Source organism: Marmota monax, unplaced genomic scaffold, assembly GCF_021218885.2.
Source record: "Marmota monax isolate L192 unplaced genomic scaffold, Marmota_monax_Labrador192_F-V1.1 WCK01_AAM20220418_F8-fsc00051, whole genome shotgun sequence".
Lineage (NCBI taxonomy): Eukaryota > Metazoa > Chordata > Mammalia > Rodentia > Sciuridae > Marmota > Marmota monax.
The window spans coordinates 16,083,604-16,326,234 of NW_026695202.1; the positions used below are offsets into that span (position 1 = coordinate 16,083,604).

General features: G+C 49.8%; 1 protein-coding gene, 2 long non-coding RNA genes and 1 pseudogene across 3 annotated transcripts; 3 read left to right on the top strand and 1 right to left on the bottom strand.

Moving 5' to 3' along the window:
* Positions 1-18,752: 18,752 nt before the first annotated feature.
* Positions 18,753-25,088, top strand: LOC124083150 (uncharacterized). The gene is made up of 2 exons (XR_006848653.2): positions 18,753-19,074; positions 19,607-25,088. It is a non-coding gene; the product is annotated as an uncharacterized LOC124083150 (long non-coding RNA).
* An 8,385-nt stretch (positions 25,089-33,473) lies between these two features.
* Positions 33,474-40,562, bottom strand: LOC131423626 (uncharacterized). The gene is made up of 2 exons (XR_009225418.1): positions 40,178-40,562; positions 33,474-37,227 (listed from the first exon to the last, which is right to left on the bottom strand). It is a non-coding gene; the product is annotated as an uncharacterized LOC131423626 (long non-coding RNA).
* A 97-nt stretch (positions 40,563-40,659) lies between these two features.
* Atxn10 (ataxin 10) lies at positions 40,660-183,516 on the top strand. Its single transcript, XM_046429403.2, has 12 exons — positions 40,660-40,972; positions 65,384-65,575; positions 71,297-71,379; positions 83,387-83,483; positions 86,049-86,207; positions 98,350-98,430; positions 104,861-105,026; positions 112,310-112,418; positions 113,924-114,093; positions 159,687-159,750; positions 182,582-182,769; positions 183,212-183,516. Exons 1-12 carry the CDS (start codon positions 40,857-40,859, stop codon positions 183,212-183,214), a joined length of 1,428 nt encoding a protein of 475 aa, XP_046285359.1. The 5' UTR covers positions 40,660-40,856; the 3' UTR covers positions 183,215-183,516.
* On the top strand, positions 41,051-60,998 carry LOC131423625 (thioredoxin reductase 3-like; annotated as a pseudogene).
* Positions 183,517-242,631: the final 59,115 nt, after the last annotated feature.

Below are 242,631 nucleotides of genomic sequence, written 5' to 3' on the forward strand. Positions count from 1 at the left end.
TGTTGCAGAAGGCCTATTCAGACCTCTCCGACCCTCAAGGACACGAGTCCAGCCTCCTCGGGGAATGCTAAGTGTTTCTGAAGTCACTGTGTGAACACTGTCAGGCCAGGCCAGGCCTGGGGAAGGCCGTGTGGGGCTGGGCAGACCAGGGAGCCATGTCCAGTGACAAGGTCAGCACAGGGGGATTCGAGCAGCTCTCCAGACCAAGGAGTCTGTCCATTCCATAGACGTGCGGCCCATCGTGGGCCCGTTTCATGCCGGAAGGAAGGCATGGGGTGGAGAAGAAACTCTGGAGGCCATCAGCACTGATGGTCCCTCCTGGGCTCTGTGCACCTCTCTGATTGCTCCATGCAGGGCGGGCTGTGCTCGGCAGGACAGCATGGTCAAGACCAGGGCACACAGGTCCCCTCCACTCCCCCTCCCTGGCCCTGACCTCACATGGGCACCAGGGACCCCCATGCTCCCAGAGAGCAGCCTCTGAAGCCCCTGCTGCCACCCCGTCCAGTCCACTGACCTCCTGACCCAGGGGCTCATGTGGTGGGTGCCTCGGAATGGGCAGATTGGGCTTGGAAAATGATAAGACATGCCCAAGCTGGGCTGGCCCAGAGGTGACCGCCGCCGCCACCTGGGCTCTGGAAGAGAGAAAGGCACGTTTCCCACGGTGCAGCGCGAGATGCTCATATCCCGCAGCCCACCTGGACAATCTGAGGGCTGCTCTCCGCAGCTCAGCCTAGATAATTGCATAGTTAATCGTGTGCAGGTAACTCAGCCAGGGGAGGTGGTCACGGGAGGGGGAGCCCGGCTCCCACTCCGCTGGAGAGCTGCCGGATCCCAGGGTGGACCAGCCACCCACACGCACAAGGCCTGGCCTACTCATCTGACGCAGGGGCAGCTGGACGCTGGCGCCTGGTGGCCTTGCTGCTGCCCACTTGCTCTGTCGGGTCAGGTCAGAGGCCACTCCGTCTGCAGATGCTCTGCCAGGGTGGTTGGAGTGAGGGTGTCTCTGCCCCAAGGCTGGAAGGAGCCAGGGTTTTCCCTGGGGACTTTGGCCCAGTTTCCTGGGACACATAGAAAGCCAGTGTCCATTTTCCTTCCTCCACACACTGGCTCTAGGGTCCTGGTGCCCATGGCCCCATCCAGGCCATGTTCAAAGGTCCCTGACACCACTGGGCAGAGGGCTGAGGTCAAGGGAATGGCCCCCATGTCTCTCCCCACATCCCGGGCTCTACGGCCTCAACTGCCAGGCTCGGGTGCCCCGGCCCCTCCCTGCTCTGCAGCTCGGCCCGGGCAGGCAGCCCTGGGTGCCGAGGGGTTGGGCTGGAGGGCGAGGAGCAGGGCTGTTGTCAGGGGCAGACCGCAGCCCTGCCCTGACCGGCAGACCTCCGCCTCCTCCCTCCCTCCTGTTCCCTCTTCCTCTGGAGAACTCAGGGACAGAGCACAGGTCTCCGTGTATGGAGACCTACGCTGTGACCTACGCTGCAAGCCTGGGACAGCCTCTGCGCCTGGTGCAGGAGCCTAAGCTGCAGCCCACACACCCAGGGCCTCCCTGGAGCCCAACCTGGGGAGGCCTGCCCAGGAGAGGCGGCCGGAGGGAGCCTGGAGACAGGGAGGAGGTCACGCCCCGGGGGGAGCCGTGGGCAGGAGAGGCAGCAGACACAGGGTCCTGGAACTGGGCCAAGGAAGAAAGTGTCACCTGGAGGGTGGGACCCAGGAGCAGAGAGGCCATGGCGTGCCTCTGCCAGCAGTCCTCAGGGGGCTCAGGGGCGACAGCCTGACCAGGAAGTCTGAGCAGCAACAGAGCCAACCGTTATTATCTCAGGGGACCCAGCTCTCAGCACCGAGCCTTCCTGCACTCTGAGGGCCAGTGAGTCGAGCAGTGTGTGAACGCCCAGTGGTCCAGGCTGGCTCCTGAATGGTGAAGCCCGCTCCGCCCTTCTCCTTACCCTTCTCCTTGGACCTTCAGACTCCCAGGGGTACCCTCCTGGACCTCTTCTCCTTACTGCGCACACAGCAATGGCCTAATCCTTGCTTTAGGAAGCAGGGCCCTCCTGCTCCAGTGTGAAGACTCTGGTTTTGCACAAAGGGATTATTCCACAGGGAATAATGTGGGCATTAGCTTCTCCTGAGCCCTCTCAGCGGGTGCTGATAGAATCTTCCAGAAGCATCAACCTGGACACTGGAACACACTGACCCCAAGCCCAGAACAGAGCAAGAAGGGACAGTGTACTGATGGCCCTTAGGCCAGGGAACACGCTGGCCTATGCTGATGACCAGGGAGCATCCGTCCAGCCTGGGTCTCCAACTGGGCTCCAGGAGGACTGGGTCACACCATGGAAGGTGCTTTTTATTTTTCTTTCTCTGCCACAACAATTTGGTGACACTTACATAACTCAGGACCCTAGAAGTCTCATGAGGCCAGCCTGTGGCCTCCCTGCCCAGCTCCTGTTCACTGTAGGCAGGGAGGCCGAGGGCGGCGGGATGCAGCGCGTGCCAGGGCAGCATTGCAGCTGAGGCGGGCCCAGCTTGGTGGGTTGGCACCCTGAGAAATGGGCCCCCGGTGTCCAGGGGAAGGCAGGGGCTGGCGCAGAGGGGAGGCAGGCAGTGGGGCTCAGGGTGCCGCAGAGCCTGCTTTAGTAGAGATTGAAGGGCGGCCCACGCAGAGAAATAGCAGCAACTTGGCATGGTGCCCCCCAAACAACCCACCATCAGGGTCAGTGGTGAGCCTCAGAGATCAAGGGGTGCCCCAGAGTAGCCCCAAAGCTGTCTCCTACCTGAGGCCCTCCCCGGCTCTCTCCACTGCAACAGAAAGCGGAGCCGCCACCTTTCCTCTCTGCGAATGAAGTTCCCTTCACTTCCCTGAGTAGCCATTGAACATGTACCCCCATACAAATCCCCGCAGAGGAACGTGCCTGAAATAAAAACAAGAGCGCGATGATGACCAAGCCAGCAGCCGCGGACACAAACCCAGCACAGGCCTCGCCGTGGTGCAAGCTGTGCACTCCGCTAGCCAGAGGCCGTCCCAGTGTTCCGAGGTGGGGGGGGGGGTGTGCACGTCACTGGGAAGAGCCCCCTCCTCGCGCCTCCCGGGGCAGCCAGGCACGGAGCCCAGCCTTTATCACAGCTCTTTCAAGCCCTTCCCAGAGTTTCCCTCATCTGTATCAGTCTTCTCATCTGCAAAATAGGCCTAGTAATTACTACCTTGCAGGATTTTTGTGCACATAAAGCAGGAGGATGACGGTAACACGGGCTCGGAGCCTGTCTTGGAAGATGAGCTATGAAAAAAATCATTCCGGTTCCTTGTTCCAGTCCTTCTCGTTCTTACTTGGAGACTTGCTTTTCCAGGTTCTCAGAAAATGTCCATTCACTCCCCTTTTCTGATCAAACAGGTATTTCCTGCAAGTCTCCTCTAACCCAGGCCTGGCGGAAGCCCAGAGAGGCAGATGCAGGCCTTATCAGAAGGATCGTGTGGAGAATGGTGGGGCCTCTCAGACCTGGGAGAGGCCAGCTCCTTTTCTATAGCAAAGACCAAGATTTATTCTCATCAGTTTTATTTTCTTCATTTTCTCTCCGTGTGCCAACCTTTTTAGAATAAAACTCATTTTAATTTCACAAGACAATTCTAGAAGGATGCAACGAAATTGGCTTGATTTAACTTACAAACTTGAATAAAAACATGCTTTTAGCATCCAAATATCCCTTTTTACTTTGACTGCTGGGAAGCTCAGCTGTAGATTAGTGCCCAATGAGTGATCCGCTGTCTCACACTTACATTGAACTCTCCCTTCCGTCTGGTTTCTGTGCCCCATTTCTACGTGTGCCTGCTCTTCTGAAGCACTCACTGAAGGGAAGAAATCGCACAGCCTTTTGTGAAGTGAGGCATAAATGACAAACAATTCTGTGAAAGATTCGAAGTGTATGGTGACAGAAATCAGCTGACACAACAGCCAACAGGTGGGAGTGCCTGCAGTGACCATCGATGGACGAATGGACACACAAAACAAGATAAATGCACGCAGTGGGCAGCATTCAGCCTTGGGAAGGCAGGGAATTGCCACCTGCCACAAATGCGTGAACCTCGAGGTCAGCGTGGCCAGAGACACATGCCGTCCCAGGACAATCCCGAGTGACCACAGGCGTGTAGGTAGGCAAACCCACAGAGGCAGAGGGTGGCGGGCGTCTGCAGGGCTGGAAGGATGGGGCGGGGTTGGTGAGTTCTGGAGGCCGACAGTGGTGGAGGCCCAAGGGGACTGCCACTCAGCGTCCGCTCAACACTGGCCCAGTGGTGCATTTTATGTCATGTCCCTGTGCTGGGAGCTGGCCTGGCCATTGTGCTGGAGTCGGGGTTGAGCTGTGGCTCGCTGTGGACAGGCCAGGCACCTGTTGGCTGGTGCCCTCTGAGGCCTGACAGGGCTGGTCCTGAGCCGGACGGGGCTGTGGCCGGCCTGAGGCAGGGCCAGGATGCGGTGTCCCTGGCAACTGGCTGTAACAACAGTGAGGCACATTTCTGGCCGAGGCATAATGGTGAGAACAGATCGTGGGGTCAGGAGGCTTGGATTTGAGTTGAGGCTCTGCTGATAAGCTGTGTGACACGGGCCAGCTGCTGACCCTCTCTGAGACAGATTTGGAGTCAAGGGTACCATCTGTGAGCAGCCTGGGGCCTGCTGCTGGCAGGGGCTCGCAGTGCTCCGTCCCCCTCTTCCCTCCGTACAGTGAAAGTCCCTCCTGCCACACCCCAGGGACCTTCCTGCAGGCCCCACTACTCCTGCGCCTCCCTCCATCTGCAGAGATGCCACCTCCTTCTCGGGACACTTTCCGGCTTCCTGCAGGCACAAGGGCGGCCTCCTGAGGGCTGGCTCAGATGTCCTGCCTGGTCTCTGCTGGACACAGGCTGTGACCTGAAATCCTCCAGTGACCAGGGACAGTGGCCGCAGGGAAGTCAGGCCTGTGCAGGCAGATGGAGCCCAAGGGCGACGGGCACAGCGTCCTGCCTCACGAGTCCTGGCCGCCCCCCGCCGGCCCCCCTCGCCCTCTGGAACATGAACGAGTCCCCTCCGGTGCGAGGCCAGTCCAGCGCGGGGCCGGCAGTCCAGCCGTCAGGAAACAGAGGCCCCTTGAGATCTAGATGGCCTTTCCTCCTTGAACTGGGACGGAAGAGCAGCTTCCCTGGCCTCTGTGCCAGGCGACAAGGCCAACGACCAGTCACTCTATTGCTAGGGGTCCATTCTAGGTGACAGCCACCCCAGGTGTGACAGGGGACACAGTGGAACCTGGGGCGCTGAGGACCTGGACGCCAAGGGACAGGCTGACAGCCGCTTCGTCCAGAGGGAGGCCAGTGAGACACGGTCTCGGCACCACGGGGGACACAAGCCCTCTGTGTCCTCGGGGTCCAGGAGGACCCAAGAGGAGACCAGCCGTGAGCAGGGGCGTGCTCTCTGCAGGAGCCCGGGCCTCGTTGCTGGTAAGGCCCAGGCGGGCTCCCATTTTTCTAGTTTTAGGGTTTTGTCCTTTCAGCTATAATAATTTATTTGAAGGTCATTTCCACCCTGAGTCTTAGCTCTTTGAGTGAGCTTTAGTACACGCACAGTGAGGTGCTCACGGCTTGAGGGTACGGCCTAAGGGACGTTGACACCTGTGTACACCGTGGACTGGCCACCCTCATACAGAACACCTTCGGTGCCCAGAAGACCCAGCCCCTCCCACGTCCTGACTCCTGTGGCTGCTTTGCTCATTCAGGAGCGCCCTGTTAGCGGGAGTGTGTGGTGTGCACTCTTCCGTAAACTGGCTTCTTCTGTCCCGTGGTGTGTCGGTGAGGTCCCCCCATGTTATCAGGGAGGTCAAGTGTTCACTCTTCCTTGTCATGTAGTATTTCACCGAATGTCACAGAGCTGCTGTGGCTTCCTTGCCCATGACCGTTGTTGGACACACACATCCTTTTCTGCTGGGTGAGTATCCAAGAGTGGAATTGCTGGCCATGATGTGGGCTAAAGTTGCTGCACCGATTTGGACTCCCTCCCAGAGCCTCTCAGGCCCTCCTGGGGAGGCTCACACTGCAGTCATTTTCAATTAGCCATGCTGGTGGCCTGGGTGAGGTTGGAGGACTTTCCTAGTCTGGGTGTGTGTGTGTGCATGTGTACGTGTGTGTGTGTGGTGTGGTGTACCTCTGTGTGTGTGGTTGTCTCTGTGTCTATGTGTGTGTGCATGTGTGTGGTGTCTCTGGGTGTGTATGTGTGTGTATGGTGTGTGTGTGTGGTGTACCTCTGTGTGTGTGTGTGCATGTGTGTGGTGTGTGTGTGGTGTGTGTGGTGTGTCTGTGTGTGGTTGTCTCTGTGTCTGTGTGTGTGTACATGTGTGTGGTGTCTCTGGGTGTGTATGTGTGTGTGGTGTGTGTGTCTATAGTGTGTGGTGTGTCTGTGTGTGGTTGTCTCTGTGTCTGTGTGTGTGTGCATGTGTGGTGTCTCTGGGTGTGTATGTGTGTGTGTGTGTGTGGTGTGGTGTACCTCTGTGTGTGTGGTGTGTGTGTGGTATGTGTGTGGTTTGTCTGTGTGGTTGTCTCTGTGTCTGTGTGTGCATGTGTGTGGTGTGTGTGTGTGCATGTCTATGTGTGTGGTATTCCTCTGTGTGTGTGTGTGGCGTGTGTGTGTGTGTGGTGTGTCTGTATGTGTGTGTGGCATGTGTGTGTGTGTGGTGTCTCTGTGTGTGTGTGGTGTGGTGTGTGTGTATGTGTGTGTGTGTGGTGTGGTGTGTGTGTGGTGTGTGTGTGTGTGTATGTGTGTGTGTGGTGTGGTGTGTCTGTGTGTGGTGTCCCTGGGTGTGTGGTGTGGTGTGTGTGTGTGTTGCTGGGGATGGACTCCAGGCTCACACCCTCAGCGCTGGACCTCTGAGCGGCACCGCCCACCCTCGCGGCCCCTGGAGCGGGCCTCTGGGGGCTTGGGTTTGCCGGTTCTGTTCGGTTCTGTCTGTTCCTTCTATTGCACTTCTGGCCTTTGGGCCTCGTCTCTGGGACGTGCCGGTTTTAGCCAGGTTTTAGCTTGTCTTGTTGCTGACTGCTGAGCCCTGTGTGTCCTGGACGGGAGCCTTTCTGGACATGTCACCTAACCATCTCCCCGTTTCCGCTGGCCTCTCCTTGTGGGTCCCTGTGTTTGCTTATTTGTTTTTTCCTATTTTGTCTGTTTGGGGGCAGCACTGGAGACTGAAACCAGAGGTACTTCCACCGAGCCATGTCCCCAGTTTTTTATTTTGAGACAGGGTCTTGCTAAGTTCCCCAGGCTGGCCTCAAACTTGCAGTCCTCCTGCCTCAGCCTCCTGAGTTATTGGTTTCTCTTGATGAGCAGTTTATCAACTGCCTCTTATGATTAATGTTTGGGGTCCTATAAGAGCAATCTTACAGAGAAGAGGAGAGGGTGCTGGTGAGGGCTGACGGGAAGGCCAGACAGCAGGAGCTCGACCAGCAGGTGGGTGCTGCGTGTGGGTCCAGGGCATTGTCCAGGAGAATCCTTCAGGGAGGTCTCCCCGGCGTGGTTAGAATAAGTGGGCAGTTCTGTGGCGTGTGTGTGAGAAGCTGTGCCTGAGAAGCGGTCACAGGCCCCGTGGGGTGTGGGAGGTCAGCAGGGTGAGTCAGCTGAGTGGACTCTAACTGTCCCACTGGGAGGTGGCCACCAGGGGCCATGTGTAAGGCAGGATCAGAACTGCCCACCCTGAGAAACTAGGCTGGGTGGGTGGGGAAGCAGGCCACTGAGCCCTGCTTCTGGTCCAAGAAAGGTTAACTTGTGTTCAAAGTGGAGGAGCCTAAATGTATAGAGTTCACTGCGTGATGGAGTCCATAATAAATTTGAGAGACTCCAGTAATAATAAAAAATCCGTGAATGTAGTGTTCTCTTACAAGTGTTTGATAGTTTTCAGCGTAGGACTTGCATATAAAGATTTATCCATGGCTGGGGTGTGGCTCAGTGGTAGAGCCTTTATTAGCACGTGTGGGGCCTGGGTTTGATCCCTCGCACCACATGCGCACACACACACACACACACACACACAGAATGTTCCTAGGTGGTTTATATTTTCATGCTATTGAAACTCTTCTAATTTCTTTTTTCTAGTTGTTTGTATATTGATCATTTTATCTTGTGATGTTGCTAAAATCATGTATTACTCCTCATGGTTTGTAGATGCTTCCAGATTTTCTATGTACACAATTATGTTGTCTTACAACAAAACAAAAAAAAATATTATTTTTTTTTTACTTTCTTCCTTTCCAATTTTTATACCTGTTTCTTTTTCTTGTCTTATTGCACTTGCTAGGTCTTCCAGTACTATATGGAACAGGAGCGGTGAGAGGGAAAACAGCAAGAAAGTGTAAACAATTCCATTCACTCAAGAGTAGGTCACCCCCCAGCACACACACACACACACACACACACACACACACACACTATGGCTAGTTACCTTGAGTCTCCAATGTTCCACCAACCTTCGTTTCTGAAATAAACTCCACTTGGACATGAGGTATCATATTTTTACTATATTTTGGGGTTTGATTTACTAAAGCTCTGTTTAGGATTTTTCATCTATTCTCATGAGAGATACAAACCTATAAATTTCTTTTATTATAATGCCCTTGTCAAGTTGTAATATCAGGGTTTTTCTGCCTCATTAAACAAGTTGGGAGGTGTTCTCTTTTTCTCTGTTCTCTATAAGAGTTTGTGTAAGATTGTTATTATTTCTTAAATATTTGAAAAATTACCAGTGAAGACATCTAAGTCTGGAGTTTTCTTTGTGAGAAGGTTGTAAATTACAGATGGAATTGTTTTTAACATTATAGGATCTTTGGCTTTTCCCTTTCACCTGTGTAAGTTTTGATAAATTGTAGTTTTAAAGAATGTGTCCATTTCATCCAGGTTGCCACTTTTACTGGCTTGAAGTCCTTTGCAACATTCTTGTTAGGTTTTGAATGTCATGAGAACCAGTGAGCTGGTGCACACCTGTGCTCCTAGCCCCTCTAGAGGCCGAAGCAGGAGGATTGAAAGTTTGAGGCCAGTCTCAGAAATTTAGCAAAGTAAAAATAAAAAAGGACTGGGGATGTAACTCAGTGGTAGAGTGCCCCTGGGTTCAATTCCCAGTACAGGAAAAAAAAAGTCACTGGCGGGCTGGGGTGTGGCTCCGTGGTAGAGTGCTTGCCTCACATGTGTGAGGCACTGGGTTCAATTCTCAGCACCACATATAAATAAGTGAATAAAAAAAGGTCCATCAACACTAAAAAATATTTTTTAAAAAAGAAGTCATTGGGATCTGTAGTGATGGCTCCTTTCACTTCCAACATGGGGATTAGACGGGCTGGGGTCGTGGTCAGTGGCAGAGCGCTCACCTAGCACATGTGAGGCCCTGGGTTCGATCCTCAGCACCACATAAAAATAAATTAATAATAATAAAAAAGGTATTGTGTCCAATATAGGGATTAGAAATCTGAGTCTCTCCTGTCTGTCCACCCGCATTGTTCTTGGGGGATCGCCAACTGTGAGTCTTCTCCAACTCCCGAGCCCTCTTTGCTCATTGTCTCTATTGGCTATCACTCTCCAGCTCATTGATTTCCACTCTTGATTACATTCTTCTTTCCGCTTTCTTTATTTAGGTTTAGAAACTGTTTTTCCTTTTCCCAGTACCTTGAGAGAGACTTCGATGGTTGACTTCAGCCTTCTCATTTTCTAATATTTGCACTGAAGTCTAGAAATTTCCAGCTAAGCCCTTCCGTTGCCGCTTCTCACGAGTTTCGAGATATTTATTTTCATTATCATTCAGTCTGAAGTCTTTTCTAATTCCGTTGTGATTTCTTCTGGGTCCCGTGGGTTATGCATAAGTGTATTGTGTAGTTTCCAAGCACTTGGGAATTCTCTAATTATCTTTCTGTTGTTAATTTTTTGTTTAATTTCGCTTGGTGGTCAGAGAACACACCTTGTGATTCTGGACTTTGGAATCTGCCAGGGCTTGCTCTAGGGCCTGACGTAGGGTCTTTGGGGTAAGCGTTCCCGTCCCCATTTTCCCCTCCTGCCCTGGCACCATAGATGTCATGCATTTTCCTATTTATTGCATTATTCTTGCTCTCCATGGCTTACAGTTTTGTGTACTTACCCGATGTTCACCCTTAGCCGGGTCCTGGATCCCCTCTGCCACTCCCTTCTGTTGGGGCTGCTTTCCTTCAGCCTGGGGACGCTCCTTGGAGGGCGCATCCCGCCCTCGAAGATTCTCCCAGCCTCCGTTTGAAGACATTTTGTTGTCTTCATTTCTCAAAAAATCCCACCTTCAAAACGGGGAGCAAGGTCTGCTGGTTTGTTCCTTTTGGCAATTTAAACATGTTATGTCCTGGATTCACCAATCTACGAGTCACCTTGGGGGCCACGCTGCCCTCCGCAGGTCGTCCCAGTTTCAGCACACCTGCCGCCACACAGGTGCGTAGGCAGCGGCACTCTGGCCTCCCAGACCACCTGTGATTCCCACTCTGTGTGAGCTCCTCAGGCCAAGGAGCAGCAGCAGGGAGAAGTCACACACACCTGTGCCTTCCTGGGGAGGGGGGTCTCCAAAAGGGTCACAGGCGTGGTGGTGCACACTGTGAGCCCAGGTACTCGTGAGACTGAAGCAGGAGGATCGCAAGTTCAAAACCAGCCTGGGCAACTTAGCCAGATGCTGTCTCAGAAGGCACTGAGTTCGATTCTCAGCACCACAGACAGATAAATAAAAAATCAATAAAGGTCCATCAACAACTAAAAAATAATAATAATAAATAAAACTAAAAGAACTGGGGATGTTGTTCAGAGGTAGAGCACCCCTGGAGTCAGTCCCCACTACACACACACACACACACACACACACACTCACACACCCTAAAAATGACACTTGTCCCTCCCGCAGGTTCTGAGCTGGCTGAGGAGCCACACAAGGCAGAGCAGAGCAGAGCCCAGGTCCCCTTTTACTCCCAAGTCAGGGGGAGGTGGACCTTTGGAATAAGGACAGTAGCACCCACTTGGTGGGAGCCTGCTGCAGGTCCTGTGCCACACAGAGCCGCCTCCCGGGAGGCAGTGTGATCGGCTCCACCTGGGAGGGCAGAGCAGCCCCAAGACCCGAGCAGCCCTCTTCCCGCCCCGGGGGCAGCTGGGTAGGACTCAGATCCAACCCGCCTCAAGATGACAAGGTTTAAACAGTGGGATGGGTCCTCAGTTCCCGGCGGTGCCCCCGACATGGTGGCTGTTAAATGCAGTGGGATATATGGCATATCGGGGTGTGCTGAGTATCAGCATGGAGCCCCCCTTCTCACGGCACTTCGGCTACCTTGGCCTCTTTCTATTTCCTCAAACACCCACCTGGGGGTCTTCCACCTGCGGTTCCCTTGGCAAATGTGCTGGTCCTCGCCCCCCTCTCCTGCTTCTCACTCCTGCAGGTCTTAACTTACATGTTTCCTTTTAAAGTTGGGTCTTTTGACTCGCCCTCTAATTTGTCGGCTCCCTTTGGTGACCTTGAAACATCTTATTCTGTGATTCTTCTTTCTAGAACCTAACCATCCCTCGTGATAACAGGACCGCTCTCACTTCTGAGGTGTGCCCTGCCTCCTCCTGGCCCCAGCTGGTTCCTGGCCGCTGCTTTCTGATGGACTCTTCCTCTTCCTGTCTTCTTTTCCTTTCTCCTGGGGGCGAGGCCAGTTTCTCTCTCTCTACCTCTGCTCCAGTGGAGACAAGCCAGGGAACGTCCCGGGAGCTGCCCAGGTGACTGTACTGGCTGGGTCACAGAAGGGCGACTGGCAGCTTGGCTCCCTGGCCTGTTTCACTGAGTCATCTTTGGCAAGGTGACCAGGCTCCAGGACAGAACATGCATGTGCAAAAGGCCTCCTCCCCGACACGCCCACCTCTCCGAAGCCAGGCGGACGGGCGTGGCCTGGGGCGCAGGAGTCTGCAGGTTGCCAGACTTGAGCTGCTGATGTGCCCGCGCAGCCCGCTCAGGCTCAGACCCCGGGACCCCGCGCAGGCCAGAGTGCTCTGCCCCTTGTGTTTATGCTGAGTGTGTCTTCACTCCAGTATCTTTTTTCTTCTCTCTCTCTCTCTCTCTCTCTCTCATTAGGTAACAGGGATTGAACCCAGGAACACTTAACCACTGAGCCACATCCCCAGCCCTTTTTATGTTTTATTTTGAGATACAATCTCACTAAGTTGCTTAGAGCCTCACTTAGTTGCTGAGACTGGCCTTGAACACACGACCTCCTGCCTCAGCCTCCACAGCTACTGGGATCACAGGTGTGCACCACCAAGCCTGGCTCTGGTATTTTCTTTCCATACCCCACTGACGGGCCCATTAAGTGTTGTCACGCAAGCCTTCATCATTCCCAAGTGCTTGGGGACTTTTCATTTGTTTCGCCTTTTTGCTGTGCTTTTGCATCCTTCAGAGGCCTCTCTTTCTTTCTCCCCTCCCTCTCTCTCCCTCCCTCCCTCTCTCTCTCTCTCTCTCTCTCTCTCTCTCTCTCTCTCTCAATGCTAGTGTACTGTTAGATGCACGCTGAATAAAATTCACAGCACCTCTTCAGGGAGACACAACCTGCGTCATTTAAAAGTGGCTCCAGGGACCAGGGGTGCAGCCCAGAGGCTCCAGGCAGGTAGCCTCTCTAATGGGGAATGGACTTCGAGACATCTGAGCGGCGTCTGAGCTGGACAGCTACGTGGGTTTGACAAGTCACGTCAATCCTCTGTGTGTTTCCTGGTGGACAAAGTGCAAATCATAGCACCCTGCTCTGCAGTTACCACGGGAACTGGAGGCGCCCGTCCAGGCTGGGGGTGTGACTCCGGGGTGGAGCACCGCCTGCCACAGGTGAAGCCCTGGGTTCCCTCCCGGCACAGAGAGAAAGAAGGGGCGGGGGACCGAGCCTGGCAATGAGAGGGGCTTCCTAAACACAGTATTTATTATGAGTTTTCTTAAAGTGACACTGACACAATTAAAAAATAAAAATTAAAAAAAAATGCTTCACATAATATTCACTCTCCAAGGTCATGAACCTGGTCAGAAACAGATGTGGAATTAACAGGTTCTCGTTCCCTCCCTCCCTCCCTGACTCCCTGCTCCCTTCTTCCTTTCCCTCTCTCTTTCTTTTCTAGAATTTCCCCCTGAAGGGCTAACGACCTTGCTCCTCTGTGAGGGAAGTCAGGACCTCGAGGTGTCCTGGGGAAGTCCACTCTGCTGTCATCAGGAGGCCACGTCTCCCTGGCAGTGGTACCTAGAGTACCCAGGGCACCTCGACCCACTCCCCGTGGGGGCATCCTCCTGTCCACCCTGCTCACTTCCTCACCCAGCCTCATCTCCGCCCAGGGGCATTCTGGGAAAACCAAGCCCTTTGGGCTGCGTCACTACAGGGAGAAGCACAGAAGGCGTGGCCGAGGGTGGCCAGGGTGGCCCAAGATCCGTCCTTCGGGGGCTCATCCCCGCCCTTCCTGGTCACTCTGCCCCCGTAACCTGTGAAATAGCCGGTGCTGGTGTGGACAGGTGAGGGTCACTCGCCCTGATGGACCCAGCAGTGTCAGGTGCCCAGGATGGGCAGCAGGAGCGGTTCAGGTCATCCCCGAGCTTCCAGGGTAAACTTTAAGGAGGGGCAGCAGAGGCTTGGAGCAGGGACATTGGCTGTCCCAGGGCACAGGTGCTGGAAGGCAGGGAGAAAGGGTGAGGAGCCCCACCCTTCACGTGGAGAACAGCACCAGGTCCCTGTTGTGACCGCACTGGGGTTGACAGGCCGCCCCCTGCAGCACCCCAGGACCCCAGAGGGGGGGCTCAGGCAGGACAAGAACAAGGATGCACAACCAGACGCAGCCAGAGAAATCAGAGTGTGGGGACAGAGACCACCAGGCCCCTGGGGAGAAATGGGAAAAGTGAGCAGGAGGAGACTCCGGATCTGGCCTTGGTGGGGGTGGGGGTGGGGTGGGGTGGGCGGAGCTCAGTCTCCCTGACAATGTGGGAGGGGGCGGGGGAGTGGCTCCCAGTTGCCCTGGCAACAGGGCCCTTCAGTTCAGGGGATTGGAATGAAAAAAGCCACATGCAAATGAGGCAAATTGCAATTAGGGAGAACAGGGAACAGTGGGTCAGGTCCACCCTTGGAGGAGCAGGAGGGGTGTGCGGAGCAGAGGAGGCCCTGTGTATAAAAGCCTTTGCAGCCCGGGGTGTGCAGGGGCCCCTGAGGTCCCGGGGAACCTCCCTTACCTTGGGTGTGCTCACTGAGTAGTGGCCACCATGGTTTAGAGCCCCGGGTCTGCCCCTCGGGGTGCGATGCCCGTTGCTCTGTAGATGGGAGGAGCAGGGCTGCAGCAACAGCCAGAGCCATGTCCTTAGAGACGAGGAGTCACGGGCGCCAGAGGGGGTAGTGGTGCGATGCAGGCAGGGGGGAACACAGGTCTTTCCGAGATAAATCCAAGAGTCAGTTTGCAGATCAGGTGGCCATCAGCCCGCCAAGAGCCTCATGTGGGGAGGCGTGAGCCCCTCCAAAGCATAAGCGTCCTCTCCAAGACACACCTCACATATTTAGGTGCCATGACCATCCTTCTCGCCACCGATGCAGCCCCGCCTGCCTGTCTCCTTCATGACCCCTAGAATGACAGCCAGGAGCTCTGGACTTTCCTCTGTCTCTGACACCTGAGACCAAAGTTAACAGACAGATCGAAAAGAAGAAGAAGAAGATGAAAGAATGGGCAAGAGGGGCTGGGCGGTGGCTCAGGGGCAGAGCGCTCGCCTAGCATGTGTGAGCACCCCATATAAATAAACAAACAAACAAAACAAAGGCATTCTGTCCATCTACAACTACAAATAATAACAATAATAGGCGAGAACTTCAACAATCACCACCACAAAGCCTCTAATAGATCCTTAGGGAGATTGGAGAAGATACTGCATTGGTCAAACAAGAACAGAATGCTCTGAGAAAGGAACATTGCAAGAACAGGAGAGAGAGGCTGCCTACGGTGGCGAACAGAGCGCGGAGTAAAGGAATATGTGCGTCACTTAGAAAAAAGAGGCAGGGCTGGGGCTGGGGCTCAGCGGTAGAGCACGCGCCTAGCACGCGCAAGGCCCTGGGTTCGATCCTCAGCACCACATAAAATAAATAAATAAATAAACAAAGGTATTGTGTACAATTAGAAAAATAAAAATAAAAAAGAAGAAGAAGAAAGAGGCAGGAGCAGAGGATGAGAAAGACATAGGGAGAGGGAACCTCCAAGCCAAGGCGGGAACAGTGACTCACGTGCCCCACCCACACCCACAGGAGTGGTGCCTGATTTGTCCTCTCCCCATGGACCAAGGGACAGGTTGTCTTCCTTTCCTCTGGCTAACCCCACCTTGAAAGTGATTCCTTGACCCCAGAGCAGGCCCTGGGGAGCCGCTGCTATTCCCTTAACTGATGGACAGCCTCACTTCAAAACACCCGAGCAAGAATGTGCTTTATTGTTCTGTCTTCAGCAGCCACTGAGTGTGTGGGGCAGGGCCAGCCCTGGAAAATCTAAGTCATGGAAACGAAGACGCCAAGAGGCACTGGGCTGATAAGGACAGGAGCTGAGAAGGAGCCAGCAGGTCACCACTTCAGAGGACCAACCAGTCCGACTCCCTCTCACCTGGGCAGGAGGAAGGCTGACAGGGCAATCTGCCTGGCCTACGGGGGGACGGACGCCAGGTCCCGGGGATGAAGGCCGGGCAGACTGGACACCCTGCAACCCGGATAACCCCAGATGAGCCCAGGAGGCGTGTCTGGTGATGCAAATTGCTTTGAGCCACAGCAGCCACCTCTTTGTCACCTTGTGCCTAAAATGACCTGCTGTCATTTGTCCTGGCCAAAAGCATCTGGTGAGGGCTGGCAGTTGAGGAAATCGGCACATTTATCTCATTTGCATTTGGATTCATCAACTGAGGGGAAAATGAAAAAAAAATCATAGGTGCTTTGAAGTCCCAGGCGCAGGCTGAATGCCTGTTTCTGCCTCATCTGGCTGTGACTTGGGACAGAGTCCTGCGATTTGCTGAGCTCCTGTTTCTTTGTCAGCAAATAGGGTGGAGGGTGATAATCTTTCCCCACAGAACTACGGGATCAAGTGTCTCCCCTCTTCTAGGGAGTTTCCGACCAGGGGGGCCCTGATTCTTATCCCTTGGCACCAAAAAGCATAGCTTGGCCACCCTAAGAACAGCGGCAGCTGGAGGTAGAGCAGAGCACGGCAGGTGTGCTTCTGGGGCACTAAAGCGTCACTTCATTCCATTTAGGCAGCCACCCCAAGTTAGTGCCCTTTGAATCCCTCCTTTTGCTGTGGGGAAATGGGAGCACAGAGAGGTTGCATCATGGAGCTGAGGTCACACAGCAGCAGCAGCAGCAGCAGCACTAATACATGACTGCAGGTGGACCATGCCAGGCTCTCTGCCCTTCACCTCATGCTCTTGGGTCTCGAAATACAGTCATATTCCTCATAAGGACCCTCAGGTCCATGATGGCCCACACTGACTGCAGTGGTCCACATGGCGAGGGGTGTGAGAAGCTGTGCCATGTGGTGTGATCTCATACACTCTGGGGGTCCACCCAGCAGCCAGGTCACTGACCACGCCTGTCATCAGGGCTGTTTTTAAGAAGGTCTCTTCTCAGACGGATTTCCCTCAAAGCACTGAATTCTGAAGTAATCTGCTTGTGTACGTTGGAAACTTCCTTTCTTAAAAGTCCTCTCAAAGTTTGTGTAAGAGAAAAAGACCCCAAAGAAAACCAAGGAAATGATGTTGGAACTCCTCCCAGGGGGCGGGTGGCCGGCCAAGTCCCCCTCCAGGGTCCCCACTCCAGCTAGGCCTGAGCAGGTGCTGCCCGTGGTGCAGACAGGTCTAGCAGCCGCCGCTCACCCAAGAGGACCAGGGGTCCCCCAGCCAACGCGTGGGCCACCGTGAGCTGGACAGAACCACTTCAGATGTCCCCTTCTCAGGAATTAGCCCAATCAGAGGGTCAGCAGCCCCCAGGGCTGGAGCATGCCACTTGTGGAGGGGTTTTAAGCCCTCGGGGTCCTTCGAAAGATGCCTGCCGAGCTGGTGACTGGGTCTACAGAGTCCTCGGTAAGTTTAGAAACAGATGTTGGTCTTGGCTTGGGAGCCACCAAGGCCTGTGGGTCAGGTGGGGACAGGGCTGGGTAGTCGTGCAGGGAGAAGTGGACAGACAGTGTATTCTGGCCAAGCTGCAGGTCGGCTGTCCTGTCTTGGGAACAACTTACAAAAAGTTTCAGATTTTTCCTGGAAAACTTGCGTGAGTGGGCCATGGGACTGGCTACTCTTGAGCTGCCCTAGTCACAGAAGCACCAGTCCCTCAAAATCTGAGCCAGGTTTGGTAAAAACTGTAGAGAATCTTGGTGCTTCCTCATGGCCTTGGCCCAGACTGACCCCATCCCTCCCTGGAGTTCTAAGGTTCCCAGGTGAGGCCTTCAGATTCCCAGGTGGTCACAGAAAACAGGACGCCCTCGCCAGTGGGGTGGGTCATTCAGTGCTCTGTCCTGCACCCCATGGCTCCAGTACGTTTGGCCCGAGGGCATGAGCATGGGCGCCGCCGCCCCTGCGCCTGTGTCGCCGACACTGTGGCTGGCCTGCCGTGTCCACTCGCGCAGGCTGTCCACCGACTCCCAATGGGGCAGAGCGGCGCACGCCTGTGGGTTTGACTAGTGCATTTGGCTAACAGGGGAAGGAAAATGATAGTTTTTCATCTGAAGTCTGCAAGGAAACAAGGTCTTCTCCCTTGATCTGTGCAATGGCCGAGGCCTCGCTCAACCTCTGTGCCAGGGAATGCTCTTCCTGCCCCTCAGGGCTGGATAACCCCCTTACACACCCCCATCGCTTCCAGCCCCCAGCTCACGGCTGTCTGGACCCCGCTGTCCCACTGGGCCAGGGACTTACCAAGGCCAAGAGCTGTGCCTTACCCCCCAGAGGGTAAGCCAGAGGCTGCCCTCACCGTGAGCTTCACCTTGACCATGATCGCAGCTTCTCAGACCCGGGACAAGGCAGCTCCCCCAAAGAGGGCTCCCATCTGATCCAAGGATGCTCACGGGTTGTGTGAGAAGGTGCCCTGACCTCCTCGTGTGCTGCTGCTTGTAAAACATGTCAATTTTCTTCTCTGCAAGTAGACTTCCCTTCCCATAATTTCTATTCCTTTTATAACCACTCCCCCCCAAGGGAGAGCTACCAGAACGTTCTCAGCAGCTCAAGGAAAGAGCCATCAGTTGCACGTGAGCCTTAACCTGGGGATAGCCCCCGTCTCCATCGGACTGGCCAGATTCCTTCGTAAGGAGACCTGACCTGCTGCCTTGTGAGCTACTGCAGGCCCACGGGCTTTTCTACTGGGCAAATCCGGACATTTCCACCCTCACCCACCAACACTCTGTGAGCGCTGAGTCCCCAGGACGGTCTCGCACAGGAGCAGTGAGATGCCTAAAGTTTTTAACACTGACCCAGAAAACAAATGGACATTTCTGTTTGTCAGTAAGCAGTTGACAGCCCGTGTGTGCACACGCGTGCGCATCCACGTGTACAAATAAACGACACACACTGGGGAAAGCAGCGCTATTTGGTGAAGGCCGAAGGCGTGTCGAGAGGGAAGGGGTGGAATTACGAGTCGACACGGTGGGCGTTTCAGACGTCACATCTCAATGGTCAGGGGAAGGAAAGGACAGAAGAGAAGGCTCCTTTAGAGGAGACCCATTTATCATTTCCCACTGGCAAACAAGAAAGCAAAGGGAGACGGCTGCTGGGCCTTGAGAGCTGCCCTTTGGTTCCCAGAGAGCTGCAGCCGGTCTGAAGTCAGGGTTGCTAAGGAAACGCTGTCTGCTTGTGGATGGCAGAGCAAACAGACACCTAAGCCTCGGGTAAATCATTAATTCATTGATATTCTCACTGATGGCATCTGGAGAGACAGACGTATTCCTTCTTTCTTCCAAGTCCTCAAAAGTGCTCTTTCATCGCCAGGTAAACACTTGGACGACCACTTTGTGGATAATCATTCCCTCCTGGGCTCACACTCCAGAGACCATGAAGGGCTCCCTCCCGGATTTTAATGGATCAAAGAAAATGGTAAGCGAGGCACAAGTGCGCTTCGCGGTTTTTGGTTTTTGTTTTTTAATTGATGGCTGTGGTTTTTGTCGAGAATGGAAAGTGCATTAAGGAGAGTTTGACGTAAACGCAAAGCTCCCTGCACTTGACCGACGGGGCTGAGGGGAGGGAAGCCAGGCCCACAGCCTTCCCAGGGTCAGGTCTCGCGCTGCAGGGCAGGGCGAGGAGGAGGTGGTGACCAGCGCCAGTTGCAGGTGCCGTTGGGTACAGCTGGCGTGTGTACAGAGGGGCAAGAGCCCAGCGTGGGCAAGGTGACGCCCAGCGGGGGTTGCTGCTGCGACAGGGGGGCGTTCAGCTTCCTATGCTCCGGGCTGCCCCAGTGAGTCAGCACTTTCTCCTCTGGCCACCACCAGCCCTGGGGGGACACGACAGAGGTCAGCAGTTAGTGAGAGGGGGGCATCCCAACAGGCCTTCCCTTGCCGTCAGGCCCTCCTCATGCATCCAGGCCACCTTCACAGAGCCCTCCCTTCTCACCACCACCTCCCTCCCTCAGCTCTGAAGTGTGTCCGTGATCACTGCAAGTGGCCCCCTCCTCTGATGACAAGCCTGGAGTAGCACTGAGGACCGAGAGCTTTCTAGTGATGGAAACACCCGGAGCTGTGTGACCTCTAACACCTGCTCAACCTCTCTGTGCCTGGTTTCCTCCTCCACGCATTCACAGAACCTACCTTGAAGGGCTGCTGAGAGCACCACCTTGGTTTTGGGTGCACCGCTGGTATTAATAGCGACGGAAGCAGAGAGTGGTGGAGAGACTACAGTGTGGCGGCAACTCATTCACCTTCTGTCCACTCCAGATCTGGCACCTTCCAAGCCCCACAGAACCCTAGACAAGGCCTCTGGTCTCGTCTGGTCCACCTCTTCATGTAGGCCCAGCAGGACAAATCATTTCCACCGGACCCCTCTCCTCCAGGGGAGCTTGCTCAGAGATGTGGGACGCAGTGCAGTGCCAACCAGGGGGGAACATAGTGAGTGTTTGTTGATTGACTAATTTCAGCCCTTCAGGAAGGCGCTCCTATGAAGGGAGGTGGGTGAAACCATGGCTGTGTGGCAGTGAAGCCAGAGGGATGTGACAGCAGAAGCCACTGGACAGTCAGCTCTGACACAGGAGAAGGGGCAGGGAGCTTCCTGAAAGAGGGGGCTTTTGAGGTGGGTTTAAAGAATGGAAGGAGGCCCAAGAAGCCCGGGGCAAACCCTTTGAGGTGTGGGGCTCTGAGGGTCAGGTCAGGGCTGCAGGACAGCGGCAGGAAAGAGCTGGAGGCTCCCTACCCTGCAGCTGGCCCTTGCGGGTCTGGCAGGCAGGTGGGCGAGGAGAAACCTCGAGATCTGATCCTGCGTCTCCGAGGAAATCCCCAGAAGGGGGACCGTGGGTGGCCTGTGCGGCTAGCTGGGCACTTTGCATTTGTAGCAGCCACACAGCTCTGAGGAGACGAGAACATGGGGCCTACTTACTTGTGTGCACTCTCCGGGACTGAAATAGGTGGGGGGGAAGCCACCAGAGGGCCGCCCACCCGCCCTTAGAGAGGCAGAGACAGCCCCCGGCAGCATTCTGGGTTTCAGAGAGTCAGGCAGGACCCGGAACTGACATCCTCTGGTGGCCTTCACCCCTCTCAGTCCTGCGCCTCCCTCAGCCACATGCAGTGAACAGGCTGGAGCAGCACCAGGTGCCAGGGCCACCAGGAGGCACAAGGGACAATGGCCCGGGGATTCTGATTCCTGTGGGATGCTGTCCCCTAGAACAGGGTCAGCCATGTGGCCTGTCCATCCCTGGGCAAGGCAAAGGCCTGGAAGGCACAACTGGGCCACCCCCACTGCTTGCTCTGAGAGACGGCAATGGCCAAGTGCAGATCCTCAGGCCCGTCCCCCAGGGCTCCAACCGGAAGGGCCAGGGTGGGGCTCAGAGCTTCCGCCAACACTGCTGGGGCGGAGTTCTGGAGCAGGTGGTCTGCAGATGCAGGGCCTTGGTCCAGGGTCAGTGCTGGAAGACAAGGCTGGGTGGGGCTGGGCCACCATATTTAGGGGTGGAGGTCACTTGACTGGGACAACGCAGGAACACAGGAGTTTGTGGTATGGGCCTTGTGGCTGCCCCTCTCTGCTCTGCAAAGTCCATCATTGGGAAGAATAGAGTCCCCCATTCGCTGGGTGACTCCTAGGCCCTTCAGTGAACCCAGACCTGGCGCCTTCTCAAGCTATAGACATTTCAGAACTGTCACCCCTTCCTCCCATCCCAGAAGGCCTTGAGGACCCATGTGTGCGGAGGTGCCGTGACCCCCTCCCCTTGAGATGCTTGTTGCTTTGGCTTATGGTTTTATTTAAGATAGTCCAGTGTCCTCTTCATAAAAGGAACAGATTCCAAGCAGGGTTATGATTTTGAGCAGCAAACCCCCCTGCATGGGAGACCTGTGTTTTCTCAGGCTCATCCGCGTGCCCATGGGGGTCTGAGAAAGTCCCTGGGTGTGTGCGTGACTCAGAGGCAGGTGGTCAGCGGAGGAAATGACACCAGGCCTCTGCACGGGGTCTCCGCATTCCAGTCCGTGTTCCCACGGTGCCCTGCGTCGTCAACAGCTCCCAAACAGGCCCTCTCCACGGGGAACCCGCCCTCCAGGACAGGCACGGGCTCGTTGCACGTCAGGAGGCTGAGCTCTAACTGACAAATTGGAGAGGTTCCCCAAGGCAAGGGTTACTGAGCTCTGTCATTCTCACTAAAAATGTGATTTATAATATATTCCTATTTGCCAGACACTCCTTTCCCCAGGAATGAACACTTAACACAGAAATGGGAGGCTATCCCAAGGCCTGAGCCCACAGGCGAACACACCCCTCCAAGTGTTCACTGCAAATGAGCAGACGTGCCCAGGCCCCTGGGCAGCATGGCTACGCACGCTTCATTTCGATAAGTCTTCGTATCTTAAGCAAACACTTAAAATTCAGGACAGGGCGAGGGTGGCCCATGATTGATTTTTAGAATTTCACATTCTAAAGGAAAGATCTAAGGGTCTGATGAAGGAGGTCATATTGGATCTCGGGGTGTAGCTCAGTGGGGCCTCCGGCTTAGCGTGCACAAGGCCCCGGGTTCCATTCTCAGCAAAAAAAAAAAAAAAAAAGAAAATGTATTTCCTAACATTCCTTAGAGTTTATAAAAGGAAAACAGTTTTTCTTGCTCCTTCAATCATCTGATATTTCTGAATGCGGCATGGGTCAGATATTGAAGAGCAAGCTGCGCCTTCGGACGGGCTTCCTGAGACCCTTTGTAAAAAAAACACACAAAAGCAGCTAAAGCCGTCTGACTTCTCTTAGGAGTCTGGGTTAAAGTTGCAAACTCATTTTGCCGGAGATAACCAGAAATCCTCTAAGCGGTCTAAGTGGGCAGGACCGGATTTGATCTCTGCATCTGATTGCCTAGCAGAAGTCAAGCAGCCAATGTCTCAACAATGTCTCCATATCATGAAACTTCCTAAAAATCTTCAAGGGAGTAACCTGAGCTCCTGAAAAATGATCTCGAATGTCAACAGGACAAAGCTTCCCAGGCCTCCCTATTTGACTCGACAGGAATCTTGTTTCTCTGTGTGCTCTGGAGGGCTTCTGTCTTTGTTAAGAGGAATGATTAAAAGAATTTACATATAGTAATCATTTAAAATTGACTTCACTCAATAGGAGCTATTCATTTTACTGTTGTGTGTGTGTGTGTGTGTGTGTGTGTAGATACCTGTTTTTCTAGGCAATACACAGCTTTTATTTCATTGTGTGCATAAACCCTGACCCAGGACACTCCGGCCACGGAGCGCGGGACTGACATCCAGCGTCCACAGCCTGATGTGCAGGTGGTCAGATGCGGTCTGGAGTTCTGTGCCGCTTGGCCAGAGAAACACGGATAAATGCGGTGTCGCCTAACAGGGGCTCTGGAGACGTCCCTGAACACTGGCGGAGCAGCAAGACGAGACTCTTTGTTGTGTGCGCCGTACGTCCCCAGCTTCCTCTCACCACTAGGTGGCGGTGGCCGCCTCCCTCCTCCAGGTGTGCTGCGGAAAGGTCCCCAGACCTGCCTGGCTGCCCCGCGGGGCAGGGCGTCGGCTAGAACCGAGGCAGGCGCTCAGCTGACCCGACGGGGCTTTCCGGGACGGCGAGGGCGGTTCGCAGGCCCCACTTGAAAAGCCACGGTCATTCGAAGGCGGAACTAGCACAGACGGGGCAACACTGTGACACCGGGTGTGACCTGCGGCGCGGCCCCTCCTGGAAGGACTGTGGCGCGCGGCCCACGTGCAGACGGGCGCCTTCCTCCCACATCCCACAGGTGGTCCTCCGAGTTCTCTGAGCGTGTGCCCCTGCAAAGTAGGATGTCGCGGACCTGCTGCGAGGGTCGGGGGCGGCCAGGACCGAAGCACAGGCCACTGCCGCACCCTCTCCCGCTGCTGGATTGACACCAGGGTCTCCCCGCGGATGCCTGGACCAGGCCAGGACCCAGCGTCCTTGCACAGTGCTCCCCCGAGGACCCTGGGGCGAACTTGGGGAGCTGAGCCCCTGCCCAGGCTCCCCGGCACTTAGTCCTGGGCGGTAAGACCCCCAGCCTGCCCACCTGAACCTGCCCCCAGCCCGCCCCCATTCAGCTTGCCCCCTGAGCCTGACCCTTAAGGCTGTCCTCCGACCCACCTGTCCCCTAAACCTGCCCCCACCAAGCCTGCTCCCCCCCACCAAGCCTGCCCCCTTGCCTGCGGGGCCTCCCCACCCGCGCCGCGCGCCCACCCCGGGCCTGCCGGCCTGAGCCGCTTCGTCTGCGGAAGCGCTTCCCGGGGCGGCCGCCAGGTGGCACCCTGTGGCCTCGGGTGGCGGCTTGCTGGACCCCAACAGCCAGCGGTAGCTTTTTCAGACAGACATTGTCTCCGGCTTCCTCCCCCTTTGTCACAGTGTACTGCCAAGGTGTTCACGGCACAGTGCTGTGGCTCCCGCATTGGGAACACCTAGGACTCGTGGAAATGATCAACCATGAGCGCCCAGAGGGAGCAGGACCGGCCGCAGGGGTCTCCCGGCCCCCTGTGTCTGGCCCATGGTGCCATCTCTCCCTGCCCACCATAAGGACATGCTGGGCACACCTGCCTGGGTTTGTCTCACCTTCTAGATGGTGAGGGATGATTATTTCCCACGTGTTTGTTCCCTACACTGACGTCTTTGAAGGGGATTTTATTTTTTAAAATTATAGGTAACTGACAAAGAAACATTCAAAACCAATAATAGCTCTAAACACAAAAGTCAGAAAGCAAGCCCAGCCCCGGCACATGCCTGTGAGCCCAGCGACTCCGAGGCTGAGGCAGGAGGATCACAAATTCACAAGTTCAGCCTGGGCAACTTAGCAAGACCCTGTCTCAAAATTTAAAACACCAGAAAAGAGCTGAGGATGTGGCTCAGTGGTCGAGCAGCTCTGGGTTCAATCCCGAGTACTGCTAATACCAACATTAGAAAGCAAGGAGGCAAGTGTCAAGACTGGCCCTGTCAACTTGCATTGTGATGGAAGCTTTGGTGGCCACAGAAAGTGGGTGGAAAGCCTCCCAGATGCAAAGCAAGGGGTGTGTCCTGACTTAGAGGTGGACACAATAGACACCTGTGTGAGCAGAGCCCTCTGGCTGCAGAGGTCAACCAGGGATTCCTGCAGCCCGGTACATCATAAGAGCTGCTCTAAGCCCCTGGTCTTGCTTCCTGACGCCTCAGGTCATGTGCAAACACCTCCTCTCCCAGGACCCTAAGTAAAAATTTTAAAAAAGAAAGAAAAAGGCCAAACCATCAATTACTTCACATTTTTGTTCTGTGTTGGTAGGGTTGTGTGTGGCATTGAAAACAAAACAAAAACAGGGCTGGGGATGTGGCTCAAGCGGTAGCGCGCTCGCCTGGCATGCGTGCGGCCCGGGTTCGATCCTCAGCACCACATACAAACAAAGATGTTGTGTCCGCCAAGAACTAAAAAATAAATATTAAAAATTCTCTCTCTCTCTCTCTCTCTCTCTCTTAAAAAAAAAAAAAAAAACAGAAATAATAGAAACAGAAGAAACACCTGAGGAATGGGGAGAGGTCATTCTGATGAGTGTCCACCTTTGGGGGTCTCCATCCCCCACCATCAAGTTGTGTGACATGACCATTCTGAGGAAGCAGATGACAGAGATGGCCATGCAGGTGGGGGAAGGTGTCAGGTGTGATGAGAGCCAACGCTGAGCACTGGCCACCGCCCCCTTTTGCTGAGCGCTCATGCCAGCCATGATCCATACCCACCTTTTGGGTGCAGCCGGTGGCCAGTGCTGGAAGCAGGGTGTGGACATGAGCCTCCTGACTCCAGAGCCCTTTTTACCCACAAGTCTCCTGGACAAACCTCCACCTGAAGGCCTGAGTGGCGTGAGTAATGTGACACGAAGTGAGCTTTCTCCACAGCCCCAACCGCAGGGGTCCATGATGGCAGGAGCACTGTGTTCGGAAGCTGGGGCAGTGTTTGTCAACTTGCCTGAGATTAAACCACCCCCATTTGAAACAGTTCTCCATGTCCATATTTGTTCTCCCAACAGCCCTGGGCAGTGGGTAAAGCAGATGCTAACAGCCCATTTTACAGATGAGGAAACAGAAGCTAATCAAGGGTGGAGTAAAGCTTGACATAGCCAGTGCATGTGGGAAGGCGCCGTGGGCATGCTTACTGGAAGGGAACCAGCACAAGGGAGGGTTGTTTCCCCCGCTCCCCATCTTGCTTTCTGAGGCTTCGGTTCCCTGAAAATACTACATGGGAATACTAACACTTCAGCCTGAAAATGCTAAATGGAAAATTCCAGAAATAAATAATTCATAGTTTTAAACTGCATGCCACTCTGAGCAGTGTGGTGAACTCTCACACTGTCTGCTCTGTCCAGCCTGGGAAGTGAATCATTTTTCTGTCCAGTGTATCCACACTGTATATGCTACCCACTCTTAGTCCTTTAGTGACTTTTTAGTCATCAGATCAACTGTCCACATGGCAGTGCTATGTTCAAATGCCCTTTACGGAGTAGCCTAAGGCTGTTTACAATGCCTGCATCTTCCCTTTATCTCATCACATGTTTTGAGAGAAAAATACCATATTTGCATAACTTTTATTATAGCATATTGTTATAATTGTTCCGATTTACTATTAGTTTTTGTTAACTTTTTTTTTTTTTCACTGCTAGGGATTGAACTAGGGCCTCACACATGCTAGGCAAGTGCTCTACCATTGAGCGACATCCCTAGCACTTTTTATTTTATTTTGACTCAGGGCCTCACTAAATTGCTAGCCTCAAACTTGCCATCTTCCTGCCTCAGCTTCCAGAATAGCTGGATTATAGGTGTGCGCCACCACTGTGCCCCAATATTCTTACTGGGCCCAGTTTCTAAATTAGACTTTATCACAGGTGTGTATGTATAGGAACAAGACATGATACATATGGGATCCCATACTTCTGTGACTTTGGGCATCCGCAGGGGTCTTGGGACATGTCCCTGTGGGTGAGAACAGGCATTGAGCTATGAATCGTGGTTAATTTCAACTAATATTTACATGATAATTATAATGCCCCTGTTGGGTATTGTTTTCCCTGACTTACTGAGGCTGAGAGGACATGAGGTCCCCCACCATGGCCAGCAGAGCCAAGCCTAGAACCCAATACAGGTGACGACAAAGCTGTGCCACTTGTGTCTCTCCGAGGGCTCCCCGACCCTCTGTCCTCTGCACCGCGGCCCACCTCCGGGGCAGCCCTTCCTCAGCACTCTGCTCAGGGCTATGGTGCCCACCTAGGCAGGATTTTCACTCTGTAAATAAACACTGTGGACATCGGCTGGGGGCAGTTGTGGTGGGTGCTTGCCCAGCTTGTGCCAGGCCCTCAGCACTGGAGCGACAGTGAAAGGAAGAATGGGGGCAGGGAGACAGACAGACAGAGACAGAAAGACAGAGGGAAGGAGGAAGGAAGGAGGGGATGTGGACCCATGGACACAATCACTGGTGAGGGTCCATATGGCCCATGGGGATGATGGACGCTGTGCCAGCCACGAGGAGGAGGAGGTGGACGACAGGGGGGCGGGGGCAATGGTGGGGGGTTTAAAGTGAGGAGGGTTTGGAACAGACGTTCCGTTGGGCAGAGGCTTCGTGGGGGAGGACCATGGTTCTCACACCAGCAAGAAAAGAGGACACAGCAGCAGACGTGGAGGGCGGAGGTGCGGGCGAAAAGCACAACTGTGAGTCACGGGCTGACAGAAGCCAGACACCCTGCACACAAGGCTCCAGGGGGCTGCCAGATCTGCCCGTCCCTTCCCACACCTCCCCGGCCGGTGACCTTCACCTCCGCTGCACTGTGGCTGCCCACGCCCTGGGCCCTGTCATCACCGGGACAGTTCCAACTGCTCTCCGTGAACCCACTCCCTGACCACAGCTTCCGAGGCTGCCAGTCCTCTCACGCCTCCGCCCCTCTCTCCCTTGACCTTGTCCTGATCCCGGCTCCTGTACTTTCCCACGGCATCAGCGCCCCTGGCTCCCCACCGCCAGGCCTCTTGACCACAGGGGACATCTCTCAGCCATTCTCTGCCAGAGCCCTCAACTGCTTGGCCCTTGTCCTTCCGCCCTCCTCATCCGGAAAAACCCAAGCCAGGGATTTTGTAGCACCTGTCTCCTCCCCCTCCCACCTCTATACCAGTGGAAGAAAGCCCACACCAAGGACGTGGTGCCCACAGGCCACGGCACCCAGGGTCAGCTGCGTCTCGCGCGCCTCGGCTCCTCCCCCAGCACCTTTTCCAAACCTGCACCCTCTCCCCCAGCAGATGGCTCTGCCTTCTAGCTCACAGGAGGACACGGGCGCGAGCCGGTGCAGACGCCCTTGGCTCTGAGTTCCCCTACCAAGGGCACACTCTCCAAGCACGCACCCCGCATGCACAGGGAGGCTCCAAGGAACACAGCAACCTGCCCAAGGGTGTGCGTGTCCCAATCCTGAGCCACTTCTCCTTCCACATAAAAGGGATGGCTGCCCTGTCCCGCTTTTGACCTGCATCCACCTGTCAAGTGTGGTAGGCAGAATAATGTCCCCCAGAGAGGTCCCCTGCCTGACCCTTGGCCTCACAAGTATGTTAAATCACATGATGAGGGGGGTTGAGGTCACTCACCTGCTAATTTTGAGATGGAAGATTGTCCTGAACTATCTGGGCGGGTCCAGTGTAATCACAGGGGTCCTCATGTGAAAGAGGGAGGTGGGGGGTGTGTTCACACCAGATGATGTCGTGATGGAGACCAAGCCAGAGGATGGCACTGTCAGAGGAGCCCTTCCGCCCTGTGTTGCTGGCTCTAGAGGTGGAGGGATGTGGGTGCTCTGCGCTGGAACAGGCAGGGAGACAGAAACAGACTCTTCCTTGGCATCTCCAGAAGGAGCCAGCCCTGTCCTCGCCTCCCTTTTAGCCCAGTGAGATCCATTTCAGTCTTCTGAACTCCAGAGCAGTAAGACATTAAATTTGTGTTGCTTTAGGCAACTCCATTTGGGGTAAGTGCTAGTCAGCTTTTTGTTGCTGTGACCAAAATATGTGCATTAACAACTTGGAGAAGGAAAAGTTTATTTTGGCTCAGTTTTAGAGGTCTCAGTCCATGGTTGGCCAACTCCATTACTCTGCGTCTGAGGTGAGGTGGAAGGGTGTGTCCGAGAAAAGCAGCTCAGATCATAGCAGCTGGAAGCAGAGAGACACAGAGGAAGGGGACAGAGACAAGATGAATCCTTTCAGAGCATGCAGCGGTAATCCACTTCCTCTAGCTCAGACCCGTCTCCCAATAATGCATTCAACCAATCAGATGGATGAATCCCCTGATGAGGTTACAGTTCTTGTGGTCCAATCATCTCCTAAAAACCCTGCCTCTGAACATGGTGACATTGGGGACCAGGCCTTTTACACATGAGATTTTGAGGGATATTCCATTTTCAACCATAACGGGATAATTTGTTATGTCCATCACCAGAGACCAATAAACCAGCTCATCCCACACGTGACCCAAACCTGCTTTTCCGCTTTTCCCTGTGATCACACAGAATTCCCACTCACGTTGCCATGGGTGACAAGAACTTAAGAACATGTGCCAGTGCAACAGTGGAGGGTGACATGAGTTTGGGGCCCTGGTTTGTGCTACTTATAGTCGGTGTTTCCAGGGAGACACAGCAAGTTGTAGGTTCTGTGGACCAAAGAATGGAACCCACAGACACCAGAGGGCTAGAACAAAGGAACAGAAACATCAAGCAGAGGTCTGCAAGGGGGATCCCAGAGGGTCGCCTCAAGCTGCTGCTGTCCAGTGGTGCATGTGGCAGTCCTGGAGGTGGACTTGAAAGCTATTGGCTAATGATTTTGAGAGAGGGGAGTTTCTACCTCCGATCAGGGGGAGACACTTGGTGATCCTGCTCCCCCTGTCAATCGAGGTGTTTACCATGTCTGTTGGGGTGCTTCACCACATGCCATCTGGCTCCTCCTGGACGGTACAGGAATCGTTGCAATCCAGGCCAGCCTTGTCCAGCATCTCTCTGGCTCCTGCTCTCACCAGCACTAAACCTCACGGGATCTCTTCCATCTTGGAAGAACCACGGTTGCTGCTGGAGGGCCTCATGCAGTCCAGCCCATGATGGGCAGTGCCAGGCACATGGTCATTTGAGGTCCTGGTCAGGGGCTCCATATCTACCAGGGCCCATTAGCATGCCAGGAGCCTTTTTCTTTAAGTTTCATGACTTTGGGTAAATTTATTCTGTTGTGCAGTTGTCACCGTAATCCAGCTCCAGAGCACTCCCGTTGCCCCCAGTACTTCCATTTGTGATCCCTTTACAGTCTGTTTCGAGACCATTTGTGGACTATTCCTGACCCTGCCTCTGACCCCAGGCAAATTCAGATCTACGTTTCTAGCTCTAGAGTTTTTGCCTTTTCTGAATATTTCATAGAAACGTGATCACACGACAGGTGGTCTTCTTGGTCTGATGTCTTTCCCTTCTCCCAGTATATTTGAGGTCCACCCATGTTGTTTATACGCCCCCTCTGGCTGGGCTGAAGTGTGAGCCCTGGGGATGCTGCAGGTTGGTGCCCTCACGGCCTCTAGGTCTTGCTTCACGAATTCCCTCTCGGGGCACCTGCAGTCTGCATATTTAGTCCAAGACACGACGGGCTTCCCAGCTGATCTCTGGAGTTCCTTCTCTGCAGAGCTCGGACCTCTGGAAACCCCAGCCACCTGGCTTGGCCATCTGTGACCTCCCTCCTTTATTCGCGGGGTCTGCCTTACTCCTTGGCAGCTGCTTCCTGTGCTACAGTGTGGGAGGGAGAGAATGCACGTGGGCAGGAGGGCTGGGTGACCATCAGGACCACCTCACAGTCTCTTTGTTTCCCAGGGATTTCAGGCCCAGGCTGCATGCTATTCAATGTCTGGAAATTTTTTCACGTTTTTCATGTACCTTGTTCAGTGTTCTAGGTCTTATAACTGGAATGCAAGTCGACCACCAGTTAGCCTCTGTGGCCAGCCATGCTTCTTTTGTTGGTGAAAATTCTCACCTGTTTAATAATACATAATAAGATTCTCCTTTCCAAAATGCATGGCTTGGTGAATTTTGGTAATTGTATAGGATTGGTTACCACCATCACCATCAGGAAAGAGGACAGTTCCCCCTTCCACTCCCCTCCTCCATCCCAAGCAATATACTGATCTGCTGTCTGTCACTAAAGTGTTCCCTTCTCTATAATTTCATACAATGAAATAAATTGTGTTGAATTTTATCAAATACTTTTTATACCATGAAATTTCACCATCTTTTGTGTTTGAGACCCTTCACTGAGCATGCTGTTTTTGAGATTCATCCCCATTGTCCTCTGTGTTGATATTTTGTTTCCTTCCATTTCACCACCTGATGGAATTTGGTGGCTCCTGGTTTGGGGTTATGATGAATAGCGTCCCTGTGAACATCCGTGCACCCAGGTTTGTGCAGGCATATCTGGGAATGCTGGCACATGTTGTAAGTATAGCTGAACTTTTAAAGGTATCGCCATGCTGTTTTGCAAAGTGACCATGTCAATTTGCATTCCCACTAGCAAATGTGTAAGAAGAGTTACAGTTGCCCTCATTCTTAGCGACACCTGTTATTCATGTTTAACTTTAGCCTTCTTAATGAGTGGGCAGTGATAGCCCATTGATTTCCCCTTTGAATTACCTTGGCATTTTGGTCAAAAACTAGTTGACCATATAAATGTGTTTTTTATTTCTGGTCTCCCTGTTCTATCCCATTGATCTACATGACAATTCACACTGTGTTGATAACTGAAGCTTTATGGTGAATCTTCAGATCAAGTTGTTCTTCTTCAAATTGTTTTGGTAGTCTGGCTCTCTTACCTTTTCATGTACATTTAAAATCAGCTTTTCAAAGTCTTTGTGCAAAGACTATTAACATTTTAATTGGAATTACATAGACTCTAGAGATGAACTTACCCTGATATCTTGAGGATATGAAATCTTCCAGAACGCAGGCATGGTGTGTCTTTCCACTGAGTTAGGTCTTCTTAAAGTTTCCTTTTGTCAAGGTTTTATTGTATAGGTCTTCCACATCTTTCATTAAATAAATCCCTGGGTGTTTTCCGATGTTTTAAAAGTGAAATAATTTTTAATAGAATGTGTAACTGTTCATTGTCAGGATACAGAAGTGCAATTGACTTTCACCTGTTAACTTTGCGTCCTGCAACCTTGTAACAGTCACCTGCTAGTTCTAGTGGTGTTTGAACAGACCCTGGGGTTTTGGACAGAGTTGGCATCTGCATAAAGGACACTTTTACTTCTTGCCTAATGCGTGTGTCTTTTACTTCTATTTCTGGCCATGGTAAGATGCATGGTAAGATGCAGTGAGAGAAGGTACCCTGGCCTTGTTGCTGGCCACGCACCCTAGCACTGAGTGTGACATCAGGTGTAAGATGTGTGTGTTAAGAAGCTCTTAATTAGGTTTTGACTTGTATTTCTAGGTTTCTGAGAGTTTTTTCCAAGAAGGGAGGGGGTGTTGAATTTTGTCAAATGCTTTTTCCTTTATCTGTTGAGATTATCATATAGCTTTCTCTTTATTGCATCAATACGGTGAATCATATTCATTTTTTAAACTCACCATATATTCTGAAGATATGCCCTATTTGCTCCTGCTGCTTTTCTATATTGTTTGATTTGTTAATATTTTGTTAAGGATTTTTGTGTCTATCATCTTGAGGATGTGGGTCCGTGGTTCCTTTTTCTTGAGTGGTCTTTGCCTGGTTTGTAGTCAGGATGATAAAGCCTCATAAAGCTCATTGGAAGTGTTGCCTCTACTTCCTGAAAGAGTCAGTGTAGGACTGAGCTATTTCTTCCCATAGCACAGGCAGCCTTTACTTCTGAAGCCCCGTCAGTCTGGAGTTTGCTTTATGGGAAGCACTGTTCTTTTTTTATTTATTTTTTCCTAATAAATTCAATTTAAGATTGTTCAAAGTTTATATTTTTCTTAGATAAATTTGGCAATTGTGTCTTTCAAGGGCGATGCCTGGGGTTCCTCTGATGTCTTGTCCCTCCGCCTGCAGATTCCCCTTAGCGTTTCTGAGGGTCAGGAATTCTCTTACTTTTATCTGAAAATGTCTTTGTTTTCATCCCTGAATCACATTTTTCTGGATGCAGAATTTCTGATTAATAGTTTTGTTCCCTCAGCAGTTTAAAAGTGTTGTCCCACTGTTTTCTGGCTCCATAGTTTCTAAGTCGGCCACAGCTCAAGTCCTTGTGCTCCTGAGGCTGAGGCTGTCCCTCTCCTGGCTTGCAGCAGCGGGTGCCCAGGGGTGTCTCTGCGTTCACTGTGCTTGCTGTGAGTCTAGCATCTCGTGTTTGTGAGGTTCATCAAACTTGGAAATCAAGTACATTTTTTGGTCTTCTTTTCTCTCTTAACAGTCCCTGAGGTTCTTGTTCTTTGTTGTATTTTATTTTTATTTTTTTTAATTTTTTAATATTTATTTTTTAGTTTTTTCGGCAGACACAACATCTTTGTTTGTATGTGGTGCTGAGGATCGAACCCGGGCCGCAAGCATGCCAGGCGAGCGCGCTACCACTTGAGCCACATCCCCAGCCCCTCTTTGTTGTATTTTAATGTCTTCTTTTTTCCTTATCCTTAGACATTTTCCTGTCCATCTATTTAGCTGTCATTTATCTACCCAGGGGTTCCATTTCAATCATTCTTCTTTCATGGCCGTCAGCTGTTAAATACCCCCAGTGAAGTGTGTGTGTGTGTGTGTGTGTGTGTGTGTGTGTGAGAGAGAGAGAGAGAGAGAGAGAGAGTGTGTGTGTGAGAATGTTACTAGTAATTGAACCCAGGAGCACTCTACCACTCTACCACTGAGCCAAATCCCCAGTCCTTTTTATTTATTTAAATCTATTTTTATGTGGTGCTGAGGATTGAACCCAGTACCTCACAGGTGCTAGGCAAGCACTCTGCCACTGAGCCACAACCCCAGCCCCAATCCTTTTTATTTTGAAACAGGATCTCACTGAGTTGCTTAGGGCCTTGCTAAGTTGCTGAGGCTGGCCTTGAACTTGCCTCAGGCACCTAAGTCTGTGGGACTACAAGAAGCCACTGCAGTCAACTCCAGTGAACTTTTAATTTCAGAAATTATGCTTTCCAGGGTTATAATTTCTATTTGGTCCTATTTTATTGCTTCTATTTCTCTGCTGAGCTTTACCATTTTTCTCTTGGGTTTTTTTTTCCATATACATATATAGTTGTAGATGGACACAATACCTGTATTTATTTGTTCTTATGTGGTGTGAGGGTTGAGCCCAGTGCCTCGTGCGAGCTAGGCGAGCGCTCTTCTGCTGAGCCAGACCCCCAGCCCTCAAGTCGTGTTTTGTTTTACTTCATTTAGTTTTGAAAGTTGCTTTAAAACCTGTGTCTGTGGACTGTAACCCTGGCGCATTTCCAGGGTGGATTTTATTGCTTTTCTTCTCTCTAACAGAGTTTTCCACGTTCCTGTTTCTTTCTACGTCAGGCTGCATTTGGATCCTGCGATGTTGGGCTGCAGGGTTTCTGGATTCAGTTATTTTCCTGTTTTGAGTGTTGTTTCCTTTTTTGCAGGCTGTTTTCTTGCATGGGTTCCAATTGAAGACTGTTCTAGGGGAAGCCCTGGGCTGGCTTCAGACCCTTTTCTTTAGCCCACCAACTCGGGTCCGAGTGACATGGTTCTGTGGGAAGGGAGACACGGACAGAATGAACATGGGGATCTCCTCTTGACCTTTTTCTTCTGCGGTCTGCTCTCTCTCTTCAGTGTGTCCCATTTTCATGTTCACTCTTATGTTCCCCAGGCCAGAAAGATGCAGGGTTTGCATGTGTGTCCCCATCGCCGCTGTGTACACCCACGTACGACAGCTGGCCCAAGCCCACAGCTCCCCTCCCTGCTCCTCCTGATGAGCATGGCCCCCTCAAAGGGGTCTGTCTGCTTCGCACACTCGCAGACACCTGTGGGGGTGGTTTTCTTGAAGCATATCTATTTGAGGACTGTTTACTGGGGGCTGAGTCTTTGTCATGCTGCCCAGTGGTGGGAACGAGCTGAGCATGTCCACAAAGCCCTGTGAATAGCACTGTGTGCGCTCACTGATGGCCCCGTTCGGAATGGCACTTGTAAGGCTCTTTTCCAGTTTTCTGCCAGATGTTTGAAACTGGGGGCTTGATACCAGATAATGTCAATACTAATAAAGGAATTCCGGGTTCAGCCTTCTGTGGTGTTGGCTGCTGGCTGGGACGTGTAAGGCAGAGGTGATCTTTGAACAGGAGGGACCCCTGGGCCCCTGCCCACAGAGGGGATGTGGGAGCACTGGCTGGGAGCGAGGGTGGAAAGCTTCTGGGGGTATTGGGAAGGCTGGGGCAGAGCCGGGTCATGAACACTGCAATTCTTCATGTACTAAGCCCCTGGGAGTCACTGCTTCTTGTTGTTCTGCACAGGGACGGTCATTTCATGAGGCCAACTTGCTCCTCACCCCGCACTCTTCACCCCATCTTGGCTGGGATGTCTTTGCGGTTCAGCACCCGTGGCTGGCAGCTGTTTATATTTTCAGAACGCTTCCTCTAGAGAATGTAGCCTGCTCAAATTCTCACTCTGTTAAAAATAAGCTTGGTTTCTTACACCTTCTTATCAGCTTTTGTCCTTTTCTGCAGTTTCACCAGGATGTGTCTATTTGTAGATTTCTTTTCACCTTCTCTGCTTCGATTTCACTGAGCTTCTTGAGTCTGTAGTTTGGGGTCTAAAGATTTCTGTCCTATTTCTCTCTTTTGGAGACTCTAGCTATGTCTGTCAGACATTCTCAATCTATTCTCTGCCTCTTAGTCCTTCTGTATTCTCATACTTTTATTTCTTCATGTTGGATAATTTCTTCGGACCCATCTCCAATTCATTTATTCTCTCCAACCTGCTGTGAATTCCATCCTTTGGGTTCTTTTTTATTATTTTTTTTAATTAAAAAAATTTTTTAGTTGTTGCCACAATACCTTTATTTTATTTTTTTTGTTTTTATGTGGTGTAAGGATTGAACTCAGTGCTTCATGCGTGCTAAGCAAGGGCTCCACCACTGAGCCATAACCTCAGCCCCCTGCCCTCTTTTCCAACCCAGATTTTGTTTTCTTTCTCAACACACTGCGTTTCACAGCTCCATTCCTTGCTTGGACTTTTGAGTTGCAATCTACTCCTTTGAACAATGCACATGCTGTGTCATTGCCTCTGCCTGAGAATTCCAGGTTAAGTCCCCCTGCCTCAGTATCTGTCACACGTTGCTTCTGCCAGTTCTCAGGTGTCTTGTCATCCTGAGGACTAGCTATTTTTGTGTTGTTCACTGTATTTGAGAATTTTTATAGGAATAGTTGGGTGGCTAGGATCTTTCTCCAAAGATATTTTTTTAAAAAAAAATTTTTTAGTTATACATGGGCACAATATCTTTATTTTGTTTATTTATTTTTATGTGATGCTGAGGATCGAACCCAGGGTCTCACATGTGAGAGGCGAGTGCTCTACAGCTGAGCCCCAACCCTGGCCCCTCCAAAGATGGTTTTTATTTGCTCCTGCCATCTAAGTGCAGCATGTGACACCATTCTGGTTTTTCTTTCCTTTCTTATTTTTTTCTTTTTGGTCCCAGGGATTAAATCCAGAGGCACTCAACCACGGAGCTACATCCTCAGTCCTTTTTACTTTTTATTTTGAGATAGGGTCTTGCTAAGTTGCCCAGGCTGGCCTCAAACTCGAGACTCTCCTGCCTCAGTCTCCTGGGTTGCTGAGATTACAGGTGTGCACCACTGCTCCTGGTGGTTTTATTTTTGTTTTGTCACTCGGAGGATGACTTTAAGTAACTTGACATGACCGAAGTGAAACTTCTTCCATTTTCTGAAACTTACTGAAAAAGGCAGGAACCACCCTTTTCTCCACGCTTGGTAAAGCTCGCAAAGTCAGTGGGTCTAAGGCCGTTCTCAGTGCTTCATTTTCTGGAAAGCATTTTCACCTTTTGCCTGCCGAGTGCACATATTATTATTTAGGATTTAGGTGATACTTTCTCTGGTTAGCTTTCTTCACCTCTCCTGTTCCCTAGCTTTTTTCTGGTATTATTATAATGAATCATCTCTCTGTCTCTACTTCTCTATTCCCTTAATAGACCCAGAACTTACTGATGGGTAATGACTATTATTTATTTGTCTTTACAAAACTAGTTTCTAAAATGGTCCCTGATAAATGCTCTAAAGTATTGGCCAAGGCTTACTTTGTGTCCGTCACTGTGGTGGCATGTTCGCCTGGTTTACTCAAGGTAGTTATATAACATAAAAAGATGCCACTGAACCCTGAACTACTAGCTTGGTTCCTTCAGTTCAGGTAAGGCGGAAAATCGCTAGTCTTTCTGAGTGGTTGACCCCATCCACCACTGACCACCTTGACTTCCTGTGGTTTCCTTACCCTTACTACTTCTCTTCTGTCCTAATTATGACACTTTTAAAATCTTCTCTTGTGGCTTTTTCTTCCTCCTTTTCCATACTCTTTTTCCACACTTTTTGTTTGGATTGTTGTGTTTTCTCCTAGATTCATGCCATTTCTTTTCTCCTTTCTGAAAATACAGCATATCTAAAAAAAAAAAAAATCTTTGTTCATTAACTCAGTTCATATTTATTGAGCCATTACCACAGAGTGGATCTTCTCCCAGGTGATGGCTGGCGATACAAAAGTAAACTCAACAGGGCTGGGGTCATAGCTCAGGGGTACAGCGCTCACCTAGCACATGTGAGGCACTAGACTCGATCCTCAGCACCACATAAAAAATAATATAAAGGTTCTGTGTCCATCTCTGCCCTTCTGGAGCTTGTAATTCTAGCAATATACACAATAGATAGCTAGGATCTTTCTCCAAAGATGGTTGAAGGGTTAACTTGCCCAGAACAGTGAAAGAAAAAGCTGCTTTTATGTGAACTTCTATAGACTGTGAACTTCTGAGCCCCTCCCCTTCCAAGCTGGTATAAAATTCTGAAACTACCTAAACTGGGTGTGGGTGTGCACACCTGTAATCCCAGCAACTCGGAAGGCTGAGGTAGGAGGATCACAAGTTCAGAGCCAGCCTCAGCCATTTAGTGAGACCCTGACTCATAATGATTTTTTTTAAAGGGCTGGGGATGTAGCTCAGTAATAAAATGCCATGATAGAAAAGAAAAACAAAATAGATAAGTAACAATAAATAAAATAATTTAATTCCATCACATAGGTAGTGTAAAATGCTACGATGAGCTGGGTTTGGGGGCACATGCCTGTAATCCCAGTGCCTAGGGAGGTCGAGGCAGGAGGGCAAGTTTAAAGCCAGTCTCCATAACCTAGTCAGACTGTCTCAAAATAAAAAGTAAAAAGGGCTGGGGATGTGGCTCAGTGCTTAAGTGCTCCTGGTTTTAATCTCAGGCACCCCCATTCCCCACAAAAAAATCCTGAGGCAGGAGAGCTGAGGCAGAATGGAGGAGGGAGGCTGAGTAGATGAGATCTTAGTAGGGAGGGAAGAATTTGACCATTTCCAGGCTTTGGCATGGAAGAACTTGAACCTTTACTGAATGGAATCAAAATCCACTAGAGGGTTTTGGGCAGAGCAAAATGTTGACATATTTTTAGAGGATCTAGAATGTAAGGACAAGACCAATCAGAACCATGTTGCAATGTTATAGGCAAGAAATTGTGGGGAATGTTTCCTGAAAATTCAGAGTTTTGTTTTATAACTGAGAATAGAAAACTAAGTATACTTTCTATCTTCTGCTCAAGGAAAAAACGGTGAGACTTTTGGCCTGCTAGCCTAAGAATTGTCTTGAGCTCTGGTAGGGGATGTGATGTCTGGCATCTAGTGAGCAAATGAACGTTTGTGGAACGGATGGGTAGTGGCACCCGCTCCTCCCCCAAAAATCTTAACTGGGCTTGTCCAAAAATCTTCACCATTGCTGATTTTAGGACTGTCAGCAAAAGAGTCCCCACCAAAAAGTTCAATGTAGATAAACTTCCTATTTTCGTGTTGCCCTATCTTACTTGGCCGCTAGCCTGGAAAAAATAGGAACTGGATGTGCTGGACACTCCGTTATTAGTTTTTCACAAACATGTATCCAGTATAGTAGTTTGTAGAAATGTGTAAACCAGGCCTCTGGCCTTGAGCTGGGCTTCACACAGATGTCTACATTTCTAAGAAAAGAGAAGTTACCCACTGGGCTCCTTGGTAACAGCTGGCAGGGGAGGAATGACAGGAGTAGACATCAAGGATGAATAAACAGCATAAAGCAGCAGGAGAACTTGTTTGAACTTGTTTTGGACTTTGTAGTGGCTTTGCAGTGACTGAGTGATTTTTAGTTACAAACATGCTCTGGCTGGAAGATGACTAGATAGTGTGTACGTGTTAGATAAGTTGAAGAAGATGATGTAATGTAGGCAGTATGCCTATGATAAGTAAATGATGTAAGGTAGAGGTAGTATGCCAATGTTAGATAAGTTAGTAGTGAATGATGTAATGCAAAACATATAGAGTATATAAGCGCGAGGGAAACTCCATGTATTTGCTCACAACTAACTCTCGTCGCCTGAGAGTAAGATCGTGCAGTTGTGTGCCAGCCACCTCGTGTATTGCTTTGTGTGGTGTGCGAATAAACCAGCATTTCAAAAGGCAATCGAGTTCGTGCTTGGTGTTCGCGTACGTCGCGGTCCGGGGTCCAGTGCAGATATCCGGAAGGGAACTCCTGGTAACCAGACAAGGCTGAGAAGCTGCTCGTGACAGTGAGAGAAAGGGGAGAAGCTCTCCCCTTCTCAGGTGCTGTCCTTGGAGGTTAACATGCCCAGAACAGTGAAAGGAAAAGCTGCTTTTATGTGAACTTTTGCAAACTGTGAACTTCCGAGCCCCTCCCCTTATTTTCTGGGTATAAAACTCTGAAACTCCCTGAACTCGGGGTTCAGGGGATTGATTACAGCAAAAACTGTGCCCTCTGGACCTGGCTGCAGCCAAATGAAAGGGTTTCCTGCTATCTTCGGTGCCTTGCCTCATCTGCCCCTACAACAGACGAACATGTAGCCAGAAAACAGAAACTGAATGACAGCATCAGGGATCTGGGTTGTGCCAGCTCTAGTTATGTTTGTTGTGTCTTTAAATCTCATTCAACAAAGAATGACCAAAGTGCCACACTTGAACACACTCCTAGTCTTCAATTAATATGTGGAGGCTGTGTGTACATATTTTAAGTGACTCCACAGCAATCTGTACAGTTCCTGTCACAGCAGGTCACTGGACTGCCTCTCTCTCAAAGGTCTGAGATCTTTCAGGGTTGGAACCACCTTACTGACCCATCTCCAGCACTCAGCACAGGGTCTGGCAACAATTCTTGTTCAAAAAAAAAAAAAAAAAAACACAAAAAAAACCCCAAAAAACACACGCAGTGCAGAAAGCACACGCAGTGCAATTTAATTAAGGGCGTGGAAAGAAAATGTCGGTATCAACGCTGGTCAGAGACGCTTTGTTGAATTCTTGTAGAAGAACATATTCCTTTCCTTAGAGAAACGCGCGTCTTACCCTGCTATTGGAGCGCTCTGCTGCTGCTTCTGACCCTGTTCAGTCCGGGAGCCCGGGAGCCCGCAGTGCACTCCGCCTGCGCCCAGCGCCAGCCGGGCTAGAGCTGACCGGCTCTCAGGGTGCGCCTGGGGCTGCTGCCGGGCAGCGCGGGCTCCTCGACCCACTGAAGAGGCAGGACCCAGGTCTGCGCCCCCGTCCCCGGCCTCGCCCAGCATCTGTCCCTTGGGTGTCCGCGGCCCTCGGGGGTCTCTGTGCCGTCCCTGCCCACGAGGGGGACACCGCCACTTGGTCTCCCCGCCCTGGGGGCGCGCCCATCCCAGACCCGTCCCGCACGGGCGGCCAAGGCGACCCCGGCCCGGAGGCCCCGCCTAGGACGCAGGCCCGCCCTGCCCCGCGGCGACCCCGCGCCCCGGGACTTCCGGCGCGCCCCCCGCCCGGGCGGGACTTCCGCCGCCCCCTCCCCGGCCTGCTCGGCGGCTCTGCGCGGCTGGGTGGCGGCTCCCGGGCTCCGGCGCTGCGTGCGGTCCCGCGCTCCTGCTGCCGCTCGGCCTCGGCCTCGCCTCCTGCCGCCTCGGCCCCTCGGCCCTCGCCGCTCCTCCTCCTCCTCGCTGCCCCTCGCCGCCCCTCGCCACCCCTCAGCGCCGCTCCTCAGCGCCGCTCGGCCGCGCAGCGAGGCAAGATGGCGGCGCCCAGGCCTCCGCCCTCCCGGCTCTCGGGCGTCATGGTGCCGGCGCCCATCCAGGACCTGGAGGCCCTTCGCGCGCTCACGGCGCTCTTCAAGGAGCAGCGCAACCGGTAACGGCCGCCGGGCGCCGGGGCCGGGCGGCGAGGCGCGGGGCAGCGCGAGGCCTGCGGGGGGGGCGCTGCCCCGTGTGCCTGCAGCCTGCCCAGCGGGACTCTGCCCCTGCCCTCCGCCTGCAGCTCTGCCCTGCGGGACTCTGCCCCTGCCTGCATCCCTGCTCTCCGCTTGCATCCCTGCCCTCCGCCTGCAGCCTGCCCAGCGGGACTCTGCCCCTGCCCTCTGCCTGCATCCCTGCCCTCGGTCTGCAGCCCTGCCCCTTGTGCCTGCTTCTGCCCCTTGTGCCTGCACCCCTACCCCTTGTGCCTGCCCCTGCCCCTTGTGCAAGCCCCTACCCTCTGCCTGTAGCCCGTGCCCTGGGTGCGTGCAGCCCTGTTCTGTGTGCCTGCCCCTGCCTTATGCCTGCCATGCCCTGCGTGCCTGCAGCCCTGCCCTGTGGGACTCTGCCCCTTGCCCTGCATGCCTGCAGTCCGCCCCTATGGGGGCTGTCCCTGTTCTGCAGGCCTGTTTTCCTGGCCTACTGCCCCGTCTTGTGGATTCTGTTTAGAGCGCTTGACCTGGAGGCTACTGGAGCTGCACATTCTGAGGCCTTTTTATATGGGTCCCATTGGGTCGCACTGCCCTGGAGCAGTGTTGTGTGGTGTGCAGAGCACTGGCTGGGAATGGCTGGCCCAGTTGGTGAGAAGACCAGGTGTCCAGGAGTCGATCAAGCCTGGGTCTGATTCTTAGCCTAACCAGTTGGACTATTGAGCACTTTCTTGAAACCTTACTTAGATTCCTGACCTAAAAACAGGAATATGATGCATAACTGCATTGCTGGGTGGTACAGAGGGACAGGTGAAGTAAAGCATGTGGAAATATAAAGTACCTGAAGCCCTCAGTTCCTATTTGATTTGCTTCTCTTCCCTGGGCCTCAGTGCCTCTTTGGTTTAAAGGGAATAATATTGGACAGTATCTCCCTATGGGCTTGTCATGAGGACTAAATGAAATAATGCATATTACCTCCTCAGGATGTGCTTGGTACAAAGATATTGTATTAGTGGGAAAATGCAAAGTCCTTGTTTTCTCCTGTAGGAAGCCAAAACAACAAGCAACCCTGGGGGTTTGGGCAAAGAGAAAACACAGGGGAAAGGAGCATCTAGTTTTGGATTGGTCTAGAGGGTGATAAGAAGTGCCCCTCTCTTTGAACTAGATACCTGGTCTGAGCAGTTCTGGTACCCCCTGTCAGTAGAAAGAGTGGAGCTGCTGGAAGGTGCAGAAAGCTCAGGGCAGTGCTCCTTGGGTTTTTAGGGGAGATGTTTGTCTTCATTGGCAGGGGTAGGAGTGACACCTTCATATGATATTATTGGGAGACACGTTGGTTGATTTGAAGCTTAGCGTTATCTATACCAAGCTGGATCCATAACCCAATCATCACCCATTTGTTGAGTGCCTACCATGAGCCAGGTTCTTTGCTGGAGTCTGGTTACAGAGACGAATGTGGCATGATTCCTTTTGTCAAGTATGTTAGGGAATTGCTATGTAAGCATGTCAGAAGGGAGATCTGTGTAGGAACAGGTGCTGCACAGAGGGAGCCCATGGATATTTGGGATTGATGGGTAAGCCAGTATTACTGCAGCTGTTGGGTTACAACGCATGAAGAGGACTTGTTGGAAAAATAAGTATTTGCAAAGGGACCATATACTGGTTTCAAAGTGCTGCAGAGAGGATTAAATGAAACATCATGGGTTAGGTCTGGTCCATTGAAACCTCATTTTCCTTTTAATAGCCTGCTGGAGAAAATCTAAGGCTCTGAGTCTGTTTACAAGGCCCTCTTGACTTGGTCTGTTGTATCACTGAAGGTTTTTATCAAGGGACTGGCATGATAACATCTGGGTATTAGAAAGACTTTCTGGCTGTGACTGTATGGAATAAGAGAGGATGAAGCTAGAGTAGGGGGGGCTTTAAGAAGCTATTGCAGAAGCACAAGTAAAAAAAGTACCCAAAGATAGGACACATTGTAGGGCTGGATAGGTAAAAGATTGAGAAATACTTATAAAATTAAATGAACACAACTCAGGGACCATTTGGATTGTTGGGCGAGAAGGAGTAAATGAGGGTATTACTCAGACTTGGTTCAGTTTCTTCTGGGGCAGCCTCCTTGTTGCAGGCAAAGTTTGGGGACTAGGAAAGGTGAACTGATTGGCAGGTCCTGGGATGGAGAGAGACAACTGTGGTGGTGCAGAGAGCTCTTGATGATGGTCTGTAAGGACAGGCTTCTGGTCTTGTGCCTGCCACTGTGTCTCTTTGTTTTCATGCAAATCATTGTGGTCTATAGGGTTTGTCTCCGAGAGGATCCCTCTAGCCCTGACACACTGTCAGGGATCCTTGAGGGATGTTTGTCTTTATTGGCAGGGTCACCTTGGATAGGCCTAGTGCTGTTGTATAGCATGGAATGGGAATGCAAATGGTCCAAAGTGTCAGGAGCTGGATGAGACATAAAGGGAAGCAGAATGAGTCCTAAAATAGCAGATAGGAAATAGACAAATTGAAAACAAGAATAAGGAAAGTAACTTACTTTTCCTTGGTGGAAAAGTAAGTTACTTCCTCCTGAAGTCCTTGATGTTAAAAAAACGAGCTTCCGTCTGATGTCAGTGGTAGAAACCCTGCAGTGGGAAGAGCAGTGGCCTTGGAGCCATGTAGATCTGAACAGGAATCCTGGCTTCTTGGTCTCTGAAGACGTCTTGGCAGGGATCTTGGAACTACATAGACCTGAACAGGAATCCTGGCTCCATCTCTGCAGACATTTAGGCAGTGGCTTTGGAGCCATGTAGACCTGAACAGGAATCCTGGCTCGGTCTCTGTAGACGCCTGGGCGAGGGCCTTGGAACCATGTAGACCTGAACAGAAATTCTGGCTTGGTTTCTGCAGACTTCTTGTTTTTCATCTTGAAAACGGGAGGATGGTAACCACTTTGCAGAAGTATTGTGAGGATCCATGATGTTATTTGTATAGCACTGTGGTTCATGCAAAGGCCCTGCTGTTAAGAAAGGACTGGTCTGGCCAGTGCAGTGGCTCGGGAGGCTGAGGCAGGAGGATCACGAGTTCAAAGCCAGTCTCAGGAAAAGCGAGGTGGTAACCAACTCAGTGAGACCCTGTCTCTAAAAAAAATACAAAGTAGGGCTGGGGGTGTGCCTCAGTGGTCAAGTATCCCGAAGTTCAATCCCTTGTACCCCACAAAAAACCAAAGGACTGGTCTGAAATGAATGGGAGCGTAATCGTGTTTCACCTCCTGCTTTATTGCAAACAACTGAAGCTATTTTAGGATAGTGATAATTTAAAGTTTTGTTTTTAATTGTGGTGCTGGTACAACCCCTGATAATTCTAATTTGAGGTTTCCAGAGAAAGAGCTTCTGGAATTTCATTATACAATTTTTAGCAACCCTCAAGAAAAAGGAGATTCTCATATCCCATTACATGTCCACACAACCCTTGACTCAAGTCTGTCAGGTTTTTCTCTCATGTGAGCTGAACATAGTGACTTGTTTCTAAAGAGCAGATCATGGAAGGAGTGATAGTGTGTGATCTTACCTTTTTCTTTGCTCTCTCTTGGATCATGCATCCTGACAAGCCCGCTGCCAGGCTTCTGCATGCATCTGCAGAGTGCTGTGGAGAGGAACGGGCCTGCTGCTGAGGGCCATTGAAGAGCTATGTGGAAGTGGGTCCTCTCAGAACAGCCAGACTTTTAGCTGTATATGCAACCTCCAGATCCTGAGCCACTTTCAGAGTTCTTTCTTCTTTTCTGTGGTTATGATTTTTTTCTCTGGTGCTGGGGTCATTGAACCCACGACTTCTTGGATGCCAGGCAAGTGCTCTACCAATGAGCCATTTCGCTAGTCCCTGTATCAGATTTCTGATTGTCCTAGTTGTATGTGTAAGATCATAAATGTTTCTTCTTTAAATAGCTGAATTCAGGGGATGCTTTGCTGTATGGTAGTGAATCATTAATACAGTCTAAATTCATGCATCAGACATTTTGTAGCCCTCTTCTTGAATAATTAACCACTAAAATTTGCTGAATAATTGCTTATGGCCACAAAATGTAGATATTAAGATTGCCCTCAGCTAATTTTTCTCTTTGGAGGATAATTTTTTTTTCTCTCATCTATTTTACATTTGTTTTATACCTCTGGTTGAATATGGATATCTGCATATTTCACATTTGCTTAACAAGTGATTTTTTTTTGTGTGTGCTGTGCCGTGAATCATTGCAAATCATGTTAAATCCTTCCTGGAACAAACTAAGATATAAAAATTAAAAATTCTCTGGGGCTGTGTTTGAGGCTCAGTGGCAGAGTGCTTGCTTCGTACATGTGAGGCACTGGGTTTGATCCCCAGCGCTACGAAAAAAAATGAATAATAAAATAAACAAAATAAAGATATTGTGTTCATGTATAACTAAAAACTTTTAAAAAATTTAAAAATTCTGGTTTTGGTCTTTTGGAGGTTTTATTTTCCAGCTCTTGTTACCTTTGTGATGTGTCCTAGAGACACACTGGTGCTGTTTGTTAAGAGGCCGCCAGTCACGTAGGACTTTTTAAATTCAAATTGATCTGCAATAATCAGAGTTAGGCATACAGTGGCCACATGTGACGAGGTGCCTTCCTGGGCAGTGCAGGTGTGGAGTGCACTGTCACCTACTGCTCTGAAATTTGTAGGCAAGGATTGTCTCTGGGCTCTTGAATGTTCATAAAATAAATGTAACATTTGATAACTGTTTTCTATAAATTCTCATATTTGAATGATACCTTATTGCTCCAGGGATTGAACTCAGGGGCACTCAACCACTCAGCCACATCTCCAGTCCTATTTTGTATATTATTTAGAGACAGGGTCTCCCTGAGTTGCTTAGCACCTCATTTTTGCTGAGACTGGCTTTGAATTTGTGATTCTCCTGCCTCAGCCTCCTGAGCTGCTGGGATTACAGGTGTGCACCATTGTGCTGAGCTTCATTTGATTATCTCGAATAAAGTGAGCACCTCCCCTTCATCTGCCCTGTTGTATGAGGGTAGCAGAGGCTTAACAAGGTGTCACGGAGTGCTGGTTTGCATGGCTCAAGCATTGTGCTTGCTTAGCCTTTTCTCTTACTCAGGTAGAAACCCCTGCCCTCCCCCATTTGTCAGTTTGTCTTACTTGACTTTTTAAAATGTATTTAGTTAAAATTGTTTTTCTGTTTGCCTCAACTTGGGCATCCTGTTAAAGGTGCTTGATGCTTCTGAACCCCTTCACTTTTGTCCCCGGCCAGCATAGGCGGTTAATTGTTTGGTCACGCAGGGAAATTCTCAGGGAGTTACAAAATAAAACACACAATTTTACCTGTAAACCAAGCTCCGGGACCTAGGACGGCTCCTCGTGCTCTCTGCCTCAAGCTCCCCAGGGGGGAAGCGAGGGTCTACAGGAGAGGCTAGCAAGAGAGAGCAAGCATGCTTGGGAGTGGGCTTTTATAGGGGAAATCTAAAGTCTGGGGAAAATCCTGTCCTATGAAGGTCAAGGGGGGCAGTGTTGCAAGATCAGGTAAGGTGATTGGGTCCCTGGGGTAGTGGAGAGACATGCCTCTACATGGACACTGTCCTTGAACTCAAGAAGGGCGGGGAAGTCCTGCTGCATTTTCTGCCACTGGACACCTCAAGACACCCAGCCGGGGAGTGACTCAGTCACGTGCCAGGTTGTTCTCCCACACTTCACCTTATTAGCTCTGTTTTTACAGAACTTACAGCACTTACTGTGTTTTAACTTACTCCTTCTAGAATGGAAGACAGGTGAGGGCAGAGATGTTTGGCTTTGTTTTTTTTTTTATTTATCCTGTTTGGTTATTGCTTCTTAAATTTGATGACTTTAATTGGTTTGGGAAATTGTTAGCCAGTACTTCTTCAGATGTTGTTTCTCTCCGTTCTCTCCTTTGCTTCTGGAATTCCACTTATACATTGCCGCAGTCTGGCTGGGCACAATCAGGAGCCACTTGTCAAAAGAAACTAACTTTATTTTTAGAACCACACACGCCAAACAAAACAGCCTCTCAGGAAAAACCCTCAGAGCCTCAACTGCCACCACCAGCTTCCCACAAGCCTCTCTCTCCCCCACCAGCTTCTCTCCACCTCCCACAATCCTCCTGCTCTTGAGGCCGATTGGCTGGGTCATGTGGGCGGAGCCAAAAAAGTCCCCCAATGAGCAGCTCCGTGGTCTGAAAGGGCAGGGAAACAGTCCAATGAGCATCACCGCAGAGGAGCCAATCAGCTAGATGTTTCTGGGGCCGAGGAGCCAATCAGCTAGATGTTGCTGGGGCCGCTGTGAGCCAATCATCAGCTGGCAGCTGGAAGTTTGCTGGGGCCCCTTCGGCTGTGGCTCTCAATAATACATGTTAAACTTTCCACTATGTTCTGTATGTCTCATAGGCATTTTCTCTGTATGTCTGTACGCGCTCGCGTCTCTCTCTCTCCCTCTCCCCCCCCCATATATTTTTTAAACTTCAAGCTTCTTTTTGAAAATTTCCTACTAACCTGCCTTCTAGTTTTCTAATCCTCTTTTCTGCTGCATCTAATCTAGCATCTATTGTGTTTTTAGACTCAGGAACTGTATTTTGGAGTTATTGTATTATATAATTTGATTTTTTTCTAAACAGATTGCTATTCTCTGTTGAAATCCATCTCATTATCTATCTTCTTGAACGTATTATACTTATTTTAAAGCATGTACCTTATAACTTTTTTAAAAAATATTTTTTAGTTATAGATGGATATGATATATTTATTTGTTTATTTTTATGTGGTGCTGAGAATCGAACCCAGTGTCTCACATGTGCGAGGCAAGCGCTCTGCCACTGAGCCACAACCCCAGCCCATTCTTGTAACTTTCTGTTATCAGTTTCTTTCTTTGTGTGTGTGGTGTGTCTGTCTGAAGATATTTGGTTGTGTCTTTTTTATTGAATGCTGAATATTTTGATTAGGAAAATTGAGACCATTTCCTGGCATCTTCCCTTTGCAGAATATTTGCAAACTGAAAACCAGAACTTGATTCCTCTCAACAAGTGGTGGTAGACCAAGTAGATAACATTCAACTGGAATAAATTGAACCTTGACACACACTTCACACCATTCCCAAGAAATATGTAAACACAGATTATAGATCTAAACATAAAAGCTCAATTTATATGTAGGAGGAAATAGAGTACCTTTGTGTCTTTGAATGTAGGCAAGGACATAGGTTAACACCGTATAGGAAAATACGACTTTATCAAAATTAAGAACTCATCAGAAGACACCATTAAGATAGAAAGGCAGGCTGGGACTGTGGCTCAGTGGTAGAGCACTTGCAAGCATACGTGAGGCATTGAGTTCAGTCCTCAGCACTGCATAAAAATAAATAAAAGTATTTTGTCCATCTACAACTAAAAAATACATCTTAAAAAAAAGATGGAGCTGGGGGTGTGGTAGTGTGAGCTGTGGAAAACATGTTGCCCTTGGGGCAGAGGATAGGACTGGGTAGGAGAGTTTTGGGGCTAAGGAGCATCAAAGACAAACTGAGGAGCACTTGCTTTGGAAAGTTCACCCATCACATAGAGCCAAGAAGGAGGCTGAGGGACTCCTCTGGAGGCAGACTTCTGATGGTTTATGGTGCCAGTAAACCAGCATGCGCCAAGCAGCACTGAGTGCCAGGCAAGCACTGAATCAATGACCCATTCTAGGGGCTACTGCGACTAGTGAAGTGTCCCACCTTCTTGAGGTTAGCAGGGTAATGGAGAAACTAATCAAAATAAACATGGGCTTGCTAAGATGCTGAGTCTGGCCTAAATCTTGTGATTCTCCTGCCTCAGCCTCCTGAGTAGCTGGGATTATAGGCGTGGCCACCACATGTGGCAAAAGAGTGGAACACAAAGGAAAAATCAGTGCTTGCTGAAAGCCAAGATAACCCGAAGACACAGTGCCCGGTTAAAGAACTCTTTTCTTCTTTTGGAGTTGACTATAACATCTTGGAAATTAATCACAATGATGACAGGACCTGTATTGAAGAAATACTGGCAGAAATCACTAATCAGAAAACTGTGCCCAATAATTTTGTGAATAAAGTGCATGTGGGGGGATGTGACAGCTTTCCAGGCACATTATGTTATTACAATTACAGAAGCTCCTTCAGGAATGCCCAACAAATGATTATGATCCCATTGTTATTGGCGGTGGTTCTGGTGGCCTCCTATGTGCGAAGGAAGCTGCCATTTTGGGAAGGAAAGTGATGGTATTAGACTGTGGTCTCATGGCTTAGGGCACATCCTGGGGCCTTGGTGGTTGTGTTCCTAATGTTGGATGTATTCCTAAGAAATTGATGCATCAAATTGCCCTCCTTGGACGGGCCTTGGAAGACTCAAGGAAATTTGGCTGGATGTGTAATCAACAAATGAAACACAACTGGGAAACCATGACTGAAGTGATTCAGAACCACATGGGCTTTTTGTTGGAGCTACAGGTTGTCTTTGAGGGAAAAAGGTGTGGCCTATCCTATGTCGATGCCTATGGAGAATTTGTGGGCCATCATAAAATCAAGGCAACCAACAAAAAAGAACAGGGAATTTATTTTTATGCTTCAAAATTTGTCATAGCAATGGGTGAAGGCCACTGGACTTAGGAATCCAAAACATTAGTTGTGGGTGCTTCTTAGGTTGCCTTGGAATATGCAGGATTTCTTGCTGGCCTTGGTTTAGATGTTATAGTTATGGTATGTTCAATCCTCCTTTGTGGCTTTGATCAAGAAATGGCAGAGAAAGTGGGTTCCTACATGGAGAAATATGGCATTAAGTTCTTAAGACAATTTGTATCTGTGATGGTTCAACAGTAGGAGAAAGGGTCACCTTGAAAGCTGAAAGTATTGGTTAAATCCACTGAAAGACCAGAAACTGTTAAGAAGTTTATAACTCAGTTTTGCTGTCATTGGTTGTGACTCCTATACAAGGAAATTAGTCCTGGAGAAGATTGGTGTCAAAATCAATGAGAAGAATGGCAAAATACCAGTAAATGATATGGAACAGACCAATATGCCCCATATCTATGCCATTGGTGATGTTTTGGAGGCAAACCAGAATTGACTCCTGTTGCTATTTAGGCAGGCAAGCTGCTAGCTCGAAGACTTTTTTGGGCCTCTTTAGAAAAATGTGATTATATTAGTGTTCCAACTACAGTATTCACACCTCTGCAATATGGTTGCTGTGAATTTCTGAAGAAAAAGCTATTGAAGTGTATAAAAAAGAGAATCTAGAAGTGTACCATACTTTGTTCTGGCCTCTTGAATGGACTATAAGTGGCAGGGACAATAATACTTGCAAAGATAATCTGCAACAAATTTGACAGTGATTGAATGACAGCATTTCATATTCCTGGACCCAGTGCTGATGAGATTATCCAAGGATTTGCAGCTGTGATGAAATGTGGACTCACAAAACAGCTGCTGGATGACCCATTGGAATTCACCCCACATGTGGGGAGGTCCTCACAACTTTGGAAATCACAGTCACCAGGACGGGACATCATTCAGAAGGGCAGCTTAGGGTGGCCCTCCTGCTATGAAGTTCTCCTTGTCGTGTTGTCATTTCAATGACAGTAATGCTCTGTGCCCATGATGCCCACTCTGTTGCTGGAGGACCAGTTCAGGGCTCTTCACGGCACAGAGATGAGAAGGTAGACAGGGAGATGGGACAGCAGCAGAGGCCTGCTGGTCATCTCAGCTGACAAGAGTGGCTGTTGGGTTGCTTCCTTGACACCCTGGCTCGGAACCCCCTGGTGAGGTGAGCCAAGGCCGACCCTCTCATGCATCAGACTTGACCTTCCCTCCAGCACGCCTTTGAATAGCAAAGCTGACCTAAGCTGACTTTTCCAGTTGCTACTATTTTGATCTCTGCTGTTGCTTCTATGAAGAAAGTTTTTTCAATTGTGAAACTGGCTAGGAAAAAACTATTTTCCAGTATGGTTATAGAACGTACATGTGCTCTGGGGTGGGTGGCATCTGGGAGGTGCATTTGAGTAACTGGCTATAGAGGACTGGGGACATTAGTAGAAATCTCTCCACCATGTAGGTGTCAGTCAACTGTCCTTTTAGGTGTATTTTAACCTGCTGTCAAAACTGAACTCAGGCCTCACCCTTGTGTGCATTTCCTGGTGACAATAACCTGAAGTTATTTTCCTCTTATTAGTATCTCTAGACTGGTGTAATATCTCATGTAAGAGAAAAATACTTGAATTTTTTCTTGTTGATTTTTAAAAAATATATATATTTTTTAGTTGTAAAGATATTGTGTAGACACAATACCTTTATTTAATTTTTTTTTTTTTAATGTGGAGCTGAGGATTGAACCCAGTGTCTTCCACATTCATGGCGAACACTCTACCACTGAGCTACAACCCTAGCCCTTTTGTTGATTTTTTAAGAGTAATATTAAAAGAAGTTTTCAGTATTAAAAAAAAAAAAAAAGCCACAGACTGAAAGTATTTGCAGTACAAATATTTGACAAAGGACTTTTTAAAGTATGTATAAAGCATTCCCATGACTCTAATAAAAAGATGACCCAATTAAAAATTGGACCAAAAGACTGCTTTACGAAAAAGATAAGTAAATGCCAATAGACATGATGATTAGGTGCTCAGCATCAGTAGTCATTAGGGAAATAATTAAAACCAAAAGAGATTACCACTTCACATTGTCAAAAAACCCAACAAAACAAGTAAACAAAAAACCACAGGTATTGGTGAGAAGGTGTAGAAATTAGAACACTTCATACATTGCTGGTGTGAATTGTCTAATGGTTCAATCACTATGGAAAGCAGCTTAGTGGTTCTCAAAACTACACCTAGACTATGACCGAGAAATTCCACTCTTGGTATATATCCAAAGGAAATAAGAAAGGACAGATATTGTATGATTTCACTTATATGAATATCCTAGAATAGATTGGAACTCACCAGGCTTTGTGGGGAGGGGGAATGGAGAGTTATTACTTAATGGTTACAGAGTTTCATGTTTGTTATTAAAAATTTTTGGAAATAGATGGTTGTATAACAGTGTGGATGTAATTAAAGCCACTGAATTGTAGACTTTAGAAGGATCAAAGTGGCAAATTTTATGTTTTGTATCTATGTATTTTACCATAATTTAAAAATGAAAAATGAATAGTATAATACTGAAGCGTGTGGATTTTGTTGTGGTAGCGTGTATCCACTGAAATCCAAATGACTTGCATTGCCGCAGTCTGAAGACAGTGTGTAGACCTGAACTCACAGATTGCTGCTAGGAATGTACAGTGTACAATGCTGTGGAAAATATGTTGGCGGTTTTTTATGATGTTAAATGCATACCCACTGTGGCCCTAAGTATTTTTCCAAGAGAACACCAAAACATTTTTTGTTTAATTTTGTTCACAAGTTGCCCATAGCAACTTTATTTTTTTTAATATTATGTTTTATTTGTAGATGGACACAATACCTTTATTTTATTTATTTTTATGTGGTGCTGAGGATCGAACCCAGGGCCTCACACGTGCTAGGCGAGCGTTCTACCACTGAGCCACAACCCCAGCCCTGCAACTTTATTGGTAGAGCCAGATATTGGAAACAGCTCAAACATGCTTCATTGCCTTAACTCCTGGGTAGTAAATGAGTGAATCTCTGGCTGACAGTTGTGGGGGAGCCTCAGGAGCACGCTGAATGAGAGAGCCTGGCAGGCCGGGCAGTGATTAACTGGAAGGGGAGAGGGAACATTCCAGGTGCAGGAAGTGTGTGCTGTCTGATGAGGGTTAGGTGTCTGGTATGTGCTTAAACTGTGTCGTTTAATATCTGTGCATTTTACTGTACGTATGTTACACCCCAATTTTCTGCATGTAAATCATGACCTTCTCTGCCCCCCCCCCCCCCCCCGCCCCCAACTCATTTGAATGTGGCTGAAGGACTTTGAGGAAACATCACTGGCCTTTTCTGCTCACTGTTGAGAATTATTACTGGTAAGATGTTTTTTAGTTTTCGTTTTTGTGGTGCTGGGGATTGAACCCAGGACCTTACACACTGGGCAAGTGTTCTACCACAGAGCTACATCCCCAGCCCTAAAATGATATTTTTAAATTGTAAAATTTGCTGTGAGGAGAGGGGTTGGCTGCTGTGTTTGCTGCCTCATTGGTACCCTGGCACTTGGCAAGTTTTGCTTCACTCGTGTTTGTCTCTGTCTGAGATAGTGCTGTGTGTCCAGAGCGGAGGAGAGCGGCCGGTGGATGAGGGAATTGCCCGAGATCAAATCTTTGAAAAATAGAAGTAGCCTTGGCATCTAGCAACACTAAAGTCATTTTAAGCTATAAGAATTTCCCATTAAACAAGGGAATACCTGAAAATAGCTTAACATTCTGACTTAAGCCCAGAACTTGGGTCTCGTGTTCATGGCTGTGCGTGAGGAAGTGACGGGAAGACAAAAGCTGTGCTTGTTATTCCTGAGGAAGAAGGAGACTGGGGACTTTTCATTAGCTTTCATCCTGGTGGTGGTGTTGGTTCATTTTAACCTTGGCAGGTCAGAACTACAGATGTGTGATGACGTCAGTGCCTTCGTGGATGTGGATGGGACTGTTAAGTACCTTTGCTTCCCCTGTAGGACTCACAGCTGTTAGATTTTGAACTGATCTCTCAGTCTACAAGCATCACTCACTTAAACTTCACTCGTGTGCGAACACATTGCCCTGTAAGGGAGCAGCTTAAAGCCACAAGCATTTATTATTTCACTCTCTGAGTGAGGTCAGGAATCCAAGAGCTGCGTACTGGGTGGGTCTGGCTCAGTGTCTCTCATGAGGTTGCTGTCAAGCTGTTGACCGGGTCTGTGTCTTCTGGGGGCCTGACTGGTGCCTAGGTATCAGCTTCAAACTCATGTGTGGCTTTTGGCAGGTAGCTTCAGTGCCTTGCCACACGAACCCCTTCCTAGGACTGTGTCTGACTTGACTGCTGGCTTGTCCAGTGAGTGTTCCAAGGGGGTGTTCTTGAGAGGGGGCGCTGGAGGCTTTCCGGCTGATCTGGGAGAGGTATGTCCCTACCAGGCCTGTTCACAGGTCTGGAGGGCCCTATGTTCACTGAGGCTGTTTCGATCCCTGGGGCTGGAAGGCTGGCTGCTACCTCTGCATTGCAGGCTCCAGCCCCTTCCTCCCCCTATCCAGAGCAGTTTTCTCTCAGTCCACTAAGGTGCCTGTTTCATTTACAGCACTTACATAAATGATATTGGCTGTTTTATGCTGTGTACTCTGCAGTTTGCATTTTTATATAATATTTTTGATGCTATCAGTTCATAGCTAGAGAGGTAGACCATTAATTTCAAATATTGTGAAGTACACAGTAGTCTACTCTTATCTGGTGATCTGCATGTATTAAATGAAAAATTTCAGGAAAAAAATAATTCAAAATTTTAGTATATTATTTATTATAGTATACTGTTATGATTGTTCTATTTTATTATTATTAATCTCTTACTGTGGCTAATTTATAAATTAAATATTATTATAGGCATGTAACAACATGGCATACAAAGGGTTTGGTACTCAACTGTGATTTTAGGCATCTACCAGCCGTCTTGGAACATGTCTTGTGGATGAGGACAGAGCACATACTGTCATAAGAAAATACTGTTGTCTGCCCTTTTCCCCATGGATGGAAATTTGGGTTGTCTTGAATTTTGGGTAATTGAAACAACCTTGAAGAAATCATCTTTGTCTATTTCCTTGTATCTGTGAGTCTTTGTTTTTTCCCCCCAGAGATCTGAGACCAGGAGGTGGTGTGAGTAATGTATGCAGGCGATGCCGCTGTTGGGGTGTTGGAGGGGGCAGCCTGGACATGGAGGAGACAAAGCCAAGGGGAGGGTGCCTGTTGAGCTGTGACTGCTGTGCGTAGTGGGCTCGGCGGCACTGTGGCCCCTAGGAACTGCGCAGAGTGCTCCTCCCTGTTGGGCCTCTGCAGCCCTTTGCCCCCCACCCCCACCCCCAATCGGCCCAGGGTCGTGAGCTGGCTGGCCAGGGCTGGGGCAGGGCTCTGTGAGTGTGTGTGGTAGTCTACTCTTCTGCTCAGACCTCTGTCCTGAGACTGTCACTCTTCCCCTGACTCTTCAAGGTCGGGACCTAGGAAGGAGTCCTGTTGGAGCAGGCTGCATGCCACTGCTACAATCTGTCCCCAGGCGAGGCAGCACTAGGTGACAGTCATTTCTGCCTCTGCCTTCCAGCCCAGACTTCCCTGCTCAGCCAGCAGTGTGTCTGGCTGTGCCTCCAAGGGGCCTGAGCCCTCGGTCTCCTTTCTCTCATCAGTCCAGGGTGCTGCTGTTGCCTGTTGCCAGTTACCACTAGGCACTGAGGTACTGAGAGACATCCCAATGAAGCCAGGTTCCAGGTCTTACCCCTTCATGTCCCCATCTTACAGGAGCAAACCATGGCTGATGACCCCTGCAGCAGTGACTCTTCTTTGTCTGCTGGTTGGGGATCCAAAGTGATCGCTCAGTAGGTGGTGTAATGGCACACAAACCCTTTGTGCTCTGCTAAGAACCACAGCCAAGTAATATGATGCATGGCATTTTTGGTTGAAAGGTGACGCCAGCTAGCCATTGAGATGATATGATTATGTTAAGATTTGCATTCTTATGGATATTGGACTCCTGCTGTCCACCTCGGCCTGCTACGGGACTCCTGGAGAGTTCCCATTGGTTGGGGAAGTGCGGTAGGCGGGAATTCCGGAGGAGGAACTTCCTCTTGGGAGCCGGGAGAACACGGTGTGCGTGGATCAGCAATCTTCCCGGGCGCCTACGGGGTATTCGCGGCAGTTTCAAAAAAAATAAAGTTTGTTCCTGCTTGAGTGGCTCGTGATTTTGTGCCCAGCCAGACTGCGGCAGTGCTCCTTGGCAGAGGTGTTCTCTGGCTCAGGGATTTAGTCCAGCACAGCCTAGACTTGGAGATTACATGCAGATTCTGTAAGGAGTTGCTGGCCGTGGGGTGGGGGACAGGGGAGCCAGTTTTCCTTCTTGCCGGTTTTTCTCTTTGAACCTTTGCTGGCTCAATCTTTTGAGTGAGAGATTTGTTTTGCTTCTTCCTTTTTGGGCTCATTACTCCCTCTGGAATGGCTTTACATGTCCTTATACCTATTCTCAGGGACCTTGGACTAAAATCAGGTCTTTTACTGGTAATTTGTGCCATGGTAATGTTGGAGCTATTGTGTGTTTGGTTCCTGAGCTGAGCACCTTGGACCAGCCCCATCTGTGAAGCTCACTGGGCTTCCTTCTAACATTGGGGGACGCAGCTTTCCATGCAGTCTGTGTGGAGCTGAAGTGATGGCAGCTCTTCATTCTTTAGATGCAGGGAATGCTGTCTTAGAGCTGAGTTTCCCATTGTGGCTCAGATCTCCAGAAGGTAACAGGGGAGCTTTGAAGCTGTCACCCTGCAGAGTTGAACTGCACACTGCCTCTGCTGGTTGTGAAGATGTTGGCTGTTTGTCTCCAGTCATAGCCGAGTGTTTTCATTCGGTGTCTAGCGAATGGAGAGATTGACCTTGTTTCTGAGATGGGCCATACGTTCGTTGATAATTTGAAAAAAGTAGACTTGCTGTGTTGTTTGGCATGGAGGTTGGATGGTCTGCTGGGAGCTACCCTGCCCCACTGTTGTTGCACACTGCAGTAGTCCCCTGCAGTAGTCCTCCTCCACTTGACAGCACCTTTCTTGAGGGCAGGAACCTTTGTCTTTGTGGTATCTCAGAGCAGGGTGCCTGGACCCTTTGAGGTGCTCAGTAAATGCTGACCCTGTTAGCTCCAGTGAGTAGATCCCTGCCTGGTGTTGACAGATATTAGTCAATAATGAAAGCTATTAATTCAGTTTACTATGTTATTCATTTGTTTAATTCCCCCCACATATGGAATCTGCCAAGTTCTGTGCTTTGAAGTTAATATAGTAAAATGAACTGTTTTCAGCTTGCTTTCAAGTACTAACAGAATAGCTGAAATGCTGTTATTTATTTATTGGTACTGGGGATGGAATCCAGGTGTGCTTTACTACTGAGCCACATCTCTAGCCCTTTTTATTTTTTATTTTGAGACAGAGTCTTGCTAAGTTGCTTAGGACCTCTCTGAGTTACTAGCCTCAAACGAGTAATCCTCTTGCCTTAGGCTTCCGAGTTGGTGGGCTTACAGGTGTGCACCACCATGCCTGGCTGTAATTTTTAAATTTATGGCTGTCTTATGTCTTCTTCATCCTTTTCCTCTCATACACACTCCTGATTTTCTCTCAAGATTTAATTACCATCCTATTTGGTGGTGGAATCCTTTCCCATCCCCTGATTACCTCCACCTGTACTCCCTCTGTCTTCTACTCTCCTTCCAAGAGCTTCACACAGAGAATTATAAGCACATAATTACCCACCGGTTCCCCTAGACTGAGCAATCCAGGGGTAGGATTCTTATTTGTTTCTGTATTTTTAGTACCCCCTCTTACATCTAGTACATAATGAACATTTAATAGTATTTTAAAATATTTATTAATTTTTTTTAGTTGTAGTTGGACACAATATCTTTATTTTCATTTATTTTTTTAATGTGGTGCTGAGGATCGAACCCAGGGCCTCGCACTTGCTGGGCAAGCGCTCTACCGCTGAGCCCCAGCCCCAGCCCCAGCCCCAGCCCATTTAATAGTATTTTTATTGTTCCCTCCCTCCCTTCTGCTGGGGATTGCACTTGGGGCCCCGTGCATGCTCGTCAAGCACTTCACCAGGGAGCTACATCCCCAGCTGTTTTTTTTTTTTTTTTTTTAAATTTTATTTTTAGTTGTCAATGGACCTTTATTTTATTTATTAATTTGAATGTGATGCTGAGGAAGGAACCCAGTGTCTTACACATGCTAGGGAAGTGCTCTACCACTGAGCTACAACCCCAGTCCCCCAGACTTTTTTTTATTATTATTTTTTTGAACATTTACTTTTCTTGAGTCATTTAAATAAAAAATAAGAGCATAGGAAAAAGACTAGTTAAGAAAGGACAGGAAATATCAACTATGACAGATGACTTTGATTTCAAGGGATAGAAAATGACTTGGTATTCTTAGTTGCTTATGTAAATATGTTGACTAACCCTCATAAAAGTCAGCATACCACAGAGGTAAAAAATAAACCTGTCCATCTGTGTGTACACACAGGCACAAGTATTTTCCCAAACATTACTGAGCCTGTGGCCAGCAAGTCTGTGACACACCAAAAGAACAAAACAAAAACCCACAGGAGTCCTGAGCTGAGCTAAGGGTACCATGTGGCATTTGAGTCAATCATGATTCAGCTCTGCTTTGTTGGGAGAGAACGTCAATTAAGTTACTCTATAAAAAGAACTCTCAGAGTGTGATGGCAGTCTCCCTTATTTTTACCTATGCCATGAGCTGGAACACCACACGGAACTGTTTGGTAAGGTGTTCTGACTCAGTTTCAAAATACAGAAGTGGTCAGCATGAGCCACCTTACATTCAGTTATCCTAAGTGGTCGAAGGAGGCAGGGAAGAGTTTGAGCCAAAAAATCAAAATACATAAGGGTAGACTTGACAGCAGACCCTGAGGAGTTCCGGCCCTTCCATTCTTCCAGGCGTCTGTGGGGGTCACTGAGTTCCAGGGCTTCTCACTGGCCAGGACACTCGAGAGCACACCCTGGGACTGCACCAGGCGAGCCAGGTTCTCCAGTGGCCACCTGCCTGGATGACTTACAGTTCAACGATGGTTTGTGAGTGAGGCGGCCCTTGTGGCAAGGAGTTTCCACATGTGGTGCTCAGAGTGTGCCTGCACAGGGACGCCCTTACTGCCAGTTATGGTGCCAAAAGAAATGGCGGGGTCTGCAGTGCATTTGGGAAGTCTTACTAACAAAGATGGCAGTTCTTACAGATTGACCTGTGGATTTGAGGCCATTCAGAATAAAATCTCAGTAAACATTTCCTAGAAACTTACAAGTCATTTTTCTAATTTACACAGGAAACCCTAGGTTTCTCATTCCCTTAAGACTTCTCGAATGAATCCTCGATGATGTGGCTCTGGAGTTCTTCCCCTAGCCCTCAGCAGAGTACCGTGTCCCCCTAGACCCCTGCAGAGGCTCTCATCTTGCTTTTCCCCTTCCTGCTCTGAAGGAAGTGTGGTTGCGTCAGACATCAGTGTGGCTCCCAGAGGCTCTGGAGAGCAGGAGGCGATTCCTCTTTGTCGAGCACCTGCTGTTGGGCTTGAAGTGTTCTAAGTGTGGCTTCACTGCTGCTGTCAGGTCTCTCTCCCCTTACACCCCTCAAGCTTGCATGTGCCTTCATACTGCCGATTGAGTCACCTGTGCAGTTGAGACCTGCAGGTCCTCGTGTATCCGCTCGGCTTTATGGCCGAGGTTCTGTGTAGGTGGTTTTAGCATTTGCATAGAGCGCCTTTCAGTACCTGCCCCCTCTTTCCGGGTGCGCCCCTTTGCTGAGCTTGACCTGCCCCCGCCCCCCCCCACACATTGTGGCACCTCACATGGACTCTGCTCTGCATCCAGCAGTCCTGGTCCTCACTTGCTCTGGTGACCCACTCATCCTAGGACTCCTGCTTCCCCAGCCCACAACTTGGTTATCCTACTTCCTGTCACTGTGCCTTTTGTTCTTCCTTCTCCTTCTTACTGTCCACATTCCCTTATAATCCAGCTTAGACCCTGGGTTAGTAATAAAAGCCTTTCCTGTTTGCACCCCGCTCCCTGCCGCCTCTGTACTTCGTTTCTCTCTCCTGCTGAGACTCCAGCCCTGGCTGAATGCTGTGCTGGCACCGGAAGAACTGTGCAGGGCTGGAGAGCAGCGTGCCCAGGCCTCCTCAGCTCCACTGCACAACCAGACTGGCTGGTCTAAATTTTTTTTTAATATTTAATTTTTAGCTATAGGTGGACGCAATATATTTATTTTATTTTTACGTGGTGCTGAGGAATGAACCCAATGCCTTAGGCATGCTAGGTGAGCGCTCTACCTCTGAGCCACAACCCCAGCCCCTTACTTCATTTTTAATTAAAACTTATCATTTCTGATTGACACATGATGACTGACCTCACACGGGATGCGATGTGGTGTTTATTTGAGTGTGTGTGAGACGTGCAGTGATGAAGTTGGGCTTACTGACATGGCCGTCACCCCACCTTCCCTCTCATCTTCTGTGGTGAGACATTTCAGATGTGTTCATGTTGGAACACAGAGTGCATTATTTTTGACTATAGTCACCCTGTTGTGCAGTGGACCTCAAACCTGCTCCCCTGTCTCTCCGAGATTTGTGCCCTTTGGTCAACAGCAGCTCATCCCTATCTTCTCCACACCCCAGTGTCTGGTCACTGTCCCCTTCCCTGAGTTCAGCTTTGCCAGTCCTGTTAGCGTGGGATCAGGCAGTGGTTATCTTCCTGTGTCTGGCTTAGTTCACTTAGCAGCACATGCTCAGGTTCATCGTGTGGTTGAGATGACAGGTTTCCCTCACTTTTAAAGCTGACGATGTGCCAGGTGTCTGTGTCCCCTGTTGGTCCCTCCGTCCATCAGTGGGCACGTGGCTGCTTGCCTGCCTTGGTTGTTGTGGACAGTGCTGCAGTGAACACGGGGGTGCCAGTGCACAAGTGGAGCCCTGGAGCACAAGGCAGTTGCTGTCGTTACTTTTTGAGGAGCCTCTGTAGCCCTTCCACATGGCCGAGCTGTCTTTCCTTCCCACTCACCGAGCTCCCTTTTCTCTGCAACCCCTCATGAGCACCTCAAATTTAACATTCCCCACACCAAACTCCTGATCCTTTCATCCCCCAAATATCTCCTGGTTGTCTTTTCATTTCTTGTTCCCTAAACATCAAATACATCTTTGCATTTGTCATTCAAGCCACGGTTTTGGAATCACCTTTGCCTACCCTTTCTCATATACCCCTCATAACATTTATCATCAAATTGTGTTGGCTGTGTCTTGAGAATCTGGCCTCCGCTACCACATCTGCTGCTCAGTGTCCTGCTGTCTTCCTGTTCAGCTTTTGTGCTCAGTGCTTCAGAGAGCAGCCAGAGGGGTCCTTGGAACACACGCCAGGTGTTGCACCCGTTGGCCCAGAGCCTCCGTGACCTCACATCAGGTGAGCCACTGTCCTGCCAGTGCCTGTGTGCTGTGGCCTCTTCCTGAGCCCTTGTTGCTTGGTGCTTTACTGGCAGATGTGCCTTTCCCCCACCAGGCTCTTCTCCGATGAAGGTGGGTGGGTGACTCCCTTGCCTTCTCTGTTGTGTGCTCAGATGGCACCTGTGAAGTTGGAGTCTCTCTGCCTGAGATATGATGACATTCTCAGCCTGTATTCTTCAGAGTGTGATGGTTTTGCCTTCTGTGTGCTCGTGGCCACTCTCAGAGCTACCTCTGGGTCTGTGTGAGCTCCCACAGTGCCCTGGTGGAGTAGGCCTCCCTCCTGTGTGCCCTGCTGCCAGCGCACACTTCTGTTCTGGTGTCGCTTTGGTCCAGGGGCTCAGGCCTGCCTCTGTGTCCTCTTGACCTTTCCTAGCTTCTCTCATTTAAAGCGCTGCATCAGAGCTTCCGTTTGCTCTCATGAGAAGTGGATTTAAGATGTGGTGAGCACAATGGGAGGGGGAAGCATGTGATTTTGGGGTCAGGAGAGGACTGGTGTGTTTGGAACCTATTCAAACGGGTTTCCAGACTGTGGCCAGATCTGGCCCACAACCTGTTTTATTGTGGCCCATGAGTTAAGAATGGTTTCTACATTTTTAAGTGGTAGGGGAAAAATAAAATTTCATGACACATGAAAATTATATGAACTTTAAATTTTGGCACCCACAGGAGTTTTATTAGAGCCCAGCCATGCTCGTTGGTTAGGTGTTGCTGTGGCTGCTTTGGGCCTTAAGGGCAGGACGAAGAAATTGTGGCTGAGGCCTTCTGGCCAGCAAAGCCTAAAATACTTACTGTGGAGGTCCTTTACAGGAAAAATTTGCGACCCCGCACAGCAGATTGGCCTGGGCTGTCAGGGACAGCCTCAAAGCCCTGTGCTGACGAGGAAGGAGAGGTGGGAGGAGGGCTGGGGTTCTCCATGCTTGCCCTTGGCTGTTTGTGGCAGGAGATGGAAATGTTTTTATTTTCTGCTTTTGATCAATCTAGCCTGGTGAAATCAGCAAGCAACGTTTATGGTTTTAAATAACAACCAGATAGTGTTATTTTAATCTCTGAACTTGTGTGCGTTTGAATCATTTTTCTCAGTGACAGTGGTTAAACTAGTTTTAACCACATATGCCAGCTTTTACTGAACTAGAAGGTATTAGAATAAATCTTTTAACAAGTGCAAGCGACTAGTCTTGCAGCGTTACAATGACCTGCACTTAGCTTAAAAACCTAAAACCTGCAGATAAAACCTGCAGATCTGTTCAAACTTGAAGGAAATGAAATTCTACCTTTTGTGTAATTGAAAGGATTTTTTTTTTTGCTCTGTAATGTAACATTTCATTTCTTCGCTATCTTCAGGGTGTGCATTCCTATCTAACAGGAATGTCTAAGGGTTGAATTTTAATTGTTCTCCCAAGTACTTTCTGTCTTCTGTGACTAAAAGCTAAGCTTTTTAAAGTCTTTGTGAATATTTTTGTTTGGTTAAAGCAGAAACGAGGATTTTTAAAAAAAATTTTTAATAGTTGTAGACGGACAGCATGCCTTTATTTAATTAATTAATTTTTTAATGTAGTGCTGAGGATCAAACCCAGTGCCTCACACATGCTAGGCAAGCGCTCTGCCACTGAGCCCCAGCCCCAGCCTGAGTGTTGTTTTTAATCAATAACATTTGCTCTATGGGAGCGGCTGACCTTTCCCAGCTGTCCTTGGTCAACCATGTGTCCAGCTGTTCTGCCCTGGGCTGAGCATGGGCTTTGCGGAGTGCCTCGGGGTTTGTATCTGCAGTGCCACACGGTTCCTTCAAGGCTGTGGAGGTGAATAATACTGGTGGAGTTCAGTGCTGTCCTTAAGTAGGACTTTGTCCTCATCTGGTGGAGTTGTCTTTGTTAGGTTGTGTAAAATACAGTGAGTAGAATCTGGAGCTCTTCGTTCACAGCCTCTAGAGGAAAGGTTTTTTTTCCCCCTCCTACCTTTTACAGAGGGAAACAGGCATCTAAGATGTTCTCTGCCCTCAAGAAATGAAAAATACAGTTAATAAGGTTGTGACCCCTCCATTTAAGCTTATCCATCACAGTACTTACTGGGGAGGAGAAATTTGATGACATCTACATGTATCCACATCTTAAAACGCAGCCAGTTTTCAAGGTTCTATTTTGAACCTGGGCCCTTGGTTCTAGGCAAGTGCTCCACCTGAGTTGTATCCAGCGACATGTGGACGATCTCTCAGAGGGAAGGGAAGAGTGGTCTTGAGGACTCCTCAGATGCTGCCTCAGAGGACTCAGTTCACGCCTCGCACCAGGCCTGGTACCTGCCACTCTGCTTCTGCCAGGTCTCCTCACTGTTTAAACCTGACTTGAACAAACTCCGTCAGTAGAGGCCAGTTTTGGCCCCCAGAGACTCAGTGGTGACATCTCCAGCCTTTTTTACTTTGAGACAGGGTCTCACTAAGTTGCTTAGGGCCTTACTAAGTTATTGAGGCTGGCCTCAAAATTGCAATCCTCCTGCCTCAGGCTCCCAAGCCACTGGGATTACAGGTGTGTGCCACCATGCCTGGTCCCTTTTTCAAATTTTATTTTGACACAGGATCCTGCTGAGTTGCCCAAGCTGGCCTTGAACTTGTGGTCCTCCTGCCTCAGCCTACCGAGTTGCTGGGATCATAAGTGTGTGACCCTGCACCTGGCTCAAAAAGTGTTTTGTTTTTTTTTTTTTTTAAGGAGATGCAGGATTCTCTCAGGCAGAGAATTGGTATGACCTGCACTTAGAGAGAATGGGCTGGACTGGGGGAGGTTCAAGTGAATGACTTATGTGTTTCTAGTTATTGACTTTTTTAGGTACCAGGGATTGAATGCAGTGATGATTAACGACTGAGCCACATCTCATCCCTTTCTATTTTTTGTTTTGAGACAGGCTCTTGCTAAGTTGCTTAGGGATCTCACTAAGTTGCTGAGGCTGGCTTCAAACTTGAGACTCTCCTGCCTCAGCCTCCTGAGTTGCTGGGATTACAGGCATGTGCCACTGCATCTGGCTCCAATTTTTAATTGATTATACTCTGCTCTGCCTCTTTCTGAGAACAAATTTGAGATGTCTTAAAAAATAAAAAGCATTACAAAAAGATAAGGGAGGGGCTGGGGATGTAGTTCAGGGGTAGATCACTTGCTTAGAGTGTGGGAGGCCCTGGGTTCCATCCCCAGCTCTGTGGGGAAGGGCTCTGGGGGAGGTAAAGGCCAGACAGAAAAAGTAAGGATTCTCATTGTTGAAGTGGGACATAGATTTGAACCCAGACTTATCAAAGGCCCAGGGAGAGTCAGCTGACTTCTGTAGCCTGTTAAGACAAATGCCGCATGTGGTGTCCAAGAATTCTTAGGGCTTAAGCTCACAGTGAGGTGCTACTCCTGGCCCTGGAAAGGAAGGGGGCATCTGTAGAGTGCCCTCTGTGGCCAGAACCACACAGCGCCCCTAGTTCAGAGTTGCTGTGTGGCTTCCTCATGGTCTGGCTTAGCACAAGGAAGGATGTGGGGTCAGTCCTGTGAGGCAACAGTGAGAACAAGGAGGATGTGTTTGAGGTCACTAGCAGAGTCTCTTCAGTTGTCCAGCGTGGCAGTTTTTCTTACATTAAAACAGGTTGCTGTTCTTTTATGTGAGTTATAGAATGTGGAAATTGGCTTGCATTTAGGTGCCAAATTGAACACAAAAAATTCTTAGCTTTAGTGCTCTGGAATGAGAGCCAGTGCAGGCAATGCTCTGGAGCCAAGTGCCCAGAGTGGCACCACAAAGCCCCCTCTCTCCCTGAGTGGGAGAGCTGGCGCATGTTGTCCCCCCTTGCCCCATCTGGTCAAGCGTAGAAAAGTGACGTGTGTATGTTGCTGGCTTCCCTTATACCTGGGGGGTGAGTCATTCTCATCATTAACTCAGGTGCACGTTGGGTGATGGCAGATGTGTAAGTACTGACAGTCATCTGCACTGAATCTAGGCTGTCGTGTAGGGTGGAAATTCAGCATTCTTCTAATTGTAGCTCTGCCATCACTCCCCCTTTCTGCCTATAAAATGGAGTATTGGCCTGAGAAGTTACTTCAAGAATGAGGGGAGCCTGCACACTGTAGGCGCCGTCTGTGTAGTCTTGACTTGTGTTGTGACTACAGGGCTGGGGCAGGCAGGTCCAGCTTAACTCCCCATGAAGGCGTGAAGCAGTTTTCTGACCAGATGTTTGGAAGTCAATCTTTTTTTCACGTTTGTAATAATTTTATCCTCTTCCAGAGAAACAGCACCCAGGACCATCTTCCAAAGAGTGTTGGACATCTTAAAGAAGTCTTCTCATGCTGTGGAGCTGGCCTGCAGGGACCCATCCCAGGTGGAGCATCTGGCTTCCAGTCTGCAGCTGATAACTGAGTGCTTCAGGTGTCTCCGGAACGCTTGTGTGGAGTGTGCTGCGAACCAGAATGCAATCAGGTGGCGTTCCCTGTGATGCATGCAGCTTCGGCCATGCTGGTGTTTGACCTTGTAGTTCCCCCAGGGTATTGTGGGGCTGTCCTCTTCACTTCCCTCCCAGACAAGCTCAGGCCAGTGCACGAGGTTGCAGCATGGAACAGTGCAGACACTAGGGCCACCTAGCTTTCCTGTTTATCTTAATTTTTTTCCATCTTTTTAAGTTGTACATGATTTTGAGGTTGAGTGTGACATATTTGTTGCATACACAATGTAACAATATAATCGTGAACACAATGTAAGAATGTAATTTAGTGGTATTGTTTTCCAGTGTTTCCCTTTCCCTCGTCTCCTCCCTTCCCCAGTTCTTTCTTCTATCTTGCTGTCCTATGTATATTTATAACACGTTTTGAGATTTTTTGTTTCTGCTCATAACAGTGATTGAACTTCATTTTGATTCTTTATTTCTAGATTCTGCCTCCTGAGTTCATGTGCAGTTCTTGACCTTAACTTTTCTTAGTTGTAAATGTCTCATTTGCTTTTACTGATTTAATTAGTTACCCTGTGTTTACTTTGAACAAGAAGCCTCTTTTGTAAATTTCTAAGATCTTGAATATAAATGTTCCAAGCTCTATTTCCATCCATGTTACAATGTACAGATTTTAGTAAGTTCTTTTCTCTATTATGCCTTCCTAGAGCTGAACGTCTGTCTTCTTTGATTTTTTGGAATCTGCTTTATTTTGTGGGTACTGGGGATTGCACTCGGGGTGCTCTACCTCTGAACTACATCCCTAGCCCTTTTTATTTTTTATTTTGAGAAAAGTCTCACTAAGTTGCTGAGGCTGGCCTTGAACTTGTGATCCTCTTGTTTCAGCCTCTGAAGGTGCTGGGATTACAGGCATGTGCCACTATGCCCCCTTAGGAATCTGCTTTTTATTAAAAAGTTTTATTTGAAGTGAATTCCGAAGCCACAAGGAGGATATTCATGTTTCTTTCCTGGACTTGCATGTAGACAAAGCCTTCAGGCTTCCCTGTCACTGATATGATGGGTGAAGTGGGGCTAGTCCAGAAGCCACTTGAGGGACTCCCCTTGTTGCTTAGACAGTCTTATACCTGAGGCTTTAATATGATTAAGATTATGCAAGATCAAAGGAGGCGAGAAAGGGCCAAAGTTGTTTAACTTCAATACTAAACTCAAACTACCATCCATTTGCAGAAAAATAGAAACAATAATAGTCTTGCTAACAATAGTTAATATTTAAGAATATAACTAGCTATGGGGCTGGGGATGTGGCTCAAGTGGTAGCGCGCTCGCCTGGCATGCACGGGGCGCTGGGTTTGATCCTCAGCACCACATAAAAATAAATAAAGATGTTGTGTCCACCGGAAACTAAAAAAAAAAATATTAAAAAAATTCTCTCTCTCTCTTAAAAAAAAAAAAAAAAAAAAAAGAATATAACTAGCTATGTGCTAGAAGCATCCAGCCAGAAGGCTTGTTTCTTTGGTTTCTTTCCAGGTGGGGAAGTACTTAATGTGTGTGTGGTGGCAGCTTAGAGCAGAGATCTGTGACTGCAGACTTGTCCTGGTGGGGAAGAAACCGAGCCCAAGCACCTGGCTTTGTCCCAGGTCTTTATTTGCAGTACCTTATTTAATCTATAGATCAAACCAAAGAAACAGCATGCTATTATCTCCCCATTTTTATAAGAAGAAACTGTGCTTCAGAGAGGTAAAATAACTTGTTCTAAAGTCACTCATTGAATCAGTGGCATGTGACCCTAAAGCTCTCAGTTGAAAGCAGGGGCTATGCCCTTCTGAGGCTTGCATATCGGCCCTGTTGCCTGTGACAGCTGTTTGCCTTATGTGGCCACATAGCCTTGGACGTGGGATGAAGCCATCCAGAGTGTCTGTTTTCTCCCTGGTAAACAGAGCAAATGCTGTCTTCCTGTGGGCTGGGTGAGAGGGCTATGAGATTACCCTGTCTGCAGATGCCTGTGCAGGCTCAATTGCCAGTGTTCTTGTTTCTGCCTGAATCAGGGAGGACGCCCATATTTAAGATAATGCTACTTTTTAAAAAAACAATTAGTTTTACTTTTTGAGTTATACATTCAAACTGTAAAAATTGAAATATTTTAAAAAGTAGATGTTTTATGGCACACAAATATCAGTAGTTTGTTAGCACGGCTGTCACGGTGGGTGTGGGGTAGTGAGGCAGTCAGCAGACCAAAGCGAGGGTTGGAAGGGAGTCAGTTTTCTGCCTCAGAGCTTGTAGGGTTGTATTACTACTGTTGATTTTTGCAGGGAATTTCCAGCGCATTTAGGCCTTTATCTCCCAGAAAACAATTTTGAGTCAGAAACAGAACAGAAATTCCAGTGAGGACTTTGCTGCCACCTTTAACTAAAACTAACCTATAAGAACAATCAATACTCAGGTTGTAATCTATGGTATTTTTCTGGAATTTTATTTTACATTTTTAATTAAAGGTTAATTGAAAGATGGGGCTAGAATGTGGCTCAGTGGTAGAGCACTTGCCTAGCATATGCCAGGCCCTGGGTTCCATCTCCAGCACTGCTAGGAGGCTTGGTCAGGAAATGAAAGGTGTAATGCTGCGCAGGCCTGCAGGCCTTGGTTGTGTGGTATGGAATGGAACATAACACAGAGAAGAAACAGTTTAAGGCTGTGCAACTTCCAGAAGTGCTTGAAGAAGACTGTTTAAAGCTGTGAACTCTACATGTCAATAGCACCCCTGCTGCTGAGGCCCCTGTGCCACTTCTGTTAAGGGTGGGAATGTGAGGCTGTGGGATCTGTCAGTGTCTCAGCTCTGCCCTCTTGAAGCACGAAAGCAGCCACAGATAGTATGTGAATGGATGAGCATGGCTGTTTTCCAACGAAGCTTTGTTTCTGAATATTGAAATTTGAATTTCATAGAATTATTATGTCATGAAATTGCATTCATTTGAATGTTGTCCATAGAGGCTGGCAGCAGGCCCACAGCCTGTGTTCTTTATGTAGAAGTGAAGCAGGAGGAAGGTGCTGAGCTGTCTCCCCATGGTCATCTGCCAAGGTGAAGAGGCAGGGAGCAGTGGCTCTGACCTCTTGTCGCAGGGTGACAGCCGTATGTACAGGGATCCTGAACATCCGAAAATCCCTTTCATTAAACCTGGGGCTTCACACAGTGTCTGGACTTGGATCTGTGTAGGTCAGGATCCTTCTCTGATCATGTTTGGGAGCTGTACTATTTTCCTGTTCCTATTGTGACAGATCACCACCAAGTTAGGGCTTGAAGCAGAAGGGTTTTTTTGTTTTGTTGTTTGTTTTTTATACTTTATTTTGTAGTTGTAAATGGACAGAATGCCTTTATTTGTTTGTTTTCATGTGGTCCTGAGGCTTGAACCCAGTGCCTCATGCATGCTAGGCAAGGCTCTGCCACTGAGCTACAGCCCCGGCCTGAAGCAACAGAGTTTTTATTGCATAGCTCTGGGGCTTGCAGGTCCAAGAACAGTCTCACTGGCCTGAAGTCAGTGTCTGCAGGGCTATTTTTCTGGAGGCTCTAGGGAGAGTTTGTTTTCGGTAGCTTCCAGAGCTGCTTGCTCTGCTGGGCACAGAGCTCCATTCTCCATCTGCAGAACAGCACCGTGGCATCTGACAGTCTTTGTTTCTGACTGTGACCCTCCTGTATCACCCTCACAAGGCTATTACTGTTAGAGGCCTGCCGAGATCTCTCAGATAATCTATCTCAAAACTGTGAATCTGATCATATCTAAACAGTCTCTTGTGGTGTTTTCTGACACCAGCCAATTCTGATTCTCTACCACTGGGTTTCCCACAACTCAATTCTGTTGTGACACTGTCTGTTGGGAAGTCAGAGGTGTTGGATTCCACAACTTAAAGGCTCAGGTACTCTCTCTTCAGGAGCCAGCTAGAAATGGAATGCCCAGGCTTCCAGGTTTCTGCATAACTGACTCACAGTTGGGGTTCCTGTGACTCCCCTCAGGACTACAGAACTCCAGGAAGGTGTCACTCACTGTGGCTGGTTTATTACGAAGGTCACTTAAGGAACAGTGAGGGGAAGGTGTGTGGGGCAGGTAAGCAGCTGGTGCCAGTTTCCCTGCCTCTGTCCCTGATGCCTCTCTTGGCAGTTTGATGTGTTTGCCAACTTGGAAGCTTTCCAAACCTCATTGTTGAGGGATTTTTGTGAGGTTTCAGGATGCAGACATGATTAATTAAGCCATTGGCCATTAGTGTAGATTCCATCTTGGTCATTCTCCCTCGCTCTGAGGCCAGAAGTGGGCTGGAGTTTCTACCCTTTTATCACTTGGCCAGTTCTTTTCTCTAGCCACCATCCTGAAGCTCTCAACAACAGATGCTGCTGTCATTCAGCAAGTTCTAAGGGTTCTAGGAACTCTGTGCAAGGAACCCAAGACAAAGAACCAAGGCTGGGTCTCTATTACCACCTCTTTCTTGCCATATGGTGATGTTCACAGGTCCTGGGTTTAGGATATGAGCATCTTGGGAGGATCATCCTTTTACCTGCTTTGGCCTTTTGGCCCTTGAACATTTACCTCTGTCATTCATATAGAATATATTTGTCCCATCTCAAGGTTCCCCAAATTCTTGACCTATTATAAGCAACAACTCATGTTCAGAATGTCCCTGCGTCTCAGCTGAAAAGTCCCAAATCTAGGCATCTAAATTGTGTAACTTATAAGACTTGAGTGTGAACTTTTCTGGGCAGATCCTTTTCGTCTATGACCTGAAACTGGACACTGAGTATCTGCTTGCCAGGGCAGGCACGAGGTGACAGTTGAAAAGGCACGATGGCTGTCTGCACCATGGGCTTTCTGTTATGCTCCCCAGGGCTCCTCTGCTTTTCCCCGTTGCCAGATCCCAAAGTGTTGAGTGCCACAGCCGAGTCGGGATGACGCATGGCATTTTTGCCAGAAGTAGTGGTTGAGAGGTGACGCCAGCGAGCCATTAAATGATGACTTTTGAGTTCTCGAGGAGTTCCCGTTGAGTTCCGGTTGAGCTCTCGTGGGGATTCCTGAAGAGTTTGCATTGGTTAGGGAAGTGCCGGAGGAGGGATTTCCGGTGTGTGGTTCCTGGAGGAGCTGCGTGGCGTTCGGGAGAGTTCCCAGGGAGCGTGTGCGGAGTGTGCTGGTGGAGTTCAGAAATAAAGTTTGTTCCTGCTTGAGTGGCTCGTGATTTGTGCCCAATCAGACTGCGGCACCAAAGCACCTGGCACATTTTACGGATCTGTTACAGCAGCACCCTCTTCTGCTACCCATCTCTCTATGAGTTCCTTTTGCTGATGTGACAGATTTCCAGAAACTTAGTGCTTTCAAGCACCATACCTTTCTTATTGGAAACTGAGAAGTTTAGAAGTGGTTCTGAAGGGCTGTGTTTCTTCTCTCTAAGGACAGCTGGCTTCCTTGCCTGCCCAGCTCCTAGAGGCTACTGCACATACCCCCATGTGTTCCTCTTGTAAGAATCCCTGTGGTTTGCTGGGCCCCCATATAATCCAGGACAATTTTCTCATTTTAAGATTCTTAATTTGGTCTTGTCTGTAAAGTTCCCTTTGCCATGTAAGACAGCATATTCATGGACTTGGTGGACTGTGGGTGCTGTTGCCCTGCACACGATGGGAAGTGGTAGTTGGTAGTTCCAGCATTATGCATCAGGTCATCATTTGAAATGCAGTTTTAGGAAAGCGTATATGTCTAACTTTGTCTTTTCAAAATCCGATACAGAAACCTGGATACGATTGGTGTGGCTGTTGATTTGGTTCTTCTGTTCCGTGAACTACGAGTGGAACCGGACTCCCTCTTGACAGGTAAACCACAGTATAATTCACGGATTATTTATATCTTGGAAAAGGATTTAAACCAAGACTCTTGAGTAGTGCATCATTCATTGAAGCACATGTTGTGTATTTTGAGAGACAGGGAAACAATGAATTATTAAAGAGTTAGCATAAACGAAAGTTTCAGTGACTCCCTTCCTCCCTGATGTGGGCTGAACGATCTCTCCCTGTTGATGCTGAAATCTCTTAATCTGTTCAGGCAGCTGTAGTAAAGTCCTTAGCCTGGACTAACTAACAAACTATAGAAGTTTAGCACTCACAGTTCTGGGGACCAGCACATTTGGTGTCATGAGGGCTGCCTTCTGCCTCCAGATGGTGCTGTCTTGCAGCATCTTCACATGATGGCAGGACAAAAGGGCACATGGGCTTCTTCTGACCCTGACCAGCCACCTGCCCAGGCCCCAGCCTCTTACCAGCAACACATGGGGATTTGAGTTAAACGCAGACATTTTAGAAGGACACAAAGTAAGTGAGGACACTTGACTCATAAGAGAGGGTGTTAGGGCACATACACACAGAGGCAAGAGCACCTGTGGACACAGGGGGAGAGGGTCATCTAGTGCTAAGAGAGGTCTCAGGAGTCAGCCTTGCTGCAACCTTGCCTTTGGACTTCTAGCTCCAGAAGTGTGAGAACATGAATATCTGTCGTTGGTTCTTTGTCATGGGTGGCATCCTGAGCTGTCTAATGCACTGTTTTGTTTTTTTTTTTTTTGTTGTTGTTGTTGTTTTTTAAATATTTACTTTTTTAGGTTTTTTTAGGTGGACACAATATCTTTATTTATTTTTATGTGGTGCTGAGGATCAAACCCAGTGCCTCATGCATGCCAGGCGAATGCGCTACTACTTGAGCCACATCCTCAGCCCCTGCACTGTTTTTTTGATATTTATGAATATGATAGGTCCTCTTCTAGGTTTTGGGTGTGATTCCAACAGTGACCAAAACAGACAAAAATCTTTGCCCTAGGGCTCACATTCCAGTGGGAGCCAGATATAAAATCTGTTAATTAAGCCAAATACGTGGTGTGACAGAAAGGGAAGCTGGCTGTGGTCCTTAAGGGCTTTGACAAGGGATTAAGAGCAGCCAGCTGCTTAGCTGGAAGGCTGAGAGGTTCTCAGGCTGTTTTGAGTGGTTTTGGTCTGCGTATTCCTAGCACCAATACTTCTCCTTTGAACAAGAGTTATTATCTTGACGAAATATTAAAAGCCTCTAGACTTTCAAATACAGTCTTGTCTAAGGAGTTGAGATACTATATGGGCAAAGGATTCTCAAGAAATTGATAGGATGTCCCATTGAGTCATAAGTTGTTTTTAAGTTGTTCTACATTTAAATGTGTTTTTGTGGCTCCATTTTAAAACTAAAATGGAAGTGTCAGTACTTAATTGGGGGATTAGAAATCTATAGTGAAGCCAGTGTTGTGGCTATTCAGTAGGAAGCTCAGGGTGTGCACTGCGCTGTGTTCCCTGACAGCTAGCAGGTCCTGAGGTGGTGGGCAAAGTGCCTCTGGCAGAGCAGAGGTGCTGTGGGTTTTCTTCTAGTGGTGTGTTCCTGATAGAGCAGCAGGGCCTGAGGCCACCCAGATGCTGGGGTAGCCAGCTCCTGGGGCCCAGCCCAGCCCCGACCCTGGATCCTGGGCGCTGACCCACGCACAAGCAGCTCCCCTGGGAGTAACCTCTGGCTCCTGGCCTCACTCCCCCCCTGGCACCCGTGCTGCGCCCTCTCACCAGCAGGGCCTGTGCAGGCTCCTGCTTTCTTCTTCCATAACCTTCCTTGACTCCACCTTCCCCTCGCCCCTCATTCCCACTTTTTCTGTGTTATCCGAAATTCCTATGAAAGGTTATGTAGTTTTTATCATACTTGATGACTGGTTCTTTCTCCCTTTATTCATAGCACTGCTTTCCCTGAAGCAAGCAGGTTTCCTAAGAACACATGCCTAAGCCTGCTTTTGAGATCCAGTTTGTTGTGGAGGAATTAATTGCTTGGCTGGTATTGAAAGAGTAGATCCTTACAGACCCGTTTTCTGTTAGCTACTTCAAGATCTGTTCACAATTTCAATGGGTAGTTGCAGTCTTATTAGTATAATTATTTTTTATTAGCGTGAGGCTCATATAACAAAATGCTCTCTTAGTGGGAGCAGTGCAGTGGCATTTAGGGTGTTCACAGCATCGTGCATCTCCACCTCTGCTCAGAGCAGCCTGTTTCCAGGAAGTGCTTCCTCTGGATTTCCCTCCTGTCACCCCTACATTCTGCTTCCTCTGTGGACTCAGCCTATTCTGGATTTTTTTTCTGCAGTACTGGGATTGAACTCAGAATTGCAGATTGAACTGCAGAACTGGGATTGGATGTGCTCTATCTCTGAGCTACATCCCCTGTCCTTTTACTTTTTATTTTGAGGTAGGGTCCCACTGAGTTGTCTAGGCTGGCCGTAAACTTGGGATTCTCCTGCCCCAGCTTCTGGCGTAGCTGGGACTGTAGGCATGTGTCATTGCCGCCAGTCAGTGTGGCCTTTTGTGTCTGGCTCCTTTTCCTTATCATGATGTTTTTGGGGTTCATCCATGCCGTTCCTGTTCTGGCTGAATGCCATTCTGTTGTGTGATTATGTCACATTTTGTTTATCCACTAGTCGGTTGGTAGACATTTGGCTGGTGTGGATCATGCTCTTGAGTGTACGTGGATTGGTTTGAGGGCCTGAATTCCATTCCTCTGGGTCTGTACCTAAGACTGGAATTTCTGGGTCATGCGGTCACTCTATGCTTAACATTTGGAGGCCCCGCTGAATTTTTCCACAGCTGGTGGGCTACTGTGCTTTCACCAGTAGGTCTGAGTGTCCAGTTTTTGCACACCTGCGCTGGGTACTTTCTTTTTTTGGATTATAATCATCCTGATGGGTGTGAAGTAATGGCCCTTCATTGTGATTTTTATTGCCCAAATGACCAGTGACGCTGAGCATATTCTCAGGTGCTTATTGACCATTTGTGAATCGTCTTTGGAAAAACGCCTGTTTGTCCTTTGCTTGCTTTTTTTTTTTAAAAAAAATATGTTTTTTAGCTGTAGCTGGCCACTGGCCACTAGCCACAATACCTTTATTTCACTTATTTATTTTTATGTGGTGCTGAGGATCGAACCCAGGGTCTCGCACATGTGAGGCGAGCGCTCTACCACTGAGCCACAACCCCAGCCCCCTTTGCCTACTTTTTAATTGCACTGCTGTTTTACTGTTGAGTTGTAAGAGTTATTTACATGTCGTGGAGACCTGGGATTGCTGACTCTGTAGATCCATTTGTGGAGATTTGCCATCTCAACAATACTGCGTCTTCTAGTCCGTGAGGGTGGAACATTTTCCATTTATTTAATTGTTTAATTTTTCATGTGTATCAGTTTTAAATAGCTGACTCGTGTTCAGTGGCAGATTTGGAGAGAGATTACGAGGCAAGAGAGAAAATGAAAACTAAATAAAATTTCTTGTCACCTTCTTGGAAAAGCCGTGAAATCACCGATTTTTGTTTGGAATTCAACAGTGAAATTTGGATTCAGCAACAAATGGGACTTACTTAAACTAAAAAGTTTTTTCTCAGCAAGAGAAACAATAAGAGAGGTAAATAGGGAGCCTACATCATGGGAACAAATTTTTACTCCTCACACTTGAGATAGATCCCTAATATCCAGAGTATACAAAGAACTCAAAAAATTAAACAATAAGATAACAAATAACCCAATCAACAAATGGGCCAAGGACCTGAACAGACACTTCTCAGAGGAGGACATACAATCAATCAACAAGTACATGAAAAAATGCTCACCATCTCTAGCAGTCAGAGAAATGCAAATCAAAACCACCCTAAGATACCATCTCATTCCAGTAAGATTGGCAGCCATTATGAAGTCAAACAACAACAAGTGCTGGCGAGGATGTGGGGAAAAGGGTACTCTTGTACATTGCTGGTGGGACTGCAAATTGGTGCGGCCAATTTGGAAAGCAGTTTGGAGATTCCTGGGAAAGCTGGGAATGGAACCACCATTTGACCCAGCTATTGCCCTTCTCGGACTATTCCCTGAAGACCTTAAAAGAGCGTACTACAGGGATACTGCCACATCGATGTTCATAGCAGCACAATTCACAATAGCTAGACTGTGGAACCAACCCAGATGCCCTTCAATAGATGAATGGATAAAAAAATGTGGCATTTATACACAATGGAATATTACGCAGCACTAAAAAATGACAAAATCATGGAATTTGCAGGGAAATGGATGGCACTAGAGCAGATTATGCTAAGTGAAGCTAGCCAATCCCTAAAAAACAAATGCCAAATGTCTTCTTTGATATAATGAGAGCAACTAAGATCAGAGTAGGGAGGAAGAGCAGGAGGAAAAGATTAACATTAAACAGAGACATGAGGTGGGAGGGAAAGGGAGAGAAAAGGGAAATTGCATGGAAATGGAAGGAGACCTTCATTGTTATACCAAATTACATATAAGAGGTTGTGAGGGGAATGGGAAAAAAAAAACAAGGAGAGAAATGAATTACAGTAGATGGGGTAGAGAGAGAAGATGGGAGGGGAGGGGAGGGGGGATAGTAGAGGATAGGAAAGGTAGCAGAATACAACAGTTACTAATATGGCATTATGTAAAAATTGTGGATGTGTAATCATGTGATTCTGCAATCTGTATTTGGGGTAAAAATGGGAGTTCATAACCCACTTGAAGCTAATGTATGAAATATGATATGTCAAGAGCTTTGTAATGTTTTGAACAACCAATAAAAAAAAATTTGGATTCAGTAGGAAACTTAATTTTTTATAGTGTGCTAGTTCAAATCTAAAAGGATCTTGTTAAAAGAATTCTGGTTTCTATAAAGTACCTGTACTATCTTTTGATTCTTTCTCTGTGAGGACTTCATTTTAGGGAGATTTTTAGCAGGGTAACTGTGCCAGTTTTTTGTTACCACTCTTGAGGTAAGAACTGTAATTATATTGTCAAAATAATATTTAGAGTATTATTTTGAAGTAGTAATTACAGTGATGTGACAAATATATTATGCTCATAAAATTTTATGTAAACACAAGCATGAGTTATTTTAATTGAGTTATTGATGTTATTTTTGGCTTTTATTCTTTCCTAATCTGTAAAAATAATGTTGGGACTTTGTAACAATTGCAGTATTTTTACATAAAGATCAGTTGATAAGGTATTTGGTAAAAGCATCCTTGTCTGGAGTTTTCTTTCCTTGTGTCTAGGGTATCTTTAAGCCTTTTCCCATCCAGAACTGGGTTCTGATGAGGAAACCAATTTTATTTGCCCGGTGAACCATTGGGTCAGCTGGCTTTGAGACTAGCTTGTGCTTTTGGCCTTTTTTGCATGGTAAACTTCTGTGTTTGTATAACATTCACTAGAGGGGCCAGGGAGGCAGCTCCATGGTAGAGCTTGCCTGGCATGTGTGAGGCCCGGGGTTCATCCCCAGTACCGCAAGAAAATAAAAAATGAAAAAGATTCAGTCGAAATGCAGGTCGTGTCTTCTAAGATTATGACTTCCCTGAAAAAGGCTAGTGTTTTCTGTTATAAACATTTCATAAATGTTCAGTGCAGAGCATTATCTTCACTGTTGTTATTTTTCAGTACTGGGGGTTGAGCCAAGGGTTTTGTGCATTTTAGGCAAGCAGTGTACTTCTGAGCTACATCCCCAGCCCTGTTACAGTTAATTTTTAAGAACTCAGAAGGTGGAGAGAAGAAAACTAATCATCACTCATGTGCAGACTGTGAGAAGCTAGCTCTTGGGTTTCTGTGTGTGTATGTATGTGTGTGTGGGGGGGGCGCGCATGTGTGTGCGTCTGCTTGCAGTCTTGTGCCAGCTTCTTGACTTCAGACTATAATACCCACCTAATTCAGTTTTGGGGTTATTGGTGCATTGTGTTTTAACCTTCCGTGGTCTGGTTTTTGGCCTGGATTCTGCAGCCCTGTGAACAGCCAGCTGTGGAGCTGCAGTAAGGGCACAGTGTGGCACCTCTGCCCTGAAGTCCTCCGGGATTACTTGACCTGAAGCCAGCCATGGTGGGAAGTGGTGGGCAGGACTTGCCTTGGGCTGGATCAGCAGGCCAGCCCTGTCCTCAGCAGGGCTGAAATGTTTTTCTGCTGGGAATTCTTTTAGTCAGGCAGCTCTTCATGTGCACTTGAGCTCTCCTGTTGCTGCTCGCCTTCCCTGACAGCTGGACTCCTGCCCTGACTTGGGGAGGAGGCCGATTGCTCCTGTTTTTGCCAATCCCATTCTGCCGCTCACCAGCTTGATGACCTTGAGCTGGTCACTTACCTTTTAGCGCATTGGTTCCTGGCTGAGGAATGGGGATATGATTCGTGTGCACCTCATGAGGTGTGGGTTGGGTGAGCAGGACAGCAGTGTGCAGTGTCAGTGTTGGTCAGCACCCCAAGGCCCTGGGTGACAACTCCGTCATACTCGCCTGGTTCCTGGGATTCCTCAGGGGTGCCTCTGTCTCCCTCTGCTGTCCTGGCCCTAATGTGAACCCCATCAGAAGTAGCTGGCAGGCAGTGGTGCTGGGCTCTAGCCCCTCTGGGCAGTTAGGATGTGGTGCTTGGGAGGGCTGCGTCCCGAGGAGAGGGCTGGGGCAGTGGGATTGAGAAACACTTTCAGCAAGCATTTTCCTGATCGGCCTCACTATGCTCTGCTCCTCAGCGCGTTGGAGGGTCAGGAGTTCTCCTGCTGCAGCCCTGCAGGCTGGCTTAGGTCCCTCTGAGCCTGTGCCTTCTTTCCTCCTGGGAAACGGGGCATCCTCTGCTTTCATAGGAAAGGGAGGTGGAAAGGTGTGGAGCTTTTGGAAGGTGTCTGTGTCTCCTTAGTGACTGCTGGCTGTCCCCTCTCAGCACCCTGCGTGCCCCGTGACACCATGCGCTGCTGAGGCCGGGCTCCACCGACCCCCCTTCTTGGCTGACTGTTAGCTTCAGATGACAAAGGAGCCCGTGGAGGTGGACCTGACAGGCCAGGTGGCTCTTCCTAGTGAGTACCCTGCTCCACTGGCCGGTTTCCTGTGTGAGCCCCTCTGGAGAAGGCCCTTCCTCCACAGGCCTGGCCTGCAGCCCTGCAGGGCCCTGGAGCTCTGGGCTTCTACACCCTGCCCTCCCTTGTTCCTCCAGTTCTGAGGCTGGAGGCTGTTTTGTGCAGCCTGCATCTGTTACCCCAGAGCTGTTCTTTCTGGTCGATTCATGGCATTAAATTTTCTTTGTTAAAATAACCAGTTTGGTTTCTGTCACCTGACTGGGTTCTGACTCGTTCAGCTGTCACTTGCCATTTTCTAAAGCTTGTGCTTGCTGCTGCTTCTCTTGCTCTCGCTGGGTTCCTTTCTCTCTCAGGTTCCCACTCCTGTGCATCCATTCTGTCAATGGGGGTAACCAGAACATGGAAGCCACCTTATAGTCTGGACAGGGAGGGTACTTAATGTAAAGAACTGCTGTCACAAAGGCTTGAACTAAGGGATGAACAAGTAAGAAAGAGAAGGCTGAAGAACCCCAGAGTTGCCGAGGCCCAGGGGCCTCTACCCCTAGGACTGGGGGAGCGTCTTCCCCTGGGGCTCAGATCCCACACCTCTTTGGACAGAGCATAGTGCTGGCTCACTGGGTGCTGCACAAGTCACCGACAGTGGTGTTCCAGGGAAATTTGCTGGAGACCCACCCTTTAGCACTAGGGGTCCTTGCTGGGAGGCTTCTTGAGGAAGCTGGCTACTGTGCGCTGCTGGTAATGTTTTCTGGGGAAGCTGAGCCCTCCTGGAGAAGGTGTTCCCCAGGACATGGCTGGAGGAGGGCCAGTTCTGGAGGAGCCCGTCCTCCCTCCAGTGCCCCTCCAACGCTCTGGAGATGACTTAACAGGCCATGGGCAGCCGAAGTCTTTGTAAGGCTACCTTTGTCTTCACAGAGAAGATAGGATTTATTTAGATCTGGGAGGCAAAATTGAACACCCCAGTGTATTTTAAAGTCAGCCTGTGCATTGGCTCATGGGATCTTGTCACTCAGGTTGTGCCAGTCTGGTGGGCATGAAGGGGACCTTGGTGCCAGTTTCCCTTGTGCTTTTATTCTATGGTATTTTTTGAGAAAAGTATCAATATTGAGATGTTATTTATTTTAATATAGTCCAGTTTATTGATTTTTCTTGTAACGAGTACCGTTCTATGTCCTGTTTGAAAAATCTTTCTCCAGAGTTCCATAAGCTTCTCTCGGTGATTTTTACGTTTAGGTCGGTATTTGGAGTTGAACTTCTGTGTTGTGTGAGCAGTTCAGTGCAGGTGTTTCCGTAGCTGTACCTGGTTGTCCAGTGCTCTTCTCTGAAAGGCCACTGCCTACTCAGTTACCCGCCTTCACGCCAGTTCTGTTCTGTCCAGGCCTGCCAGGATCGACCCCGCTGTCTTCCCGCAGTTGCTGCGCTTGATGCTCCTGCCTCCTCATCTCTGGGTGGTGTGCACTGTTGTTGGCCCCTGTGTCTTCCCACGCAGGCAGACACAGGTGGGTGCCTTTGGTACGTGAGTGACACATGGATCCCTGTGGGATGCAGCCGGGATTGTGGGCGCTTCTGGAAGCAGTTGAATCCTCTGCTGGGTGAGCCCGTGGAGCCCTGCACTTGGTCCTTTCCTCGACTGCCTCTCAGGCAGGCTTTCTGGCTTCTTCCCTGGGGCTGCTGTGTACTGGTTGTACCCTTGATGCTTTTATAAATGGTCTTTTTTGTTTGTCCTCCATACATGGAAATCTTATTGGTTTTGAAAATACTTTTGTCTAGCAGCTTCCATAACTCATTTATGAGTGCAAGCAACTTATACATTTTAAAATTTTTCTACACCAATTTTTTCATCTGTTGGGGGAGATGACAATGTGGTTTTCTCCTTTTCAATTCTTAGGTTTCTTTGATTTGTCTTTCTGGGGAGATTTGCAGTAGAGTATTGACTGGAAGGTGGTGACAGTGGGCCTTGGACTCTACCCTCGAAGAGGAGTGTTCTCTGTCTCTGCAGCTGGCCGGTAGTTACACTGTGTGCTGTGGATTTTTGTTGATGCCTGTATTTAGGACATGAAGTCCCTTTCTATTCTTTTTTATTTATTTTTTGGTACTGGGGATTGAACACAGGCCTACTGTATCACTGAGCTACATTCCCAACCCTTTTTATTTTCAGACAAGGTCTTGCTAGTTGCTAAGGCTGGCCTTGAACTTGTGATCCTCCTGCTTCAGCCTCCCGAGTAGCTGGGATTATAAGCATGAGCCACGGTGCTATATCAGTCCTTTAAAATTTGTTGAGTTGTGTCGTACTCTGTTATTTATTATGAGATACTATATTTTCTTGAGAAAACTATATGTTCTTTTTTTTAAGTTGTAAATGGATCTTTTTTATTTTATTTATGTATTTATATGTGGTGCTGAGGATCGAACCTAGGGCCTCATACATGCCAGGCAAGCACTGTACCACTGAGCCACAACTCCAGCCCCGAGAAGACTATATTTTTCTGCAGGTTTTTTGTTGTTCTTGTTCTTGTTGAATTTTTCTTTATTATTCATCAAATTTGGTTGTAACTACCTAGAGCTTCTGGTAACAAGAGTTAACAGTCCTACCATGTGGGTTGATACCATCATGGGGATGTACCCAGAAGTGAGGTGCTTGATACTTGTGGAACTTTGGTCAAGTTACTTACCTCCCTGGGCCTCACTGTCTGTGCTTCAGCATGGGATGACTACTCTCTCAAGAGGCAGTATTCAGGGAGGGTGGGTCCCATGAGCACTTGGGGTTTCCATTCAGAGTCTGAGCGAGCACGGGAGCACATGTTTCCATTACTTGCTTTTGGAAGGTCTGTCTTTTTAAGCCACCCTTAGTTATCCTCACCTGTGTGCTGGTCAAGAGGTGGTCAGCTGAGCGCTCACCGCGTTTTCTATTGCATATTCAAAACTGTGAGTGTGAGTTCGTATTTCATCTCCACCATAACCTGTAGGCTGCCCCTGTAACACCTCACATGGCTGCCTGGGGAGGAGCTGAGTGATAGAGTGCTTGCCTGGCACTCATAAGGTCCTGGGTTCTGTTTTCAGTACTGCACAAACAAAACGAAAGAAAGAAAAGTGCTTGTTGAGGTTGGGAAATGAGCAGAAGCCTTTTTGTAGGGGGCGTAGTTGTTGGTAAACAGTTTTATTTTACTGTAAAATAATGGACTTTATTTTTAAATACACTTTATTTTTTAGAGCAGTTTTAGGTTCAAATTGAGAGGCAGGAATAGGTTTCATACCTACATGCTTCCCTGACACGTGCACAACACGTCCCACCAGTGTGCTGCCTTGATACAACTGACAAGCCTATGTTGACAGGCCATCGTCACCCTCTGTCCCTGGTTTAAATTAGGACTCCTGTTGGTGCTGTGCATTCTGTAGATCTGGATAAAGGTGTGATCAGTGTGTCCACCAGTGGACTGTCATGGAGAGTCGTTTCATTCCTAAAAACCCTTTATGCGCTGCTTGTTCATCCTGCCCAGCTCTTTTTTTTTTTTTTAATTTAATTTTTAAAAAAATCCTCCTCACTTCTGGCTTTTCCCGAGTGCCACATGGTTGTAATCATACAGTGTCTAGCTTTTTCATATGACTCCTTCAGCTTGGTAATATGTACCTAAGTTTCTTCCTTCTTTTTTTGTTTTTTGTTTGGCTTGGCTTGAGAGCACATTTCTTTTTAATGCTGAGTAGTATTCCGTTGTTGGGTAGAGCACAGATGATTTATCCCTTCACCTGCTGAAGGACACCTTGGTTTCTTCCAAGTTTTGGAGGTTATGAATGAAGCTGCTGTAGGGCTGGGGATGTGGCTCAAGCGGTAGCACACTCACCTGGCATGCGCGGGGCGCTGGGTTTGATCCTCAGCACCACATAAAAATAAAATACCAATGTTGTGTCCACTGGAAACTAAAAAATAAATATTAAAAAATTCTCTCTCTCTCTTAAAAAAAAAAAAAGCTGCTATAAACACTGTGTGTGTGTTGTGCGTGTTTAGGTCCAGTGTTTTAATATCAAGGAGTGTAGTCGTTGGATCCAATGGTAAAAGATGCTTAGTTTTGTAAGAACTTGCCAAACTGTTTTCCAGTGTGGGTGGCCCGTTTTGCATCCCCAGGGCAGTGCGCGGGAGTTCCTGGTGCTCCGCGTCCTCCCCAGTTCTTGGTGTTGTCTGCGTTCTGGCTTTTCTGCTGGCATTCTGTAGTTTGATGTCATTAGGTAGTTTCTGAGTCGTGTTGAGATCTTGTGAACATGGCGTTCTCCCTGTCTGTGCTGTGAGTTGCTAGAAAGGTGTCCTGATGGCCCCTTTACTGTGGGTGGGCCTCTGTCCCCTTCACTGTGTCAATCCTCCTTAGGTGTGCCCTCACCACTGTTATCAGGAGCAGTCCAACTTAAAATCATTGGGTCTTTCTGGTAAGTCATTTCCTAGTGGCTATCTTAAAAAAATTTTCAATAATTCTTTTTGTGTTAAGGTTTATTATTACTATTATTTTTTGCTTTGGTGTTGAGGAATTGAACCCAGGCCTTGGACTTGCTGGGCAAGTGTGTTCTAATTTTAAGTGGTCTGTGGCTTCTTTTTGATTGGTATTCACCTGGTATATCTTATTGCTAGTCTTTAACTTGTAGTATTTCCCTACCTTTCATTTTCCAAAAATCTCTTTTAAACAGTGTGGATTTAGAGTTCTAGAAAGCCAGCCTACTTACAGCCCTGTTTTAATTGAAGCATGTATTCCAGTGATATTTGTGTTACAGTTATAGTCTTGTTAAGAAGTAAATTTTGTGTAAAGTGTATTGTTTGATGAGGCGTATTAATGTCATACCCAAAGTGTCATTGTGGAGGGAGGACTTTATACTTAAAAGAAACCAGCAGAACTTCATTGAGTAGCATGGGGACCATTTCTTATTAGACTGTCTGTCCACTGAGTTTAATCGGATGTCTGTCTTTGTTTTTCTCTCTTCCTCATGCCCCTCAGCCTTTCGCTGTGGCCTGCAGTTTTTAGGCAACGTCGCCTCGCGGAATGAAGACTCCCAGGCCATTGTGTGGGTGCACGCCTTCCCTGAGCTCTTCATGTGAGTGCAGAGGAGTCTCCTGACTCCTCAAAAAGACAGCTACACCAGCCCCTGTGCATGGAGGTGGGGACGTGAGGAACCAGCCTGTGGCAACAGAGTCTAGGCCATAGTGGCTCCTGGGGTGGTGGGGGAACGGTCTGGGGAAGAGCGCCTGAGAGGACACTAGGCCCTGGTGGGGTTCCGTGATCCCACACATCTGCCCTCGACTATAAGTTCATTTGCTGTTAAGAAAATACAAATCATGGGCCAAGTATAACATTGCTAAAGAACCTGAAATTTGTTAAGACCAAAAAAAAAAAAAAAAAACCCAACAATTGAACCTGAAGCCTCAGTGCGTGGGCAGTGAGTTAGCCTTTCCTTGCTTTCCTGCACAGCACAGTGCTGTGTGCTTTGGTAGGTAGGGGAAGTGCACGGTATGGTGGCCAGTCTGTGATCAGTGTGAGAGGCAGTCACCAGCCTGTTTTTAGTGTAAGAAATGGCAGTCAGTCTGTCTGTGAGTTCAGTCTGTCTGTATGAGAAGGGGATAAGCAGCCCATGTGCTAACCTAGATGTGGCTGACCAGTCTGATTATCCCTGTAAGAAGTGGCTAATTAGTCTTTTTACTTAGAGTGGTTCCTGAGTCTTTTCCTGTAGATAGACTGTTTTTTAAAACCAGCTCTTCTAGTTCACAGAAGGTCGAGCACTGGGAGCACTGGACTGCAGTTTGTGGGGAGGGCGGGGCAGACTAGGCTGTCCAAAGGGCAGCAGTGCCACATGGGGTGACTCATGGCTGCCCCAGGGTAAAGAGCAGAGGGGCAGCTGTCATTTATATGTCCTGAGCTGAGCGTTTCCTGTGTATTGTTCCTGTTCTTGAAGCACCTGCCCTGGGGGTAGGTGGTCCTGGCCCTGTATGGATAGATGAGAAGGTAAATGGCTGGCTGGGTCTGAAGCCTGCACTCTGTAAATGGCTTGTTGCCCTAGGTCTGTGCTGCTTCCCTGCTGGTGTAGGTCTGGGGCTTGCTGTAAAGTGTGATATCAGGATGGATGAACTCCAACTCATTTGAGCTCACTGAGTCTGTCTCTCAAGTTCTTGCAGACATTGGGGTTGAAAAAGTATGTGTATTATGATTAGTAATAATTGAGCTTAGGTGAAAGAACACTCTAAGCTACAGAAATAGACATTACTTATATTTGAGAATTTTTCCCTGTAAGACATTTTGGGCACCTAATATATACCAGCTTTTGAGCTAAATGACTGTGATAACTTATTTCCATTTTTTTATTCGTGTATTATAATTGTACATAAATGGTGGGATTCATTGTTACACGTTTGCACATGCATACAGTATGACAGTGTAATGACTGGCAACTTAAATATATCTATTGCCTTCAGATTACATGCTTTGGTGGGGGAAATAAAGGAACAGACAAGTACATAACAATGCAACTAAAATAATCAGGATAAATCCAGAGTATGATAGAGAAATAGGAGGAGGGCCTATCAATAGTTTTCATGGTCCTTTTGTATGAGTTCATTTGATCCTCACAGAAGCCCTGGAGATAGTTGGAGGAGGCCTTATATTCTATTTCATTTTTAAAATAGCTTTATTTTATTCATTTTATTTTTATGTGGTACTGAGGATTGTACCCAGGATTGAATTCGCATGTGCTAGGCAAGCGCTCTACTTCTGAGCCCCAGTCCTAGCCCTCTATTTTGTTTTTTATATCAGAAGACATACTGACAGAAGTGATGTGACTTCACTCTGTGCTTATGAGGCAGATAGAACCAAATTTGAGTTCTAGTTTTGGCAGACACTGGCATTGTACTGTTGGGCAAGTGGAATCAACAAATTGTTTCTCTGTAATCCTCCAGGAGGCTATTGTGAAGTTTAAATGGAAAAATAACAACAAAATCAGACAACCCCCTAGTGCTTGAGCCCAGGTAGTTGAGAGTCTAAGGGAGCTGGGTTGATGAGCGGGCAGTTGGCTGGGGCTCCTGACTCCAGGCTCCGTTTCTTGCTACTGCCTTCTGTTTTTCAGATGTGCTGTCCCTCATGACTGGTCAGGCAGTGCCTGTGGTCATTGTGGTAACTCTTTTTGCCTGTTGGGTGTTCTTTCTAACAAGAATGTGTGTCCTAATGCTTTATAAATGTGATCATTTTTATCTTTTTTTTTTTTTTTAAGAGAGAGAATTTTAATATTTATTTTATAGTTTTCGGCAGACACAACATCTTTGTATGTGGTGCTGAGGATCGAACCAGGGCCGCAGGCATGTCAGGCGAGCACGCTACCGCTTGAGCCACATCCCCAGCCCATTTTTATCTTTTCTAATCAGGTGTGAAGTTGCTTTTTGCTCCAGAGTGCTGAGTTAACTGCAACTTTTTATTGTGATTTGACTTTGTATTTGCTATTTTTATATTATTACTATTTTAATGTTTAAAATCCAAAGTATTATAAGTCTTCTTCAACTGCTAAAAATATCAGTATGTACTGAATTTACTAGAGGGTTTACTGTTACTTGTAAATAATTTAAAATAATTTCTTGTTGCTAAATTGAACAAAAAATCTCATTTCTTCGTTTGAAAGGTCTTGCTTAAATCATCCAGACAAAAAAATTGTTGCCTACTGTTCAATGATTTTGTTCACATCTCTTAATCCTGAGAGGATGAAAGAACTGGAAGAAAACCTCAATATTGCAATTAATGTCATTGAAGCTCACCAGAAGCAGCCTGAGTCAGAGTGGCCGTAAGTATCTTGTTAGAAATAAGATATTTATTTGCATGAGGACATCCTGACAGATCACTTTCCTCACAGAGATTTTAAGTAAACATTTGAACTATGATAATTAAACCATAAGTTCAGACTTACCATATGGTCAGTAAAATTACCAAAGTTTTTGGGCAGAGTCTGGAAACTTGGGAAACAGGTGACGCTCAGTGTGAGCTGGGCTGGAAGCATGGGGGGGGTGGGTCTTCTAGGTGGTGGTGGGGCATTCTTGCGGTGTGGAGGAGGCAGTGCCTGGGCACTGGGAGTACCCAGATCAGGCCCCAGCATGGATCGGGGCAGCCAGAGGTTGTCCTGTGTAAGTGACTCAGCTGTGGCTCACCTTGTCCCCTACAGAATGCAGGCCTTGTCTCTGTTGCTTTTAAAGTTTTTCTTAGTCTTTAGAAGTTAATAATGATGTCTTAGCATAAATTTCTCTGGGTTTGTTCTTTTGGGGGTTAACTCAGCCTCTTTCATCTGTAGGTTTATGTCTTTCATGAAGTTTGTGACGTTTCCAGCCATTATCTGAATATTTTTCAACCCTACATTCATTCTTGCCTCTCTTCCTTTGGGACTCCACGCCAGTTACACACACAGGCCACTGTGGTGACCAGTGAAGAGACATGAAGAGACAACAGCCATGTGTAGGTTTAGACAGTTTGTTCCTGAATGGACAGAGGCAAGCAGCCAGAGGGGTGGGTGACAGGCATGTGACTGTGAGATGGCCCATGGCAGGGGAGCCACTGGACAGGGTCCTGCTGTGGCACAGCTTGATGAGGCTAGGGCAGAAAGCGTCAACCCTGTTTAGAGTGACACCTCTGCGGGACTGTCTCATGAGAGTCACAGCCCACCTGAGGATGTGGCAGGGCCCTAGGTGGTGGCCTCAGGCCTTGCATATTCTCCTGGTCCAGAACCAGCACAGGGCATTCAGCTAAGGCTCAGGTGAGCTGCTGTTGAAGCTCTGGTGTCTGGGCACATTAGGGGTCCCCATGTGCTTTGGGGGAATAGCTTTCCTGTACAGTGGTGGTCCTCTGGTTTTGTTCTGTAGGTCCCTGAGGCTCCACCCAGGCTTTTTTTCTTTTTGGTTTCCCGTTTATTTTCTCTCTTAGCCAGGACTTAGCCAGATTTTGTAACTTAAAAGTAAGTTTTGAAATTGGCAAGTATGAGTCTTCCAACTACGATGTTCTTTTTCAAGATTTTTTTTTTTTCCTATTTTGGGTCCTTTGCATTTCAATGTTTTTTTAGGATCATCTTTTCAGTTAAAAAAAATAGCTAGAATTTTGCATGAATATGTAGATCAGTTTTGAAAATATTGCAATCTTAACTAGATTAAGTTTTCCAAACCATGAGTAGGGGATGTTTTCCATGTATTTAAGCCTTCTTTAAGTTCAGTGATGTTTTGTAGTTTTTATTGTATGAGTTTTGCATGACTTAAATTTATTCTAAATATTTTATTCGATTGCTAATGGATTGTTTTCTTGATTTCATCAATGGTATTTAGTGATGCATAAGAAAACACTGCTGTGTAGAGAAAGAAATAGAGTTGATTTTGTGCATTGGTCTTGTGTCCTGAAGCCTTGCCGAGCTTGTTTGTTGTCATGACAGGATTTTGGTGGTGTTTGGGGGTTTCCTGCGTCTAGGAACCTATCCTCACGCATCTTGGAGTTTTGCCCTTTCCTTACCTGAGTGCCCCCACTGGAGATTCTGTGCAGTGTTGAGTCTGAGTGGACAGAGTGGTTCATGTCAGTCCTGGCTTTGGGTTTTACCACAGAGTCTTGGCAGCGTGGGGGCTTCTGGCTGCCTTTCGTCAGAGTGGGAGCAGGCATCCTGGGTGCTCTCGTCTTGTCGAATGTTCTCAGTGGTTAAAGGGTGGTGCGTTTTACCAAATTCTTTGGTGTCTGTTGACATGATGGTTTCGTCTTTTTCTATGGCTTTGTCTTTTAGTTTATGAATGTTTTATACACGTGATTGATTTTTGTATTTTAATCCAACTTTGCATTCCTAGAACAAACTCCGCTTGTTGATGGTGTATAGTCCTTTTTACATGGACTTAGTTTGTCTGTGTTTCGCTGAGGATTTTTAGATCTATATAAAGTGGCATATTGTTCTGTAGTTGTCTTTTTTTGTGTGTGATTTTTCCCTTTTTCCTGGTTTGGCATCAGATTAATGTTGGCTTTACAGAATGTATTGGTTTTATTTTTATTTATTTTCTGGTGAAGTTTGTGGAGGATTGGTGTTAATCTTTAATTATTTGGTAGAATACACCAGTGAGCGTCCGGTCTTGGGGAGGTCCTGGTTGCTTATTCATTCTGTATTTGTCATAGGTCTGTTGAGATTATCTGCCCCTCCTTGGGTCAGCTTTAGTACTTAGCGCCTTTCTAGAACTCGGTCTGTTGGACTTTCTAATTTGTTGGCACATGATTAGTCACAGTATTTCCTTAGGATCTGTTTATGTAAGGTTGGTAGGAGCCCCCTCTTTGGTCCTGATTTTAGTAATTCAAGCCTTCTATTTCTTTCTTAGTCACTGTAGCTAAAGGGTTTTTGTTTGTTTGCTTTTGTCTTTCCAGACAATAAATTTCAGGTTTTGTTGATTGTTCTCTATTTTTCTGTTTCCTCTCTTTTGCTGTATATCTTTATTTGTTTTGCTCTTCCTTTGTTAGTTTCTTAGGGTGGAAGTTATGTTGCTGCTCTGCCGTCTCCCTCTCTTTGAGGATCTGTCACCTTCCTCATAGGAACCACTTTCATTCCCGTCCTTCAGTACCATTAGTTTTGCAATGTGGTGCTTTTTGTGGCCTCAGTCTCAAGTTATATGCTTATTTCCCCTGCGATTTCTCCTTGAACCCACTGCTTATTCTAGGAGTTTGATGTTTAATTTTTACTTGTTTGTGTATTTCCTAAATCTCCTTTTTAAAATTGACTTATAATTTCACTCCATTGTGGTTGGAACACATGCTTTATATGGTCTCCTTCTTTCTGAAGGCATTGAGGCTGTTCCATGGCCCATGGCATGGCCTGCCATGGAGTGTATTCCCAGTGCACTTGGGACGAGGGGTGTGCTGTAGGTAGGTACCTCTGGGTTTGGTTAGTGTGTGGTGCCGTTCATGTCCCCTGTTTCCTTGTTGATCTTGTGCCTGGTCCTGTACATCATTAGAAGTAAATTTTTGTCCTTACACTTCAGTTCTTTCAGGTTTCGCTTCAGTTATTTTCAGGCGTCTTTGTTGTGTGTGCTTGTGTGTGTGTGTAATTGTTACATCGTCTTGAGGAGTTGACCCTTTTTTCCAGTACAAAACTTATCAGTGCTTCTGTCATTTACATTTAATGATCTTCTCCTGTTCACTTCAGATCTGATTTTCAGGTTGTGTTCCTCACATTGGTCAGTTCTTCAGGGCCTAGACTGCTTCCAGGTGGCCCCTGTTAATCCCACTTTCCTTCTTATGTGAGGCTTCAGTCTTTTCAGTTTTAGCCTCTTGTTGTGTAAACTATTATCCTTCTGTTGACATTTTTACCTACATTTAAAATTACTTATGTTCTGAACATTGATTTGTATTTGAATTGCAATGTGCAAACAGACAGAAGATAGTACATGAAAATATTTTGGTGTATTTGAATTGGAAAATGTCCCTCAGCATGCAAATATAACATGACAGGATGAGTCTTGAGTCAGCTCACTTAGGGAAATTTCCTGTAGCTGAATTTCATTTTATTTGATAAGTATCTTGGATGTGTATTTTAACAGCATGGAATAAAGGGCCAGGGTCATAATGGCCAAATATAAAGTCCCCTTCAGAACAGCCCAAGGTAAACGGTATCAGAGGTCACTGCATAAGATGGAAGACAGGATGGCAGCATGGTAGTCAGCAAGCCTTTGTCATCCTGCGCTGGGTGCTTGCCATGTGACAGGAGAGAAGCTCTGCATTTGGCAAACGATGAGATTGCAGACTACGCAGAGGCTCCAGAAGCTGTCTTTTATTTTTTATTTTATTTTATTTTTTAACTCCCTGAAAATTGGAGAAAACCCACCTTCTGCTCCTCTTACCCTTGCCTTGTGAGATGACTGGCAAAGAGCATCACACCACATGATCTTAGAACTCAGGGGCTCATTATCTCTTCATTTCTTCTTTTTTCTTAGAAAGGGACAATGAAAGTTTTCAGTGACTCTGGGTCTTTTTGTTTGGGTGTACTGGAGTCACAGGAAAGTGTAGGCAACGAAGTCTTTGGGTCTGTTTGGTTTGAGTTAATGGGATAATGTCTTTCTAAAAATGTTTGTTTCTTTTGTTGGTAGGTGTGACAGATGTTTTCATACTCTTAGATAGCCCTAGATGAGTCCAAGCCTTCTATTTTGAGTTCATCTGATGGTGAGTTTGTGTTGGCACATTAGAAAAGACTCCCTGTGAATCTGTGGGACTGGGATGCAGAGAAGGGGACGTGCCTGCTGACCTGGGCTGCTCTGGCTGCTTCACTTTGTCCATGCAGCCGCCATGTGCAAGAGAGCCCTGAGACCCAACATCAAAGTTGCACAACTAACACCCAGCAGAGAAAGATCGAAGGCGTGCCAGGCTTGAACGCTTGCCCTTTATACCGCGTCAGGAATTACTGATCTTCAGGAAGAGGTCTGCATCTCAAGGGCAGGTCTGAGCACCGAGCTTGGCCTTTTGGGATAAGCTTTGGTCATTGTTTTGAGCTTGTATCCAATTTCTTACAGAGGTGACGTGACTGTGAGTAGAGCGTTCTTTTTTGTCCGTGTTGGGTTATGTAGTCGACTTCTTTTGTGTGAGAAAGGTTCATTTCCAGACTGATGCTCCCTTTGCTCCCGGGTATGCCTCAGGTACCTGTGTTTTTGTCCACTTCAGCTTAGGTTCAGCTGTCCTTCCTTCTGCACTGGGGACCTCTTGCCCTTTTGCTCTCTGCTGTCTGTGTGTTCCCACTTGCAAGGCTCTTGAGGCATTCACTTGTCCATTAGACTGGCAAGTCCCTGAGGCATTATCAGTGTTCTTACTTGGATCCTGACAAGGTAGTGTTCTGGCAGGTGACGAGCACTGTGGTGTAGTTATGGTGATGGAAGGCCAGTGCAGCCAGCATGTGTACAGAAGGGAATTTGTTGGTTTATGTGACTACAGAGTCCTTGGCTTCAGGCCCAGTGTGCCCAGGGGCTGACCCTCCTGTCACATCTTTGCCTCATCTTCCTTCTCTGCTGCCTTTGTCCTCAGCTTTGTTTTCTGCCTCCCTTCCTGGCTGCTATTCTTTGCATCTGCTCACAGTTGGTGGCCCCTGGCTGGTCCTTCGGCCACTTGACTGTATCAGGGCTCATTCCTGGATGACCTCATCTAGTATTGTAGTTTAAAACACCTCCTTTGAATTGATGCTCTCCAAATTGAGGTTCCTGGGCTTGGCCTCTTGTCGAGGCTCCAGATGAATGCCTACAGCTTCCTCGCAATTGCTTTAAGTCAGCGTCTCAAACCTGTCAAGGCTTCAGCCCAACTTCTGCTTGCTTACGCTTAAAACCTGCGTGGTTCCACCAGTTTTTAGAAGAGACCCTGAGCCCACTTGCTGGGGCCCAGGATCTGCCCAGGTTCAGACCTGTGAGTCATTCCAGAGTCTTCTGCCCACTTAGACTCCTGTGCTCTGTCTTCCAGTTCCAAGTTTGCTTATGTTGCACCTTCACTGCTGCGACACATCCAGGTGCCTTCTTGTCTTGTGCCAGAACGCTTTCACTCGTGTCTGTCCCTCCTCTTTCACTCCTGATTCCTTCACAGTATCCAGAGGGGCTGTTTAACGATTTACTGTCACTCTTGCTACTCCCTTGCTTCAAGGAGCCCTCACCCAGAAGCAGGGTCCTGCCCTTGCGGCGGCCGACGTTTTCGTCTTGATTCTCTTTCTCCGCTTGTGTGTTGGCTCAGGCGTTCTTACCCCTCTTGAACACCCGAGTTAGTTGCCCCCCGAGTCTCTATACCTGCTGTTCCTTCTGCTTGGAACGACCTCCCTGTAGATCTGTGCATGGCTGGTCCCCAGGGTCCCCTCTATTGCCCTTTCTCCCGAGAGGCCTCTGGGACCTGTGTTGGGGGTGGTGTGTCGGCGTGTCCCCTCCCCACCTGTTTCTCTACTTTCCTCTCATCCATTCATTTCCTGTCTCCATCACTACACACAGTCACACATTCTATGCATTGTTTCCTTGGCTATTGTGTTTTGGTGCTGGAATGTAGGACTGGCCCTAGAGCCTGGAGCTTGTCTTGGTCATCATCCTGCCCAGGTCACCTAGAACATACGCTAGCAAGCTGCAGCACACTGCTCGTTTCCAAACAAGCTCGTTAGGTCACGCATGTATTTGGCTGCTCTCTGCTGCCAGGGGAGCCGAGTGTTGGTGACAGAGACTGTTGGCTTGCCGAAGTATGTATCACCCAGCCCTGTGGGCAGAGGTTGCTGCCCTGGCATTTGGCCAGTTTTGGTGTGCAGTGTTTGCTGAAGGGCCAGGCAGCTGGTGGCACCGTTGGCTACAGTTGCTTTTGGGCTTACCTGGTGGTCATTGCCTTCGGAGAGACACCCCGAGGGTCTTTACTCAACATCAGTAATCTTTTCTTGGACATCATTTTGTGCAAAAATGTGACTAAGAACCTATTTTCTTTTTAAAAATGGGAATGTTATAAAACCAACCCCAGTCAGTTTCTTAAAATAGAATCAAAACTGGAATATTAGCAATAGAAAGGAACAAATTATTGACATAGCAGTAACTTGGGAAAAATCTTCCAGAAATTATGCTGAGTAAAGCAAAAGAACAGATAAAGACAGAAACCTAAACCTAGGAGGTCAAGTGGAGTGTCTCTTCACTTACATACCATTCATGAGGTGTCAGCATCATAGACACTGGGGACAGCTGTCAGGGTTGGGGAAGGTGCCCAAGATGTAGGGGGGGTGTCACTATGAAAGAGCCACACAAGGGGTCCCTGGGGTGGTGGAGCCACTCTGTTAGCTTAACTGTCACGGTGGCGATGTGAACACGAGTGATAAGATGACATAGAAGTGCGCATCCTCACACACACAGATTCACAGTGGGAGTACAGTAAGTCAGGAAGGCCTTGTCAGGCCTGTGGATTGTGTCAGCCATGGTGTCTGGGTTGGGATGCGCTGCAGCTTCACAAAATGTTACTATGGGGGAAACTAGGTGGAGGGTACATACATCCAGTTTCTTGTGTTTCTTAAAATGACACTTGAATCTATATTATCTCAAAATAAAAAGGTTTAAGTAAAATGAATTAATAAGTATAGGGCTGGGGATGTGGCTCAAGTGGTAATGCACTCGCCTAGCATGCGCGGGGCGCTGGGTTCGATCCTCAACACCACATAAAAATAAAATAAAGATTGTGTCCGCTGAAAACTAAGAAACAAATATTAAAAAATTTTCTCTCTCTCTTAAAAAAAAATTAATAAGTATAACCCAAACACCTGTGTAGGCAATAGACTGAGGATCATTTGGGGTCAGGTATCAGGCTGTGCCCTGTTTCTGTCTTTCTCATTGCCATGGGTTAGTGTGGTTTTCAGAAACGCCGTGCTGCTGCTTACCACTGTTATCCCGGAAGTACTTCTCAAAACCTCCATGCAGTTTGGACTCTCCACCAACTGAATAGGGAAGGGAACCTGTGACTTTCTGTGTATACATCTATTTGTGGAATATTGTAAATATTACTTTAGGATATAAGTAAAAGTTTTCCTATATAAACATTGACTCGTGAACATTGAGAAATTTGGGAATTAAAAAACAAGGAGTTGTGACCTAGGCGAATGTGTACTGGGTGTGCCAGTGAATTATCCCTGCACAGCCCTCTTTCTGGCTGAAAAGGGCCCTCTGCTCGCTCTGTGGTGGGGCTGCCGGTCTGTGTGACCGACAGCTCCAGACACCAGGCTTGGGCTCATTTTTTCTTTTTTTTTTTTTTTTAATGATTATTTTTTAGTTGTAGATGGACACAGTACCTTTATTTTATTTTTATGTGGTGCTGAGGATAGAACCCAGTGCTTCACATGTGCTAGGCGAGTGCTCTACCCCGAGCCACACCCAGCCCCTTGGGCTCATTCTTGAAAGAAAAAAATTCTTGTTATTCAAAGAAGGAAAAAGGGATGTGAGACAAGAAAACAAAGTGGCGGACACTTTTTAAGGACTTAAAGCTATGTGTGAACTGGTGCTGCATCTTCACTGCCTGCGGCTGCTTCAGGGCTTGCCTGCTGTTTGATCTCTCTTCCTTTCTGTTGGGGTTAGATTCTGACATGTTGATACCAGCAATGGGAGAAGCAAAGGCCTTGATGCTGAGAGGTTAAGTGTTGTGCCCAGCGTCACTCCTTGTGCATGTTGGGACACACTCGGCTCAGTTCTCTGTGAGATCTCAGCGTTCACAGCCCTCCCCTGAGAACAGGGCCTGGAAGGAAGGGTGGCTGGGGTGGGCCTGTGTGTGGTGCTTTTGCCCAGGGCCTTGCATGGGGAGCCTTTGGGAATCCTAGTGACCTAGTGTTAGCTCATTTAGTTTTTTTTTTTTTTTCCAGCTTATGGCTCAGTTTTTTTTTTTTTAGTGGAAGAAGCATGATCACTGAACCAGACTGCTGTTTTTCTCTGTTAACGCTGCTCACATTTAACCCAGTGAAAATGTTATTTGACTCTTAACAGGGGAAGGAGGTAGTTTTTTGCAGCAGCCTCATAAGCTCTGTGCACACTGCTAAGTTAAGAGCTGCGGCTGAGACTCCCTAGATCTCGAGCACAGGAGAGAGACACAGCTAAGTCCAGGATCACTTAACTTCTTCATTTAATCAGTGAAATATAAAAAATATTTTCTAGCTTCTTGCAGTCAGTGAAATCACATGAAGAGTATAGTTTTGACATTGCATGCCTGTATGTGTATGAAGATAACAGACAGCTACAATTTTAAAAAACTTCCCCTGAAACACTGACTTAAGAAGCCACACAGGGAGCATGCCTCATCCGGGGCAGGCCTTCTGCACTACAGGCCCTTGCTCTGGAAGTGAAAGGAGGATGGGAAGGCGGTTGTGGAGGAGGAAAAGACATCTGCACTACATGGTTCACCTGTGACCTGACTTGTGTACAGTAATCCTTGCAAGGCAGTAGTGAAGACTGCATTTTAGTGATAAGATTTTGACTTTGACTTTGGACGATCTGAATCATCGTATCACTGAGTTGCTATGACGGAGAGGTATTTACTGTATCTGGCTTGGGAAGAGAATAAAGACTTTTTATTAAATTATCTTGGAGAAATGATTGAACTCTGTGATGAGAAGTAGCGACTCTGAAGACTAACCTTCCTGAGTTCTCTGCATCTCTGTATCACCTCCTGGAATCCACAGGGCCAGGTCCCTCTGAATGCTGCTTCTCCCAGTGTGTGCCAACACCTTCTCTCTTCAGCAGGAAGTTCAAGAAATAGAGCTGAGCCTGAGATTACTTTTTCCTGTACATTGCTTAAATTATATAGTTTCTGGATAGATAATGCACGCATGTGGTTCAAATATCAATGCCTCTCTGCCCTCCCAGCCATTCACCATCCCTTGAGCAGTCAGCGCTTCCTTCTTTCCTGTCCCCATGGTACATATTTGATGTCCTTCCATATTGTTATATAAAGTCCTCTCACTTTTTTCTTCTTCCCTTGGACCAGTATACTAGGGTTTCTTTCCCTTGGTCTCTTTGTTGATGGGCATCTCTAGTTTCCATGACCACAGGGGTGCTGCAGTGAACACTCTGTTCCTACAGGTCACATTACGTGTGTGCAGGTGTGATAATGGGGCAAGTGCACGAGCACACCTGCCAGGTCAAAGGGAAGTGCTAATTTTAGGTTTCTGAAAACCCCTCCTAGCCTCCCTTCGTGGAAGCCTCAGCCCCATTTGCTCTCTTTCCCACATCATTGCTTACAGAATGTTAGCAGTCTTACATAGTTTTGGATCTGCCAGTCCTGCTGAGGTTTAAAATGGTATTCGTGAGCTGGGCTTGGTGGCCCATGCCTATAATCCCAGTGGCTTGGGAGGCTGAGGCAGGAGGATCTCAAGTACAAAACCAGCCTCAGCAATTTAGTGAGGTCCTAAGCAACTTAGCGAGACCTGTGACTAATAAAATACAAAATAGCACTGGGGATGTGGCTCAGTGGTCAAGTGCCCTTGGGTTCAATCCCTGGTACAAAAAAAAAAAAAAAAGCATCAGAATTTGTGCGATAAAAGCAAAAACAGTGTTTAGGAAAGTTTATAACTTCCTGTCTTACTAATTTGCAGGACCTCAGGTCACTGATTCTAGGCCTTCCTTTGTTTCACTTGTCTGGAATCAGAGATCTGAGATTGTACATTCTGAAGGGAGAAAAAGAAGAGCACAGTAAACCCTGAACAAAAGAGAAGGAAAGAATAAAAGACAGGACAGAAATTAGTGACATAGAAAGCAGAAAAGCGTAGAAGTGGATTCTTGCAAAAGTTGGTTCAGAAGAAAGAGGACATTCCTTGCAGATGCCATGAGAGCAGGTGTGGCTGCCACCTCCATCTTGATCTGCCCAGGCCTTCGTTGAGGAGACTTGTCCAGTGGAAACCTCTCTGAAGGCAGAGCCTGGTGCCCCTAGGCCTCCTGGTCCCCTCCCTCTGGGGCCCCTAGTGGTATTTTGCTGCCTGTGCTCCCTGAGCTCACTGCTCTTCTTACCCTCTTGCTGTTTTTCCAGGTCCTCTTTGTTCCCCCCTCATGTGACCACTTGCCCCTCTTCTCCCAGGGATTCACCGCTTCCCCTTCTCTGGTCTTCTCCCCTTCCTTCCCCAACCCACTGCTGCTTCTGTAAGCCACCATGTGTGCCTGCCTGTGGCACTTAACACTTTCTTCTGTCATGTCTGTCTGTGTGTAGGTCTTTCTGCATGGTTTGGAGAATATTTTTGGAAGTAAGGCTTGTGATGTAGCCCTAGCCTAGTAGTACTTAGAGTATTGTGTTTTTGAATGAAAGTTCTTATAGGAAAATGTTTTGATTTCCAAGTGAGTGAATGATGAATGGGCTTTAGGATCTGGGTCTTGTGGTGAGCCTGGCTTTGAGTGCATGGATTCCTGCTGATGCAGCTTGGTGTCCTAGTTGATATAAGTGCTGATCACAGTGTGCTGCAGAGAGTACTGTGTGACATTTTTGAATATTATTAATTATTGTTAGAAATATTGTACATCAAAGTGACCAGCCACTTTAAAGGCTATAGAAGAAATATAGTACCTGTTTATATTTTAGTTTATTTTTTTAGTGGTGCTAGGGATTGAACCCTGAGTCTTGTGTGTGCTAGGCCATCCGAGCCACATGCCCAGCTCTGGATTCTGTTTTTACCTGAAGGCTGATGTGTTGTGTAGTCCCTGTGCTTCACTTGGGTATCATACTGCATGACATTACTGTATTATTTTATTTGTTAACAAGTGATTAAACTGTAATGTATTTAAAGTATATTTTATAGGCAACTCTTTTTACTGTAACCTTGGTCATAAACAGTGCATTCCTTAGTTCTTAAACCTTTTCCTCAGATGCCCTCAGGTAAATACAACCTAGAATTTATAATACCATTCAATCTTTTTAGATGTCACAGTGGTACTTTGAAGAAATATGCCTATATTCTTTGCCTGGGGCTTTCGTAATTGGTCCGCGAGTTCAGAGGAGTCTGCTCCTTGGCAGTGAGGGAGTCTTCCTGATGACTTGAGAGCTCCTCAGGGTGGAGGACCAAGCAGAAGCATCTCTGCTGTGTTGGCTTATCTTTAGATAGAAGCGGAACATGACGGTTTCCCTAGTTTTAGAGCACCAAGCTTTTGACTGAAACAATGCAAAATGCTTTCTGTCTATTCCTGAGCTTGTAGTGAAATTTCATGATTTTTTACAGCAAGAGTTTTCCTTTCTCAGCTTAGATAAAACCTGTGGTAAGCCCTTTCTTCTAGTTCAATCAGTTTGAATTATTTCAGTAAAGTTTTCAGTTGGAGACAGTAGTTTAAGGAGTATTTTTCCTTTTTTAGCTGTTAATGTGAGCCTTCTGAAGCATTTGGGATTATAGCAGAATAAAGAGTTCTATGAAAGGAAGTGCTTATAAAGTCGACAAGACCAGTCTGTTTTACTATTCTAGTAACCGAACTTTCCCCCTTTTCTCTTAGGTTCTTGATCATTACGGATCACTTTCTGAAAAGCCCGGAATTGGTGCAAGCCATGTATGCCAAACTGAGCAATCAAGAAAGGTAACCCCAAAACCAGTGTGGTTTGAGTATTTAGCATTCCATATGGTGCATCCTGCTGCCGGACTGAGAAGTTGTGTGGTTTCCTGGTTGGCACAGACCTCTAAGTACATGCTTCTGTGTTGGTGCTGGTTTTAAATTGCTTGGCTGACATTATAGCTTGACCACAGTAGGCAGTGATTTACGTAGAATTGCAGGATTCAGGTTGGTGCCGTTATGCAGTAAAAGAATATTTAAAAAAACAGAAAACACTTCAAGAACAAAATGTTATGCTTGTGCCTTAATTTTATAATAGTGATTTATGCAACTGTGTATTATATAGATGTGCATTTGACATGTGCTCATTTGTTTATATCGTGGTCTGATTATGTGGAATATGCTCTGCTAGGTTTATAGTTTTTTTTTTTTGTTTTAATTATCGATGGAGTTTTATTTTATTTATTTATATGTGGTGCTGAGAATCGAACCCAGTGCCTTACACATGCTAGGCAAGTGCTCTGCCACTGAGCTACAACCCAGCCCCTAGGTTTATAGTTTTTGATAAGTAATTCAGATGAAAAGAAAATTGTATCTGCCTGGGGCCCTTGGCTGCTGTAGCACCAGGTGCTGAGACCTTGTTCAGGCCTCCTTGTGACGGCAGTCCTTCATATGGCTGTAGTGGGGACTTTTCGCCTTGTTCGGATTCAGTTTCTTGACTTGTAAAATAAGAGGTTTGAAGAAAATAATTTGCAGGACATTTTCTGTTCTAATAGTATGTGTCTTATTAGAAGTATTGCCTTAGGAAAAATAAAGTGTTTTCAGAAATCACAGATCTAATGATCAAAAACTTAAATATTTTACAACTTTTTAAAATCATGAACAAAGTCTTTATAATTGCATTGGTTTTGGAATTATTACTATGTATTTATGTTCCAGTATTTAAGCTTTACACACTTTGTAGGTTTTTGCTAAGTAAAAAGTCTTCAACAAAAAAGAAAAGTTCATGCTTGAAAAATCAGTTTAAATACCAGTTTTATAAATTTGGTACTCCCACCCCCCACTGCTACCATATACTTGCATTCATTGAAGAAAAATAATAATTTATATTGTTTTGACCTAAAATAAATGTATAATATTTAATACTAATATTTGCTAATTGCTTTGTAGTGGGGAACACCTGACTAAAAGGAGAATGCAGCAGTTAATTGTAGTTTAATATTCAAATTTCTATCTTCCATGTTCCTGCCAAATTTTATATACTTATATATAGTTTTTGAAATGTATATCACATTGTGTGTGTGTGTGTGTGCGCGCGCGCGCGCACGCGTGCGCACTTAATCACTGAGCCACATTCCTAGCCCTTTTTATATTTTATTTTGAGACAGGGTCTCACCAAGTTGCTTAGGGCCTCGCTAAGTTTCTGAGGCTGGCTTTGAACTTGTGATCCTCCTGCCTCATCCTCCCGAGTCACTAGGATTATAGGTGTGTGCCACCGTGCCGACCAAATGATATTATTAAACTAATCCATTGCAGAACTAAATCGGATGATAAACTAATGACTTGTTGTTGTCACTCAAGGAACACCCACCTGTAGCAGGTACTTCCTTGTCCATGCCAGGTTCTGCTCTTGAGTCTCTAGTGTGTTCTCTTCCAGCTGTGTGCTGCCATCTCATCATGTTATTGTCAGGCACTGTGTCCCTGCTTGCTCGTGGCGCACTGCCATTAGGTCATTGGTGCTTGAGGACAAGGATTTGATCCCTCTTGTTTTTTGGTGGCCACATGTCCAGTCAGTCCTGGGCACATAGCAGGTGCTCAAAAAAAGGTTTTTTTGGTTTTTTTTTTTTTACGTTGAAGGCAAGAGTGAATGAATGAATGTTTTTACTCCTCCATGAAAGGCTTATCTAGTGGCCTGGTTAATGTGATACCATCTGCCAAGCTGGAGACCTCAACTATCCTCAGCCCTTCTCCTGACCTTTCCGTTTCACACCGGTCAGTGAGCTGCATCAGCTGCACCATCTCAGTGTCTTGACAAATTCTTTCCTTCCTGCCACAGCCTTAGTTGCTTTTGTGATGTCCTTGATGCACACACTGTGTTTTGTTTGTCACTCATCCATTGGTGGGCACGTCCTTATCTGGTGACTAGCTGTCATTTTATAGTTGTCCACTAAAGTGACAGTCTGGGGTGTGCAAGACTAGCCTGATGAGTAAGGCAAGAAAATGTCAGATCACCTACCCATATTTATCATTATCAGAAATTGAGTAAGTTTTAATGCCTAGATTGAGTCTTAATAGACACATAGTTTCTAGTTAAATTACAGATGTGGGAAGTATGTCATGTGAATTTTTTTTATTGGTCAAAAAACCTATTAAGGGGCTAGGATTGTGGCTCAGTGGTAGATTGCTTGCCTAGTACATGCGAGGCCCTGGGTTCGATCCTCAGCACCACATAAAATAAAATAAAATGAAGATATTGTGTCCAACTACAACTAAAAAAAAATAATAAAATATTTTTTTAAAAAAAACCTATTAAGTCAAAGCATGTTGTTGCCTGATGGATTGTCCCTGTGGAGATTCCGTGAGTTTCTGTGTGTTCTGAATGCCGAGGCACCACAGTTACCTGGTGTCTGATATCAAGAAAGGGGCACTGCTGTTTTGTAGCATTTCGTATGTAGGTGGTAATGATATTGTCGTTCTGGAGTTAAGGGTCTTAGGGAGGCAGCAGAGATTTCGTCTCTGTCCATGTGTTCCTTTGTGCCCAGGGCAGGAAAGGTTGGGACTCAGAGGAGGCACATCTGGGTTGCTTCAGGATGGAAGTTGGGGGAAGGATCTGCTATTCTTGGGCCGCAGACAATAAGTTATAGCACTTTTAGGAATAATGAGAATTTAAAGTGATATTCTAGAATTAGATCTTGGTCTTCCCCAAAATGCTTATTTTATATGCAAATATGTGGTTTAATCAGAAATTTAACATTTAGTTGATCACATTCTAAATGTAAGAAAGGTCACTGTAAGAGCCAGTTCATCTTTGTTCTGTCTTTTGTGCTATTGCATAGTAACTGCTTTTTCTATGAATACATTACCGTTGAAAACATTTATACTTTTCCCTTACATTTGTATATAGTGCTTGTTAACGTAGGTCAGGGATGTTCCTTCCTTCCTTCCTTCCTTCCATCCTTCCATCCTTCCATCTTTATTTATTTTATTTATTTTTATGTGGTGCTGAGGATCGAACCCAGGGCCTCACATGTGCGAGGCAAGCGCTCTGCTGCTGAGCTATAACCCCAGCCCTGGTCAGGGATTTTTCTAAGCACTTGACAGATGTTAATAAAACTCTCCTCCACCCTAGAAGATTTGTACTGCTGCTGTACCTGCCTAGTCGATGTGGGCACTGGGGAGGAGTCCTATGTGGCTGCACCAGCTTGCAGGGGACAGGCGGCAGCCTAGGCTTCATGCAGCTGGTCTGACTCCAGTCCCTGTCAGTAACCGTAGCATGATGCTGCCTCAGGGAAGTCCACTATATGGTCAAATGATATTCATGTTATAGTGAGGAATTTAAAACGCTCATCAGCACACAGGGTAAGGACCTATAAATCACTTAGTTTTAACATTTTTAAGAGAAGATGACCTTTCTCTCCTAGGGTTTATTTCTCCTGAATGTCCATCAGTCCACGTACTTCGCTAACACCCACATGGCAAGTGTGACCCTTTGGGTGCCACGGTCAGTCGATCCACTGCTGCCTGTTGGTTCAGTGAGTGAGTGAAGAATGGATGTCAAGCCTCAGTGTTACTGAGATTGGATTTTAATGGCGTGGGCTTTATAGCTCACACCTGTATGGCAGTGGGGCTTCACCAGATGGCAGCCTCAGCAAGACTCTTCTAAAAGCAGCAAGCAGAAGTTTTCTGGCTCCAGATTGGTACCTTTGTTTCTCGTGCCTTATAAATTACATATGTATTCACGGGAGCAATGTATCATACTAGCAAATTTTTTTTGTAAATATATGTGATCACGTAAGATTGAAGACAGTGGGGTCTAAATGCAGAAGGACACGCAAAAGGAAAAGACCAGGGGTAAAGGAAAGACACAGGCACCAAACCCCTCTATGGGTTTTTTTAAAAAAGTATTTTTTTAGTTAAAGATGGACACAGTACCTTCGTTTATTTATCTTTATGTGGTTCTGAAGATTGAACCCAGTGCCTCCCCCGTGCTAGGCGAGTGCTCTGCCACTGAGCACAACCTCAGGTACCCCCTCACCCCGTGGTTTTAGTGAAAACAAAATTGTGTTACTTGATTTACTTCAGTGAGTTATGTTGAATGCCTAGTATGAACAAGGCTCTGTCCTGTGTTCTTGAAGGAGATGCCAGGGTGAACATGCCCAGCCTCCGGCCATGCAGCCTCTCAGTGAACTGCTGGAGACGACTATGGGAAAAGTGAGCCGTAAAGTGAGCGTGTTGTTAACCATGTTGGAAGACACGTCTGCGGAGGGGCCAGGGTGGGCGAGGAGCCCGGGTTGGGTACAGCGGTCCCTCAAGGCTTCTACGGCAAGTGGACCTTGTGAGAGGTGCGCTCAGATCCTCCAAGGTCCTGCCAGTTCTGTGCCAACAAGAGGGCCCTCTCCATTGGCAGAAATGGCACAGCAAGAACAGGTGGAATCCTTGGGTGTGTTTGGAGAATACTGAAAACTGCACTTTGTGGAATAGAAGATATTCTCAAGAGAGCAGTGGGAGAGAGCACTGAGTGGGAGGTCAAGGCTGAGTTTTGTTTTGGTCACAAAGTTTTTCTGTTCATTCCACGAACATTTATCGAGTGCTGCTGAATACCCTGGCAGACCCCTGCCGCCACTGTGCTTGCTTTATGTGGGAGTGCAACGGAGCAAGGGAGCAAGCTGTGAACTCTGCCAGCAACTGAGGGGAGTTGTGGGTGGGGCCCCTCAGTGTCCAGAGAGCCCTGTGGAAAGTTGAGTCCTGGGGCTGTGGGATAGCCCAGGACCCAAGGACAGGGAGCGCTGGGGCCAAGCTGAGTGGGTTGCTGGTAATTTCTACCAAGCAAATACTAACACCAGTTCTTCACAAACTTGACCAAAAATAAATAAAAACAAAATCAACTCATTCTGCACAGCCAGCATTAATCTGATGCCAAACAGGGTGTGGGGAGGCATCACAAAAAGACAACTACGGACCAAAATGCCTGGCCGTCCTCCTGTGTGGGTTGGGGTTGGTCTGGCCTTATGGCCCAAGGATGGCCATTGTTTTTAAGATTATATATGAACAGGGGAGAGCAGAAGCATCTTGGCATTATCTCAAGAGAGGGACTGTGTGTTTGCTTGTTTTAATTTTGATTAGTAGTTGCTATAAGAAAGCTGTGATTAGGGGGAGGTTTTTTTTTTTTTTTAAGATGTTGATGGACCTTTATTTTATTCATTTATTTATACGCGGTGCTAAGAATTGAACCCAGTGTCTCACACATGCAAGGCAAGCGCTGTACCACTTAGCCACAACCCAACCCTAGAGGGAGTTTTGAACATTCTGGTCTATAAGTGATTTTTCCTGTTTTGACCATGCTGGCTCTATTTTACTTGAAGTAGTAGACAGTTTGTGTTACTCTTGGTAAGGAATGTTCACTGAAGTACATTTCCGCCCATTTACTAAACATTTTGGGTGCTCATGCTCTTTCTGGTTTAAAAATAAATGAGGATTATGCATATAATCCCAAATCAAAATGTGATTTTCATCCAAGGTCTTTTTTGATCTATGTGGATAGATTAGCCTGTTGGCCATTAATTTTTCCTAAGATCATTGATTATTCAGTGGAGATCATTGTTTGATTATTTAATTATTGATATAAAAGTGGCATAGGTTGGCCTTCAGAATTGTGTTTTGGTAAACAAAAATAATTAAACGCAGAAGAAAGCTGGCCTCTCAAGGAAGGCCATGAAGTGAGTGGGGAAAGCATGGGCCACTGGCTGTGGGGGTGCTGGCTCAGCTCCTCGGAGAGGTGACTCTGCGCGGGTTAGGTGACCTCACCGAACCTTTGCACCTTTGCGCACCTTTGCACACCTTTGGTATGAGGTGAATGACAGGACCTGCCTCCTCGGGCTTTCTGTGAGGATCCAATGAGATCCTGTGTGTAGAATGCCTGTCTCGACTCTAAGTAATGGATAAATGTCAGCCCCGCCACCTGGCTGCTGTTCCTGTGGCTGTGTTCACAGAGCTCAAACTGACCACGCACGTAGTGACAGGTATGAAAGGTGCGTTAGTCTTGCTTCCATAGCCAAGTGATAGCAGAGAAATCAAAATTTTGAAAAATAGGTAGTGGATGAAGTTAGCTTTTATTCATAAAATTTTCCTAAACATTATAATAAAGTAAGGAATTTATAATAAAAATATCACCTTAAAGTTGTCTGTGTAGGTGTTTCTGGTGTGCTACAGTTTTGGTAGAGCTATTTTATGTTCACAGGGTCACACTGCTTGACCTCATGATAGCCAAGTTGGTGGGAGACGAGCCGTTGACCAAGGATGATGTGCCAGTGTTTCTGCGCCACGCCGAGTTGATTGCAAGCTCCTTTGTGGATCAGTGCAGGACTGTGCTGAAGCTGACCTCTGAGCAGCACACTGAGGACGAGGTAAGTGCCTCGGGTGAGGGAGTAAGCAGGCTTTCCGACCCAGTCACTCTTCTGGGAGAACTCACTCTGAGAAGCTTGGAAGGATGGCCTTGAGTCCTGTGCCTTATGCTGGGGTACTTAAAAAATGCACATGAGGGAAAGCAGTGCCCTTGTTCCTGCAGGCAGAGTCAGTGACTTTCAAAGTGGCCTGCACATTTTTCAGGGCAGATAACGTCAGATCCATGTGTTCCTAGGTGGACATGTCGGTGGAGTTGTTCTGCCACCAGCTTGTGAGTTGGCTTTCTTCTGAATGGCAGCTTTGTGAGGGTAGGAGGTGGGTCATCGTCCTGGTACTGAATGTCCATAGTGGGCACTTAGCAAATATTTGCTGAATAAATAAGGAGTAGTACATTGTGAATATCTTTTAAAAATGTCATTACAAACATTCCAGGTAAAGAATTTCCCATAATTTATTTGACCAGCTGCCTGTAAGTGGACATATAGGTTTGCTAGTTACTTCTACTTACGGTAAATGGTGCTGTCGTAGATGTCTTTACAGTTCATCTTTTTACATCACTAACTGACATTACTAACCTGGGAGATCCTTGCAGTGCAGTTGCTAGGTATGCAGTATATACCTTTCAAACCTTTTGGTATCTATAACTATTTTCTACCTTCTAGAAAATTCACTTCTCCTAGCTATTGTTGGAACTTTCCAGTTGTACCACCTGCTGCCCCTCTCGGCCACTCCAGGTGGCTTTCTTCCCTCCAGCCTACCCTTGAGCACTGGGCCTGGTCTCTGTGGAGGGCACAGGCCTAGCTGGCGTCACTTCTGTTCCTGCCTCTTCGCTGGAGAGTCTCTCTTTATATGTACCTATTCCTCCTTCCCTTTCGAGGTAAGGTTGGAATTGTTCTTTTTCTGGAAATCTGCTCAGTAGACAAAAGGAATGCTCTCTGCTACTGTCGCAGGGAGGACTCCATATGCAATGGGCCAGAGAGCAGGCATCGGGCTCCCGTTCTGTGAGACTGGAGCAGACCAGACCTTCGTGCCACCAGGGCTGAAGCCAAAGGCAGAGGGATAGGAGAGGACTTTTTGGGTAACGGAAGTGCACACACTGCTGTGCACTTGTGGGTGAGATTTACTGCATCTGAGTTATACCTTAGTAGAGTTGATTTGAGTTTGAACATATTTGAAAAAAACATGGTAAGTCTGTTGTGTGCTGATTGGAATGGGCCAGTGGAGTGGAGTGACTGATGCTGGCAGTAGGCGGACAAGTTGGTGGAGGGATTGGAATCCTAACCCTACCACTGCCAGGGAGGAGCAGAGAGCACAGAAGTGGCACAGCCATCCCAGAGTGCTGTGTGCAGCGGTGCAGGAGCCTTAGCTCCTGTGGTCGGTGCCGCCATGACGGTGACTGTTCTGCACGAGAGCGGGTTTCTGTGCCCGTGCTTTGGCTCAAAGCCACTTTGCTGTGGGTCTTCTCTGCTAGGTCACCCAATCAGGTTCTGGCTCACTGACCTTTTCTGTGGTAGAGAAGAGGGAGGTCCTTTCTCACTCTTTGCATTTGCTTTCTGGGGATAGATTTCCCTGTTTCCAGCAGGAGGAGCCGTGAGCTGTGCTTCAAAAAGTTTTAAAAATTTCTCTAGGAGACAGGAAGACATAACACTGCATTTGTTAAGTCACAGCTTTGGTCCATTCCCAGGACTTGTGTTGAAAGCATTTCAGTACTGTAGTACGGAGTTACTTAGTGGTTTTTTTTTTTTTTTTTTTTTTAAGGAAAATTTATGTTTTCCCCTTAAATAGTTGTTTCTCCAAGGTGGGAGGAATTATATGTTAATGGAGTAGGAAAAGCTGAGATAAGAAGTGCATCAATCTGCACACTCATGACTCGTGCAGATTAATACACACTCGCTGTACTTCAAGATAGGTGCAAAAGTAAATAAATAAAGTAAGTGCCACAGTAGTTCTTAAGAAGACCCCATGTGTGTGTTTAAAATAGTTCCCAGTGTAGTTGGCCTGACCTGCACCAGCTTCTGAGTTGGGTACCACACATCGGGGATTTGAGCTAGGTGTCCATGGTTGGCTGGAAGTCACCTGTGGCAGAGGCATCTGTGCACAAAAGTCAGTGAGAGCTACATCCAGGGCTCACTTCTCTCCCCTCTCAGCAAAGCCCACGCTCACACATTGGTGGCACTCTTGCAGATGAGGTAGTCAATAAAGTTCTCATAATGCAGTGGCTGGAAAGTGAGAGTGAGAAGGGTCATATTAATTGTGTTTGTTTTTTAACTTATATACCTGGTCATAGAACCCCAAGTTTTGTGCACGTGTTCTTTTATAGAATTCGTCTTGGGTTCTCATGTCAATGCGACTGCTCTTGTTTCCAGGTTGGATACGTCTTGTCAGCTCCAGAATGCTTAATCTGTAAGATCTGAGATTTAGTTTCCCACATCTTGTTTACTGCTCATGAGCCTTGCCTTTCCTCTGAATGCTCAAAAAACATTTCTTTTAACTTCATATTTCCTTACATCTGTATGTGGTGAGAATTATTCTTAGTTTGTAGGGTTTTCATTCTTTGCTCTTGCAACTCCATATTAAATCATTTTACACAGTTGGCATTTAATGTATATTAGTGGAATAAGTAAAAATAGTGTTGTTTTATTCCATTTTGATAAGGGCTTAAATTATTGCATTATGCAAATAATATTTTCTCTGTTGTGAAAAATTATTTAAGCTAGAGCAAAGTTAAGAAGTTTCCTTCCTTTTGCCTAGCCCGTTTTTTACAGAGCTATTTGCATGTATTTCTGTTTTTTTTTCCTAAAGATATTTGTTGCATATACACACAACTACATGCTTTTTATTTCCTTTTTCACATTATTGCATATGATGTTCTTTAACTTGGTTTGTCACTTACTTGTGATAAAACTTATATATCTTTCCATCTTAACACGAATGCACTTGTTAATATTTGAATAGCATCTCACTATTTAGATGCACCATGATTTTTTTCATTTGTTTCTTATAGATACTTCAGTTGTTTCCAGGGTTTTTTTTTTCCCCCCCATAATTGTAGTTGGACACAATACCTTTATTTTATTTATTTTTATGTGGTGCTGAGGATCGAACCCAGGTCCTTACATGTGCTGGGTGAGCACTCTACCGCTGAGCCACAACCCCAGCCCTCCAGGTTTGGTTTTTAAAAGAAACTTTTTAAAATAATGCTACAGTAAATATCTTTCTAGGCATTTCTTTGCAATTTTGGACAAGTAAATCTGGGATTATCAATACCTAGAAATTGAATAACAGGTCAGAGAGTTACATTTTAGAGACAGTTCTAAATGAAAGAACACTGCAGTGCAAGACTGTGGGTCACAACGGTCTTAGTCAGCTTTCTCACTGCTATGAATAAAGGACTTGACCTGAACAATTGTAGAGGAGGAAAAGTTCACTCAAGGGCTCATGGTTTCAGAGGTCTTGATCTAGACAGTGGAGTCCATTCCTCAGAGCTCAAGGGAGGCAGAACATCTGGTGAAAGATTGTGGCAGAGGGAACCAGCTCACATGATGATCAGAAAGCAGAGAAGTCTTCACTTGCCAGATACAAATATACACTCAAAGCCAAACCCCAATGCCCACCTCCTCCAGCCACACCCACCATTTGATTTAACCACTCAGTTAATCCCTATCAGGGGATTAATTCTCTGATTGGGCTCATCTGCTCACAACCTAATCATTTCTCCTCTGAATCTTCTTGCATTTTCTCCCAGATGAGCTTTTGGAGGGACACCTCACATCTAAACCATAACACAACCTTTGCAAATCTGACTAATTACATTTCTCTACTGTTTTTCAGGGCCAGTATGTTCATTTATTTTGCATATTAGGTTATCTTTGACATTGATAGTTAATTTTGTTTGAATTTATTTGTAGTGTATTTAGCTTTTAGAATTTTTTGTTTGTTCTTAATGTAGTTAGGCTTATCAATGTTATCCTTAATGACCTGAATTTTTTTGCCAAATTTAGAAATTTAGTAAACTTCTCCACTTACAACGTGGACATATATACCTGTAAACCCCATTTCTTTCAGTTCCTAGACCACACTTTTGATTAATATAGAATTTATTTTTAGATAAGAAATGATGTGTGGATTCAAATGAGTTATTTATGTCCTTTGACTGTGGAAGATTTTATAAAGTCCCTGGTATGCGTCGGGGTGGGTTTGAGTATTTCTGTATTGCTGGCATGTGGACTTGGAAGTCTCCCACCTCTGCATGCCTGTTTTCTGTGCATGTAAGTGGGGTGTCCTTGAGCATGAACTTTTACTCTGCTGAGCAGTACATACCCCTTGCTTCTCAAATGCTGACCTGTTACCGAGTCAGATCATGTAGTGAACAGCCCACTGTTTTCACTGCTTTTAGTACTTTCTGATGTAGTAAGCTGCTGCATACGTTTGGATCCATTTCTAGATGTTCAGCTTTTATAGAAGGAGCCAGTACGATGTTAACTGGAGAAAGGAAAACGTAAAGAACTACATGTTTGTATGTAGCAAAGGAACGTTTAAATGAACATATGTCCATGTATGTTTGTTACATGCACGTAAAATATATTTAATGAATACATGCAGAACTGGCCTTTGCAGAAGGCAACGATTAATTACATTCTGTCCTGATACAACTAATTTGCATATCTTTGGGCAAAAATATTGGCATCATTTTTATTCTTATATCACTTACAAAGGTTTAGAATGGCTCAAACGCTGAAGGTTAGAGAGATGAGTTGGACCAGGAGACCAGTCTTTTTTTTTTTTTTCCTTTTGCCCTTTCAAAATGTTTTGGAATGTTGCTCCTTTTGTTTGCGTATGTCTCTCAGTACCTGATTTAATTAATATAGTTTTAGGGTACTTTTAAATATCTGGAAGGACATTTTACTCGTTACCCTTAGTTTTTTAAGAGTGATTTTCCTGGCTGTTAATTTTAATTTCCAGATGCTCATTAGGAACACATTATTAATAAAAGGACTTTAATGATGAAAATTGGGCATGTTTAGGTGGGGATAAATTAATTTTCTTTTGGGTGTATTTTGGTTAGTATCATAGAATTTAGGGACTGGAAAGACACTTTCAGTGCATGTCTTTCAACCCGTCTCATTGTCTCTTTATTTCTGTCTTTTAATCATGGAAAATTCCAAACAGACTAAGAGAAGAAAGTGTAGTGAAGCTCAGTCAGCCGTCCCCAGCTCCAGTGTCCTCATTCATTCTTTTCCTTTTTTCTGGTTCATTCTGTGTGTGTGTGTGTGTGTGTGTGTGGTGCAGGGTTGAGCCAGGACCTCAGGCCTGCTGGGCAGGGCTCCCCCTGAACTACTCCAGTCCCACAGTTCACTCTTGTTTCATCCACAGACTTGTACCCCTAAAAGATGAGGAGTCATCAGACACAAGTGCATCATAAATGTACCTGTAAAGTTTAACAGGAAAATTTTAATACCAGATAAATAGTGTACAGATTTTCTCCATTGTCTGATAAACTTTTTTCGAGTTCTTTTTTTAAATATGGATGCAGATAATGGCCATGCCTACAATGGGTTAGGTCTCCACCTTCCTTGAATACCTAGGCTTTCCTTTCCTCCTCTCCTCTCCCGTGTGCTAGCTGCAGCTAAGGTGCCGGCGTCTTTTCCTGGGGGGTTGCCTACGGTTCCGATGTTGGTGTGTGCGTCTCTGGTGGGTTCTGCCTATGGAAGAGGGTTAGTTCTTGAGGTGTGTTTAGATATGGGTTACTGTTTCACAGTTGTGTTTCGTTGCTGTGGTGCCCACTTTCAGCAGAGGCGCAGAATGATTGGCCTTCTATATCTGAGGTGTTGGTGGGCCTTGATGATTACTTCAATCTCCCAACTGTTGACATGTGAAGCCTTGGCATTTTGACTGTCACAGTCATTTGTCACTTATTAGCAGGCATATTTTATAAAGAGAAACTTTCCCTAGCCAACTGTTAGGCTCCAGACAGTATGGTTTAGTTAAGGCAAGGAAATGCTTGATTGCCCCTTGATTCAGTCTTCAGAGTAATTGATCAGTTCTGTGCCCTCACCCCAAGGTGACCAGTGAACTGGTTTAATTAATTATCTTTGTGGCATCATGACTTTAAAACTGCCTGGCTTATGTTGAGTTGTGATTCTTCCTGATGTTTTTCACTCGTTGATGACTCTGGGGTCTCTCTCAGCTTCCTCGCCACATGGTGTCTGCATGAGCTCTGCCTCACCCCAATCAGCCAGCTGTTTCTCCAGGAGAAATGGGAAAGAGGGTGCCGGAGCCCTGAGACATTCATGCATTAGCTCAAGTCTCCATGTTCAAAGTACAGTTTGAGAGTTCTAATCTAGATTCCCCCCCACCAACTCTGTAATTAGCAAGTAAAGCTATGAAGTAGGGTTAAAGATCCAAGGCATTAGAAATGTGCTATTTCTTGCTATTTATTTTATGATTTCTAGATGAAGATATTACCTTTAAATGTCCTAATTAGAGAATAATAAGTACATGTTTGGTATTAACAAAGTAATTTATCTTTCTTTTGAAGAATGTTATCTTTATGACCTAAGCTTATAGTCTCTACCACATTTTGTCAAATGCTTTAACAGTGGGGCTTAAAAGTTCTATAAAAACTGCTTCTTTGAATTCCATGTAGACCACCTAATGCCATGAAGCTGGTATGTGGTAGCTCCTTGTCATGCAGTCTGTTTGATGTAGATCGTTTAGTAGTTATGTGAATTCACATGTTCAAATAATATTATGTTTTCCAACCCAGCAAGATACTGCATATAAGTTTTTATTTACCCAGAAATAATACAGAGATCTTGAAGCCAGAGTTTGTCAACCACAACACTTTACAGGATTCCTGTGGACAAGAAATTAATGTATTTCATGGGATATTTGCATCTTTAAAGTAGAACTTGAACACTGGGAACGCTTTAAAAAGAAAGTATTTGCATAAATGTTATGTACGCGTAACTAGTAATTTTGAACATTTATCCCGCTGTTGGAAGGTATTTTTGCTTGAATAAGAACTTTTCTGACTCTTTGCTCCAAGAAGACACATAATGACACATAATCTTGCATTCTCCCTGGCAGATGTCTGCTGTTAGGGAGATGATTATTTGAGGACATATTTAATACTTCTGTTTTGTTTTGCTTGGTTCAGTTTCTCCTTTCAGTAATTACATTACTAAACGCAGTGTTACATGTTACTTTCATATTTAACGTTGTATTCCATTCTCTCATAGTGATCTATAAAATGAAATCATTTAGCTTCTCACATACTTTGCAGGAGGCTCTGGCCACCATTAGGCTTCTGGATGTGCTGTGTGAAATGACGGCCAACACCGAGCTGCTAGGCTATCTGCAGGGCTTTCCTGGCCTGCTGGAACGTGTGGTCGGTGAGTGAAGTACACACATAGGGTTTTTAGTTAAGAAATCTCTGACTTGTCATGCTGCAATGTAAATCCAAACACAGGTTCTTAATTTTCAGTTTTCTGATGCACTTTGAGGGTTTTGGGTATTTCTTCTTGAGGGGAGTCATGTGTTGTGGTACTAGCTCAGGCTTCAGAGGCTGGTGGACCTGAAACCACATCAAGTTTCACCACTTCCTTCCTGTTGACCTTGGAACACCTGCTCAGGAAGATGGGCACAGTGAGACTGTGGTGCGGGTGCTGGCAATGGGTATGTCACCAGGAGGCACATGACCAAGATGATGGGGAAGGGAAGAGGGGAGGCTTGTGACCATGAAGATGATTTTATTTTTTTATATTACTTTAACTTGATGAAACTTGGCAGGGAATTTTTCACAATTTTATTTACTGAATGCATAGAAAAGTACTTTATGTGTGTTATATATTCTGTTCTTACAGGAAAGCAGTTTTAAGCAGGAAGCCGTTATTTGAAGTATTAATATCTTTACTAAAAAGCTATTTGGAAAATAATTCAAATGGAACCTGCTCCTTGTGGTTAGCCGAGCTTTGGTGTTGGTCATCTCTGTTCCCTGCTTTCTTCCATTAAAGAGGCCACGTTTATGCTCGAGGCCCATCGACTAAGGAAAGTGACTTTGTATCAGAGGCTCAGATGCCTAGCAGTCAGCTGCAGGAGGTGCTAGAATCCCCTCCTGGGGTGCTATTTTGAGTGCAGTGCTTTTAGTGATAATCAAAATAAAACACCGCCAACCTAGAATCCTTGTGGAGCCAGGACGAGTGTGGGTTGCCATCCCACTCTGCCAAGTTACTAACTTCTCTGAGTGTGATTTCTCCATTATAAAACTGGGAACCTGATGTCTGCCATTACTAGGTTTGGCGAGAGGGTTAAGTGAAATAATGTGGAAACACGAACTCACAGGTCTTAGAAGATCATCTGTTTTCCTAGGCTCTGGAGAGGTATCCACAGAGTATAACAATGTTATTTTTCTGACTGTGGCTAAAGCAGGTCTGTCTTGGATTATTTGACTATCAGAAGTGGAAAGCTCTCTTGGTTCTGTGGTGTGGTTTGTTACAGACATGGGTTGTGATTTTAACTTAGCTGACTCGTTATCAGATGAGTTCTTACAGAGAGAAAGATATGTGTGTGTGTGTGTGTGTGTGTGTGTGTATGATATTTATTTATTTTGGTAAGGAAGATATTGGGAAATTTTTATCCAACTTTTCTTTGTAGGTAAAGTAGAAAGTCCAAATCAAGGTAAATAATTATGGCTTATCTCCCTAAAACTAGAGTCAAAAAAATAGAATGCAAAAGCAGAAGAGCCATTTAATCATTATTTAAAGAAAGCTTTCAGTACTCTATCTTTATTCGTTTTTAATGCATTAAAATAAATTAGATTTATTTATGGAAAGCTAGTACCAATACTAAAAAATATTTTCTTGTGTAAAATAAAGTTTATTTATCTTTTTCATTCTAGATCTTTTACGACTAATTCATGTAGCTGGAAAAGATACCACAAACATCTTCAGTACCTCTGGTTGCATAAAAGCAGAAGGTGACATCTCAAATATGGCCGAGGGGTTTAAATCTCATCTTATTCGCTTGATTGGAAATCTGTGTTACAAGAATAAAGATAACCAAGACAAGGTAAGATGATTTATTAGTATGTGTCATTCGTGCTTTGCTTTATTTAGAGTTTAAACTACATTATGTTTTTGGAGTGAAAAATTGAGGTGGTTAGAAAATAGATTGAGGAGAGATACATAAATTATATATGTAACATCAGTGAAAACAAACATATATTATTCCCACAAATAAACACAGTAAATCATATTTGTTAATATTAGGATTGTGTTTTTTTCTAATTTCGTGTTATTTTTGACCTGAGTTGGAGCTAGTTTCTTTTCCTGTACATTACTGATATTTGTTCACAGCCTGGGCATTTGAACACTGTTATGTCTCCCAGTCAATGAAAATGTGTTTGATAGGCCTAGACAGTTTCTAGCACAAACTATGCATTAAAGAAACACTAGTTATTTTGATATTTATTCTAAGAAAAAAACAAAACAAAGGTCCCTTTAATTTAGACTGTGTTTTACATTTACCAATGATGTTACCATTTTTGGCATAGCTCTTAATTGGTCTGGCGGATCCTGTATCTAAGAAGCTTTTCTTCTGTGTGTTTTGAGGTGGACATACATTTTTAAGTCTTAAGTCTTTGGAAAATCAATAGATTGCTTTTAGAAAGCTCTTTGCTGAATAGTGTAGAGGCCATTATTTCAGTCACGGGAGAGAGTGAAGAGTTGCAGGATGGTTGGGTTGCATGTTTCACATTGAACTAGTTGTTTGTTGGAGTCTCTTGAAGTTCTACTTTTGAGTGACTTTTGTTTTGGTTCATTAAATGTGTGGCAGATTATATTTTCCAAGAAGTCTGCAGAAACATGTTATTTTACATATTTTTCTGCAGTGTGACTTTGTCACTCCCCCACCAAGGGTTGGCACCTATCTCTCCATCCCTTTGAATCTGTTCAGCTCCTGTGACTGCTTTGAACAATATACCATGGTAGGAGCCATTCTGTACCATTTTTGGCGTAGCTCTTAATTGGTCTGGCGGATCCTATTTCTAACTTTGTAGCAGCCAGTCACCATGTAAGTAGTGCTTGTTCCCTGAGATCACCATGATGGGACTTGGTGAGTCCCCATGGAGAGACCCTGGAGTATGAGATGTAATAAAGACACCTATCAGGGAGCATCAGGGCACCAACTATGTGTGTGAGAACTCTGTTGGGAACAGATCCTGCCTTGTTTCCTTATGTGCCCAGCCGATGCCACACAGATTTGGCAAAGCCTTTTCTGAATTCATGACCCACAGCATTGTGAGAAAAAGTGAAAAATGGGGTGGGAGTCCGAGGTTCTCTTTAAGTGAATGGACTAGAGAGCTCCTATTGGACTTAATAGTTATAAACTCTGTACAGAAGACAGCTATCTGAAGACACTCAGATTTGACAAAACAGGCAGATTCTGGAGTGAAATTGACACTTTGAAAAAGGAAATGGTACAGTGTGTGCTATGCAGGGCAGTGGACGCTTTGGTTGTCTTTCAGCTTGAAAAACCAAAGAAGAGTGTGTGTGCAAACACAGCTATTGGAAATTGAGGGGAGGAGCCTGTAAAGGAGAGAGTGAGCCCCACAATCTATGTATCAGTTACTTAAATCCTTGCTGATTCCTGAATTACACATGTGGAGCAGGCTCCAAGAAGCTAAGCTAAGGACAAAATAATTGTGCCAAGATTTGAGCTTCTACTCCAGAATTCTCAGTTTGTTTCCAGCTAAGATAATTGCCCACTAAAACAAAAATATCAGTCACACTCTTTAGAGGAATATAACTGAATCCAGAATTTCCATAGCATAATGTCTAGGATACAAACCAAAATTACTTGACATACAGGAAAATGTGTCCTATTCTCAAAAGAACAGATAATTGGTGGAAGCTTTCTGTGAGTTGATAAGGATTTTAAAACAGCATTTGTAGTCATGTTCAAGGACGCAGAGGAATTTGCATCAGATATCAATGAATGAAAAGATAGGATATCTTGGTAAGGAATAGAAAGTGTTAAAAAAAAAAAAAACCAAATGGAAAATATAGAGTTGAAAAAATACAGTATGTGGAGTTAGTAAGAAATTATTGAATGCTTAACATCTAGATAGAAATGTCAGAGGAAAGAGTTAATATAAATGTGTTAGTAGGGTCATCCAGTCTGAAAAACAAAGGGGAATAAATATTAAAAATAAAACAAACATTTAAAAAGATACCATGTTTTGGAGTAAAGATTAAAAATAAAATGAAGATTTAAAAAGATCCTGCATTTTGGAGTAAACTGTTACGTAGTGGTTGGTACTGTTAAGGATTCTTTGAGGGCTGGGGTTGTGGTTCAGTGGTAGAGCACTCGCCTAGCACATGGAAGCACTGCCTTCAAACCTCAGCACCACATAAAAATGAAATAAAGATATTGTGTCCACCTATAACTAAAAAATTAAAAAAAAAAAAAAGAATTCCTTTGAAATAACATCACAGCAGGAACCGTGTCCTTTTGTTAGCTGTCTGCATCCTTTGGCACCCTTCTCATCTCCAAGCAGGCATGAGTGTAAGACTACTAATCTGCCCTTGGAAAATCACTAGACTGATTTTTATTTTTAAAAAAAGTTGATAGAATAAGACATTTTACCTTTTTAATGACCAAGACTGCCTTTCTTGAGGAGCACAAAAGAAGTGTTTTTTCTTGTGTTTAACTACTCTTTTGTTGCTAATTTGGATTGGCCTCTTATAGGAACAAAATAGAGTAACCCTTAAAAGCCTTATGAAATAACTCCCTGAAGTGGGTGGGGATCAGGTTGCACCGTAAGTAAATACAGAGTGCGCCCAAGCTGCTGTGGAGGTCCTGGGGCCCATGGGAAGTCCACAGGGTGCTCTTACTTGTGTGGTGGCTCATTGCTTTGCTGGTTTCTGAGCAAACACTGCAGAGGGGAGGAGGGAGTCAACTCTGATATTAGAAGGCCTCTGTTTCGCCCCGTTCCTTCCCTGTGCCAACAGAGGCCTGAACCTGAAAGCATTACCTCGGAGGTGTTATTCTTTTTCCAAAGATTCAGAGGCAGCACTAAAATTGTATTTGGGATGTGTTGGAGCTTCTCTGCTCTTGTAGCTGAATCCTGATTCCAATCGGCGTTGTAAACCTTTTCCCTGCTCCTTGTTGCCTCCAGGGGTGGAGTTCAGGAGCACTCAGGTGGCTGCAGTCATGGTTTCTGGGAAAAGCAGGTCCTTATCCTTGGGCCCCTTGTTCTCACGGCATTGCCTGGGTGGATTGTTCCACTCTTTCCCAATTGGAGCCTGGGAGGATGTTTGCCTGTGTCTGCACTGAGACTGAAGATACAACGTGGGACTTTTGTGCCACCTCACCTAGCTTGGGTTCATCCTTCACCCAGAAGAACAAAGGCACTAGCCATGATTTATTTGTTTAGTGTCTGCTGTGTCCCCACATTGTACCCAGTGAGCTGCAGGTGTCACCAGCTTTAATCTTTGCCTTGGTCTTGAACAGCAGGTTCTGCCAACCACATTTCACGGAAGGCCATCCTCCTGGTGCGTTCCCAGGCCTGTGTTCCCTCTCCTACATCCTGGTGCCTCTCATTTGAGAGCTTTCAGAGAGTTTCAAGGAGAAGGTTTGAAATAGACCTCCTGGAGGGCTTCACAACAAAGGTGCTGCTAGCCATGTCTCTTGAGTCCCCTCCAGCTTTAACCCTACACTCTGGTGGTCCTCTCGGCTGTCTCCCATCATTCCTTTGTCAAATATGTGCATTCCCTTGATAGACAGGGCTTCTTCTCCTGGAAGGTTCCATTCTTGGAATACCTTGGGACCTTGCCTCCTTGACCCAGGATCTCAAAACTGTGCATGACACAAGCTTTTCTAGAATTTTTGTTTCCTCTGGAGTTTGAGCAGAAGCCTTTCGAGTCTCTGCTCGTCTGTATCTCCTCATTCTCTGCGACAGTGTGGTGTCCACCTGCTGGATGGCACCTCTTCTCTCCTGTGGCCCTTCCCGTTATGGAGTCCTTTTCATCTTTCCCAAGTCACTGCAGCCTGTGGGGCCTCTGAAGAAGACTGAAAAGATTTTGTCTTCATCGTTTTCTAAGTGAGGAAATCAAGGCCCTGAGAGGCTGAGGGAGCCCAGCCCGCTGCTTTTGAGTGAGAACGCCGGGCTGCGTCGTCTTCATTCGGCAGCCATGTTAGTGGAGAGAGAGCAGGCGCATGTGTATGTGCACACCATGAGTGCCAGCTAAGGTCCACTTTCAGAGGCCTGTCCGAGAAGAGCCGCCAGGAGACACTGCCCTCTGGCTGGCCGGTCCCCTGAGCAGGGGTGTTCATAGGCTGGGAGAACCTCTTCTTTTGGGATTCGTACCCTTGAGCAAGGTATCAGCGTTGGGGTGATTGGCCTTAGGATTCCTGCTACCCATAGCCTTCCCATGAGGCTCGGGCTGTGCCTTCTGCACATGTGATGGGTTGTGGTGTTTTCTGAACTTAGAGCCCTCCTTCCCCAGGTCCCAGCAGGAAGGGAGAAGTCCCTCCTGACTGCTCCTCATACCTTATCTCTTGTCCTCAGCTTGCTTAGTGTTTCTTTGCTGCAGCTGCAATGACCAGTCTGCTTTTAAACCCTTGAACCCTGGGTGGAGATTTTCTGGCTTCTGTTAAAAGAGGCATGTGGGTGTTAATGCTGTGGCTGGGAGCAGAGACTCCTGGGCTCTTCCTGGAGTGACAGTGTGTGGCTGACTCTTTGCCTTCCCCTTTCTTCTGTTCTTCACCGATGACCCGACTTCTTTTTGAGTGAATGCTTTATTCAAAGAAAAAACCCAACTGTGCACAGCTTTCGCAGCAGCGTCACTTCCTTCAAGAACAGGTCAGGACTGTGTGGAGGAGTCGGCAAGTGAGCAGGACCCTGCTCGCCTCCAGCTCAGCAGTCATGGGCTTTCATTCACAGAAATCAAAGTCTCCATGATACATTTTTCATTAAGTTTGTTTAAATTGAACATAGTGCATGGAAAGCATTCAGTAAGTTTTTCTTGAACAACAGTCGATTTTTATATTGATGACTGTCCACTACACGTGCCTCACTGCTGTCGGTTCTGAAGTTGCAGAGCGGTTTACACATTATCCACTGATGACCTGAGGTCAGTGCTTTTCAGCTTCCCTGGTGACCACAGGAGCCGAGAATAGGCCAGCTGTCGGCCCTCTCCTTTCTTGTCTCAGGCATGTCTTCAGTCATAAGGCTGAAGGAGATGGGCTGTTTCCCATGGCTTCGTTCAGCTCGTTGTTCTTGGTGCCTGTTCTCTGTGCCAGTGCTGGATGACGATTGGTGGAATGGTTGTTCTGTAAAGAAATACATGTTTGACTAGTGCACGGTGGGGGTTCTCTTTTGAGCATCTGTAAAATGGGCCAGGCCAGCATGGCCCTTGACCCTCTGTGGACAGGGCTGGTGTCTGTGTTCTCCATCTCCGCTAGCACTCAGTGGACTTCTTTGCCTCCACTCTTCCTTGAGTGACCTAAAGTTGGCCTTTAGAACTCCAGGTCCCAGGGTGCTTTCTCCTTGAGGACCTCTCACGCCAATGCAGTAATACTTTCTCCTCCTCTCTGTGCTTTGGACCCTGGTGCTCCTCGCTCGGCCTCTGCCTGTACTCGGTTTCTGTGTGGAAGCGTGTACGGAAGCATATACGGGTTATTAATTCATATCAGTATACATGGGCTGTTGTTTTTATGAGTCTTCAGTCTAATACATGTATATAACTGACCGCCACCAAAACAGTGGCATATGAAACATTTGATTTAATTATCAGTCAATTTTACTTCAGTAGCTCAGTCCCTTCCTACACCTCCCACCACCACCTTTTCCTTTAGTGTCTCCTTTAGTGGTTCATCTTTAGTGAACCAAAGTCTTCCCAGATACATGCTGTCCAACCTCCTGAGGGCCTCTGTGCCCTGACTCTGCTGTCTCCTGGGGTTCGAGGCAGGCAGAGGATCCTTCTGCCATCAATTGCTCTGTCATTGTTTGGCTTGGAACGTCTGGATCCATAACTCTGCAGGATGCTCATGGCCTTCCAACTCCCAACGGGCAGAGGCCCGGGACAGCACAGAGGACAGAGGCAGCACTTCAGAGCTCACAGATCCAGACTAGTTTCTTAGTTGACCATCTGTTAACTGTGTGAATTGGGGCAGCCTCAGCTTCTTTGTGGATGAAATGGGGACAGGAGACAGTTGTGCCTTCCTTGTGGGGTTGGCAGGATGGAGTGTAGTCACGTGTGTGAAGCATGTAGTAGAGGAGCTGCAGTCTCCTGCCTCCCCACCCCTTCTGAGCAGCCTGAGGCAGGTAGATCTGGTTCATTTCAGTTCTCTCAGTTGCATGCATTAAAATAGGAACCTATGATAGCGTTTCATGGTATTTACCAAGACTGAGTCATCCTCCTCTCTGTTCTGTGTCAGTTACTTTTCTAATAGATGGGCTTTTGGAGGAACTAAGGTGAAAGCAAATAATAGAACTTTCTTTAGGATGAGAATGACTTTTCTCTGGTCAGTTCAACCATAGATGCATTTCTGAGTTGAATTTCTCTTTTGTGAATATCTAGTAAATATTTAAAAAATATTTTTGAAATATTGCCTGTGGAGATTCCAGACTCTGTTCTAGGTCAGTTGGAAGAGTATCGAGTGACTTGGAAACCGCGGGGCCGAGCCTGGCTTCAGTGGCCCTGTGCCTCCTCTGCCAGAGCAGGTCTCCCAGTCCCGCTCTCCACCTTGAAGACTGCACGCAGAGGCACGATCTGGCTTGCCTGGGACTCCACCTCTTTGTAATGTAATGCCAGCTCAAGAAATATGTCACAATTCATAAATCAAGCTGTCGCCGTTCGTTCCTGAGCATGTACAATTCCCCTTAAAGTAAGTGAAATTAAAATTCCTATCCAGAGGGTGCGCGTGTTCGTTTGTTGCAGCTGTAATTTCTTTTTTAAGACATACATAATATTCTACCATTTGACTATAGAAATCCCTCCCCTTTGTCTTACTGTTATAAGAACACTCCAGTTTCTCTTTTGGGAAAGGAATAGCACTGTTTGCAAGGAAGAGTCCACAGATTGCACTAGCGCAGTGGACAGAGGGTGATTGGCTCCATGAATCAGGTTGCTTGGTGTGATAGCAGGTGGAATTCAGCTCCAGGACCTCTACTTTCCCCACCCTGCTCCCCTGCTTTCACATTTTCTGGGAAAGGAGATGCCTGAGACATGTCCTCAGTGGCACCTTACTGTTACCAGCACACCAAGGACTGACTGTGCACTTTTTGCTCAGCTGCTCTCTTGTTCCCCGAGGTTCTCCTTGGGGTCTGCTGTTTTCAGGGTTCCCTGTGCTACAGGCACAGAGATCAAGGCATTGCTGTGGTGGCCCAGCTGCCGTGAAGGCTGGAGCCCAGGTGATTTGAAACAGATCTGATCTGTCTGTGTTCAGCAGCAGAAATGAGGACTCGGCAGGGCGGGGTGGGGAGCAGCTGCGCTGGTTGGTGTGCCCCCTCCAGGTGGAGGCGAGGCAGGCGAAGGGGCCAGCTTGTGCCCATTCACAAGGCCAGTCAAAGTCCTGCTGGGAATCTCGACAACAAGATGAAAATAATTGGGAAATTGTCTTAAAATAAAATATATTTTAAGGATAAAATAGTCACAAAAATACACAGACATAGATAGGGAATATATACTGGAAATGAAGAGAATATATGCTTTGGGAATGAATGCTGAGACATTCTAAAAAGTCACCACGGCAAGGATGACCAGCCCCAGAGAGGGACAGCTGAGGAAACACTGGGAATAACTCAGTTTACCTTCAACAAAGCCAGAAACAGTTTGGGGTTGATTGAGGAATAAAATGCTTCACGATGAACCATGGAAAACTAGAACAATATTGCACTGATTTTCTCAATAAGCCAGGATATTTTGTGGATTTAGAAACAAGCAGGTTATCATAGATTTGACATAAACCCACTGGGACCCTGCACCTAGGCTGGCCCTGGGTTCTGCCAAATGATCCAAGTGACCTTGAGCAGGTTATTCAGCGATTGCATGACTCGGCTTCCTCAGCCATAAATGGAAGGGCATAGTGTGGCACCAAGACACTGTGAGGTGAACTAAAGTGAGTGTGTGGCAAGGGCTCAGGGTCACCATATCAACAGTTGTGCTGATCTCAGCATTGTTGATATAATCAGCAGCAGTCTTCATTCTCATCTGTAGGAGATGCGTTAGTAAGTTGTGGTAGTGTGGTAGGCATCCAAGGAAAGATCATATTTCCAGAGCCTTTGCTGCACTGTTAGGAGTTCGTGGTGCCCGGTAAGTGGCAGATCACAGCAGGAGACCCAGTGTGCCGCTAAGCTGCAGTGGGGTAAAGGCAGGCCTAATGAGCCTCTGCATTTTGTGTTTATATCTGAGTTGGTGCAAGGCAAAATCACCCACAGAAACAGCACTGATAGCAGCTGTGTCTGGCGGAGAGGACACAGGGTTGTTTTCTTTTTTACATGTGTTTGTGATCTTTACAGTGAACATGAATGACTTAGTAGTTACAATAAAGTGCTGCTTAGGAGAGGAGGACGACAGATTTAGAGAGTGCCTGCTGCCGCTGTGCTGGACAGGAAGGCACAGTGCCTTGACAACTGAGGCGACTCTGCCCTGGTCCCACATCCAGTCTGCACAGCACCATGACCACTCCTGGGCCAAGAGTCTAGGCTTTAGCAGTTACAGTTTCAACTATACTTTTTATTGAAAGATTTTAAGAAGTAAAACTTTAATTCAGCCGGGTGCAGTGGCGCGCACCTAACCCCAATGGTCTGGGAGGCTAAGACAGGAGGATCGTGAATTCTAAGCCAGCCTTAGCAAAAGTGAGGTGCTAAGCAACTCAGTGAGACCCTGTCTCCAAATAAAGTTCAAAAATAGGGCTGGGGATATGCCTCAGTGGTCAAGTACCCCTGGGTTCAATCCCCAGTACCCTGCCCCTCCCCAAATTAATTATATCATATGGAAAATTTTGCTAACTGAAATTATTGCTGTCTGGAATGGGAGGGAATCTGGGGACACTTGTACACACATCAGTTTGTTGTATATAAGGAGTGGGGGCAGGCAGACAAACAGGTTTTTGTTTTTTTTTTTCAATGTGTCGGACATTCTTTTATTTTTCTACAAAGGAATATAATTTGCATTAACCCTGTATTGTTGGGTGTTCTATTTTAGCATATGGACTTTCCGTGTATGAGCATTTAAGGTTTTTAATACAAATCTCCATCTAATGAAACCTGAAATATTTTTGACATTGTGAAATGTCTTTATATCTTCCTAGGCTTCATTTCTTTGGTTAAAAAAGAGCAGTGCTCTTATTTCAAATGTTTGAGAATAGTGCTTTCTCCATTTCTTTAAAAAAAAAAAAAAAACAAGATGGAACTGTCATACATCTTAAGTAGTTTTGATCTTCCACCTTGCAGCAACTGAAAATGAAGAGGATCAGAGTGACTTTCCTGTTACAGATTTTCTTTTTGAGCACTTGAGGTCATTGTCTGCCCCTACCCCCAAAGCCTGTTGCTTATCTTGTTCTAGCAGAATTCAGATTCATGCCTGTCATACTGTAGTGGAACATGAGTGGCGTTAAGGCTCAAGCTGCGGGCCTAAGTGGAGTCCCAGTGTGCTGCCAAGCTGCAGTGGGGTAAAGGCAGGAACATTGTCCCCAGCAATTGGAAGCCAGCATGCTGGGTTAGAGCTTTTAATTCTGAACTGAACTTGTTGAACTGTAAGTGTGTGTTTGAAATACACTGTGTACCAGCCAGAGTTCTAGACGCTGCGAATGAGCACTTGGGAAAGGGGAGGGCGGGCAGCACAGCTGCCTAGCGCCTGGTGGAAAGTGATCCCCGGAGCTTCCGGAAGGCCTCATGGTCAGGCTGTGCAGGGTGAGCGAGGGGCTGCCAGCCCCCAAGTCTCAGGCGGTCTGGCCTTAGGAGATGCCTTGTCTCCCAGGTTGCCTTGGGACCCTCTCGTCCCTTCCTTGCGTGGCCTGGGCATATTTGTTGCCTGACTTTGAGACTTCCTTTCTCCTGGAGAGTTTGATTTGTCTGCTCCTTCCTCCTTTCTCTTCCCTCCTCTTCTCCTCCCTCAGTGCTGCTGTCTCTTTCCCTCTCTGCCATGGAGGTACTTTCTGTGTAGGGGACTGAGGACAAGTACACTCAGCTTCTGCTTGCATCTCCTGGGGACTGGCGCATCCCCAGCTCTCGCCAATCTAATTTCGAGCAGGGCATCTAGCACCACACTGGTGGTGTGTATTTGGGCCCATTACCCACCTGTGGTAATGGCCACCCTGGTTCCCTGAGCCTCCTGGACGAGCCAGGGCCTTTTCCTGGGAGAATTCCTGGTGGCCTGAGGGGGCACAGTCTCTACCGGGGTCTTATTGCCACACCAACTCCCTGCCTGTCTCCTCCTCTCCCGTCTCCCACTTGGCTTTTCATTTCTGTCCTTTAAGAAGGATGCACATGCCACCCAGTGGCAGGATGACAGCCAAGTTCCCTGAGCTGAAAGGGCTGAGCATGACAGCAAGTCCTACAGGCCAAGCAGCAGGAGCAGTGAGAGCAGTCCCAGCGGCGGCGACCTGCCCTGGACGGCCAGCTCCCAGCACCCTCCCATTCCTGCCTCCAGCAGAGTGCAGGGAGGTTGTGGGTGTGGGAGAGAAGAACCAGTTTAAGTTCTGGGGCTTTTGCTTACTCACTGAGTGACCCTTTGCACACTGCTGGACTTCCAAGTCTCACTTCATCTGTGAAATGGAGAAAGCTCCTGGGCTCATGTGTGGGCTATAAGGATTACATTGTTGGTAGTAGTGACAGGCCAGCACCTACCCTCTGCGAGCGCCATGTGGCCTTGAGCAGGGTTTACAGTGATGTTTGATGGTATCCCACTCACTGCAAAGCCCAGGACCCCTCTAGTCCAGGGTGCCCAGGTGCCCCTTGGATGTTGCTGACCACATGCAGTGGTTGGTGCTGCTCTCCTACGGCCCTTCGAGCAGGCCTGCACTCTTGACAGGCAGCATCAGGAAGGGGCACCGAGAGTGTAGAGGCTGGGGTCCGTTCCAGTTCCCCTTTCCCCTGTGAGCCGCCAGACCCTCATCGCCCTCCCTCTGTGCCCAGGACTGACTGGCTTTGTCTTGCATGCCAGCATCCTGGTGCTCAGGAATTCTTGGTGCCAGGGCACCGGGAAGGAGCCTTCAAGGCGCCCTTGCTGCCCGCAGAGCTCTCACAGCGGTCTCTGTGCCCGCAGTGGGCCTGCACAGCACTGGTCAAATCGCACACAACTGCCGTCCAGGTAGGCCAGGAGTGGCCGCCTTGCTCCACCACCCTGCATCTTTGCTGCAGGTTCATCCTGAGGGCAGTTCTACTCCTGAGCTTCAGTCTCCTTTTGAGATGTGTGTTAAGACGACGCACAACTTGGAGGGAAACGTGTAAGCCCTGTCATTCTTTTCATGTGTGTGTGGGTTTATTTCTAGTCTATTTTCTCTCTTTCTTTTTGACAGGGTTTTGCTAAGTTGCCCAGGCTGACCTTGAACTTGTGATCATCCTGCTTTGGCCTCCTGGCCTCCGAGTAGTGCCAATATGCCTGGTTATTTCATTTTTGTTTGACTGAAATTTTCTGAGGAGGCTTTTAGACAGCATTTCAGGCCCCTCTGCTGAAAACTGCAGGAGGCTTTGTGTCATTTATTCCTGAATGTGAGTGTGAGTGTGTGTGTGTGTGTGTGCGCGCGCGTGCACGTGTGCGTGTGCTCACACTTGTAAGTGCAGCTGTCTTTTCCAGGGGGAGCTGTGTGGTATTTGTGTTATTGCATGTCTTACATTACAAATCCCTTCACAGGCTGCACTTAGCTCATGTTACTCTTGGCCATTTGAATAATTGGTTGAACGTGAGACTAATTTCTGGGAATGAGTCGTCATTATTTTCTTGGTATGTGTTAGTGACCATGTTGAATTTACTCACTGGAAAAATCCAAGAGGAAACTTTTTAATGAAGTCGCTAGCAGTGCAGAGGTGGGGAATGGGAGGGGCTGGAGCTGAGTTCACCCTTGAGTGCCACACTGTCTGGGCCTGGAAGACAAGTGAGGGGGACCCTGTGAGGAACAGAACTGGGATAGGAGACACAGGTGCACATGTCCTCTGGAGACTGGCTTCTCCACTTGGGGTGTGGAGTGGCCATGATCTATCTGCACCTGCAGCAAGGGACAGCCAGCCAGGGGCCAGCCTGTGGAGGAGGAAGGTTGGGGAAGTCTGAGCAGGGCTGTGGTGGGGGGGTGTTGACAGGAAAAATCCTATGGGTAGGCCTGGGGGAGGGGGAGGGGGAGGGAGAGGGAGAGTAGTGTGTCCCTTGCCTGCTGGAATGTCAACCCTGGAAGAAACCTTTAGCTGCACCCTTTGCCTTCCCCAGCCCTAAACAAAGCAAGACAACAGCTCAGAGCTGGAGTAGCAGCTGATTTTAGAAACTCAGATGAGCAGTGCAGCACCCTACTCGGAGCTGCAGGACTGTTCTGGCGGGGGCTAGGATGCCCTGGGCTCCGAGCTGGCCACCCTGGCTGGAATTCTGGAGAATTTGCTCCAGAAGGCAGGTGGGAGCTCCTTCTCCATCATTTTGGAGAGAAAGAAATCAGTCCTTTTGGTCTTCTTTTAAAGATTCATTTGTTTTTAATTTTGAAAAATAATTTCTAGCAATTTTAGAAGGGTGTTAGTATAGTGTTAGTAAATATGGATAGGATAAAAAATTTTCACACGCAACAATTTTCTTTACATGGGCCTTGTAAGTCAAAGTGTTCTAAAATTCTAGTTATTTTATTAAAATTATAATTGAATTTTTTTAGTTCAATGATGTTTCATTCTCTGGTAAGAGTTATTCTGTATTAGTGATTTTACATGTGTAATTTTAATGGGTAATTTCACCTTGTGTATTAGGAAAAATGGGCTCTGGTTCCCTTTCTCCAGTCTTGCCCATCTAGCGTACATTGGTTAAATTGGCATTTTTTTGACCTTTACTGGGTGCACTGTTTATTAATGTTATTGGAATTTGTAAAGAGGAAGAAAACAGAGTTCTGCCTCTGTGATGAGATGTGCAGATTCGGAGTTAAGCCGATGCCGCACACTTCCTATAGCAGAGATGTGTCCCTGCAGTGGTGGTGTGGGAAGCCCTGAGTGTGGTCAGGGGACACCTGTGCTGTCCCTGCTAGCTCCCTGAGTCAGCTCCTGTGGTCCTGTGCCACTCCCCTCCCCTCCCCTCCCCACGCGCTAGCCTCCCTCACCCGTGAGATCGGTCCACATCCCCATGCAGGGCTGCTGGGAGAGCTGCCTGGACTGCATGTGCAAAGCATGGCACACACAGGCCACCAGTGTGTGCATGGGCCACTGCCCCACCTCTGTAGAAGGCTTGCTGGCTGTTCTGTCAAGACTCAGGAAAACCACGTTCAGAATGGGACTAACCACTTTAGTGACACACTTGGAAGAAAATACACCATTATTTTAGACTCAGAATATCAGATTCATTATTGATCTGTTAAAAACTGAAATTCCTGAGGAACATCACACTTCATTTGGAGACTGCTGTCAAAGTGCTACTGTGCCAGTACACAAGTTGGGAGCTCTTGGCCAGGACAGGTTCGTGCTCTGACGGCATCTTTATGCTCCTGTGAACTTGCTGGCCAGGTGTGCATGCACACACTCAAGCCAGAGTGCCAGGAGCTGTAATCTGAATGTGAATGGATAGAGCAGTGTGTAATGCTTTATCTTCAGGGCAAGGTCCTGATTACAGCTCTGTGTGACAGCTCATTGTCAGAAGCCTGAGGCATCCATAGTCTGGATGGCAGGAATTTGAGCGCTGTGAGGCATTCCAGGCTTCCTGTCTATCCTGCCTGTAAATGTATGGCTTTTATGGATGTATAAATCATGGCAGTAGGCTTTATGCACACCCAAAAAGAAGAGACGTAAATCTTCAGCGTTTCCAAGATTTAATGTAGTGCAGACATTCTCACTTAGCAGTAGTGTTCTTAGTAAAGGCAGCATGGTCTTAAGTCTTTGAAAGTTACCTTAAAAACATATTGTCAGGGAAATAGATATCTATTAAGAGCATACTGTGTGCCAAGAGAGGAGCAAGGGTGAGGGAAGGTCCTCGGCCCTAGAGCTCACAGCTAACGAACGGGGAGAGATCGCAGAGCCATCTGACCCAGCAGAGGAATGAGGCACAGGGTGTGGCTTTCCCAGGGAATAATGCCCTCAGAGGCCAGGCCTGTCTCACCCAGCTGTTCACAACCCTGTTCCTCACTTCCTAAGGCTCTACTTCCAGGGAGGAGTCACGCACACCTGGGTGGTGTGTGTGAGCTAGGAGTGTGGAGCAGCTGGCAGTGTCTGTGGCTCCATCTGGTCCCTGGCTCTCCACTTCTCCCTGTCTCCCCCTCCTTCCTGCTCCCTCCCCACCCCTCTGTCTGATTTGACAGATGCATGCTTCTTTGACTGACACTCAAGTCCCTCACCCTCAGAAGGTCGCTGTGGAGGCTGGCTTTTGTGTGCTAGTAAAGCCAGGTGCTTGATGGCCCCTAAGTGAGGGATGAGCAGCAGGGACCTTGAGTTGCATTTTTCTCCCACATGGAGGTGGAATGCTGATTCTCCCAGGTGGGTGCTCACATTCCTTGGCTGAGGCTTCCCTGGGAGCAGGAGCCCAGGTCTGTTGGTCCTGGCTTGTGTCAGGGTTCAGGGACCTGAAGGCCACAGTCTTTCCTGACCTTCATCCTGAGCTTAGTAGGCTTCCTGCAGGTAGGTACACCTGTGAGTGTGCCCTCACTAGCCTGCTACTCCCTGTGTGGGGTCCATGGAGCCACAGGAACTGCTCAACAGCACTCTGCCTGGTGGGTCAGCACACGTTCCCTGAAGGCACACTGTGCCAGGCCTCTGGTGAGCTCTGTGGTTTCCAGGCTGAGTTGGATGCAGTCCTTATTCACAAGCAGCTCATTTTTATAGGAGATGGGGGCTAAATCACGTGGTAGCCAGAGCTGGGGCTTGTGACACCAGGGCTTCTGATCTAGACTCTGGGCAATGGCGTCAGGTGACTGTGCCTTTAGCTTCTGCCTTGAAGATGCTGCTGTTTTCCCAGTGTGCAGATGGGGAGAGTCTAGCCTTGTGCCCAGGTCTGTGTGGCTGTGAAATGGCAGGAACAGGGAACACCTGCCTTTGTTTTAAGCCATTTGGACTGTGTGTGGGCTGCTTCCTGTCATAGCGTGAGCTCACCTGGGAGCCGGTTGAGGTCTCCACTGTGAGGAGTGATGTGACAGGACCAAAAGGAAGGGGCTGGCAGAGGGGACTGGAGAGAGCAGTGCAGAGGTCTCCGTGGCGGGCCTGGGAACTCCTCCTGTGCCGTTGTGGGAAGGTACTGACTTTCCCTGTTGCCCTGCTTCTGTGGGCCACCTCCACTTTGGATGATTTCACACTTGGAAATTCACAGTCTGGCACCCGGCTCTTTGGCTCCAGGTCTCTTTGCCAGTCACCCTCTGCGTGGTCCCAGTGTGGCTCCTAGCCTGAGATGAGCGCTCTGTCCACTTTCAGGGCTGAGCCGACGGATGTTCTTACATGTGCTTGTTACCTTACAGGGGACCTTCCCAAGACCGTGTGCAGCAGGACATTTGCTTGTTCTGCATTGCTTGCCCTTCATGGGGAGATGTGGTGCAGAAATGACAACTGATAGACTGTAATGTAGACTGTCGCCTACATTACGCAGACTCCTTCAAAAGGGTCTAAAAAAAAATGTGACGTAGCAAAATCCACTCTGTGGTGGGAAATACTCGTATCTTTTCCCATTTCGAGCTGGAGACTGGGACACCTGGTGGTTTGGTGCAAGACTTAGTTCCTGGGTCTTATCATTTGTGTGCCTGCTCTGCCTCTCCATTATTAGTGATCATGTAAAAATCTGCTTTAAGATGCATCTCAGGGAATAACAAATCTGTTGCTTGACTAAATACCTTTAATTAAAGCTGAAAATAAATTAGGCCTTGGTGAAAGAGGTGTTCTAAAATGTCAGCCGAAAGAGAGGAGGCCGGCTTCAGTGCAGTCCATTTGACCCTGCACTCGGTGGGTTGGAGTCCTCTGGGCAGGTGTGGTTCTGCCTGAAGCAGGAGAGTGGACCTGGTAAACCTTTCTTTCCTGGCTCTTGGTTTTCGTGATTTTTAAAGAATTTCCTATTGAGACACATCCTTTTACTTCACTTTGTGGTTTAAATGAGCTGAGCAGAAAACTTAATCTTAAAAGATAATATTTTACTCATAATAGCTACAGGAAAAGTGACAAGCTTGAAGTCACAGGTAAAAAGTAAATGAACTCCCTCAGTCCCCTGTGCTACTCTTGGGAAGCAGACACAGGTGGCATTTCTGATGGGTGTTACTGTTTCCCTTAGCCTCTCTCCCCAGACAGGGAATTCTTCCTTGAGGGGCAGGTACCTCCACAGGCTTTTCTCCATATCAGCATCACTTGAAAGAGGCCTGACCCACAGCAGGCCCTGGGTATTTAGTGGCCCCTCCCCCTGCTAGAGGGAAGGGGTGCCCCTTTCTTCCTTATCTTTGGTAGATAACAGATAAAGCCGATTATTTCAGTCAGAAGCAATTGTAAGTAGAACCCTTTCAGCTTTTGTGGTTTTGGCTTAATACCCACAGCTCCACCTTAGTCAGGTGTGTGTCCTTGACCTTTTTGAGCCTGCCTGGAGAGGGCCCTGCCTTGCTCAAGCTCTGCTCAGGGCTCCTCTTTGTTGCTCTCTAGCTGGGTCAGGACAGCCTGGGCAGAGAGTGGAGAGTGTTCAGGTTACAGTGAGAACATGAGACTTTGGAGCAGGAACGGAGAGGTCACCAAGGCCTTGGGGCTGCCCCTGTGGTCCTTCTTGAGACCACTCAGCCTCCAATTCTGCCTCCTGTCTGCTTCTCTGGCCCAGTCACCCATCTCTTAGAGCGCCCTTCTTGTGCTGTGGCCCTGTGTGGCACCCGCTGACTCATGGTGCGTCCTTACCCAGTTGCAGTGCCTGTCCTCTGTGTTGTGGCTCCCAGTCCAGAGTAAGGAGGAGTGCATAGCTTCCCCGAGTCTGTTTCTGGCCTTGTGATAGGTGCTCTGCTGATGTGAACCTGGACCAGCCCCCAAAGCCTCACCTGGGAGCTTCTCTGGAATGCAGAATCTTACACCCCACACCAGTCATTCTGAATCACAAGATCCTCAGGGAATCTGAATGCACAGAAAAGTCTAGAAGCACCTTGCAGGCCCCGACTACAAGCAGCAATGCCGAGAAACAGCTCCTTCTTCCTGGAGGGTTATGGCTATTCATTCTAATCCAGAGGGAACCTGGAGATGGCCCTGCCTGCAGCCATTCCTGCCCCTCCTGCACCCTGGTGGCTAGGGGTGGGGGAAGCTATGGAGGCAGGAAGGGGGTGATTCCTGCTAGAGATCCTGGTTCTGGGGGTGGTCCCAACCTGTTAAGGAGGGAAGGAGGAACCTGAGAAGGGTATGTGTTTGGGAGGCTCAGGTGCCGTGGCTGAAGGAAGACCTTGAGTGCCAGGCGGAGGACCAAGGCCTTTGCCCCTCACCTCCTCCTTCCCTGCCCCGCCGTGCGCCTGTGACGCTTTCCCAGCTGGTTTGTGTTCCTGTTCCTGTCCACCTCCTGACCGTCTGCCACATGGTGTGCTTGGACCCTGCCTGCCTCCACGTTCCTAGACTGTGTCCACTTTAGCGCCTGGATTCGTGGACATCTCCGAGGGATGCTAGGGTCAGGCACATGGGGCACTTCGCAGCCTTCACCGCCCTCCCATTTTCCAGGTCCCTTTGCTGCTCTTCAGGCTGCTGACAGATTTGGGGAAGATTGTAATATTTAGAAATTCCATTTCAGAGTTTTGCCAGCCGTTGTTTCCGAGGCCTTCCCAGCAGGATTTTTTTGGGTTTCCTTGAATCCTGCAGTGCAGGTGTCCGAGGAGCCCCATGCTCTGAGATTTCTGATGTCTCCTCTTGCTTCTCCTTGTCTTCCTGCTCAGCCACTCCGTAGAACTCAGGACCTTAGTGAGAAATTGGAAGGAGGGTTCCCATTGGCGGGAATGTCTTTACAGAATGTTTGCAGTTCCCTTCTCTCCCGCAGGTAGCCTTCAGACTTGGAGACTGTCACAGTCCTCAGCTCCATGTCTGGCGAGTCCAGGTTGGTTGGGCAGTGTTTCTTCAGGCCTTGCTCTTTTTTTTTCTTCATCCTGCATTTTTTCCCAGTGGCACTTCTGTTGATGTTCCCTGTCCCTCTCTGTGGGTGGATCTAAGCTGGGATATGGTTTCTGGCCTCCGCCCCTTGCCTGACGGGGTGCAGAGGAGCTGCATGAGCTCTGAGCAGTGGAGAATTGATTCAAAACTCCATAAACTGAGCCACTCTGGAGGGAGCAGGAAACTAGCGTCCTGAGGTACATGGAGCTGTCAGCTGTGAGCTGCTGAGGTCACAGGCCCAGTACCCTGCCTCCTCCTGCTGAGTATCTCCATGTCCAAGCACCAGAGTGTGGGCACCACCTACAGGTGCTGGCGACTACAGACGCTCTGGCCTATGTTACATTTTATTAGGCTTTTTATTTTGAACCACCTCATGTCTTCAGTTGGTGCTGCTCATTTACCAGTCAGTTATGTTTAACCACCATTGTTGCCAGTGATCCTGTTTTTACAACATCAAAGCTCAGGTGGGAAACTTTCTGTTTTGTAAATGATTAAAATCCCTGCCAGGAGTTTGATGGAAGCTGTTTAGGAGAGCAGCGTGACAGGTGTCCCCAGTCACCAGGACCAGGTGGCTCCCCCTCACGCAGCTCTTCTGAGCAGAGGCAAGAGGAAGTGCTTGAGTTGGCTCAGGGCTGCAGGAGGGTAGCGGTTGCTGCCAGCCATCAGAATGTGGGGGTGCAACGCAGAGCAAGGCAAGTCTCAAAGCTATGGGCTGCAGGAACCTGGCCATTTGGAATTTAGTAAATCCAGACTTTGTCCGCAGGCAGGGAGAAAGGAATAATTCATGTTCCAAGATTTGGGGAGCGTTTTACTGCCTCCAAGCAAATTCCTAAGCGCAAGAAGTGGCTCCTGCGGATCGTCTGGGATTATTTGAGTGTGGTGGATTTGCTCCACCCCACCCGCTCCAGGTGCTGTGCAGGTTCTCCCACGCCAGCCCCTCACACCCTCAGCACAAGGGTGATAAGAAACAAACCCACTGTGTGAATTACTCCTCACAGAGATGACTCCTAAGAAATGGCACATCTTGTTCTTGCTGTTGACAGCACCAGCCACTCTCATTAAGGCTCTTGTGGAGGGAAGCACCATGCATTGAGGTGGCCCAGGCTCATCTGGGTGCCTGGCAGAGACCTTGGATTTCACTGGGATGGTACCTCTGCTCACGATAATCTGTGGATTTCACATGACTAATACTGCTAGGGTTGTGTCATGGGGATTTTTTTTAAGAGCTAGGTAAGTTGGTTTTGTTTATTTAGATGAATAAGTGAATAAGAATAGCCAGAAAATTCCCAGAAAAAAAAAGAGTGATGGGTGGTTATTTTTACCATGTTCACGTATTATCCAGCACCCACAGTCACAAGCAGCACAGTGTTGGTACAAAGGAGACAGGCGAACAGGACAAAATGTAAAAATTCACAAATCAACTCAAGGGTTTTTGGAAATTTGGACATCTTAGATTATTGGGGGAAAAGAGGGTGATTTTTATAAAAGGCACAGGGACAGCAATACATCCTTTTGGTAAAGTTGGATCCGTCATTCCAGTGCACACCAGTCTGAATGAAATGGCAGAGGTGTGATTGCAAAACCCCCTGAGACCAGGCAAGTGTTAGGGGAAAGCATGAATGAATTCCTTGATGACACAGCAGGGGAAAACTTTCCTGTGTCATTCAGAGTCTGGAAACAGTACATTAAAAACAGTTGAGGGCTGGGGCTCTGGCTCAGCGGTAGAGCATTTGTTTAGCCTGTGTGAGGCCCTGCGTTTGATCCTCAGCACCACATATTAATAAACAGAGAAAAATGAAGATCCATCAACAATTAATAAAAATGTGTTTTTTAAAAAAGTTGACTGATGCAAGCAATCAGGCAAAATCACAGATGAAAAATTGGGGGAGGGATCTGCGAATTAAAACAGAAAGCCCAATATCCATGATACATACAGAGAGTTTCCAAAAACCAGACCAGTGGCCCTGTGCAGGGACAGACTGAAGGGTGAGCAGAGGGTTTACAGGAGGATGATGGCACAGGGCCCTCGGCGTGGCCCTGCTGGAGAGCAGAGCTGTGCCCAGGGTGGCACCCGGGGGTGCTGGCTCCTTCCAACTTGACTCCAGAGGTGGGCAAGGCCGCACAGACGCCTCACAGCAGACGGTGGTTGGTAGTATGTCATGCCAGCAGCACGCTGTGGACATGCTCAGCGACCCGCAGCCTTGCTTCAGGACTCTCTTCCCCAGCCTGGCTCAGCCCACCTGCTCATTGCAGCATTGTTTCTCATTCTAGACGCGGTGAGAGTGGACTGTGACGCAACTGTCCAATGAGGTTTGGTGCGCTGCCTGGAGGAAGTGGGAGACCTGGTGACCTTGCAGGGTCGGAGCCCAGGTTGCGCTGGGGAAGCAGCAGCCATTATACCTCCAGGCGCCACCTTCCACCCAGGGCAGGGACAGAGCCGAGTGCTACACACTCGTTGTGTGTTTTTACTTCATATTTCTTCAAAAAGAAATCACGGAAGAAAAACTAAAAATTAATTTTTAAAAACTGGAAACTTAAAAAGAGGAGAGTCTGCTGTGGAACAGCCAGTTGTAGAATTTCCTAAATGTACCTGTTTTCTAGTATGACTTTCACATCCAAGTACCTTAAATAAAAAATGAAAAATATATAAATGCAACTCCTTCTTAAAAGAAAGAATGAAATGGAAGAAGGTGGGAGAAAGACAGGAAAAAGAAAGGAATCTTAACTGCATAGCTTACAGATTATTTAAACTGGCTTTAAAACATCATCTTTTAACTGTGGCGCTCCAGTGAATATAGTCTCAGAACAAAAAGAGCCGTAGAAGTGGTACACTGCCTTCCACGATTAGCCGCAGTGCAGATGTTCCCAGATGTCCCCAGCTGAACAGTGGCTGGACTGGATGCTCTTCAGCTTTACCGTGGTGGGAAGTGAACCACGTTCACATCAGGGTGGCCTTTCCAGCCTGGTGGTGGGTGCTGCAGGCCTTCCGTGCCATGGGGCTCAGCTGGGGTGGGCCGCAGGTTAGGTGTTATGTGTGTGCTTGCTGCAGGACGTTTCCAAGGTAGGACAGCTTTCTGTGAACAGAATCCCACCTTACATCCAGCACAAGTGCACATACCTAGGTGGAGGCGTGCGTTGCACACTCAAGTGGAAGAATGTGTATATGCTGGGGTTGAGATCCTGCGACGTTGGTGCCATGCATGTGTTACACACTTAGGTAGAGACACATGTTACAAACTTTGGTGTGTGACATGTGTGACGTGTCACACACAGAGGTGGAGGAGCATCTGTGCTTGTCCTGAAAATGCGACACTGACAACATGTGCGTTTGGCACACTTAGTTAGCACTTAGGTACATGTGCACGTCCCGTACTTTAGGATAAGAAATAGCTACGTCAGTGCTGTTGGGAAGCAGGATTTTTAACTAAAAGAGATGCAAATGCAACAGCAGAGGAGTTTTAATTCCCTTTTTTAATGGTTGAGGGGAAGTGACAATAGGACTTCGTTATTAGTTTTCTCAGCTTTGTTCGCTGAAAGGACTAAGACTGATCGATAAGCCCTGGGAGCATCCCAGTGGCCGGGCTGTTCATGGACATTGGAACCGGAGTGGCTGTGAGAGGAGACTAGGAATTCCAGTCAGACCCTCTCAGAAAAGCAGTGGCACCTGGCTACTTGATAAGGTATTACCTGTTAGAAATACCAAAGTACCCCCCAACGCAGTGATTCCATCTCTGAGCTACTGTATTCTGAATAATCTTGGAGGAAAGTGTGGCTATAAGGTAGATAGAACCCAGGAAAAAAGGAAGGAATGTTGGAATTTCTGAAACCAGGCATTGGGCATGTGTGTAGGTATGCTTTTCTCTATACTTTCCAATGTGGCCGTTAAAAAACAAAGTTCAAGGTTTTTAGAGTTGTTTCTGTTGTTGGCCTTTGACTTGGAGAGCCCTCCTTCACTGTGAGGGTGCACACGAGCTTGTGCTCCCCAGACCCCCAGGTGCTGCTGGGTTTTTATCATCAAATGTGTAGAAACAGCAGCTTCTGCAGCAGCTTCTCCTTGGTGCAGGGCGCTGAGCAAGGTTGGTGAGAGACCCTCGTGAAACAGGGAGAATACTGCCCTCTAGGAGGACAGAAGGCCAGATGGCACAGTGCAGAGAAGTGCCTGTGCCTGGAGGTGGGGGCTCCCAAGGAGGATGCTCAAGAGAGGGGCCCACATGGCAGCAGCTCAAAAAGAAAAGCAGGAGCCGGTACAGGTCCAGCAGGAGCCAGGGAGGATCTCGAGTAGACTCAGCTGGAAAAAGTAGAGCAGGGCCAGGTTTCAAGGGCCTTGACGCAGCCTCTTTTCTCCTGGAGTGGCCTGTGTCTGGCAGGTGCTCAGAAAATACCTGATGAATGAACTTGGTGTGTCGCATAGGGGCCAGATCTGAACAGAGTCTCACGAGAGTATTCAGAAGTTTAAAAAGTATCAACAGTTCTCTGATGGAACACAAACTCAGCCATAAATATAAATACCCCCATCTAAATACTAGTCTGGATAAAAATGTCCAGAAGCCATTTCATGGAGCAGGCTGTATCGGAGGTGGCGAGACCAGAGCTGGCGGAGGGAGCCTCACAGGCTAGGCTGATGGCAGCTCTGTGTCTTGTGCTTGCCCAGAGTGGGGCCTGCGTGTGGCCTGGGACCCTGACCCAGCAGAGGTTATGGGTTGGAACTCATTAATGAATCCAGTTTATTTGCTCATAATTAAAAAAAAAAAATTTAAAAAAACAAGCCAGGAAGGTGGCAAAGAAAATGTTTCATGTATGAACACACATTGTAAGACACACAGTGGCTTATGGGACGTATGCTGTGAGAACAGTAGAGCAGGATCTGTGGCAAATGCATATACACACATGTCCCTGTGCGTGTGCGTTGGGTGGCGATGTAGGTATAGTTCTGACTGTGGGCTAAGTACAGAGAAACTCAGTCACCTTGCACAAGGCCATCTGGATGCGCTGGTGGGCCCTGCTCCAGAGTGTCCTGCATGAACCAAACGTGGGTCTCTCCACAGAGGACACGTCCACCACGGGAGAGCCACCTGTGAAGCCTGCCCATCAAGGGGTGACAGCTGTGACCATGAGGGTTCATTGCCAGCAGGCTCATTGCAGGATCAGAGAGGCTCATTGAGGGAGAGGAGCTGGGGTCCTGCCTCCATGTCATCCTGGTCTTGCAGTGACGTGGGCTGGAGAGCAACTGCGGAGGGCGTGTGCCTCCCCGACCTGCTGGCCCCTTCTGGACCGCCCTGCTGTGCCCACAGATGGGGGTGTGCTGACCCTCGCTTGGGGAGCCAGCACCTTCGCAGAGTGTGTCTTCAGCTGTGGGCCAAGACTGTCCTTCCTTCCCTCGGTGTTCAGTGTGGCAGCCCCAGGAGGCAGCTGGCCTGCTGGCTAGAGTGTGTGCCTCCGTTGTAACCTGGGGGCTGCCATAGGCGCTCCTCAGGTCGCAGTCCTGCTTGTGCGCGGCTTGCCATAGAGACAGGATCACTTTCCTGTGTGGTGGCCGTGAACTCTGCGCCTTCTTCAGTTCACTTATTCCAGAGGCTTTGGGACCTCTTCCCTGGCCTTCTGTGTAGATGAGCCAGTCCTCGTGAACCGGCCAAGTGCGGTTCCTCTTCCGCATCTGGATTCCTTTTGTTGCTGTTTCTCCTCTTTTCGTCAGCTGTGTTGTTGCCATTTAGTTGGGGTGTCCCTCGTCTGCAGGTGGAATGGGAGCAGAACCTACTTGTAGTGAAGGGAGGATTTTTTTAAAAAAAACTTAAAATCATTGCCAGAAAGACAAAACCCAAAGAAAAAAGGAATAAAATGATCTGACCTTTAAAGAAAAAAGAAAAGCTTCAGCCTGTGTGTTAGTAGGTAAGCACTCCTGTTCTGGAACAGTCGCTGAGGGGAGTTCTCGCTCCACCCTCGGGGTAAAGAGAAGGGCTTTCCCCAAGGTGTGGCCTCAGTCAGCTTTGTGGGTGACCCACCAGGGAGTGCAAGAGCAGGCCCCTGAGTAGGAGGAGGTCACAGGTAGAAAGAGGCCCTGGGACGGGGGAGGTGTAGGGCTGCTGCCCACCTGTGGGAGCCAGAGTCGCCTGTCAGGAAAAGGATGACAGCTGTCAAAAGCAGATCAGTTCTGTGGAGGTCTCTGTCTCCTGGCCAGCTGCTCCTCCCCAGGCCCGACCTGTGCCACACAGCAAAGGCCCCAACTCCAGTAGATCTGCGGAATTGAGTGCCTGGGGAAAAGGTGAAGTTTGGACGGTCTTCACAACACGGACCCACCTCCTGGGTGGGGAGCATGTGTCTGGGCTCCCTTCGCTTCTCCCCTGGTGTCTAGAAGACGTGTGTGTTGTGTTGCCAGAAGTGACCTTGCAGGTCTGGGACACTCCTGACCTCCATTTCCAGAGGGGAGACTCTGGTCTGGGCCATCTTTGGGAAGCACTGTCCCTCATGTCCCTCAGCCCTCACCATGCCAAGGAAAGGAGGCCTGGGTTGGTGAGGAAAGAAGATGGTGCCCACAAAAGTGGGCAGGAGGTCTCCATCTGGAACCCGCTCTGCACCTGGGCTGTGGGTGCCTGTCCCTGTTTTTCCTGTCGACCTCAGCACAGGGCCCAGTGGCTGAGGTGCTCAGTCTGTTTTGGTGGTGATTTTGGAAGAAACTAAAGCTTTTTAAGTTGGAAAATACACACAGCAAGGGCTTGTGACAGGGACGTGCACTTGCTGAGAGTCTTAGCGCACATTTGACTGTCTTATTTTGTTCATTTACTTGTTTATTGAGTCATATTAAGAAAAAATATAGTGTTTGAATTTTATTAAAATATAGTTAATATTGAACAATTTGGTTAGAATTCAGTGACTGCCAGAGGTGCTTTGGGCGATGTTTGTGCAATGACACTGTTTTTTCTCCTTATTGTGACTGTGGTAAAAATACATCTTGGAGCAGCATTATTGAGAGAGGCTTACGAAACACACCTCAAGCAGTTGCCACACTTACAGGTTTTCTGCAGCCTGTGGTCTGCTGGGATGGGGTGGGCCACACCTGGAGCCTGAAGTGCCATTGGCACCTTTGTTATTGGCTAGAAACCTGCTGCTTTGGGAGAGCAGGCAGGCCTCAGGGCCCTGTCACCCCAGCCCGAGGCTCCACCCTCTGCCTTCACAGGAACCCTGGCCTGAGGTCGCCCTAATTCAGAGAGCCCCGGCAGGGTTGCTTCACAACCTTTCTGAACCTCAGTTTTTCCGAAATCGAGGTGGTGGTGTTCTTGGGACAGAATGCTGGGTGGACAGAGGCAGTCCTCCCAGAGGAACCCCCTCCTTTGGAGCTGCAGCGGCGTTGCCATGCTTCCCACCCAGAACCTCGAGCGCTCTAAGCTCACCCTTAAATCACCGTCCACTTGTTTAGTAGTAACGAGTCTCTTTGTCTGTGTGGCACTTGGTGTTGTACAAAGCACTTTCACGTATCTTACTGAAGATGTTAAAGCAAAACTGTATTTGTAGGTGTGATATGTGATCGGTATTTTGTTTGACTGTCCCTCATTTTTTCTCATTTAAAATTGTTCCTTCTTAGAAAAGTTCATGCACTCATAGCCATGTGAAGTTTCCATACAATTTGCAGAGTCCAGAAACTCTCTGAGACTAGTTTGGGACTCAGAGTTAGAACCCTGTCTTAAGGGACACACAGTGTGATGTGGGAGAAGAGCTAGGACTCGAGGCCAGGCAGACCTGGCTCCCGTTCTTCAAGGCTCCGGTACTTCTGGCCAGGGGAGTTGGTCAGGAGTAACTGAGCTGTCTTATCCATACAGAGAGGACAGCAGAGCGCCGGGTGTTATGTTGGGAGTGGAGGTGATGCAGGGAGGTGTGCCGGGGGTCTTGTTGTGACGTCAGCCCCTGCTGGCAACTGCTGCTGCTGCTCTTAAAGAAATTATGTTCTAATTAAATTAGGGTTTGTGCTCTATATGTGGAATATGAATTGTAATGCATTCTGTTGTCACATGTAAATTTTTTAAAAAATAACTTAAAAAACTAGAGTTTTGCTAGTGATTCTGAGTTCACAAAAGTTCCTTAAGGGGAGGAACTGTGCTTTTCTCAACTTTTTATCTCCCTATATTTTATATATAATTTCTAGGCAAATATATGGAGTTGAACTTTTTTTTTTTAAACATTTATTTTTTAGGTGTAGATGGACACAACACAATGCCTTTATTTTTATGTGGTGCTGAGGATCGAACCCTGGTCCCACCCGTGCTAGACAAACGCTCTACCGCTGAGCCATAATCCCAGCCCTGGAGTTGAACTTTTTGAGTCAAAAAAATTTATGTCATTTGAATAATGGACACTTCATTTGAGGGATTTTATGTATGGACGGACAGTAATTTTAAATAAGCCAGAAAGCTACTTTCATGTTTTGAGAAATAGCTGCTTTGGGGATTCCTGTTCAGACTGCACTGTGCCTTCTTCCCTGAGTGGCACTTGCTGGTAGATCACCTCGAGGAGAAGTCTGAACAGCCTGCGATTACAAAGATCATCCCATGCTGTTATTTTTTGTTATACAGTTGTTACCATAGCTGGAGACGGGTGGGTGTGAAACCTTTGTGAACTCAAAATTTTTTTATGATGATGGAATATTTTATGTTTCAGTGCTTTTGATACTGAGCATGTGTTCAAATATTTTACCAGGTATGTGTTTTTTACAGGTTCATATAATATATAAAATGCAGTTCTGTTCCAAGAAAAATATAAGTGGTAAACAGCAGGGAGGGGCAGGCCTGTTGTCCTCCACCTTCCTGTCTGATGATTAATGCTCTCAGCTATGTTTGGCCCTGCGTCTCGCCAGGTTGGTGTTTGCTTTCGGTCAGGCTGTTTCCTCACAGTCGAAGCAGCCAGCCCCACGCTGCCTGCCTGTCTTCCAGGTGGAGTCTTGGCATCGTTTCCAGATCACCATGCTCAGTGCAGGGTCACATTCTCCTGTGAAAGCAGCTTCTGGCTGAAGCAGGCCTGTGTGGGACATACACCCCTGCCCCTGCCCCTGCCCCGCAGTGGCCTGCTGAGGCTGGGATTGTGGTTTGAAGATGTCAAAGAGGAGTCACGCTCTGCTTACAGCCCAAAGCACAGAAGCAGCCTGCAGTGCTCAGTCTCCCTTTCATAAGGAGCTGTGCAAAGAGCCGGACCACGCGGAGGACTTCCCACAGGAACTGGCAGATTTTGACAAGTGGGTCTGGTTTTGAAAAGAAAGCTTCATTGGGACCCAGCTGTGCCTCTTTCTCTGGTACTATCTGTGCTGTCCTCACAGTCGAGTGGTTGTGACAGAAATCTTGTGGCTGACAAAGTCAGATTATTTATTTTCCAGCTCTTTACAGAAAATGTTTGCTGGCCCTGATTGTATACAATCAAAACCAGTAGTGTTACTTCTAGCTGCCTCGCACAGCACCTGCGGGCCTCGGACATGTCTTGCTGTCTCCTGACATATCGTGAGTTTCCCACTCACTGTCTGTGTCCTTTTGTTAGGTGAATTTTTTCAGTGTGTTCTGAACTCCTGTGTGCCAGGCTCTTTTCTAGGCTCGGGGAATAGAGTAGTGCCTGAAGCAGACACAGGTGCCCGTCTCTTGGAGCTTGCATTCCTGTGGTACCCAGACCCATGAGGCCGATGGCCCTATGTACATTGTAGAGAGAGTCAGATGAGCTGACAGTGAAAGCAGCACGTAGAACGCTTCCAGCATCAGCGGCCACACAGAGCGCTCTGGGCTCTACTGTGCTGGAGGCAGAGGTGTTAATGTGTAAGGCAGAGGAGAGCGTTGGTTCCTTAAGATCACACGTTTATTTTCCTCTAAGTTTTTGTTGGAAGACGGAATAACTAGAAGCCCTGAGGAGCATACCTGATGAAGTTAGCCTAGTAAAGAGAGAGAAGAGCTCACACAAGGGGTCATTTTTAACCTAGTGAGTAGCGCAGGGCTTCTAGGTCCTGGGTACAGCAGTGCCAGGTGATGGAGCACCTCTGCTCAGCGGAAAGCGAGAGCAGGAGGCGCACGCCTGGTGCCTCCAGCGCCAGTGCTTGTTCAGGGCACTTGGAGTCCACCCCGGGCTTCCACGCTCATCCTGTGCCTCACGGCCTCCCTAGCCGTTAGGGCGTATGCAAGACCCTTTGGCTCTGGGCTCTGGGAGTCCAGGCAGGATGAGGGGCCAAAGCACTTGGGCTGCGAGGGCCCAGCTGGGCTGATGTCCTGTGGAGCAGGGCTGGTTTTAGAGAGGAAGATGCAGGTTTGAAGTTGCGAGGCTGGTGCGCCAAGCATTGAGTGCTGCTCCTCTTTTCGCAGGGGCCCAAAGGTCCTCAGACCTGAGTGTTTTTTACCTCGGTCCTCAGGCCATCAGCCAGAGAGCAGAATGAATTAAACAGTGTTGGGGACCCAGATGACTTGGAGGAATGTTCTTGTCGCTTTCTTCATTTGTAAAGGGTCAGGCCTTGGCAGGTTCTTTACGGCTCCAGGATGTGCTCTGTGAATTTTCTTCAAGTGCTGGAGGAGCCTGTAAAACAGACTGCTTGCCACTGGGCCAGAAGCCTCAGCTTGAAGGAGAAAACACAGCCCACAGAAGCTGGCCCTGGGTGGCTCAGAGCTGGGCCGCTGACAAGGGGCTGCAGCGGACACCCTAGGAATGCTCAGCAGGCAGCTCTTTCCGTGCCTGAGAGGAACCAGGAGACCTCAGCACACAGAGAGAAGACTGCAAAGCCCAGCTGCAGCCTCCAGACCAGAAACCCCTGGAATCAAAGCAGAAAGGGCAGCAAGCAGGCCCAGTGCAGAGAGGAGAGGCTGGGCAGAGCACCTCGTGCACCCAAGATGGAATGAAACTGCTGAGTGTGGACAGACAGCGGGCTAGGAAAGAGACCAAGCAAGTCTCCACACACGTGGGACTCTAGTACCAGGAGACAGGAGGGAGGGAGGGAGGGTAGGACCAAAAGGCTGCCTTCTGGCAAAAACGTCAGCCTAAGGTTGAGGAGCATCTAGGCGCAGTCGCAGTTCTTGATGGTGGTTTTAGAACGATCAGGGACTTAACTCTGGGCATTTCTGTAAGCCTGTGGTCCTCCATCCTGTTAAAAAGGAAGGCTGTCAGCCTTCTGCTTTGAACAACTGAGGCCTGTTTGCCTTATCCAGCATTTCCACTAGAAGTATATAGAGAGAGTGTTTTGTGTTTGTGTTAATCAGCTGTTGCTGTAACAGTACCTGAGATAATCAACTGATAAACAATAGAGGTTTATACTGGCTCACCTGTCCATTAGCCATTGGCCCCATGACTTTGGGCCTACAGGCCTGTGTGGAGGAGCAAATCTATTCACCTCATGGCAGCTGGGAAGGGAAGGAGAAGGAATGGTGCCTGCAGTCCCCTTTGAGGGCAATCAGTCCCCAGTGACCCGAAGCCTCCCACCAGGCCCCACTCTTCCATGGCACCAGCCTGGGGACCGCCCTTCATTAGTGGGCCTTTGTGGTCATTCCACACCCCAGCTATGGCAGTCTGTTCTGCTGAACCAGTGGTTCTGGATCCCCCGCTGAGTGTCGTGCACACCAGGGAGTGCTGCGGTGTATCACGATGGAGTGGACCTGCGCGGCGTGGCACGTGGGTGTGCGCACAGTGGACTGAGGTGCAGCGGAAGAGGCAAGAGCTTGCCGAGGGACAGAGAGTGGAGAGCTGGTTGTGGCCATTGCCAGCTGGGAGGGTGCTGGAGTGTCTGGCTTGATGTGGGTGGAGGTTCCACGTGTGCATACGTGTTAATGTGGGTGCAGGCTGTGTGCTCACGACCTGTGCACCTTAGTCAGATTTCAAAAATTTAATATTTCTGTGTTTTCTAAAGTCTGTTAAAGGACAGAGTGGAAACTTGTGAACTTGGCTTTGGAGCCCCTGTGCTCAGGCCTCACTGACTAGGCTGGAATCCTCCTGTGTCCCTGCAGTACACCGTGTCCCCCTGGATAGGTGCTGAGGGTGCCTGTGTCTAGGGCCTCACCTCCTTCTCCCGCCACCCTGACATTGGTAGGAAGAGCAGTCCATGTGGCTGATTGACCCCTGGGTTCCCAGTTCAAGGCCCACTGCAGTGTGGCTTTAAATGTTGTTCAAGGGGCTGGGGTTGTGGCTCAGTGGTAGGGCACTCGCCTAGCACGTGTGAGGCACAGGGTTCCATCCTCAGTGCCACATAAAAATAAATAAATAAAACCAAGGTATTATAAAACAGTGTCGTTCAGAAAGCTTTCAGATGGTAGTGCACACCAAAGAGCCGTGGAGAAAGGCCTCGAGGAGACTGCTGTCGCTTTCATGTCGTGTGGACACGAGATCCTGAGGTGCCAGGCAGATGCCAGCGTCTGCTCTCCTGCTCGGGGAGGGAGGAGCTGGGTGTGTGAGGTCTCCTCCTGGGGGGTGAGCCAGCCCCCCCACCTGCACTGTTTCTGGCTGCTGCCTGGGAGGCTCTCCTGCCCCCCCCCCCCAGTCCTGCACTGCCTCAGCCGCCCCCTGCCAGGTTTCCCAGCACATTGTCTTTTTGAAGACCAGAAGTGTCTTCCTGGAATTTGTGTGGGACTGTTTTTTCTTTTAAATATGTGTGTGGTGAGTGGCCCTGTGCTTTGCCCCTTGTTAAAGCTCCGTGGCTGTGATAGAAATCCCTGCAGATACCATCTTCTTCATCTGTCACACAGGGACACTAATTCTTACCTTGCAAACAGTGAGTACCAGATGTTTGTGTGTAAAATTGGTGTATCACAAGGTCCGTGGCCTGTGTTTCCTTTCCTGTTTTCTAGAAGTTTCTGCAGTTGTCTTGATTGAAAGACCTAGTCTCCTGATTGTAACCAGCACCCTGAGCATTCTCCTTGGTGCCATATGCGCTGTCAGACAGTGCGACACCCACATGACTCTCCTCAGAAGCCTGTGCCTGGTTGTGGGTCATGTGGACGTCAGGCAGGCGAGAAGGGAGAGGAGGTTGATTCCTCGGTCTCTCCTGTCAGCTTCATCCTTGCTGTGCCCAGAGGTCGCCTGGCTTAGAGGAGGGCCCCACAGGATGTCATGACTGTTCTTACACGTTGGCCAGTGTGGCAAGTGGGTAGCATGGTCTAGAGACGCAGGCTTCTGGTGAGTGCTAGCTCCATGCATGGCTAATTGATCGCAGTGTCTAAGGCTTATTAATGACCGGGAGCTCATCGTAGCACAGCAAGCAGTTGAAGTTCTGGCCATGGGTTAAAAATTAAAGACTAGACGTGTTGAGGATGGAATTCTGTCTGTTTAGGTACTGGGGTGTGGTGTAGCGGGTGGTGCACTCAGGGTGGGATTTGCACCCTCCGTAGCTGTAGTGGGTGTGTGCTTGGAAAGTTCATTCTGTGTCATCAGTGTGGTTGTGGGTGTGAGCAGATCTGCCAGAACAGCTTCTCAGCCTGGCCTTGTTTTCTCTGCCACCGCCATGGTTTTCTGTCCTTTTCAATATAACCCCTTTCTTCAGTCATACCTTAGGGTGCCCCTCAGTAGCGTGGAGCTCTCTGTGATATGCGTTCTCGTCCATTAGTGAAACGCTGGCTTCTCGTTTCACAGCTTCTACTTAAAGAACAGAGGACTTTCATCTAGCTCTTCAAACACTGTGTTGGTCAGCGTTTGACATCGTGCTTAATTAAGCTGTCTTAAAGAAATGACAGTCAGGGACAACCAACTCTGTGCTGCTAGTTTTTTTCCTATGAGTCACCTAGTTTAAAATTCTTCACAAAGAATGCAACAAAAATCCTGTAAGTAGAAGGATAAACATGAAAGATTATATTAACATCTGCCACTCGGAGTACTTCAGAGAAGCCAGGATTGTGTAAGACTTTGTTTTCTCACCATCTACTAAAACGACACCATCTGCATGCAGTAGAGCTTTGTTGCCTGATTTTCACGTGGGGCCCAGGCAACTCACCCGAGGTCACATGTCTGTGCGAGGGGCAGTGCCAGGCTTCCTTGGTGCTCCTGGGTCCTGCATGGGCCTTTCTGCCATCACCCCTGTTGAGAGGCCAGGAGTCAGAGGCTACCCCGTCCTGTCTGTCGGTGGGTGCTTTGCATTCCAAGGCAGTTGGAGATACCTTTCTGACATCTGCCCCAAGGTTTCTGGTATTTTTGTAATTGAATGGTATGGAAGCGGACAGATTTTATAGTTACATAGTGATTTGACTTTCCTTCACCAAACCAAGTTTCTACCACATATTGGGTATCTCCTCCTTCTCCTCCTCCTCCTCCTCCTCCTCCTCCTCCTCCTCCTCCTCCCCCCCCCTTTTGGTGTGTGTGTGTGTGGGGGGAATTGCTTCTTGTTTGAAAACAATTATCTGGGGGCTGAGGCAGAGGCTTGCCTAGCATGTGTGAGGTGCTGTGTTCAAAATCCTCAGCACTACATACAAAAGTAAAATGAAGGCTTGCTGTCCATCTGCAACTACAAAAAAAAATTTAGAAAAATTTGTCTGAATTTTTTTTCATTCTTGTGTTCAGAAAGTAGATGGCTTCTTCATAACTGTCTGATTTCATTCATGCTTAAACCCAGATTTTATCTGCTGAGTGAAGAATTCATGAGACAATCACATCAAATTCACACGCAGATGTTAAAGACAAGTCAGTTGTTGATCTTCGTGGAATTTGGTAGTTGAACTTAGAAAGTATTTTCCTGACCACACTGCTCTTTGTCCTGGGCACACTGCGGGCTCATCGGTCACTGTCTTTGCAGAGTGGCTTTGTTTCCCTCGGGCTCCGTCCCTGGAATTTCACTGTAGAATTGTAGTGTCTTCTCCTTTCTGAATTCTTTGTTTTTGAGGATACCTGTAACATGGGTAGCTTCTTCTTGGTATGCTCAGCCTTGCAGGGTCCTAGGGACAGGCCAGCGGAAGGGACGCATCTCTAAGTGCATCTAGGCCTCATAGTGCCCAGTGTGCACTGCCGCCTGGTGCCCCGCAGTGTCCCCGCTGTCCTCCTGTGACAGCGGGGTGGCCTGCCCCTCAGTCTGCCATGTGCCTGTCTGCCCGCCTGTTCCCTGTTTGAAGGACCCTGGATCCTCACTCAGTCCAGGCCTGAACTGGTTAGAACTTTTATTATTGAAGGCCTTGCCCCTCTAGAGCCCTCAGTTATAAAACTCAGGCTGGTGGGAGACACTTAGTTTTCCTGATGGCGATAATAAAAAGGCAAAGTAAAAGCGCCCAAATAGTATTTGTTAAAAAGTTTGTTTCTGGTGTTCCCTTTTGCAGGGCTGGGACAGAACCCAGGCACCCAGGCACTGCTGCAGATGCTCCATTCCAGTCCCACCCCGGCCCCCAATGGGTTTTTACTTATCAAAAAAGCAGCTTTTCAAAACACCTCTGTGCTGTCAGTAAAGGTCCTCTGTGCTGTCATTGAAGGTCCAATGGTGGTGTGGACTGGAAGACCCCTTTGGGGGCAGTTCTGTAATGTCTATCATTTGTAGACTTAAAGGTGTTTACGCGTTTTGATACAGTAATTCTTTTTTGAGAACTTCTCCAAAGGAAATAGTCAGCAATGAAGTTTAAAAAAAAAACCTGCCTGTGTGAATGTTTCTTCCATTGTTACTGAAAATGCAGTCACAGCACTGTTCTGAAGAGGCTGGTCACTGTGGGAGGTTGTGATAAAGAAGTGGAGTCAGGAGCCCCAGCTCCAGAGAGCTGGACTGCTGGGGGGTGACCGTGGCCTCCACTTACACAGGGAGTGAGTGTGTGGCATTTGTGCAGCACCTAGAAGGCTCTGGGGCCCTGGGCACCCCTGAAGGGAGGAGTCTGGCCCAGAGTGTCACCCAATTCTCTGGACTGCAGTGAGCCTCAGAAAGGGGCCTGTAAACCCAGGGTCTGGGGTTGGGGCCCAGAAAATGGTGTGTGCCCCATCTGCCCCTGGAGCCCCGCCCTCCAGGTCCCGACATGCCAGCGCTGTGTTTTAGTCCTTATGATTTGAACTTCTCGTCAGAGTTTTGTTTGCTCTTCCCATGTCCTGACCCGGAACAGAATGTCATTTGGTATTGAAATGACTTTTATTCTGCTGGGAACTCCGTATACATATGTGTGTCTGTCATTCCTGTGTAATTTTAAACAGAATACAGAAAGAAATTGCCACCCCACTGTGTAAAGTGAGCTTCTAAAAGAAGTTGCCCTGGACGGTGATCCGAGGGCAGGTACTCGGCTCCGAATCACTGTGACTCCTCAGGAACACCTGTGTGTCTTCAGCTGTCCCTGGACTCCTTCAGGAGTAGCCTGCCCTTACAGACGGTCCCTCTGGAATGAGTGTGTCTCTTACCTCTGTGTCTAGCACAGGATTGCGCAGACCTTTCCATTGAGTCATGTTTGTTGAGGTGCCAGGAGTTCTCCCCTGACACCCTGAGGGAGCCCTCCAGTGCCATCCCTGGGAGGTGACGCCAGAGTGCTTCCCCAGCTCAGATCCCGCGGGGCTGCACATGGGCGTGCACAGGTGCTCACCTCTTATTAAATAGGTGAGACGCAGAGCATACGGTGGCATGCACCCCATGTCTCCAGGTGCCACCCACCTAACACCCCCGCTGTGTTCTTGACCCCCACCCACCCAGAGCCCTTCTTCCCCTCAGTGAGTGAGACCACCACCGTCCAGCCCCTCCAGGCCCTTGGAAGCCCGGGCTGCCTCTGCTCCTGTCGGTGGCCCGCCTGTCTCCCCTCCAGCCCCCTGTGCTGGGCCCGCATCGCCTCTGCTTTAGGCGGCTGTGGTGGTTTCCTCAGGTGTGGGGGCCACGCTTGCGCTTGCCCACTCAGATCTTCCCACTGAGTTCTTATTTGGAAAATCCAAGTTAGATATCTCTTTATCTGCCTGTGATCTTCAATGGTCACTTTACACTTAGGGAGAAAAACATTTTCTAACTTCCCAAATTGTTTATACTCTTTCTTTCCTACCATGCCTCCGATCACCTCGGGGCTTTCTAAGCCTGTCTATGCCAGTGCCGCCTCTGATAGTTTTTGAAGCTCCCGGGTGATTTGGGGTCCCAGCAAGGACTGAGAACCACGCTGCACCTCAGTTACCTAACAGGCTCGCCCAACGAGTGCTGGGCCCTGACCAGGAGTGTGAATCAGCAGAGTGCTGAATCACACTCCTGGGCTGGGCAGGAGCGCCCCCCTAGGCTTGGCTCCTTTCTTGCACGGCAAGCTCATCTTCCTCTCCTTCCTGCAACGCCCACACGCAGTCCTTTTCACCTCCTCCTGTGCTTTCGGGTCCTTTCTCTTAAGTGATCTTTCCTTGAGGTCTTGGGAGGTCTGACCTGTTTTTATGCTAGCTCTTTGTATTTGTTCAGGTCTCAGTTCAGCTGTCAGCATCTTATGGAAAGTCTCACCTGGTCACCTGTCTGAACTAGAGCCCTCCCATGCAGTCTCAGTGACCACCCCGTTTCTCTCTTTCTTAGAGGTGCCATTGCCTGTGAGTGTGCGTGGCCTCCCTCTGCTGCCCCGCATTCCTGTTTGGCCTGTGCACACTGTCAGGTGCCTCGTTAGAGCCTGCAGGGTGGGAGTGGGGTGGGTGCACGGGCAGAATCATGCTCGTCTCCTTCCTATACATGTATATTTTTCAGCAAGTAGTTTTTGAGCTTCTAAGGGTTGGGCTAGGGGCATGAGAATAAAAGACACGTGGTTCTTGTGAAAGAAAGCCCTGGAGTCTAATGAGGAGTCTGAGGAGCAGAGAGTGCTGTGCACACCAGGGGCTTCCCACAGCCAGACCCGTGCTGGCGGTAGAGATCCATCAGCGCTGCTGGAAGGAGGGGAGGCAAGAGGGGAGGAGGCCGGCCGGGCCTGGGAAGCCCAGGACACCATAGTTGACATTGTCTCTCAGCAAGGAGAGAGCAAGCTGCCTCTCCCTGGTGTCCTGGCAATGAGCTTTGGTCTGGGGGCAGTGGCCTCCTTTGGAGAGAAGCTCAGCCTCTCAGGGCCATGCTGCTGCCGCTGCTGCCGCCGCCTTTGTGAGGCTGCTCTGCGGCGCCCCTGCTCCTTCTTTTTCTTTCTCCACCACCACTGGGGAGACTGGAGACTTTGCCCCTAGGAGACTTTTAAGTGGGTCAGAACAACACGTGAATCTAATTAACTCCAAAATCACTTTGACCTCAAGGCAGAAAATTTATTCCACACTGAGATATTCCAATGAAAGGCCCACAGTCTTTGTAATAATAAAATGCCCATGAGAGAGGCTCTGTATGTGAATATTAATTCTATCTCATTATCAAATTCCCAGGGAGGTATTAAAATCCAAAGATTGCATTTCATTTTAAATTAAAATCCAATGGCATTGGGTGGGGTGGTGCACACCTGTAATCCCAGCAATTTAGGAGGCTGAGGCAGGAGGATCACAAGTTCAAGGCCAGCCTCAGCAACTTACTGAAACCCTGTCTCAAACGTGTTTTTCTGGATATGCAGCTCAGTGGTAGAGCACCCCTGGGTTCAGTCCCCAGCACCATAAAAAAGAAAGGGATAGGCTATAAGCTAAATTCTCTTGCTCACATGTGTCAAGTACAAAGAATTTGAAGTTACAAATGTATTCTGCGTGGGTTCTGATTGAGCTCCATGCAGCTGAAGGGGCTTGCGATACCAAGGCCTCCAGCCTGGGTTGTCTCGATGGAATGTGGGCTTTTTTTCTGCTTCCTTCAGGCTCACCCAATTCCAAACCTAGGCTTTGCCTCACTTCTTAAAATTAAAAAGTTACCAGGGCACAGGGTGACCCAGACATCAGCCCTGCACCGCGGCGTCAGGATGCCAGCTGCTTCCCCACTCTGTGATGAGCAGCGCTTCGCATCCATTGCCAAGTGGCTGTGGCAGGAGTCTGCAGGGTCAGGGCCAGTGGACCTGTGCTTCTGCCTCCCTGGGATTCTTGTCAGCCCCTGCCACCTTGGCTGTGACATTTGGGAGCAGTATCCTCACCAGTGTCCTGGATCCTGCTGTCCTTCCTGTGAGGAAGTCCAGTGAGCCACTGCCGGGCCGCCTCCTCTCTGGGTTTGTGGCCTGCAGGATGCAGCCACGCAGCGCCACCTCTTCCCTGCGATCCACATGCAGAGCAGGTGAGCAGGTGTGCTCTGGTTCCTCCTTCTGGGTCATGCGGTGCCCGTGCTGGGGTGGAACCCAGGCCTGCTGCATGCTCAGTGAGTCTCCATCCCAGCAGCTTCCGTCCCCCAGGGTGCCTTCCTCTAGCTGGGCCAGGTCTGCTCTCCGGGCTGCTCCTCCCAGCGCCACTGTTCTGTCACAGGCCTGAGGCGCTTTCGCATCTCTCCAGTTCCTCTTGCAGTGTCTTGGATCCTTGAAACAAAGGCCTTTTAAAATGGCAGGATCCCGATAAATTCATGTATTCATTTTTCGACGTGGTCTGCGGCGCGGCGTCCTGTGTTCTTGCTGGGTGGACCTTCTCTCTAAACTGATGCTCGTGATACTCACGGCAGCCTCTCTCAGTCTAAACGTTCCCAAGGACTCTAGGGCTGAGAGTGATCTGGGCTGCCAGAGGCGATCCTGTGGGCGTGAATGAGGGTCCTTCCAGGCTTTCTCATCTATGCTGGTTTGTGTTTTTCAGAAGACTGCCTCATCTTGATATATTTTTGTAGCATATTTAATTTAGTTAACCCTGTATTCTAGGATTCTTTGAAAAGGGATCTTTTTTTTTTTTTCATACGTTAAAAAGGTCTGTAATTTTCTTATCATTTATCTGGTTCAGGTATGTCTAGTTTGTTTCGTTTCCCCTCTGATGCTACGTAGGGGTGACCCCAGGGCCTCGTGTGTGCTGAGCTGCAGCCCTGGCCCGTGGCCTGGCCGTGAGCAGAGTCATGCCATCTTCCTCCTGCTGTCCTGGAGCACCTGGAATCCAAGATAGGTCCCCACTCCTGGCAAGATGGTGGCACGGCCCTGGGGAATATGGTGGCTCCTGGAGAGCTCTTTGGACCATTTGCTTTTTTTAAGTGAATCTTGGCCATTTTAGTATCTTTAAAAATTATTATTCTATTAAAATTTTTAATTTTTTTTGTCAACTTCAACATTTTTTCTTAGAAATATTTATTTCCTCTGGACTTTCAACATTTTTTCATAATTGTTGGTAACAATGAATTTTTAATAATGTTTTATCATTTATGTTGCCACCACCTGTTTCTCTCTTTTAATTTTATTCCTTTTAAAAGAACATCTCTCCCTCTACCTTCTTCTTCCTTCTAGAGTCTCCCATTCTGTCATTGTGTACAAGAACTGGCTCTGGGTTGGGTTGACCTCCCCTCAGTGTCATGGCTTTCACTGGGGATGATAGCAGGATCCCCTTCAGAAGTGCGTGAGAGGAATCAGTGGAGTCGTATTTAAATTGCTGCAAGGAAACTGCCCATCCAGCACTATGCAACTAGCCAAAGCAGCCTTCAAAAATGGCAGCAAAATAAAGACATTTCCAAATATACAAAGGCTGAGAGTGTCCCCAACAGCATCACCCGGCAAGAAAGGCGGAGGGAACTGCTGCATGGCCAGGGGAGGTGACTTCACAGGAAGTCCTGAACTGTCCGCACCCAAGTAGAGAACCCAGAAGCTGGGAAGATTGGTGTGTCGGTAAAACCAGTGGTGGGAAGGGCCCTCTCTGTCTAGAGGGCATCTGTGAAGACTCCAGGGACGGATTCCCACTTTGTGGTGAACTGCCCCGCGCTCCCTGACATCAGGGCCAGAGCTGCTGCGCTCCCTGGACAGTGCTTGGGCGGGGGTCAGGGACCTTCGGGCAGATTAGAGGGGTGAAGTAACACCACCCTCCTCTATGAGCCAGACGCGCGTATGTGCTGAGCCTTTGTCAGGAGAATCATTGTGGGAAGTGAACTTGGACAGTCACAGGAGGTGAAACTAGCCAAGAATAATTGGGGAAAATGGAAACACCCCCTCAGTAGCATCATGCAACTTGAAGTGTTTAGGAGAGATTTTAAAACGTATGTGTGACACTGGTACTTTGAAGTCCTTAAAACATCTCTGAGAGGAGTCAAGACTGAACGGAAAGCTCAACATTTTGAAGATAACAGTTCTCCCGAGGTGACTTGTGGAGTGAACACTGTGCAGTCAGGATCTTAGGGGCTGGTTTTTGGTAAAAATGGATAAACTGGTTTTAAAATGTATTGAGAAATGCAGATGACCTAGAAGCTCTGTTCTGGGTTGAATTCTGTCTACTCCCCACCCTTCATTTATATGTAGAAGTCCTAACATGTCACCTTATTCAGGAATGGTCATTGGAGCTGTATCCAGCCAAGTGAAGTGGCACAGGATGGTCTGGCCCACAAGAGTGTGTCCCTACAAGAAGGGGAGACTTGGACAGAGACCTTGTCCACATGATGATGAGTGCAGAACTCTGCTAGCCAAGAGATGCCCAAGGCCACAAGCCCCTGGGATGGGGGGAGAGACCCAGAGCAGGCTCTTCCCAGCCCTGAGAAAGAATGACCCTGTCAGGACCGTGGGCGTCACCGTTGTCATCTCCCAGGACTGTGAAACAGCACGTTTCTGCTGTTGGAGCCGTTGGCTTTGTGGTGCTTGTCGTGGCAGACCTGCTAGACGAGAACAGTACCAAAACAGTTTTGAAAAATGACAAAACAAAAATAGAGAATTATACTTCTTCCTTTGTGGCTTACATAAGGTAAATTAGGACCGTGTGGTGCTAGGACAGACCTAGATGTGGGGCCGTGAGAAGAGCGGCGGAAAGGGGGGCACTGGAACAAGTTCATATTCTATGGGGAAAGGAGCTTTGACCTCTACCCTCTTCCAAACTCAAAAGTTGACTTAAAATGGAAATCTAAAAGTTTGAGCTATGAAATATGTAGAAGGAAACATCTTGAATGTGCTGGGATAGGCCAGGGTTTCTTAGGACACAACACACCAACAGTAATGCAAAAAAAATTGACACTTTGTTCCTCATTTAAAGAGCTGTGCTCTTTAAAGCACTGTGTAATGGAAAGGCAAGCCGCTGTGCAGGGAAGATGTTTGCAGTATGTGTATTTGGGAAAGCACTGTTCACGAAGTAGAGTCTCTTACAGCTCAAATAAGAAGCTCATGCAAGTGATAGGCGGAACAGTGAGCAACACCCAACTACAAAGACGAGGAGTGTGCATCTCAGGAGATGCCTTGCATCATCAGTCACCAGGGAAATGTGGGTTAAGACCACCTAAAAAGTCCCATGGTATCACGCTGGGGATATGGCTTAGTGGCAGAGCGTCTGCACACACAAGGCCTTGGGTTCCATCCCCACCATGGCAAAAGAAAACAGAAAACAGTCCATGATGTCAAGTGTTGGCAAGGACCTGGAGTAGCTCAGCTACACCGATGGAGTGGTACACCATCTTGGAAAATAGTTTGTTATAAGACCCAGCAATTCTGCTCTTAGGTACTGATCCAAGAGAAATGGAAGTGTGTCCCTGAAAAGACCTGAATGCAAGTATTCTTAGCACCTCCATTCCTCTCAGATAAAATTGGTACCAACCCAAATGTCCATCAGCTTGTAACAGACAGATGATAGCATACTAATAATCAGAAACAAAAAGGAAAAAAATTACCATGCGTATACCAAGAGGGGTGAACCTGAAAACACTGGAAAAGGCTCCTTTTGATATGATTTAATACGTATTAGATTATGGAAAGAGGAAAATATGCTGTGGGGACAACACAGAGAAGACTGAGCAGAGGCATGTGGGGAGGTGGGTGCAGCGGTGCCCAGGGACGTTTCTGTGGTGACGAGAATGTCCCACATCTGGATTTTTGTCTGTGCTCATACAGGTGCAGTGGCCATTTACCGTGCAGGAACTGTAGCTCCATAAAGTGCATTTTAGTAGTAAAGAAAGCAAAGGACCAAGGGAGCCAGCATGCGACAGGTGCTGGGCTTCAGGAGTTCCTCCCTGGGACTGCGGCTGGTGGGAGCTCTTGGCTCTGGGAGTGTCGGGTGTTCCCACCTTTGCTGCACATGGGAGCTGCCTGGAGGGCTTGTGCTGAGACTTTGGTGCCCAGAGTTCTCATGCATTTGTTCAGGGCTCTCCAGGTGATGCCACTGTGTAGTGAGGTTGAGGGCCCCTGGTCTTGGAGGGTTCTGAGCTCTCTGGAGGAGTGTTGCAAAATGCAGTCCTCCTGCATACTAGTTGCTCCCTGAGGTGTATCATTCTTTGTCCTCCTGTCCCCGGGGACAGAAGCAGCTTAATAACAAAGCTGAGTTGCACAAAACACTGTGGAAACCAGTGCCACCTAAAGATGAATGTCCCATAGTAGTGTAAGACTTAGAATTTGCTGTGTAAGGCAAAGGTCGGAAGAGAATGGCAGGAGGACACCAGCTTGAGACAGCTGAGGACAGTGGCACAGGCTGCGAGCCAGGAAGTCAGAGTTCTGTTTGGACTTTGTTGGAGGTCAGAGGTCACTACATCCAGCTCTTTGAGTGTGCTCAGGAGACACTGCATCCTACGTCAATGCTGTTTCTCATGTTCTCATGATAGGCAGGCCACCTGGCCTCAGGTTTCCTTGTGTCATGCCCACCACAGTACCACATGTGGCCACAGCTCTTCAGCTCCACGTCAGGTAGCCTAGACTTTCCGAAGTTCAGAACCACCAGAGGCTGACTGGGGTCCTGTAGTCTGTCTGCTTGTTGACCCTTCCCCTTCCCTGTGGGGCAGGGAAGGGAGTTAGTCTCATGAGGAGACCCCGGCTGCTGCCTCTCTCCATGATGCTCTTTCATCTGCAGTAGTCTTCAGGTGGTACATGCGGGGAGCCAGGGCTCGACATGCCAGGTGAACGCTCTACCCCTGGGCCACCCCCAGCCCATCCCCCAGCTCTCTGAGATGGCCGTCAGGTATCCTGGGTGGCAGCATCCCTAGATGGACCATGTCTGAGCATCACCACGCCCACGCTGGCCGTTCACTTCTGTGGCAGGCCTGGTGGCACGTGGGCCTGCTGTTGAGGGACTGCTGTGAATGTGTTTTTAGAGTGTGGTCCAGACTTGGCTCAGGACGCTCCTCTCCCTCACAGTGCGTTTCTGCCCTCTGAGGTTTTGTCCTCCATGTCCACCATGCAGTGTGAGCACAGCAGGATGACCCAGGCCTACCGTGCTGCCCCTGGCTCACCTCCCTCCGGTGGTGATCCAGGGCCACACCTGCACGATCGCACCATGAGCTCCTGACCTGCGCTCCTGGGGGACTCGAAGGGGCAAGTTCGTTCGCTGTCTCCTGTTTGCTTCCGAAGGCCAAAGCCCATTTGCTTAAACCAGGCTCCCTGTCTTGCTGTGCTATCACCACAGGAGAGCCCCCCAAGCTCGGCTCTGCGGGAGCTCCAAAGCTCATGACTCAATGTGCTCTGGGTCCAGAATCAGCTCCCAACATGTCGTGTAAAGACACAGACCACTTCCTTGTTTTATGAAGTGCTAACAGAAGAAAGCCCGTTAAGGTCCTAATGGTTCTCCCCTGCCGCGCACCTTGGCCCCATGGCAGTGAACTGGCCGGAAGTAGCAGATGGGCTCAGCCCCTCGTGGGGGTGTCGCACCGAGTCTGCATTTCCTGCTGAGCTTGACAGCCACTGGCCCCCAGTGTGCGGTGGTGCGTGTCTGGTGTTGTGGACACTGAGGCCTTTCTGTGGAGTCTCCTCTGTCCCCTGTTGGTGATGCAGCAGTGTGGACTTGAGACGCTGGCCCAGGAGCACCTTCCTCAATTCCCCCTCAGTGCCACTGGCCCCTGATCTGTAAGAACTCTTCCATTTATCCCTGATTCCTGCTTAAATTTCAGTTTTCAGCAAGTGGTTTTATTTCCTTTAAAGAAAATCTTACCCATTTGAAACACCTCAGAATTCTACCTTTTTTTTTTAAAGGAAGAGGTGTTTTTCTTGCACTGAATAATAAATGCTAAATACTTTATTTCTCACTTGTCAGAAAAAGCTGGTGTTTGAGAAGAGTTTGCAGTTTTCCCCCTGCAGAATGGAAGGGTAACTTTGGCCTGTGAAGAGTGTCCTCGTTTTCTCCTACTCTCATGAGCCACCCACCTCCTGCCAGCTGACCACATGGACGTCACTGGCCACCACCACCACTCACAGCACCCTGACTGAGCTTGCCCTGTGTTCCCCAGGCATGGCAGTCCATTCTGTAGTCACAGTCCCTTTGAAGCAGGCCCTGTCACCCCATTTCACACATGAGGTTTAGTGACTTGCCCAAGGCCGGGCTCCCGCTGGGCTGTGCTCACCGTCCTGCCCGTCTCCATGCCGCCTGCCTTCCAGCACCCAGCCCTCACATTGCTCTTTCCCCACCAAACACCGCATGGCCCCTCACTCGTCTGCCTCAACTCCATTCGCTGTCCTCACCTTCACCCACTGCCCTTCTCCAGGGAGGCCTTCCTTGAGCTCCTGCTCTGTGGTTTATTCCCTGGCTAAATAAACCAGGAGCCAAAACCAGCCTCCATCGGGCTCAGGGCTGCGTTGGCATCCAGGTCACAAGTTCTCAGGGGCTGGTGAGAATCTGCTCTCAGTTCCTTACTGGCCCCTTTTGAGGGCTCCCTTTGTCTTCACCCCAGTGCCAGCAGCAGGCTCTTCCCCAGACTCTCCTGGTTAGTGTGCAGCGTGTCACCGGAGGAGCCTTGGAGGGGCACTTGGGAGGGGCAGAACCCAGGGTTTACCCTCAGAGTGGCCCACCACTACTCTTGCTGTGCTGAGACATGAGTTTCCTTTCCCCAAACTGTCCGGGACCAATAATTCTATAAAATATGGTCTGAAGTGAATAACCAGAAAAATAAAAAATTTAAAAAGATAGAAATTGAAACCCAGATTTTATCACAAAATCCATCAGACGTGGCCAAAGTGTCAAGTTGCCAGCAATTTTGCAGCTCGTCCTCTCAGGGTCCACTGCTATGAGCTGCAGTGGTCTCCAGACCCCACTTGTTAGATGAATGGCCACAGGGAGGGCGCTGGCTTCTGATCCTTATGTTCCCTTTCTGTACAGAGGAGCCCGTAATGCCTGGCCTTGCAGAGCAAATCCTCAGAGTCTGAGACTGCCCGGGGCGCCGCCAGGCCTCCTCTCCTCTCATGCCCAGAGGAAATCATATGAATTAGATGATGCCAGCTAATTTTCTCTTTGTCTTGGTATTGGGGAGCCTGAGAACCATTACCAACAAGTAATGGTTGTCCAAGCAAGTCTGTCACCAAGGACCTCTGGAAGAGTGGGGTGTGGAGTTCAGAACATGGGGCTCACTGCTGCTGCACTCTTTGCTTTTAGGCCTTTTCAGTAAACTAAGGAAATATTATATTTTTGGGAAGAGAAAAAATATACCATGAGTTCATATTAATGTTTGTATTTTAAATATAAAATTAACTGATTAGATTTTTTAAGGCTGAAAATCGTGGTTGCCAATGATATTACTTGCTCATTTGCTTTCAATATGCAAATTATGGTTCAAAATAATAATATTAATGTCATCACTGAGGCTCAGATTACTAGGTGTGGTGTGGGTCCCCACCGTGGCTGTGATATAGGATCTGTCTCACTAGGGGCACAAAGTCAAAGCATTTCCCATTAGAGGAAGTCATTTCTCTTTGTCGTATGTCTTTTTAGATTAATTTGTTTCAGTTTGGAAATTCAGAAAATTATATAAAACATACATAGATTCATTCCAAAGTTATAGAATTGTAAAAACAGGTCTGCTGGTGGGCAGGGTCTCATTCCTGTTTCTTCCAACTCCATCCTCCTCTCCCTGTGGGTAACTGGTATTTGGGTTGTTGTTGTTGTTTTTTTTTTTTTTTTAATTTAATGTTTTATTATTTCTCAGATTAACTTATTAATTTGTTCATTCTCCTCCCCTGGGATTCAAGCCCAGGGCTTCATACATGTGAGGCAGGTGCTCTGACCCTGAGCCACAACAAGCTCCATTTCAACTTTTTAAGTTCTGTATATATTAAAATGTTAATCTTTTGCAAATATCTTAGTCTGTGACATCTTACAAATAATTTCCCCAATTTTCATTTTCCTTCTTTTCTAAAATGTAGTCAAATTATAAAACCTTTTCCCTTTTGTTTCCGGATTTTTTAATCATAATTGGGAACTTTTCCTGCTTCCTGTGTAGAGAAGGCATTCACTCGTGTTTTCTTCTAGTATTAGTATTTTTTCACTGTTTAAATTTGCAGCTCACGTTCATTTGGAGTTGACCCTGTGAACAGTGTTAGGAAGAGATCTTCTTTTATCATTTTTAATTTTTTTATCATTTTTTATTTATCATTTTTTATTTGACTATTCAATATTCAACTGAAAGAGTAAAAAGAAAATAAAGTATCAGTTTTGTTGATGTATTTTTAAATGTTTCTGAACTGATGGGGGGGGTGGTTAATGTAATTGTGCCAGCATGTTGTAACACTGGATGAAGAAATCAGGAGGCGAGAAGAGGCGTCCATCCTCTCTGGCCCAGACTAAACTGTCTGTCCTCTTTCTCTAGGTGAATGAGCTGGATGGCATCCCGCTGATCCTAGACAGCTGCAACATCGATGACAGTAACCCTTGTATCCTTGCATGTGAGTCCCAGGCCAGTTCATGGCCAGTAGTCTTAGCCAGCAAGCTGACCTGCTGGCTTGTGTCTGAAAACAATCACCACCCTACAAACTTTGCACATCGTGAGCTCATTCTCCCAGGGCAGCAGGGTATCCTGAACTAGTGTGTCACTGAAATGCTTTGAAACTCTAGGGCAGAGGCTTCTAATTCCAAGACCCTGTGTGACTTGTCACCAGTGCTACCTGGCCAAGAGCATAAGTATGGTCCTTACGGCAAATATGAAAATGCTCATGGTTTTTTGCTGTAGAAATTCTGAGGATCCCGTCAGTTGGAAAAACTGCTTGAGTTGCTATTTGGAAACATGTGACCATGAGGGCACCCTGTCTTCATAGCAGCAGGGAGCAGTTTCTCTGCCCCTTAGTTGTCATTTTTGAGGGGCTCTTACAGCAGCGCTGGCTTTTACCCTTCCTGGGTCTGCCGTGCCTTCTGGAGTCTGTCCTGCTCACTCCTTTACTTTACTAGGCAGTTATACCATCCCAAACAGATCAGTACAGAGGTGGCCACCCGGGGCCCAGGACACACACAGCCTGCTCAGGTTCTAGGTAAAATCCACCATGTAATTTTAGGAACTTCCCTTGTGAAAGTCAAGCCCAGCCCTGGCGCCTTGCCCCATCTCCACCAGGCCCTGTGCTTTTGTGTATGGGGTTGGGGTAAAAGTAGGACTTGGGGAGTGTGTCCCACAGGAAGCAGTAAGGAGCCCAGCCTAGGACTGCAGAGACAGCTCTCCACAGTGAGATGCCAAGAGAAAAGAAGCTGGTGGAAATCACGTGTTTCAAAGTAAGCAGATTGAGGAGTGCTAACAACTGGTGATGGAGATGCTGCCATTCCCGTGGCAACAGGAGAAGTCCTAACAGTGAAGGGCTGACAGGGTGCTGAGGAGGCCCTCAGGGTACCGTGACATTAGTTCCCTGCTTTGTGTGGTCACCAGACTATGCTCATCAGCATTTTTCTTTTTAAAGCCTAAAGAAGAAAGTGGGGGAAAAACATCCAGTTCAGGGAAGTGGGGCTGTATGTCCACCTGCACTGCAGATGGTGTTCTCCAAGGAAATCTCACCCACAGCTCACTTTCTCCCTTTGGTACTGGGGGTTGAACCCGGGGTACCTAACCACAGAGCAGCTTCCTCAGCACACACACACACACACACGCGTGCGCATAAACACACACACACACACACACACACCGCCTTTTTAAATTTTGAGACAGGGTCTTGCTAAGTTGCTGAGACTGGCTTCTAACTTGTGATCCTTCTGCCTCAGCCTCCCAAGCCATTGGAATCACAGGCGTGTGCCACCGTCCCCGGCGTGTGTTTTAGTCAGCTTTTTTGCTGCTGTGAACAAAAGACCTGATAAGAACAATTTTGGAAGAAGGAAAGTTTATTTGGGGCTCACAGGTTCAGAGCCCACAGTCCATGGAGAGTCAGTTCCTTTGTTCTGGGCCCTAGATGAGGTAGAAGATCATGGTGGAAGAGTGTGGTGGAAGAAAGCAGCTCAGGGTGACAATCATGTCCTCAAGCGGAGAGACACATCTCCTCTCAGCCTGGCAAAATACAAGGCCATCCCCAGCACCCTTCTCCTTGGACCCCACCCAGCCACCTACAGTTACCACCCACGTCACCCACTCAGTGCGGAGTCAGGCTGGTTCTCTCCCCACTCCTTCCACCTCTGCACGTCCTGGCATTGTCGCACACGTTAGCCTTGGGGGACACCTCACCTCCAAACTGTAAGGCTGTGCCCCATCCTTCTCGTGACTCTTGTTGGACTGAACCTCTATATGAGTGGGTACACTCGAGACATGGGAGGGTGGTTGGAGCAACTGCCCTGTCCAGGAGCCTGAGCATTTTCTGTGGAAGGCAACAGGGCCTGAGGTTGGATAGCCACCTGTTTCCATGGGAAATCTGCAGACAAGGCTACAAAAGATGCCCTTTGTTGTCCCCCAGGGCGAGGAATGGGGAGTCAGCCTGTCTGAGCAGGCTGGCAGCCCTCAGGTGGGGAGCGCTGGAGGGTTTCTCTTCGCCTCAGGGCTTTCCAGTTGGGGTGGGGGGAGCCTGTCTCTGGAGGCCTGCCCAGGGTGCTCCTGTTTCAGGGCCGGGAGCGCAGGCAATGCCCAGCTGTTCACTCGCCCTGCTCACTTTGGGTCACCCACAGTAATGACAGAGGAGCCAGTGCCATCGGAAAATTCCAGCTTCGTCACCACAGAGTCGATTTCTTATTTGTCAGTTTATTGTGGCAAGTGGGATTTTTTTGTTGTTGTTTCCAAATAGAAACAGCTGAACTTTATTTGAAATGTTTTTCTTTCTTTCTTTTTTGATCTGTGTTTTGATCAGTTGTCCTTGATGTGGGTTTCTTTATATTTTTTTTTATTGGGGGGATGAGGCGGGGATAAGGATGGAGTGAGAGCCTGGTTTTTGTTTTTCTCTTCTTTTTTATATTGAAGGACTTCATTTGTAAGAAAATAAAATTAATTTGCATAGAATCCACCCCATAAGCTGAGAGTTTGCAGGAATAGTGCTCAACAGCCTTTTCCTCTGACCTGAGCCAAGGTCGCTGGCCTAGTAGTAAGGGCATCTGTACAAGCAGACAGCCCCGAATCAAGCTTGGTCACTTGTTGACCCTGGAGCACCTCAGATGACCTCTGCATGCTCAATGCTTTGCCTGCCAGCTGGTTGTGGTGACCGAAGTGTCATGGTGTTTATAAAGGGCCATGTGTATTCTTATACAAGTCCTGCCACAGCTGCTCACCTCACAAGGAAGCCTGTGGGTCAGTGGAGGGACTCCTGGAGAGTCAGGAGCAGGTCCACATGGCACAGCGCAGGCCACAGTCCAGAGGAAGAGGAGGGCCTTTCCCTCCATCACATCCACAAAGGGCAGGGGACCTGCGGCTCTGCCTTCTACCAGTCAGAACTGTTGGTTCAATCCATGGATGACAATCACATCATTTCTGAACTTTGTCTCATTGTCCCTCACATTAGCTTTTGGGGAACACCTCATATCTAAACGGTAACACAGGTGAAGGGAGCAGATGGCCTTCGGCATGCAGTTTGTGTACACGTGCACACGAGGACTCGTGGTGCGCGCTGACGGTGCATGCACTTTATCCCTGTGTCTCTTTGCTCCTGTACTCTGAGTGCTTCCCCCACATGGGACACCCACATGTGTTTTGAAGCCAGCTTTTCTGGATGAGAGTGCCACATCTTGGCAAGACAGGTATTTTAGAGTATACTAGATAACCTGTTGATACTGTTTTGCTTTAAAATCCTAAACTTTCTGGTGTGGCTTCCATGGATTTTTTTTTTTTTTTTTAATGCTACAGATTGATTCTCTTTTACCCTCGCCTACTGTGATCGGAGATAGTGTGTAAGTGAAATCTTTCTGTCCCCTGAAAGCAAACCAGTGGCACTCAGGAGGCAAGGCCATGGGGTGGTGGAAGCCACCCTGTAGGAAGGCAGCGAGCAGGTGTGCTGACTCTGCTCCCAAGGGCCCGCCACGCAGGACACTGAGCAGGAAAGGACGCCATTGCCCACAGCCTTCCTGCTGTTCCTGGGGGAGCACTATGGGGTGTGTGCACTCACCGAGTGGCTCTCAGCTTTCAGTTTGGGCTCCTCATTTTCCTACATCTCTGGACTCACTAAGAATCTCTGCTGTGTACAGACAGGTGTGCAACCTGCATGTCTGAAATGGCCTCTGCGGTGACCCGTGGCAGCCTGGTTGGCATCCTTCCACTTCACCTCAGGCTGTGGCGGTCCTGCACAGCCCTTCCTTTGTTCTCTTCACGCCCCAGCTCTGGGGTCAGCGTGCACTCTGCCTGGTTCCCCTGCACCAGGAGCACATCTTTCAGAGGTGGCAGGCTGTGGGCACATGCTCAGTCAGGGGGACAGCTGCCTCACCTTCGTTGTCACCCGCTGGGCAGGTCAGGCAGATGCCTGTGCACAGATTGGCACAAAGCTGCTCCCTGGCTTTGACATGACACCGTGTTTTCTGGAGTTCATTGCTCAGTGGTTAAGTGGTTACTTTACGTCTGAAGGGCCATCATGAAATTTATTTGAAAACAACCTTTGCACAATTTGTTGCCTTAGTTCATAAGGATCTGCTCCTTGTAACTGAGTGATATAGCTGACATTGCAGTCTGATGTCTTTGATGGGATGCATCCCCAGCTTGCTTTCTTTCTTAAAAATTGCATAGTCTGAATTTTAAAGAAAGCACACTGGAAATCCACTCCAAGATAATGTCTCCTTGGTTGTCTTTCAGTGGTAAGTTTACTGCCCTAAGGAAGTATTTTTAATTAGAAACTGTCTTCAAAGTCATTTTCCCAATGTGTCTGCAGTGGCCTCCTGTGCACCGTTTCTGTGGTGTTTATCGGTTCGAGGAGCTCAGCATAGTAGAGGGAGTGCTCGACTGTGTTTTAGAAATTTTATACCTGACTTTCAAGATGAGGCCATAAAGTAGTCCTTTGGACCCTGACCCTCGCAGGCTGCCTGCACTGTCCACCTCAACATCCAGCGCCCACTTACTACTCCTGAAACCTGCTTAGTGCCGACAGCCATGGCACACCCTTGTCCCCAGGCGGCCGTAGCTGTGGTGCAGCCATGGTGTTTTACAGTCACCTGGGCAGCTGTGTGGACATAGCAGTCCCCAAGGTGAGGCTGGCCTTGGAGGAGCTGGTGCACAGGGTGGAGCGAGTGGCTTCACTGCACACTGCAGGAGCCCCCGGCCCACTTGCTGAGCTTACAAAGCACTAGAACACCTGTGTCTACCCTGCCTCCCGAATTGCTGGGACTGGAGCCAGGGCATCTCACAAGCTGGGTAAGCACTCTCCCCTGAGCTGCGCCCCCAGCCCTGGATCTGTTTTCTGATCAAGGTAGTTATTGGCCAGTTTTTCTTTTTTGCATTAATTTTCTTTATCATGAACAGTGATTTGGAGATACGTTTAGGAAATTAATAAATAACTTTTGGAATTACCATACTTAAAAGACACTGTCACATAAAATGATTGATTTTATAAATTGGGTAGCTGAAGTTTGGCAAAGGGAAATGTTAGCAAGTAACCCTGACCAAGTGTCGGAATTTTTGCCTAAAGTGACCTTAGTCAAATACAACAGAGACAGGTGTGCTCAGAACAGAGGTGCATCGTAGCTGCTCAGCATGGCTCAGTAGTAACTCCTCGACGGTTTTATTTTGAAACCATTATTCTTAGCCATCTTGTATTCTACAATTACTATTCTAGGACCAACACATTAAAAAAAGAAAGAACTCTGTCGGGTCTGATCCTCTCTGGGCCTTAATAAGCAGGCACTCATTAATTCCTTGCGAGTAAATTATAAAGACTCTATGAGTGTCACACCCAGGGCCCATTGAGTTAAGGAAGGTGCCACCCCTGGCCACAGTCTGATTGGAGAAGTGGGTCATTAAACACCACTTACCAGATGGTGCTGAGGGTCAGCAGCACAATGAACAAGGGCCTGGCTCACCGCAGAATCGAACCTCTTCTGGTGAGCAGCTCTGAGGAACTTGAAGGGAATCCAGAGTTCTGCTTCTCTGTCTGAAGTTGACTGTCTTGTGAGAAGTGCACGCCTCTTCTTGCTTAGGGCATTCTCTTCCTGGGCTTTTATGGATGCTTGTCATCCCTTCATTGGACAGAGGTTTAAAATGTAGAAGTGAAGTTGGCTTTCTACTGTGCTCACCTTTTCAACTCTCACCATCCTTGGGTCTGGACATCTTTGAGGCAGAGACAGCAGGCATTGCCAGTGTGGCTTCTGATCCTGGCCATGCTGAGCAGTCATCCTGTTACCATGCAACAGGGGCAGCAGGTTTTGTGAGCTGCCTGGAAAGATGGTGTGGGCGTCGACAGATGTGTGCTTCATGGTAACGGCACAGTGGAAGCAGGCCTGTGCTGTGGAAGTCTCCCAAGTTGGTAGCTGCCAAGAAGGCAAGGTAGGAGGTGGACACCCCTGGGGACAGGGCACCAACCCTGCATTCTGGCCAGTTCATGGAGTGTGTGTGTGTGTCAAGAGTGCTTTTGCGGGCTGGGGTTGTGGCTCAGCGGTTGAGCACTCGCCTCTCATGTGTGAGACCCTGGGCTCGATCCTTAGCACCACATAAAACTAAATAGACAAAAAGAAGATATTGTGCCCATGTATAACTAAAAAAGTATTTTTTTTTTTAAAAAAAAAGTGCTTTTGCAAGAGAATCTTGTCTTTAGTTCTGAAAATTAGTGTAAGCTTATATTCCCACAACGGCTCACAGAACAATGACTGTTCATTTCTGATCAAGATCTGCATATTCTGGTTAAAGGTTGGAAAAGCCTGTAGGAAATCAAAACATTCTTCAGTTTGGGGAAGATATTAAAGTCAATATCAATCAAAGGCACTCAGCTGTTCCTCTCCTGGAGCCCTGTAGGAACCCGTGCAGCTCTTGGAGGTGTCTTCTGCATGTAATTAGGAAGCACCCGGAAGTCCTGATGGGTTTGCAGAAAATCAGTGACTGTGAAAATCCCCAGCTCCATCCTGCTGGGTTTCTGATGTAGAAAAGGGACCATACAATAAGGCAGGTACCTGAGCTGGGAACATGCTGCCTTTCTGGGGCATAGGGTGCTGGTGTCGGGAGCTGTTGCCAGATGCTGTCTCCTGGGTAGAATCTGTGAGCTGCTCTGGCAAATCCCTGTCACGCTCCAAGTCCCAATTCAGTCATTCCCCTAATTTTAAAAGGATTATTTGTGCTTATTTTGAAACATAATATGGGTATAGAAAAGTGAAGTTAATGTGTAGGTACAGTTTGCATATCATTCCAAGGTAAATGTCGTGTAAATAGCACCCAGGTCAAGAAGCAGAGCCCTGCCAGGCTCCCTTAAGCCTCAACCGTCTGAATTCTTCAGTCAGACCAGTGGAGCTGTGGACTTGACTGAAGGCCTGCCACACACAGAAGAGGCTTAGGAGGTCAAGCGGTTAGGTTGCTTTGGTCACTTTCAACAGCTCCTTGCCCTAGATCTGTGGCACGCCGCTGTGTGCGCAAAGGCTCCTGAGAGCCAGGCCGGGGAGCAGAAAGGTCTCTGTGCTCCGGACACCTGGGACCTGTCCTCCAAAGCTTGACATCAGGCTCTGGGCCGTGGAGGCTCAGTATAGAGGTGGAGGCCTTGGCTCTTGAACCTCCTGCTCCCTCTGACTGAGGTGACTTCCAGAAGCTTAAAGGAACAGTGCTTCCCCTTATTTAATTTGTTTTTTCCTCTTTTGAGACCCAGACATTAAAGAAAGGACATTGAAAAACAACTGTATGTACAGGGAAAAATAGAAAGTGACCATGGGCCTGTAGGTAAAGGCAAAATGCAGAGAACAGCTGAGATCTTAAGTTGCCACCTTGAGCCGACCTTTGCCAGTGAGACAGCCTGAGCAGTTCCTCGAACACCAAGCCCAGTGAGTGCAGCAGACTCTGGAAGAGAGTGTGTTCCCACAGTTACCATAGGGTGAGATTGAAATGTTCAGATTGGAACACCAAGAAACAATCAGAAGACATAAAAGACGGTCAATGCAGCCTAGTCAAAGGAAAGACATAAGCCCAAAGACAGAAGAACTGCTGGACTGAGCTTTAAAACAGGGTCTGAAGGATATTCAGAGAACTGAAGGGACCTGTGGAGAAAGGCCCGAAACGCCGCGAGCAAAGTGAAAGGCAGGGCGGGGCGAGGCTGGGGGGAGCTCGCCTGGCACCACATAGAAATAAATAAAATAAAGGTGTCGTGTCATCCACAACTGAAAGTTAAAAACCAACAAGAAAGCAGCGCTCAGAGCTGGAGAGGCTGTGGAAGGCCGTCCCGCAGAGCAGTGGCTCGGCCCAGCGCAGGGGAGGGACAGAAACGGGGGCTGAGAACTTCCCTGAATGTGAACGTCTACGAAACTTAGTGAACCCCAAGTAAAAGGAGCTTGACGGAGACGTGGAGTCAGACTGGGAAGACAGAATCCTAAACGCCCAGAGGAGGAGTGACTCAGGAGTGTGCTCAGCGGGGTCTCTCCTCAGGAAGGAACGTGGAAGACCAGGAGGCAGGGGCTGGCCTGGTGTGTTCAGAGTGCCACAAGAACAGAACTGGCAACCGGCAATCCTGGAGCTGCCCAGACAGTCCTTCAGATGGGAGAGACAAAACCTGAGGGAGTTTGGGACCTGGCCCCACCCTGTCCTGCCCAGCCCTGCCCAGTGTTGAGCGGATTGCTGCAGGAGGAGGCAGGAGTCGCTAGCGCAACTCCAAGCTGTGTGCGGGACGAATGGCCTCGATACAGGTAAAGAGATAGGTAATTGGAAGAGCTGGTGCTATTGTAGCAGTGGGTTAGAATTGCACATTTTGCTTTCTACATGATTTAAGGAACTGATACATTTCAAAGAATTGTTAGTATATTAAGAAATACTAAATATATTAGTATATATATAAATATATATCGGGATATAATTTTGTGACGTTAACAACAGAAGAGGGAAAAAACAAAAGGGTTGGGGACAGAGCTGTAAAGGAGCAGAGTCATTGTATGTCATTGAAGTTAAACTGGTATAAATTCAAATTTGAATGTTATCACCTTAGAATGTTAAGTGTGATCCCCATGGTAACCACAAATTAAAAAGCTGTGTTCAAACATGTCACTATAAAAAATGAACTAAACACAATAGAAGGTAGTAATACCAGAAGCAAGGGTCCAAAAGCCGAGAGTCGTATAAATACCTGAGAAATAGCAGAAGGACACGCGTAAACCCTTTCTTACCATAATTACTCGAAGTGTAGCTGGGATGATCAAAAGACAGAGGTGAACACAATAAATAAAAACATAATCCAGCTATGTGCTGTCTACAAGGGACTCAGTTTAGCTCCACAGACCAACGGGGCTAAGATTGAAGGGTGGAAACAGACGGTACAAGTGCAGCTCGTGAGGACCGCTGAGAGCAGGGCAGCTCCCGCCACCCAGCAGACTTGAGAAAGCCTTCGGGACGCCCAGGAGGACTTGCTGTGTTGCATAGGTCAGTGCAGCACAAAGCGGACAGGCACGAGTGTTTACAGACTTCACAACTTCCAAAACATGCTGAACCAAAACTGAAGGAAGAATGAATACATGGTGTTAAAATCATGGCTGGAGATTTCAATGCCCCAGTTTCGATAATGGATAGGACAATGGGACGGGGGCGAGTACGGGAGCAGAGAAGTGAAACAGCACGGCAGACCACCTAGGTCTGCAGACGCACACAGAACACCCTGCCAGCAGCAATAGCGCATGCGTTCTTCGCAAGTGTACCTGGGGCATTTTCAGAGCATGGACCATACATTAGGCCACATGCACAGTATCATCTGTGAGCCCGTGCGATGAAGTTAGAAATCAGCCACAAAATGAAACTCTTCAATTTGGGAAATTAAACAACATACTCTTAGTAAATAGGTCAGAAAAGAAATCAGAGGGAAATTGGAAAATACAGATTGATGAAAGCAACTTACTCAAACTTAGAGAACACAGCTAAAGCAGTGCTGGGGGAGAAGTGGATAGCTATACACATTTACATTTAAAAAATTATCCCAAAATCAATAGCCTAACTTTACAATTTGTGGAAAGGAAGTAGAAAAAGAATAAACTAAACCCAAAGCTAACAGGGAAGATGAAGATTAAAACAGAGATAAAACAGGTAAGAGGTAAACAAAATCTAAAGATTTAAATTTAAAAAAAAAAAACAGAAAATTATGAAACCACAGTTGGTTCTTTTAAAAGAACAACAGAATTGATCAACTTGAAGAAATGAAATGGGGGCATTACTACTGATTCTACAGAAATAAAAATGGTTATGAGCACAACAGATTGGAAAACTTAGATGAAATGGGCAGATTCCTAGAGAGTGAAATTCTGCCCAAACAAAATTGCAGAGAAATGGAAAATCAGAATAGACTTAAAACCAGTAAAGAGATTGAATCAGTAACTAAAAGTGTATCAATAAAGAAAAACCCAGGACCTGATGGTGAATTCTCCCCAACATTTAAAGGATTAATACCAGTCGTTCTCAAAACTTTTCTACAACACTTGAAGAGGAGTGAAAACTTTTAGCTTGTTCTGTAAGGTCAGCTTTACCCTGATAGGAAAGCTAAAGATACTACATTAAAAGAAAACTTTAGACCAGTATCTCTTATGAAGATCAACATAGAGATCCTCAACAAAACACAAGCAAACCGGATTCACCAGCATGACTGTCCATCATAACCAGCTGGGCCGCTCTTGGAGGCCAAGCACATTCAGCATCACAAAACCAGCAGTAGCAGAGTAAAGGGGAAATGTTACGTGATCATTTCTATTGATGCAGAAAGAAGCATTTGACAGAATTTAATACCCTTTCATGATTTAAAAAAAGGAATAACAACTCCCTGTGAACAAACTAGAAATACAATACAGCAACCAAAAGGAAGAAGCATAACTGTTTCTATTCACAGATCATATGGTCTTATATGTAGGATTTTCTACATGTAAATACTGTTAGAACTAATAAGTGAATTCAGCAAAGTAGCATGATACAAAGTCAGTACAAAAATCAGGTGTGTCTCTATGTACTAATGAGCAATCTAAAAAGGAAATTATGTGACTCCATTTATAATAACATCAAAAGTAATGAAGGGGCTGGGGCTCAGTGTACCTTGCACATGTGAGGCACTGGGTTTGATCCTTAGCACCACATAAAGAATAAACAAATGAAGATATTGTGTCCATCTACAACTAAAAAAAATATATATTTTTTAAAAAGTAATGAAATACTTAGGAATTAATTTAACCAAGGAGGTGAAAGATTTGTACAATGAAAACTCCCAGTACTGGGGAGGGGTAGGGGGGTGATGAATTTAATCTGGACATAAACAATTTGTTTGGAGGTGCATCCCATGTTCTTAGGTTGGAAATTTTAATATTGTTAAAGGTATCAGTACTTCCAAAAGCAGTCTCCAGATTCACTGCTATCCATGTCAATATCCTAATGAAGTTATTGCAGAAATAGAAAAGCCCACCCTGAAATTCATTCGGAATCCTTTGGATTCCATCAGCCAAAGAACATATAAGAAGAACAGATCTGGAATACACATTTCCCAATTTTACGGCGTAACACAAACTATAGCAATCAAAGACCTAAATGTAAAACCTAACATTGTGTGGCTTAGAAGAGAACAGGGCCAAAGCTTCACAGCATTCAGTTTGGTGATGACTTCTTGGTTCTGACACCAGAGATGTAGGTGACAAAAGGATAACTGACCTGTATGGAAATTTAAAACTTTCTGCCTCAAAAGACATTATCATCAGAATAAATAGGTAAAGAATAGGAGAAAATGTTTGCAAAACATGTATCTGATAGGGGATTAATATCCAGAATTTATAGAAAACTCCTAAAACTTAATAGCAACAATAGAAAACAACCAACCTGATTCCAAAATAGGCAAAGGACTTGAACAGACACTTCCTCGAAGATGATGCACAGATGACCAGGAAGCCCACAAAGAGGTGGATACTCAGCTTCACTAATCATTGGGGAAATAAACATCAAAACTACCATTAGATACCACCTCATAGCCATTAGCATGGCAATTATTATTTTAAAAACTTTTGATAAGGATGTTGGAAAAACGGCTCTTGGTTGCACTGCTGATGGGAATGAATGTACAGCTATTGTGGAAAACAGTGTGATGGTTCCTCAGGTTCAAACACAGAATCACCACATGATGCAGCTCTTGCATGTTGAGGTGCATGCTCCAAAGAATCGAAAACCCTGTCTGGAAGAGAAATTTGAATGTCTGTGTTCATAGAACTATTGTTCAGAAGAGCCAGAATGTGAAATAAGTGTCCACGGGGGATGAGGGCATGATCAAAATGTGGTCCATCTGTCCAGCAGAGTGTTCCCAACCTCGAGGAGGGAGAGAACCCTGCTATAGGCCACCGTGCGAATGGTCCTTGACTCCCTGGGCACGTGCTCAGTGAAATGAGCAGTCACCAGAGGTTCTTGGAGTGCTGGATGTGGAGGCAGAGTGCAGTCTGGCACTGGGCTGGGTTGGGGTAGCGGGAGAGGGTACTTGCTGCTTGGTGGGCAGAGAGCTTCCATGTTACCAGATGGAAAGCATTGTATAGACAGGCAATGGGATGGGTACACAGCATGTGTGAATGACTAGCGTCCTGCGCTGTGTACAGGGCACGGTTACCATGGCAAGATTCGTGTTTTACCACAGTCTGACTTTGGAAGAGAGGGAGGTAGCAGCCGCACCTCACTCAGAACCTTGTCAGGGTCTGTGCACAAGCAAATTTCTGCAGGTCTTTAGGGGGGGAAAAAGGAACCCACCAGTTTTGTGTATTTACCGATAGCTGCTGGCATTTATTGACGTGCCAGGCATTGTGATCGAGTTCATTAATCTTGCTGACCATCATATGAAATAGTGTTTTGACCTCAGTTTTGTAGGTGCCAAGGCCCCTGGGTGGTTGGCAGCAGGAATGGTAGTGTAGTTTGAGCCTCACTCAGCTCTGCTGTCCCCACAGCCCAAGAACTTGATCTCTTCCCCAAACTGTCAGTCACTGTATTCCACCATCTTATTGTCTGCCTCCCATTTTATGAATGAGGAACTGAGGGAAGGAGGTGTGAAGTCACGGACCAGTACAGGAGCCTGCTGCTTGGAAGGAAGCCTGCACAGGTCTTGTACTCGGTCCGGTGCAAGGCCTGGGACACGTCCCCTCATGTCATTCTGACGTGCAACCTGGCCATGCTTCCAAGTGGAGAAGCTTCCTGCATGAGGTTGCACAGATCACCCAACTTGGAGCAACTTGCGAAAGGCAGTCGGGATGGAGCCAGCTGGGCCTCACTGCCCAGCCTTCCTCCTGCCACCAAGGCCCCGTTTGCACCGCCCCCAGCTCTTTGAGGGTTTGTGCTGGCGTCAGCATCCTAATGGTCCCCAGAAGACCTGGCAGACCCACTCTGCCTCTTCACACCTTGGCCTCTGCCCACAGGCTTCCCCCTCGGGCGGCTTCTCTGCCTGCACCACTTCCTCAGGTGCACCATGACTGCTTCTCCTCTGGACTCAGCTCCCAGGGAGCCCAGCCCTGCTGCCTGTGCCCTGTGCAGTTCTGCAGGCTCTCTTCAGCCTGTCACTGTGGCTGGTTGTGTTGTTTACCCCCTGCCTCTACCCTGAAGTATGAACTCCTCGAGGGCGGGACCTGGAGGGTCATGTCAATTGGGCTCCCAGGCTTGAGCACAAAGCCTTCATGGTTGTTAAATGAGTGACTAGACCATGGTCACATTCTCAAGAGACATCCAAATGTATGACAAACTGTGTGTGTGTGTGTGCGCGCGCGCGTGCGCGCATGCACAGCCAGAGCCTGGCACACGCAAGGCAAGTGCTGTACCCTGAGCTGCATCCAGCCCCAGTTGGGTTTCTGTGTGTATCTAAATCCCTTGATGTGACCTGTAAAGATCAAGAGGCATTATTGTTTGGAGAAGAGGAAAAACACGTTAAAGTGTTAAGTTTCTGGAACTGGATAAATTTTTTGCCAAAAGCAATCTATTCTGTATTTTTAGAATTTTTCAAAGAAAGACATATATCAAGGAAGACTTTAAGAACTTAATGTCACCACCACAACCAGCATGGCTTTGAAATGGTCTAAAGTGTTGTTGGCTTGATTGCAGTTAAAGTTGGAGTTATTTACCCATTATAAATTCCTGCTGCAGGCTGCCTGGCTTTAAAACGGACCCAGCAGTGCTCTTCCCCTGCAGAGGGAGATCTAGTCTCTGTGGGCAGAGAAGCCAGGCTGCACACCTCTCTTGAGATGTTCCTTCCTGACAGAAGTGGAAGCAGAGGGCCTGGAAGACAGCTGCCCTGCTGTGTCTGTCTGCATGGCTCGTGGGGGAGGGGACAGGATGCCTCTGCATACCTCTGCCTGTGCAAACCCGGGCCACCCCTCGCAGGACAGTGACTTCCTAGGGCCACTGACTGGTGCCAGAAGAGAGGCAAGGCAGCTTGGTTGTGGTGACCCTGGAGCAGACCAGCACAGGGACTAGTGACATCCCCAAGCACAGGAGGTGCCAGGCACCTGGCTGTGCAGGAAGAGCTCCTGACTCGTCAGTGCCTGCTGCGTCTTGTCCGTTCTGAAATCTGCCAGAAGCTCCGCATTGTTGGTGTTCTTCATTTAATCCTCTGTAGCTCAGCACTGTTTTTGACCCTTGGCTATACTTTATTAATTCTGAAATGTCATTAGCGCTAGACCAACACTAATCTCCTATAATTTAGATGGGATTACTTGCTTTTTCTACTCCAATTTTTCATTTCAGTTTGAACTGTGGTTCTGTTAGCTAGTTGCAAAGGTATTTGCAGAGGTAGTCACTCAGTGGTATCTGCAGCTCATTTCCTGGGAGTTGTTTGGAGAGAAAGGGAGGCCTCCCGCATCCTGCCATTCCTTTTCTTGATTTCCAGGCAGGTCTTAGAAGTTCACCACCTCAATGACAGGAGGAAGGACTGCTCTGTCCCTCCAGGGGGCTCATCTGGTTCTCTGTGGGCAGTGAAGAGGCTTGGGGGCAGTGTGGCCGGGCAGCGAGGAGGGTGATGCTGGAGCCGACTGCCCATGCCCAGGCCCGACTGCACCACTGCATGTTGGTGGGCATAGAGAAACTGCTCTCCTCTGCAGGATGAGGGTACTCCGGCTGAGTGCCTTCCGTGGGTGCGTAGGATGGCTGCAAGCATACTGTCATGGGGATGGTTGCTGCTGCGATTGGTCCTGTCACTCGGGTTTTCTGTTGGATTTCCATGTGACAAGCTGATAGTTTTTTTCAATCTCTGTGCACTGTGCACGTGGGGAGCACCCTGTGAAGCTGTGTGTGCACCCAGAGGGCCCTTTGCTTTGAATGGTTCCAATTGGTTGAACCAATTTGTTGTCTGGTGGCCTCTTATTTTCAGAGTGCCAGGCTCTTGCAAACACCCTCTTTACCTGGAGGGCAGGGCCTCGAGCTTCCCAGGGTTTCTGCCCTGTCCCCTGGCTCCTCAAGTTCCTCTGTCGACAAGCAGCTAAGCTCAATCCTGCCCTGCTGACAGGGTCATGGATCTGAACTCTTGTTCTTTCTAGAAGCTGACTGTTTCCCAGACTGTCTCCCAAGCACACGAGAAGGCCACAAGAGTTTATTAAACAGCGTCTCACAGCCTGTATCTAGTAGAGGAGCTGAAGGAGCCACCCCGTATCTGCAGACCCAACCAGGACCTAGGGCACGTTATCAGAGCGCTCCTATTGTGCATGCGAGGGGGCTGCAGCAGGCAGGGAGTGCGCAGGAGAGTGGGGCACCCCGGTGGACTCCAGAGCCCGTGCTCAGGGCCACGTGTCAAAGCACTGCTGTGCGCTGCACACATGCTGGGCACTTTGTTAAACTGCTGCGTGCAGTGGCCCTTGTAGAGTCTCAGAAGTGACATTAGAGTGCTGCTCCGAATACAGATGGGACTATCTGTGGCCTCAGAACCCTTTGGTGTGGGTTGAGTTAGAAATGGTGTTGGCTTTTCTGACCCTGAAACCTGTAGTGTGATGCTGGTGCCAGGCCGTGACTGCTTCACCCACACTGGCTTTGAAGTGGTTCGTAAAATGGTTCCAGAGCCTGTGTCATATACAAAATTAGTTTCAGAGCCATGGGATCCTTCACCGCCCAAACCCTGCGGATGCAAGGTACCTGTGAGCGTGGCCCCCGCCCAGCCGCCACAGCTTTGGAGTGGGAAGGGCGAGTGGTGACTCTCAGGCCAGAGAGGGGAACGTGGTCTGCCTGTGACTTCACAGCCAGCTGCACAGGCCCTGGCTTTGCTCTTGTCCTGGTTGCTGGGCCCTGTGCACTTGGACTGGCAGAGGGCAGGGTGGGCAGAGGATGGAGGTGATCTGGTCCTTCACCCTGCCCCAGGTGAGGCTGCCTGGGAAGGGGGCGCTTCCTAAGGTGGAAAGACATTTGGACTTCAGGGAAGAGGCCCACGAAAGGGGGGATGTCTAGGGCAGGTCTCGCAGCTCAGTGGTGGAGAAACGGCCTCTCTCTGTCTCTCTCTCACGCTCACACACACACACACACACACACACGTGCACTCGCGGGAAGTGTCTAGTCTCCTTTCAAAGTCCCTTTGGGGAGCCTTAGCTGTGCCCACTGAGCACAGCGAGTGTGGCCTGCCCCCTGGTTTGTGCACACAGAGCAGTTCCTCTTGTGACAGTGGGTGCTGTGTGGTCCAGGAAGGCTCCACAGGGCTCCTCAGGGCCTTCATACTGCTCCCCGTGATGCTCCATCTCCTTCAGAGCAGTAGCGTTCGAGGTGACCATCTTCCTCAGCAAAATGGAACTGTGTGTCTTTGTGGTATTTAAGTGCAAGTGCTAGCCTGTTCTTCATATCGTGACCTGTGATTTACAAATCTAGCAATTATCTGCTTCCCTACCCTCCTCTATTCATGGGTTTTTTGTTTTGTTTTGTTTTTTACCAGTTTCGGCTCTGGCTGTGAGCAAGTCACTATAGAGTGAGTTGGCGGGTGCCACCTCGGTTTGTCAAGCTGTTGGGACATGACAGCCTACAAATCATGGGAGAGTGCATGCAGCACTCCACAGAGACCCTTGAAGCACAGATGTTCCCTTGGGTCCACAGAGGGAGCCCTAGGGCAGGAAGCGGGAGCGGAAGGGGTGGTTTGCCGTGGTCCTCAGACCACTCCGTTCCACCATCGCACGGAGCCCCGGAGGATGTAGGCTGGGAAGCTCCCGCTTTAATTTTCTGAATGGGAAGAGTGTGGAGCTAAACCCAGTTGGTCACAGAGGAGGGGAAGTACAGCCGTCTGTTTGGGCTGCAGGGGCCTGACCTGGGGGAGGCTCCTTCCCGAATCTCCATCCTGTCTGGCCCCACCTGGCTCTGACAGGTCCCTCTTCCCCCAGCATCAGCAGCAGTGCCTCAGGAGGTGCCTGGAGTAGGTCTGGGCTTGCCCTGTGTGTGTGGCGGGGGGCTCTATTGGGGGAGCCTTGCAGTTGCATTGCCACAGCCCCTGCCATTTTCCCCTTTGGGTGATGGAAATTGACGTATTTGCGTTTTGCTCATGTAAGGTACTTTCAGAACCAGTTTAAAACTGAACTACTCCTGCATCCTCAAAACATTTGCCTCAGTTTTGCCATAGTCTGCACGGATACCTGTTTGCATATGTCAGGGGGCTGCCATTCACCCTTTCTTAAGAAACCTTTTACGTCAGGCAGGAAGCGGCCCAGCTGTATGTAGAGGCCTAATGGGGAGGGTTTACGTGGTGTTCTCACACACCAGCTCAGCAAGGGCTCCACCCTGCTCTCGGCCCCGTAGCGTGCCCTGAGAAGTTACATACCACAAGGTCCCTTGCCTTCAAGGGCATGTTGTCTAAAAATGGTTTTTGAACATATATTAAAAGCAAAATTTAATATGTATAAAGTATATGTATTATACAGAGTACATAAAGTACATTTATAGCCTGAAAAGTCAAAAATTTTTAACATATTTAAATTGTTTTCATTTAAATAATGTAGGTTTTTTTCAACCCTAGTCCTCAATAGTGCATTTATTTATTCATTCAACCAGTGTTTTGAGGCCTCTGTGCTCTAGGCCAGAGTCGCAGGCCCTTTGGCAGGCCGTGTGGCAGGTGCCTTTGGCCAGTGATTCCCACGGTCTGTCTGCACATCTGCTCCACTTACGCAGATAAGTGTTGCTGGCCATGGCCCCAACACTCTATTTGTGGACCCTAAAGTTTGAATTTCAAACAGTTTTCATTAGTATTATTATTTTGAGTTTTCTAATCAACAAAATACATGAAACTAAATGAAATACAAAGAAGTGGCTTTAGTTAGCGGCCAGCCTTTGTAGCCCTTTCTCAGCAGCCTCCTGGACAGTGCTGGCCTGCGCTGTGCTCTGTCTCTCCAGGACTTCAAGTAGTGCTGACTTCCCTGACTCCCAAACAGGTGGCCCGTGGTTACAGGAAGGATTCTCATTAGGCAGGTCTAGTCTTTTGACTCACTCTCACTACTTTAAAAATTGCGTTTGGCATGTGAATCTGCTGTCGGTACTGTGCTGGTCATGAGCCTGTCTACGGAGGCTCCTTTCTCAGCCTGCATTTTTCTGCCCTCCTAAGGTGCAAGGTGTCAGCTCAGCGCTGACTCCTGGACCAGCGGCAGGTATCTGGGAGGGTCACCGCCTCAGTGTAGGTGTTCTTGGCTACTCCTTTCACTCCCTGGTCAGCAGCTTCACAGTGCTTGGTGCCACCTTGGTCCCTGTGGACCGGGTGCCCTCAGGGTGCAGCCCTGCAAGCCTTCCCTGCAGTGCTGGGTGCAGCTCTCTGGAGGCAGTTGTGTAACAGACAGGCTCCAGCCGTCTACTTGTAGTAGCTGCGGAGACGCCAGAAGCTCTCTCCAGAGCCAGGCACACAATATCGCACTTCAAGTGTTGGTGGGATTAGAGACTTTAGAAGGTGTTTAATTTTCCCCTCACTCTTTCTTGCTCCCTGTCTCTTTAGAGAGGGAACAAGAGGGCCGTGTGAACATTAACTGGGACTTTCTTTAATCTCCCTGTAGCACTTAGTGCAGTCTGGGTCTGCTGGCTGCCCAGGCTCCCACCTTGCGGGCACAGGAGCACACCGCACCACAGACTCGCACCCCAGGGCTGTGCTCCCCACCTCCTAGGGCTGGTTTTACTCTCTTTTCAACTCAAATTTTGCAAAATGTTATTACTTTTATTTTGATGAATGGGGACTAAGTTGTAGTTAGCTAAAGTAAGAAGTCTGGGTTCAGTGGCCAGTGGGGTGATGACGGGGAACCGTGGTGCATGGCATGTTGTAAAGAGCTGGGAGGGAGGCATCTGGATGCTGTCACCACGAAGAAACAACAAGCGTGTGAGGAGATCCGTGTGTTTGTCCTTATTTAAACATTACACAGCTGGGGCTGTACGTAGCTCAAGAGGCAAAGTGCTTGCCTGGCTCTGGGTTTGATGATGAGCAACACGTAAAAATAAATAAAATAAAGCCATTCTGTCCATCTACAAGTACAAATTTTTTTTTTTTTTAAATCTCACATGGTTCCTATAGTTTCCTATAATTTTTGTTTTTATGTATCAGTTTAAGAATAGATATACATTAAAAAGAAATAAGACCTAATAAAAAACCTTTTTAATTTTCTGAAAGGAACAACTATAAAACATAGATTTTGTGCTTTTCATTATGTCTGAAGTCCTGAACAGTAGAGCCCAGACGTTCCCATTGGAAGTTGGGACAGGCCACAGGACCCTTGCGCTGCATGCTCTACAGGTGGAGGGCCCCTGGCTGGCCATGCTCACTGGGGAAGCCATGGTTTTTACCTGCTGCCCAGGACAGCAAGTGCTTCCTGGGACTCTGATCAGGTGAAGTCCTCCTTAGGACAGAAGGTGGACAGCATTGGCTCCAGAGAGGGCATCACGGCCTGAAGTGGCCAGTGCTGGGCTTGCTGCTGTTCCTCTGTGGACTCAGGGTCCTGAGGGGCTGCTCCAGGGCAGTCTGTGCCCCCACCCCACCCCTCCACTCCTTGTGCTAGCAGCAGGGTCTGGGAGAGGTGCCTTTCTCCTGGACTTGGTGCTGCTTCCGCAAGGCCCTGCATGCCAGGTAACTTGTCCTGGAGTGGGACACTGAAGACCCAGCTGGGAGCTGCGGCTCTCCGCCACATTCTTCTGTGCCCCTTTTCCCTTTCTCTTCTGCAGAAACGAACTACCCAGCATTTTAAGGATGAATTGAGGATAAATACCATACTAACGGTGTTTTCACAGAATGTGATAGAGGAGCTCCCTCTTGCCCTCGGCAGGGGAATTCTGGGGTTGCTCATCTTGGACCTTTCATTCCTTGCCTCAGTGGCATTAGCTTCTTCTGACTCAGTCCTCCAGAGCCCCGACTCGGGAACCAGTCAGAACCAGAGGGCAGAGCACAGCCAGTGTAGTGCTGAGTGCCGCCACAGCCCTTCTGTGGGAAGGAGGGGACAGCTGGACTTTGGCACTGCAGTGCGGGCTTCCTGGCATCATGCTGGGGCAGAGGACAGGCAGGCGGATAAGACAGCAGTCTCGTCTCAAGGGGTTCACAGGCATGAGGGCAGAGGAGAAATACTGACAAGTAGTCATAGCTTACATGATTTCCACAGATGCTAATTGAGCTTGTCACTCTGAGCCAGGAACTAGACCTGGACAGGGTGTTGGGCTGCGGAAAGGAATTAGGTGTGGCTCCTGCAGGAGCTCGCAGGCACAGGGCACATTAGTGCAGCACAGCGTGGCATTAACTGCTAGAAGAATGCTCTGGAATCCATGGCAGGAGCTTCTAACGCAAGCTGGTATAGCAGAGTGCTGGAACTCTGAGGGACGCTTGCAGGAGGAGGGGACACTCACCCCAGCTTGCAGGGAGGGGAACAGGTGAGCCAGCCCTGTCTGGGGACGTGGCTGGTCTGCCCTGCAGTGGAGGTGGTTTACTGACATACAGCTCTGGGTGGTGGCACTCTTCTCCACAGCCTCTGCATCTGTCACTGGCCGTGGCCCTGCTGGTGTCGCTCCTCTGCCACTTAGCCAGCCAGCCCTCAGTTTCAGCAGCTCAGAGCATTGAGGGAAGCTCCTTTTGCCTGTTTTCAGTTATACTTTGTGAAGAACCAGTAAGTTTCAGAAAGAAGAAAATGTTTTGTTTGTGTCATTTCCAGTTAGTTACGTGCATGAACCCAAACCTTTTGGTCTTACACATTTTCTTACCTAAATACACCCCTTTTTCGACAGAAAGTGAGGAAACCAATGTGCATAGTGACGGTGTTGTCCTGAGTGCAGAGGTTGATAAAGCAGATAATTTGCTCAGAAGCTTATTCACATAGTGCAAGTATCTGACACCTGGGAACGTTATTTTTACTTTCTATAATAGCACAAAATTGAGATTTGGTAATTGCAGAAAAGAGGAGAAGATTCAATTTAGACCATGTGTATTTAAATGTTTGTATAGATTCTGTCTCCGGGGCGGGGGGGGCGGGGAGCAACCTTGTAAAGGACCTGGGCTTTATTATGAAGGAGAATAGACAAATGGCCAGTGGAGAACATTTCCTACCAAAGTGGTGACTAAGTATGGGATCAGCATCCAGAGGGCACCAGCAGCCCTATCCTGTCCCATCTGGAGAAGGTCAGTCATTTATACCCACAGTGGTTTCAGTGACGAACCTTCAATGGCCTTTCGGGTCATGCACTTTACAGTCACTGGCTGGGCCTCTGCTTTGCACCAGCTCTGTGTCCAGACCACAGGCCCTCAAACGTGAGCTCAGCCTGTGTGGAGGAGCCAGGAGAGGCAGCCAGGGAAAGGGCTGTGATCCAACAGGTCAGGTGGGGCTCGGCAGGGATGCAGATCAGCTTGGGTTGGCTCAAGGGACTAGGTGAAGTGACCTTTTAAAACCCAGAGATTCTCCTGAGCCTGCAGCTGCCTCTGCTCCCAACATCTCAGTGGTCTGACTGCAGTAGAGGAGTTCAGCTTTTCTATTTTCTATGAAATTATTGAACCAGAGAGAAAAGAGTTGGATTTTTTTCCCCTTAAATGCTACAGAAGGAGCTGCTGGTTTTGTGACCACGGAAGCCTTGTCTCTGGGCTGGGGAGGCTCCACTCCCTCGCTGCCAGGTTCCTTGCCCAACACAGACATGCCCGTTCTTTGGAGGCACCTCAGTGGACCCACCTAGTAACCCCCCCAGGAAGGCCTGGCTTTCCTGAGCCTCTTCTGATCACCAGCAGGGAGGCCTCTTTCCTTGGAAAAACTAGGATTCCATCCCAGGTTCTTTGTCATTCCCTTTGGACCAGGGTTCAGGCCACTGGGCAAGCTCATTGACAGTCTCTTATATGTCTCTGGTTCTACCACTGAAAACAGGTCCCTAGAGCGGTCTCTATAGGGTCTGTTACAGAAGGACGTGTGGTAGCCGTGTGCTGTCTTGAGGGCTGCGCAGCTCCTGGCCACCGAACCAGATTCCTTGGCAAGTCAAGTGGGTGCTTTCATCATTCAAGGTCATTACGGAAAGGTTCATTGAATTTCTATTTGTTGGCAACAAAGAGAAACTTTCATCTTCATCTTCCGAGCTGTGCTCAGTTCAGGGTGTAGGACACCGAGCAGGAGGCTTTCAAGAGCAGGAGTGTTTAAACTAAATCCAGCAAGTCCTTGAGGGCGTCTAGTCTCCAAAACACCAAAGGAAGGAAATTCCACAGTCACTCCTCCAAATCAGTTCCTACTGATAACAGGAGCAGGATGGTTTTCCTGTCTGACTCTGACCAGGTGTCTCTATGGCCAGGTCTGTAGGAGTCTTCTTTACCTAGTGACTCAGCGTAACTACCAACAAAGGAGTGTGTGTGTGTGTGCACGCGCGCGCGCGCGCACATATGCACCTGCCTGAGGCCCATGTGTTCTAGTGTTCATGAACCTCAGCCTGCTGCTCTGAGCCTTTGCTTCCTCATGCACTCATTCATCCCTCCTGAGTGGGCACCTCTGGGTGCCACCTGGACGTCACACTTGCTGGGCACATGTACACATGTACCTGTTCTGTCGTCTTCTCCTTTTCCACTTGGGATTTGTGTCCTGGTCACATGTTCTGGTTGCCCCTCCTAACTGTGTGTTCTGGCTGCATGTCCTGGTCGCATGCCCGACTGTGTATCCCAGTGGTGTGTCCTGGCCACGTGTTCCAGGAGGGTTGTAGGTGCCTGTGGTGGCAGGGTGCTTGTGCTGTCCACTCCCCACCAGCTTTCATGTACACTTACACAACAGCAAAACCTGGTACCATATTCCTTCACTCGGCTGCAGTTCTGACGCAGTGGGTGGTATACGCTGTCCGCAACCTCACTGAGGACAACAGCCAGAACCAAGATTTGATTGCAAAGATGGAGGAGCAGGGGCTGGCGGACACATCCCTGCTGAAGAAGATGGGATTTGAAGTTGAGAAGAGGGGGGAGAAGCTGATTCTGAAGTCCACTCGTGACAATCCTCCGCCGGTAAGTGGCCGCATGTGAGCTGCCCTCCATGCAGTTACAGACAGCTGTTCCTATGCCCCGGGACCTTGGCACCACAAGGTCCTTGGTGAGGAGGGAGGTCTCTGACCCGGTTGCCAGAGAGCCCCAAGTAGAGCTGAAGACCACTTTGGTTCAGCCTTTATGGTTCTGTTTTCTTAAAAGTTAAAATTTCAAACTTGCTTTGGAGGAGAAATATAAAAAGTAGATTGAAATTTATACATCTCTAAAGAAAGTTTCTGGCAGAAATTAGGCGTTTTCTTTAAAAGACGCCTAACATTCACTGCCGTTAAAGAACAGGAAGCCCCTTGTGCGATCTGAATGCGTCGCTGCGGGTTTCTCCCAGTGGATTATGATCATTGTCTTTCCTTTGTTAGTTCTTGTAAATAGACTTGTTATATCTTTGATTGTGTTTCTTTTTCCTTAGTGAAAGAACTCTCCATCCAAACATCTGAATTTTCAGAGTCTGACTTGTGGATGTTCCTCTCCACGATACGTGAAACTGCAAGTGTTTGAAGATGTGTAAGTGTGAACCTGGGAACTCTGGTCTTGTCGGTAGCAGAGTTCAGTGGCGTCAGCCACCATCAAAGTCCTCAAGTTCCCCCTTTTCTTTGCATTACGCGTAGCTGTCTGGCCTCCCTTGTCCCCGCGTAGACTGTGCGTTAGTGTCACCTTGTGCATACTGTGGCAGCAGATAATAAAGCTCTGAGGGCACCGCCCTTCCTTGGCAAAGCCTGGCCGTTTGCTTGGATTCCGCGCCCCCTCAGATGGCAGGCAGCTTCGCTCCTCTCCTCCCTCCTCTCCTTGGGCTTCCTGAACTCTGGCAGGCAGTCAAAGTAGGTTCTCACTGTGATTAATTCTAGCAGTCTCTTTTCACCCCTTCTGCCTCTCCAAACATTGACAAGACTCATTTCCAGTTAATTAATTCAAGAGCCCTCCCTTTTGGTTTCAGCTACTGTGCTGTCACCGAGCCCTGTCCTTTGGAATGTAGGGAGAGGACGCGAGGGTGCTTAACTCCTCTTGTGCCAGAGCGTCCTGGGTTGGGTTCACCCTTTGTGCCCTCGTGCTGGAGGAAGGGCCAGTGCACACTCGGCCCAGCGCACAGTACCGGGGCACGAAGGGCCATCTCTGTCTTCAGACTTGCAATGCCGCTTGGTTTTAGCTGCAGCTTTGTGTAGATTGCACATTATTTTAGAGGAGCAAGAGTTTATATGACATCTGTCCATCTGCCTATGTCTGTATACTCGTGTATCGGAGGTAGAACTGGAGTAAGTAAGGCAAGCTCCTCGACCACCCGCCTCACTCATTTTGTTGCCTCATGCACTCCTGCAGGGCTTGCTGTGGCGCCAAGCACATACTCTTGAACAGCCGTGTTACCAAGCTGAAAATCCAGAGATTTTGCACAATGCATGTTGAAACTCCCCAAGTAAGAACAACAAAGACCCAACCCAAAGTTTTACAGAAAATATTGATTGCTCCAAAATAAAGTTATTCCAGGTTTCTTTGTGCTGAACTTAAACTGCTTTGCAGCAGCAGCTGGAGCTGTTGATGGTGCAGTGACGGTTTTCCCATGTGCTGCCTAACATACTCCGCAGCTGTAAAGGGACGATCTAGGAAAGACTTTTTCTCTGTCTCAGTGGTGACATTTTATTCGCAAAGAAGCCATTGCCACATTTGAAATGCACAAAGAGGTCACTCTCTTGTGGGACATCAAGAGTTAAAATCTAGTTCTCTCCATGAAGGCTGGCCAGAGAGCCAAGCAGCAGGAGCCCATTTTCCTTTCAGTAAGTGGCCTAGACTCTCCTTTCTCCTCTCTCAATGGCTATGTGCACCCAGTGGAATCGCACAGACGTGGGGTGTGAGCCGCACAATAACAGACCCAGGAGATAAAAGGAGCCTTGTGAGGATGCAGAATGGGGGTGGCTGTGTGTTTTCTAAATAGGAAATGTGAGGCTTTCACAGTGACAACAGGCTGGGGCCGTGGGGCCCTTTGATCCCCGTGGGGAGTGAACTGTTGAGTACAGCCGCCTGCGCCCCCACCCTCCAGTGGGCCTGGGGCTCTGAGAGCCTTGCTGTGTTCCATGCAGAGGATTAGACCACCTCAATCAGCCCCTTAGAAGCGAAGAAAGCAGGCCAGCCTCAAAAATTTGTAAAGCGGCAGAATGGTCACAGCGAGTTTTGTGACCATATTGTTTTCAAGAGCAAACCCACAAAGCCTTGGGCAGCTTCATTTTAGAAGGTGGGAAAGAAAGGCTTCTCTGCTGGGTGGTGAAGCAGAATGGTCATTTTGTAACACCAGATAAGACTTCAAACTCAATTTTCGCTGTGTTGTTAGAATTTGTCCTAGTGAGTACATCTCATGGTTGCGGGGGTTATTTAGGAACTCAGATCAAGGTGCGTATTTTTTATTTCATAACTTCATGATCTAACCATGGTTGTTTTTTGCAAAATGGCATCTAGAGGAGTGACTGAGGTGGTTGGTGGGCTACCAGTTAGCAAGTTTTAAGTCAAAAATTAATGTTTTATGTGTGTGTCTTATGTCTGTTTGTTTTTGAAGTCATTAATGTGCTGCTCTGATCAAACAAATTGGCATTTATTTTGTTCAAATGACTTTCTACTATCCTTTCATTTCTGTCCTTAAATGAAAAAAATGTTCAGTGCTGTGCTTTGGCAGAGGAAAGCCTTTAAGTACCATCCCCAGTGTCTGGCTGTGCACCCAGAGGAGCAGTGCTCACATGTGAGGCCACAGGGTGGAGGCGAGGGCCTTGCTATCTGGGTCCACTAGAAAGCTGGTGTCTGGGAGCCTCACAGTGCTGTCCAGGGTTCTGATCACCTCAGCCACCCCAGCCTTTGCACAGAAAAGCAATTCCAAACCTTTCCTTCAAAACTCAGGGATTTTCTCCCTTGACACACACACACACACACACACACACAATATGTGTTTTCCTCTTCCTTATACATTTTTGTGTATTTACTTGGGATTTTTAAGTCAAGTATGTGCAGCATTTTGTGATATGAATTTTTTCCATTCTCTCTACAATACAAAAATGGACTCTCAAGCCCAGTGCCTTCTGTAGCCTGGGTGGGTATGGGTCAGCTCCTTCACCAACTTTCCTCCTGCAGCCAGACATCTCTGTTCATAGAAATGACTGTGGAGGTTTTTGTTTCTTGGTACTGGGGAATGAACCCAGGGATGTTCTACCACTAAACCACACCCCAGCCTATTTTAGTTTAATTTTGAGACAGGATCTTCCTACGTTGCTGAGGCCAGCCTATAAGTTGCAATCTTCCTGATTTGCTAGGTTGACAGGCATGCACCACCGAGCCCAACCACTTTGGAGGGTTTTTGTTTTTTTGGTTTTTTTTTTTGGTTGGGAGTGGTACCGGGGATTGAACTCAGGGACACTCGACCACTGAGCCACATCCCAGCCCTATTTTGTATTTTATTTATAGACAGGGTCTCACTGAGTTGCTTAGTGCCTTGCCATTGCTGAGGTTGGATTTGATCTCACGATCCTCCTGCCTCAGCCTCCTGAGCCACTGGAATTACAGGCTTGCGCCACTGTACCCAGCTTGGAGGGTTTTGATAATTGTTTTATTCTCACTTAAAACCTTAAATTAGAAACATTTCTTTTTGATTAAGTAGCATAATATATATTCTTTGTTTGCTCACAAAGTTGTATTAAGTTAATTTTGCATCATGTAAGGAAGAACTCAGGTTGTGTGTTGGAATGTGGATAGAGGTTTACCACCATTTTGTACAGCACAGGGGCCACATACAAGCACTCTGAAGCTGGGGTCCATGCTCTGTCGCTTGCACAGCCCTGGGCAGATTCCATGAGCTCTTTGCCTTTGGCTTCTTCTTCACTCAAAATGGGGCTGATGGGACCACCTTACCTTAGCGGTGTAGTGTAAAGAAATTATACGTGTAGAGTGCTTAGTTCTAGTGTTGATCCCATTGGCTGGACGAAGAAGTGGAGTCTCAGAGAAATCAGCACTAAGGTCACACGTAATAAATGCTTAATGACTGGTTGATTGCAACAGTTAATTGGAAAGAAATGAGTGAGGGGAAAAAATGGCTGCTTTTCCCAGAAGCATACAAAGTGAGTGTCGCAGAAGTGCCTGGAGTGCTGCCTCGGTAGAGAGCAGCGCGGGGAGAGGGAGGATGTGCCGAATCTAAATCTCGGCTCTCCTCCTTGCCAGCTGAGGGACTGTAAGCAGGTTGCTTCACCACTCTGAGCCCAGGTTTCTCCCCAGCAGTGTCCCAGGCCTTGGGGATATAGCAGAGGACGCTGTAGAGTCCACACCCACAGGAGCTCACCTTCTGCCGAGGTGACTGAAAGTCCACAAGATGGGATGAAAACGAGAGTGTTGCCGCTGTAGCAGCAGGTGAAGACGGCAGTCTTTGCTGCCTCAGGCACACCTGAGCAGAGGCCGGCGGGCGTGCGGGCCCAGGGAGCAGCGAGAACCTGGGACCTGGGGCACAGTGGCTTGAGACTGGCCAGACACGCAGGTCTGCAAGGCCCCGAGTGACTGGAAGGTACCTAAAGTGTGTCGTGGTGCCGGGCAGTGTAGCCGAGGAGGTGTGCTGTGCTGCTGTTCCCACTGTCACACTGTCACTCTTGGTGAGGAAGAAGAATCAAAGTGGGAAAGTGACGAAGGGCCACTGATGGTGGTGCCGTGGCCCCTGAGAAAGATTTGAACAGCTGCGTGCTGGAGGTGAATCCACAGAAACTGCTCCGGGCTCACTGGAGGTGAGGGTGAGTGGGTCCGCAGGAAAGCTCCTGAGATTTTGTTGAATTGGGCAGATTTCCTCTTCACAGAGGTGGAACTTCAGCGTGAAGAACAGTTCTTAGGTGTGAGTTGGCTGCAGCAGGGAGCATCCACAGTTCCACTTGGGGCAAATCAAGTTTGGGGTGCTTCTGTGGCATCCACATGGAGATGATCTTGACTGTAACTGCACATGCAAGCTGAGCCCAGAGGACAAGTCAGTGCTGGAAACGCCGTGTGGAACCGTGGAAGTGAACAGGCTCATCCAGGGAGAGCATGGGCCATTTGGGGAGAGACCTGGGCTAAGCCACAGCCTGCATCTGTGCCTCCAGGTCAGCCTGCACGGAACACACAGTGGCTTCATCCTCAGATTGTGCATCATGGGCTTGCCTGTGCCCTTCTCATGTCCTGTCCCTTACTGTGGTACACGCTTCAGTGAAGACCCCGGTACACGGAGCTTACCTGTGTTTTAAGTTGCATATACATGAGGTCAAGGAAGGAAGATGTGGCTAGAGATTTTCTCAGCAAAGTGTTTAGATTAGAAAAGAAAGGGCACTTCCAAATCCCAGTGGTGATTGTCAGTGAAGATAATTAGTAATTCTGACCAAACCTCACCGAAGACAACAAAAAACAGGCCAGGATATTTAAAAACCACCGTCTGAAGGCTTGGAACACTAGCAGGGCACACAGGGCCTTGTGGAGTCCCTCTTTCTTTACTTAGGATGCCAGAGGGCTGCACTAGAGCACCTATGAGCCAGAGCAAGCTCTCCATTTCTGATTATTCAGTCCCAGAGATTGTGAGGTGGCCCTGGGGTGTGGTGACATCTGGTGTTGGGCCTCAGTCCCAGGTAACAGGCAACATAGTAAGTCCTGTGGGAGAAGACAAGTCCTCGGGTCCTAAATTAATTTTTCATGTGACAGAATCCAGTGCAGATTCCTGAGCTGGAAAAAATGAAAAATATAACCAGAAGTGAGGCATCAGTATACGAGATCAGCCAGAAAAGAGAAATAGTGAATGGAAGATGAGCGGCTGGCTAGGGGAGCAGGCCCTGGAGAAGGCGGAAGGCGGGAAAGGGACACGGGGGAGACAGAAGTCTAGTGCTGCCGTCTGGAGTCTGAGGAGAGGAAGGGTGTTTTCACTCCTAGCAGTAACAGCTGAGCGTCCCCTGAGGGCCACAGCAGGGGAGCCTACACGAGCACCCGGGAGCCAGTTCCTCCAGCAAACCCAGGATTGATGATGAGCCAGCCACGTGAGGGGGAAGCTCGTTCCCAGGGATTGGTCATTCTTTTCTTTCCCCACCACCAGCCATCTTGTCCAGTGACTGTCTCTGAATCTCGTCTACACAAAGGCTGGGGCCACCGTGCAGTCAGCGTGCAGTGCTCGGAGCCACCAGTGCTCCCGAGTGTGAGCTCCGTGTGGTCTAGACAGGCAGGGCCTGTCCCTCGCTGAGTGCTTACATACCCAGGGCACCGTCCTCCAGTAGTACGTGGGGAGAGCAGGTGTTTGTCTCTTTGGGGTAAAGCAAATGTATATTTTTTCTCAGCATAGACAGATAAGCTCTTGCAAGTAACGTGTATTTATCCAAGCAATATAAACAAACACGTTTATAATTTTGGCCGGCTTTTGGGGAAGAAAAAAAAAAAAAACATGATTTTCGCCTGTTTTGTAGGCAAATATTCTTTTGAGCAATTCCAGATTAGCATGTTTCCAAGCACAGGGGCATTTTGGCAGGTGTCATGGACTGAATTGCCACCACCCAAATTCATGTTGAAGTCCTCACTCCTAGGACCTCAGAATGAAACGGATTGAGCTGTTTATTTAGCAGTAGGTTTTTAAAGAAGTCACTAAGTTAAATGAGGTGGACCCTTATCGTGGTGGTGGTTCTAATCCAGGGTAATTGGTGCCCCCCTATAAAAACGGGAGATCTGGACACGTGGTGAGAAGGAGGCTGCGTGAGGACACGGGGAGGATGGCCAGCTACAGGCCCAGCAGAGGGGCCTCAGAAGAAACCAGCCCTGCCTCCAGCTGATCTGGAGACCTCCTGTCTCCAGGGCCAAGAACAAACTCCTACTGCTCAGGCGCTCAGTGTGTGGAGCGTCAAGGGGCAGCCCTAGCACACAGTGCAGCAGGAACTCATTTGCAGGTTCAAGCCCAGCAGGTCAATTGGTTTGAAGGTTTGCTGCACAAATCACCACAGAGCAGAAGCAGTTCAGAAGGGATCAGCAGAGAGTTTTCCATAACCCGGGAGCGACATCTAGCCACAGTTTCAGTGAACTCTGAGAAAAGTAAGTCACAGGGGAAATGCCTTGTGAAACTGGGGAGTAAATGGCAGTCTATAGGCACTCAGTGACCCTGCCTCTAGACCTCGCCTCCTGTGAGCCTCTCCCCTAGAGGGTGGCCAGACCTGCTCATTCGCTCCCAACTAACAATATGGCAGAAGTGGTGGATGTCAAGAGAGACTGGAACCGAGTCTCAGTGACTCTTAATGAGGTGGTGGCTCTGCTGTGAGGAACACACATTTTGAGGGCACCTTGACCCCCAAGCTGGAAGCCAGCCCCTTCCCAGCCCAGCCTTGAGGTGGCAGCCTCTGCACTCTGTCCACAGACACTGCTAGATGTTCTTGCTTCAAGCCTTTGTGGTTGGTTCTGCAAGACGGAGCTCAGATGACCCTCATAGGAACAAGCACGAGACCAGCAGCTGACTTGCCAACAGCAGGGAGAAGCCGGGAGACACTGGGGCCTATTTGAAGAGTCGAAGGTCAATAACTGCCAACCTAGAATTCTGTGTCCTTCCCTTCCCCTGAGAAAGTGCTTCTCAGAGCATTATGGTAAGCCCAGGGAGAAACCAACAGAAATCCAAGGATGTGCATTCTCTCTCATGCTTAGAAGCTAGAGAGGAAAAGAGAAGAGGTAGTCGAGACCGAATGAAAATCAAAAGGGAGGGTCCTGGGATAGAGGCTAGAGGGAGGGAAGAGGAAGCACTGGGGAACAATGTCGCCAGATTACACATCGTGTGCGTGTGCAGATACGTGCCAACAAAGCTTGTGATGGTGTGTAATTGTCAGGCACCAATTAAAAAATGGGGGAAAAATTTATAAAAAGGAATGAAAAGGGGAAAAAATACATTTTGAGTGAACCAATTTTGGTGTTTAATTGATCACAAGTGGATTTTCATGGAAGAAAATACTGAGAGGTGCTCTCAGAGAGAAGGAAAAACAGGGAGAAGCTGTAGTTTGAGGAAGCAAGGAGCAGAGGAGGGCAGCAGGGTTGGTGTGCAGCACTTCCTTAGGATGTGTTGAGCGAACATGGACAACAAAGAGGGACGAGACGAACAACGCACAGCCACAGACCCAGCTCGAACGAGCACTTCTTAGAGACGGCACGAGGGCCCATGTCACGAGGTGGAGTGTGGACAGAGTGCTTTGGCAGGCACCCGTCTTGGCCTGTTCACCAGAATGCAGGCTTCAGAGGAGCCGAGTCCTACACGGTGTGATCTCCGACACTGAACAGTCGAGCTACGGATCAATACCAACGGCAACCAGAATCACCACCCTTCAGAAATGAAACGATAAGTTCTTAATAACCTGGGGGTGAACAGGAAGAAGTAGAAATTGGAAAATATTTCAAATTGAATGCTAATAAAAATACTAGAAGTCACAGCTTGTGACTGCAGCAAAAGCTATTATTTCTAGGAAAGAATGTATTGCCTTAAATGTACGCTGTGATAGGTAGAAAATGAACTTTAAAAACTGAAGAAGAAAGAATAAGGTACCAGTAGAACATCACCAAATAGAAAACAAGACATGCCACAAGGTAGGGCCAGAAACTGGCTCTTCCAAAACCTGTGGTGTCAGAGAGAACACTGTGTAGGAGTCCAGCACACCTCCGTGTCAAAACGAGAAAGATGAGTTAGAAGAAAAGGCCGACCACGCGTGCCAACGTGGACCCTGCAGAGAGTTTAACAAGCTGTGTCTTTTAGGCATGCAAGATGGGTATCCATTTTTAAAAGTTTGTTGGTAAACTTTGCCTCTTTTTTTTTTTTTTTGTACTGAGAATTGAACCCAGGGATGCTTAACCACTGAGCCACATCCCCAGCTCTTTTTAAAATATTTTATTAGAGACAGAGTCTTGCTAGTTGCTCAGGGCCTCGTTAAGTTACTGAGTCTGGCTTTGAACTCAAAATCCTCCTGCCTCTGCCTCCCAAGCCATTGGGATTACAGGCATACGCCACCACTCCTGGCTAAACTTTGTCTCATTTTTAACAAAATATATTCAGTACAGAAATAAAGTATAAAATTCAAAACTTAGTCATCAACTTTTTTAAACTAAGTAAATTAGGAATAGATTGAAATTTTTCTTATAAAGAGCCTCTACCAAAACTACTATAGCAAATGTTAGATTTAAAGAAATGCTGGAATTTTTCCTTTTGATGTGAACAAGACAAAGTTAATCACTCTTTGCCACTTACTCTTCTTTACATTGTAAGTTTACACGAGGTGTTGGAATGAACAAATGAATACAGCAGTTTTTCTGGATACAAGGCCATCACATGAAGGTTTATTCAAGTTTTTATTTGCTGGCAACAAAGAGAAAACTTTAAAAACTTTAAAACATAAGGAATTGTGAACAAAAAGAAGAAGAATAGCCAAAGTGCCATCATTGTCCTGGCTCCAGGATAGTACACAGACCACAGAAGAGTCCAGAAATGGAGCTTCATGTGTACCCTGGGTACATCTTTCAAAGTGCCTTTGCAGACCCAGGGAAAGGTGTTCTTTTCAACATATCAGGCTGGACATAGCGGGGTGACCCCTACTTTATATGGTATAAAAATGTCATTTTTCTAGGTGGATTGTAGAGCTTTGAAAAGCAAAGCCTTAAACTTCTGGAAAGTAGTCTTGTGACCTTATATAGAATAAGTTTCTTAACTACCTTTAAAAATTTAATTAAATGGACTTCATTAAGAGTTAAGATGGTAACCTTTTAGAGAGAAAAAAGGAGAATTTGCTAGGGTTCAGGATACACACCCCTGTGTTTGTATATCCTGTACATTATATGTATCCTGTGTGTTGTAAATGAAAATATGTCCTGTGTATTTATACACATATGAATCCCATTGGTTATTTCTCCGTATATAAATTAAGGATTCAACTCACACAATCATAGAGGTTGAAGAGTCTCACTGCCTGCCCCTCAGCAAGTCAGGGAGCCCTGGGTGCAACCCCCAGTCCAAGAACAGAAGACTGAGGTTGAGTACAAGCTGTCGGGCAGAGAGCTTCTCGACTCTTGTATTCTTTCAGGCCCTCGGTGGGCTGGTGATGTCCATTCACAATGAGGAGGACACCTTCTTCACTCAGTCCAGTTCAAACACTGCCTCATCTGAAACCTTCATGGACACGCCTAGAAGTAATGCTTAGCCATATCTGGGCATCCAGTAGCCAGTCAAACTGACATAAAATTAACCATCGTGAATCCACCCTTTGTCATCTTGGCCCATATGTATCTGCATAAACCATACTGAATCTCCAAATCAGGACAGTAACAGGGTCATAATTCTGCCTGATGTGAACCTCTGAAAACACACCAGCCCCTTCACCAGAAGAGAAGGTAAAGTCCTTGAGTGCTGTTTACCCATGTTCTCAACATCCTGTAACTGAAGCACTTGGTGTAAAGTTAACAATACTCAAATACAATACTATAGAGTCAATACACCTTAGGTTGCATGATGAGAGGACGGAAGTAGAGAGAACTGAAGTCATTTTCTGTGCCACGCACGCACGAACATGGAAGAGGAGGAGAGGAAGTCCTCATGACAGCCGTGGTGACCTGTGTGATTGGCTGTGTACTCCATGCCCCTGCCTTCTATAACCCTGTGTGTAGAGAAGGCAGAACTGTATCCAGAGTGAAGAGAAACTACTGGCCCTTCCTCCATGGGAGCAGTTCATTGTCATCAACACCACAATGCAGCTCATGAATCCTGGGGAATGAGCACTCGGGGCTCCCCAGCCAGATGGGCCTTTGAGAGTGGGAGTCTGTGTTGCTGCGCCCATGCATAACCTCCATCTCTGCCCCCATGGCCACTGGTCCATGAGCCCGCAGGGTGGTGGTAGGGGTAGCTGGGAGGAGGCTGACTGCAGCCACCGTCTTCACTTGATCATTACAGTGCTTCTTGCAGAGTCTCCCTTCTGTGAACATTCACACGAGGCAGATGCCTACTTTTTCCCATTCAGAGAGGTCTGTGTATAGCTCCTCACCAGATTTCCTTGTCACCAATTTTTCAATCATGTTCTTTCCAAGTCTCCTGCCCTCCAGCCAGACCATGCATTGGTTTGTGATCACACATGTGGCCATTCCACCTCACTTAAGTGCCCTGCTGAAGCTCTGCCACTGAGATTCCCCTTCATTAGGCTCCTCCAGGGGTGTCCCAGAGAAGGCTTGTAGGGTTGCCGTTGTTGATCTCTAAACCAGGGAGAGAAGGCCGTGGAGCAGGAGGGAGGCCATGCGTGGCATCTGGGCCACTTCATCTAACTAGGTCTTCAGGGCCTTCCTGGGCCCATCACTTACATACCACTTCCATTGATGCTAGAGCCCTGTGCATGCCCACCTTTGAGGCCTGGTGGCCTGTTAACACCCAATTTATGACAGCAGTTCAGTGAATAAATTCGTGGCCCATGGTTTCACATTTAATCTCCACTTAGGCTCTGCTCAGGCCACAGTCAGTTTCTCAAAAGAAGAGAGGTTAACTGCAGAGAGTGGCAGGGCTTCACCCCAAAATCCTCAAGGGCTTATAGCGAAGGGGCAGCCAATGGCTCTAGACAGCATCTCTGGCCCCATGGACATTCCACGCATTCCCGGGCGTTGTGGTCATGTGGCCCACGTAGTGCTATCTGGACCTGTTGCACAGCCTTCCATTCAGGCCCTACTCAAATGTGGCAGCTTTTTGGGTCACTCCGTAACACCTAAATGAGAAGTATGCTGTCTCCAAACCCAGAGTCCCCAGGCCTCATGCCGAGCCTTGCTCCCCATGCCTGTTGGCATGGGAGGGACTTGGTGCGACAGTGTACCCTTCACCTTCCACCTGGGATCTTAGCATGCCGGGGCCCCGGGGCCCTGGAATGCAGGCTGGTGGAAGGCCCCAAGGCTATTGGGTTTCCCTCCCATGCTCTGACACACATCTTACCAATAAATCTCCAGCAGTTGCTACTTGCTCACAAGCTGCATGAGGAAGCGTCACAAATGGCTCAGTGTGGTGCCTTGTGCGGGCAAAGGCAGCCAAGATCCTGCAAAGGACATCATGCCAGAGGCCCAGGGAGCTGATGTCCCGAGGTAGGGCTGTGAGGTGCAGCTGGCCCTCGGCATCCCTGGACTCCACATCCTCAAATTCAACTTACTGTGGGTCAAAAATATTTGGAGGAAAATTGTGTCTGTATTGAACATGTACACCTTTCTTGTCCTCGTTCCATAAAACATAGTGTGACGGTCATTTACCTAGCAGTTCCATTGCATTAGGTATTACAAGTCATCTAGAGTGTGTAGAATGTGCGGGAGGGCGTGGCAGGTTAGAAGTAAACACTGCAGCATTTGTCTAGGGACTGGAGCAGCCAGAGTGTTTGTGTCTGGGGGCTCCTGGGACCCAGCTCCCTTGGGTACCAGGAGATAGTTTATTCTAGTCCTGTATTCCATAGCTAGGGAAATAACCGCAGGGTGGATTTGGGGACCTACTGGCCCACTGTGAGATGGACCTGAGCTAAAACACCATCAGTCCCTTGATTTCCATTAGCCCCTCCCCTGACTAGTGGACCGCAGTGATGTAGGGGTCTTCTGGAACAGGCAGCAGTTCAGAACCAGTGTGCAGTAGCTCCCCAAAACACACACACACACACACAAAGTCTGCTTATTCCTTTTCCCCATTGTGCAGTTACCCTGGTAAAAGGCCTTGGTCCCTGGGGAAGGCTGGGAGGAGTGATGAATGGCAACATCCTTTGTCAAGGAATAGTGGGGACAGGGCCTCCCTCACTCAGGGGATTCTGGGCCTGTGAACTCGCTCGGGTTAGACTTTTGCTCACTTGACAGAACTTCTCTGTTTCCACAGCTCTAAGAATGCTAGGCTTCCCTGTCTGACTCCTGGGAACACCATGATCAGCTAGCCAAGGTCAGAGTTGTGCATGGATTAAACTTCTGTTACTGCTTTGACTCTGCCATCCATTACGGTAACTGTGCCCACCTTTACTTTGGCATCTGGGTACCACCCCTTGGCCTCTGCCACCCCTGTATCCGTGCATTTGGTTCTCACTTGGTTATAGCAGTTCCCATTTCCAGATCTGGCCTGCATAGGAGAGCCACCCCTAAGTTCCTCAAGGATGTCTGGGTTCTCCTCAAAAATATCTCTGCAGTCACGGTGGAGGTGTGTCTTCGGGGCCCTGACAGGTGGGACAGTTGGGCCTTGAATGGCAAATCCACTGGAGCACTCCTGCCGCAGTCCGGCTGCAGCAAAATAACCAGGGGGTGACGAGCAACTTGTGTACCTTGATACAGCAGGAGTGGGAGCCGTTTATTGTAGGACAGGAGGGGTGTATATACATTCCACACAGCTTATCTTAATTAACATAAACTAGATACAGCAGTCAACCAATAAGGAATCTCCACACTTAATGGCTCGCTGGCGTTACTTCACAAACCACTCCCTCTGCAAAATGCCAGGTGCCATCTTGACTTGTTTACAGACTCTAACACACTCCAACCTCCCAAACCTGTGAACCCCTCCTCTGCATCAAAGCAGAGCAGGTCCAGTGTTCCCGGCCCTTGCTTCAGGAGCCTGTCGGTAGATTCTGCCTGACTCAACCTGTGTGCCTTACGCCATTGTCCCCGTCCTCATGGCCTTCCCCCATGGTCTCTGGATTTCCATCTGTGTGAATTAGGAAGTGAAGTCATCGTTTTGGAGTGTACCTCATGGGTCATTATTTGTGCCTCAAATTTAGGGGACTGCAGCCCTAATAAGGGGTCTAGAAGCAGAGGGGCATTGAAGGTGGGTCCTGAGGAGAATGAGCATCATCCTGCTATGGCACTGCCTGAGGTGGGAGGGGTCATGGTGCCCCCAGGCAGCGCAGCAGTAGTCCTCTTGAACATGTGCGAGGCCACTTCTGCTGGCAGAGGCTCATCAGAATATAGGGGCCCAGGGTCCCCAGCTTCACTGGAACCCTTCCTACAAGTCCCCATGATAACTTCAGGATCTCTTTCCTTCCCAATCAAAGCCTTCCCTGTAACGGTGGATGCCCGCCAGGTGGGGAATTAAACCTGCACTGTGAACCAGCCGGTCCCAGGGGGGGATTCTGCTTTTGATTTTGAGCAGTCTCAAGCCTGCAGCTGCAGGAGACCGAAGGCTCGTCCAGGCACACATACATGCTCTCGGGTCATTCATGCAGGGCCTGACCTCACCCTTTTCTTTCCCCAGTTGGTCCAGTGACATAAGAAGCCACCAGCAAATCTCAGATCTGCTGATTTGGGAAAACTGCTTGGAATTGTGTGCAATCACCCAGACCCTTGCTTCTTGCGTGTGTCTGATCAGGGGGTGCAGTGGTAAGATCCTGCAGTCTCTACCACTAAGTCACTCTGTGGACTGTCTGCTCTCTTTACATCCTCGGCACCTTTAATCAGGTTAGAGAGCCCATTCCAGAATCAATTCTGAGTGCTCTTCCTTGAAATTCTGCTGCTCCTCACAATCCAGATCACTAGTATTCAGGGGTCTCCAGAGGATCAGAACCAATGGGACATACCTAGAGACAGGGACATAGTGTAAGGACTTGGCTATTCGATTGCCTGAGCTGACAAGCCCAAGATCCACAGCAGGCAAGTGGGAGACTCAGGAGGGGCAGTGATGCAGCTCCAGCCCCAGGAGGAGCTGACGTCTCGTCTCAGGTCAGAAGGCAGGAAAACGCTCCACTCCAGAGAAGGAGGCCAGCCTTTGTGTCCCTCTGGCCCCCAGAGGATTGGATGCGGGGCCACCCCTACTGGCAGGGCACTGCACTTTGCTCAGTCCAGAAATTCAGTGTTCATTTTGTCCAGAAGCACCTTTGTGGACAGCCAAAATGATGCTTGACCAACTATCTGAGCAACAGTTAGGTTGCCCCTAAAAGGAACCATCACGGTACCTTGATGCAGTGGAGTGCTGACACAGGTGACCTTAGGGAGGGGTGGGGGGCGAGAGGAAGGGGTGCACCCGCGTCAGCAGAGACGCAGACCTTGCCTGGCACTCTGCGCATCCAGGCCCCGTGTTAGCTTGCCTGCAGCCCGCTGGACCAGCCATCTGGGAAGAGCAGGACTGTCAGTCATAGTTAGTAGTTGTGGATTAAGTTGCCTCCCCCCAAGTTCATGTGATGAAGCCCTAGCCTTAATACGTCAGAACGCGACTATCTTCAGAGACGGGCTCTAAAAAGGTGATTGAAATGAGGTCGTTCGGGCAGCCCTGACTCAGTCTGACTAGTGTCAGAAGCAACCGGCACACACCAGGTGCATAGAGAGATGACCATGTGACAGACAGCATGCAGGAAGCCACCTTCAAACCAAGGAGAGAGGCCAACAAGGAAAGCAGCCCTACCAACGCCTGGATCTTGGACTTCCAGACTCCAAAACTATGAGAAAATAGGTTTCTTTTGTTGAAGCCATTAGCTTGTTTTGTTATGGCAACCCAAGCAAAGTGACGCTGAGTACACACTGCTCAGTATTTGCTGAAGATTGGGTCAATAAAATGCTTTTTCCCTGGCCCTCTTTTCCCATAGCTCACAGCTGCTGAAGGGAGGCAAACTTGTAAGTAAAGAAGTTGGTGTGTCCCAGAGTGTAGGAGCAGGAGCTGCCCAGGAAAGGGCAGCTCATAGGTAGGTGTGGGCTGGGAGGGCGTTCCAGGCAAGGAGCCAGTGCGGGCATCAGCCTCCAGCCAAGAACCACACCTCTGAGAACCACTGAGTGGTTTGCTACGTCCAACAGGCCACGTGTGGGGGGTGTGGGGGGAGGGCTTGAGGTTTGGGCAGTACCTGTGCCCACCCACAGCAGGGGCTGTGCTGGGGCTAGTGCACATAGGGGACACCCGTCCAGGAGAGATTTCTGAGGCCGAAGGGACGCCGCAGTAGGCAGCCTGCTGAGTGGAAGGAGGCGAGCTGAGGCTGTGTTCCTAATTAGCTGGGTTGGCAGGTGATTTAGCACCTCTGAGCATCACTGTCTTCAGTCAAAGGAGTCACATGAGGATTAAGCCTGATTGTTGTTTATGTAAGCCGCTTCACTCTTAGAAGATGCTCAGCAACTTGCAGTCTGCTGGGGCTCCTGCAGAGTGGGGTACAGGAGTAAGACCCAAAGAATACTGCCTTGGCAACGGAAGGGAGAACTGGGCTGGGATTGGCTCCCACCCACCCTGCTCCATCTGCAGGTAGGGTCCATGTCTTCCTCTCAGCTTTTATCCATATCAAAGGCCTGTTCATCCCTTCAAGCCCCACCATAATGCCCTCTTCCTCCAAGAAGTCTTCCAAGGAGTGGGTGCACCTTGACCTGAATGTCTGCAGATCTCTGGAACATGTGCCCACTGCTGTAGGTGGTCTCCTGTCAGGCGCCAGGCAGGAGATGAGCCTGACACTTGCAAGAAACAGTCATCAGGTCACTACAGCCACAAGAGTAGTCTCAGCAGCCCAGCATGCCTCCCACACGGCTGTGCTATGGTGACACCTCGGCCTGCTCAGCTGGCCTTTCATCCCTTCATTAGGGCAGCCCTGACCCAGCCTGACAAACACCAGGTGCCAGGGCATGGGCCAGGTGCTGGGACTAGACCACCGTGCTCTCCAGCTGAATCATCAAAGAGATGCGAGTGCAGCTGTGACAGGCGCCCAAGTGACACAGGTCCTGTGAGGTGTGAAGTGGTCCCCGTTACTGCCCACACGTCTGCCCTCTGCGCCCACTGAACTCCACCAAGGATGTCTGAAAGCTCACTTATCCCAGACGTCCAACCCCACCCTCCTCACCCGCTCCCCGGGACCTTGAGACAGAAACCCCCTCCAGCCTTCCTGAAGGTGCCCCTTCTCCCCCATCCTTCTGGCACAATGAAAGGACCCACCTGTCAAGGCCAGGCCCTCCCCTTCACCTGCACAAGCACCTGATTCACAGGCAGTCCTCCCCTCTCCTTCTGTCTAAAAAGACCTGTCCCACATGCCCTTTCACTCATCATTTATCCCACTTGTCTTCAAGAATTTGCATTTCCCTAAAAGAACTCTGAAAAAAATTTCTGTCAACATTTCAAGTTGATAAATAAATTTTTCCATCTCAAGTTTTTAGTTGCAAGTAACATAATTTTCAGCAAATGATATACTTCAAAGTAGAACTATTATATCACTTTAAATGATTTCAATAGAATTGAAATATATAGAAATGTGTTTCCCACCATAATCTATTCTGAAGATGAACATACTCTCGTAATGTTTAGAAACAATGTTTTAATTTTTCTTCTAGTATCTGCATTTTCATTCTACTTCACTCAGAATTGTATCCTAATGAAGTGTTTTTGTACTTAAAATCATACAGAATATGATTACACATCCAGACTAAATTTTGACCACAATAGAATTAAATTTAAGTCTATAAGAACAACAACAACAAAATACTTGGAAATGTCTGAACATTTGAAAATTAAAGAGTGCATTTATACATAACCTGTGAGTCAAAGAAGAAAATGCAAGGCAAATTGGAAATATGTTGACTTGAATAAGGAAAAACGATATACAGACATTTTTGCAATACAGCTAAAGCAGTGCTTAAGGACATTTGAGCTTTAAATGCTGTTATAAGAGATGTTTAAAGCCAGTGATCTAAGTTTCTACCATTAGAAACTGAAGAAATGAAAACAGATGTAATACAAAATAAATACACTAATAACAGCAGAAATTGATGAAATAGAAAGTGAGCAGACAATGGTGAAAATAAGTGAAACCAAATGCTACTTCTTTGAAAAGATCAGTGAAATTGGTAAGTCTCCAGCTCAAGGAAAAGAACCATAAGTTTTCAACATCAGCAGTGAGAGTCAGGACATCACTACAAGTCCTACAGTCAAGAAAAAATGTCATGAACAACTTGGATGAAATTATTTCTGTGAAAGATCTGAATTATTAAGATGGACACGAGAAGAAATAGAAGATCCGAATAGCCCTATATGTATTAAAGAAATTGAATTTGTGGTTAATCTTAGGACTTTATGTCCCTCTAAAGCTTATCTCACCTGGCAGCCAGTGGTCTAGAGTGCAGCTGTGTCATCCCCCTATCCCAAAATTCCTTAGTGGCTACTCCCCAGTAGGGCCTTGGAGGCCATGTAGGATCCAGCTGCTACCTGCCTCTTGCCACCCTTGTCTTAATCATCATCCTTTCCTGCTCTGCCTCCTCCCTCCCTCTCCTCCCCATCTTCCTCTTACCCGCCCCCACACCCTATTTGCCCCAGTAGTTCTCTGGTGGCAGTACCCTCTACCCCCACCAGGGGGCACTTGGGAATGTGTGGGAGTTTGAGTTGTCACAGTCAAGGGTTATAACTGACATTTAGTGGGCAGAGCCCAGGTGTCAAACCTCCAGCAATGCCTGGGAGAGTGAGGAATCACCAAGTTGAGGATGCCAGTAGAACACTGGGTCTGGCCTGAGTTTGCTCACTTTCTGCTCTGGAAGTTAGACATGCCCTTAGCTCTGATTGTAGCCACCTTTCACCTCACCCACCTGGCTAATTCTGACTCAATTTTAGGGCTCTACTTAAGTGCTGCTTTTTGGAAAACTTCCTGGACAAATGCCCAACGAATTGACTGCCTCTGCACCACCCCCCACCCCCTACCTTTTATTAAATAGAAGTCAAATTCAGTTCTAGGATCAGAGACTTTTAATTTGAATATACTCTGAAAAACACTAAGCAGGGGGGAGGAAACTCTAATATTTACTCTGTCGCCATGGTAAACCCTCTCCACTCTAGAGAGGCACTCTTTCCTGCTCTCCGTCTTCCCTGGTTCTGAGTGGTTTCTCCGGAGCTGCTGGCTCACACCTGGGCCCCGCAGGCTGTAGTAGCTCCCGGCCCCGCTCGGCACTCCTCCCCCTCCCTCCTCGTCCCCATTCATCTTTGCCCTGTGTATTCTGTCTGCTGTCTTTCTGTCCCTAGCCCAGCATTGCAGAGCTCCCAGTGCAGGAGCCCCGCTAGCTGTGGGTCTTCCTCCCCTAAAGAAGGTCACGGGAGGAGACCAGGACCCATGCAGCCCCTTCCGTGGGGGCTTGCAAGGACCGAGTAGCCCCGGCTGGAGGCTGGTGATTGTTTTAGATTTCACACTGGTGGTTACGGCTTGTGGTCCACTGAGACCTGAAATCCTGGAAGAAGCAGAGCTTACCTGCCTGTTGTCCTTGAGTTGGTGCTTTAAACATGGCTGAGTCTAAAGACTTGTCAGTCAAGCAAAAGGATCAGCCTCACCCATGTGAAGGGAAAATTGGGAAGAAAAAAAAAAAAAAAAAAACCTTGTCTGAACTTGAAAATGAAAATGCTGATGTGGTTTTTATTCCAGAAACATATCTTACTGATTAAGCGCACAGAGAGCTACTGGCTCGTGGGTGGGCCAGCTGTAGTTGGCTCCCAGCTCTGCGGGGCCAGGCTCACGGCCCACGGCATGTCAGAGGCAGGAGGCCGGTGTGGCTCTTTGCAGCTGGGCCTGGTTGTGCACACACACATGTGCACACTAGGGCACTAACACACGCACGTTCCCTCAGCCTGCTTGTTCTTCAGCTAGAGACAGAGAGTCACTGTGGAAAGAGCATGGGCTTGGAGTCAGACAGGGCTGGGCTTAGTGCTGCCACTCGCTAGCTGGGTGACCGGGCCAGTGACAGACTCACTGAGTCTTGGTTCCATCATCCCTCAAGAAGTGGTAATAGCACCTGCAGACTGAGCTTGCTGAAATGACGTGCCCACAGCACGTGGCGTGTGTCGACACAGATCAGGATCCGTGAATGGCAGCTATTGCCGTGGCCAAGAGGGCGGCATGTGGCGGCTGAGACCACCCGTGACCCCAGCTGTCTGCAGCACCAGCTCCCAGCAGCCTTTCTCCCAGGGATCTCCGCTGTGCTTTGAGCGACAGGAGAAGCCCTGGCCCTGGTGGGCCTTAGTTTCCCTGGCTGGGAAATGGGGCCGACACCTCTGCACATCGACCACACAGGGCTTGTGGCTTGGCATGCCTGCAGAGGCCGCTGCCAGCCAGGCAGCCCTCGCCAAGAGCGGATTCCGCCTGGCCCGGCCCAGCTGGCGTTCTCTCCAGTTTCCTGGGTTGGGTTGCAGGGCGATGCCACAGTTGGTGATGGTGTAATTGGGCGACTTGGGTGTCTTACTGGGTGCTGCTGCCGATGGCTCCTGCCGGTGAGCCCACATTCCACTGTCATCGAGGGCAGGAGATGGTGGAGCAGCCTCATCAGGTATTCAGGTTGCACAACCTGGTGTCTGAATGTGAGGTCCCTGAGTTTCCCAGAGGTCCACACCTCAGAGGTGTTCCCATGGGCCTCTGTTCCTGAGTCCTGTGCACACAGGGTTTTCTTTGAGGCATTTAGCTGGCACTTAGAGGGTTCCCAGCAATTAATAGCTTGTAAATAGTTAATGCCCTCATAGCCTCTGAGCCTCCGGCTTCTCAGCGCTGGCTCCCCTCACCTCCCCTTCCCCTCTCAGCCCTTCCAGCTGCTGCCCCTTCGGCTCTTCTGCCCCTTCCTGTTCTCTACCTTCCTCCTCTGCTAGGTCTCCGTGGCATCCCTGCGGGGTCCTGCCTCTGCCTGGCCAGTGTTCTGGGCCTCGGGGGCGGAGCGTGGGCTGGGCACACCCACTTCCCCACCCTCCACAGGCCTCGCTGGGAGTTGGCACGTGGTGGGGACAGGCCAAGACCCAGAGGTAGGCCAAGTCCTGGAGAGCATGGAGATATGGCCCTGGACAGGGGTGCCATGAGCAGTTGGCACCACCCCCATGGAATCCCTGGGGATGCCACCTGCCCTTGTGGCTGCAGCAGGAGAGGCAATAGCAACTACAGCTCTGCGCCTGCCCCCAGGTGGGCTCCTCAGACCCAGGTCCCTCCTTCCCTGCCTTCAGCCCTAGATTGGGGTGGTCAGCTGTCCTGGGCTGAGGGCCCAGGGTGCGCCAGTCCCAGCCAGGCAGGTGAGGCTCCGGTTTTCCTGGAGGGACCAACACACAAGCTTCAAGATGACAAACTAAGCCCCTTTGCGACAGAGCACTCCGGGCCCAGGCCTCCCTGCGGGCTTTGCGTCCTAGGGTAAGAGGCTTGACCTCTCCAGGGACTATGATGGTGCTGGTAGCTCAGCAGGGGCAGGGAAAGAGCTGCAGAGAGCCGGCCAGCACCTGCTCTGGATGCAGGAGAGGAGGACCCCGCAGGGCAGCAGCCAGTAGGCTCCCAGCAGGGCAGTCCTGGCCAGAGGTGATCCTGCACTGCCCTCTGGGGGATGGCCCACAGGAGGAGGCGGCGCCTGCCTCCCACACACTGGCTGGGCTCACACAGTCACTTCTGAGACCTTCCCTCCAGGAAGGCTCCTGGCACGCCCTTGACCTCGGCTCCTGGATGACCCTGGGGACAGGGTTTGTGCTCGCTCAGAGCCTTGCCTGCACACTGCTTCAACCCCCAGCCACTGGGGCCAGCAAGAGACCGTTACTGACATCTTACATAGGAGGATGCTGAGGCTCAGCTGTTCCCTTCCAGGGACCCAGCCGAACTCCTTGCCAGGGAGCCTCTTACTCCTGCAGCCCCCAGCCTCCCTGCCTCGCCTCAGCTCTGCCCCTGCACACACCCCACTCCCTGTCTTCTCCACGCTGGGTCCTCATCTGACAGTCCCACCCCTGGTTAAATGCAGCTTCTCGCCCATTCCATGGCACAGCCTTGTGGCACAAATGTGACCATGGCCCAGCAACCCACAGCCCGTGTCCTACTGTGACCCTGCTGCCCCCCTGCTGCCCTCTCCCTCAACTCGGGGCTTTCTTCCCTGTCTCTGGAAACCACAGCACCCAGAGCCTCTGCTCCAGACCCGCAGCTCCTCTTGGGCCCTCTGAGCCCCTTAGGGCTCTGGACCCACCCTCCATCAATTGTCCCCAGCCTCCACCACAGCCAGTGCACCTGCCCCGGCTCTTACCACCAGCGGTGACGTCTCCCATCTTAAACCTGGCTTCTGGCCCAACCTTCCCTCTGGCCACCTCCCCGTTTCTTTGTTCCCTTTGAAAGCAGAGCCCTTGAGTTCATCTGTTGCTCTCTGGGCTGCACCCCCAAGCCCACCAGACTGCTCCCAAGTCAGTGGAAGCTCATTGGGGACCGGTTCTCAGCAAGGACTAGGCCAGCCCCTCCTCCCTGGCGACACGCCCCTGCTCAGTGCCTGCCTCCCCTGCGGCTCCTACTGGGCTCCTCTGCCACCTGCTTCCCTTCCAGCCTCGAGGCCCTGGAGTTCCCCAGCGTGAAGTTGGTGGGTTTTCCCTCCTCCACATGCTCCGCGGATATCTGTCCCATTACGAGGCTTTAAGGACCAGTGAAAACCTGATGACCCCCAAATCCTTGTAGCCTCGGGTGCTGACACGCCCACATGCTCCTGTCCCCCCAGACACGCCCCCACCAAGCCTCCCCAAATTCAGAGCGTGACCAGCTGCTGCCCTCTGCCAGGTGCTCACAGGGGACCTCAGTCAGTGGCCTTTGCTCCCCACCAACCCAAAGCTCCCATGGACGCTGCCAGCCAGTCCTGGGGCTGCAACTTCCAGACTGTCCAGCCTCTGGTCGCTACCTCCTGGCCTGGCTACCTGACCACCTTGGCTCTTGGGGTTTGTCTCAACTTCATCTGCCCCAGGCTCCCTGCCTCCGTCGGGCCACCAGACTGTCTCCAATCACTGTCCTTTTCAAGCCCAAGGCACGTCACATCATTCTTCTGCTGAAACCCTCCCAGAATCTCCTCTCACTCTGAGCATGCCCAGTGTGACGGCACCGGCTGCCCCTCTCCTCTGCAGTTCTCCTGCAGCCACGGCCTCTCCGCCGCTGGAATGTCCAGGTCCCCACCTGCCTCGGGCCCCCTGCACCCATCCACCTCTCCATGAGGACATCTCCCTTCAGAAGGCTGCCGGCTCACCCCCTCACCTACCTTCCCGGCTTTGTTGACATGCCACCTTTTCAACAGAGTGGCACCTGGGGCACTTGTGCCCGCAGCCACTCACCCATCCCAGCATCTGTTTCGTGTATGGCCTGAGACAAGAGCAGGTGTCCTGGACTCTCTGCTTGTCACTGCATCTGTGCCTAGGACAGCCTGGCGTGTGGCAGAGCCCACAGGCCTCTGCTGAGGGGGTGACGTGTGGAGACGCTGCTGCTTCCTCCGGCAGGCAGCCCCATGGGGAGGGCCCTGGAGCAAGTCCTCGGGCCCCAGCATGCTCTCCAGTGTTCTGAGCGGGGGTCCTGGCCCTGTGGTCTGCATGGTCGGGGACAGGCATCAAAGTCGGGTCAGCTCACCAGCTGCACCTCTTGACACATTCTTGCCAGTGGCAGGGCTGGAGCGGGTGGGCAGTCTCAGTCCATCTCAGACTCAGGCATGTGGGGCCCTGCTGCTGTGCACACCATGCCCTCATGCCCACCTTGCGCGCACACGCATGTTCATTGCCTGGTGCTGCCACCGATGAGAGAGCTGCAGGTTCTCAACCTGCTAACAACTCATCGCAGCCTGAAATTGGACTGAACCCCAGCTGGGCTTTCCTGTCATGGCCACTGTGTCTCACATCATAGTTCAGAGGCCAGAGGGCCTGCCGTCTCTAGATGGTGCATCTCTGCCATCTCTGGATGGTGCAGTTAGTGCTCTGTTGCTCCAGATTCCCAGGTAACTTGGCTCTGTTGAGCTGTGCTTGTCCCAGTGAGCCAGAGCTCTACCTCCCTGGACGTGCAGCAGCCCCAAGAGCTGCCTCCCCTCAGTGGGAAGGGTGCAGGTGACCCCACTGGCCACCTTGAGCACCAAAGAAGGTATCCCAAGGGTGTGCCCAAAGCCTGGTGGCTCTCAAGGTCCTGGGTGGCATTGCCCCAGGGGTGACACCCCCTTGCTGTGGACATGATTCTAGGCTCAGCTTGATGCTCAGCTTGCCACCGAGGCCCCTGGCCGTTACTGTATTTTCGCCCCACCTGGGTAAGTTGGTGGTCACACCTCCTCCTGAGCTCTTGCACCTTGCCCTTCTCTCACGAGGTCCTCAGATTTCCTCTATTTCAGGGGAAAGCTGTTCTCCCTGAACCCGGGAGTTGTAGGCCCTCTCTGCCTTGTTCCCTCACTAGTGAACGCCTGGCCCCTATCCTCTACATGAACAAAGACCTGAGCGGCCACATGATAGGAGGCTGCCCGCCTCTGTCCAGGTAATGGTCCAGCCCTGAGCAGCCCAGGCACCCAGGAACCCAGGTGAAATCACACATCCTTCTCTTCCTATTGAAACGGCTCTCTACAGCTTGGCCCATCACAACCAGCAGCCATGTGCTGTGCACGGGGAGGTTGCGGGGAGCAGGGGCCATGAGGAGAGGGCCGCTTGGTCCAGTGTTTCATGGCGTCTCACACTCTGCGAGTAGGAGGTGGCTCATGCCTGAGTTAAAAAGGGGTGCTCCTAATCCTGGCCAGGATGGAGTAACAGGCTGTTGTTTCCTGCTGAAGACAACCATAGAACCAGAACACTTGAAATGGTAGTTTTCCAGATACTGGATATCAGGGAAATGCACTGATCCCTGAAAGACAGGGAACAAACCATTGCCCACCATTGCGCCTTGAGGGTCCAGGCACGGTGCAGAGAGAGGAACCTGGGCAGATCCCAGAAGACTCCCTGAGTTGCAGAAATGGAGCTGAGAGCCCGAGAGGGCCCAGTGGTTAGAGTTCTCCAGACGGGCGTGGGAGAGGACTCAGGGGTGTGCAGAGGGCTCATCAGATAGATGCCCAGAAACAGATCTCTGTGCACAGCTGGGGAGACTACTGGAGGCCTGTGAGAGAATCACCCTAAAGGACCAAGGGGACAGTGCTCACAGAGGCCCGGTTCTGTTCCCACGGGCCAGCATGGAACACCTCACATGGACATTTGGTAGTTGGGGGTGGAGGGCACAGAAATGTGGTGAAGAATAATGAGCCCTAGACTGAGTACTTATCCACGCCTGCCTATACATCATGAAAGCAAGACCCAGAAGGATTAAGCCGGTCCCAGGTAACTTAACTGCATCCCAGAACCAGTCTCAAGCATATTTAGTGAAAAACAAAAACATCCAGTGTGCAAAACCATAAAATTTTACAAATGTCAAGTATCTAACCAAGGATTACGGGGCATGCAAAGAAGTAGAGTATGACCCATAATGAGGATTATTATTAATCAGAATTAACATGAATGTTGCAATTAGCAAAAAGAAAAAAAGGACATAAAATAGTTGTTATAGGGGCTGGGATTGTGGCTCAGCGGTAGAGCGCTAGCCTAGTGAGGGTAGGACCTGGGTTCCATCCTCAGCACCACATAAAAATAAAGGCATTGTGTTGTGTCCATCCACACCTAAAAAATAAATATTAAAAAAATACTTGTAAATTCCACAAGATCAAATAACTAAGTAGAGATGTGTAATTTTTTTAAAAAAGACTCAAATCAGACTTTATCAAAAACTATAATAAGAAATGAAAAATACATTGGATGGCATTAACAGAAAATTAGACTTTGTAAAAGATCAATGAACTTGACAATATAATGATAAAAATTATCCACAATGAAGAATACAGAGAAAAAAGAATCCCCCAAATAAAGACTATCAGTGGGATGTAGGTCAACTTCAAGTAGCCTAACACAAGTAGCCTAACACTTGTGTAACCGGAATCCCTGAAGAGAAGATGGGGAATAGAAAAAAAATTAGAGTAAAAATAACCAAACATTTTCCAAAACAAAGTTGTAAACCACAAATCTGAGAACTCAACTCCATGAGGAAAACACCAAGGCAAATCATAAGCAAGTCATAATTTTTTTTAAAAAAGTGATAAATAAAACATCTTAAAAGCAGCCAGAGGGGGAAAAAGACATTACATCCAGAGGAAGAAAATAACAATGGAACATATTTCTTATCAGAAACAATATAAGTGGGAAGAGAATGAAACGGTATCTTTAAAGTACTACAAGAAAAAGTCGGTACCCATATTTAAAGCAAAATTACCTTTCAAAATCTATTTTCAATATAAATATACTCAGTGAAATCTCAAAACCAGAGGTAAGGGCTGGGGCTGGGGCTCAGTGGCACAGCGCTTGCCTAGCATGTGTGAAGCACTGGGTCTAAGCCTTAGCACCACATACAAATAAATAAATTAATTAAAGGCATGCTTTCCATCTATAATTACCCCCCAAATTGGAATTATTTCATATTTTTAAAAAGTATTTAAAAAACAACCAAAGGTGAATTAATACTTTAAAATATGCAAAAATGGGGAATCTCGTTGGTGATATGCCTGCACAACAAGAAATGTTGATGTCCTTTTTTCAGAGGAAAAGTAAAACCAGGTAGAAATATAGATCTACACAGAGGAACAAAGAACACAGAAAATAGTCCCTCCATGGCTAAGATTGATTTTTATTATTCAAATCTCCTTGAAATATAATTGAAAAGAAGACCTTAATCAATAAAACGGTATTAAGAAGACAATATTTTTAAGGTGGCAATACTCCCCAGGGTAACCTATGGGCTCAGTGCAATCCCTGCCAATCCAATTTGCAGAAATGTAAAAGCCTCAATTTATTTGGAATTACAAGGGTCTTCTTTTTCTAAAAAGAAGAACAAATTGAAGACATAATTCCTAATTTCATAACATACTATAAAATTACAGTAATCAAACATCATGGTACTGGCATATGGATCCATAGAATAGAATTAATGGTACAGGAATAAACCCTAACATCTATGATTAATTGGTTTTCAATGAGTGTGCCAATACTGTTCAATAAAGAAAGAAGAGTCTCTTCAGCACATGCTGGGACAACTGAATATCTGCATGCAAAAGAATGAAATTAGACCTCTCCCTCACATCACATAACAATTAACTCAAAAGGATAAATATGACATATAAAAGGTGAAATTATAAAATTTTAAAATAAACATAGTAGTAAATCTTCCTGGCCCTGGATTTGGCAGTGAACTCTTATTTATAATACCCAAAGCACAAGCAATGAGACAAATAGATGCAGAGGATTTCATCAAAACTTAAAACCTTTGTGCATCAAAGGACATTATCAAGAGGCTGAAGAGACAATCTACAGAATGTGAGAAAATATGTACAAACCATAGAACTGGTAAGGGTCTAGTATCCCGTATATATTAAGAGCTCTTACAACTCAAAACTAAAGAAATCAATTCAATTCCTTGAATTAGGCAATGCACTTAAATAGGCCTTTCTCCAAAGCAGGAGAGCTTGTGGCCAACAAGCTGGTGAAGAGGCTCAGCATCGTCAATCTTTAGGGAACTTCAGATCAGACCCGGGAGGCGGGGCTTCACACACTGTCACAAAGGGAGTGCTGGCGAGGGTGTCAAGAGGTGGAGGTGCTCCTGCACTGCTGGTTGGAGGGTAAAATGTTGTGGGAAATAGCTTAGCTATTCCTCAGAAAGTTAAATTTTAATATTATAACTTTAAAACTATAATAGAGACTTAAATTGGACTGACCAATTTCACTCCTAGGTATATAAATTTTTTTTTTAAAACTAATACTCAAATCTCCACACACGAATGCTCATAGCAATGATATTCACAGTAGCCAAAGATGGAAACAACCCAAATGTCTGTCGATGGATGAACAGATGATTATGATATATACATATAATGGAATATTGATCAGTCACAAAGTATTGAGACCTACCATGATGCAGATGGACATCCAAAACGCTAAGGGAAAGGCCAGCCGTGAAATGCCACCTATTTCCTATTCTGTCACATGAAAACGCCCCATAGGTAAGTCCACAGAAACAGAGTTGGTGGTGGCCGAGAGTGGCAGGGTGGGGAGGGGAACAGAGTGTAGCTCTTCAGTGCACGAGGGACTGTGCTGGAGTGGTGGAAGTGTTTTGGCACTCAGTGGAGGTGGTGGCTCCAAGCTGTGAATGTTCTCAACATTCCTGAATTGTTCACTTTAAAATGGTCAATTTTATTATGTAAATTTTGCCTCAGTTAAAGAAAAGATAATTGACGGTTCAAACATATGTATAAGTAAAATAAATAAAGTGTATAGAAATAGTATAAAGGCCAGGAGGGGAAATGAACGTGGGGTCCTCATGCTCTGTGAAGTGGTGTGAGGCCACTTGTTATACCGCTCGGATGCTGAAAGACCGGAGATTTATACACACACCCTAAAGCCACCACTAAAATCACACAGCAGAGACACAACTAAGGAGACACGGTGGAATCATAAAAAATCCCACCCAAAAGAAGGCAGAAAAAGAACAGAGGGAAAAAAGAACAAAGGATAGAAAGAGACTAATGTGACGAACGGCGACTGCGTCAATATCACATCGAGGGGCTGGGGCTGGGGCTCAGTGGCGGAGCACTCGCCTAGCATGTGTGAGGCCCTGGGTTCGATCCTCAGCACCACATAAAAATTAATTAATTAATTAATTTTTAAAAATGTATCACATTGAAGGTAACTCGTCTAAACAGCGGTCTTGGTCCATTTGGGCTGCTATGAGACTGGGTAGTTGGTCAGCAGGATTTATTGTTCACAGCGCTGGCGGCTGGAAGTCCAAGATCAAGGCACTCATATTTCTGGTGTCTGGCGCAGGCTGCTCTCTGCTTTAAAGATGGCGTCTTCTAGCTCTGTCCTCCCAGGTGGAAGGCACAAATGCTCCCACAGGCCTCATTTACAAGGCCTCAGTCACAAGCATGAGGGTGGAGCCCCCGGGACCTCCTCACCTTCTAGTGGCCTAACCTCTTCACGCTATCACACTGGTCACTAGCTTCCAACATACGAACTTTATGGGGACACCAACTTTCAGGCCACAGCGATGGCCAACTGAAGATCCCGGAGGATCAGATTAGACTAAAAGTCTAGGCCCAACTATGTGTTACCTGTAAGAAATGCCCCTTCAATGTAAAGGCACAGAGAAGTGGGAAGAAAAAGGTCAGAAAAGTCACACCAGGTAGCAGTGGTCGAAGGAAAGCTAGGAGAAATATCACAGAGGAAAAGAGGATCACTGCTGATCATGAAAGTGTCCCATGATCAAGAAGACATGCAATCTGTAATATCAATCCACATGACCTCAGAGCCTCAAAGTTCATGAAGCAGCAACACTTAGACCTGAAGGGAAAAATAGTTCACCGTTGTGGTCAGAGATTTTAACACCCTTTTCCAGTGATCGATAGAGCAAGTAGACAGAAGATTGGTAAGAAGTAGATGATTTGGGCAACATTGTCAGTCATCCTGACCTAATTATAACTTATAGAATGCCATGCTCAACAAAAGAAGAATACATATTCTTTTCAAGTGCACATGAACTGTGTACCAAGATAGACCGTATTCGTGTCCAGGAAACAGAAAGCTATGCAGTGTGTTCTCTGACCATATGGAAATCAAAACATAAAAATCTTGGGGTAATTTTCAAATTTGCAAACTAAGGGACACATTTATGTCAGACGAATCAAGAATAAACCATAGGTAAAAAATGGAATTTTAAAATGAATGAAAATGAAAATATAACATACCAGAACCTATGAGACGACGCTAAGGCAAGGCTTAGCTCAGCTTCGGATGGAGCCAATTCTTGCATTAGAAAAAGAGAGCGAGCTCAAATCAGTATCTCAGTTCACCCTGAAAACCAGAAAAAGGTGGTCTTCTGAACGATGGGAGAGGGCGCTGGGCTTGAAACGGTGGCTCCTCTGTGCACCACCAGTACTAGAGAGGAGCCCCCGGCTCCCTCAGGCCCAGCCTAGATGAGCCAATTCGCGTGGAGAAAAGATGGAGAGCTCTGAGCAGATTGCAGGTTTAAAGTCAGAATTTCATTATGATGTTGTGGAGGAAACTGATGACTACAGAAATTAATAAGAGGCATATGAAGAGATGTGTAAATCAACAAAATGGAATGTTCCAAAGCTCTTTGGGGAGATGGTGTTGCCCTAGTTGCCCCTCCATTGAGAGTTGGTTGGAACAAAAAATTCATCCTGTGCAGAAAATAGATGACTTCGTACAATTGCCTCTTTAAATGTGCAAGACACTCAGAAAGAGAAACCCGCATATGTTTTGATATGAAGAAATGACCTGGGCTGGGGATGTGGCTCAAGCGGTAGCGCGCTCGCCTGGCATGCGTGCGGCCCGGGTTCGATCCTCAGCACCACATACCGACAAAGATGTTGTGTCCGCCGAAAACTAAAAAATAAATATTAAAAAATTCTCTCTCTCTCTCTCCTCTCTCACTCTCTCTTTAAAAGAAAAGAAAAAGAAAAAAGAAATGACCTGAGGTTCATCCTCCCCTGAAATGAGATATCTGTGAATAACTCACAACTTCCTTAAAAAAGAAAGAAAAAATCAAAATAGAGAAAATCAAACCCAAAGTAAGTAGAAGAAAGGAAATATTAAAGAGAAAATCAATGAAATAGAAAAGAGAAAAATAGTGGAGAAAAAAAAATGAAACCAGCACTGGCTGTGTGGATGACCAGTGCCACCGCCAGACCAGTGACACTCCAGCCAGACTCCTCGGGAGACAAAGAGGAGACCAGGCTCCGACACCTGAGGGGGAGGGCCAACAACTTCCAGCACACGCATTTGACAAGTCAGATGAAAGGTCCAAATTATGTGAAAGACAAAGAATTTCCAAACCTCACTCAAGAGAAAGGAGATGATCTGAATATCCTCCTATCTATAAAAGAAATTGAAATTACACAGAGAAAACTCCAAGTCCCCAGGCCTCCGTTAGTCAATCCCACAGAACACCTCAGGAACTCTACACAAGCTCTCAAAATGTGAAAGAAAAGGATATATTTCCCCACTTATTCCATTGTACAAGACCAAAGAGGCATGACAGGAAAACTAGAGAACAATCTCTCATGATCCGAGTTGCAAAAATTCTAGGTCAGAGGTGGGGCTTAGCTCAGTGGGGGAGCACGCGCCTTGCACCTAGGAGGGGCTGTTTTGCCCTCAGCACCACATAAAATAAATAAACAAATAAATACATAAAAGGTTTTTGTGTCCATCTACAACTAAAAATATTTTTTTAAAAAATTCAGGGTCAACTTCAGCAAGTTATACCTAACAATATATAAAAAGGATAATACATCTTGACTACATAGGATCTATCGTTGGAAGGCAAGGTTGGATACCATTAGAAAATCTATCAATGTAGTTCACCACATGAACAAACTTAAAAAAGAAAAAAATATTATCATCTCAATGGATGCAGAAAAATCACTGGACAAAATCCAACATCCGTTTCTTGCAAAAGTGTCACCAAAGCAGAAATAGAAGGGGACTTCTTCAACACAGGAGCAAGCATCTACAAAACGCTATAGTTAACATTATATTTAAGGGTGAAAGACCAGAATTCTCCCCCGAGACCAGGAACAAGAGAAAGATGACGCCATCCCTACGGCTCTTGTTCAATATTGTACTGGAGGTTCTAACCAGGGAAATCAGGCAAGAGTGAGAAATAACAGGAATTTGGACAGACAAAGAAAAAATAATGCTATTTACAAATGACACCATCATCTATGTAGGAAATCCAATGAAACTACAAAAAAGTGCTAGAACTAATTGTTGCATTTAACAGGTTTTCAGGGACAAAAATCTATATACATGAATCTATATGCGTATTTCTATACACAACAAGCAGTTGACAATTAAAACTCTGAAATGCTATTTACAACAGCATCAAAACTATGAAATATATAAGGATAGATCTTACAAAAGGTGTGAAAACCTGGCACTACTGAAGGAGTTTAAAGATCTCCACAATGGAGAGGGCTGCTGGGTTCATGGGTTGGAAGACGTTTTGTTGAGATGTTATTTTCTCCTCAAGTTGGCCTGTAGATTCAATGCAATCCTAATCAAAACTCCAGCAGTCTTTTAAAAAATTAGAAAACTGACTGTGAAATTCACATGAAGACCGATGGAAACAAAAAACAAAGCAGCTTTAGAAAAGACAAAGCCAGAAGACTGCACTAGGTGATCTGAACATACGAAGCATCAGCAATCGAGAGTGTGGTAGTGACACAAGTGCAGATGACCAGACGGCTGGAACAAGACAGAGTCCAGAAACAGAACCACCGCTGGGCAGCTTATTTGACAAAGTACAAAGGCAATTCAAATGACACTGTGGCAATCTTTTTAACAATGGCATTAAACATCTGCATGGAAAACCAAAAACGAAAGTCTAAAGAGCAAAGTTTAATACTTACCTGGTCCCATGCACAAAAATTAACTCAAATGGACCCTATGCCTAAATGTGAACCCCAAACTGCTGAAAACCTTTATGATCTTGGGTTAGACAATGCTGTCTTAGAGTTGACACCAAAAGCCTGACTCTAAGGGAATACGTGGGTAAGTTGGGCTTCCTCACAGACATGTCTGCCCCTTGACAGACATTGTTCAGAGAATGTGAAGACAAGCCACAGACAGAGAAAGTGATTTGAAAGTGTGAATCTGACACAGGACTCGTATCCAGAATATGTACAGAATGCAATAAGCACATGGGAAGCTCAAAGTCATCTGTCATTATGGCCGTGCAAGTTAAAATCACAATGAGATGCCCCGCCAGCCAGGAGAGTGTCGTTAATAATGTCTCAATAAAGCTGCCCGTGAAGAAGAGCAGGAGATGTGTCCAGAAGTGAGTCCCCTCCTGCCCTGACTCCTGGGGGTCCTTGATAAATGACAGCTGTCCCAGGGTCTGTGACCCTGGGCTGGGGCTCTGGCCAACCTCTTCCTTTGGTAAAGTGAGCTTAGCCCGGGCTTTGTAGGGTGGGAGCCTCCTTGACCCCAGGCCAGCATGACCCCACAGGAAGCTCCTGGGTCCAGGGAGAGAAACAGTGTGGGGACCTGGAGGGCTGTGCTTCTGCCGATCTGGCCAGCAAGCCAGGAGGACAGGCGTCCCTCCACAGGGCTGCACCCCAGAGGCACAGCTGCGAGCTGGGAAGGGGAACAGGGCACCCACCGGGCACCTGCAGAGGCTCTGAGCAGCTTTGTGAGCAGAACAGTCACCTGAACTTCGGCCGCCTCACCCTGATGTCAGGGACTCGAGGGCCCTGGCAGAGAAGCAGTCGGGGCTGGACGGCCAACCTGCTCGTGCTCCCCCAGGGGGCTGAATCAGGCTCACCTCCGTCCCTAGGCTGCCTAGGGCTCACCGCCCCACTCCCAACCTTACTGGGCTCCCTGTGCCATGGCTCATGCGAACGGCTGCAAGGAAAAAGGGACCCCAAGAGGCCTGAGTGGGGTCAGCACAGCAGGCTCACAGCCCAGGAGAGGGCTGGGCTCAGCAGCTGGCCAGTGCCAGGAAGAGGACATGGGGGTGGACAGGAGCCCCCGACACCTCTGGTCCCTCGCGGGCTGGGCATGCCCACACTGTCCTGTGGCTGCTGCCCATGTGGCCAGCTCCCCGGCAGGCCACCAATCCAGGTGGTTCCTCTTCTCCTGGACACGTCAGAGCTTGGTGTCTGTGGTGCTTGAGATCCAGGTGGTGGTGATGGTGTCCAGGGCGGTTTCTCCTCAGTGCTGGGGACCAAAGCCATCCTGGCACATGCCAGGCCAGTGTCCTGCCACATGGCCATGCCCCAGCCCCCAGATTATTATTTTAAAAAATAAGATCCTTTAGGCCCTCCTGGGGGCAAAAAGAAATGCCCAAATGCTGTTGTCCTGGGCCTGGGCCCTGATCTCGTGGGGTCCCACTTTGAGATGGGGAGCAGGCCTTCAGACAGGAGGTGAGAGGATCCCCGGTGACTCCCAGTCCACAGGCCAGGCGGAGGAGGTGGCTCCCTCTTGGCCGCTGGCTTGTCTGAGGGTGGAGTGGCAGCAGACATCACTGGGACCTGACGTGGTTCCTCTTCAGTGCTGAGGGGCCCGGGCCCCTCCCCCAGGAGCCCCACATTCCAGCAAGCTGGCTCCCCGTGAGACCTCCCCCAGCCCAGCATGGATCCCACTGCCCTGTGTCTCCACAGAGAAAGGCCAGGAGCCAAGCACTGGCTGCCGTTCCCCAGGGTCCTGCTCTCTGAAGGTGGGTGGGGTGGGCCTCAGCAGGCGCCGCCCTCCTCCCGTGGTCCAGCGGGGGCTGAGTCTGGGAAGAGGCCCTGCCTGCCCCCACTGTGCTCCTCCCCTGCACCAGGCCACCTTCCATGCAGGCACTGCAGGGGGTATTGCTGTGTGGGGGTGAGGGTGGGGACATTGTAAGAAAAGGGACGCAAGGAGATCAGGCCAGAGTGGGCCACGGCGAGTGGTGTCCCTGAGAGCCAGGCCCTGGGGAACAGGGCTCACGGTGGAGACTGGGTGTGCCGCAGCAGCCTTGGGATGCTCTCCAGAGAGCACCCAGCTCCAGGGACACACAGGGCACACAGAGGCTGCTTCTCCCACTGCAGGTCTGGTCCTGACAACCTAGGAGCGGGGGACCTGGAGCCAACCCAGCTCCTTGCCACAGTCTTCTGGGCCACAGAGCTCTGCCCTCCCGTCCTCTCTCTGCCCTTCACACGGGCTCTCCAACAGCCCAGCTGAGAGGGTTCTGGAAGGGCATCCCACGTTTCCTTGATTTAGAAAAGGGACAAGGAGAGAGAGAACCAGGCAGCCACCCTCGACCCCCCGCCTGCACCCGGCCCCAGGGCTCTGCAGGCAGGAGGTGAGGTGGGCACCAGGCACACAGAGGGTCCCTCCTGTCACCTGAGCTTCAGGCCCTCATTGCTCTGGCTGCCTTTCTCTCCTGGCCTGCTACGACTCCTGTCACTGGGAATATGGGGCCATCCACCACAGAGGCAGAGCGAGGGACACGGGCTGCCATGTCCTGCTGAAAACTCGGGCAGGTGGAAGCCAAGGCCCGGCACCGTCACCGACCTCCAACCCACGTTGCTGCGACGCAGCTTGGGTGAGCCCCTCCCTCTGCTGTGTCACCATCTGCCCTTCCTGGCTGACCTGTGGCCCCGAGCACTTTGCTGGGACCTCTCTGAGCCTCGGTCGACCTATCTGCCCGTTGAGGTGTGGCACGGGCTCCAGGACTCATGGTGCAGCTCGGTGGCCCGTCAGCGCTGCCACAGTGAGCCCAGCATGCGGTGGCCAGGTCCATCCTGGAGTGGAGCTAGCCAGGCCCTCCCCGGCTGTGGGCGCCAGGCCCAGGCCCCTTCCCAGGTCCTCTCCCAGCCCTCCCCAGAGGCCCAGGCAGGCCCTCGCTCCTGCTCTGAAAAGGGTCCCAGGCAGAAGGAGGGAGGGGCCGAGGTGGAGAGGATTCAGGGTGCCACCTTCTGTCCTTCGCACCCAGGAGAGTCTCCCCCAATCAGGAAGCGTCCCCATGGCAACCCTGCTGGCCCCCTCACCTCGGTGCCAAACCCAGACAACAGGGCGAGTGGCGAAGCGGCCCTCCCGGTCTTGCGGCTGTCCTCTCCACCCGGCTGTCAGGGGGCCGCGTTCCTTCTCCCCTTGCCATATGTCAAACGTGTTTGGACAGAGTGGCTTCTAACAGGGACCTAATAGGGACGCCCTCCAAGCCTGCAGGAGGCACAGACACCCATCCCCCAAAGCTACCCGCTCCTCCCTGCTTCACGACCAGACGCTTCTGGTACCCGCTGCCCCAGCAGGACAGATTGCCTTGGCGAGGCGGCCAGATTATAATTAGCACTAATTAGCGCCTCGGCAATCTGCGAGACAAGTCCCCTGTCGCCAAGTCGCCTTCTGAAGAGCTGAAATGATTCCTGTTGGTTCCAAACATCAAAGGAGCTGACTAAGCCAACCCGGGAAAGAAGTCCCGGCAGTGGCCCTTTGTGTGTATCTTCTTCTGCCCTTCCCACTCTGCATTCTGGAAGGTTCTTACAGCCACCACCACCGCGGCCCAGGGCACCAACCTCTCGGTGGACCCTCGGGCATCGTGGGGGCAGCCAGAGGGGATTGGAGGTAGGCTGGGGTCTCTGCCCCAGGGTGCTCACCACTCAGTCAAGAAGAGGAGGCTGCCGCAGGGCAGAGGTCAGCTTCCTCGGTGCCTGCCTGGGGCCAGTGCTGAGCCAGGGCCCAGGGCCCACAGGCAGCATGAGCCAGGGCTGCCATCCATCCTCAGGGAAAGCAGGGGCGTCCCAGCCTGGCCCTGGCCCTGGCCCTTCTGGGAGAAGAGAGCAGAAGGTCAGGTGAGGCTGAGTTGCCCCAGGAGAGCACATGCAAAGGCCCCAAGCAGAAGAAATCCAGCCACCCCTCTGCCACCAGGAGGCCAGGGAGGGGCCATCTCCCCACAACTGACTCCCTCCCTCCTTCATTCCTTCTTTCTCTCTTTCCTTCGTCATCTGGTCGGCAACAAAAGGACTGATTGTAGGGTCCGACTGTGGATCCCAAGTGCTGTGGGTCCTGAGCCCAGCCAGCCCGTTTCCCAGATGAGGAAACTCAAGGAGCCTGGCAGGTGGTGGCAGGTGGTGGCCAGCAGCCGGGGCCTGCTCTGTGGTCTTCCCCCGGCAGGAAGCTTTGCGGCCTCTGCCTCCGCTCGGGGTCGGAGGGCTCCGTTTTGCTGTTTGGAGATGAGCTGTCTCTGCGAAGCCCAGAGACAATGCGGTAGGTGCAGAGAAGACAGGACACTTGAAAGACCCGGGGCAAGGAGGGGGCGGAGGGGCCTGACATCAGGACAGGCTCTCGCCCCTTCCTCAGGTGGGGCCGCTGGTCTGAACCAGGGGGCACCAGGAGGGTAGGTCGGCCTCCCCCGTGTCACTGCCTGACCTCGTGGTGACTGCCACAGTCACAACTCTTTGGGGCCCTGGGAACAGCTAGAAGGGCTGGTGACAAGGCTGCAGGGAAGGCAGGCCCCATGGCTGTCCGCTCTCTCTGGACCCAGCCATCTGTGGTGACTTCCCTGTGTCCAGGCCCCATGCCACCCAGCAGCTGCCCGTGGCTGCTCTGAGCAGTGGCCTAGTCCCAAGGAGGAGCAGAGGAGACACCTCGGGCTGAGGGCACCCAGGGTTGTGGGGAGAGCCCTGAGACACCACTCACGCCTGCCAGGCCTGGCCCTGCGCGAGGAGGCCCGGCTGGCCAGGGCTGGCCTGGGGTGCCAGCCGGCTCGCCTCTGGGCTAGTGTGGCATGGTTCGTGGGGCAGAACAGCGTCCGTTCGTCCTCCTCAGCTTCCTGCCTCTCCTGCGCCCTCCGAGGGTGCCAGAGAGGTTCTGTCTGCACCGCGAGCGCAGGAGAGGGCAGGGGATGCGCGGGAGCGGAGGAGCCGCTGCCTCGCTCAGGATGTGGGGAGACCTTTCTCTCCTGTGGGATTTTTTCGAAGGGTACTGGCCGGGCTTGGGTTTCTTCTTTCCTAATTGAATTCCGTTTGTGCAGAGAGAACAGAAAAAGCCTGTTCCACTCAGCCCGGCCCCGCCCCTGCGCAGTCCGGGGGCAGAGGGGCCGGCAACTCTGCGAGGGGACTCCTTTCAGGCCGTGTGAATGAGCCCGAGCTGTCGTGACCCCGTGTGCCCGCGGCCAGCACAGGACAGGTGTCCCCAGGACAATACCCAGAGACCCCCGGGCAGGCCTCAAGGGCAGCGGCCGGCGCTGGGGATGGGAGGGCTGGGGACCACCCTGGGGAGGGACTGCTGGAGGCCTGAAAGAAGCGACTGAATGTGGAGGCGTGAATACCTATTGAGAGTGTGGCCCTTGTTCCCGTGTCCCCTGCCTGGGCGGTACAGGAGTCCCGGGAGATTCTGCAGACAGAGGCCCTGGTGGGGGGCCGTGCGGCTCTGTGCGGGTTGGGGTTTTCTGTGCTGCTGACCGTGAAGCAAAGAGGACTCTGCTTAACCTTGACCGCCAGGTGGAGGCTCCCAGAACCTGCCAGGTGGCCGCCCCGAGATGGCCCACTGTGGTGGGGGAGATTCTGGACCCGTGTGATGCCACAGCTGGAGTGGCCGGTGGCGGCAGCCCTTCCGGGGAGCAGGGACAATCTGATGGTAACAGGAGGGATGGCTCACAGCAGCCCACGTGTCCCCAGGTCCAGGGCACGGATGAGAACACCAAGGCGCAGGGGGTGAGCCACCGCCTCTCTCTCACACGCTCCTGTCCTGGCCCTGCTTCTGCCTGTGCAAGGACAGGGCCACCCTGCTGCTGAGGCTCAGGGCCACCCTGTCCTCTGGGTGCCTCTGGCCAGTGTCCCTGGTGTCTGCTGCCCTCTGCGAGGATGCTGTGAAGACTTCAGCGGTGCCCAGGGCCGTGGGGAGGGAGGCCGAAGCACAGCGGTCCCCTGCCCACTGACGCGCCTCGCGGGCCTGCTGGGATCTGGCGAATTCTGCAGCGACTTCCACGTGTCTGTCCAGCCCCACAGCTCAGGCCACACCCAGAGGTTTAACTGGCACTCGGGAAGCAGGCAAAGTCCCTCCAGACAGGGCAGCCCTGGTCCTGGCAGGGCCCACCCTGCTATGCCCCTGAGCCTGTGGGGAACCCTGAGACCAGGCTCTGGGTGACCACAATCCTTGGGGCCCACGGGAAATGGGACCTGCCGTTGGGCAGCTCTCTGCCTGAGGACCAAAGAGCCAGCAAGGATGTCCCTTGTGTGCAGCCTGGGTGGGGGCCATGTAGCCTGGAGTTCCATCATTGTCCCCCTGCCCTCCTGATCAGATCACTGAGTGACGCACCTCTCATGTCAATTGGTCCCTAGGGCCTTCCTTGGGAGGATGGCATTACTGTGATTGATAGAGAGGACCCGGGGACAGAGAGGTTGACTAACCTTCCAAAGTCACACAGCTGTAGGGAAAGAGCCCATAGGTCCTCACGCCTGCAGGACTCCCTGCTGTAGGTAGATGAGGGATAAGAGGGGCCCGGGGACCGAGAGCAGGAGGACGTGGCCCAGGAACAGGCCAGGAGCGGGAGGAAGGTAGCCGGCACCTGTGTGGGTGTGAGTCAGAGCCCTGGGCACTGGGCTGGAGAGCCTAGGTTTCTGGCTCCAGGGTCCAGGCCATGTTCTTCAGGGGGAGGGCAGGAAGGGTCAGAGCCTGGCAGCCTGGGCGGAAGCTCCTTGGAGCAATCATGGGGCTGAGCATGAGCAGTCGAGGGCCGGCCCGGGTTCCTCCTCGAGGTCTCACCCTCCTCCAACCCACAGGTGCAGAATGGACCCAGGACCCAGCAGGGGGCTACTGTCCTTCAGCTGAGCCTCAGCCGTGGCCATGGGATGGGGGAGACAGGCAGATGTCCAGGGGAACGAGGAGGCTGGTGGCTTGCGCTCTGCTGGGGAGCCAGGAGCTGGGGAGAGAGGCTGGCTGGGGCCTGTCAAAGCAGACGAGTGCCGGGGTGACGGGTCCCAACGGGCTCTGGCTCCAACAACAGGTCCTGCAGCAGCCCTGGCTCGGATGCCCAGGGTTCTCCACACCTGCCAGGGCTCCTACGGGCTCCGCTGACCCATAGCTCCCTTCCTGGGCCTCGCTCTTAGGATCTGGAGAGAGACCCGCGTCCCCCTGCCTCCCTCGCCTAGCCGGGCTCCATGAGGCTGAGAATATAAAGTCGATAACGATCACTGCCACCCTTCTGGGCAGGCTCCGCACACCCGGCCTGGTGCCAAGATGCACTTGGCCTGGGTCCTCTCTATCAATCACAGTAATGCCATCCTCCCAAGGAAGGCCCTAGGGACCAATTGACATGAGTGGCCTGGGCTCACTCCCTGGGGCCCTTCCCAGGGCTGTTCTCCTCCAGACCTCCCATGGGATGATGCTGAGGGCACTGGGGTGCCGGTGGGCACTGCTCAAGCCCTGTTCCCATTCAGACGTGTCAAGGTGCAGGAGGCCCGATCCCTGTGCCTTGGAGAGTGACACAGGCAGCCCCTGCACGGCCCACGTGTGTGCCACCCCTGAGAGCCATGCTTCTGATTGGAGGGCCCGGCCATGGCCAGCACTTCCTCACCCAGCCGTGGGCTCGGGCCAGACCCCGGCCCACGGCTCTGTAATCTTTGGTGTAGCCGCACAAGTGTGCCGTTGTGCGTGTTGACATCCTGACCTTTCCAAAGGCAAACCCGAGTAAGTACATGGTGGGGAACCATAATTCCAAGCTTGGAGGCCTCCCTTGAGGCAGATGGCAAGTGTGGCGTCATGCCTGCTGTCCCGTGCCCAGCGGCCTCGGGTTCACAGCCCTCCCATTAAGTCGGGAGGAGAGCGCCTGTACCAACGCCCATCCAGCCCTGGGCTGGCCCATGCCTCTTAACACCAGGGTGCAGCTAGACTCTAAATCAAGACGGAGCCGTGGGCAGGGTCCCAGGGACAGATGCCCGACCCAGGAGAATGGTGGCCTCCATCCTTGGTGAGTGTGAAGACGTGAGGGGCTGGGCCACGCTGCAGCCAGGGTAGCTGAGGGACATGAGCTCAGGTCAGCTACACACCTCGAGCCCTGGGGAGCTACGGAAGGTGTTTGAGAGACAGAACACTCCTTAGGAAGAGAACAACTTGTCAAAACTGGCAGCTTACGAAGGTCAAGGGCACGGCTCCTGAGCCAGGAATCCTGGGCAAGCCACCAGATGTCCATGTCTCTCCGGTGCCTTCCACATGGTGGGGAAGTCTCCCCAGTCGGCCCTCACTCGCCACCACTCAGTGGACAGTGTAGGACTGATGGGGGCAGAGTGAAGAGGAAGGGGCGCCCGGAGCAAGGGAGGCGGAGGCCCCGGAGGCCCACTAGGAGGTAGTCCTCATCCCCTCACTGAGGACCTGGAGGATGACCCGGGAGAACAGGAGGCCAGAGGGGAGGGGAGGGAGGGCTCCTGCACAGCCCAGAGCGCCGCGTCTCCTGAATGACGGATTAACAGGTGCCTTTGTCTGAGGGGTGGTGGGCGGGCAGTGGGCATCGCAGCAGAAGCTGGACAGGTGGTTTGAGCCAGCGACCCTGACCAGGAGTCCAGGTGTGGCCTGCTCCCCTCGACCTCCGTCCACAGGCCTGCGTGCGGCCTCCTCCTGCAGCCGCAGCCCCTTTCCATGCCTCACTCCCTGTGGTCGGCTCCGCCCAGCCTGTCCGGCCTCTGTCCCAACCTAGGATCTGCGCACTGGTCCTGTGGTGCCCAGGGGCTGGGGGGAGAGTCACGGGGAGGCCAACAGCAGGGCCTTCTGACACCCAGGGGTAGAGCAAGGGCACCCTGTGGGTGAGCACCTCCCAGCTGGCCCAGGACGCTCCCCTTCCCGTGGGGGCTGCCTGGGGACCCACTCCCCACTGGGGCCTTCTTGCCTAGGGGTCACGGCTCAGAGCAGGAGCAGGCAGGGGGACAACGCTGCTGCCACAGCCTACCTGCCCCCACCCTCAGGCCTCTACTGTGGCCTCCCCCGCACTCCTCCCCTTCTCCTCCACTCATTTTTCAGCTGTCCCCAGTCCCTGACTGTCCCCACTGCCACCACTGTCTGCCTCACAGCCGTGGCCATTTTAGTCCTCACCATTCCCACGGCTGCCAGGGTCTCTTGCCGGCCGTCTTCATGAGCCTGGGGCTCGAGGCTCATTCCTGGAGCTGGGGGGCCCCAGCAATGCCGTGGGGCTGGGGTGTCCCACCCCCGGTTTGAACAGACCTGCCACAGCAGCAGAATCCCATCTGCTGACTTGGAGGAGGACACCACGTGGCACCCAGACCCCAGTGTCAGGGCCAGGGGAGAACAAAGGTGGAGACCAGTGGTGGCTGGCAGTGGCCAGGCGTCCCGGCAGCCTGCTCTCTCCAGACATGGCACAGGGCTCTGGGACACTCTGGGCCAGCACTTCCCCACCCTGGCAGCTTGAGTCCCCACCACCCCAACACCAGGGACACGGCCATCTCTTGTGCTGCCAGACCCCACAGTGGGTGCTGGGGGAGGGCGTGGTGGGCACTGGTCCCTGAGCTCTGCCGGGACACCCCCTGCCCTCCTTCCTGCTGCCCTGGACTGGTCACTCCACCCCAGGCTGCCCCAGCTGCGGCGTCCTCCCAGCCCTGCACGCCCGGGTCTTGACCCAGCAGCTCCCGCTGCCTGGCCAGGAGGACACATGCCGCACATGGGCTCAAATGCTCAAATGCTCCCTCCCTGATCACAGCCCAGTCCAGCGAGCCTGGGGATGGTTAGACTTCAGGCTGGACAGCCTCTTCACAGAGGACCTTCCATCTTCCCCAACAGCCATAGCTCCCCAGAGCAGGGACAATGCTCTGGTCACCTTGGGATCCTGCCGTCTGTCCTCCCCTCACTCCCTGCACACACACTTGAGTTGGGAAGATGGTGGCTCAGAGAGGAGGTCAATTACTAGTGACATGGGCTGCAGGAGAAGAGACAGGTCCTGCCTGTGACAGTGACCCAGTCAGCCCCCAGGACACTGCCAGCCGGCCACCCTTCTCCGGGACCAGGGACCCAGATGTGACTACACATATGCAGGCCCACATGCTCCCAGCCTCCGAGTGCCCACCCACCCCAGGCTGGGCTGCTGCCCTCGGGGTGGCCCACATGCCTAGGTCAGCTGTTACTCATGAGCTGGTGGAAGATGGTGGCCAGAGCCTGGCACTGGGGTGGGTGGAGGCCTGGGCACCACCTGATGGGAGCTGGACAGGCCAGCCGCATCCTCTTGAGAAACCGCCCTCCCTGCTGGGGCGAAGCCAGGCTGTCGGCCAGCCGGCGTGCGGCTGTTTCTCCTACTCCCACGGAGGCCGCGCGGGCTTGGCCACAGGCGAAGCTGATGGGACCCAGATGGAGCCAGGGCAGCCTCGGAGGGAGGGCGGCAGGACGGGTGAGCCTGGGGGCTCCACCTTCTGGTTTGGGGCCCTGCGCTGCCTGAGGGGGATGACGTCAGCGCTGGTCGAGGTCCAGGAGCCTTCCCGGGGCCCTGCACCAGCCATCAACATGAGCCACAGGTCCCGAGGAGGCTCTGCCCAGAAACAGCACGAGCTTCCCAAGGGATGGCACAGGGGTCTCGGGCCACCATGGCTGAGGTCAGTAGGGGTGGCTTCCTGGCACCATGGGTAGAGTTTTTCCCTGTCCTGCGTTCTGGGTCCCTGTGTGCCTCAGCATCCCCGGGTGGATGACATTGCCCCCACCGGCCGTGGTTCTGTGGATTAGGTGGCACAGCAGCTGGGTGTCAAGGTGGCCCTGTGCCTAGTGGTTCAGCCCCCACCACCAGCCTACCCCTCATCAGCCCACCCGACTCCCCTTCCCGCTCAGCGGGGACCCCTGGCTGCCCAAGCCCACCCTCCCTGACCTTGTGTGGACACAAGCCTTAGAACACACACAGCAGCCCTCCATTAGCCCCTGCTTAAGGTGGGCACAGCCCCCTTCAGCCCAGTCTCAAAGCAAAGTCCTACACAGGAACCAACCAGCGAGGCCCCACGGTGGCTCACCAAGCCCCTTGTGTTCTGAACCAGGGGCCCATGCCGATGCCCACCCAGTGTTCCTTATCCTCCTGCCCAGCCCATCGCGCCCCACGGCCCCACGGCCTGACCAAGAAGGCCTCTTGCCCTGCCACTTCTGACCGTTGAACTGTGGGCGGGGCCCCCCAGGCCCCCCTCAACCTGATCACCCTCCTGGGCCTCAGGCGTCCCTGGGGCTCCCTGCCTGGGGTCAGGCCTGGGGCTCAGTCCCAGTGTCTCTGACCCACAGATAGCCCTGGGGTACCCACAGACAGACAGCCCTGGGGCACCCACAGACAGACAGCCCTGGGGCACCCACAGACAGATAGCCCTAGGGCACCCACAGACAGACAGCCCTGGGGCACCCACAGACAGACAGCCCTGGGGCACCCACAGAAGCCCTAGGGCACCCACAGACAGATAGCCCTGGGGCACCCACAGACAGACAGCCCTGAGGCACCCACAGACAGACTGCCCTGGGGCACCCACAGAAGCCCTAGGGCACCCACAGACAGACAGCCCTGGGGCACCCACAGACAGACAGCCCTGAGGCACCCACAGACAGACAGCCCTGGGGCACCCACAGACAGATAGCCCTAGGGCACCCACAGACAGACAGCCCTGGGGCACCCACAGACAGACAGCCCTGGGGCACCCACTGAAGCCCTAGGGCACCCACAGACAGATAGCCCTGGGGCACCCACAGACAGACAGCCCTGGGGCACCCACAGACAGACAGCCCTGGGGCACCCACAGACAGATAGCCCTGGGGCACCCACAGACAGACAGCCCTGGGGCACCCACAGACAGACAGCCCTGGGGCACCCACAGAAGCCCTAGGGCACCCACAGACAGACAGCCCTGGGGCACCCACAGACAGACAGCCCTGAGGCACCCACAGACAGACTGCCCTGGGGCACCCACAGAAGCCCTAGGGCACCCACAGACAGACAGCCCTGGGGCACCCACAGACAGACAGCCCTGGGGCTCCCACAGACAGACAGCCCTGGGGCACCCACAGACAGATAGCCCTAGGGCACCCACAGACAGACAGCCCTGAGGCATCCACAGACAGACAGCCCTGGGGCTGGAGGGCTGGGAAATCGAGGGGCAGCGGGGGGCCTCCCATTGGGTCCTGATCCAGGTGGCTGCGTACCATCCCAGGGCCTGTGCTGCCCACCAGGATTCCCTTCTGACCCTCACAGGCTGGCCATGGCCAGGCCCAACATCCAAACTGTGGTTACTGCTTGGCCACTGTGCCTGGGCAGTGCTGGACCCCCAGGAGGCCCCCTGTGAATGAGTGGTGAGGACCGGGAGCCCCCGGGCCGTGGCATCTTACTCCCACAGAGGACTGTGGTCCTGAAGAGCAGCCCCCTCTGCCCGGCTCTCCCTGCCTCGCCCGAGGGCCCCGCAGCCCACACGCGCTTCGTGGACTCCTCTCAGCCTGTAGCTGGCCAGGAGACGCTGAGGGCCTTTCTGGCCATGGGGCCGGGGAGGCCTTGCCACCCAGGGATGGTGACATCAGCCAGGGGTGTGGGGCCGTCAGAGCAGCCGTGCACTGTCCAGGTTGGTGCTGATGGCGGTGGGAGCTTGGGTGGTCTCTTGAGGTCCCTCTCTGACCTCTCCTGGGAAATGGGGGACACCATGGGGCCATTCCCAGGACAGAGGGGCTGTCCCCACATCAGCTCCTGCCACATTTGTTCCCATCCTGACTGGAGGCTCTGAGGGGCCCCTGGGCCCTCCCCGCGGCCGTGACTAAAGGGGCGCCCCCGCCCCCCCACCAGCGCGGCTTTGTGCGCCGGGCCTCTCTCCGGCCGACCGTGGAGAAGGCCGCGTCAGCGCCGGCTTTGTCTCCGCTGCTGCCGCCGCTGTTCTCAGGGTGGACAAAGCCGGCCCGTTCACAGCCGTCCGGGCGGATGGAGCAATTCACTGTTTGGATAATTTGACCACAAAACCCATGTGGCCCTGTCGCCCCCATCAGCTGGACTGGGCACCCCGCCCCCTATGGACTTTCAGGGCTCTCTGGAGAGGAGATTCCCACAGGTCCCAGAGGCAGGCGCGAGCCCTGGAAAAACAGCGGCTCAGCCCCAGACACCCACCCATGCCGTCTGTCACCCGCAGCCTGGCCTGTCACCCTGCCCCGCACAAGAGTGGCTCGTCCCTCTCCTCTGGTAGCCAGCGTGGGCTCTGACTGGGCACCTCCTCTTCCACCCTCACCTTACTTTCTAGATCAGCAAATCTGGGGGCTAAATCAGGTTTGGGTGCTGCGGTCTGGACCAGATCGCCAGACCCAGTACCCATAAATGGTCCCAGAGAAGCTGGTCCTTCCTCGATGCCCGCTGCTTCTGTATCCAGCTGACCCCACCTGAGTGAGGGGCTTGCCTGCGAGGGAGCCCAGGATGGGCTGGAGGTGCACAGGCAGCCGTCAGGTCGCCAGCGCCTGTGCCCGCCCTCGGTGCTCCCCCCGGGGGGACTGTCCACCCTCCAGGGCCCAGTCTGCGCTCTGACCTCTGTGCCTGGCCCGCCCAGGGCTCCTCCACCCTCTCCCTCCTTCCTCGCAGCCAGGCCAAGCCAGGTTCTGCCCCCTCGGCCTCCACCTCCAGCCCCTGCTCCTGCCCGGCCTCCAGGCCCTCGACCAGCTGATCCACAAGATGTCCAGAAACGGATGTCCCTCCTCACCTGGCCCACCGCCCCTGTCCTGTGGCTGCAGCCACATCCTCCCAGGTGCCCACGCCCCCCCCTCCTTCGAGAGCAGCAGTGCTCACCCCACCCGGCCCCCTGGCGGCAGAACCAAGAGCCTCCTCCCCTGGCCTCCCCTGGCCTCCCCTGTCCCCAGCGCAGGGCTTTCTGTGCTGGGGTCTCTTCACCGTCTCCTGCTCCTCAGGTGCCCCCAGCTCCTGTGGGCCCCTCCTTGAGATCTCGGCTAGGGACTCACCTTGGAGAGTCCCCACCCTGTTCTAGGCCAGCACAGACGTCCTCCATGAACACGGCCACTCTGAATCCTCCGCTCCCTCCTTCGTTGGCTTCTCATCTCTGTGCTGCCGTGCACCTGAGCTTCCAGGCGCCCTGCTCACACAGCGCCTGGTGACAGCCAAGGAATGTTGGGGCAAAGTCCCTGCAGAGCCCCTACTCAGAGGGCTCCCCTGCCCTCCCCAGCCAGTCCTGTGCCCATATGTGCAGGCCACCTGCTCCCCACCCGCAGCCCCTGCCTGGCCTGCCTTCCTCTGTGCCCTTCCAGCCTGGGCCTCTGTGGCCCCTACACCAGGCCAGGCACTCTGGAGGGCCACCTTGAATGTCCTTGCTGGGCATCTCATGACAGACTGATCCCAAGGGCTGTCCCTGAGCCCCTGTCCAATAGGCCAGCAGCTGTGGCAGTAAAAACCCACAAGGTCCCTAGCCAGAGGGAAGGCCCTGAACAGCCCCAGGCAGGATGCGTGGACCTAGGGGACACCTGCAGGCCTCGTCCAGCCAAGGCCTTTCTCCTCCCTCACCTCCTCAGCCAAAGCCTGGACCCGAGGAACTTGGGAATCCTGTCACCACACCCTGGAGCACTTGTCCTCCTCAGGGCCATCGGGGACTGGTCCAGGGCCCCATGACCTGAACACCAGAGACCCTGGGCCACCCAAAGCAGCCTCCTGAGGTGCCTCTGCTGGCCCTCTGGCCTCCTGCAGGTTCTAGAGTTCTGTGCTGAGTAAGGCCCTCCCTCAGCAGCCTGGCCCAGTGCCCCACCCACCCCGGGCGTCCCTGCCTGGACCAGGCCCTAGGCTGCAGGAGCCACTGCAGGAGGCCTTGGAGGCCAGGCTGTGAGCAGGCTGGAGCCCTCGGGGGAAGGGTCCGGCTGGGGGGGATGAACACCTGGCCAGGGCCCCTCAGGATCGCCCTTGTCCCTTCCTGCCCAGATCCCGGAGCGGGAGAAGGGGCGTGAGGAGCTGTACCTGGGGGAGGCTGAGCCTGAAGAGGGAGCAGCCGCCTTTCAAGACTGAGAAACCGGAACCCACCCCAGCCGGGCGTCCCCTGTGCCAGGCTGCACTGGCCCCCAGACCTGCTTGCTGCAATCATGCCCAAGGCCAGTGTTGCCCTGCCCAGCAGTTTCAAACTGCCCCCTGGAACCCCACAGGCGATGAGGCTGTCCACCACAGAAGGGCTAGCGAGGGGGCTCAGGAGCACTGCGTGGAGCATGAGGCCTTGGCCTGGTATCACAACAGGGTCCTGTCAGGCCACAGGAGCTAGGGGGGCTCTCCTTCCCTTGGTGCAGTAGGATGCACAGCCACAGGTGTCCGGCTCATGCCCCCCAGCAGGAAGGACTCCACCAAGGCACCACCCCCCCTTCCCCGCACTCCCTGGCTCAACTTGGCGGGGTACCTGTCAGCTCAGGGCCCCAGTTTCCCAGTTGTCTCGCAGGGGACAAGGGCCCATTTAGCCATGAGCCAGTGATCAAGTGCAGCTGTCTCCTGGGTCTGCCTTTTGACTGGCGGCCCTGGGCCCAGGGCATCTGCCCAGCAGAGGGCGGGGTCCAGAAGCTCCTAGGTCCTCCCCTGTCCGTGCGGTGAAGGCCAGGCCTTCGGGAGCTGATTCTGATCAGGGGGACTCATCCGGTGTGACTGCGAGTGTGCCTGCACATTCAGCTCAAACTCGCCACCCAAAGACAAAACGGTGTGTCTTGGCAGTAATGAGAGGGACACCAGCTCCCTGGTCAACAGCAGTGTTCTTACTCAGGTCAGAAGCAGCCCCAGGAGGTCAGAGGAGCCTGGTCGGGACGAGCAAAGTGTCTGTAACCGCATCACCACGCAGGAGCCCGGCGCTCCGTCTGACTTCACCACCGCTCTCCCCGGGGCCAGGCAGGCGCTGAACGGCGAGCCTGCTGGGAAGTCGTGGGGTCACACCCAAGAGCAAGCACACCTGCTGCCTCCTCAGCCCGAAGCTCCAGAGCCCCCGGGAACCCACCAAGGGACCAGCGACGTCACCTGTTTGGAAGCAGGTTTTCTAGATTGCGGTTGTGATTCATTGAAGAAATTGTCAGAGATCTTTGATCAAGCATTTCAACCCATGGAGCACCAAAAAGGTCAGTGTCGGAAGACTTTTCTAGAACGACAAAGCCGGTGACACTGGATGCCGTCCCACAGGAGCAAGGGAGGACCTGGCCACCTCCCGGCAGAGCTCGCGGGGTGTGCCGTTCCACTGGGACAGTGGGCCCCCGCCCCGGAACACCCTCCCCTCAGAAACGCCCCTGGGCCCGCCCACGTTCACTGGGAACACTTCTGTCCTGGATGCACACTGGTGGGATGCAGTGGCCCACAGCTGTCACTTCACAGTTGGGGAATCGCTACAAAGAATCATAAGTGGAGGCCGTTCACTTGACAAGATTTGTCTTGTAGAAATATTTGTTGCGTATTTGCACCCTGAATGGAGGCCAAAATGCACACCCAGAGGGCCATCTGACAGGGCTGTTTGCACATGTCAGTGAGAACTCTCAGATCTGAGACCCTCCTCCTCTCCAGGGACTCGCCCCGTGAGTGACCCCTGGGGCCTCCAACCCTTCTATGGGCCCCCCACACTCCCCTGGGGCCTCCATCCCACCCTGGGTCCCCAACCGTCCCCTGGGGTATTCTCCAGACCCCTGGGGCAGCACCTGGGACTGAGGTGCTTGGAGCTGGACTTGGACCAGACAGGCCTCTGGGGCCTCGTGATGACCTGAAGGCACCACTGTGAAACCCCCGTCACCTCCCCAGGCATGAGCCCCTCGTGACGTCCTCCAACAACTCTTCCCCTCTCAGGGTCACTGGGCGCTGAGTCTGATGGCCCCTGGTCCTGACCCAGGCCCTCATCTCCCCTGGTCCACATACACCCCTCCCCAGCCCCCTGTCCCTCGGGGCCAAGTGCTGGGAGAGTATGAGGGAGGCTGGGGGAGCAGAGGCTGCCAGGCTCTGGACGGTCCTCGCCCCTCTGCTGCCTGCTCATTCCCGTGGAGATATGTGGGGGACCAGGTGGCCCTCGTGGGCCACCATGAGGAGCCTCCCAGACCCTCGGACTCACTCTTCCCCTCCTACTTCATTCACCCCTGCAGCAAGAAGGCCAGGCACCTTGCCCTTGGAGAGGGTTCAGCCCAGTCCAGCCCTCGAGGTCCCCCAGGGTTGGCCAGGAGAGCCAGCAAGCCGGGGGCAGCGGGGGGCTCTCCATGCCTCCTCCGACCCCTCCCAGCCTCCTCTGACTTACAGCTCCACCCTCTTCAGTGCCTCAGGAGGCCTCCCCGCCCTCCAGGAAGGCCCACGGCCTCTCGGCCTCTCTCTGGATGTGGGGCCTGGAGCCCTGCCTTTAAAAAGTCCCTCTGGCCGTGAAGGGAGGCAAGGGCCTGGGGGTCCTGAGGTCAGGCAGGGCCATCGAAGGGTGGGGGGCTGCTGGGGGCCAATGGCAGTGGTTTGTGCAGCCCTGAGGTTGGGGGCCCTGTCCCCACAGCCCAGCTGGCTTAGAGGGCAGGATTCCAAAGGCCATAGGGAGAAGCTGCCCAGAGTTAGCACTGGACTCTTCCTGCCCAGGTCCTGGCTGCCCGTCTCCTGGCTGCCAAGCTCGGTCCCCAGGCCCAGGTGAGTTTCCAGTTCTGGCACCCGGGGCTGGGAGAAAAGCCACCCAGCTTTAGTCAGGGGCAAGTCGTGGGCCCAGGGAGGGGCGCAGGGCCTGCTGGGGCTGGGTGTGTGGGCCTTGCAGAGGGCCCTTGGGCATTGTCCAGTAGCTATAGGTTGGAGGCCAGAGCACGGAGCGTGGGTTCTGGGCTCCCATCCTGCCAGGCTCTGTCCCTCACTCAGCCCAGAGGCTGCTGCCCTGCAGCCGTGGGCTGGGGTGGCCCCGTGGGGACCTGTGGAACTGGACTCCCGGCAGAGTGAGTTCCTCTCAGCTCCCTTCTTCACAGATGGAGACGGAGGAGGCCCAGAGAACAGCCCCTGGCTTGGGGGAGCCCCCGGGGAAGGCAGAGGCTCACGGGTGGTAGCAGGTCCCCCCTGCTGGGGGGGCCTATGGAAGGGGACTGGTGGTAGCCTTGTGTCATGTGCTGGGGACCGAGACCAGGCAAGCCAAGTGAGGCGAGGAGGCAAAGCCGGGTCCCCACGGGAGAGGGAGGGAGGAAGGCCCTTGTCTGGTGGCCTCCTGGAGAGGCAGGGAGAGGGACTTGTGAAAACCCAGCAAAGCCAAGGAGCTACAGCGTCTGAAGCCGGTTTGGGCAGTTTTTCTGTCCTTCCTGGGAACCGGGTTCATTCACATGACAGGTGACTGTCCCAGGCCTACTGTGTGCCCTGCTCTCACGGGCTCCGTTCCCAGGCCTGTGAGATGAGGGCCAGCGTCCTGAGCCCCCGCCAGACTCCAAGCTCTGTGGAAGAGGCCCGAGGTTCGACTCCTCCTCTCCACCCGGTGGCCTCAGAGTCCGTGTCCTTCGGCTTTGGCTTGGCCTCACTCCAGCCCCAATAAGGATGACTTTCTCCCAGGCAGGGAATGGACGTCCCGAGAGCGGCCTGTAAATGACCGAGAACCAGAAAAGCCCACTGGAAGGGTCTCCCTCAAACACCTCATGCCCAGACCAAGGACCTTCAAGCTCCAGGTATCTCGGGACATGCTCCTTCATCTCCAGACGTTTCCCTTAAACCTGGCTCCACGTTGGTACTGGGCTCCACGTTGGTACTGGGCTCCAGTTGGGTACTGGGCTCCATGTTGGTTCTGGGCTCCAGTTTGGTGCTGGGCTCCATGTTGGTTACTGGGTTCCATGTTGGTACTGGGCTCCATGTTGGTACTGGGCTCCATGTTGGTACTGGGCTCCATGTTGGTACTGGGCTCCAGTTTGGTGCTGGGCTCCATGTTGGTTACTGGGTTCCATGTTGGTTACTGGGTTCCATGTTGGTTACTGGGTTCCATGTTGGTACTGGGCTCCATGTTGGTTCTGGGCTCCAGTTTGGTGCTGGGCTCCATGTTGGTTACTGGGTTCCATGTTGGTTACTGGGTTCCATGTTGGTACTGGGCTCCAGTTTGGTGCTGGGCTCTAGGCTCTGGGGCTCTGTTCTGGGAGGCTGGACAATTGATTGTGGGGGTGCCTGGGCTCTGCCTGCAAGCACATGACTCTAGAGATTGAATGGGGGCCCTGAGGAGCTCAGAGGATTAGGGGCAGGGACACTCTCAGTCCCCAGCAGGGCCTCAGAGGGCATCAGGGGCTCTGGGTTTGGCTCCCACACCCCTCTCTGCCTGGTGGTGGTGTCCAGGACACTGAAGATGGCTAATCCCATGGAATGTTCTTACCCGAAGAAGAAACAAATTCAAAACAAAAAACCCTCAGCAGGAGGCAGACAAAAAGTGGTTTTCCACTCCCTTTGGGGACCAAGCTGCCTAGGGCATCTGAGCCCCGCTCCCCATTCTGACCCCAGGTCCTGAGACCTGGGGCGGTGGCGGGGTCTGCACACTGCTTCTGGGTAGCCGCACCTGCACCAGGACATGGAGGTCCCCACGGGCCCAGGCAGGCAGGGCCAACTGTCAGCCTGGCCAGTTCCACGGGTCCCTAAGGCTGTCAGCAGCAGGGGTGGCTACAGGTGGTTGCTGGGCACTTGGCTCTGGGGCCGTCAGTCAGAGGGAAGCCTCCCCCTGGGGCACAGATCCGGTCCTTAGTCACCTCAAGGCCTGCTCCGGCTGGGCCTCCCAGTCTCCAAGAGCTCCCAGCCCAGGGTGGGCGCTGCCCCCAGCCAGGAAGGTCTGAGATGTCAAAGGAACAAAGCGGGAAGACTGTGTCCCTGTGTGTACGTGGGATCCCGCGCTGGTCGTGGACTGCAGGGGGTGACTGACCACCTAGGCCGTGGTGGCCCTGTAAGATGACCTCGCAGCTGAGACACTCCTGTCGCCCAGTGACGTCACGCCCATCAGGATGACAGAGCCCAACACGATCCTCACGTGTCTACGGTGACACGTGTAAACAAACCGACGGCCTCTTCCTCCTGGCAGGCCCGGCACGGGCTGCCTGCCGATGACAGCCGGCCACTGTGCTGACGGCTGAGTGTCCAGCAGGCTCTGCTTCTCACTGCCACTTCAGAGCACGTTCCTGCTTGGACAAAGCCAGTTGATTGTAAGCAGTCCCCGGGTCACCCCAGCAGCAGCCTCCAAGGGGCTCGTGGGACCTCCCTTTGGATGGCGCGGGGAGCGCTTGTCAAGTGACTGGCCAACACCTTCCAGGCCAGCGTAAGTCGCCCAGGGTGTCCCCACCGTGAAGCTGGCCAGCAACAGGGCTCTGAGAACCGTCCCCAACATTAGGTGACGCGACTGTACACACACAGTGCAGCCACAGCCTGGCAAGCAATGTCCCCGACCCTCGGGATCTTTGTTCTCTTTACAAGCAGAGCATGGATGAGCAGGGAACCCTCCCCTGATGTCCCCGTCTTCCCTGTGGGTGGACCAAGGAGCCACAGGCGGTGACCTTGGCACTCCCAGGTCTGTCTAGCTCTTTCAGCCTGCAAATGCGTTCTACCTGCTCTCTCTCTCTCTCTCTGTCTCTCTCTCTCTCTCCAGGGCTGGAGTCCTCCTTTCTAATTCCCAGGTGCGGAAACAGGCTCAGAGTGGGTAATGTGCCTGGGGGCCACAGGGAGCCTGACCCGCCCTCTCCTCCCCACTCCTGCCCTGGGGGCACCCATGGGGGCTTCTGGCCCTCTCACTAGGGTGGCTATGGGGAGCCAGTGGTGCCTGCCTCAAGCCATGGCTGCTCGAGGGCTGGTCCACCTGATGGAATGTTTAATGTTCAAACCACAGCAAGACCTTCTCCCCTCTCCCCTCAGGGCCACACAGCCTCCACGAACCCGAAAAGCAAACTCTTCCTAAGGGAGCAAGCGTGGTCCTCCCCACCCGCCTGCTCTGCAACCCGGAGGCAGACAGGCCTGCAGGGGCCTGGGAGGCACCTTGGGGACCCCAGGGCCAGCAGAGGGGACACCTGCATCTAGCAGCTGGCTGCAGGCAGTGTCCTTCCAACCACAGCATCTCAGAAAAACAGCACTGGCCATTTTTCTTAATTAAAAAGAGAAGTCCACAAGGCTCTCTGGGAAGTGCCCTTCACTGGGTGAGTGGACAAGCCGGGTCCATCCAGATGTGGTCTGTTACTCAACACTCAGGGAAAAGCGCTCTCAGGCCACCGAGGCGCACGGAGACCTGATGCTCGAGGTGAACGTGTGGCCTTGAGGCAGAGCCCTTCTGGAAGGCTGCACTCTGTGCGGCTCTGACTCTAGGTTCCAGAAGAGGGGGGCCAGGAGGACGGGAGAGACCCCTGTTGTCAGAGGCTCCGGTGGTGGAGGAAGAACAGGTGGGGCACAGGGGACTCGGGGGCAGTGACGGCACCCTGTGTGACATCGTCAAGGTGGGCACGTTTATACCTCGTCCAAGGGCACAGAGTGTGCAACTCCAAGGGTGAGCCCGATGGGCACCCAGCCTGAGCCAACATCCCTCAGCGTCAGCTCCTCGGTCCTCACTAACAGGGCTGTGGGCACCTGGAACTCGGCGCTCTCCGGCCATTTTTCTGTGAACCTGAAAGTGTTTCTTAAAAAGACAAAGCACCTGCGTTTCAGCCACGCACCCCAGTGAGGTGGACCTCACACGCAGGTGAGTCCTGTGGTCCCGTGAGGTGTGGACTGGTGACAGAGGGCTGCTGGGCACTGCCCTCCCTCTGGGTGGACGACAATACAAAGGGTTTGGTTTCTGAAAACTCACTGGGCCATCCCCTCCTCTGTCGCAGGAAACTGGGGCTCCAAGACAGGGACAAGAGGGTGCTCCCTCGTCTGTGCTCTCCCGCTGAGAGGGTCCCCAGCCCCTCACATGCAAAGGGAACTCTAGCTGCAGATGACACCAGCCGCCCACCACCCACACCTTGGGACTCCGGCCTGGGGGCCTCTGCTCGCTGGGGCTGGTGGCTCAGTGTCGGTCAGCAGTCCTGGGTGTGAATCACAGCATCCTGGAAAGGGGTCCTCCTGGCTCGGGAAACACCCCCTGGATGCCACCTCCGCCAGGCCCCAAGGCCAAGGGCACCCTGTCCCTGCCTCAAGGGGCTCCCAGGTTGGTGGCTTTAGCTGCTGGAAGGGCGTTAAGGGGGGTCAGGGATGCCGGGGCCTGTGCCCAAACAGGCACCTAAGTCCTCCTGGGCACCCCATCGTGGCCGCTCTGAGCTCCCGCGGCACCCTGCGTCCTCTGCGGCGGCAGGGCTGGGGCCGGGACCAGGCCAGGACTGGGGCTGGCGGGTGACATCATGAGTCGAGCCTTGCCAGTTCTTTCCCGACCTCGGAAACCCCAACATCCCGCTCCAGGAACTGGCCTGCGGCATTGGCTTTGGCTGGCCGCCCCAGGAGTGCGGCAGGGAGGCCCCGGCCCCCAGGCGGTCCTGCACCCCCCTCCCGTCCAGGGATCCTGGGCCAGTGTGAGAACCAGCAGGGTCAGCTCCCTGGGTCCCCGCCCCACCCCCGCCCCTTCCTTTCCTGCAAGAAAAATAAACAGCTGTCCTGCCTCTCGCAGAGCCCGAGTCCAGCCTCCACTGACTCACCGCAGCCCAGGCGGGGGCAGCAGGCAGGGCCCCAGGGCTGTCCCCTGAGCCCTGTGGGGACCTTGGGCCAGCCACCCTCCTCTCAGAGCCCCAGAATCTTCCTGTGTCAGAAGGACGAAAGGACAAGTCCATCTCAGGACACCTGGGCTCCACCACTGTCACCCCTGCACTCCCTCTAGCTACTGTGTGACCTTTGGCCAGGCCCTGACCTCTCCTCACCCAGCAGCCTCCTGGGCCCAAACCAGATGCCGCCCAGCATTTCTCGCCCTGGTCTTGCTGCAGACAGGAAGGAACGTGAAAGGGCAGGAAGGACAGTTGTGGTTCAGGGGTTCACCCAGGGTCCCCCCAGGTCTTGAATAGTAGGGCAGGAAAACAGATGAGTCTGATGACTTTAAGGAGGCGGGAATGTCCACAGGCCTCCACGAGTCCCCCCAAGAGTCCCCCCACGGGCCATGTCTGGCCATCAAGGCCCTCCGTCTCTCCTTCTCCTCCCCGCTGTTCCACCTGCAGCGTTCCAGATTCCTCCTTCGAATGAGGACGTGGTGGGGAAGGTAGCCCTGGGCCTGTCCCCTGCTGGACCCTCCTCCTCTGCGGGTCAGCACGTGCTCCCCAGGCCTACAGTGCCACAGAGACCCGTCCTCAGAGCCTTGTGAGCAAGAGGGAAGGGGAGGGTCTTCCTCCCTCATAGGGGGCTGTCCTGGGGCCATGGTGAGAGGGCAGGGGTGCAGAGGCACAGCTGTGCTGCGGCTGGAGCCCAGGACATTGGACATTTGTCCCAGATGCAGGGAGTTCAGTGGCCCTCCTGGCTCTGGGGGATGATGGGGCAGGGACGGGGGTCTGGAGGCTGAGCAGAGGCCCTGGAGGGGCCGGGACCTATCACAGGGCGGCTGGAGCCCTGCTGGGTTCCCACGCTGGACTGTGGGCAGGTGTGGCCTGGAGGTCAGCTAGCAGCGGGGGGCAGCGGAGAGCCGTCGTCTGGAGGACCCTCAGCCAATTAGCCTGTAACCACCCAGGGAGAAGCCTCGGATTTGCCCTTTGTCTGGCTAATTATTCTGCATGGACCCTTCCCTCTCCTCGGGGCTCTGGCCCTTTGCAGAACTTTAATTAAAAAGAGGCCGCTTTCTCTATTACCCCAAGGGTGGAGCCACCAGTGGACACTGTGGGTCACCCTCCCAGCCCTGGCTGATGTGCCGGCACCTTCCTTGGCACTTCTCCCTGCTCCAGGCACTTCTCCCTGCTCCCCTGCAGGTGGGATGAGCCTGCAGACCATCAGGGAGGGCCTGCCCCAGTCAGAGGGGGACACTGCCCCAGCCAGAGGCCGCTGTCAGCTCCCGGAAGGAGCTGGCCTTGAGGGCTGGAGGCCTGACAGTGAGGCGGGGTCCTAGGAAACCTCCTGGGAGACCCTGGCACCAAGGCCACAGCTTCCAGGGCACCCAGACCTGTGGGGGACAGAGAGGCGCTGGCTCCTCCTCAGGTGATGCTGAGGTCCACGTGTGTTTGAGGACCCGTGTCCAGCCCTCCTGTGTCCCCAGCCCTCCTGCACCCAGAGGGGCTGGAGGAATGAAGCTGTCACGAAGCCCAGTCTCCCCCAGTCTCCCTCCTGTGCACACCATGTGCAGGGCCTCCTGTGGCATCCAGGGGTGTGGAACCTGCCTGGGGCCGGCCTGTTCCCTCCACGTCACCAGTGGCCTCCCCGTGGGTGGGCAAGGAGTCCAGGACGGCCAGGACCCTGCCCTGTGCCCCAGAGGAAGCAGATGCCGAGGGCAGACCGGGCCTAGCTGTGGCACCTCCAGTGTGGTGTGGCTGGGGACAGCCCGCCCTGGCCAGGGTCTCCTTGAAGCGCCCCCTAGGGCAGCCAGGAGACTGGTTACCGTGCCCAGGTCTGCCCGCCTCGAGGGCTAACCTGAGCTGTGCCCAGCTGCGTGGTAAACAGGGTGCAGTGGGTGCTGCCCTTGTACTCATGCCCACAGCTACAAGGAGAGGTGACCCCCCTTCACCGAGGAGGACACTGAGGCTTGGAGATGGTAGGGTGCCCCTCCCCTGGCCACCTGAGGAACAGGGCACTGGGCCCTCACGTGCAGGCCACCATCTACCTCAACTTCAGGCTCCAAACCCTGCTCTGCCTGTGCTGGGGGTGTCCCACCAGACTCTCTGGAGTTGAGACTGCTTTGGCCAGCCCAGGTGGCCCTGGGGGACGGTGATGAGGAGGATGGCACCGCCCCTGCGTCCCTGGAGCAGCCGGCTGCTGGCTCATCTGTGGTGCCGGGGCTTCCTGGAGGAGGCGTCACGTGGGCTGGCCCTGAAGGAGGCAGAGAAGGCTGGATGACCACCTGGGGAAGGGCCAGTGTCCCAGGGGCCCCACGGGGAGCAGCGGAGGGAGAAAGGGTCACAGTCCCGTGGACTTAGCGGCTCCACTACGGCTTTGCCCACAGGGGACGTGCTGGTGTGTCAGAGGCCCCTGCTGCCCCTGAGCCCTGGTCACGCCAGTCGTGAGCTCTCCAGAGAGCGCTCCTGCTCCCCACACCAGTCGCCCACTGTCCTCAGGCCCCCCTCGTCCTCTAGGCCCCACTCTGCGCCGTCTGCCCGCATGGCCACCAGCCCTTCCCCCACGGGTGTGCCCCCCCTTTCCTCCAGCAGCCCCGCCTTTAATTCCCGGGTCCCAGAGCTCATTCTCTCGCTCTTCGGGGGCCACAGGTGCTGGTGTGAGCCCTCAAGGAGTGACCGTGCCGGCCGAGGAGATCATCAGCAGTGACAGAGGTGTCTGAGAACCCAGTGGGGATCTGAGGGGACCCCCGCCGTGACCCCAGGTCTCCAGGCCGTGGCCAGGTGGTTCCCGCAGCCTCTGGGTGGAAGCAGACGCCAGGGTCCAGCCTGGGGTGTGAAGGACCTGCCCTCCTGCGGGCCCAGGACCTGGGCCTGCAGAGCTCTCCCCACACCCGGCGGTCACCAGGCACAGCCCTGGCTGTCTCCTGGCTGGGGAGTTCCTTCTGGCAGGGGCCAGGCCTTTCTCACCTCGTGGGACCCCTGAGGCCTGGGCCAGGGAGTCTCAGGTGCCCTCATCAGACCTCAGGTCACCTCCTGGGAAGTGGACCCTTCCATCACAGCCCCGGGGAACCAACCTGCGCCCAGGGGACCGCTCGGCGGGCCGCCCCCGACCCGTGGCCTCAGAGATGTGATAGCCAGGCACTCCTGGCCTCGGGAGCACTCCAGCACAGGGCTCCCAGCTGGATTTCCATGGGCTCTCATGTGGGGGAGCCTGGGGCGGGCTCCTGGGTCCCGGCTGCCCGGGGGGCTCACAGGAGCCAGGGACGCAGCTGCAGGGAGCCTTGGGGGGCAGGCCCCAGCCGGGAAGGCTGGGCAGGAGGCGAGTGTGGCTGCAGTAGCCCATGTCCCCTGTGAGCCTCGAGTGCTTTTAAACGTTTTTAGCGGCACTTTTAGAAGCCCTCTGTCAAGCTACCCCTTCAAGGGACCCAAGGCCAAGGCTGTGCAGCGGAGCTCCCCTCTCGGCCTTGGTGGGTGGCCCCTGCTTACCTGCCCTGTGCCCCGGAGCCCCTCAGCCCACCCTGAACCTGGACGGTCTGAGGCTGCGGCCACTCAGGCAGCCCCCCCCCCCCGCTGCCCGCAGAGCCGGGAGGCCGTGTGGTGCGGAGCTCCTCAGAGCCCACCGCTGAGGGTGGGACACAGGTCTCTTCTGCCATCTGTCAGGGCCAGTGGTCTGATTTGGTTACAGTCTCCTCACAGAGCCCTGCTGGGTGCCAGGCTTCAGGACACGATGACAGAAAGATGTCCAGCCCCTGCCCTTCTCCAGAAAGATCTCTTGGAAGCTTCCGATTGGCTCACGACCTCATTTTGGACCTGTGGCCCCAGAGTTCACACAGTGGGTGCTCAATGCGTGCACTTGATGGACCGGGCTCCACTGAGCTCATACTCTCATCGCATCTGAACAGAGCCACAGGCTCGCCCCGCGGGGCCTCCTGGGTGGCCGGGTGGCCAGCGCCCTGTGTGCGCTCTGCTCACTACTGGGCTGGTCCTTGGAGACTGGTCCTCAGGCTCAGGGCTTTTTCTTGTCACTGAACCAGTGTCTGAAAACACCCACTCATTGGCTCAGCATGGGCCAGGGTGGTGACAAGCCTGCCACTGTCCCCAAGCTGGGACATACATTCCAGTGGGAACCAGCCAGAGGCCTGAGGGTGTGCCAGGTAGCAGAGGGGCGGCCAGAGACTGGGAGCCTTCAGATCAGGGGACTCTGAAGAGGGGACACGAGGCGAGGAGCATAAGGACAGCAGGCAGAGGTCTGTGGGGACAGCCCCAGGGGCAGGGGACCGAGGGCGCACAGGGGCTGCACAGGGGCTGCCTCATGAGAACTGCAGAGGGCCTCAGGGAGGCAGAGAAGACCCAGGGCCTCTCTTAACTGGACAGACCAGTGCCTCGGTCCGATGTGCCTGTCACTAAGGTCACCCTGAGTGGCAGCTGTGTGACAAGGGAGGATAAGTGGCAGAGGTGAGGGGACTCCAGGCTCCAGGGATTAGGCTCTGGGTATCTCTGGGGTGAGGTATTGGGGGAGGGGGCGAGATGTGAACAACTCTGAGACCCCCTGATTTCACAGCCTCACCTGACCCACAGGATGTGCTCCACCAGGTCCTCAGCAGGCCCTGACCCAGTTGGAGGTCCGAGGTCCTCTGGCTGGAGGGCAGGCAGGGCAGTCGTGGACAGCGTGAGCCACAGCTTACTGGACAGATACTCTGTGGTCACAAGGGCTAACCTGGCTCAAGAGGGTGACAGCTGGATGCTCGCTCAGGCCTGCTCTCCCCTGCTGTCACCACAGTGCCACCTGCTCCTCATCAATCCCGCCAACATCACACCTGCCAGGCCGTGGCTCAGTAGTGAGCCCTGCTTCCTCCCCCAAACCCAAATTCTGGAGGCAGCATCCCCTGGTCGGCTTGACAGACCCTTCTGTCCTCTGCTTGGAAGGAGTTGCCCTGGGAGGCCTCCCCATGGGTGCAGCCCAGGCCGTCTGCAGGAGGCTGAATCGTAGCCCTCAAAGACTCCCAGAGCCTAATCCCTGGAGCCCGGAACAT

What these genes read in the sequence shown, in the direction of transcription:
- Atxn10 (XM_046429403.2), top strand. Translation starts at nt 40,857, where the DNA reads ATGGCGGCGCCCAGGCCTCCGCCCTCCCGGCTCTCGGGCGTCATGGTG. An exon ending in TTCAAGGAGCAGCGCAACCG is followed by an intron (nt 40,973 to 65,383) that starts GTAACGGCCGCC and finishes ATCCTCTTCCAG; the next exon opens with AGAAACAGCACCCAGGACCA. An exon ending in GCGAACCAGAATGCAATCAG is followed by an intron (nt 65,576 to 71,296) that starts GTGGCGTTCCCT and finishes AATCCGATACAG; the next exon opens with AAACCTGGATACGATTGGTG.